We start from the raw sequence: 268,266 nt of genomic DNA, 5'->3' as shown, positions 1-268,266 counted from the left end.
ACACACAATATGAAGGCTTTGAGGGCTTAAGGGGGCATCTGTGGCCAACCGCTGCTCAACCAGAACCTGAGAACCATGGAGAGCTGTGGAAAACAGCCATGGGAATGAGTCTGGCAAGAGAGGACAAAACTCTAAACTGGAACAGCAGCCACAGAGAAGAAAAGGGATGAAAGGGAGGGGAGAGGCTTGGGAAACAAGGCAGGTAGACATACCACACACCAGGATGACGGAAGGATATAACCCAACCTTTATTTTGTTCACACAGTATTTCTTGAGGGGCGCCTGGGTGGCTCAGTCGGTTAAGCATCCAACTCTTGGTTTCAGCTCAGGTCATGATCTCACAGTTTGTGGGTTTGAGCCCTATGTCAGGCCCTGCACTGGCCGTCCAGAGCCTGCTTGGGATTCTCTCTCTCTCTCTCTCTCTCTCTCTCTCTCTCTCTCTGCACCTCCCTTGCTTGCGCGCGCTCTCTCTCTCAAAAATAAATAAACTTAAAAGAAAATAAAAATAAATATTTCTTGAGCACCTAACATGTGACAGCTACTATGTAAAACACCAAGGGTACAATAGGGAGCAGGACAGATCAAGGAGGAAACACACACACAGAAGCAGGATGGGTGTTGGGATTTTGTTGTTGTTATTTCAAAAGGGAGAAGTAAAGATGAGAAGAACAACTTCATCTGGGGAGATGCCAGGTTTGATGTGAAATCTTAATGGGCAGAAGAAACTTGGGATAATTCAAGAAAATGATCTGATATAGACATTCCTCTACATGAATATGCTTACCACCCCCCATCTTCTAATATAGAGGCCCCTCCTATAGTCCTACAACCACTCTAGTTACTGCCCAGCCCATGGAGACCACGGTCATGGAAGCAACACCTCCCTCTGGTTGCGTTTGCTCTTCTCACAAGTGCGTAATCCCAGCCAAAGTCACCAGACACTATCCCAATGGTCACTCTGAAAGATCTTCACCTTCCTTGGTATCTGCATAGCACCTGAAATCAACAGTCATGGCCTTCCTTTGGGAGAGCCTCCTCTTTTGAATTCTGTAGCAATTACTGAAAATTCCAGTGAGCTTCAGGCCTGATAGGATCGGTACTCGGCAACATGAAGAGAATCAATGCTGAGTGTAGAATCCCTTCCTCCCAAAGGGTGCTGATATACTGGGCGCTGATAAGAAGATGGGAAACGAATGTTGGGTAGGCAATGAAAATTACATTCACAACCAGTGTCTAAGGTTTCTGTCCAACAGTTGTGACGATTTCTTCTCAAACTCCTCTTAGCTCCCTTTCTTTGCACCACGTTGTACACCCGTGTGCACAGAATATTCCCTCTGTGTGCATACAACTGCCCCCTGGAGCCCTCTCCTTTTCCTACACTGATACCATATGGGGAACTTTTGTAACCTTGCACGCACATCTTATCCCTCACCCCAGAACCAAGGAATCTGACATGTCCCCTAGATTGACTTGAAATCAGGGTGGAGAAAGGGACAGATAAAAATGAAGAGATGGGGGCGAAGTGATGTATCTTGAGATTCTCTAGGACATTCTAATACAGGTTCAGCGTTTCCCACCCATTACTCTGCCTATGTTCAGAGAAGCCCATTCTGTCAAAACACCATTGGGCAGGAAGGAAAACATCAAGTTCTCGGCAGGGAGAAACTTTTTCCCAAAGTAACATGGGACAAGACTTAACTCCCAGAATTTATTTATTCAACTTCTGGGACCAAAGCTACAACCAGCCAACTAATAATTTTGGAATGTATTTATAAAAGAAAAACAAATATTCATTATTTCTCTGACCATTAAATTATCTTAAATATATTTTATGCTCCTATCCATCCCTCCTGAAAAACATACTCAGACTCTATTTCCAACCATTAAAAATGAAGTTTGGCCTAGGTTTAAGTGGTAACAGGGAGCAGGGACCAACTTAGCAAGAAATGAGAAAGAAAGGGCAAAATTTCTGGCCTTTGGGACACTATGGTCTATACTTTATAACCAGTGCAATAGATACTTCAGTGTTTCACCCTGAACCAGAATTCTATCTTTTCTACACAAGCAGAGAAATGTTCCCACTTTTGAACTCTTAATGTTGGTTCTTCATTCTTTACATTCTTTAATACTAAATAATATTCTGAGAAGCATACAGTTTGGGGGTGAATTTAACATTTCAGAAAAACAAACTATCAGAAAGTCAATGTTTAATAGAAAAAGTGACTTCAGTCACCCCCAACAGACTGAAAGATACTAACATAGCATGATCATCTATATACAGGAAATTGAAGTATTTTTGTGTGCAAAAATGTACACCATTTATGCATGTATATGCACATACCTCCATATATTATACAACTGTATGTCCAAGCAATAAGAAGAAAGAATGGACAAAATACCAAAGTGTGAGCATGACTTTTAACAGTAGGTAAATAGGCAATTACTTCCTCTTCTTCCTATTTTTCTGGTTTTTCTTTTGAAGTTTATTTATTTATTTTGAGAGAGAGTGAGAACACTAGCAGGGGAGGGGCAGACAGAGAAGAGCAAGCAAGAATCCCAAGCAACGCGGGGCTCAAACTCTGAACCCTGAGACCATGACCTGAGCCTCCTAAGTCAGACACTTAACTGACCGAGCCACCCAGGCACCCCATATTTTTCTGGTTTTTCATACATGCCACCACACTGGCTGACTTGCTGAACGTCCAGTGGTATCAGGACACAATGCTTCCCTTAGCCCTTTAATGGGTTCACATATTTCTAGTAACACACATCATGCCTTCTGACCCATGTTGCTACAAGTCCTGCCTTCCCAGTTCTCCATCATGCGTACAACACTCTCTTCTTTCTCGTTCTCTCCAAACTCATGCAGGACATTACATTCTGCTTTTTAATACTGTGTGACAGGTTTCTGCCTGCCATCCTGGGCTGCTGAGGTTATTCAGAGTTTGTACCGATAGCCTCACAGGTCTCCCATCCAGATGTGATACTCAAGTTCAGAAACTTTGGGCAGCCACATTTTGGGCCATGTCAATTCAAGAACAAGCAAAAAAATAATTAAAGGCTACAGGAGAGAGAAGAGTGACAAAGATAAGCAAAGACCAGAGGAACCAAGCGGGTCAGGGCGTCCAGAATCCTGATGGCCTTCCCAACAGGCACATTTTCTAGACAGATCCATAACTCTCAATGATGTCTAGGAGGCATTCTGTATCTTCATAAAAATTAATACCAACCTCTTTGAAACCAAAAACAAACACAAGAAAAACTTATATGATCTTGAGTTGGTTTCTGTTGCTTACAAACATGAGACCTGAATAAGAAAGAAACTGTATTCTCTTAGAAAAAAGTAAGTGTCCCATGAAGTTACCATTGGCAGTTATTCCTTAGGTATTGAGCAATTTGTGGGATAATCTACAGACATCTTCACAGTCCGGCACTGATTCATTAATTAACATTCTTCTGTTCGAATCCAACCGACACATATCTTATGCTCTCCCCAGGACATTTTAACTTTTTAACCCTCAAGACTTTTAACTGTTTTATTCTCCTCTTTAGTTGGCTTCCCCTGAGCCCCAAAGCCTGTCCTTCTCCCACGCGTGTTTTCAGCCATGCAGTCTGGCCAACACATTACCTAATACATCAATGAAGTAATGAATAATTTCTCCATCCAAAACACGGTGCCGTCACTGCAGCCAAAGACTCACAGAGGTTGAACCTTATGCCAGGTATATCCAACCCTAGACTCCAGATTGGTAAGAACAAAGGAGATGAGAGAAATGTCCAAACCCACACAGATTGTGCCTTACTTCAGAAAGAGAACATAGACAAGATCTGTACTTAAAAAGTCAGTTACATATGAAAAGATGTACGTCCAACAGCACTAGCGGTTTGGGGAACAAAAATCAGGCCCACAACTACATACCACTTCATGCCCACTAGAAAGCCTGGAATCAAAAAGACGGGTAACAAGTGTGTTAGCAAGGATGTAAAGAAGCAGGAGCCTTCACGTCACTGGTGGGAATGTAAAGAGGTGCCACCGCCTTGGAAGACAGTCTGGTAGTTGATAGAAACGGTCAACCTAGAGTTACCATATGACTCAGCAATGTCCTTACTCAGTAAATGAGAGCATAAGTCCACTTGAAAGCTTGCACATGGATCCTAGCAGCATTACTTGTAATAGCTAAGGGGTGGAAACAACCCAAATCTCTATCAGCTGATGAATGGATAAAGAAAACACAGTACAGTATATCCATACAGTGCGATACTATTTGGCAATAAAAAGAAAGGAAGTGGTGATACATGCTGCAACATAGATGAAACTTGAAAATATCATACTAAGTGAAAGAAGTTAGTTGCAAAAGGTCATATATTGTATGATTCCACTTATATGAAAAGTCCAGATCAGACAAATCTGGAGGCAAATATTTTCTGAAGTTTATTTCATTTAATTTGAGAGAGAGAAGGAGAGAGAGCAGGAGGGGCAGAGGGAGACAGGAGAATCCCAAGCAGTAAGTGCAGAGCCGAACGCTGCAGGCGCCAACTTGTGACCCGAACCCAAATCAAGAGTTGGTCACTTAACCAACTGAGCCACCCAGGTGCCCCTGGAGGCAAATTAGATTAATGGTTGGCAGGGGCTGGCGACAGGGTAGGGACGGCTTGGGGAGAGACAAGAAGAGACTGGTAATGGGTACAGAGTTTCTTTCATTCTAAAAATGTGAGGATAGTTGTAACATTCTGTAAATAAACTAAACACTACTCAAGTGTATACTTCAAATGGATGAAGCATATGATATGTGAATTGTAGCTCACGAAAGTCATTTAGAAGAAAAGGTCTATTAGAATACGGTCAATACCATTGGCAGTCATGGTATAAAGAAAAGGAATGTACTTGGTACTCTAGTTTTTCCAGTTCATTAAAATGTTGGTTAAAATCCTAAATCTGACATATACACAACTTTCATAAAGCTGTCTATATGTTTAATTCAGTATAACCTGCATTATACCAGATTGGTTAGGTACAGGGGCTTAGGGATCAGGACTAGGTCTGAATCCCAACCCCACCACCCACAAGCTAAATGACCTTGAATGCCCCATTACACTTCTCAAAGCTTCAGTTTCTTTATATGTAAAAAAGGAAAATAATAGTGCCCTCTCTCAGTGGGTTGTTGTGAAAAATGAATAACTTTCATGAACTGCTAAGTACCTGGCACAGACCAGCACTCTAATACTAACTGTATAAATATATAAACACATACGTACATAAAACTAACAACAAAACAAAAAGCAGTTACGTGCAATGAACCAAGCCTTTTGAGAGGACATAGATAATGCAGTCCCCTTCTTCAATTATCATTCCAAGCAGATCTCAATAAAACACTATGAGAAATTTGTGCATCCTGAATTAGAGATTGAAAAGGGGGTAAGAATGAAACAAAACGATAAGCACCCCTCACATGCAATGCTTTTGCTAGCTCAAATACAAACACCAGAGACCCATGAGGCTGGAGGTCTCAGCACTTGCCAGCACATTGTATATCTGCATGAAGAACCACGAGGGATTATGAAAACCACTGTTTAAATTCACAGGTGATACAAATCATGACCGTGGAGGCTCACACCCTCTTTAGTACCAACATAAGGGCACAAGTAAATGAACAACAGAGAGATTAATTGTATATTTTGACAAAATTACAATAGCAAATCAAATACATAAAATCTCCAATTTCAACATTTCTGAACACTAGCTATCAGACTCCTCTGTATCTCATTAAAGACATAAAAGAGGGGTGCCTGGATGGCTCAGTTGGTTAAGCATTCGACTTCAGCTCAGGTCATAATCTTGTGGCTCCTGGGTTCAAGCTTTGCATCAGGCTCTGTGCTGACAGCTCAGAGCCTGGAGCCTGCTTTGGATTCTGTATCTCCCCCTCTTTCTGCCCCTTCCCTACTCACATTCTGTCTCTCTCTCTCTCAAAAATAAATAAAACATCAAAAAAAATTTTTAAGACATAAAAGAAAAAATTATCACAGAGCCTAGCAATCTCCTAATAACTCTTTGGTCTGTTTTTTCCCCAAAGATGGGATAACTCCAATGACACTGTTCTCTGAAGGGTAGCCAATAAGGAGAATGTAGCACACTAAATGAAATAGACTTGAAGTATCCATGCTCTTTCTTTTTATACTGTGTACACACACACACACACACACACACACACACACACACACAAAGATGGTCAGTCAATTGGTGATATATAAAATGAGATAATTAAAGTCAAAGTCTTTACACTTGGCTTCAGTGGTAAATTCTGGTGAACATATAAAGAATTAATGTCAATCTATCTCAAACTCTTCCAAAAACTGAAGAAAAGACAACATTTGCAAACTCATTTTATGAGTCCAGAATTACCCAGATACCAAAGTCAGAGAAACACACCACAAAAAAGAAAAGAAAACTGCAGGCCATTGTCCCCGATCAAACAGATGTAAAAATCCGCAACAACATGCTAGCAAAACAAATTCAAAAGCACATTAAAAGGATCACTAAACAGGAGCACCTGGGTGGCTCAGTCAGTTGAGTGTCCAACTCTTGATTTCAGCTCAGGTCATGATCTCACAATTCATGAGATTGAGCCCCATATCGGACTCTGTGCTGAAAGCATGGAGCCTGCACGGGATTCTCTCTCTACCTCCTCTCAAAATAAATAAACATTAAAAAAAAAAAAAAAAAAGCATCACTAAACATAATCCAATAGGATTTATCCCTGGGATGTTAAGGATGGTTCAACATACGCAAATTAATAAATGTGATATACCACATTAAGAGAATGAAGGGGGGGGGAATACAATCATCTCAATAGATGCACAAAAAGCATTTGACAAAATCCAACCTCTTTTCATGATAAAAACTCTCAAACATTTAAGTATAGAAGGATAGATAACAAGCCCACAGCTAACATCATTCTCAGTGGTGAAAACTGGAAAACTTTTTCTCTAAGATCAAAAACAAGAGAGGGATAACCAGTCTAACCACTTCTATTTAACTAATTACTGAAGTCCTAGCCACAGCAATTAGGTAAGAAAAAGAAATAAATGGTATCCAAATCAGGAAGGAAGAATTAAACTGTCTCTGTTTGCAGAGAATATGTTCTTATATGTAGGAAACACTAGAGAGTCCATCAAGAAATTGTTCAAACTACAAAGCAAATTCAGTAAAGTTATGGGATGCAAAATCAACATACAAAAATCTGTTGCATTTCCATACCCTAACAACTATCCAAAAAAGAAATTAAGAAAATAATCCCATTTAAAATAGCATAAAAAAAAAAAAAATACTTAGGAATAAACTCAACCAGTGATGAGAAAGACCTGTACACTGAAAACTATAAAATACTGATGAAAGTAACTGAAGACATAAATAAATGTAAAGATATCCCATGTTCATGGATTGGGAGAATTAATATTGTTAGATATTAGGTGATCTACAGAGTTAATGAAATCCCTTTCAAAATTCAAATGGCATTTTTCACTGAACTACAAAAAAGAAACCTAAAATTCATACGGAACCACAAAGGACCCTAAATAGCCACAACAATCTTGAGCAAGAAAAACAAAATTGGAGGCATCACACTTCCTGATTTCAAAATATTATGGTATGGTATGGACATAAAAATAGACATATTAACCAATGGAACAGATTAGAGAGTCCAGAAATAAACCCACACATATATGGTCAACTAACTTATGACAAAGGGGTCAAGAATATACAATAGGGAAAGGACAGTCTCTTGGGAAAACTGAACAGCTACAGGCAAAAGAATAAAACTGGATCCTTACTTCACACTATGTATTAAAATCAACTCAAAATAATTTAAAAACTTAAATGTAAACACTGAAACTATAAAACTAATAGAAGAAAACACAGAAGAAAAAGAAACTTTAAGAGAATGTGAGCAGGGGAGGGGCAGAGAGAGGGAGAGAATTTTAAGCAGCACAGAGCCCAACACAAGGCTCAATCGCATGACCCTGAGATCATGATCTGAGCCAAAATCAAGAGTCGGACACTTAACCAACTGAGCCACCAGTCATCCCAGGAGAAAAATTTCTTGACATCGGTCTGCACAATGATTTTTTGGGGGGATCTGACATGGGCAACAAAAGATAAATAGGTGAACTATTTCAAACTACGAAGCTTCTACACAGCTACACAGGAAACAATCAAAAGACTAAAATAACAACCAATGGAATAGGAGAGAATATTTACAAACCACACATCTAATAAAAGGTTAATATCCACATTGCATAAGAAACTCAAACAACTCAACAGCAAAAAAATCAGATAACCCAATTTAAAAATGGGCAAAGGACCTAAACAGATATTTCTCCAAGAAGACACGCATAAGGCCAACAGGTATATGAGATAGTGTTCAACATCACCAATCATCAGAGAAATGCAAATCAAAACCACAGACAGATATCACCTCACACCTGTTAGGATGGCTATCATCAAAAAGACAAGAAGTAAGGGCGCCTGGGTGGCTCAGTCAATTAACCATCGGACTCTTGGTTTTTAGCTCAGGTCATTATCTCACAGTTCATGAATTCGAGCCCTGCGTCGGGCTCTGCACTGATAGCATGGAGTCTGCTTGAGATTCTTTCTCCCTCTGTCTCTACTCCTCCCCCACTTGCATGCTCGCTCGCTCTCTCTCACTCTCTTTCTCTCAAAATAAATAAATAAACATAAAAAAATTAAGAGACAAGAGGTAAGAAGTGTTGGTAAAGATGTGGAGAAAAGAGAACCCTGTATACTGTTGATAGGACTCTGCACAGTCATTGTGGAAAACATTGTGGAGGTTTTTCAAAAATTAAAAATACAACTATCGTATGAACCAGAATTCTACATCTGAGGATGTATCCAAAGGAAATGAAATCTGGATATTGAAGAGATATCTTACTCCCATGTTCAGTGTAGCATTATTTAAAATAGGCAAGATACAGAACAACTTAAGTATCTGTTAACAGATGAACAGATAAATAAAATGGGATGTATATCTATACCTACATACAGATACAAACATACACATAGACATAGACTTAGATAGACAGATATAATAGAATATGGTTCAGCCATGAAAAAAAGAAGGAAAGCTTGCCATTTACAGCAAGGACCGGGAGGGCATTATATGCTACATGAATTAAGCCAGACACAGAAAGAGAAATACTCCATGATCTCACTTATGTGGAATCTAAAAAAGTCAAACTCATAAAAGCAGAGAGTAGAATGATAGTTACCAGGTGGGGGGGGGGGGGGGCAGGGCGGGTGGAGAAAATAGGGAGAAGTTGGTCTGTGGAGAAAGTTCCAGCTATGCAGTATGAACAAGACCTAGAGATCTAATGGTATCATAGCATGATGACTATAGTTAATAGTACTGTATTATATACCTGAATTTTGTTAAGAGAGCAGTTCTTAAGTATTCTTACCACCAAAAAACAATATTAACTATATGAGATACTTTATATGTTAATTAGCTTGATGTGTTAATCATTTCACAGTGTATACATATATTGAAACATCACACTGTGTAATTTTTGTCAACTATATTTCAATAAAGCTGGGGAAAATAATACACAAAGTCAAAATATTTGCTATAAAAATACAGCAAATAAATTGAAAAATAAAAGTATATGATTCAAAATAATGTGAAATAGCTACCCGTGCAACATTTTTGGTTTAAGAATTATGCCTCTGTGTCTTTAACATGAAAAATTAATCATTTTCACCTTGGTGAACTATTACAGTGCACTGCTTTAAAGCATATTTCTCAGATTCCATGCTCATTGATAGGAAGAACAAATATTGTTAAAATATCTACAGTACCCTGGGGGCGCCTGAGTGGCTCAGTCAGTTGAGCGCCTGACTTCCACTCAGGTCATGATCTCATGGCTCGTCTCATGGGTTCAGACCCCACGTCGGGCTCTGTGCTGACAGCCCAGAACCTGGAGCCTGCTTCGGATTCTGTGTCTCAGTCTCTCCCTGTCCTTCCCCTGCTCCTATCCTGTCTGTGTCTCTCTGTGTCTCTCTCTCAAAAATAAATAATTTTAAAAAAACATTAAAAAAAAAAATCTACAGTACCCAAAGCAATCTACACATGTAGTGCAATCCTTATCAAAATATGAACAGCATTTTTCACAGAACTAGAACAATCCTAGTATTGTATGGAATTACAAAAGATCCTGAATAGCCAAAGCAATTTTGAAAAAGTAAAACAAAGCTGGAGGTATCATAGTTCCAGACTTCAAGTTATATTACAAAGCTACAGTAATCAAAACAGTACAGTACTGGCACAAAAACAGACACATAGATCAATAGAAGAGACTAAAACATCCAGAAATAAACCCAAAATTACAAGGTCAACTAATCTTCAGCAAAGCAGGAAAGAATGTCCAATGGAAAAAGACGGTCTCTTCAACAAAAGGTGCTGGGAAAACTGGACTGCAACATGCAAAAGAATGAACCTGGACCACTTTTTTACACTATACACAAAAATAAATTCAAAACTGACTAAAAGTCTAACTGTGGGACCTGAAACCATAAAAATCCTAGAAGATAGCACAGGTGTAATTTCTCTGACACTGGCTGTAGCAACATTTTTCTAGATACGTTCCATGAGGCAAGGGAAATAAAAACAAAACTAACCTGTTAGGCCTACATCAAAATAAAAAGCTCCTGCACAGTGAAGGAAACAATCAACAAAACTAAAAGGGAGAAGATTTCGCAAATGTCATAGCCAATAAAGGATCAGTATACCAAATATACAAAGAACTTCTAAAACTCAACACCCAAAAAACAAATAATCCAATTTAAAAATGGGCAGAAGACATGAACAGACATTTCTCCAAAGAAGATATACAGATGACCAACAGACCCATGAAAAGATTCTCATCATCACTTAACATCAGCGGACTGCAAATCAAAACTATAATGAAATATCATCTTACCCCTGTCATAATGGCTAAAATCAAAAACAAAAGAAACAACAGGCGTTGGTAAGGATGTGGAGACACAGGAACCCTTGTGCAGTGCTGGCAGAAATGCAAACTGGTGCAGCCACTGTGGAAAACAGTACAGAGGTTCCCCAAAAAGTTAAAAATAGAACTACCCTATGACCCAGCAATAGAATTATTGGGCACAAAACACTAATTCAAAGGTATACATGCACCCCTATGTTTATAGCAGTATTATTTACAATATCCATGATATGGAAGCAGCCCAAGTGTCCACGAATTGATGAATGGATAATTGACGAAGATGTGGTATGTATATACAATGGAACATATTCATCCATAAAAAAAGGAATGAAATCTTGCCATTTGCACCAACGTGGATAGAGCTAGAGTATAATGCTAAGTGACATAAGTCAGTCAGAGAAAGATAAATACCATATAACTTCATTCATATGTGGTATTTAAGAAACAAAACGAATGAGCAAAGGGGGAAAAAGAGAGAGAGAAGCCAAGAAACAGATGCTTAACTACAGAGAACAAACTGATGGTTACCAGAGAGGAGGTGGATGGGGGGATTGGTGAAATAGGGAAGGGGGATTAAGGAGTGCCCTTGTCGTGATGAGCACTGGGTGATCAAAATAAAAGCTTAAAAAAAGCAAAGAACACACACACACACACAAAATAATAAATGAAAACATATTTCTCAGTATCATAAACATTTTTAAAAAGCGTAAAATATAGGGGCACCTGGGTGGCTCAGTCGGCTGAGCGTCCAACTTCGGCTCAGGTCATGATCTCCGGGTCTGTGAGTTCGAGCCCCACATCGGGCTCTGTGCTGACAGCTCAGAGCCTGGAGCCTGATTTGGATTCTCTGTCTCCCTTTCTCTGCCCCTTCCCCGCTCATGCTGTCTCTCTCTGTCTCTCAAAAATGAATAAACGTTAAAAAAAAATTTTTTTAAGTGTAAAATATAATCACCATTTTCATAAACTTAGAATACTTAACAGAAAATATTTTAATCCTAGCCCTCTCAGTCTAAAATATGGTGATTCCCTCAGTGCCAGGGGCCGCTGAGCAGTATACTGTGCAGAATGACCTTTACTGAACACTTGTTCTGTGCTGACCAGAGGCTATACGGAATCACCAGGAAATCAGAAAGTCATAGGGGGCACCTGAGTGGCTCAGTCGGTTAAGCGTCTGACTTCAGGTCACGATCTCATGGTCTGTGGGTTCGAGCTCCACATCAGGTTCTGTGCTGACAGCTCAGAGCCTGGAGCCTGCTTTGGATTCCGTGTCGCCCTGTCTCTCTGCCCCTTCTCCGCTCAAACTGTCCTTCTCTCTCTCAAAAATAAACATTGAAAAAAAAAAAAAAGTCGTAAGATGAATCCTTCCCAACATCTCTTCAGACATCCAGTTTTATCACTCTGCCTTATAAACAAGCTCCAAAAGTGCTTTTGTAGACTTCACAAACTGACTCTGCCCTTGTCCACAATGCATGCCTACCTAGTTCAAGCTAAATATCCTCTCCAACGGCAGTTGCAAGTACGCCCAGGGAAACAAACCGTTCTCGTATCTACATCAGATTGTACGACTCCGTGTATGTATCTACTTACAAACAGTATCTATACCACAAAGTTTTGTGTCCATGTAAACAAGGAAAGCATGAGAAATATAAAGCAGAGCCCATTACATCATTTGGGGCACTTGACTTTGTTAAGACCAGCTTAATTTGCTGGTATTTTCCACTTTCCTGAATGCAGGTCTGGAATGGAAAAAGAGATGTTTCCAAGTATGCTGCAAATCATCAGAACAATCTGGCCCAATGGACAGGTTTCCTGATCTGACAGCTGCTCCTCTATCTGTTGGGACCTGCTGTTTCAAAATTATCATACCAATTGAACACCTAAGGAGCCATACAAATTGCTAAAATCTAAGTAGAGCATGTGAAGACATTTGCTGGCAGATGACCATATTCTTGTAACTCACTCTGGGCCGTGTACCCTGTTGTGTTCACAGATGTTAACGTGTTCACAGCACTGGGCACACAGTCGGTCTGAGTTGAATGAATGAATCAAAGAGTTAAGACAGTCAGGTTAATACATAACATATGAAGGGACTTTGGAAATAAAAGTAATCAAATAAACACATCATCACATAAAAAAGTGTCCAAGATCAAGAAAGAAGATGCCTAAATTTTTCTTTGTAATGTTCCAACTTCCTTAAATTATTCTAGATTTTATTTTGTGCTTCAGGACTATACAGTTTGAGTTTGTTTTAAATTTAAAAAGCAGAGTCAACAAAAAGTTAACAAAAGTCCACCTCAACTGATCGGTGTAGTCGCTTATGTTCCCTGTACCTTGACTTCTTTACCTGTAAAATGGGGATTCTAACTGTATCTGAATAACAGGATGTTAAATAAATTGGAAAATGGTTAAGCACTATATAAGTGTTATCTGTCATTATAATTCAACACTCATCCACTCATATATCAGAAGAATGATAAGGGGGGGGGGGGGGCAGTGCACAGGCTACCAGCAGCACCTTAGCTGTGATTCCACTAAGCCAGGGCTCAGCTAACATTTCTCGTGAAGGGACAGATAGCAAATATTTTAGGCTTTCCGTGCCAGGCAGTCTCTGGCCCACCCACTCCACTCTGCCGCTGTCATGCGAAAGCAACCTTGGGCAGGACATATATGCATGGACGTGGCTGCATTCCAATAAAACTTTATTCATGGACACTGAAACTTGGATTTCAGATAGTTTTCTCCTATCACAAAGTATTCTTCTGTTTTTTAACCATTTTTAAAAAAAAATTTTTTTTAATTTATTTATTTTTGAGAGACAGAGTGAGACAAAGTGAGAGTGGGGGAGGGGCAGAGAGAGGGGGAGACACAGGATCGGAAGCAGGCTCCAGGCTCTGAGATGTCAGCACACAGCCCGACGGGGGGCTCAAACACACAGACCGTGAGATCATGACCTGAGCTAAAGTTGGACGCTCAACCGACTGAGCCACCCAGGCACCCCTGTTTTTTAACCATTTAAAAATGAAAAGCCCACTCTTAGCCTAAGGGACACAAAAAAAGAGGTAGCTGACCAAATTTGGTCCTTGGGCCCTCAGCTGCTTAACAACCTGTGCTAAGCACCCAACTACATTTTATATTCCTCTGACACGACCAGTCGGCTGGACTCTCAAAGTCCCCTGCCTTGGACACTGACATTTAATCTCTTATTTTCTACCTTCAGAGAGAGAGAGATTTTTAACCAATATTTGATGAACTATCTCGCCTCTTTAGTGAGAACATGCTTCAATTTATCTACTTTAGCGCTGGTATTTTTCTTTATAAATCAATTCCTGAGGTACTCATTTGTAACTATAAATGTCAGGCCTCCACTGTGAGTTTTAGGCTCTTCGTTCTGTGCTCTAGACGCAAGATGTCCAACATGACAAATTTATTTCATTATATTCCGTAATCAGGAATACTCTTTGGCAGTGGGGAAAAAACCCTGGAACATTACCCTTTCCCGTGTGAGCTTCCTCATATTAAATAGACTTTTTAAAAATCTTATCAAAAAAATTTTTAGAAAGCACAAAGACTTTGCTTTTATAAAGTTTATTTATTTATTTTTTTTTTTTGAGAGGGAGAGAGAGAGCAGGCGCAGAAGCACGCAAGCAGGGGAGGGGCAGAGAGAGAGAGAGAGGGACAGAGACTCCAAAGTGAGCTCCACACTAACAACAGAGAGCCCGATGTGGGCCTTGAACTCATGAGCCATGAGGTCATGACCTGAGCTGAAGGTGGACACTTAACTGACTGAGCCACCCAGGTGCCTGGAAAGCACGAAGACTTTCTTTAGCAAGAGTGAAAGAACATATGAGTGAGCACTCTGGATCGGTGGGGCGGGTTGGGGAGGATGGGGGAGGGGATGTCATATTTACTCATCTTCAAGATTCACCTCACTGAATAAAGTACTAATGGACATCATGTTTTCAGTCATGAGTAGGTAATTAATGATGTAAAAAACAAAGCATTACTTTAATACCCTTGAATCATCAGTAGAACAGAACCTTGGGCCCCTAACATTGTTTTCCATGCTTTCCCTAAAGTACTTGAGATCCTCTCTAATAAACAATTTGTAAAACCTTTGTATTATTATTACCAAAAATGACAAGTGATTTATCAGTATATATATATATACACACACACACAATTTAAACTTGATCTTGATTTTGAGTTTTCCAATGGATTAAAATTAGCTCTTCTCATAAGAATCCCCTTCAAAGCAACAATTAAGAACATGAGAACATCCACACAATCACAGATGCTGTGAGCTTTAAGAATGCTGTCAAGGAAGATTCACCAAGAAAAAGGTGAATCATTCCATCAGCTTGGAAGGAAACCCTGATCCCAGGGATCAAAGACAGAGTCCGTTCTTTGGCAAACCTTCATTAAGGTTCTTGAAAAGTGAAAAGCGAAAATCTTCATCATGGTATAAACATACCATATATTTCACTATTAGATCAAGCCTAGAGCTTTCTAAATGAACATATGCCAGAACATGACATATTAAAAACAACAGCTTTTGAATTGCATCCTGTTGAATTCCAGTGTATTTGGAATGGATGCTTCTCACTCTACTTTTGTTATGTCAAAAGTACTGGCTAAATTTTTTAAGATCAAAACCAAAGCTAAAAGATTCCTAGTAGCAAAGAACCTGGGTCCCTTTTTCCAGAATCATCCCTAAACCCAAAGAAGAAGGGCCCTTGACCCAGGCACTCATATCAGAGGGCCTTCTCTGACCCTCCACCAGCCATGCCCTCATGGAAAACAAGCAGACATATGCAAAGAGTCCAGCTTGACCCCTTTCCAGACCATCCCTATGTACCCTGGCCCTAGTGCCCACACCCAAGCCCCTCCATAAGACCTCCTTAGTTCTATCTCCCAAGGGCAGGGAGGAGACATGTGCACTCTAATACCCAAGGGCAGCCATCAGTGGGGGTCCTAGAGGGAGCTTGTCTGTGTAGGTTTTAGGGTCCACGAAGCCTCATATGGTCCAAGATGGAGCCAGGAGTGGGCGCATAAAAATGGCCATGGGCTGGGGGCTGGCTATCCTTTACCTCTATTACAATTCCTTGCTTTATTTCAAGGACCCTAATCGTTCTACATCTGAATCCAGTTTTCTAGGTCATTATGAAAGCCTGTCAAGGTAGGAGAATAAAACATGGTTTATTTTACACTTTGTTAGCTTCATTTACAACATTTTATATATTCAGACATAGGTTATACAAGCCTTCGTTTGTACTTTTGCCCCAGACCTGCTTTCTTCCCCCAAAAAGACACAATGGATAATTACAACTTAAAAAGAAAAAGAAAAAGAAAAAAAACTGCTAGACACACACTCTCATTCATGGAAACCATAAAAAGATATTACTGAGTTAAGTCAGGCTTTGTTTACCTCTTAAAAATGAAAAGTGAAAAGCGAAAAGATGCCCAGGTCAACGTATGTCCACTTCTGGGGTTGCTTTTCAGGCATTACTAGTCCCTCGGTCCCCACCTCCCCAGCAACACCCTCCGTCTCTCCACCATGAAGAGGGCCAGGACTAATAAATGTTCCCATAACCCAAAGCAGTCACATCAAGCATTATAAAATACATGTGCGACTGAACCACCAGATTCCACAGGAACGACCAGATTCTCCGCCACTGGCAAGACTAAGGGTCATTGCTAAAGCAGTTCTGGATTGTTTTGTAAGGGAGGAATTTCAGTACCTCCTTGGAGGTCAGTTGTTCAAGAGACTTATAAAGCTGACACCGTTTGTCTGAATGTCAATTATCATAAAGAGTCACTTAAGAAGCACTTTTAATGGAAACAGAACCAGCATTTGGAATGCCCTAAATCTTTCCTGTCTTTACCAGGAAGTGTTATAATATATAATAACCGTATGTTCTGCATTTTCCAGGACAGCTTCAATTTCATGTGTTTTATCACATTAAATTCATACACAGACTCAGACTGAATTTTTAAATTTTTCTTCTTTTTTATATTTTCCAAATGTTACACAGCTGAACGTGTGCTTTTTCATAGTCAGAAAAAAATGAGACTTCGTTAATAGATATAATATACATAAAAATACATATATTATCCACACAAAAATCTGCCCATGAATGTTTACAGCAGCTTTATTTATAATCGCCAAAACTTGGAAGCAATCAAGACGTCCTTCAGTACATAAATGAATAAGTCAGCTAGGGTACATCATACAATGGGACATTATTCAGCACAAAACAAAATGATACGGGGGGTGCCTGGATGGCTCAGTTGCTTAAGTGTCCAACTTGATTTCCGCTCAGGTCATGATCTCACAGTTTGTGAGACTGAGCCCCGTGTCGGGTTCTGTGCTGACAGCATGGAGCCTACTTGGGATTCTCTCTCCCTCTCTCTCTCTGCCCCTTCCTTGCTCACCTGCTCTCACTCTTTCTCTCAAAACAAAATAAACTTAAAAAAAAAAAAAAGATATGATACGGAAGAACCTTAAATGCATATTAAGTGAAAAACACCAACCTGAAAAGGCTATATACTTATATGATTCCAACTGCATGATGTTCTGGAAAAGGCAAAACTAGAGACACAGCAGTTGCCAGAGGTTAAGGGGATAAGGAGGGACGAACAGGTGGCACATAGAGTGAAACTACTCTGTGTGATACTGTAATGATGGATACATGTCACTGTACATATGTCAAAACTCACAGGATGTACAGCACCAGGAATGAACACTAATGTAGGTTCACAGATTCTAACAAATGAACCACTCCAGAAGGGGGTAGGGGGTAGGGGGTAGGCAGTAGGGGGTACAAGAGGCTAGAGATTGGGGGACAGGGGAGCTAAGCGGTATATGAGATCTCCCCATGCTTTCTTCTGTTCCGTTTTGTTGTGAACCTGAAACTACTCTAAAAACTACAGTCTACTCAGGGGCATCTGCGTGGCTCAGTCAGTTACGCAGCCAACTTCGGCTCCGGTCATGATTCTCGCAGTCCGTGGGTTCGAGCCCCACGTCAGGCTCTGTGCTGAAGGCTCAGAGCCTGGAGCCTGCTTCGGATTCTGTGTCTCCCTCTCTCTCTGCCTTTCACCCACTCCCACTCTGTCTCTCTTGCTCTCAAAAATCAATAAAACATTTAAAATTTTTTTTTAAAATACAACCTACTCATTTGTAAACACACACACACACACACACACACACACACACACACACGCCTGCTAGAACACACAAGCAGACTCAGGGCTCATGTTTATGATGACCCTGGCTGCCAGCACTGGGCAACCATTCCTTGCCTGCGACTCCCAGTTTCTTCCTTTCCGGTATGGAGTGACTCTAGCTCCTACCCACAAGCTACAGACTGGATTTCAAAACGACTGAGCCTGGGCTGTCTGGAGACAGCCCTGCTTCCCAAGGGGCTACTTCTAGTGAAGTCACAAACAGCCCAGAGACTGCTGCTCGCCTCCAGCGAGATGCTGTCTGCAGGGGACAGGGAGCGCACGCTTCGGCCGTGACGTGTCAAGGCAAGGACAGCTTCTGCCACGAGAGCGGCAGAGAAAATCAGACGAGAGAGGAGCCCTCGGAGGCCAAGGTTATCTAAACGCAGTTAGTCACCCGATCCGCCAGAGAGGCCGAAAGGACCATCATCCCTGTGTTTCCTATGACAGGAGAACTTGTTTCCGCCGACTGAGAAAACAGATGTGATTACGTTACTCTGCAGAAGTGAACTTAATGCAGAGGACATGAGGCTGGTAAAAGGTGCCAGACGTGAGAATAAATATTGACTAAAACATCCATCTAGAGGAGGGGACACGTGTTCCCTTGGCTGGCAGCTGAGGATTTTTGTTACACAAATCGGAGAGGTTACCGAAAGGACGTGAGATGCATGGAATTCATTAACAACTATCTGTGAAAGTAGAGCCTAATTAGGAGAACAACACACTACATGCCTGAATCAGCACGCCAGAGGAGAGGGCCTGAACGGGGGGAGGGGGGAAATAAAGCAGCCTAGCACAGTGACGATAAGCAGGCGGATCACGCTCCCGCTAGATTTAAAATTTCAACAGGAAACATGGCATTTTCCCTCTTACTAGCTGTGAAATTGATTGGGATATAGGCTAATAGAGGTCCCAAGGGTGCTAAACTAAATTAGAGCAAGTCCTATAATTACAGCTAGCAGTTAATTATTATATGATGGGAATTGTAATCAAAGGAACAGATACACTATTATTTTCCATCTTCTCTGCAAAAACACATTGAACAAAGTCTCTGAAGACTGGCACGGAGGCCGGTTTTGTGGTTCGACTGTGTCTCTTCCCATCTCCCGCAAATAAAATCCAAGCAAGAACCTCCTGCAGGTGAGTTGGCCTCGTTTCTACTCTTCCCTGCCTTTCCCACACAAGCCACTTGCAGTCCCTCAACACATTGCTAGCTAGGTCCCTCCGCCTGGAATGTTCTTTCCCCAGATTTCCATAAGGCTTGCTCTGTCCCTCCGTGCAGATGTCGTGAAGATACCTGGCTAGAGAAGGATTCTCAGTCTTCGCCATCTAAAATAGATACGCACACCACCATTCCTTGATGTCGAGCCTCTGAATCCCACATTAGCCCTCTTCATCCATTCCTGCCACCTGACATTTGTTTTATATGGTCTCTTCCCCACCAGACTGTCAGCTCCACACAAGTAGGGATTCGGTCCATCTTGTTCCCACTGTTTCCTTTAGCTCCCTCCCAGAACACAGCCTAGTCCTGACCTGGACCTCAATAAACATGGTTAAATTAAAAGGGGGTGGGGCGGTCACCTTTTCTACCCTACCACCTTTCTATGGTAGGAAAAAAACAAAGGAAGAGCTCCTTTGATCATTGTGATCTCGCTATATATAAATGAAGAGCAACGTAGCAAAACTGATATTAAGACCAGGCAGAAGAGGGGCGCCTGGGGGGGCTCAGGCAGTTAAGCGTCCAACTTCGGCTCAGGTCATGATCTCACGGTTCGTGAGTTCGAGCCCCGCGTCGGGTTCTGTGCTGATGTCTCAGAGCCTGGAGCCTGCTTTGGATTCTGTGTGTCCCTCTCTCTCTGCTCCTCCCCCACTCACACTCTCTGTCTGTCTCTCTCTCAAAACTAAATAAAATAGAAAAAAAAAAAAAACAAAAACAGGCCAGGCAGAAAAAGGTCTGCCAATTCAGCCAAAGATCTGAGATGCAACATCAAAAAGGTAAAGCAGGGAACTAAGACGGGGAGGGGTACCTTTTATGTACTAGGCACTGTGTTTGGCTCTTAATGAGATATTAACTCTTCAAGGACTATCTCACCCATTTACAAATGTCATTTTATAAATGACAAAAACAGAGGCAGAGAAGCTGGCTTAAAGCCACACATACGGTCCCAAATTCCAACACAGGTCACTCTACCACTGTTAACTGTTCACGCTTCAATTGCTCACTTCCCTCTTTTCTCTCCTCCATATCCCTCCTGTTTCTTCCTTTGTTTTGAAAAAAATTCGGGCAAGTAGAGACCCAGAGACAAACATCTTTATACCCGCCCCCCCCAAAGTAAACACGTTACATTTTGTTAGATTTGCTCCAGATCACCTTTTTTTTTTCAACTAGAAATTTCAAAATTGCCAAGAAAGCTCATTCTCAGTTTCTCTCCCAGAAATCCTATCACCTGTTCTCTTTCACAAAGATAGGACAAAGAAAGCATTGGCAAGACATCCTGCCACTCACAAAACTAGAACTTTGTATGAGCTAAAAGCATTCCTTAGCATCAATTTGGAATCATTATTCCTACGCTTTAGAATATTTTTGCTAAATGCCTGAATACCTGAATCTCACACTGTGGATCTCAATGCGGTGTCTCTAAGGCAAAAATATTTGCAATCACATCGACCAAAGCAGCTCTTGGTTTAACAGAGTGCCCAATTTTCCCTCTCCGAAATAAGATCGCAGGACAAAGACTTGACGAGACCTCGTTCAAATGACTATTTATGACCGTCCTCTCTGGCCTGCTGCCAATGCTACGTTCTAAATCAGTTGGGGGGGGGGGGACTCCCCGTCAAAGGCAGCTCTGTGTAAAACAAACCTCTCTACACAGAAAGAAACTCTTTCATTCCACTCCAGAAGTCAGAATGTGAAGATGCTGGGGCAGCTTTCTGGCAGGGAAAGTGAAAGGGCAGGAGGAGATCAGAAGGGCAGAAGCAACAGGTTGCAACACGGACCATTTTCTGAGGACAAAAGGACTTCAGACTTTTCACTGCTAACTTATAGAATGGATGCACCATAAAGTACCTGATAAAGATCTCAGCAAGCTTCGGCCTGCCTCTGTGCGGAGATGCACCAACTCTGAGCACCTCCCGCTGCAAGAGACGACCACGCACCAGCGGGCTGCCTTCCCTCTGACCTCCACAACTGCACCAGCAGAACGGGACCCAGGGTCACAGGAAGTGCCTAATCTCTGCAAGCAAATGTCAATCTTCAGGGCAGAGAAAATGTCTTTGTTCTTTAGAATGCCGGTTTAAATTGGGTTGAAATGACCACATAAATTCACTAACTTGAACTCACAAAGGAAGCACCTGTTTTCAGAATGGCGTGGAAAATTTTTAAACAATCTTACTTTTTATGCCGTCCTTTTGAATGAATAGCTGTGGATGAGAAGGGCCGGAGGGAGGACTGGCCAATTTCCCACACAAGGGTAATGGTTTACGTTACTGATGGAAATGTGCAGATTTTTTAAATAAACCGGCACAGAATTTTAATCCACTAAAAATGGAAACCAATATAACCCTCGGAAGTAGCCCACATCGTTCTATTCTCCCTCGCATTCAAATATCTAAGCATGCGCACGGCCAGACACATAGACAAGGGGTGCAAGAGTCATTGCTGAATTGCTAAATTCCTGCTCCCGGCAGAACCTTACCAGCCTCACAGGAACGTGCATTGTTCCTGGGTCTGAAGATTACTCTGTGTTCGCTCAGTGAAGGAGAGAAATTATGACCAATTATAACAAGGGCACCGGCCACGTTGGAGAACTATTTAGTGTGATGTGAAAATATGGAAGTGATCACTTGTCCTGTGAAGCTGATGAAGGAAAAAGGGAAACTTAAATATCAACATCCCTTGTCACCAAGCTCTGTCCTTTCTCGATTCAAGATACCTTTTTCCAGAAATAAGAAAGAAATTACAAAGCCCAAGTTACTTCCACAAGATGGAACTGATTGGTTCACTCATTAATACTAACAATGTGTGATCAAGAGTAGTAACCTTCTGTTATTACGGATCTTGCTTTAACATTTTAAATGTGACATCGATGACCCCACAGATATACATACAATTTGTTTGTAAAGCAATGAAATTATTTTTTATACCAGCTTGGATAAGTTCTCCCTCAGAAATTTCAACCAGCATATCCTTAAATTCTTTATACCATTTTATACTGTAATCATTTGGATTTAGGGTATATAACAATCTACAAATGCTAAACAAAGAATGAAGTTTAGGTCAATGAAGTTAAATAATTGTATACAATATATTATTGCTTCAAATCCCAAGGCAAAGAAAGGAAATTGCTTCCTTTGGCTGGTAGAATGATTTGTTTGGATCCACTGGGGGAAAAATATATTTCCTCCCATCTAAAAGAGCCCGTCTCCCACCTAAGTTTCTCTTTCATAATAACAAAGGTTGCAAAACATAAATTTTTAAAAATGAAGGATTTTATATCTTGAGTTATATGTTATACCCCAAGAGATGAGTAAACCATAGCACTAGATAGATGCGTTATCTGAAACTGTCCAACTTTAAATTCAGTATGACATTTAGGGTTATTAAAAGCCATTAAGATTTTTAACTTTGATTTCATAAAAGTAAAATGAGTTACCCCCTGCACTGCTAGGAATGTCTTTGCCTGGGTCATCAAAGCCAAGATAATCAGCTCATAAAATATCTCTCACAAGTTTTACTTACTCTCTTAACTCAAATAAAGCCCATTTAATGTTTGCCTTGAAAAACAGAACTGTTTTCAAAGAAGGTCGACGTTTTCACTGACTCCAAATGGCTCCTGATCATGTTCTTGCACACACATGCACTCACATACCCGGTTTTCACAAGACAAAGAAGCCCATGTGTCTGCTACAATGTCCAACTTTTTAAAAACCTGATTTTCTATACAGTTGGAAGAAAATATAAGGATACTACTCTTTTTTTTTATTTTTAAGCTAGAAGGGTAGCAGAACATGCTGAAATATAAGCTCCAGGAAGACATGATTATCATGTATTTTGTTTGCTCCTATATCCCGAGTACCTAAAATGTGCCTTAGAATATTATCCCATTGAACCCTCTCAACAATATTAGGAGATGGATACTTCTCTTACTGATTTTACTGGTAAGGAAACCTAGCTTCAAAAACCTAAGTTACCAAGATGACCCAGCTTGGTAGTGGGGAAATGGAGCCTCCAGATCTTATCCACCCCTCTTCTGGATGCTTTGTCACTGTCCCCCTGCCATCCAATAACTGTGATACACAACAGAAGTTCTTGGCTGTAAAACTGGAATCTCTGCATGATGAGTGTGAATGTCTCAAGTCAAAGTTAAGGACTCAAAAAGTAAGTAAGTTTACATAGAAAGAAAAATTCAAAGGCATTAATTTAATTCAAAGGCATGAGTTAAAATATCTTTTGAATTAAGTATTGATTGGCAATGCCATGTATCCAATCACCCGTTTTTAATTAGTGTTAGTAAGCAGCTCTTCATTACCAACAAACAGACTACAGCACTTCTACTGCCTAGACCTGAAATTCCAACTGGGAAAGGTTGGGAGGCCAGGACCAGGCCAAAGAGGAATGGGTCCTGCTTTCCCAATGCGATCTAGAGCCAAACACAAACAATGGTGAATTGTTCCTTGATTGGGATATGGTAACCATGCCAATCATAGCCTCCCACCAACTCTACCTTCTCGAGAGTCTGCCTAGACAAGTCTGGGACTACCCAACATACAAATGACCCCTTCATCCCAGCAGTAGCTGGGGAGACCAGGAGAGGATATATGACTCAATATGGGCCAGACTCCCACTCAAAATTTTGGAATTGAGATACTAAGAGACCAAGATTGTTATCTAAAGGAAAGATCGTGTTGTATTGGACTAGAGGACTTTGTACCAAGTCAAAACCATTTGGCGAGCAGTGAATATGAAACCTGAGAAGTCAGAGCTCAAACAAGGAAGCCAGTCTGCAGGTAGAGGCAAGAAGATGGCAGAGCCTTGTAAGAGAAGCCAAAATTACAGGCTGCGTGGGCCTCTGAAAAGTGGGAGGATGGCATCCCTTCCTGATTTTCCTGCTCTCATCTGTTCATGGGCACATCCTTGGCTACCCACAACTTTTCCCCACATTGCTTGACCAGTGCCGTTTTTCCATAGGTGTATTGGAGAACTTCTTTCCGTTGCATTGTAACCAAATGATCCCAACGACACAGCATTTCTCCTCCTTGTGACTGCCTCATTAGAAAAAGTGACCAAAAAACATAACTTCCTAAAGTTCTCACACAAGGCAAGGCCCCACAGCACCACTGACAATTTGGAGAGGTCATAATCATAGACGATGTCCAACATCCTTAATACCCAACCTCAAAAGGCGGCCATGAGTTAGAACAATTTTAAATAATTATCCCAGGTGTTAACCATTAAGTGTAAAAGATGATTAACTTTTTTTGAAAAATTCTATACCACAGGGAAACATACAAACAAAAGAAAACTTTCCACTGCTTTATTAAAGAAGAAAACCAACCAAGCTCTGGGGTCGTTTTAATGCTGTCTCAATAAAACTCTAGAACAAGGCCAGCCTGTCTCATGATAGCTCCAAATTACACAATACGCTATCATGAATTAAGCTGTATTGATTTCAAATACACATAACATGCAAACAAATGCCCGGTGAAACACATAAAGAAGCGAAGCAAGAATAAGGAATAGTCTGGAAATTGCCAGAGGCAGAGAACTAGAGATCCTTAATGCTTTCAGCATCCTTGCTTGAAACTATGAGAAAGGGAGGAAGAGAAAAGTCAAAAAATGAATTAGTCCCTGCCCTCAAAGAATTCCTAGTCTAGCGAGAAGACAGGCGCCCCCACAAACAGCTCAAATCCAGGGCAGATAGTGACGGAGGCTAATTGGAAGTCTCAGCAAAGCGTGATGGGACCACAGAGGCAGGGGCAATCAATCACAGTGAGCCCAGCAGCCAACATTTAGCTCACCTCCTACAGGGCTGTCATTTTCAAAGTAAATCCACTCTTAACAGTTATCATGAAATGGCATCCAGGATCTTTGAGTCCCTCCAGTCCATACCTTTTATCTGATTAATCAAAATCTCTCCCTTTTTCAGGGATAACAACATCTGTTTATCGTTCTCTGCGAGAGCTCTTAATATGACACAATGACCTTGAATTATCCTTTATCTTTGGAAAGTCTCCTCCCTCTGAAAAGGCAACAAAAATGAAGATAATCTCGCCCAAGTGTTCAAGGCCATAAATGAAAATAACCAGACGGTTTGGTCTCTATTCCATTAACTCAGCTGCTGGACTTCACATTCCACTCAACTGCTTCCCGTGTTAAAAACATTTAGACGTTAAACTAAAAATCATGTGTCTGTAAAATATTTATTACAGCTTTTGTCAGAGGTTCGCCTTCCCGTCAAGGAACACCAGTAAAATTATATAGTCTAAGTACGATCAAAAATAAAATAAAACAGGTACGTGCAAAAACTAGTGAAGGCCCAGTGTGGCCTGTAGTTTTGTTAATTGCATCGTGCCAATATCAATTTCCTAGTTTTGACATACGCTAATTATAGTCAAGCAAGATGTCACTACTAGGCGATAGGTACACAGGACCTCTCTATTTTTTGTTGTTGTTGTTTGTAACTGCTTGTGAGTCGGTAATTATTTAGGTCAAAGAGAAAAGCCACCTATCAAATGCGCAGCTAGCTTCCCAGGGCTTGTCTGCATCCAGCAGTTCCTTTGTCCTCCCAGATTCCACTTGGCTATTGAGCCTCAAAACTTGCAGAGGCAATTCTGCAAACACGGTTACCCCAGTCCTGGGAAGGGCAGCCAGCAAGGGGCATTTCCGCCAAAGTCCACGCTCTCATCACGGAGTCCAAGAATGTTAATTTCCTCAGCCTAATCCCACCATGGACCGATTTCCCTACAGAACTCCCTGCTTTGCTCGGCCACAGATATCCCCTCCCTACCCTGCTCCCCCAACATACACACAACACACATAAGGGGCATTTAAAGATGTTCAGAAAACTCAAACCCAGCAGAAACCGGCAGAATCTCTCACCCACAAAACCAACTCCCAGGACTTAACTTGCTTGAATGAACCTCAACCAGTTTGGCAATAAAAGTCTAAAGAACTGAGTTCCTACGGGATTCAAAACACAAGAAATGCTCAAAGAGACTGTCCTCCTCAACTCTTCTCAAAGCTACACAAACATGCAAAGCCCCCTTGGGGATCGTTCCTTAGCAGTTATTAATATAGCTTATTCTTCAACTCCCAGCCCCACTCAGTGTCAGGTAACGCGAACTGAGTTCCAGGTCTTCAGACTTAAAATCTTTAAGGAAAATGTTACCACCCCGATGTGGACATTCTTGAGCTGTTTCCAAGACAAAAATCCAAGCATCGCTATAACAGATTAAACTCAGGAGAACTTTGGTACTGGGTCTATGATGCAATGATTAAAAACAAAGAATCTGATGATCTACCAAGATGCACAGCCCACGATTTACCACCCGAATAACTTTTGGCAAGTTACTTAAACTCTCAGTGGCTCTGTTTCCACCTGCAGAATGAAGACAATAATGGGATCAGGATCCTGCTGCACAAGATTCTCATGAGGATAAAACAAGTGCATTTCAAGGGTTCAGAACAGCACCTGCCACGTAGCAAGCACCCTTAAAGTGCTATTATTACTATTATTAATGCAATAAATTTGTCTACTATTGCTATTAATGTAATAAACTGTTTGTTATCATTATGTTTGTTGTCATTGTTGTTATTTCAAGAACCTTTTATTTTTAACTTTTCTTTTTAACATTTATTTATTTTTTGAGAGAGAGACAGAGTGTGAGGGAGGGAGGGGCAGAGAGAGAGGGAGACGCAGAATCCAAAGCAGGCTCCAGGCTCCGAGCCGTCAGCACAGAGCCCAACGCGGGGCTCGAACTCACGGACCGTTGAGATCGTGACCTGAGCCGAAGCAGACGCCTACCGCCTGAGCCACCCAGGAGCCCCTATTTCAAGAAACTTTTATGGAGCGCCCAACTCTACAAATCCGAGGTAAAAGACGGAACAGCCATTATTCCAGAAGAATCCACATATTAGCAAATGAGGGGAACAGGAAAGTAGCACACCATGCTGGCGTCCCCACCCCAAAGAACCACTTCTTCAGCTTCTGGACGGAGTGTTTAACAGAGAACCTGTGAGTCACAGACGATGAAGCTCTAAGATTGAGAAATCTCAAAACCTGGACAAAACCCCAACAGGGCAAACCTGTAAAAATCACAATGGTATGTATTGCCCTACCCCTCCCATGTTCACCTTTCACCTTAAAAGTCAACAAATTCCCTACAAGAGGCACGGCCCCTCACAAAGCTGGAGCCGTCAGACACGTTTTTCAAGTTCTGCAGATAATTCTATTAAAACACCAGCCACCCCAATAACACCGAAACTACTAGGCACACCATTCTCGACACATTCGTGTTCACTCACCACCACCACCACCACGGACATCCCTGGGATCAAGACAGCAATTCCCGTAAAGAAACGCCTGTATTACGGGGAGGCAGAGTTTCGACCCGTACAGAAGGGGCTTGCACAAAACAACTCTGAGAAGCAGGGATCCTTGTGGTTTCTGAAATGTTGCCAATCGCATAAAGGAAGGCTGATGCATGATTGTCAGGCCGGTTTTATAAAAATGATTCCAAATCCCTAAGTGTGTGAAAACCAAAATTGTAAATATTGTTAAGATCCCTGGGGTTGTTTAATATTATTTATTATGATTCCTCTTGGCACCCCAAAAGTGCTCACAGAGCACTTTATTAATTTATACACCGTCAATAGGGTTCACAGATGGCAGGACGGATACATGGTGATGTCAGAGAGTCTTGGCCAAAATCCCAACAACTTGTAAATAAATGAAGCTCTCAAGGACCCTGCGTGTTACTCAGTCCCACTATTGCTACCACCGGTGCTGAGGGAGGACCAAAATGGATACTCTGGGTAAAACGGAAAGTCAACGGCTCAAGCCACAGGCAGCAGGCACCAATTCCAAGGTCAAGGTTTTCAATCCTTTCCTTTTCAAATAAGTCACTTGCACTCAAGTTAATCCTTTCAGGGATTTTTGAGGACTCCGTGAATGACTGACCAGCCTAATGTGAACAGACAAATAATTAAAAGCTCTTCTGAAATGTACACATTTGCATTTTAAAAGGCTCCTGGCCTTTTTGATGTATTTGCCCCTTACAGAAAAAAAATCCTAACTTAGGGCACAGCCATCAGTTCTGTTAAACACCTGGCATTTATTCCAGATCATTCCAGAGCATTCAAGATATTTCTGAAGCATATAGTTACACTGTTTGTTATGCATCTGTCTCTCATTCTTTTGTTTCTATTTCAGTTATGTTTATACTTGTGGCCAAAATCTCCTATCAACCTTTATTACACTCAGAAATAAAAAGAGAAAATATCAGAGTCTGTCAGCTGAAAATTTAGGCCCACTGACATCAAATGATCATTGTAAGAGGACAAACCCTGACAGTAAAAGAGGGGAGCTACTCAGACCCCTGAATTATCTTTTTTTATAAATAAAAGCTCAAATGAGGGACTCTCTTTCCTGAGTCAGCTAAAAGGATTCAAAATTACAAAGAGCCAAAAACTCAGTTTTGAAACACTCTTCCTGTTTATAGGGAATAAATTCCCCACATGCACAGGAATTAGATTTTAATGAAAGTCTCTACTATCGTGTTATTGCTCAATAGCATTTTGCTAAAACTAGCTTAAGCCTTTCTAGAACTTAGAAATGATGACACAGTAATTGACCCAATGGGGACCAAATTCTTGTTCTGAATATACAGCTAGCTTTATATTCCATCTTCTCACCATTTCTTAGCTCAGTTTCATTTTGCGGACACAGAGGGGCTTGCTTCACTGTTTCGCTCTTTTATGGGCCAGTGGTTCTCCAAGTGTGGTCCCCAGATGTGCGGAGGCAGCACCTGGGAACTTGTTAAAAGTGCAAATTCTCGAGCCCTACTTGGAGACCTACTGAGTCAGAAACCCTAGGGGCCGGCATTCTTCCACTTAACAAGGCTTCCAGGGTGACTGGGGTGCACCCAAGAGTGAGCACGAGGCCCTAGGCCATGGAAACCCCAGCCGCTGTGTCATTCAAATGTCCCTCTGTGCTTCACCGGGTGGTAGTCCTGAGCATGTCGCAAACACACTGCTCCCCCCACGTCACCTATGTCCCTCACTGCCCCTGCCCCAAGTGGCAGAAACTCAAGCCTTCTTCCTTTCTTGGGTCTCTCCGGAAGTCTCAGAAGTGGGCTGTTTCTCACAGGATGCCCACCTCTGTCCCAGTGACTGACTGTCCACAGTCCGTGGTCACAATACAGACTTCATGCTCCTCGCATGTGGAACACGTTGTCCCTCCTCTCTTACCTCCACGCGTGGGCCAGGGCCACACCCCTCCCCTTGGGACCACCGCTATCGGGCTCCCTCCCTCCAGCAACTGCAGCCCTGCCCCCATCTCCACCTTTTTTTTGGGGGGGGGCACTGGCTGCAGTCTCTGGGCTGTAGGAAACCTCCCTCTCCCACTGAGCCTCACTCTTTGGTGGGGAAGCCCAGCGAACTTCCTCTGGCTAAAGGCCCTCAGCCTGGTCCCAGAGCCAGGTGAGAGGGGAGGTCAAACAGCCGTTTATTTATTTATTTTATTTTTTTAAGCGGGGGTTTACAAAGGCTGGTGATTCCTGTGAGAGAGCAGGAGATCCAAGTTTTCTCCAGCAGCCTGAGAAATGAGAGAAGCATCCTGTCCTGGGATTTGAGGGCAGCAGAGTCATTACGGTGGACAGAAGGCAGCACCGAGGGTGTATGAGTGAGCGCATGTGTGTAACAGAGAAGTCGGAGTGAGTTCTCCACGTCACTGGCAGGCACATAAATTACCTACGTTTCCTGCGTCAGATAGGAACTAAAATAAGGCACACAGATGCCTGAAAGCATCTGGACTGCAAAGCAGTAAGTAAGGACCGTCTCATCACGGGGAAATGTTACAAAGATCCCCTGAAAAACTTCAGAGACAAAAACTGAAACGGGTAAGTGGCGCTCAGAGTGGGTGAGCTCCTGACGTGTGGGGTGAGGCTGTTCTGGAGTCTGGGGGGTATCTGGAACTTCTCCCGCCCCCACAATACCTGGGGTGGCTCCTAATCATAAAACTCCCCCACGAGTCCAAACGTCTTCCAGAGGGAACCAACACACCACCAAAAACACAACTCCTGATACGATCCCAGAGCTAAGAGGGGAGGAACAACAGGAAGCAATGGGTTGGATTCGAAGCAGCCAACATTAAAAACTAGAGATGGGGTTTTTTTTATTATTTTTTTAAATGTTTTATTTATTTTTAAGACAGAGAGAGACAGAGCATGAGCAGGGGAGGGTAGAGAGAGAGGAAGACACAGAATCGGAAGCAGGCTCCAGGCTCCGAGCTGTCAGCACAGAGCCCGACGCGGGGCTGGAACCCACAAACTGTGACATCGTGACCTGAGCCGAAGTTGGACGCCCAACCAACTGAGCCAGCCAGGCGTCCCCCAAAAACTAGAGATTTTTAATAAAGGGGATGTCCTAGATTTCACCGTCCAGATAAAGAGCAAAGGTTGGCAAACTTTCCATAAGAAGCCAGAGAGGAAGTATTTCAGGCTCTGGCACCCATTCTTTCTGTCAACGCTGCCATTTCAAGTGTGAAAGTAGCCACTAAAATAAAGCAATGGGGCATGGACATCTTCCAATAAACTTTATTTACAAAAACAGGAGACAGGACAGATTTGGCCCGTGGCCTGTGTTTGGCAACCGTGGGACATCAAGCATGTGTGTTATGCGGAACTGGGCAGTGCTAGAAAGTGTACTTCATCTGCTCTTTTCAAGAAACCAGACGATGTATCCATAAAATAACGTTCCCTTCGCAGACACTTCTGTGTCTTCATGGGAAGGTGCGCCTCACACGCTAATTTGCCTCTTCCTTGCACGTCTTAGTACGTCCGATAAGACTACACCATCCTCGCCCAAAACCAAGCCCCGCCGCCCCCCTTTGTCCCTGAGAAAGGGATATTATGAAATCGATTATCATCCTGTTCCTTGGGGAGAAAAAAAGCAAATGAAATGGACTATCCAGAGCTGACCGATCGCCTCCAGTGTAACACGGGTGCTTACGCTTGATACAGCGTCTGGACCTCAGAGTTGGGGGGGAAGGCTCAGGAAAAGAACATGCAAACAAACCAGTCGAGCTCCACCTCCCTCCACAGGGTTCCTGGAGCTTCAATCTGGAAGTTAGGAGCCTGACTCAGCCAGCACCAACCCTTCCACCCCCGCCCGCGGCAACACCAGCTGGGGTTACGTCACCTGTACGAGTCCAACATCTGGAAATCCACAGAACGACCCTGGTGGATGGGAGCAGTGCTCAGGGAGCATTTTTCCAAGTTCACGGGGACCGCGTACACGTGACCCTGGGCAGATGGCGAAGGCCTACGAGAGTTATGATCTGGCTCAGCTCTGCACTTCATCCCCACCTCAGTGGATCTCTCCAGAGCAATGCTCCCAGGAGCCCATGGATTTGGCCACTCTGAAAGTGCAAGAGAGAAAATTCCAGAGCTGCGGAGAAAAAACCCTGACAAGCCTCAAAAATGGTCAGAATTCATTTTCTTTTGTGATATCAGGACGCACGATCTAAGAGTCCCACAGTAAAGGTTCCCTTCCTCCTACGGATTTCCTCAACAGCCAGGGGAGTCCTCAAGTACCCATAAGAAAAGCATTAATCTACGGCACACATACACATGTCCGGCTCAGATGGTTTTCATCAGACTTAAAAGAGAAGCTGTCCTTTTTCTTCTCAAACCTAACAGTGAACAATCCCAAAGGGCATGGAAAGCTCTCAGGATGAATCCACCACAAACGGGAAATGCTTACGAACGGGGCCAGGTTGCGGCTGGAGGTGGGGGGACCCGGCTCTTTCTATGTGTCCGGCGTGCAATCAGTAAAAGCGCCCCAGGTCGGCCGAGGACCCTCCGACGCCTCCTCCTTGGCCCACATCCAACTTGATGACTTCCAGAACTCGGAAGTAAAAAAGTCTCTGTGTCAGGAAGCGATCCCAACCAGAATAGGAGCCTCTGAAGGACAGGTGTCTGCGCGGTTGGACCTGGACCACAGAAAAGACAAATTCTCTCTTCTGTTGCCACCAGTGCAGATGGATGGGATCCGGGGATCATTTCCTCAGCGGGCAAAAACCCAGGGAAGAGGAACTGACAAAGGTCACGTCCAAACAAATCTATCAACCAAACTAAGATGGTCCCAGAATGTGCAGGCGGACACATACCGCCTACGAGAGGAGAAAGCAATCACCAGTTCAAAAGAGCCAATACACTGAGGAGCCTTCTGCAAATGGCCCCTGAGAAAGCCCTGCGTGGGCAAGTGGTCAGGAAGCCACTCAAAAAGGGGTACCCCTGAGAGATGGGGAATGTTCTCTGATGCGTCCAAAAATGAGTGTCTCCTTCCACCTGTAAAACTAAAACAAACACACAAGAAGCACTCAATATAAAATAAATGGGGGGAGGGATGCCTGGACGGCTCAGTCCGTTGAGCAACAAACTCTTGGATTCGGCTCAGGTCATGATCTCACAGTTTGTGTGTTCGAGCCCTGCCTCAGGCTCTGCGCTGACAGCACGGAGCCTGCTGGGGATTCTCTCTCTCTCCCTCTCTCTCTCTGCCCCTTCCCTGCTTGCGCTCTCTCTCTCTCTCTCTCAGAATAAATAAATAAACATCTACAAAATAAAATGAGATGGGAGGAGACGGAATTTTAGATGGCCTTCTTACCTTCGGGCTCCAAAGAAAGAGAGAATCCTCATGGAATTCTATATAAGACACATTTATAAAATGGTTAACACAAGGCTGGGAATTTGTAGTAAAGTTAGGTCGAATTTATGATAACATTGTCTTACTAACAATGCCAATAATAATATTCATGACGGTCACTGAAGCATGTGTTCCTTCCAGAGATGAAAACTAAGTTATAATCTAAGCAAATCCACTGAGTTAGTTAACTAAGCACATTCTAGAACCCACGGCTATCCAAAATATTCTCTCAAAGTCAGCACACCCACATGGAAAAACGTCAAGTATGCGTCCCTCCTTTCCCTGCTATTTCTAACCCAGGGATCAGGGAGGCGGGTGATCACATACTAATGCCAGAAACCAACGTCCCCAGTGCGGCTAAAGTCAACACACTGCCTTCTCCCAGGTTCCTTCTCTCTCACCAGGATTTTTCTCTCCTTCCTTCCTCCTCTGTCACACAATGAAAGGACAGGTTTGCTCTTGCCTCTTCTGGTTTCCACATTCTCAACTGCTACTTCCTTTTCTTCATATTCTTTTCCTTTCAAGGGTCCTGTGACTCCACTTCACCGTCTAAGAAAGAATTTGGTCTTTTTTCTTTTCCTTAAGATTTCATTTTTTTTATTTTTTTTTTAATGGTTTATTTATTTTTGAGAGAAACAGCACAAGTGGGGCACAGAGCTGGGGACGGACAGAGGATCCAAAGCAGGCTCCACGCTGACAGCAAAGAGCCCGACGCGGGGCTCAAACTCATGGATCGTGAGATCACGACCTGAGCCAAGGCATGGGTGCTCAACCGAATGAGTGACCCGGGCGCCCCAAAGATTTTATTTTATTTTATTTTATTTTTTAACGTTTATTTATTTTTGAGACAGAGAGAGACAGAGCATGAACGGGGGAGGGGCAGAGAGAGAGGGGGAGACACAGAATCGGAAACAAGCTCCAGGCTCTGAGCCATCAGCCCAGAGCCTGACGCGGGGCTCAAACTCACGGACCGCGAGATCGTGACCTGAGCCGAAGTCAGACGCTTAACCAACTGCACCACCCAGGCGCCCCAAGATTTTATTTTTTAAGTAATGTCTGCATCCATCAGTGGGGCTTGAACACAAAACCCCGGGATCAAGAGGTGTATGCCCCACTGACTGAGCCAGCCAGGCACCCTAAGAATTGGTTCTTTTGAGCTCCCGAGTGATTTGGGAGAAAACTGGCCTCCCTGTGGCCATGACCCAGAAGAATGCCTTCCCCACACGGTCTCGTCCACCCTTCTCTTCCATGACGGTTTCCCGACCACCACGTACCTCCAGCTCATCTCTAACCTGGTCATGGAAACAAGCTCCTAACAAGCCTCCCTGTCACCTAGACCTCCACCAGCCAACCAGCCTTCTACATGCTACCCTAGGGCTTCTTTAAGAGACCGCTCGCGGACGTCATTCTCCCCTACTGGCAGACTTCCAGCGATTGGCCATCTTCTGCCAGTAAAATTCGGGCTCCTTGGCACTTCCTTTAAAAAAAGTCTCCACAACATGACCCCAGCTGCACTTTCCCTCTTCCCTCCGACACGACCCCTCACAAATCCTGCACTCCAGCCCCACAGTATGTCTCCTCCTCCGCCAGGCAGCCCTGTAAACGTTTTCACATATCCGACATTCCCCTGTGCCGCTCGCCCCGCCCTGCACACCTTCCCTACCCCGCTGGGGTCCTGCCCCCACCCAGTTGTTGCTAACATCCACTCTGCTGCAGGATGTGCTCAGGTGAACATCCTGCAAAGTGACCTTGATGCCTGGACACGAGGGATCTCCTTACCCAGGGTTTTGCTTAGAGTCTGACGCATATTAAAGTTTTGTCTAAGTACTGACGATCAGGTCTACCTTCTCCAGCAAATTAGAGGCTCCCTGAAGACAGGAATCATCCCCAATTCCACTGCTTCACACACAGTAAACAATCGACAGATACGTACTGAAACTGGAAATGAGGACAGTCAATTGAAACGTGGGGAGAGAGTGGGGAGTGCAAACCGTCCCTCCCCTGTACCTTGGAGGCGGATCAGACCCGACCGAAAACTATGCTTGGAGCATAGTAAGGACTTTCAGAACTATCAACCTGCCGCTGAGATTCAACAGCGCTGTTCTCGTTCTATCTGAAACCGAGGCCCCTAAAGTGAATCAAATTTCCATTTAATGTGAGCCAAGCAAAGATCCTGGTCTGATGGTGAATGAAACACATGGTGGCTACCAGGGATTCTGCAAGAGGAAAAAGCTCTTGCCATCAAGCTGAGAACAGATGCACACATTCCAGAACACCTGCAGGTCAGTTCACACCTACAGTCGCTGTGGATGTACCCAACACTGGCGGCCACATTGTACCCGTGGAGTCAGGGATGTGGGGGACACATTCGTGCTGGTTTTCAACAGGACAGCTGGGGACAGTCTCACTGAAAAAGAGACACGATAGAACCCACACCTAGAGGAGGGGAGGGCCACACCCTATGGCTCCCTGGAGAAGAGAGCTCCAGGTGGAGGACAGCCAGGACGAGGGCTCCCCAGAGTGTAGTGAGCAAGGGGAAGAGGGACAGAACAGAAAGGCAGCTCCCGTCCACTTGGAAACCACTGTACCTCGTTCTTTCTGCCAGGCGTTTGGAAGGCCAGGAAGGTTCTGAACAGATTGACACTGACCTAAAAGGTGCCCTCTGGCTACTGGCTTAAGACAGATGGTGAGGGGCACCTGGGTGGCTCAGCTGCTTGAGCGTCCAACTCTTGATGACGGCTCAGGTCATGATCTCGCGGTTCACAAGTTTGAGCCCTGCGTCGGGCTCTGCACTGACAGCATGGAGCCTGCTTGGGATGCTCTCTCTTTCTCTCTTTCTCTCTTTTTGCCCCACCCCCCACTTGCTATAAATAAATAGATAAATCTTAAAAAAAAAAAAAGACAGATGGTGGGAGGACAGACCAATTCAGAGGCCGGAGCAGTGGTCCAGGAGAGAGGGCCCTATGCATACACACACATACACACACACACACACACACACACACACACACACACACACACTAAACAGCTGCCATCTCGAGTTAGGTTTACGCACCAGCTGCCAGCTGCCTGCATGGATGTGAGGACACTCCCCGGGTGTCCACACCAGCAGCTCCCAACAGAAGCAAGGCAGCAGGGCCCAGCAAGGGAGAGCACAAGACTCCGGATGAAAGGGGAACGCTGTGCAGCTTTCAGGACAAGTGCACAGAAGCTCTGATCAGAGAGGTGAGCGGCAAGCTTCGTCCAGCTTTGAACACAGGGAGTCAGAGGGGTCACCTCACATGAAAAGGAAACTGAGAAACAAGCTTCTCCCAGGAGCCCTGTGGGATATGTCGGGGGGAACGCACCGCCAGAGAAGAAAGGCGGCCTGCGGACACAGACAGTGCAGGCCTCTGCACGGAACTCAGTCTCAGAGACAGCCCTTTGGAGCTGGCCAGGTGGTGAGGCCTCTTAGAACTGTCCTTTCTCCGACGGAAAGAAAGGAGGGTCAAGGTTACACACTCAGGTGGCTTTGAAGCCCAGCTATGTCCCAGGCCCCCCAGCTCTATTGTAGCAATCACAGGCTGAAGGTTCAAGCAAACCACTCTTCTGTGTTCCTCCTTCCCCAGACACGGCCAGGCAGAGCCGTGCTGGCCAGGACCCCACTGCCTCCTGGGCAAAAGCTTCCACTCTGGAACCACCTCAGCCCAATCACGTAAGAGCCCCCGGGCATGTAACTAACCGCCTCCAGCCTCCTCCTTCCTCCTCTGTACCGTGGCAATGAAGTTAGACCATGCAAGGGGCGCCTGGGTGGCTCAGTCAGTTGAGGGTCTGACTCTTGATTTAGGCTCAGGTCATGATCTCATGGTACATGGATTCAAGCCCCATATTGGGCTCTGCACTGACAGTGCAGAGCCTGCTTGGGATTCATTCCCTCCCCCGCCCCACCCCTCTCTCCCTCTCTTTCTCTCAAAATAAATAAATAAACTTAAAAAACAAAATTAGACCATGCAAGAAAACACCTAGTACAAGGATGCCACTCAACACTGGGGAGTTTCTCTTGGGGTTGTCATTGTTAATTCTCTTAACCTGTCTGTGAATGCGTGAGAAATGTGTTTATTTCAAGCAAAGTAAAATCACCCCAATATTCACTGATACCAATAAACAAAAGATGTGTCATCATTAAATAATAGTGATTAAAAGCAGGTGACACATCTTGCATTCGATACGCCATGTTAAACATGTACTCAAACAGAAGACCCACCTCCGGCTAGCGGCCACCCTCCCCGAGGTCTGGACCCCTCATGAATAAAGCTGCAGATAAAATAAAAGATACAAACATTTATACCTAAAGTTATAATAAAAGTTGCAAAGACTCACATGGAAGGAAGTTCACAGGCCCCACAACTAGTAAAAGAGACACTGGAAAACTGGCTGCTGAACCAGAAGCTAAATAAACTACAAGTTACATCCTTGTAAAACTTGCTGTGCAATTTGAGAGAGGGCAACTTCAGGAAAAATACCTGTTGGGAGAGCCTCAGCTACCTGCGAACCTGGCAAGTGGATCAGAACTGGATTAGCAACTGGATTAGAAGCACACCCGCGATTTTGTCACATAATCATACGTCACGGTACAGAAAACAAGGTTGGAAAGCCAAGAAATCTCTTCAGAGCCAACACGCATGGCCCAGGACAGCCACTCTGCCTGCGGAAGGAACCCATGGGCCAGAGCCTCCCACTTTCTTGACACCCCTTCTGGATGCCAGTGAACACAGGCATCCAAAAAATATCCAGAAATTGTGCATAAAGAATCAGTTGACTGCGGTGCCTGGGTGGTTCTGAAGCGAGCTGAAGCGTCTGACACTTGATTTCAGCTCAGGGTATCAACTCATGATCGTGAGATTCAGCCTGGCATCGGGCTCTGCTTAAGATTCTGTCCCTCTCTTCCTCTGCCTCCTCCCCCACTTGTCCTCCCTGTCTCTGGAAAAAAAAAAAAAAGAAGCCGCTATTTCAGGAAAGCTTACTTAAGGGATATCCGTGAAAGAATTTTCCAGCATCTCATATGCAATCAACCTGAAGACTCTGGAGGCAGATGAATTCAATATAGGTTCTCAGTGAGGCATGCAAAGATTGTCCAAAAGAACACACCAATTTAGACCTGAAATTTGGAATTGAAATGGCCACCTACTTGTGGCTCTGTTGTTGTTAACGGTGACAGGTAGAGGTCCCCTTGGCCAAGTGTATACTTCTTTTTTTGTTTTTTCTTTAAGTTTATTTATTTATCTTGAGAGAGCCAGAGAGAGAGGGAAGGAGGGCATCACACAAGGAGGGGAAGGGCAGAAAGAGAGGAAGAGAGAGAGAATCCCAAGCAGGCACCACACTGTCAGCGTGGAGCCCGACGCAGGGTTCAAACTCACAAACTGTGAGATCGTGACCTGAGCTGGAGCCAAAGAGTCAGACACTCGGCTGACTGGGCCACCTGGCACCCGCCCCCCCCCAAGTGTATCCTTCTTAAATCTTTATTCAACAAAGTAGAACTGCCTTCAGAACCAACCCTTGGAGTTAGTGGACCAAATACTGTCCACCCACCCGCCCCCCAACAAAATCCATGTCTACCCAGTTGTGTCCACATAACCTCAGAATGTGACCCCATCTGGAAAAAGAGTCTTTACAGATAAAATTAAGATGAGTTCACAGATTAGAATAAGCCCCAAATCCAGTGACTGGTGCCTTATAAGAAGAGAGGACACACGGAGAAGGGGGTCATGTGAAGACACAGGCAGAAACTGGGTGTTCCAACTATATATAAGACAACGGATGCCAGGAGTTCCTGGGAGCTAAAATCTTCCCTAGAGCCTTCAGTAGGAGTATGAACCTGCCAACACCTTGACTTTGGACTTCTGACCTCCAGCAATGTGAGAGAATACATTTCTATTGCTCTAAACCACCAAGTTGATGGTGGTTTGTTCCAGGAGCCCTAGAAAATGGATATAATCTACAAGTAAAAGTCACAGAGATGAGATGAGACCAGATAAACACACAAAGGATTGTTACAGACTGAATGTTTGTGTCCTCGCCTAAAATTCCTATGTCCTCAAACCCAGTGTGCTAGTAATTGGAGACGGGGCTTTGGGGAGGTGATTAGGTCATGAGGTGGAGCCCTCATGAATGGGATTAGTTCCCTTACAACAAAAGGCAAGAAAGAAATGATCTCTCTCTCTGCCAGATGAGGATACAACAGAAGACGTCCCTCTGCAAATGAGGAAGAAGGGCTCTCACCAGGAACTGAATCAGGTGCACCTTCATCTTCGACTTTGAGCCTCCAGAAATGGAAGGCATAGGGGCGCCTGAGTGGCTCCGTCAGTTGAGCATCTGACTTCAGCTCAGGTCATGATCTCACGGTTCATGGGTTTGAGCCCAGCATCTGGCTCTGTGCTGACAGCTCAGAGCCTGGAGCCTGCTTTGGATTCTGTGTCTCCCTCTCTCTACCCTTTACACACACTCTCTCTCTCTCTCTCAAAAGTAAATAAACATTAAAAATTTTTCAAATGGGGCACCTGGGTGGCTCAGTCGGTTGAGCGTCCGGCTTCGCCTCAGGTCATGATCTCACGGTTTGTGAGTTCGAGCCCCACACTGGGCTCTGCACTGACAGCTCAGAGCCTGGAGCCTGTTCAGGATTCTGTGTCTCCCTCTCTCTCTGCTCCTCCCCCACTCATGTTCTGTCTCTCTCTCTCTTTCTCAAAAATAAACATTAAAAAAATAATTTTAAAAAATGTTAATAAATAGACATTTAAAAAAATTTAAGGAGGGCGCCTGGGTGGCGCAGTCGGTTAAGCGTCCGACTTCAGCCAGGTCACGATCTCGCGGTCCGTGAGTTCGAGCCCCACGTCAGGCTCTGGGCTGATGGCTCAGAGTCTGGAGCCTGTTTCCTATTCTGTGTCTCCCTCTCTCTCTGCTCCTCCCCCGTTCATGCTCTGTCTCTCTCTGTCCCAAAAATAAATAAACGTTGAAAAAAAACAATTTAAGGAAAAAAAAAGATGTAAGACATTAATATCTACTGTTTCAGCCACCAGCCTGTGGTATTTTTGTTACAGCAGCCCAAGCTAACTCAAGAGGAGACTCTGTTAAGAAATGTATGTTCCTTTACAACTCCATTTCAGACTCGGAGTTGGGGATGGGGGGTGGGGGATTATGAAGGAAAACTGAAAGATAAAAATAATTTTAGGAGCATCTGCGTGGCTCAGTCAGTTAAGCATCCGGCTCTTGATTTCAGCCCAGGTCATGATCTTGCGTTTGGTGAATTCAAGCCCCGTGTCAGTCTCCTCACTGACGGTGCAGAGCCTGCTTGGGATTCTCTCTCTCCCTCTCTCTCTGCCCCTCACTTTCTCTCTCTCTCTCAAAATAAATGAAATCTAAAAAAAATAATAGTTTTAAGGTTTTACTAGAGGTGTCCTTATTTCTCGGGGCAGCGGTTCCTAAGCATCAGGGTGCATAAGCCTTACCTGGCAAGAGTGTTTGAATGCAGATCACCAAGCCCCCCACCCCAGAGCCTGATGCAATCAATGCTGCATTTTTAACAAGTACCCCCACATTCTGGCAAAGCTGGCTTCCCGATCACACTTAGAAGGACTCCACTGGGAATTCTACATATAACAGAAACATCTTTTTTGGAGAAGCCCATCAATCTAACTCCCCAGGCTGGTCTCTCTCAAGTCCCTCTCCAGCAACCCCAAAGCACACGATCCCTTTGTGACTGAGTTCACACTCTCCATGAATACTCCCGGAATGTCCCACACCTCCACCTGCACCCCCTCCCCGTGCACGCGTTAGCCCACGCCTCCTTGCCTCGAGCAGCTCTTCCTGGCCACTCACTGATCTCCTGCTCATTTGGGCATCGTCTCAAGAGCCCAGTATGAGCAAAAGTTGTTGGTACAATGACACCAGGTGCACAGAGCTGATTTTTTTTTTTAAGTTTATTTATTTATTTTGCAAGAAAGAGCGAGAGAGACCACACGAGCGCGCGGGGGAGGGGCAGAGAGAGGGAGAGAGAGAATCCCAAGTGGGCTCTGCACTGTCCGTGCACAGAGCCCAATGCGGGACTCAAACCCACGAACCGTGAGATCGTGACCTGAGCCCAAGTCGGACACTCAACCGACTGAGCCACACAGGCACCTCAGAGCTGATATTCTTAAAGACAGACAAAATGAACGTACATGGAGTGGCCACAGGAGCTGCACGCTGGGGCCAGACTGCCCATCCTCGAATCCCCAGACAAGGTGCTCAGTCCCTCACGGGGCTGTTGTTCAGGCTCAGCGAGTCAATACACGTAAGAGTGCAATTAAAGGTCATCATCGCTGAATAAACGAGATAATTTCAGATTCTAACACGTACTATGAGGAAAATCCACAGGGGACCAAGACGGAGTAGCGTGGGACTCTCTCTCGGGATGGAAATCATGGGACGGGGAGCACTATTTACAGTAGCCCTTGAAGGAGCTGTGTCACGAGGCTTGGCCAGTCTCACAATCCAACTCTGTTACTTCAGCTCCCAGAGGACAAAATCCCAGGTGGCAGACAGCCAGAACTTCTGCATGCATCTCGCCTCTTGGCGTAGACCTGGATATTCTCATCAGAGAAAGATTTTTTTTTTAATATTTATTTATTTTGGGGCAAGCACAAGCCGGGGAGGGTCAGAGAATGGGAGACAGAGCATCCGAAGCAGGCTCTGCGCTGACAGGCTGACAGCAGGGAGCCTGATGCGGGGCTCGAACCACTGAACCCGCAGATCATGACCCGAGCCACAGTCGGACGCTCAACTGACTGAGCCACCCAGGCGTTCCCTCATCCTAAAGATTTGAGCAAGACAGTCCTTCAAGCATCTCCTACAGCACGGGGCTGATGGCTGGACACATGCCCAGAAAGGAAGGACAAGCTCCTGGTGGCTTGGCTGTGACCAACCGTGACCAGCCTCGGCTACACTTGACATCATCCTTTGGGAATCTGCAGAAATCCGAAGGGAAACACTGCAGGGGGAATACAAGTTCCACACAGCCACACGGGCACAAGGACAGGACCTTAAATTATCAATGCCAAAGTGACTTCACCGAATCCGCACACCAGTGAGGCCTGCTGACCCTCGGATTCCCAGGCTGCAAACCTGTGCTCCTTCTCCGATTACGCAGTGAGCTCCCTGAGGGTGGGAAGGCGTCCATCTTTGAGTGCACACAGACTAGAGCGAGGGACATGTAACAAACGTCACACTGGACAAATAAAGGAATGTATCTGCAAATGGCCCTCGACAGCGATGCACCAAAACACAGCACGACAGTCAGACTGCCCTGAAACGGTAATGGCTGGGCCTCTCATGCCACGACATTCTTGATCATCCCATTGGATCCTAGACCTCAACTTGGGAGATGTGTGACGAAATGTACCCTAAAGCTATGAGGGACTTGTCCACAGTTTCCCATCTATTTACCAGGCAATAGAGCATGACAGTGACTCTCGTACAGGGTGGCTCATTGTAGACCCTGGAGCTGCTAGCACGATTCAACTCCCTTCTGCCTGCCCCAACATCCTGTCTCTACATCCCAGTGAATCCATAGGAACCGCCTGATCAGGGGCACCTGGGTGGCTCAGTCGGTTGAGCATCCGACTTCGGCTCCGGTCACGATCTCACCCTTCGTGAGTTTCACCCCACATCGGACTCTGAGCTGACCACGCAGAGCCTGCTTGGGGGTCTCTGTCTTCCTCTCTCTCTCCCACTCCCCTGCTTGGGCTCTCTACCTCTCTGAAAAATAAACATTAAAAAAAAAAAAACCTGCTTGATCATTTACTACTTAGAAAAGCTCTGCTGCCTTCCACACTGACACTCCAGAGTCTCCTTCCAGAAAAGTCTGGTGCCCTCTAGAAGGGACTCTACGGGATATGCCAACTCCACCCCCACTCACGGGCAGTCAGGGTCAGGAGGGGAATACGCAGATGCCTCATACGGGAGCCAAGGTCCTCAGAATTAAAGGTTGAAATTCTGAGGTCTACAGGACAAAGCTTCTAACCTTTGCTTTAAAATACTTTGCAAACTGGAGGCAACCTGCCATTCCAGACTCTTCAGATGGCCCTCCTCCACACCAAGGCCGTGAGAGCCTCCATGATACTCCTCCCCTGTGAACACTCTGAGCATCTTGTTACTTTTGCTCAAGGCCTCTTCTTACAAGTTGGCTTTCCCACCATGCACATGATGGCTTCCCCAAGAAATTTTACTCATTTTTCAAAACCTTAATCAAACATCAACACCACCCCCGTAAGGATTCCCTTGAATGCCCACGGCCCAGCATCTTGCCAACCAGCACCCTGCATAGATGGCTATCTTCCCTGTCACCCAGTGAGCTCCTCAAGGACACAGACTGACTCTCACTGTTTACTGTGTCACCACTATCTAACACAGTCACTTTGTAAACACCGACTGAAGGCATCTCCCAATGTGAGATGTGTGGACAGTCTTCAAGGTGCAAATCTGAAGTCACAGCAGCCTCCCTCACCTCCCCCCATTAGACACTTTCAGAATATCCAAGCTTTCTCCATTACAGACATCAGTCCTTGGTGGTTAACATCTGTGTACTAATTCAGTTAATGCCCATCTTTCCCACAAGACTGAGAGCATCTGTGCCACCAGGGGATGGGTCTGATATTCAATGCCAGCTCTAGGCCCCGGCCCTGCATTTGGCTCGAAGCACTACGAACGCCCAAATGGTGATGTATGAATCTCTCACAGGTGAGACCAGCAGACATCCTAGAAAGTCACACAGAAACATTGCAAACGTTATGCTGAGTGAAAGAAGCCAGTCACAAAAAAACCACACATTGTACGATCACATTAATACGAAATGTCCAGAAGAGGCAAATCCATAGAGACAGAAAGTAGATTAGTGATGAGGGGGGTGGAGGGAAATAGGGAATAAATGCTGACATACGGGGCTCTGGAGTAGGGGGGACAGAAATGTTCTGATATCGACTGTGGTAATAATTCTCACAGCCCTGAGAATATGCTAAAAATCCTTGGATCATACACTTTAAGCGGTGAATTGCACAGTAAGTGAATTATATCTCAAAACGGTTGTAGAAATTCTATTGGTACAAATACTCCAAAATGAAGTCTGCTCAAGACAGCTTAGGAGCTATCATTAGGAGAAACCATGAACATCTTAAGGAAAACATAGGATTTTCTTTTATTAATAGACTCAGACTTTCTTTAATTTAGTATCCAATAACTAGAGTTTAAAAGAATACTTGAGTGGCTCAGTCAGTTAAGCACCCGACTTCAGCTCAGGTCATGATCTCATGGTTCATGGGTTTGAGCTCAGCATCTGGCTCTGTGCTGACAGCTCGGAGCCTGGAGCCTGCTTCAGATGCTGTGTCTCCCTCTCTCTCTCTGCCCCTCCCCCACTCATGTTCTGTCTCTCAAAAATGGATAAACATTAAAAAAAAAATTGGGGGGTGGGGCGCCTAGGTGGCTCAGTCAGTTAAGCGTCCAACTTCAGCTCAGGTCATGATCTCATGGTTTGTGAGTTCAGGCCCTGTGTTTGGCTCTGTGCTGTCAGCTCAGAACCTGGAGCCTGCTTCGGATTCTGTGTCCCCCTGTCTCCCCCCGTCCCTCGCTCATGCTCTGTCTCTCTCTCTCTCTCTCTCTCTCAATAAATGAAGATTAATTTTTTTTTTAATAAAGAAATAAAAGAATACTTGAAAGCATCAGGTCTGCATTTCTTATTTTTTAAAGTATGGGACACTGGGGCGCCTGGGTGGCTCAGTCAGTTAAGCGTCCGACTTCAGCTCAGGTCACAATCTCACAGTCCGTGAGTTCGAGCCCCGCGTCGGGCTCTGGGCTGATGGCTCAGAGCCTGGAGCCTGCTTCCGATTCTGTGTCTCCCTCTCTCTCTGCCCCTCCCCTGTTCATGCTCTGTCTCTCTCTGTCTCAAAAATAAACGTTAAAAAAAAAAAAAAGTATGGGACACTGAGGTGCCCACGTTCGGAGATTTGTCTAAGATCTCGTACCCAGTTTGGGACAGCTTAACATCCAAACATCAGTCACAGCAGCATGATTCACAACAGCCAAAAGGTGGAGGCAACACAAGCGTCCACGGATGGATGAATGGGCAACAAAATGTGGTACATAAATACAAGGGAACATTATTCAGCCTTAAAAAGGATGTAGTTCTGACACATGCTATGACATGGATGAACCTGGAGGACATCCTGCTAAATGAAAAAAGCCAGATGCAAAAGGACAAATACTGTGTGATTCCACTTATGTGAGGGACGTCGTCAAGCCCTCAGAGGCAGACAGTAGAAGGGGGTGGCCAGGGGAGGGCGGGGGATGGGGATTGCTGTCTTATGTGTTCGGAGTTTCAGTTTTGCGAGTTATAGAACTCTGACCCTTGCTTGCACGATAAGGTGAATTGTCTCTACTGAACTGCACACTTAGAAATGCTTGATATGGTCAATTATACGTTTTGTGTATTTGACCACAACTGAAAAACAAGAGAGCCAGCCTCAAGCCCCCTAGAACTCCTGCCCTGGCCAGACTCTCCAGCATGACTCTCCCAGACCCTGCAGGATGCCCAGGTGAGGACAGCAGGCTCTGCTCGGTCAATCAGAGGGACTGAAGCCACCGCTTCCAAGACATTTCAAGAAGTTTAACAAATCTCAGTATACAGATCAATAAAACAGAGGCTACTCCGTAGGTCTGGGTCTGCCCTGAGCAAAGTCCAGCCAGGAGGTAATTGGATGGCCATGAAAGACAGCGGGTGATGGGTGCAGAGCGGGTTAGGTTGCCTTCGCCAGGACAGAGCCCTCCAGCCTTAACTGAGCATAGGAATCAACCTTGGGATCAACTTCCTGGGAAAATGCAGATTCTGATTCACCTGGGTGAGGCCTGGCCTTTCTAACAAGCGCCCAGATGCTGCAGGTGTGATGCTGGTCCAAGGCACCACTCATGGGCACTTCCGGTAGCCAGGGTAGAAATGAAAGTCCACACTGCACTCCTTTATCCACACAAGAAGCCACCCTCATGGGCTTGGGGCTCCATGGAATCATTCTATTTTCGGTAGAACTAAGCATACAGCCATAAGCCAAGAAATCTCGGCTCATTTTAGCCTGAGTGAGGAAACATACGCGTTCTAATTTTATGATTTATGAAAATGTTAAGTTTGATTTATGTTAAAACTGGGTCAGTAGGTTGGCTGCTGGATTGTGGGCAGGTGGGGAAGAAACCAACTGTGGTCCACTCTTTAAAGGGAATATTAAATCAGACTTAAGACTCAGAAGTCGGTGGAATCTGGCCTAATAATAGTTGCTTCACCAACTCGACTCTTGGTAAGCCATAGTGGGCAAAGCCACAACGCAGACAGAGCCCAAACATTCTGCTTTACATAGAATCACAGACAAGATGTTTCTTCAGCTTGATTTCCATGAAGGTTTCGTTTCATGCCAGTACCTAGTAAAAATTAACCAGGAAGAAAAGACATCTGAACGGTAATGACAAGAGGTTTGTAAGGGCCAGAGTCTGCAATCAGTAGGACAGAGGAAAAGACGAGCAACGAGGAAAGAAAATGACAGATTATGTTTTTAGGGTTTCAAGGTCACCGTAGAAACTTAAAACTACTCTTGCGTGGAGACAACAAAACGTCGTAAAAAGAGAAAGCAACAAATCGGCTCCTCGCAATCAAAGACTATCCCCAAATATTCTACAGAAACTAAGTGTGGCTACTTTGCAACTTTGCACCAAATGAGCTTGTAAGTCCACTGCAGTCGTTAATGCCCATTCCTCTATTTGTGTCAATTAGTTAGCCCTTTCGTTGTACTGCCATGACGATTAGCAAGGCCCCAAAATAGAAGCGGGTGGCTTACCTATTACTCACAATATCTATTAAGTGATTCTCTCAGGTTCAAAGCACACACCTTCCACCAGTCTTTGCTTGCTGCGATGTCAATTAAATTTTTTTAAAAAATGCCTTTACCTTAAGGGACAAGGAATAAACAATTCAAAGGTCAAAGCAGAGAGAACAGTGCTCAGTACCAGCCACACTGCAGTGAGACTTCCCATACTCTGCCTCGTGGTGTGTCTGATACAACCTTTTCTGTGCAGACTGGTAAAAGTTAAAAATGTGTAGACTCTTTGATCCAATAATTCCTCTTCTACAGATCTATCCTAAGGAAATGATCCAAAATTCAGGAAAGGTGCCACATGGAAAAAAGATAGCCACTGCAGTATTTTGTAACAACAGAGTAAGAATTACAGAGAAGCCCTGAGAGTTTGGTTCCATGTGACTGTAGCTAAATGGGAACTACATTTCCCAGAATCCCCCGCTCTTGGACGGTCCTGGGTTAGGGTCAGCCATGAGGGGAGTGTGCCCTGAAAGCACAAGTGGAGGAGCGGATAGGGTCAGGGTGGTGAGCTCCACAAGGGGCTGGAGTGGGGCCACAGCCCTTCCAGCTCCTGAGGTAGGCCCACGTGGAACCCCAGGGCAAGGGCATGGATGGGGTCTTCTGAAAATCACCCCAAGTCATCAAGGTGAACAGTGACGAGAGACAGACTGAGCTTCCATGTGTTGTGGCTCTTCCAGCTCCAACTGCATCTTTTCTTCCTGACTACATATCCAGCCAGAGGCAGACAACAGCCTTCCAGAGACTTCTTCTAGCCCCCACAAATGCATGGGGTCACAATCTCATGGTTAATCCTTCTTCCACGTCCCTCACTGCGATGGTTAATCTTACATGTCAACATGACTGGACCAAAGGATGCCTAGACAACTTGGTAAAACATTATTTCCGGGTCTGTCTGTGAGGATGTTCCTGGAAAAGATTAGCATTGGAATCACTAGACTGAGTGAAGCAGACAGCCCTCACTGATACAAGCGGGCATCATCCTATCCACTTGGCTGATGGCTTGAAGAGAACAGAAAGGTAGAGAAAGGGCAAAGTCTCTGTGTTTGAGCTGGGACATCCATCTCCTACCCTCAGACACAGGTACCCCTGGCTCTCAGGCCTTCAGACTCAGACTAACACCACTGGCTATCCTGATCCTTCAGCTTGTAGGCGGCAAACAGATAATGGGACTTCTTGGCTTCCATAATCGCATGATTATGGAGATATATATAGATATAGATATATCTATAGATATACATAGATATATATCTATAGACATCTAGATATCTATAGATATCTATACAGATATATATATAGATATCTATATAGATATCTATATAGATATCTATATAGATATAGATACATAGATATCTAGAGATATCTAGAGATATATATATATCCTATTGGCTCTGTCTCTCTGGCGAACCCTAATACAATCACCAAATCCTAAGTGAGGCACAAAATGCATGCAAATGACTTAAGTAAACTTAACTACAGCGCTCCATGTAATGTTAAACACTTGTTAAAACAGATGTTTACAAAGTATTTAAAGACCACTGTCCTCAATAAATGGGAAAAAATATCAAGCTAAAATTCAAATTTATTATTCACACTATATATAATAAACAAAAACCAAAGAGAAAGAAGATTCACTAAAGTACACCAGAAAGGTAAACAGTAGTTCAATCTAGGTGGAAATAGGAAATTGCTTTTCTTTTGTTTCTTTCTTCTAGTATTTTCTAATTTAAAATTTTTCTAGGCATTTTATGTATTTTCTTAGAACTAAAACTCTCTAGGATTATACAGACAAGCAAAAGACCCCCCAAAAAACCCAAAATAATATTGAAGGAGAAGAAAAAGGTGGAGAGCGGACACTACCCATCTTTAAGACTTTCTATCAAACTACAGTAATCAAGACCTTGTGGCAAAAGAACAATCTGGCCAAAAGTAAACAAACAAATCAAAGGAACAGAATAGAGAGCCCAGACACAGATGAATTGAGCATGAAAAAGTGGGCAAACTGATCTCCGACAAAGAAGCAAAGAAAATGCAATGGTGAAAATTCAGTCTTTTCAACAAATGGCGCTAGAAACACTGGACATCCACGTGCAACAAGAGGGTTCTACACACAGACTTGGCACAGAAATCAACTAAAAATGGATCACACACCTAAATGTAAATGTAAAACGCTAGTGGAAAAACTAGCTGTAAAGGATCAGACAGAAGAAAATCTCGACGACCCTGGGTATGGCAATGACATTTTAGATACACCAAGAAGCATGATCCATGAAGGAAATAACGGAGAGGGTGAACTTCTTTAAAATTAAAAACGTCCATTGAAAAAAACTCAAGAGAACAAGACAAGTCAGAAACTGGGAGAACATATCTGCAGAAGACACATCTGGTAAAAAGGCTGTTATCCGAAAAAAACTCTTAAAACTCAAAGTAAAAAAACAAACAACCCAATTTTAAAAATGGGCCCAAGACCTTAATAGACACCTCACCAAAGAAGATATACAAGCAGCAGATAAGCATGTGAGGACATGTTACACATCATATGTCACTGGGGAGACGTAGCTCAAGTGACAATGAGATACCACTCACTTCTGTTAGAATGGGCAAAATCTGGAACACTGACAACACCAAATGCTGGCAAGGATGTGTAGCAACAGGAACTCTCACTCAGTGGTAGAACGGATGCAAAATGGCATAGCCACTTTGGAAGAGAGTTGCCAGTTTCTTATAAAACCAAACATACTCTTACTATCCGCAATCCAACAATCACATGCATAGGTATTCACCTGAAGGAGCTGAACGCTTAGGTCCACGCAAAAATCTGCACACAGCTCCTTAGCACAGCTTTATTCATAACTGCCAACTCTTAGAAGCTACTGAGATGCCCTTCAGTAGGTGAATGGGTAAGCTGTGTTACATCCAAATAATGGAATACGATTTAGTGCTAGAGAAATGAGCTATCAAGCCACAAAATGACATGGAGGAAATGTAAATGTAAATGCATATTACTACTGGAAGAAGCCAGTGTGAAAAGGCTATGTACTGTGTGAGTCCAAGAATGTGACATGCTGGAGGCAAAACTATGGAAATGATAAAAAGATCTGTGGTTGCCAGGAGCTTCAGGAAGGGAGGCAAGGACGAATAGGTGAACACTGGACTTTTTGGGCAATGAAACCATTCTGTACGATAATTATAATGTTAGTAAATACATGTTATTACAAATGTGTCCAAACCCATATAATATGCAAGATCAAGAGTGAACCCTATGTAAACTACAGACTTTAGATATGATGTACTAATGCAAGTTCATCCGTGGTAGCCAAGGGACCACTCTGGTTGTGAATGCTGATAAAGGGGGAGGCTATGTATATGGGGGGGGGGGGGGGGGGCAAGGAATATATAGGGAATCTGTACTTTCTGCTCAATATTGCTGTGAACTTAAAAGTGCTGTAAAAAATGGTCTATAAAAAAATTAATTAATTCTTTAAGAATCATTATATATAGCAAGAATTAAATTCTAAACTCTATTTTTTTCCTCCCTCGGAGTTTGGTTTTGTTGTTTTTTTGTTTTTTTGGTTTTTTTAGATTTTATTTATTTATTTATTTGTTCATTTTTAACTTAAACTCTAGGGGCACCTGGGTGGCTCAGTTGGTTGGGTGTACGACTTCGGGTCGGGTCATGATCTCGCGGTTTGTGGGTTCGAGCCCCGTGTCGGGCTCTGTGCTGACAGCTCGGAGCCTGGAGCCTGCTTCGGATTCTGTGTCTCCCTCTCTCTCTGCCTCTCCCATGCTCATGCTCTGTCTCTCTCTCTCTCTCTCTCTCTCTCTTTCTCTCTCTCTCTCTCTCTCTCAATAATAAATAAATGTTACAAAAAATAATAAAGTAAACTCTACCCCCAACGTGGGGCTTGAACTCACAACCCCGAGATCAGGAATGTCACACTCCACCTAAAGAGCCAGCCAGGCTCCCCTAAGTTTTGAATATACCACAAAAACTTTTTCTAATTTAAAAAAAAGGCCCTGGTTTTTGTGTATATCCAATAGAATTGCAAATCTGACATTATTCCATTTCACTGCCAAAAACCATTCAGCTATTTTCCAGGAGAAAAGTCAAACTTCTTGGCATGATCTGGCCACTAACTTCTTGGCATAAACTGCCAGCTTACTCATCTTATGACCCTGACAGAAGAATAATACCAATAATGACATAATGACAACGATAATAACTGTGATCCATTTGATTGCTCTACACTTTTGCATGTGATTCTCTCTCGGCCTAAAAACGCTGTTCTTCTCACCATGAGTCATCTGAAGAAGAACCGCTCGTCAATTAAGCCTTAACCTGAACTTCCTTCATCTGAAGAGCCACCTGACTCTCCAGTGGCATCAGCTTCCTCTTCCCAGTTACCCCCAGATATACTTGACTCGCCTACAGCTACTCTGGCCAGTCCGTATCGGATGAGTCCATCTCTAGCTGGAGGGCTGGTTAAAATTCACATTGCGAGGCTCCACCCCCAGGGGGTCTGATTCAGTAGGTCCGGGGTGGGGCCCAAGAATGTGCATTTCTAACAAGTTCCCAGATGATAATGCTAATGCTGTTGGATGGGAACCACACTGTGAGAACAGCTGAGACCAGACCCTTGAAGGTGGGGACTGTACTTTACTCATCAGAGCATCCCAAAGGCTCAAGAACAGTGCTTGGCACTTAGCAGGTGCTCAGAATTGGTTAAAGGTATTTTGGTTTACTTTACTTTTTAAAATAATATGGCCGTCATCACTAGGGTGCAGTATATAACATGATGTGCAGAGCTATACGGAATCTTACAACTATTTCCTTGTTCATACCTTTGTGACATCTGGAAACCTTAGTAAGTGTGAGGTGAAAACGTCAAAAATCCAAGATTCCTTGTATTCGTACACACTTTTTTTTATTTTTTTTATTTTTTTTATTTATTTTTGAGAGAGAGAGAGAGAGAGAGAGAGAGAGGGAGGGAGAGAGAATGAGTGGGGGGAGGGGCAGAGAGAGAGGGAGACAGAATCTGAAGCAGGCTCCAGGCTCTGAGCCATCAGCACAGAACCCGATGCAGAGCTAGAACTCATGAACCACGAGATCATGACCTGAGCTGAAGTCTGACACTTTACCGACTGAGCCACCCAGGCGCCCCTCATACACACTTTTTGTGAAAAGCTCTCCCTGTTTTAGGTAGCTGCCGTTGCTTTCTCTGTGGCTCCAGGCACCAGGAAATGAAGCCAGAAATAAGGAGATGGACAGAGAACACCTGGTTCTTCTTTTGCTCCCAACTTGTACATGGTAAAAGCCCAGACCATTTTCCAAAATGCCCTGCTGTCTCTTTTATTCTACTCCTCCTCCTCTACCTGTACAATTATATGGTTGACTGGCAGTGCTAAGTCCGGGAGCAGCACTCAGGTAATCTCACCTTCAGGCTTATAAATTACCTTCCTGATAACAGTGACCATCACCTTCCCAGACATACCTTCAAGCCAAGTGGGGGAGAAAGTTAAAGAAATCCAGAAAAGAGAGGAAGCAATTCCTTTTGTGAAGGCTGAGACGATGTCCCAGCACACATGATTTGAGAGAAGAGGGCACAGGGAGAAAGATTTTTCCAAGGAAACAACGGAATCAAACACACAGAGGCGTTAAAAAACATATGGCATGTCCCCGCAACACCAGGACGTTTGCCCTGTAGCTCAAATGTACCATGTAATGGAGCCAGGACTGGAAAACAATGTGGGGTCAGACGGTGGAAGGTCTAAAATACCACGTCACAAACAGACTCTAATCTGTATGTAGTAACTCCTGTCATAGAGGAGAGTGACAATGATCAGACCCACATGTTGGAAAAACAACTCTGGGGGCCGAATAAATGAGAAAGAGGCCTTGGGAGAGACATGCTCTGCCTCACTGATAACCAAAGATACACTGAGCGAACTGGCAAAGGGAACGTGAAACACCAAGACTGCTAGAGGTAGGTCTTTATCAACTACTGAAGTAAAGGCCTTTATTTTCTCTTTTCCTTCTATCTCAGCTTGTTTTAAAAACAACTTAAGGTAAGTAAAGAACTAATTGAAAACCAGACCTCTTGAGAGCCAGGGAGACAAGCAAGTGTTCCAAGAATATGATCCCGGCCTTTAACAGATAAGAAAGACTTCACCAGGATGAACGGTGCATTTATAGTTATTGCTATTATCCTCAGAGACTTTGCAGACGGGCAAAATTCAACTGGCTCTTTAGAAAAGCCAGAATCTTCCAAAATGCACCTTACTCCCAAGTTAACAACATATTTGGGTGATTAGAAAGAGCACACTGGTTATAGAGAGGATGAAAATACACACATCAGTTATGCCATTTGTGAGTATGACCTCTGAAAACAGATCAAGTAATTTCATTTATACTTCCAAATGCAGTTGTGTGTTGCAGTCCATACTTCCAGTCCAAAGAGAGGACAAGGCCTACCGAACTTTTGGAAACTCAAGCTTTTCTTTTAGAACAATTTGCTCAAAACATATGAAGAAGAGGCAGCCAATTAAAAAGAGGAACTGATCCCCTGATGGCTGAGAAGAAAGGTTTTAATTATGCTTTAAGGTAAGGGTGATAATTGACTTCACTCTGACACATCTGAAAACCAAGCTCATACGCACAAAACAACTTCATTATCAAAGACGGTCAGGGAACGCGCTTTTATTCTGCACAAGTCAATTTGCCGTGCAACTAAAGCTCAGTATTTCCAAACGTCCAAACTTTTATTTTTAATTTCTTAAAAGCTATTTTGAAAGGGAAAGAAAGCACTGTCAAATATACTACAGATCTTCCACATCCAGCCAAGATGAGACAGCAGGAGCCAAATTTATACACCCTCCTGAAATGGTTTTTATATAAAGGGGCAGAATATATGAAACAATGGTTCTCAGACACCGGACAACAGGAGACCAAGACAGTGACCCCCAACGGACTGGACACAATGAGGGGAGCCCTACCGTTGCCCAGGAGAGGAAACCCAGGTGGGGCCGCCCAGAGTGTAGGAAACCAAGCTCAGACAGATTACGTGCCACCTTGCCATCTGAAACGAGCAGGCCAACGAGATTACTGAACGCAGAACCGTGTGTTTCTTGATGACAAGTGGTTACCACCATGAAGACCATGGCGAAGAGCTGGAAAGCCTTCTTCCCCACACTCCTAAACCCAAAGTCCAGGCATGACCTCATAATGACTTCTGATTTCCTCTTTTCCTAACAGATCATTGTCCCCTCCCGACATCAGCCCCCAGATGATGTACTTCCCAGCACAGTTACAGTTCACCGCATCTCCCATTTTTCCAATTCCCAACCTCCATGGCACAGGGGGAAGGGGGCGGACTCAGGGCAAGACCCACAGGCTCCAGAAGGAAGCCAAGAGCACTGCTGGGACATCTGTGTTAACAGCTCGGCCTTTCCCACTCTCTGTGTTGTTCTGGGTTTGCCAGACTGGTGACCTCTGGGCCTGGCAGGCAGTAGGCACGCAATGAATAATTCCTGAATTCATTCATTCGTTCATTAGTGAATGAATAAAATGCTATGGTTAAAAATCTCAGGCAACATGTATCTTCTTTTCTCAATTCATAATCTATTCATGTTCAGGTCAACCTAAACAAACCAGTTAGACACCCTTCCGTCCTGAGAGGATTAATTCTTCACTTCCTCACTGACAGTGATCCCCAGGGGTCATATCAAGAACTTGAGGGCCACCGGCCGTGCACCCCTCTGCCTGTACTGAACCTGTTTATAGAGGAACAATGGAATCACATTCCACAAAGAGCAGCTTGAGACTTCAAGTCTTTAAAACCAACATCCAACTTCATTCAAGTTAGCCTTTGAAAGGCTCCTAGCACTAGAGTTTAAAGCAACAAGGTAATGTAACAAGTTTTAAAAAAAAAGGTGGGGGGTTTCTTCTATGGACCCAGGAACATATAAAACTCTACAGATATGTAGCTATAAGGCCACTCAATGCCTTGTCAATTAATACAAACAAAACTGTGGGGCGCCTGGGTGGCTCAGTCAGTTAAGCATCCGACTCCTGATATTGGCTCAGGTCATGACCTCTGGGCTAAGAGCAGAGCCTGCTTTGGATTCTCTGTCTCCCTCTCTCTATCTGCCCCTCCCCCACTCATTCATTCATTCTCTCTCTCTCTCTCTCCCCCCTCCACTCTCAATCAATCAATCAATCAATTCACATTAAAAAATACAAACAGCGGCACCTGGGTGGCTCAGTCGGCTAAGCGTCTGACTTCAGCTTAAATCATGATCTCATGGCCCGTGAATTCGAGCCCCACGTTGGGCTCTATGCTGACAGCTCAGAGCCCGGAGCCTGCTTTGGATTCTGTGTCTCCCTCTCTCTCTCTGCCCCTCCCCTGCTCGCTCTCTCTCTCTCTCTCTCTCTCTCTCTGTCTCAAATAAATAAACATTAAAAAAATAAATAAAAGATACAAACAAAACTGTAATTAACTCAGGGAAAATAACTGATCCAATCATCACACAGAAAGGACCAGTGGGAAGTAAGTCCCGGGTGGCTCACACATTTCTGCTACACACAGCGTTAATAATAAAATGACTTCCACTCACATAGCAACTAACAGATCAGTGACAGAACTGAACAGACACGGTCCAGGAAGTGATGAGAAAAATGGCCTGGGCTTTCTCAGCCCTTCTTTGCCTTTGTGAACTCAGGGTCTGCCATCAAGACCCTTCTCACATGTCACCTGCTCCATGAAGCCTCCCTTCACATCTGTAAGGAAACTCGGCTATTCTGTCCTCTGCCATCCCACAGAATGTTAGCCCATCCCATCCACCGTAGGAAGTGTTTCCATCCACGTTTCCATCCACGCATCTGCCTCTGGTTGTGTCGTGCCCCACAGCTGCCACACGGCAGCCACCTGATGAACAGCTGACCCTCAGCCCCTGTGATAAGTTCCTTTAGACAAAGAAACGTCATCACTGCAGTGAACATTAAAACATTTACATTTTTCTCATCTCAAAAGTAACCTGTCTCCATTAAAATCTGGAAAATACATCACACAATAGAGAAAAACAGTCCTTTACTGTTCAAACTGCCAGGCTTCCAAGTCTATTTTTGGTATAAATATAACCAAGTGAAGAACATATTATATATCCGGTTATTTGTCTTACTTATTTTATTAACATACCCTAAAAATGCTCCCATGTCATTAAAAAATTATTTAAATTATGTTATATGGATATTCTATCATTTCCTTAATTCCAGATAGAGAAATTTAAAGGGGCTCCATTTTATTTTTTTTTATTTTTTTCTTTTCTTTTTTTTTTAAGGGACTCCATTTTAGAAAGACTCCATTTCTGCTATTTCTCTGCTACACCCCATTTACTCACATTCTATATCTCACCTGGCATCTGAGTAAACCAAAGAAGCTATGTTCCTACTCAAAGGGGGAAGCAAGAAAGTTAATCATTCTCTGAGCTTCACTGTAGGCCCCCATACACCTGACAACATCTGAGAAGAACCAGGTCCCGAGCGTGTTCCAGGACATTAGCTTCAGACAAACCTTGGTTGACAATGACGTCAATACCTGCTACCTTTGGTGATTCACGGAATGACACTCCCCTTTGATTGGCTCCTACCCTGGATGCCTGAAGGAACACATACCTTGGACCCCTTTGCAAATAACCCTCTACCTCCAAGCGATAAGGAAACTCTCCTTTCTTTCCCAAGTCTCCCAGATACCCTGTCTGCCATATACAGAGTAGAATATGTCACATCCACTATTCAATAAACTCTGCTCTCACTTCCTCCTGGCTTTGAGTTTGATTTCTCTCTCGCAAGACGCCAAGGACCCTCTTGGCTGATCCTAAAGGGATCCCCCTCTGGGTCCTTGGACCCAGCCTGCCTACATCAATTTCTTCATTTTTGGACTTCCAGTAGCTTGGAATGGACATTATACGGGTAGATCTTTGTGCAAATCTCAGATTGCTTTATTAAGAAAAGATCCACCATTTTGGAAGTGAAGACACAGGAACTTGTGAATAAGCAGCGACCTTCATCATCTAGTCCTTACAAACCCCCAGACAACAAAAAGGCCCGAGAGGTGACCGTGTTACTAAGTCACACATGTGGGTTTGTGGGGTTGACACTCTTGTGCTGTGTTTCTCAAACAGGGCACTGGAGAGAGTTAACAGATCTGTGCACAGACCTACCTTAAACTGATGCGTCAAGACGTAAATTCTTTTTCTTCTTTTCTTCCAGAAATCTCTCTCCCATAGCCTCCTCCTTACTCCCTACTAATTGTTCAGAAGCCCTTCCAAGGTCAAATCAGAGTTTCATAACCTTGGCAGTATGGGCATTTTGAGTTGGATAATCCCCGGTCATGGAGAAAGTAGAGGGGGCTCAGGGCACGGTAGGATGTTTAGCAACATCCCCGGCCCCCACCCAGTAGGTGTCAGTAGCAAACCCCAAGCTGCAATAGTCAAACTAACTCCAGACACCGCCAAGTTCCAAAGGGCAACTTCATCTGCAGCTGAGAGCCACTGATTAGCCACTTAGTTGTTTGATGATAAAGGCAGGGATATGGCCAGCCAGAACTGAGAATCTGGTCTCAACTACTTTGCTAACGATAACTGACCGATGGTGTTCACCTGGTATCATGTCCAGGGAAAAGGGCTACAGTTGATTGGTGATGTCTGCCATGGGCTGGGAATGGGTATTTGCCGCCTCCATTTCTTCACCAAACCAGCTGGACGGAAGGTGGGGATTGGCACAACATTTAAAACTTGCCTGCAAAGAGACCCAGTGCCATCTGCCCTTGACTCCATGAGAAAAATAACATAAACCTTAAACGCATTCTACTCTAAAATGCATTTAAGGGGCGCCTGGGTGGTTCAGTCAGTTAAGCATCCAACTTCGGCTCAGATCATGGTCTCACAGTTCATGAGTTTGAGCCCCGCATCAGGCTCTGTGCTGACAGCGTGGAGCCTGCTTCAGATCCTCTGTCCCTCTCTCTCTACACCTCCCCAGCTGGTGCGTGCGCTCTCTCTCTCTCTCTGTCTCTCTCTTTCTCTCGATCTCTCTCTCAAAAAATGAACATTTAATAAAAAATAAAATAAAATAAAATAAAATAAAATAAAATAAAATAAAATAAAATAAAATAAAATAAAAATCCATTTGACTGGTAACATGCTATGAAATGATGCCTAAGAGAAACATAATTGTTTGTCATTAATTACAAACTTCCTTGGGATGCCTGGGTGGCTCAGTCAGATCCAACTTCGGCTCAGGTCATCATCTCATGGTCCGTGAGTTCAAGGCCTGCATCGGGCTCTGTGCTGACAGCTCAGAGCCTGGAGCCTGCTTCTAATTCTGTCTCCCTCTCTCTCTGCCCCTCCACTACTCATGCTGTCTCTCTCTCTCTCTCTCTCTCTCTCTCTCTCTCTCTCTCTCTCTCTGTCTCAAAAATACATAAATGTTAAAGAACAAATTTTAAACTTCCTATACTATCTGAGCAAGCTGCACATTACTAGAGGCTGGTAAGAAACAGAGCTGACTCTACCCACACGGCCTCAAAAAGCTGGCAGTATCGAAGGCTAACCCAAAAAACCACAATTTTCATGAAAGGAAACGGAACCACTCTCTTCTGCACCAAGTAATCCATGTGTAAAGAAACAGAGGGAAGACACTTTCCAGAAACCACTGGTTGTACAATAATATAAGGACTAATGCAGAACACATCAAACTGAGAAAGAAGAAAAGTATGGATTACTTCTCCTTCCAATGGTGAACGGGCTCTTGATTCTCCACAGTGTAACCCTGCACCGTTACTGACCTCCCTGTGCCTCAGCCTCGGTTTCCCTCACCTGGTAAAACAGGAATACACAGCACTAACAACTTCTAGTGTTGTTAGGATGAGGAAGTAATAACCAAGGCTGTAGACAGTAGGGGGTCCATTAGTGTCAGTTAATAGTGTTTGGTGTCAGTACTATATTCAGGCTAGAGAGCACCCACTAGCCTGCGTCAGTGCCACTTTCCACCTGCCCGTAACTTAGCGATGGACGGTGCTGAGAGATTAGAAACCACAAAGAGTCTCATTCAAAGCCTCTATATTCACAATCTAGTTTCCCCTTACAATTGCGATTTCCCCAAACCATTATCTCATTGAAGATCCAAATATTCCTTCTCACTCCACCAACTCTCCTTGCCGGAGTTTGGGAAAACTGTCTACACGTGTCCCTCCCCACCCTCAGGTATGTCCCTGGCCTGATTTCTGACAAAATAAAGTAAACTCAGCCCATTTAAAAATCATAACACAAGGGCATCTGGGTGGCTCAGTCGCTTAAGAGACTGACTCAGTTTCAGCTCAGGTCAGGATCCCAAGGTTGTGGGATCGAGCCCCACGTCAGGCTCTGCACGGAGCATGGAGCCTAGTTAGGATTCTCTCTCTCCTTCTCTCTCTGCCCCTCTCCCACTCATTCATCTCTCTCTCTCTCTCTCTCTCTCTCTCTCTCTCTCTCAAAATAAATAAATTTTAAAAATAAAAGATAAAAATCACAATACAAATGGCCAAGTCCATAGCAGATGCTGTCAGAGTTTTCATGGTCCCTGATCAGTGATCAGAAGAGGGTAAGAAAATCCTTATGTCTTCAATGGGTTTGAAGAGACAAATGAGAGAGGGAAACCATCCATTGTAGTTAGTTGCTGAGGAAAAGGAGCACACCTCCTGTGCTCCTCATTCTGGTCTCCAGCACCCCATTATGTAATGAGGTGCCATAAGGTAACATCCTGGTGTGTTCCCAAAGCAGAAGAGTATCAACAAGATGATGATGGGCCACGGGGAAGAAGAGACAACCCTGACCATTTGATGAGCTGATCTGAACAGGTCTACACATGTTACCAAACCTAGAACACGGACAGAAAAATCAACTGCGATTTTGTTTGCTCAACTTCTCTTTTCACTTTGGAAAGACTCACTGTTTTCTGTGTGAATAATCCCAGCACGACAGAATCATGGAACCTTGGGTCTAGAAGGTACTTGGCAATCATTCTACACATGGTTTCTCAAGGTGTGGCCAAAGTAACCCCTACATCAGAATTACATGGACACTTGTTTGCAACGAAGACTGACAAGTTGGTGTCGAACAAAACTCATACCCTCTTCCTCTCACCTACATTTCTCAGCCTCTTTTAAAGAGAAATGTGACTATGTGACATGATTCTAGCTGATAAAATATGAGTGAAAAAAATGTGTCCTCCCTCGTACAAGCCTTTGCCCTCTCTCCCCTCCCATGATTTGAGTCACAGGAATACGGCAACCAAGGAAGGCACATGTTAGAATGACAGAGCAACCATATAAAAGGATCTTGGAATCACATTTGGGAGAGAACTTTATGTGGACAAGAAATAAACTTTGTTGGGTTAAGCCACTGTCATTATGGATTTTCTTTCAGGAGTGTGCCTTCTCCGTGAATAATGCATAGACAACGTCCCATCTTGAACACATCAAGTAAGATTCTAGCGGATGTTAAGGAAAAATCATTCTGATGGCTGTTAAAACGGTAAGGAAGACTTTACTGAATATTATCAATAGGAATATTGCAATAGGGGACAGAAGTCAAACTCAAATACAACAAGGACAAGTGGGGATCTATAGCAAAGGAGCACTCGGGTGAGGGGGTCCGTCAATAGGAAAATCAGCATGAGGAGACATCAACCATCAGGGATTCCTGCTAAACTAGCATAACGGGATTCTTGGTAAAGGCAGGCCAAGGATGTAAAAGGTGGGGGATGAGGAATTTTATCAGATATCAAGGGTGGGGATAACTTAGCAGGATTCTTTGCAAAGACTGGGCTGGGCAGGTCAAAGAGAGAAGCAGGGGCCAGGGTCAAGGCCTAGGAAAAAAGAGAGCTCAATTAAAGAGAGCTGATTAAATTCGGTCCAGAAAAGAGACTTCATCAAGATAGGGCCATGGAATCCTGCATGTTATTAAGATTTAGGAAGGAAAATCATCTGAGCAGCAAGAAGTACCCTACTATACCAGGTCACACAGACAAATATATCGAAAGAGCCAAGACTAGAAGTCTCCAGTGATCAGTCAGATTCGATTCAGTGTTTTAGTGAACCGCTATACTAAATACCAAGTTCAACTGCGACTCTATCCACATAGGTTATCCAGGATCGAAAGCAACTTTTAACTGCTTTAATTTAAGCAGAAAGCATCCCAACCTAAAAGGTGGAAATCCTGGACTCTTCCCCTTCACGTTGCAGTTTTAACTCTGAAGAACAAAGCCAAGAAGGTCTGGGAAGGAACGGGTTACAGGAGAGCCCACTGTGAGGCATGGCCAGGCCTGTCAGATTCCCCAACTGTCTGTAGTCACTGGGAATAATTGGACCCTCCGGTAATATGCAAAGAATATGAAGAGGCATTTCAGAGTCAGATCCCCAGACATTATAAAACAATAGGAAGTGGGGGGAGACAACATTTTCCCACAAGACTCTTAACCTTAGAGAGCCACGTACCCCCACAGTCTAAACACTTTTCAGAACTGGGTTCAGAGTCTATCGATCATTCTTCTATATATCCTCACTAACTTAATGCTTTGCCCTTTGAATAAGGGGTTGAATTTTTTTGGAAAAAAAAAATTTTAAGTTGATTTATTTATCTTCAGAGAGAGAGGGATGGGGGAGAGAGACAGAATCCCAAGCAGGCTCCGCACTGTCAGTTCAGAGCCTGAGACGGGGCTGGACCTCACAAACTGTGACATCATGACCTGAGCTGAAATCAAGAGTCGGATGCTTCAAGGACTGAGCCACCCAGGCACCGCTGAAAATGGTTTCTAACAAATAATCATGCAGAGTGAAGCATTAATATTCCTTTGGCGCTCTATTCTGCTTCTAGCCTCTTTCTCTGCCTTGCAAATCTGCCCGTTGAAGACTTGTTGACCAGCAAGCCCTGCGTGCCCATTTTAAATGTCCCCTTGTAAGAAACTCATCTACCCACCACCACCACCTCTGGAATAAAATCCCCAGACCTTAGACTCTTGTGGCTCAAGTTGTGAATCTCTTGCAGCTTTCAAAGTATAATTTCTGACATGCTAATTTGGGACCAAAAAGGGGGTGGGGGTGGAGGTCCCTATTGCATAGCCATGGTTTCTACACCGAGCCCTTAATTATTATGGTTTTGCAAGTTTTCATTCTCAACCAGGCTAACAGTATCCCTACCCCTCTTGCAAATCCCTAAAAACCAGGATTTGGAATTCAGTGAAGGCAGCATAAATCTGACTCGTCATGTAATATGAAACATCAGACACAGTTGGCTCCCATGCAAGTCATTTACAACATATTCCATGAAAGCTGGACCTCAGGCAGTGTAACCTCTCCAAAAAGTCAAAGAGAAGCCACGGTCTATAAACCGTTCATCCCTGGACCCTCCTCAGTCTCAAATTAAAAGAGCCAGGAGGATAGAAACTGATGAGATTTCATTAAAAGATTCAGGAAAATCAATCCTAACCAGGTTAGCTCCCAGCAACAGGACCCATGTTTATATGGATGGTGTTAAAGCTACAACAGCAGAAATTACAACGGCGTTTGCCAAGCAACTTTTAATACACTCTCCTGAGCAGATGCGCTTCGATTTAGAATTTGCATTGGCTCTTCCTGCCGTGAAAAAGCACGGCGCCGACAGCCTGCACCAACAGAGGAATACAGCAACTGAGGATACAGCTTCCTGAGTTAAAACTGATAGATCAATAAGGCAGGCTTCTACTAAATTCCCTACTGCGTTAAATTGCAGAGGAGGGGTGCAATAGCCACCATGCCACGATGGTTTTAAAGGATCGGGGGTCCGGACTAATGAATTTCATGCTCATGCTCTGGGAATTTACAAGGAAAAACTTCAGGATAGACGGCTAATTGCTACAGTAGTAATTTCATATTTACATTCCCCAAAGCAAGGAGGTGAAATTTGTCAGCTTGAGGAAAATGAGATTGGACCTCAGATAATGACCTAATATCCAAATTAACTGAAGGCTACCGTTAACTATTTAACAATAAAAAAAATATATGTCAGCAACCCCTTCTAAGAACAAGAGAAAACTTATTCAACTACTGCTTTTGCTGCAGACAGTTTTACATTCAGTAACAACTAGGTAACGTTTCCGTGGGAAACGTTACCTACCATACAGAATGCATCAAGTGTCACAGGCTAACGTGAGAAACAGTCTATGGGTCATGAAACCTTTCAGCTCTGGGGCTTCAGTTTCTTAATCTGTAAAATAAAGGATCTAAATTCATTTTATCATTATGCCCCTGCTAGCACATCCTGTAATGCCATCACAAGCCTTACTGTGGTGAGGACAAGTGTCTTCCAGAATGTTCTTTCACCACAGATCTTTCATATTACATTTTGGTTTTGCTGAAGGGAGGGCAACACATGCTCAGGAAGACTCCTTCATGTAAGGTGCAAATTTTATGGAAAATGACCTGGTAAATCAAGGAAATGGTAAGCTTCCCCTTGCCATTCTGGATGTTACCTACAATTCCAATTAAAAGAGACTCAGGCCTTTAGCAGCCACATAGAATCCTGACTATTGTCCCACATGCCGCCCCAACACTACGTACCTGGCAGAGATTTCAAACACTCAAACTCCTGGCAACACCCAGAAGTTTGTTTTCTTTTTTCTTTTTTTAGTGTTTATTTATTTTTAAGAGAGAGAAAGAGACACAGAGTGCAAGTGGAGAAGGGGCAGAGAGAGAGGGAGCCACAGAATCCAAAGCAGGCTCCAGGCTCTGAGCTGTGAGCACAGAGCATGAAGTAGGGCTCGAACCCATGATCTGAGCCGAAGTCGGACGCTCAACTGATTCAGCCACCCAGGTGCCCCAAGCCTGTTCTATTCTGAAGAGACCCACAGTATCCCAAATCCTAATAAAAATCCAAGCATCCATGCTACCATCCATTACGTCCTGAGTTGGAATGTGTCCACTGAATTTATCAGGTAGCCTTCCCTGACGCAGGGAAACAAAGGCAGTTTCCCTGGAGGAGGGCAATGGAGGGGAGACGGGTTTTGTTGCCCATTTGGGCTTGGGCTTTGGGGAGTTGCAGGAGGGGTTTTTTTGTCATTATTTTCTTTTCTAAACTAATTCTGCCTTTAGCTACAATTCCTGCAGCTAAAAATTATCAGCAACCTCTTGCAGTTACGTAGCAAAGATGGGTATGTGAGTTCCGGCTATCCCACGCGCCCTGACCTGGATGCCCACTCGAGGGGCAAGGGGCCGCGCACCATGCCATCTGTCCCCACAATTCTGTGCGCTCACTCCCGCGGAGCTCACTGGACCTGCACCGGAAGCCTGCACGCCGGCTTTCTTGCTGGGGCAGCACCACAGGACCAAGTACAAGGTGATGGGTACTACTGAACAAGGAACAGGGAGCCCCGAGTAAAACGCAAAGAATGCAAAGGACACAGAGAAATGGCACGGAGCGTCCACAACATACCGACAAGAGGTATTCATTCACCACAGTCGGGAAGTGGGACAGGGAAGGCCTTCCGCTCCGGTGACAGGCCCCCTGCAGCACCCAGGCCACTCTCAGCCAGCCCACCAAAGCTCTTTCCATCCAGGATGTGCTGCATGTCTTCAATGAGAAGTGCTAAAAACAGAAAAGCTGTAAAGTGTGCAAATTAAAGCAAAACAGCAAAGTGCAAAAGGAAAAACTTTATCCATAGTAAAAGCTGGTGTTTAAAGAAAAGCAGATTTAATGAGAATAGGGTGGCCAGAGACATTCTCAGAAATTCTGGAGCGGGCCAAGACCTGCAGCCTTGTTTACTATTAAGAATTTCAGGTTAGGGGCGCCTGGGTGGCTCAGTCGGTTGGGCATCCGACTTCAGCTCAGGTCCTGATCTCACGGTTTGTGGGTTCGAGCCCCGCGTCGGGCTCTGTGCTGACAGATCAGAGCCTGGAGCCTGCTGTGATTCTATGTCTCCCTGTCTGTTTCTGCCCCTCCCCCACTTGTGTTCTCTCTCTTTCAAAAAATAAACTCTTTAAAAGAAAGAAAAGATCAGAGAAGAGAATCTAAGTTAGAAGTACACCACCACAGAGAAACCCAATGACAGAGGCCAACCATGGAGGTGCTGTGCAAACGTTCCCAACTCTGCCTGTGACTTCGGGGTACAACTTCCCTATCACTCAGGACTCCACATTCAGAACCACGGCAGCTCTTGGGAGGCATGAACTAGGACTAGACAGGCTAGAAAATCCCCAAATTCTGGGCATGAGTTTTTTGGGTCAGAGAGTCCAACTCTACCCGGTTGAGTCCCCTGGCCTCCACTCCTCAAGATCCCTATGGTCAAAGAACTTGACCTCTCCCTGTCTCGGTTTCCCCATCTGCAACACCAAATGTGCTAGCAGCATCCACCTGCATGGACTGTTCTGGGGAGCCAACAACGCAGTGGACGTTAAGGACTTAATCCAACGCCAGACACAGAGTAGAGACTCGAAAAAAAAAAAAAAAAGTAGCTGTTGTTTTTAATTAACCCCTAGTTCCCTCCACAACATTTCCACTCAGAAAATCTACGAGGTACTTCCCCAGAGAAACCTGCCTGGCAATTGCCACAACTCCCTCTTCTGTCTTGGGCAGGGCTGGGGTTGGCATCAGGACTGTTACTACACAAAGTACCAGGAGAGCACCCTACGGATTGACCAAGGGCAAGCAAACACTGCTCTCATACAGGCATAACGGGACGAGGCAGAAAAGCAAATGTCTGGCAGGCGATGAAAAAAAAGTAAGTTGCATGGGGCCAGGGGGTGGTGGGGGGGGGGGGGTGGACAGCAACCACATACCCAACCGCCTCGCCTCCCTGCTCAGTGTGGAATCTCTGGGATGTCAGAGATGCTCGTGAAGGCCGCAGCTGTAGAAAACAGGACTCTCTGAGCCCTGCGGAGCACTACTGCCCTTCTGCCCTCCCCCCCACTGGCTGTCCTTTCACAGAGGCAGGGCTCCACTCCCTCCCCCTCCCAGATAACTTCGGAGCCTACCAAAAGAATTGGGATCCCGCCCCCCCCCAAACCATCTCCTTTCTTTTTTTTTTTAATTTTTTTTTAACATTTATTCATTTTTGAGAGACACGGCGTGATTGGGAGAGGGGCACAGAGAGAGACAGAATCCAAAGCAGACTCGAGGCTCCGAGATGTCAGCACAGAGCCCGAGGCGGGGCTTGAACTCACGAATCGTGAAATCATGACCTGAGCTGAAGTCAGACACTTAACCGACTGAGCCACCCAGGCACCCCAAACCATCTCCTTTCAAAGGGGTCGCACCCAAGTTGCTTATCATAAACAAGACATTGTCTCCTATTCCAGAGAAGTAAGTCTAAGACACACTTCTCCAAAGAGTCTCCCTGACATTCCAGAGGAGGCAGGTCCTACGTAACCACAGCAATTCCAATGCTGTTAGGGAGTGCTGCGCTTTCTCCCAGGCGCCCTGCTTCCACCCACCCAGATCTAAGTTCCTTCACGGCAGAACTCTCTGCATCTTGCTTCCGGGTGCTTTGCAAAGTGCAGAAAACACAACAGGCATCCAAAAGACCCCAACGCAAAGAGCCGCCCTGACTCTCAGAGAGGCCAGGGACACTGGCGGCCTCTCCCCCTTTGAAAGTCCATGAAAACAGTCCTTGGGGGCTTCAGACATCGTTAAACAGCAACTAATCAATCCAGAAGTCAATTAAGCTAAGAAGGTAAACAGAATTGAAGAGGAAAACGGGCCATCCAAGATGGATAAGGCTGAGGCCCCACGTGCTGGGACAGACCTCACCACCTGTATTACACCACAGAGTGATCTGTAGCTCTGAGGTGAGCACCAATCAGGTAGCAGGGGTGGCCGGCAAGGGGGCCACAGGCGTTCCGGTGCTGGCCATCAGTCATGCCCGCTGTCTGGGATGCCCAACCACAGACAGAGCCAGCCGAAGGGACAGGCGTAATGAGCGACTCAGATTGCCAAAGAGCATGCTTGATTTAGTGCATCACATTTTTCTCATGCATTTTTTAATTCAGTTAATCCACCCAACATTATTTTAATAAAAAAAAAATAGTTCCGTCTATAGGGAAGTTAGCCAAGTCTACACACGGTTGAATAATCCAACTCAAGTGACCTTGATGATTTCAACAGGAAGGTGGAGAGGGGTAGGGGTGGGGAGAGGGGGAAAGGGTGAAAAGCACCAGGTGTAAGTGGTGTTCAGAGAAAAGCGCAATCAAGGAGGCTAGGGAGGGGTAAGGGATGGCTTCAGAGGATTAACAAGGGGGGAGGGGGCGCTCCCGAGGACACTCCTGGAGGGACAGACAAGCTCCGAACCATCAGGGCAGGAATTCAAGAATGAGGCAAATGGCTCATCGCGAAAAGGTTGGCCAATCAGGCTAACATCAGACTCTAGGAAAACCCAACGTGTGTGTGTGTGTGTGTGTGTGTGCGTGCGCGCGCGCGCGCACACGTGTGAGAGAGAGACAGAGAGAGGGATACAAAAATCAGGGTTTAGGAAGTACGATTTCAAAGGGCATTTCAAGGAACATAAAAGGACTCAGTAAGTGAAGGGGTAATAAAATGACAAAGAAAAACAGATGTCAACACTAACACTCAGGACAAACACCTGGTGTCTGGAAGATTGGCGGTTATGCTAATAGATACAAGGGAGTCAAAAGCGGAAAAACAGTCTGGTTTCAAGATGAAATTCCCAGATCAGTGAGCCACTCTATGGAGGGCACATGCTAAGGGGACCCCTGATGACCCCCGCCCTTGTACGACCCCCACCTCAATTGCGTGCAGGACCCAAGAGTTGAATTTAAACAATGGAACAGCAAAGGTGATGGGACATCACCCTACTGGTTATATTTCATTTTAGAAGATCTGTCTTGGGGCACCAGGGTGGCTCAGTCGGTTGAGCGTCCGACTTCGGCTCAGGTCATGATCTCATGGTCCATGAGTTCGAGCCCCGCATCGGGCTCTGTTCTGGAGGCTCAGAGCCCGGAGCCTGCTTCGGATTCTGTGTCTCCCTCTCTCTCTGCCCCTAACCCCCTCGCATTCTGTCTCTGTCTCTCTCAAAAATAAACATTAGAAGAGCTGTCTTAGTAAGCTGAGCCTTTTTTTTTTTTGAAAGAGAGAGAGAGCACTTGTGTGTGCACACAGGACAGGGGTAGAGAGGGAGGGAGAGAATCTTACGCAAGCTCTATGCCCAGCATATATGCGGGGTTCGATATCACCATTATGAGATCATGACCTGAGCTGAAATCAAGAGTCAGACGCTCAACTGACTGAGCCACCCAGGTGCTCCAGCAGACAGGGCCTTTAAAAAGCATACTGCCAGGGGCACCTAGGTGACTCCGTCCATTAGGCATCTAACTCTTTTTTTTTTTTTAACGTTTATTCATTTTTGAGACAGAGAGAGAGCACGAATGGGGGAAGGTCAGAGATAGAGGGAGACACAGAATCCGAAACAGGCTCCAGGCTCTGAGCTGTCAGCACAGAGCCCGACGCGGGGCTCGAACTCACGGACCGCGAGATCATGACCTGAGCCGAAGTCAGACGCCCAACCGACTGAGCCACCCAGGCACCCCTAGGCATCGAACTCTTGATTTCAGCTCAGGTCATGATCACGCGGTTCAGGAGTTCGAGCCCAGTGTGGGGCTCTGCGCTGGCAATGTGGAGCCTGCTTGGGATTCTCTCTCTGCTTCTCTCTCTGCCCCTCCCCTGCTCCAAGATAAATAAATAAACTTTAAAAAAAAAAAAAAAAAAGCAAACTGCCTGGCTGTGAACTGCCTATAGAGGGGGTCATGTGGCAGGAAATGTAGACGGCTGCTAGGAGGTGAGGGTGGCCTCCAGCTAAGAGTCAGTAACAATCCAGGGCCCCCAGTCCCACAACCCCAAGGAAACGAAATCTGCCCACAACGAAATCTGCCCACAACGTGAATGAGCTTGGAGGCCAGTTCTCCCCCAGGCCAGCCTCCAGATGAGAATGCAGCGGCAAACACTTAGGTTACAGCCTTAAGACCCACTGAACCGTGCCCAGATTCCTGACTCACGGAACCGTGAGACCCTAAGTGTGTGTTGTTTGAAGACCCTAAGTTTGTGGTTACTTGTTATGAATTTCTCAGAAACTGGAGTAATTGGAGTTCAGGAGAGAAGTCAGGTATGGACCTGCGTCTGTAACACAGTAGACAAGGGCCCACATGCTGGAGGTAAATGCCTGGGATTGAGCCCCAGCACCTCCCAGCTGGGTGGTCGTGAGCGAGTTATGTATTCTCTCCATACCTCAATTTCTTCATTCATAAAATGGGGGGAAAAAATAATAGTACCTATTGCCCAAGGTTGCTACTGATGATTGCTATCAGCAAGTAACTGTTTCATGCTCAGAACAACTCCTGCTCCAGAGGAAGCACTGTTGGGGGAGGGGCTGGGTTAAGTTCTCAAAGGCAGAAAGTACTAAGAGAGGCAAAGCCACGAGCAAGGGAGGAAAAAAGATCAGTCAAGGGCAAAGTTAGTGTCAAACAGAAAGTGGCCAAGAGGGTGAGCGCTGTCACAGTCCAAAGTCACACCCATCAAGGCAAGAGGGAGCATCGGTGGAAGGAGGCCAAGAAGTATCAGGGAAAGGAGCGACCGGAGGACGAAGGCATTTCCATGGGTTATGAAGGAGAGGAAGCCGACTGGCCTCCAAAGACTGAATGACCTGGCCTCTCTTTCCTGGCTGTATCCTTCTCCACTCGCCCCTCCCTCACACTGGCCTCCTTGCTCAGACACAGAGGGATGCTCCCCTCAAAGCCTCAGCACTGGCTCTTAACCGTCTCCTCCCAGAACGTTCTTCCCTGACACCCACCCTTCTTCCCAGTGCTTGTCCAGAAGCCTCTTCTCATCAGGGCAGTCCTGACCAGCATTTTTAAAACTGCCCTCCAGCTGCCTTGTGCCCTGCTGTATTTTTGTCTACAGCATCGAGCCCCTGTTACCATTCTACAAGATTCAGTATTTGCTACGTTTACCGTTTCTCTCTGTCTCCCCTGCCTCACAGAGTTCTGCCTATATTTTCTGCTGATAAATTCCAAGTGCTTAGAACAAGGCATAGCTCAAAACGGGTACTCAGAGAAATGACAACCAAATGCGACATATAGTTCGGAACCAGATCCTTTTGCTTATAAAGGACATGATGTGAACAACAGGTGAAATCTGCTTCTGGTCTGAGGATTAGGAGGGAGTCGTAGGTCAGTGTTAATATCCTGATGTTGAGGCCTATAATTACAATTACTCACAGAATGTCGTGGTTGTAGGAAACATGACCACGAATTCCAGGATGGGGGGGCATCAGTCAGCAACTTCCTCTCAAAAGGCTGCAGGGAAGGGAGGAGAGGCCTCTCTTGGGACTATCTTCCCAACTTTCTGTGACTGCTTTTTTTTTTTTTTTTTTGGAATTATTAAAAATTAAAAAAAATCAAAAAATAAAAAACACTTGGGGCACCCGACTGGCTCAGTTGAGGAGGGTGTGACTCTTGATCTCACAGTCCTGAGTTCGGGCCCCATGGTGGGTACAGAGGTTACTTGAATAAATAAAACTTTAAAAAACAAAAATATAAAAATAAATAAAAACACTGTCTAGGGGGTAACAACACAACAACAACAACAACAACAACAACAACAAAAAGGCCTAAAGAGATACTCATCGTTTTATTATAAATGGTTATTTCTGGAAAGGGCAATGAAATTCATGGGGAAACAGAGAAGGAGAGGAACTTTCATTTTTACTCTGCATTGTTTTCACACACACACACACACACACACATACACACACACACACAAAACATATATTATTTATATGGTAGTTAAATAATAAAATATTTGGTGGGGGGAGAAAAGTTGGTCCACAGAAATGAGACATACACCAGAGCATAATCCTCAATAAAAAACCCAGGGGAGCCTGGGTGGCTCAGTTGGTTAAGCATCTGACTTCAGCTCGGGTCATGATCTCGAGGTTCGTGAGTTCGAGTCCCGCATCAGGCTCACTTGTTGTCAGCGCAGGGGCCACTTCAGATCCTCTGTCCCCCTCTCTGCCCCTCCCGCACATGCTCTCTCTCTCAAAAATAAACACTAAAAAAAAATACAAAATACAAAATAAAAACCCCAGGCCCCAGGCAAAGACGACACTCACTCCAACACTCACTCTCCTCCCCTTTCTGAGTCTTCCAGATGTTCAGTATCTATGACTTCAATAAACCCTGCTCTCACTTCTCAGCTCCCATTTGATTTCTATCCGACGCAAAGCCAAAGACCCTACTGGCCCTGCGGGACCCCCTCCCGGTCCTTGGACCCAGCCCACCTACAGCCCCACCTCGCGCCAGGGTCACCGCAGGCACAGAGAGGGCGAGACCTGGTGGAAAGCAGTGGCCGAGGGGTGTGGAGCCCCCTGCCACCTGGTGAGGACAGGCTTCCCCCGGCTCCTGTTCCCACACCCGCCTGTGGCTCCAGACAGAGGGACTTTGCCAGCGAAACTGGCAGCATCTGTTGGGCTTGGGAATTCTCTTCGAGAGAAGATTACAAAATTGACAAATGTCTCATAGTGTATTTACATTTTTTTTAACTGCAAACAACGTTGCAATTTACCAAAGTTGATCAGCTTCCGATTCATAAACAACTATGGTTACATAATCCCCATGTATCCATAACCCAAGTTCAGCTATTCAATCCTGTTTCAATGACCCTCCCACACCAGACTCTTTATGTTGAAGAAAATCTCAAACATCGAACTATGCCATCCATAAATACACAATGTATTGCTAAAAGAGAAGGACCTTTTTGTAAACATCAACACAATTTTTACGCCAAAATTCCTCTCTGCTACCAATGATCCATTTAGTTTCTCAATGTCTCTGATATTCCCTCTCTCTCTCTCTCTCTCTCTCTCTCACACACACACACACACACACAGTGGGTCTGTTCAAATCACATTGTAAACAAGACCCATACGTGTTTGGCTCATTTGTCAACTCCTTTATTTAGAACTTTCTCCTTCTTCCTCTTTTTATTTCCTTGGCATTTCAGTTTCCCCTTTTCAGTTAAATGTCTATGCCATTTAAGGTATTCTTCTGTCCCTCCCTTCCTCTGACTCCACTAATCCCCTCCCCAATCATCTTTTTAAAACATATTTTGTCCGTAAATCCTCGACATGCCTGGAACAGTGGTACTTGCTGCCCAGGCTCCAGCAGGGACCCCGAAGACAAGGAGTAAGAGCCCCCAGAAAACGCCACTAATCACACCACCAAGCTACACAGAAAACAGAAGTGCAGGAAAATCCCCCAGAAACACCCATATGGGCATTGCTCTGCAATTAGCCATGACTTGGGTGAATCACTGTCCTTCACTGGGCCTTAGTTTCCTCATCTTTAAAATATGAAGCTGCTGGGGGGGCGCCTGGGTGGCTCAGTCGGTTGAGCATCCGACTTTGTCTCAGGTCATGATCTTACAGCTCGTGGGTTTGAGCCCCGTGTCGGGCTCTGTGCTGACAGCTCAGAGCCCAGAGCCCGGAGCCTGCTTTGGATCCTGTGTCTCTCTCTTTCTGCCCCTTCCTCCCCACCCTCCCAAAAAAAGAAAGAAACATTAAATAAATAAATAAATAAATAAATAAATAAATAAATAAATAAATAAAATACAAAGACGAACAACATAACAATGAGGACACCGACATTAACTGGGTATTTAGTGCCCAAAGAACCTTCAAGATTCCTTCCAGTCAAGAGTGTGGTTTTAAGTATCCTACTCACACAATGCACTAGCAAAGAACACCCCCCCTCCTTTGTTGGGGGAGGGGGGGAGACAGTCCATAAATGGGACAATAACAACAAAGGAACTAAGATCACAAATGCTGATTATAAACAGCACATCAGTCATCGACATAATCTAAATTTGAATACCATGCTACTGTCTCAAATTTGAGCCACACTAGTGGATAAATGATAAAGGATGCTACAAGGGCACCTGTGTGGCTCAGTCGGTTAAGCGTCCGACTTTGGCTCAGGTCATGATCTCAGGGCTTGTGCCTGGGATTCCCTCTCTCCCTCTCTGCCTGTCACCTCCCCCGCCCCCCACACAAAAATAAACAAATAAGCTTTACAAAAATGATAATGGATGACACAAAAGATAAATAGTAACAGTGTTTTCTGCTCACGGGTCCTGTCCCCATGCTTTAATAAAAAAAATAATAAACCACATTTTTGCACAAAAAAAAAAAAAAAAAAAGGTTAATGGTAGACCTTGGGTAGGTAGATGTTTCTAGACCAGTGGTTCTTAACAGGGGAGATTTTACTTCCCTTTCCCCAGGGATGTCTGACAACATCTGGTGACACTCTGGTGTCACAGCTGTGGCGATGTGCTAGTATCTCATGGGCAGAGGCCCAGGGCGCTGCTAAATATCCCACAATACACAAGACAGCGTGCACCACAAAGAATCATCCAGCCCAAAGTGTCAGCAGTTCTGAGGTTGAGAAACCCTGAGAGAATCCCCTTGTTACCCAAGTGAAACTGTGCTGTGCTCGGGTTTCAGGCGGCGGCTACTGAGGTCTAAAACCACAGGATACACACCCTGTGTTATAAGCTTCTGCACCGAAGACCAGTCTCACACGTGAGGTTTGATAAAGAGACTGCCTTGCTTTGGTTTGCTTTCGTTACCAAGATAAATCAGAGTACGTATTTCTGAATCTGAACCCTTCCCTCAATGGAGTCATCCCGGGAAATTATTGAGAAGACCCATCCAACTGAAGAATTTACGCTGCGTCAGGGACTGATCTCTGGGTGACAGCACCTGTGCTGTGGCAGGCCTCATAGTGGCAATGAACCACTAGCGACCTTGGGACTCTTTGGCTCTAAAAGCGACAAGCAATGAACGGGCCAGTGAGTAAAAGAGGGAGTCCCCATGGCCCCCAGGGCCATGATGAGACTAGAGTGGTGTCAGGGGCTTGGGGAGATCGTGTGCTGAGGGGTGGCTACGTCATACTTGATGCTCTGGGAGGCTTTTCTGGGGAGGGGATGTTTGAGTAGAGCCCTACAGGAAGTAAAGGACTGGCCAGGCCTGCTGGAAGATGACGTTCCTTGACATCCAGGAGGAAGACCTGAGTCTGGCTGTATTCTAGTCCCAGAAAGGAGGTATGGGAAGGACCCACAGTTAAGAGGAAATGAGGTGGTGAGGGCAGGGGGAATCGGACAAATCACTGGAGGCCTGGCAGTCATGGCGGAGTCTGGTGTTTAGGAGGAAGCCACCGGAAGTTCCAAGCAGAGGAGTAATGAGATCTGACTGCTGTTGAGATCTCTCAGACTACACCATGGACAGTGGACATCAGGCAGACAAGAACAGGAGAAACCAATTGAGAGGAAACTGCATTAAGAATTTTACCGGGGAAAAAAAAAAGAATTTTACCGAAATTGAGGTGCCTGGGTGCTCTGTCGGTTAAGCGTGGGACTCTTGATATCAGCTCAAGTCACGATCTCGCAGTCGAGAGATCCAGCGCCCCCCCCCCCCCCATCAGGCTTGGCATTGAGCGTGGAGCCTGCTTGGGAGTCTCTCTCTCTGCCCCTCCCCTGCTCAAGTGTGCTCTCTCTCTCTCTCTCAAAATAAATAAAATAAATACACACACACAAAAAAAAAAAAAAAAGAAAAAGAAAAGAAATTTTACCAAAAATGAAAACCACTCCAAAAAGAGAAAGAGTTGCCACTGAGGAAGATATTCCAAAGGACACGCCCCAGACTCTACAATCTATTTCCAAAGAAGAGGCGTCAAATCTCTCAGCAGTGGTAGTCTCTTTCAAATAAGTGCTGGGCAGTGCTGCACACCCCCCCCCCCCCCCCCCCGGCCCCCGGCCACCGCATTCCCATCACATGATTTCTTTCAAAAGCTAAGCTCTGGAGTGGCCGTTTCCCCCTCTACAGTCGCACAGAGCCAACTTCTCCCACCAGGGGGCGATGAAGAGCACCCACCACCACGCCTCCCGCAGAAGCCTATACGTGGTGCCTCGTGGGCACGGAACTCTAGAACCAAAGAAGTAGTGAACAGAAGTTCAGATCTGCCTGGAATAGTCTCTGCCAGTGCTTTTATTTGCGTTCTTGAGTGTTCTGGTGTCCCAGTCTTCAAGGAGTCAGATGGAGCCAAGGTGGGCAGTAGAGAAAGTGAGACTCAGGCTCCGAGCCTGTGAATCCATTACCTTCCCCCTCTGTTTCCTGGTGGTACTTTTCCTTGGACTCATCTTTCCTGGCGGTATCTGCAGTAAGATCCATGGGGCCAGAATGGGGGTGGGTCTAGAAAATGAGGTCAAGGAGGCTTCTCAGCTCGTTTAAAGCACACGCCCCAGGCCAACCTGATACCAGGGCAAGAAGGGTCCCCCATCTGGTCTACGCCAGGGAACTGCCCTGAGGTGTGAGCTAAAACCACAGCGGGTATCCAGGAGTTTGTCTTCTCCTGTCCCTAATCAATCCTGGGGGCAGCGGTGGCTGGGTGGCTGGTCAAGCTCTGGGGAACCATCTCTCCTAGCCCTTAGTTTATGATCTCTCTCTACCAACAAAAAGCAACTAACAAGGCAGGAAGCAAGATGCTACAATCTGTACACAGATTCAGAAGCACTACGGTAAGAACTAATTCAGACATCACCGCTCCTAAGAGGTCCCCTGCCTGCCCAAATGCACGCCTCATACTTCAAAGAAAGATTGTTAATTACACATTATGATACCAATTATATCCGACTGCATTATGAAACAGGATCTTTGCTAAGCAATTTTATTGTTTTAATTCTTTTCTTCTATCATTTTTAATAATTACTCTCTGGCTTTTATTACATTAAGATGCAATTAAGAAAGAAAAGTCCTTTATATTTTAAATCTATTTCATTCTTTTATTTTTTTTCTTACATGAAGAATTCCATAGCCTTCCAGAATAACATAGCACACAATATAGCTAAAAGACAAAAGGAACAACTTAGATAAAACTATCTAAGTCCCATTTAGGGGGGAGAAAATGCAAGTCTACTTATTTTGAAAACCCTTGCATTTACTAAAAGGATGGAGAATTCTTTTTTTTTTTTAATGTTTATTTTTGAGAGAGAGATTGACAGAGTGTGAGTGGGGTAGGAGCAGAGAGAGGGAGACACAGAATCCGAAACAGGCTCCACGCTCTGAGCCATCAGCACAGAGTCCGACACAGGCCTCGAACTCACGAATCGCGAGATCATAACCTGAGCCGAAGTTGGATGCTTAACCGACTGAGCCACCCAGGTGCCTCGGGGATGGAGAATTCTTGATCACACAAAGACAAAACAAACCACACAATATTAATACACTCATATGGGAGAGAAACTTTCTACTATCCAAGGAGGACCAAATGGCAAATCAAGACTTAAATGCTAAACTTTGGGATTACAGAAGGTTCAACACTAATATTCCATACTAATACTAACTGAATACTAATATATACAACCATCTGCCCAGTAAAATGACACCAATATTAAATGTGAACCTACCCGTGCTGAATTGTATTTCCTATTAAGTATAAAAATAACGTCCTCTAACCTGTAGAAGAACGAACAAAAAAAAAAAAAAGTAAAATCTTAACAACGTTAAGCCACAATTTGTGAGGTATGGAATTTCACATTCACACACACTAAGGCTGAGCGGCGTTCAAGTGACTGACAAGGAACATTTCTGTATGCTCCATCCCCCAATAGCCTTTTTCATCCTCTTATTTTCTAGCCCGTGGGTCAGCAAACTTTCTTTCTGTAAAGAATCAAAGAGTAACTATTTCAGGTTTTGTCCAGGCAGTTACTCGACTCTGCCTGAATGGATAAAGAAGACAAGGTGTATGTGATGGAATATTATGCACCCATCAAAAAGAATGAAATCTTGCCATTTACAACAACATGGAGGGAGCTCGAAAGTACAATGCTAAGCAGAATAAGTCACAGGAGGACAAATACCATATGATTTCACTCGTGTGTAATTTAAGAACCAAAACAAACGAGCAAAGGAAAACAAAAACAAAAAGAGAGACAGACAGACACAGCAAGAAACAGACTCTTAACTGCAGGGAACAAACAGATGATCACCAGAGGGGAGGTGGGGGTGTGGGGGGTGAAATACTCCCCGTCACGGGGAGTGAGGAGTGCCCTTGTCGTGATGAGCACTGGGTAGCTTATGGAAGTGTTGAATCATTATACTGTACACTTGAAACTAATATAACAATGTATGTTAAGGATACTGGAATTAAAATTTAAAACTTAATTTAAACAAACAAACAAGAAACCAGGCCTGGGGGTGAGGATTTGCCTCCCCTTGGCCCAGTGCTCAGCGTCCTGGCAATGACGGGTGGGATAGTACGCTTCAGACACCCCTGTAGAAAAGCGGGAGGAGGGGCGCCTGGGTGGCTCAGTTGGTTGGGTGTCCGACTTCAGCTCAGGTCATGATATCACCGTCCATGAGTTCGAGCCCCACGTCAGGCTCTGTGCTGACGGCTCAGAGCCTGGAGCCTGCTTCCGATTCTGTGTCTCCCTCTCTCTCTGACCCTCCCCCGTTCATGCTCTGTCTCTCTCTGTCTCAAAAATAAATAACGTTAAAAAAAATTAAAAAAAAAAAAAGAAAAGCGGGAGGAACGAGCAAAGATGTGTGGGTGATCCGAAACTACCCACCAACACGCTGAGCCCAAGAGGGTTCTTCCCATCACACCCAGAAGTATTTTTCCGAGACCAAAACCAAGTCTAGACGCACGCGGTAGGAATCGGTCCTCAACAATCTTTGTTCTCCGGATCCAAGGGGTTCTCCCTCACAGAAGCAGATTCTCCTCTATCACGGGGCTTGTCCTCTGAACTGGGCATCTGTTAGAGGTTCAGTTGTGACCTCCTCAAACCCTGGCCGCTTTTGTGGCTGGCACGAGGCCAGGGCCAAGGGTACAGGTGGTGGCCACTGAATTAAAAGAGGTGACTTGGCCACCATGGAATGACCCATCCAGCCACTCATAAACTCTTCAAGAATGGGGAACTCCATAGGCAAGCCTTCCTTCCCGCTGCTGGCCTGGAACTCCTGCCGCACGGCCAAGAAGGGCCCAGGTTGCCTGGAGCAGCCAAGGTCCACCGACACCACCGCTCGTCCCCCAAGTACATGTGCCTCTTGTCCCTCCTGGACACCTCCCTCCTCCCTCACACCTCACACCCCATCCATCAGCAAATCCCGTCAGCTCTGCCTTCAAAATGTATCCAGAATTTGGCTGTATTTCACCAGCTCCATCACCCGTATGCTGGTCACGGCCACCTGCTAATTCATCTTGCTGATTCTGCCCTGATCCTGGCCCCCCAAACAGTCTATTCTCATGGTATAAAGTGAGTGAAATCAAGTCCATCCATGGTCCCCGAAGACCTTCCAATGGCCTGCGAGGCCCTGTGCAATCCGGAGCCTAACCCACACAGCCCCCCGTTGTCGAGTATCTCCCAATCGCCCCCTCAGTCCTCTCCTGCTCATTCACGCTGTCACAGCTGCAACGGCCTCCTCCTGTTCCTCTCACACGCCAGTGTTCCTCTCACAACGGGACACAGCTGCAACTCGGGGCTTCCGCACTTCTCTTGCCTCGGCCTGGAACCTTCTCTCCCAGAAAGGCACCTGGCGTCCTCCCTCACCTCTTTCCTGTCTTTGCTCAATCATCCTGTCTTTCATGGGAAGATCCTCCCTGATCATCCTATGAAAATTACAGCCCTATCCCCCAACCCCACCTCCAGGATGCTCTAGCACACTTCCTTGCTCTTGTCCATCACCATCGGACATGCTCGTCTGTGACTTCAGACTTCACGCACGCTAGAAGGTAAGCTCGGTGAGGGCAGGAGGTATGGCCTCAGCACCTAGAACTGAGAAAGGTATGTAGTAAAAAAGTAAAGTAGTAAAAAAAAAAGTAAAAGAGAAAGGCATGTAGTAAAAAAGTAAAGTAGTAAAAAAAAAAAGTTAAAAAGTAGTAAAAAAGCACTTGGTGAATAAATTACTTCCCTTCTGTTTATCTTCCCTGGAGTAGCTTAGACGATTCCTTTTTTGTCCCCTCCATTCCTCATTTTTAGCATCTCTCTCTCTCTCTCTCTCTTAATGTTTTATTGATTGGGGGCCTGGGTGGCTCGGTTGGTTAAGTGTCCAAATTTGGCTCAGGTCATGATCTCACATTTCATGAGTTCGAGCCCCGCGTTGAGCCCGGTGTCGAGCTGGCTGTTGTCAGCAGAGAGCCTTCTTCGGATGCTCTGTCTCCCCTCTCTCTCCCCCTCCCCTGCTTGCACTTCTCTCTCTCTCTCAAAAACAAATAAACATTTTAAAAATAAATACATAAATAAAACATGTTTTATTTGTTTATTTTGAGAGAGAGACAGAGAGAGCCTGCTCACACACTCGTGTGCAAGTGGGGCGGGGGGAAACGGGGGGGGGGGGGGGCTGCGAGAGAGGGAGAGAGAATCCCAAAGAGTTTCCTCACTGTCAGCACAGAGCCCGACTTGGGGCTCCATCTCATGAACCGTGAGATCGCGACCTGAGCCGAAACCAAGAGCTGGACGCTTGACCAACTGAGCCACCCAGGTGCCCCATGCCTTTATTTTTTATCCTTCTTTCATCCTTATTTAATCATGCTTATAAATTCTTGTCTCTTCCTTTTTCACTCCACATCTTCCCTTCCCTCCTTTCTCTTATTATCTAGAAGTGTTTATTAAGTAGATTTATACATCTAAAAACAGAGGCCTTTTTAAGCTACTGTTTCTAACCACATCCTGGCTCCAATGTCAAATACATAAAGAATCTAAGAGTTTACAATAAGATCTTTCCTTAAAAACTCACTGACCATCTTTGAAGGACAACATGGAATCGATTCATTATTCTGGTGAAGGAAAGAAAAAAATCAAGCCAGCATTCTGCCTTTTATATACCAACTATATACCCTGAGGCAACTTTTTTAAAAGATTGAAACAAAGTTCTTTATAAAACTTTCCAGCTAATAAAGGCAGAGGAAATGACAGAATGAGATTATCACCCTTCTGTAAACACCCTAAATGAAAACTGAGTCTAGGCATCCGCTATGGACCGCCAACAGCTGCCGAAACCACAAGGGAAAAAGCTGATGGGGACCCTAATGAAGGGTGATCAGATTAACAGCACCTGCCTATATTAACATTTCAGAAAGGATACAAAATATGTCACCTGATAAAGTTACATTATCACGTATGCAATACTGTTGCCCAAAAATACAAATCTGAATCTAATAAAGCCTTTAGTTTATAGGACATTTTGAAGACAATAAAATGTTTAATGACAACACTGGGATCCTGGCAGCAAAGTCTATATATACTTATATACCGTGAAGAACTCCACGGGACAAAAGATCCAGCTTCTTGACCAAATATATTGCAAGAGAAAACAAACAAGGACAGGAAACCTACATATAAAAAGAGACTTAAGAGGCATTATCAACCACATGCCATTTGTGGACTTTGTTTAAATCCTTTGATTACCCTGAGGGATTTATAACTAACTGTGAAAAGAACATTTATCAATCAGGGAAATCTGAATGTGAATATTAAGTGATACTGAGTGATTTTTTTTTTTTTTTTTTGCATGTGATACAGTACGCTGATATTTAACAAAAAGAATGTTATCTTCTCGGACACATAGTGACATATTCATAAATAAATCTGATTTCGTTTTTAAATCTGCACCTTAAAATTCTCCTTCAAGCAAAGGACTTTGGTTGTTTTAATCCTATGGAAGTCACTGCTTCTCAAAGATACCCATAAATGCGGTGATGCAGAAAAAATAGACAGTGGAAATCAACAAAACACCAGGCACAGATTTAGGGGCTATATGATAAACAAATAAATGAGAAAGCAAATGGATTTATACACCCTTGATGCACCTCGAAAGTCCTTCAAAGCATGTAGGCGAGTTAAACTGCTCACCATGTGCAGGTCAGGCTTCTGATAATGTTAATATCTGGAACACAGCCATCTGGAAATTAAAAAAAAAAGAAAGAAAGAAATACTTCTGGGTGACAAACAGCTTTCAAAAAGCCCCATGCACTTTACTACATAAAAGAAAAAGAAGCATGTCATTTATAAAACGGTATCTAAACAAGGCATCATCAAGAACCAATCGCAGAGGAAAACAGCAGAGCACTCAGAAGTAGAAGCACAGTTGCTGAGCCACCCAGGAGTTTATAACAAAGACAGAGTCCCCAGGGACTCAACCCCCAGGGCCATCACCCTGGAGCAGCTTCCTATAGTAACAATATCCCAGAGTTGGCAACAATGTTCCAGCCAGGCTCAGAGTCCTGTTATAAAGAAAGCAAGAAGGTGGGGCACCTGGGTGGCTCAGTCCGCTGAGTGACCAACTTCGGCTCAGGTCATGATCTCACAGTTTGTGAGTTCGAGCCCTGCTGACAGTTCAGAGACTGGAGCCTGCTTCAGATTCTGTGTCTCCCTCTCTCTCTACCCCTCCCCCACTTGTGCTGTCTCTCTCCATTTTAGAAATAAACATTAAAAAAAGAGAGAGAAAGCAAGAAGGTCACTATAGACACTACTTGAGAATTATTTTCATTGGAGTGCCTGGGTGGCTCAGTCGATTAGGCGATCAACTGTTGATTTCAGCTCAGATCACAATCCCAGGATCGTGAGATCGAGCCCCACATTAGGCTCCACGCTGAGTGTGGAGCCTGCTTAAGATTCTCTCTCCCTCTCTCTCTGCCTCCCCCCTGCTTGTGCACTCTCTCTCTCGCTCTGAAATAAAAAAATAAATAAAACAAATTTATTTTCATTACGATGGTTAAAATTTTACGAAGCTCATTTATTCCCTTAATGAGGGAGCTAACAGATTCCCAGGAAAGGCGACACTGAGATCAATGAGGAAAACTGAAGGAAAGTTTCAAGCTTGAAACTGAGGCGAGGCATCTCAACACTGAGAACCAGCCCACGAGAGGGTAGTAGGCTCCTCACCATGGGACCCGCTGGGCTCTCAACACTGGGCAGGTTGGACTGGAAGTCCCTGAGGATCACAAACAATTCCAAGGTTTTATGGGGTGGTAATGTTAAAAAAAAAAAAAGTATTCTGATGTTTGTTAAAAAACGTTAAGAAAGACTTTATTCAGGGCTATTGCAATAGAGGAGAGAGATGAGGTGCAAATCCCAGTGCAGCAAAGATACCTGGGGACTTATAACAAACAAGCAGACTGAGGTCACTACTCAGCAGACACAGCAAGGGTGGGGGTCCTTACTAAACCAAGAGAAAACAGGATTCCTGCTGAAGGCAGCCCAGGGTGACCAGGTATTGCATACCAAGGTACTCATACACCAAGGGTGGGGGTTCTCTCTAAACTGACTTAACAGGATTCTTGCTGACACCTAGAGATGCTGTCCAAGGTCACAATGCAGGAGCAGAAGCCGGAAGCAGATCCCAGACCCCAGATCCAAGCTTGGGGGTGTGACTTACACCTGCTAGTGACCTGACCCTGCCAAACGCTTTTTAACTTCTCAGTTGCTTCCCCGCATATAATCTCTCTGTTCTGCAAAATCCAGAAATGCCCATTTCATTACATCCAGCTATCACGTAAGAGAAAACTACCTTTGAACATAATGCCATGCAAGTGATTTATATATAATTCCCTGTGATAATGAGGCAGATTGATTCTTCATCGTGAGTCGCAATGCAGCCTTTCAAAGTAGCCTTGTAATAACAGGTATATGAATAAAATAGGGAAAAAAACAAAAACAAAACCTAAAAGCCTGGATTTAAAAGCATCTGGATGAAAACCAGGACGCTTCCAATCATGAACAGGATCACGAAACCTTCACAGCACAAGCCATGCAACTTCCCATGACGTCCAGTCCCCGAGGAGAGCACTTCAGGATGACAAAGCTGTTCCTTTGCAGCCTCAAAAGTGCCATCTATCGGACAGAAACATCTGAAGAGTAATGCGCTAAACATCCTGTTCATGTCCCATGGTTGTCCACTGGGATCCGTGCCCTGGGAAGCTGACCTCCGTGATCTGCATCAACTAGGCTCCCCTGCCCTCGGGTCCCTTGGGAGCTAACCACAGAAGCCAGGAGTGGAAGAGAAGGGTAAAGAAGGAAGCAACACTGGGCACCTGGGCGGCTCAGTCGGTTGAGAGTCCAACTTCGGCTCAGGTCATGATCTCACAGTTTGTGAGCGTGAGCCCCACAACAGGCTCTCTGCTGTCACTACAGAGCCTCCTTCAGATCCTCTTTCCCCCAGCCGCTCCCACACTTGCACTCTCTCAAAAATAAGTTAAAAACATTAAAAAAAAAAAAAAAAGGAAGGAACAGTTACCCACACTCACCCCTTCCCTGCCTCCTCTCTACAGGGTTGCCTGGAAGTCTCTCCACCACAGGGCACAGCCTCTCTGAGGAACCCTCCCTGCCTGTCCTTAGTTCTAGGGGTTGGATGGTGTCATAGACTATGCCCCCCCAAATTCGTATGTTGAAATCCAATCCCCCAGTGTGATGATATTAGGAGGTGGGGCCTTTGGGAGGTGATCAGGACATGAGGGGGGAGGGGAGAGCCCCCATGAACGGGATGAGTGCCCTTATAAAAGGGACCCCAAAGACCTCCCTCACCCCTCCGACCATGCGAGACCACAGGAAAAGTCTGCCATCTATGAACCTGGAAGTGGACCATCACCAGACCCAATCTGCAGCACCTTAATAACCTTGGACTTCCCAGGCTCCAGCTGTGCGAGAAAGAAACTTCTGCCACGTGAAAGTTTCCCAGTCTGTGGTATCATTACAGCAGTCTGAACAGGTTAAAACAGAGGGGCTTCCTCAGGTAGCCCCCGCACCTCACGCACCCTTTCTGCTTCCCGACCTCATGACACGGCTTCACTCAACCCTCTTCTGTCACCTGAGTGTGCCGTATATTTTCCCGCCAGGCCTCTGACTAACTACAATGGAAAGGGAAAAGGGGCAGGAAATCAAAAATTTAATTTTCCATACTTGCCCTCAACTGGGGCGGGGGAGGAGGGAAGAAAACCCAACTCTTGAACTAGATTTCACGGTATGAATATGGAGGGTAGGATACGGCCAAGGAGCCTCTGGTTTTAAGAGTGCCAGTGAAAATCCAGAATTTACACACAGAATTGCCTATAAATGTACACGCGCATTTTTCTGAAAAGCAAAATCCGGGGAGGAAAAAGGTCGAAATTTCAACTGTATTCTCAAAAGGTGACCCAAAACCGCAGAGCCAACGCTGTAAGAACAACACGGCACAGAAACGGCCTCCATCTGCCCAAGAGAAGAAAATGACCAGGCAGGCGATGGGTACCTGTGCCAGCTGCATGAGCAGAAACACAGCCACCTCCTCCTACCAAGGCCTGGGAACCATCGCACTCCCACCCGCCACCACCCACCCCTTGGAGGCAGCTGGGATGGTGTGTTCCCGCCAATCACTCACAGCTCCCTCCCAACAGCCAAGTGACATTTCAAAAGCTCATCAGCCCAGCAGGCGCTCAGATGCACAAGCAGTAGCAAAAACAGTTCCGGGCGGTGGAAAATCTCATTCTTTTTGTTCTGAAAAGCTCGGGACATGGAGGCACGGGAGAGCAGGAGAGCGTGGGTGCAGCACAACAGGAGGGGAGAAGCAGCTGACTAGTGGAGATGATGCCCCATCCCAGGCCCCCCCTCCCCGGGAGAGCCCCCACATGGGGTCAGTCCTCACCTTATTTTGCACCCCCCCCCTGCTGTGTGACCTGAGGATACAAGAATAGTGGCTGGCCCTCCCCAGGCCACTACTCCCCCCTTTGCGACATGGCGATCACCATTGAGTGGGAACCTCACTGGGTCGTTGTGGGGGTCATCAGGGAGATGATGTGCATCCGAGACTCAGGACATGCCTTCCCAGGTATGTTTTACAAGTCATATCAAAGCTCTCCTTCATTTCCTTCCCCACTGGGATGGTCTTGGCAACCAAACAAACAGAAGCCTACAGAAGACTGGTAAAATCAACCTCCATTCCACTCCACAGCGGATGCCCCAAAAATGTGACAAGCCACGTGGGCAAGGGCACCTGACCGGGACCACACAGCCTCTAACCCACACGGAGCCCTGTGACTGTGTCCATCCCCTCTGCCACCACCCCTTTCCCAACTGTACCTGGGGTCTTAGCTCAGAGGCAGGAGCCGCTGCGATTCAGAGCCCGGCTCGGAAGCCCGATGACCTCAGCTGACTCTTGGCCTTGCCGTGTCCTGACTGGGTGGCCTCGGGCAAGATAAACTACCCGTCTGACTTAGTTCCTCCATTTACGACCCAGGTATAATCATGATCATACTAGCTACCTTTCTGTGAGGATTAACAACAATTCATGCCAAGTTCTTAAAATAGAGGCTGGCATACAGTAATAACTCGATAAATGCCGGCTGTGGTATTGCCCCGCACATTTAAGCTAGTTTCCAAGGCCCATCTAATAAGGAGGCATCTGTGCTCCAAAGAGTAGCCAAACACTGGCTCCACCAGTCCACGAGCCAAGCACCATATGTCCTTGATTCTCAGATGTGTTTTGTATGTTAATGTTCCTAAAATTACGCTACACGTGCACATTTAACCCTGTCGATTTTCCCATCTGTAAAATGAAGATTAGAGCATCTACCTAATGGGATTGGTGGAAAATTACTGGTTAATACGTGCAAAACACTTGGAACAGGTCTTGGCATCAGAAACTGTTCTCTGCAGGTTATGATCACCATCATTATATTAACCGACCTGACCTGCTGCAGGGCTTTCCACTCCCAGTGTGAACATTCTTCCACATTCCACCTCGAAACAGGGACCGCTTGACCCTTGGTACCCAAGGATGCTGTGGCTCAGGGCTGCCGAGTGAGTAGCTACAGCCCCAGTAAAAATAGCACAGGGCTTTCAGCCAGAGGCTGGGTTTTTACTATCGCACCGGGTTCCTAGAACTAATTCCTTACAGAAATTGTTAAATTGCATCACATTGGTTCCTGGGGTTTATTTCAGGCTTTTGCCCATAGAATAACTTGAGGGGTCATGATGTGGGTTTCTTGGTGGCCTCTAGAGACCAGCTGGCCTCCCATCAGTCGAAGAGAGACCCGGGGAGGATGGGACTTTAGCAGAGGCACTAAAAGGCAACTCAGAATGGAGAAAAGGCAGCAGAAAGGGCAACCCAGAGCAGCCGAAGGTCAATGAATGAGCCCAGAATGAAGGCAACTGGTACATCAATGGTCTCTACTGTCCGAAGCAAGTTCTATCAAACTACATTGTTTTCCCTTCCTCTTTCATCTTACTGCTTTCTCCCTACATGGGAGGCTTGGACAATGCTGAACAGACAAGGTACAAGGTGACTCCTGTGAGCATGGGTGCTGGGTCAGATTACATGGATTCAAATCCTGGTATCCCCAGCTATTAGCCAAGTGACCTTGAGCCAATGCCCCAACCACTCTTTGCTTCTGTTTCCTCCTCTGTAAAAGGAGGGTAGCAGTAATTAGTAGGCGAGTAGGGATTAAGGGAATCTCTTGGAAAAGAGTCAACAACCCTGGCCACCATCACACTCTGGTACCTGCACCCCAGCAGCCCCGCAGGGGAAAACCCGGGTTAGTGACACTGTTGGGAGGAGGTGTCTTGTCCAGCTTCCAGCAGCCAGTGAAATGGGAAGATGTCTGGAAACAGAGATTCCAACCACAGGCGCTCCACATACAAGCCGTTGCTAACGCCCTCTGAGCCTCGGCTTCCTCACCAGAAAAATGGGGTTCCGCTACCACACGGGGTTGTTGTGAGAAATGAGAAGGCATCACGCAGGCATTAAATAAACGTTACTTCTTGTCATCTGTCCTCCTTCCCCAGAGTGAAGAGAAGGCAGCAAAAGCAAAACCTGACCTCTTGCCACTCTCAGGGAAGTTTGTCACCGGCCCACATCAAAGCTCCTGTGCCCCGAGACCCCGCAGCCCGCCATGGCCACTGAGGTCTTCCTGCCGACAAAGCAAGCCAGCGGCCCCCTTCCCAGGGGAAGGTGAATGGGGTCTGTCTTCCAGCCCCGACACATCAGCCACTTCCCACCAAAGGCCCAGAGACAAGAGTCACAGGCAGTAAAACCCGGGAGGAAGTCCTCTCACAAAAACCAACAGCAAGCAAAGGTTATGAAGAACCCTTGACAAGTGCTTCAGGAGCTGGAGCCTGAATCATTAGCGAGAAGGACGCGGAGAGGTCGTTTTTCTGGAAACGTCTGAGGGATAAAGAGAGTAGATAAATGTCAAAAACAATGCCTAAAACGGCTGCATTCTGCTTGCTTACACAGCTTTTTCCTTCTTCAGACAAATGATAAAACATCCACGCTTCTGAATATAAATCATCTTCAATTAAGACGTTTCTATTGGGAAGCACTTTGGGCAGGACAAACGAAGTCTCTGCCACTGTTCTCCGACTTGGCACTTTCAAGGTTGGCAGGGCGATTTATTTTTGTTGATTAAACAAAATACAAATGGAGAGGGCCTAAAAATTGATTAGCCAATTAAAGTCAATGATTCTCAACAAAGAAATGTGCATTATTAGCTTTGCCAGAGTTATAAAAATGCCTCCTGGCTTTACTGCTGCTTTCGGGATTTACACCATCGATATTTGTGCTGACAGAAAGATTAAGTAAGGACTGAATTAGGCAAAATTTGTCTTCTCTTCTGCTGGAACGGAAGGAAGAGAAACGATTAAGGGCTGGGGCCGTTTCAGGGAGAACGTTTGCACAGCATTCGTAATTCTTGAAAGAATGATCCGGGCTGAGTGGGCCGCAGTCACTGATTTTGTGTGTACTTGTTCTTTGGCAAATTACAGATTCACTAATAGGGGCCAAATCTGTTGAGATGACAACAATCATAAATATCCAAATTCTTCGCCTTCTCTTTTCACTTTCCAAGGGGATGAGCGTCCAGATAGGCAGCCAAACGCACGATGGGTGTCAGATGCCTTCCGCAAAACGGACCGATGTTCAGGGGGACACCAGCCGCCCATTTCAGTCCAGAGCAAAGTGTTTCTGGATTGCAACCATAAGGTCCAGACCGCAACTGCAATAAATTCACGTACGATAGCCACACACCCGGGCCCGCGGAATGCTGGGATTTTTCTGGTGGTCAGAGCATGAATGTTGCCGGCTGCTATGCATTTTTAAACTTGATTGTACATAATTGTTAATCACTGACCCATTCTCCAACCCTCCTGGGCTGGAGCATGTTGCTAGGCAACCAATTTTGTTCTGGATACTTTCTGAAAGCTAGTGAGGCAACAAGCAAGTGTCAACTAAGTGAACACTAACCAGGAGAGACAGATTCAAATAAAAAAAAAATTAAAAAAAAAAGGATGCCCAGTTTCCTTAAAGCACGGTCATCCCGTGCCTCTCCTAATGTAGACACGTATTTTCCGTGTCTTACAACTCAGCAAAGAGGCTCTCTTAGGTGGAACTGGATGAAACTGCCCTTTTAGTAGCTCGGTTTGACAATTCATATAATTCAACCTAACAACTTAAAAGAGGTCCCACAGACTGCGAAACTGGCATAAGCAGTGCTTCCTATCAATAAGATATCGTTCATGTGGTCCATGGGTTTCTGAAAATTCTTCTTATAAGACACAGCTGGGAGAGACAACCTGTGTGGTCACACAAACGCCTGAGTAAGAAGTCACATTTTTTCCCCCAGTTCAGACTACTACAAAGTGATCGATTTCATGTAAATAACCACACCTTCCTGCCTTTTCAAATGTTCGGCGCCAGGGGCGATGAGACTAGATTTATTTCTCCCAGTTTGAGAATGGAGATGCTAAAGGACATTCTAAAGATGAGGAAGGAACTGCCGGGTACACGAGAGAAGTTCATCTAAGGGGAAAAAGGAGGGGAGGCAGGGGCGTTGGTATCACGGAACACGATGCTATTCCGGGGAAGCCAGTGAAATCTAATGACTCTCCCCTTCCAAGGCAGCTGAGAGCACCACAGTCAAGGAACGGTGGAAGAAAATAATGGCCCTATGTCAGCTCACAGAATGAATCCAGGAGGTTTTTAGAATCTCTGTTGGAAGCCCTGAATAATGACCAGCTCAGGCAATGCATTCGAGTAGATGATTAACCTCATTAGGAAAGAATTGGTAAAAATTATTAGGTGAAGGGAGCATACACAGGGAATCCTAGGTTTAAATTCTGGCCTTATTGAACAGGTCTGAATACCTGTGCAATTGCAACTCTCTAGCAATCCAAATTAATTGTGTCTAAAATTATTAGGCTACAACTTATAAACTAAGGCACCTGTAAAGTTTATATTGGGCAAATGGCAAAGCGTGGTAAGAAAGCAACAGGAAGTTTATCGCCGTTGCCCAGATGAGCCTGATTAAAATATAAGCAGGCCGTTTTGTCCGGATTTGCTTTAGATGACATGCTTATAACTAAAAAGAAAAATGAAGTAAACAATATGGAAACATATAAACTTAAAAGGTGAGAGATTTCTCTCCAGCTCATTTCCACCTTCCACCACCCTCCAGAGGTAACCACCAACTTGTTTCTCTTTTACAAAAGTGGCATCGTAATGCATACCTCAGCAACTTGCCCTTTTCACTCAACATTATAACACAGAAGCTAGTTTTCAACACAGTCCTCTGGAGCACTCAATTCATCAGCCACTCTGTCCCTGATGTCAAAATAAAGCTTCTCAGAGAGGAAGAGTGACCCTTCCTCTCTCAGAGTTAACAATTTAAAATGTTTTATTTATTTATTTATTGGGGGGAGGGGGGCGGTGCCATGTGTGAGCTGGGTAGGACAGAGGGAAAGGGAGAGAATCTTGGGCAGACTCCACACTCAGCATGGAGCCCGACACAGGGCTCAATCTCATGACCCTGATCATGACCTGAGCTGAAATCAAGAGTCGAACACTCAACCAACTGAGCCACCCAAGTGTCTCAGAGTTAACAACAATTTAAATTTTTTTTAACGTTTATTCATTTTTTCATAGAGAGAGACAGAGCGTGAGGGGGTGGGGGCAGAGAGAGAGGGAGACAGATTCCGAAGCAGGCTCCAGGCTCTGAGCTGTCAGCACAGAGCCCGACGCGGAGCTCGTACTCACGGAGCGTGAGATCGTGACCTGAGCTGAAGTCGGGCAATTAACCGACTGAGCCACCCAGGCACCCCAGTTTAAAGACCACCAAAAGTAGGGTCAGTTATTCACCTCCCTGGAAGTTCCCGCCAGAAGCCCAACAAGGAGGAAAGCCATTTTCAACCCCATAGATACAGTTACAGAAATTCAGCGTGACACAAATGGAGCCCCTGAGCAGCAACTGGTTAAAACCATAAATGGGTGAGTGAGTTGGGAGTCCCAAAGGAGAGAGATCCAGATCACAAAAGAGAGAGAGAGAGAGAGAGAGACACGCCAATGAAATCCAGAAACATCAAAGACTGAAAACCAACTGCTAAATTAAATTCCGAAGCCCGGTGCTACAAACCAGAAGAAGAATGTAATTTCAACAGGGACATTTTGAACCCCCTGTGAAGGAGACGGTGAGCCTGCTGGGAAGCCGCAGTTATAGACACAAGAACAACAGGAACACTTGGATGAGCATTAGGACTGTCGCAGAAAAGCAGGGATGACAGAACAGCAGTGCGTACAACAAGGGTTCCACACTGCTCCAACTCAGAAACTACAAAGCTATATTCAAGATTGCGCTTTCTTCACTTAAGAGAAGCAGCTGCAGACTTCAATTCTGAAGACCATCGTCCTAATCTAAGTTCTACAAATAGATTTTAATAAAGTCACTTCCTTGGGGCTCAGTTGGTTAAGCATCTGACACTTAATTTCAGCTCAGGTTATGATCTTATGATTGGTGAAATTGAGTCCCACGTTGGACTCTGCGATGACAGCACAGAGCTTCTCTCTCTCAAAATAAACCCTTCTAAAAAAAAAAAAAAGTCACTTCCTCTCTCTAGGTATCAGTTTTCTTGTCTATAATATGAGAAGACTTAACTAAAAAAAAACTCTAAAGTCCATAAAGTAGTATATTTCTAAGATTCTGTTCAGTTAAAACGATGTTTATAGATGGATGGATAGATGATGGATGGATAGATGGACAGACAGATGGGTAGATGATGAATGATGAGTGAATGGCTAGATGAATGGATGGAAGGATGAAGGCTGGATGGATGGATGATAAATGGATGATGGATGGATGAATGGACAGACAGATGGGGGATAATGAAGGATGGATAGATGGATGATGGGTGGGTATGTGGATGGGTGGATGGATGAAGAACGGATAGTTGGATGGACGGATGGATGGATGGATGATAAATAGATGATGGATGGATGGGAGGCATTGGTCGATTGAATGGGATTGTACCATTTGTTGTGAATGGTTGTGATCAATTGTTGTAGCTTTAGAAATTTGGGGGCACATTCAACATCATGTCGGTAGCTTGGAATCAGCCATGGAAGGAGTATTTACACCACGGAAATTGGCAAACACTACAAATCAGGCCTTTGTATTCACCCTGCAGTGTCAGCTTACCAAAACATCACTGAAGAAAGAGGAGGAAGGAAAAGAAGGGGAGAAATGAAAGGAAGGGACAGTATCTGTATGCACACAGTCTCCAAGTGGGCTGGCTTCCCACATCTCCATCTTGATATGCTTACTATTTTCTCTGCCTGTAACACCATTATTCAGATTTGACTGAATAACCCAGACTTCTTGCCTCAAACTCGGCTCAAGCCTCACCTCTTTTAGGAAAGCCATCTCTGGTGTCTACCCTCAGTCTGTGTGACATATAGCACCCCCCCCGCAATGTGCTCCTGAATGCTGTAATTACCTCCCTCTGCCCTCTCAGGTAGTACCTACAATATAGTGTCGTCCATTTAACCAGCCCCACTAAATTGTCACCCAATTCAGGACAGCAACCATACATTTTAGCTCTAGGTGTTTAATGCCTCGCACGAAGCCAGGCACATAATCACCATCCAATAAACATGTTTTAAATTAAAGCAATGGTTTTAACTACAAGGCAGCACAAAAGAATTTGCTGATAAAAGGTTTAGGCTCAAAGAGCTGCACTACTCTCTCCTAGACATAAGTGGGTAGTTGGGAGATTTTTCGAGGGCTTCAGCTTTTCAAGACCACTTTCCCTTAGATTGTGGCTTTCCATTAAGTCAGTTAACCTACATTTATCACAAAACAGTGCGGTGTGTCACTGACCCACTTTTTTTCATCTCTTTGCTGCTCAATGACATCCACCTGTCACTGTGAATTGCATTTTTAAATAAGGAATTAAATATATTTGTCCTGGATTTACCCAAGCAAGCTCTGACAGCGCTGGGATGCACCCTCAGGTTCATTGCCTAATCTACTAAAGTGGCTTTGAGAAAACTGCTTATGCTTTCTCATCCTTAGCTATCCAATCCATTAAATGAACCCAGGGCCTGGATGTAACACAGAGGAGACACCCCCTCCCCGTCTCTGCCCCGTGCCAGGGCAAATGCAGGCTTGCCAGGCCTGACCTCAACAATGCTAACGTTACTGCAAAGGGAGTCACACATGCCTATCACCTTCGGAAGAAAGGAAAGTGTCTTAGTCCGCTGGGCCTGCTGTACAAAGTACCACACACGGGGGGGGGGGGGGGGGGGGGGGGCGCACGGAGGGAGGCATGGGCCTCACACGACAGAAATGTATGGTCTCACAGCTCTGGAGGCTGGAAGTCCAAGGCCAAGGTGTCATTAGGGTTGGCTTCCGGAGAGACCCTTCTTCCTTGGCTTGCAGTCCACTGCCTCCTCACTGTAGCCCCACACGGCCTTGCCTCTGTGCACAGGCACGTGGAAAGAGGGGCAGCTCACCCGTCTCTTCCCCTTCCCATATGGACACTATCCCTATTGAATTAGGCCCCCACACTTTTGACCTCATTGAACCATAATTATCTCCTTAAAGGCCCTATCTCCAAACACGGTCACATGAGGAGTTAGGGCTTCCACATACGAATAGGAGGGTGGGGGAAACAACTTAGGCCGTAACAGAAGACAACCACTCAACACCTACTGGGTACAGATACCTCACAAGGGATAGATCTCTCTCCACTCCCCTGAAAGGAAAAAGCCAGATTGCCATTCTTTTTTCTTTTTTTTAATGTTTATTTATTATTTGTTTTTGAGAGGGGGACAGAGAACGAGCGAACGAGCAGGGTAGGGGCGGAGAGAGAGGGAGACAGAGAATCCCAAGCAGAAGCCACGCTATCAGCACAGAGCCCAACGTGGGGTTCAATTCCACAAACTGTGAGATCATGACCTGAGCCAAAACCAAGACTGAGACACTCAACATCCTCAGCCACCCAGCTGCCCCTAGACTTCAATTCTGAGTTGAGTTGCGTTTGCCTAAATTCAAATGTCAAAGTCCTAACCCCCAATATCTCATAATGTGATCTTATTTGGAAATAGGGTCATCGAAGATGTTATCAGTTAAGATAAGGCCAATAAAAATAGTGTCCTTATAAAAGAGGGGAAGTTTAGCAAGAGAGGGTGAAGTAAGAAAACACCGAGAGGTGAAGAAAAAGGCGGAGGTCAGGATGACAATTCCACAAGCCAGGAAACACCAACCAGCACCAAAGACTGAGCAAGCAGCCACAAGCTAGAAAAAGGGTGGGGACAGACTGTCCTTCACAGAAGCCTTCGAAGAAACCTGGATCTCGGACTTCCAGAACCAAAAGACGATACATTTCCATTGTTTAAGACCCCCAGCGTGTGGTTCTTTGTTATGGCAGCCCCAGGAAAGTAAGACAAGCTCTCTTTCAACATCTCCCAAGTCTTTCCTCCCAGGGGCTCAGAGGACTTTCCTGCTTGGCGGACTGGAAGAAAATACAGATTGCACGCCTTGAGCCTTCTGAGTTCTCTCCTTTGGAGCTGATCATCGTCAGGACTCACCTCTCCTTCTCTGCCCTGTTCCCAGGGGTGGTCAGCCCTGCAGGTCGGGCAGAGCAGTGAGCGAGCCCATTTAGCCCTCACCTGTAAGCCTGCTCTCCAACCAGCTTTATCTGTTGTGATGTCCCACCTGTCTGGATTCTCTGTTCCATTTGGCAATTGGCTCTAAACTCTGGGAAGAGAAGAGGCGATTACTTATCACCCTTCAAAACTCAACAGCACCCTCCACATCGCTCTGCCACTGCGATCTCATACCACCACCACCTACTCCAGGTACGAGGGAAGCAGCCAAGGCTCCTGAGGGTTTGGTCTCTTACCTGTAGTCCCAGGACTCCCGGACAGGACAGCCAAGGAGTCCAACCCAGGTCCTCTCCCAGCGAATCCCACCTTCTTTAATTAAAAAAAATCTCTGTACTGGGGCGCCTGGGTGGCTCAGTCGGTTAAGCACACGACTTCAGCTCAGGTCATGATCTCACGGTTCGTGAGTTCGAGCCCCACATCGGGCTCTGCGCTGACAGCTCGTTGCCTGGAGCCTCCTTTGGATTCCGTGTCTCCCTCTCTCTCTCTGCCCCTCCCCGGCTCACACTCCGTGTGTCTCTCTCTCTCTCAAAAATGAATAAACGTTAAAAAAATTTTTTTTTAACTTTTTTTTTTAATCTCTGTTCTGACTCATAGCGGGTCAAATACACAAGAAGAAGAAGAGAGAAAAGAGGCACATCTTCGGTAAAGAGCTTAAGTGGAGTGGAAGGGAAACTCCACTTACTTACCAATGAAAGCTAATAAAAGTGACGAGTTTCTTCCAAGCCAAAGAGTACTCAGCCACCCACTCAGCCACCCACTCAGCCACCCACTGAACTACCAGGGGGCACACACAGCTTCTCCAGGCTGGGGGAAATTCGATTCCAGGCTTATTAGTGAGACTGGTTCCGGTACAGTCCTACTGAAACACCGGTCCAGAGCCACATGGACACAGACACTGTGCTGGCCTGGTGACTCCCAATGAGCTGCTACTATTTTAAAAAAAAAAAAAAAAGAAAGAAAGAAAGATAAAACACAAAACACATCTGGTGGGAACTCTCCACTTCCCACCACACTTCTGTATCTCCTCTTCCTCTCTTCTTGCTTCTACCTACTGATAGTCTAGACTCGCTGGTGGTGGCCCACGAGGCTGAACTTCGGGGCTAAAGAGGTGGGAGCACTCTGAAATGAATGACTCCTTAAGAAACCACCCTATGTCCAGACTCCAGAACAAAAGCACCGCATGGCTGTTGACTCACTACCTTACCCGCCGGAGGCAAGGAAAAGATCTAGACACGCTGAGAACTTCATCCAGAGCTCTACAAACGGCTACCTGTAACTTTAAGTGCAAACAACAACACAGGAACACATGGGGAAGACGGGTTCAGATGGGATTCCCACCGTCTGGGTGACTGGAAGCTACAGGAGACAATAGGGTCATGTGGCTGCTAAAGAAAAAAAAGAAGGGGTGCCTGGGTGGCTCAGTCGAGTAAGCGTCCGTCTTCGGCTTAGGTCATGATCTCGCGGTTCGTGGGTTCGAGCCCCATGTCGGGCTCTGTGCTGACAGCTAGCTCAGAGCCTGGAGCCTGTCTTTGGATTCTGTGTCTCCCTCCCTCCCTCTCCCTCTCCCTCTCTCTCTCTCTCTCTCAAAAATAAATAAAACACTTAAAAAAATTTTTTAAGAAAAAAATAAAAGTTAAAAAAAAAAGAGAAAAAGAAAAGAAATGCATGCTATAAAAGCTAAGGATGCATCTAGAGAGGGGCACCTGACTGGCTCAGTCAGTGGATCTCAGGGCTATAAGTTCGAGGCCCATGTTGGGTGGAGAGATTACTTAAAAATAAAATCTTTAAAAAAAAAAAAAAAAAAGAATGCATCTAGAGAAAGGAAGGTTAATCCTGGAATAATGGGATTAGTTATAAGGGATGAAACCCACTGCCAGTGGGTCTTTGACAATCTGGACAACAACTCCAAAAAAGTAAGCAGCAAGAATTCTGTGTGAACTAAAAACAAAGACCAAGGAATGAGAGTTTGAGGTAATGGTAAAAAAAAAAAAAAAAAATTAATTTTTTTAATGTTTATTTATTTTGAGACAAAGACAGAGCACAAAGGGGGAGGGGCAGAGAGAGTAAGACCCAGAATCTGAAGCAGGCTCCAGGCTCCAAGCTGTCAGCACAGAGCCTGACGCGGGGCTCAAACTCAACAAACTGCCAAGATCATGACCTGAGCCAAAGTCGGACGTCCAACCGACTGAGTCACCCAGGCGCCCCTGCAAATAGTAACATTTAACCTTGAATGAGAGGTACAGGGAGAGACGCAGTAATGATTTTCAGATACTTGATGACCATGAGGCCAACATGTAAAGTCCCTGGAAGACGAATTTCAGCTCAGTATTAAGTTAAAAGTAGAGATGCCCCCCCAAGAATGGAAAGGGGCTGCTTTTTGATAGAATTTTGATGTCAGGCAGTATTCGCGGGTACAGATAGGGGCCCACAGGTCAGAGATATTTGACAAGGGATGCCTACCCAATAAAGGGCGGCCGGGGTGGGGGAGAAGAGAGTTTGTACGACCATCAGTGTCCTCTTCAGCTCAATAAAATCCAACCCAGACGCCAAGGGCACAGTCAATGCCTCCCGTGACCCTTAAGCTCTTCTGGTGGGACCTGTTCCCAATCCTGTATCTTGACCAGAAATTCTGCTTTGCACACAAACTCAAGACCCAACCTTTTAGTCACCTGGGACTGGCCAAAGGAAACCAAGAAAGGGCTTATTTTTTTATTCCCTAGACTGAACCACTTTGTTTTGTTTTGTTTGTGTCTGTGATGGCTTTCGCTGAGAGCAGGGTGGAGAGCGCACACGGTGGGAGACGTGAGGGACAGAAGGCTGACGACGTAACACCCAGGCTGACATTCGGGGACACACCCACTCGCCAGCCCATGTACATCTGGAGTAGGTTAATTTTAGGCTTGCCAGTCCTTAACTAAATGAGAAGCATCCATAGTCAAGGCCACCCTACTGCTGAAAACACCATGGGAGACCATGGCAGTGACCCAGACAGAGCAAGGTAAGAAGTGCGCTCACCATTAAGTTGTAATAATAATGGGTACCATTCATCACCCTGCTACGTAGCCCTAGGCACCATACATAATCTATAATCTATAATCATCGCTGTTAGACTGGTAAAGAAGGAGTTATACCAATTTTACAATAAGGGTACAAAGGCTCAGAGACCAAGTGACCTGCCCAAGGCCACAGAGTTGGTTAATGAACGGGAATACGAACCCAGATGTATCTGCAGAAGCCACGGCCCTGGCATTACCCTATGCCGTGCTGCCTCTCATGGCTCCTACATTTATAAAGAAGGGGACGCTTTACACACATAAGTGAACACATGTTGGCCAACACCAACAGGTCCCAGAGCAAATGGCGCCTGGGGGCACCCACCGTGGGGGCAAACACCGTCCCTCTCCTTTGTTTCACGAAGTCTGAGCTCTTGGGAAGACACACACACACACAACTACACCACATGCTCCAACCCAAGAGTCAGTGTGTAAATGGCAGAGTGGGTCTCGTGCCAAGAAGCTGGAGCCGGTTTATTTTAGTCTCAGTGTTAAGACAGCCAGCACCAGGTTGAGGCTGAGAAATGCTCCCGCTAATTAAAACTTTTTATTTTCAAACACATGTCACAGTTTCACCATGGTGAGACTCACTCCCTACTCGGTGGATGTCTGCGCGTAGGAGCGGCTCCTCTGTGACAGCCTCTTCCATTCACGCTGGGATCCCCAAGGGCAAAGACTCAGAGGTTGCTCCCCCTGGGGCAGCGGCGCTGTGTGGCCCGCGAGCACTCCGGAGAACCACACAATCGGGAACAAGAGGAGACTTCTGCAGATCTGGCTGCTGCTGCGAGAGTCCGATAAATGTGCACAGAGGACAACGGACAACGTTCCTTGTCCCCGCGGGTGAGAAAGCAAAATCCAGCACGGGAAGTGCAGAACCGAGGCAGCCCGGAGAAAGGGGGTAAACCAAGGCCTTCCAGATTCCCGAACGAGGAGTCAGAAAACCCACAAAGCCTGCACCGCTCCTCCCCAATCTTGGCCTCCACCAGGCGGCTGCAAGGATGCGGACTGTGTCTGCTTTGATCCCCACTCCATCTGAGGGCACATACCCAACAGGTATGAGGTCCACACATCCAGACTTCAATGCCTGCCTGTCAAATTAACTGGGGCTGGCACCGTGGGTGGCCTCCAAACCCAGCTCTGCCTCCTGCACAAGAACCTTACTTGAACATCAGGTCTTCCTCCAGCGTGACAGGGAGAGGAACAGAAAGAAAGGATTTGTGGAAGTCTGCAGGAGCGGATTCACGCGGGGCTCAAATCCTTCATCCACCACTTTCTACCGGGATAGACCTGCTCAAGGCCCAGGTACTAAATCAACACCTGAAGCCCACAGCACTATGGGTCCTGAAATTTCAGATTCCCAGAAAGGGGAGTCTATAAACCGTTGAGGACCCTGCCCCGAGCCAGGTCATCTTCATGTTCCAAGCCCCCACCCCCAACCCAGGTAGGGCCAGGTGATGAGCTAGACAGAGATGCTCCACTCGTTTGCCATTCATGGCCCAGGAACAGAGCCTACAGGTACAACTGCTTCTACAAGACAGAGAAAAGACCGCACATGGTGGTGTGGGCAGTGTAGGCCACAAAGGCCACTCTTGGGGTAATAATCCCACAGAGTGTCAACGGCAAGTCAGGCTCCAAGCTGCCTTCCCACTCCTCACTCCGCAGCTTACCTATTCCAACTGGTCCCAGGAGAGCAGCCCCTGGTGTCTCCCAGATGAGGGCCACCCTTATCTCTTATGGTAGAGACCATGCAATGATTCAGATTCCAAGGGGCTGTGCTGTAGGGTGAATGTTTTATAATTTATGGAGATTTTCTAGAAGCCTATATAAATCCAGTGGTAGCCCAGGAGCAAAGAGGTTTAATGTTTAAGAAATGTTTAATATGGAGGCACGTGGGTGGCTCAGTCAGTTGAGCATCCGACTCTTAATATGGGCTCAGGTCGTGATCTCGTGGTGGTGGGATCAAGTGTCATGTCAGGCTCCCCACTCACGGTGGAGCCTGCTCGGGATGCTCTGTCTCCCTCTCTGTCTGCCTCCCCCCAAAATAAATAAATAAACATTTAAAAAAAAGAGAGAGAGAGAGCAATGTTTAATACCAATGTTGCCTGAGCATGTGGGGATGGGAGGCAGGGAGAAGCCAAAGGCTAACTCTAGAATCACAACTCAAAATTTAAACATGGAAGCTCAAACCTCAAATGACCATATTCTCTCTGGGGGACTCTAATAGCCGCCCCTGCAGCAGGAACATCCGTACAGCTCCCACACCCCCAATTCTGCAAAACTGTACACGCCCGAACGGACGGGGCTTGCACGTTTGGTGTCCCAAGGACGCAGCCCAGAGCCAACAACTCAAACAGCAGCTACTGAATGCCAACCACAGGCCAGATATTAGCCCAGGAGCATTCAATCCCCAGAACACTCCTGAGAGGCAAGTCCCGCAATCATCCCCATTTTGCAAATGAGAAAACTGATGCACAAAGAGGGTAAGGGCCCCATGCAAGGCCACACAGCTGGTGGGTGCAAGTCTCAGCCCATTTCACAGCCTGTCCTCTTAGCTCTGAGCTGCCACCTAACCACACAGTTTCGAGAAGCTCTCACTGGCTAATTCCCAGAACCGTGTTCATCAACACCATCTAATGCTACGTGGGTTCAGGCATAAGCCGCTCATCAACAAGTAGAAATCAACTGCACACCCCAGCCCTCTACCACTTGATTCACAATTGGAACTGATTCTCGTCCACCATAAAACCCAAAACTTGAAGAGTATGCTACCCTGTGGAGCTGGCATGCCTTCAGGAGGGCTGGGAGCCATCCAGACTGGACCACCAACCATCTTCCAGTCTGCATCATTCTGGGAAAGAATGTAAACTCTCGCCCTCTGACGGCTGGAGGGTGGCCTTGGAAAACCCCCTGCTGCCCCCTGGAGGCCAGCTCTGACCCCCCCCCCCCCCCCCCATCCTGCCACTGAGTCCCCCGAGGGGAGCCATCGCCAGGAGAATCTGCCATCCAGCTGGGCTGGGCCATCCTTCCAGGTCAGGACAAGAGGGGCCAAGGTAGCTCCAGCAGCTCAGCCTGCAGAAGCGAGATTTCCTAAGCGCTTCATTTACATCTGACAAATATCCTGTGTCCTCAGGTGCTGCCCTGGGCTCAGCTGCGCACTTGCACTGAGCAGTGTTCCACTCAACTGCTCCTGGCACTGAGCACAGCAGTCTGGCTGGGGGGTGGGGAGGGGGGGTGGCTGCTGCCCTGCCGTCCTCCCAGAAGGGAGTGGGCCAAGCCATCCTCCCTCATGGACCCTTAGAGCCCAGTGGTCTTTGATCTGGGGGAGTCCTGGGGCAGAAGCACTTTGTGTGAAGCTGCCTTGCCCACAGCTTAAGTTCTGCCACTGCTCAGAGACATTCCCGCTGTGTGGCCCGTTCCCCTGATAACTCACTGGGACCACAGGTGTCTCCACCTGGAGTCATGAAAAGACAGGCAGTGGCCCTGGCTGACATGTGGTGCCACAGCCACGGGGAGATCTTCCCCCGGATTCATTCTATCTAGGACAGCTGGACCCTGCAGCTTCCACCCTTCAAACAAAACGCATGATATTCCGAGTCTGGGAGTGTGGGCGGTCAGAGTCTGTGCTTGACCTTCATGGGTCTTCATCCTGGCGGCCTGGCAGCTTTGTGCAGGGTGGCCCTGGGCAGCGCCGGGTGATAAATCCTGAGTCGTCCAGTCCAGTGGTTCTCAATCAAAGGTGATTTTGCAATGTCTGGAGTTGGGGCGGGGGGGGGCACCACCTGCATCTAGTGGGTGGAGCCCTACAATTCACGGGACAGCCTCTCAAGACAAAGCACTGGGCCCAAAAGGTCAGCAGTACCAAGGCTGAGAAGCCCTGGTCTGGACTACCCAGGACATGCAGCTTTCCTTTGCCAGAAAGTAGGGTTTTCAGCCCTACTTGACAGCTGGGCAGTAGGTCGGCAGGGAGTGGCTGGTGTGATAAAGCTTGGTCACCTGCCAAGAGACATCAGTGCTGGACACCGGACTGAGCAACCCACAGAGATATTTACAATTAGTCCTCCAACACCCATTACCCCCTTTCACAGATTAGGAAAACTGAGGCACAGAAGGATCCCATACTGCTTAGAAGATGAGCTGCGGTTTGAATTGATCAGTCCGGCCTCACACCGTGTGTTAACTGGGAGAAAAAAACACAACATTGTACCTATATTCTGTGTGGTCCTCATTATGTGCAGAGAGAAAAAAGAAAAAACGGATGGGAAGAGAGAAAGGGAGGGAGGGCAGAGATACGCATGAGACGAAAGACTGTACAAAGACGGATGGAAGTGTGAACAGCCACAATGTGTAAGTGGTGGATTCTGGGCATCTTTTGTTTTCTTCTCCGTGCCTTTCTGTATTTCTACATTCCGTCCAACGAAAACGCCTTTTACGGGCAGAAAGAAAGTCATAAGCAAAACAAAAACACCTGCCAAGCATACATCTCAAGACTGTCATCAGCACCAGGCACCTATAAGGCATCAATAACTGTGCTAGGAAAGAAATGCAGAACACCGCCCCCCCCCCCCCCCGCAACAGACATGAGGGAACACCCGTGGTCACTCGGGTCCATCGCCGCCTTGATGGCAGCCGTGTGGGGCAGTCATCCCCAGGAGGCCATGTGCACAGCACACCTGCAAGAGAAAGATGCTGCTGGAATCCGAGACAGCTTGTCAGCTCCTCATCTATCTCACAGCAGAGGACGGGGAGAGGGAGAGCCGTGAAGGCGCGAGGTCAAGACCCCCGCCATGCCTGACTGTTTCCACGCTCGAAAGGCTCAAACACCACTTCCAGAAAAGTAAGGTTTCCGGATCATTAAAATTGCCTTTCAACAGTTTTATTAACCGGTAGGAGACACAGGAAAAAAGAAAAAATTATGGTCCAGACTAATGTGAATATTTGTTTTAGGAAAAAAAGGAGAACACTAGGATACACTGAAAAGTCTGCTTTTCCTATTTTTTCCCACAGAATTTGTATTTGCACTATTTTAAGGTCAGTTTCCACCATAAAAACCTATTCTATGCAGAGATGCCCATATCTACTCCACCTTTTTCGCTATTATTCTTAACCTCCCCCTCACCATTTGGGGTCATTGTGAGGCCGTCTCTAACTCCACCTTGCATAAAATGCTTAAGTGTGTCAGAGTTATAAAAAATCCTTGCAGTTATCTTCACCTTTCACGAAGGATCTCTAAAGTTTAAGATATCACACCCCAGAATGCAGAAATTCAAAACGTCCAAATGTCACCATTGGGTAAGGCAAGGAATCAACTCATGTTAGGCCATCAGCAAGCCTACACCTATTTTTAAAAATAATAAATCGCTAGCTGCCTTCCCTAGAGCCCCTGCTTGGGGCCTCCTTCCATGCCAACAGAACGCGGACCATCTCAAAGGTCATGTTCAGGGGTGCAATGGACTGCAGAACCACCTCCCTGAATCAGGTCTGACACGAACCAATCAGGGGCATCCACTCCTCCTTGCCTGTGATTGGGTTAAAGCCAGGCACGTGACCCAGCTCTAGCCAATAAAAGAAGAGGATACCCTATAACCGCGGTTCTGGGAAGAGTTTTCACTGCACATGCAAAGAAAGCAAGGTGGAGGAAATGGCCTCGTTTTTTGGCCAGGTATCGCTGCGCCTCCTTCCACTGCTGCAAGTCCGGCTACCATGCTTGCCACTGTGTGGAAATAAGCCCGAGGATCAAGTGAATAAATACCCTGAGGATAGTGGAACAGGAAAATGTCAAGAACTCCATTCTGATGCCGTCATTGAATTGCGGGATTAACCTTGGAACCATCATGTGAGATACTAACTGCCCCATCCCCCCCGTACTGTTTAAGATACTGTTAGTTGGGTCTTTTGTTTCTGGCATTGGAAATATCCTAAGGCGCCTGAGTAGCTCATTCAGTTAAGCATCTGACTTCGGCTCACGATCTCACGGTTCATGAGTTGGAGCCCTGCTTCATGAGCTCAGAGAGGCAAGCCCCACTTCTCTCTTTCCCCCTCTGTCTCTGCCCTCGTGGGAATCTCTCTCTCTCTCTCCCTCTCTCTCTCTCCCCATGCCCCTCACTCACTTGTGCCCTCTCCCTCTCCAAAAAAAATATATATACACACACACACACATTCTAACTGATAGAACCCTATGCTAAGACTCATTACTAAGCGTCTGGGATCTTACTAACACCTTAAGGCCAAAAGAGAATGAGTCAGATCATTGGCACCATATCCCCAGTAAGTCAGTGAGAGGATAGGTGACAAGAACTTTCATAATGACTTCCTGTCAATCACCAATCTGTTTCCCAACTCTGCATCTTCCACACTCTGTCTATCGCTCACTCCAGCAGAGGTTAAGCAGCTGACCTCCTTTAAGACGTATTCAGGACAGAGAAATAGGTGTTCTATGGCCACCCGAGAAGAGCAGTGCAAGCCAGAATCCCAAAGACCTTACACATTTTCTCTTCTGCTTTAGCAATTCATAGACTACCAGCTGCTAAAAGTCCTCCCCAAATTTAGACTTTAAATAAACTGACTCATGAATCTGTAAGGCTTGGGGAAGGAAAATTTCCAAAGTAATTTGTTCGGGAATGGAGGCTGGTGAGAGCCATAAGTGGTAGATAATAGTCAGTACATAAATCATCTTGCTAAAGATATGAATTTCATGTAAGGCTCTCTATCCTCAGAAAACAGACACAGAAGAAGTGATAACACCATTTGACTAGAAAGAAAATCTCTCTTCTATGTGCCCGTAACTTTATTCTTCACAAACAAGTTTCCTGAAACTACCTAAGCATTAAAAAGAATGACTTTAATATGTATATATGAAAAGCTAAGTGAGAAAAAAATCCAGGCATCCACAATACACACACACACACACACACACACACACACACACACACACACATGCTGGTTCCAAACAGAAGTGCACACGTGCCCGATGAAAAGACAGGAGAGAGGTGCCCGGGTGGCTCAGTTAGTTAAGCACCCGACTCTTCATTTCAGCTCAGGTCACGATCTCATGGTTGGTGAGTTTGAGCCCCGTGCTGGGCTCCACACTCTCAGTGCAGAACCTGCTTCGGATTCTCTCCCTCTCCTTCTCTCTCTGCCCCTCTCCTGCTCTCTCTCTCTCTCTCTCTCTCTCTCTCTCTCTCTAAATACACAAATAAGCTTAAAAAAAAAGACAAGAGAATTTGGTCAATAAAGATCCTTAAGGTGTGTTTTAATGAAGTTGCCTTTTTAATGAAGTTGATAGTTAACGTATGTACGTCTTTTAACGAAGTTGTTTGAGCTGCTAATGCATATACGACCATTCCCAGACATCTCCAGTACTTGAAACTGCAAATACCTGAGGGTCAACTCCATACCACGTGCAGGGCTGGTCTGTAGAGAATTCAACTATGTTTCAGACACAGCCCAAGTGGCACTGGATTCTTTCTGGAACACAAGAAATAAGGGAGAGTGGGAAGGAGAATGGATTTACCCTCCTAAGAAAGGGTAATCTAATGAGAAAGCAAGAGGTATAAGAGGGGTAAATGCACAAATATTTAACATAAGGCACACAAAGATATTAACATATGAGATGGCAGAGGACTTTAAAAGAAAAAGGTCTTAAGTTGAGAATTTCAGCAAAGACTAATGAGAGAGGTGTCATTGGAGATGGAGGGGCACCTGGGCGGCTCAGTTGGTTAAGCGTCCAACTTCAGCTCAGGTCATGATCTCGTGGTTCATGGGTTCGAGCCCCATGTCGGGCTCTGCGCAGACAGCTCAACGCCTGGAGCCTGCTTCAGATTCTGTGTCTCCCTCTCTCTCTCTGCCCCTCTCCCGCTTATACTTTGTCTCTCAAAAGTAAATTAAAAAAAAAATTTTAATTAAAAAAAAAGAAGTCCTAAAAATTAACAAAAAAACATATACCCACCTAACCATAAAATGAGACTTGGACAAAAGTGCAATTAAAGTACAATGGGATTAAAGGATGAGTATGTGTGAGGATGTCCTTGTTCTTAGGAATGACACTGAAGAACTCACACAGCAAGGGACATGATGCTCCCAACACACTCTCAAATGGATCCGAAAATAAAAATGTGTATGTATGTGTGTAAATCTGTGTAAGGATAAATGTGCGCAAGGGTAAATGTGGGTGCTAGGTACTCACATACATGGAGTACAAATTATAATGCAAACAGTGCAAAATGCAGACAATTGGTGAATTCGAGTAAAGGGTATATGAAAGTTTCTTACAGTATTATTGCAACTCTTCTGTAAGTTTAAAATAACAGTAAAACAAATAGTTACAAGAATGAGAGAGCTATTTATATAGTGATTAAGATCTTTAAAACCTGATGTTAAGTGAATAAAAAAATCCATGCAGAATGGAATGTATGGAATGTTACCATCTGTGTAAGAGGTGGAGAGGAAAAAGACATATAGATACAGATACAGATTTACAGATACACATCCACCATATGCAATCATTTGTGGGTAATACACCTGTAATGACTCCTAAGAAACTGGAAACATCACAGAGCTTCTCTGTCGGGAAGAATGGGGTAGCTGGGAGTCGGGGGGAAGGGAAACTTCTCATTTTAAACTCTTACATATTTTGAATTTTGAATCATGTCAATGTGTTACCTAGTCAAATATGCAAATAAAATAAAATGACCTTTAAAAACATTAGAGGAAAATAATAGTGCAGGCATATGGTTTGGGGTAACTTAGGCCAGGGAAATATAGCAAACAGGATTAAAGCCACTTGGCAGGGTGCTACCCAGATGTGACCCCACGGGCCGCCATGCTTGGACAGCTGCCTGCTTGCTTATAAAGGGCTCATTCCAGACAAGTAGAGCTGAGGGCTTAGGAAAGCACATTCTATCAAGTTTCAGCCTAAATTGGATAGAAATGTCCCCTAAAATAAACTATGTAATCTACTTACAACAGACGATTCCCCATAGCCCTGTTCTCCAAGCTCAGATTCCCCGATCTAAGATTTAATCATCTGACACATGGCATGCCTGTCCTGCCTCTGATGCCACAACCTGCTATGCCCTGGTGAACAGCACTGGGAGCTGGTGCAAACCCACTCCTCAGCGGGACAGACCCAAACATAAACAGCATCCGTCTGCCTTCACTGGCAGCCACCATCCCTGCAGATAACGGCCAGCAAGCCATCCAGTGGTTGCGTCACTGAAGACACTCTTGGATCCGTGCAACTATTTTTTAAGAATTTCCAAGATGGGGGGGGGGGGGGCGCCTGGGTGGCTCAGTCGGTTAAGCGTCCGACTTCAGCTCAGGTCACGATCTTGTGGTCCATGAGTTCGAGCCCCGCGTCGGGCTCTGGGCTGATGGCTCAGAGCCTAGAGCCTGCTTCCGATTCTGTGTCTCCCTCTCTCTCTCTGCCCCTCCCCCGTTCATGCTGTCTCTCTCTGTCTCAAAAATAAATAAACTTAAAAAAAAAAAAAGCTGCTGAGGACCCAACTCAGTTTAAAAAAAATTATTAAAAAAAAAAAAAAAAAAGAATTTCCAATATGGGGCACCTGGGTGGCTCAGCTGGCTAAGCGTCCGACTTCAGCTCAGGTCCTGATCTCACAGTTAGTGGGTTCAAGCCCCACATCAGGCTCTGTGCTGACAGCTCGGATTCTGTGTCTTCCTCTCTCTGCCCCTCCCCCACTCATGCTCTGTCTCGCTCTTTCTCTCTCTCTCTCTCAAAAATAAATAAACATTAAAAAAAAAAAAGAGTTTCCAAGATGATCGTGCATGGCAAAGCCAGGTAATTCAGAATGGGGAAATGGACCTTCTAACCAGGTCCATGGTTACTGGTCCAGGTCAATGGAACTTTGAGACTCTTCTGTTAAACTTCATGGGGACTGAACAAGTTCCCAGACAACAGTAGAAAGACAAGAGGATATACTGTCCAGAGAAGCCAGGCTGAGAAGGTGGTTGAGCTCATCTGGCTTTCTGGTTGTCAGAACACCAGGCAAGGGACCCCACAGTACCTCTCTCTCCCTTGAGGGAGCCCGTGGTTGCTCTGAGCCAGGATCTCGGCTCCAGTCTCGTACTGTGGGGGGCTGTTTGGGTGCACATGCCTGTGTCTGTGCCTGAAACTGCCACATGAACTGCAATCAGAAAATTAATTGATATTTGCATCTGAATAGGGGTAAGGGATGTAAGAAAGCAGGGTATATATGGGTTCCGTAAAAGAGGGCCCTCCTCTCCCCACAAATGTAAAACAATGGCTCCCCGTCTAGTAGTGGGAGAAAAACATCAATCACAAAAAACGGGAAGGATGGGGCGCCTGGGTGGCTCAGCCGGCTAAGCATCTGACTCTTGATCTTGGCTCAGGTCATGATCTCGTGGTTGGTGAGTTCGAGCCCCACATCGGGCTCTCTGCTGTCAGCACGGAGCCTGCTTCAGATCCTCTGTGTCCCCTTCTCTCTGCCCCTCCCTTCTTCTCTCAAAGAAATAAGCATTAAAAAAAAAAATTAAAAGGAGAAGAGATACAAAGGAAGAAGCCATGGACTACAGAGCCCAGATTGGAGACAAACCTACGAGCCAAGGAACTCCAAGGACTCCCAGCCACCACTAGAAGCTAGGAGGCAAAGAGCAGACCGTCCCACAGAGCCTCCAGGAGGAGCCAAGGCTACTGACACCTTGAGACTCTGCATTTCTAGCCTCCAGGATCGTGAGGGAAAAATAAAATAAAACAGTGAGCAACTTTTGTATCATTAAAAAACTATATTAAAAAATAAATAAAAGTATCCTATGTTTTGCCTCACAAAAAAAAAAAAAAAAAAAGAAAGAAAGAAAGAAAGAATTGTGAGGGAACACATCGTCGTTTTAAGCCACACAGTTTGTGGTGCTTTGTCAGGGCAGCTCAGGAAATGACTACATCCTTTTCTCCTCTTGCTCTTTTAGGGAAAAATGAAATTCCTGAGTCCCCTGAGGAAACAGGACACTTTCACAAATACAAATAACACGCCAGGAAAGGCAATCTTTGGTAAGAAGCCTTTGCGAAGAAAGAGCGGTATGTGAAATAGGAGTGTTCTCCTGGTTCTTTTTTTTGTTTTCTTTTTCCGTTTGTCTCCTTTTCCTCCCTGCCCCTCTCCTACCAGGAGCAGCCGCCACCATCTGGGGCTCTTCCTACTTTCCCAGAGGGATCAAGGCACAGCTAAAGAAGAATGGCCTTCTGGGGGGGGGGGGTGGAGGAGAGGGGAAAACGGGTGACGGGCATGGAGGAGGGCACCCGTTGGGATGAGCACTGGGTGTTGTATGGAAACCAATTTGACAATAAATTACATATTAAAAAAAAAGAAGGAGGAGGAGGAGGAGGAGGAGAATGACCTTCTAATGCCGCGCAGAAGGTCAGGACCGCAAACCCCATCGCCGCATAAGCTGGTTCACATCCCACATGCGGCCCACCTCCCAGGAGACCCCGAAACACGCCCCCCTCAGTAAGACTCATGGCCACCTTGGGGTGAGGAAGGCCCTGGATTTTTTCAATACAATCTGCTGACAGCAAACCACAGGTCAATCGGGATGGAGAGAAGAGGGGGCCCAGAGACAATCTGAAGCAGAAAATCACTTTCTGGATGTCTGTGCGGCTAAAAGGAAGCACAGTGAGGCTCGGGTCTGACTCGCCCCAGCCCACCCCCTTCCTGGGGCCTTTCACATCCACCTGTGCTACGGTCTGAATGTTTGCATCCCCCGAAATTCCTATGTTGAAATCCGAAGGCGCAACGTGACAGAATAAGGAGGTGACCTTTGGGAGGTGCTTAGGTCATGAGATGTAGCCCCCACAAATGGGCTTAGCGCTCTTATAAAAGAGACCCCACAGAGCTCCCTGGCCCTTCCTCTATGCGAGGACACAGCCAGCAGTCAGCAGTCTACAACCCAGAAGAGGGCCTTCATCAGAAGCTGAGCGGCCCGGCCCCCTGATCTCAAGACTTGCAGCCTCCAGAACTGTGAGACATACATGTCTGTTGTGTTTTTTGTTTGTTGGTTTGTTTACATCTTTATTTATTTTTGAGAGAGAGAGAGAGAGAGAGAGACAGCGTGTGAGCAGGGGAGGAGCAGACAGAGAGGGAGACACAGAATCCAAAGCAGCCTCCAGGCTCTGTCAGCACAGAACCCGACGCGAACTCACGTGAACTGTGAGATCGTGACCTGAGCCAGAGTCGGGACACTCAACCAACTGAGCCACCCAGCGCCCCCCATGTCTGTTGTTGTTTAAGCCAACCAGTCCGTGGTACTTCATTATAGCAGCCCGAACAGGCTCAGACAGAGTGCTATTCCGTCACCACAAAACTGGCATTCTCGCTGGAGTCCGCAAAATCCACAAAGTGGTCTTTACCTGCAACCAAGAAGCCATTTGTTTGCATATGTGGGTCCAACCGGCTGTCTGTCCAGTTACCAGCCCTGTTAAAATTCAAGTGGAGGAAGACTCACTAAGTGTGAGCACTAAGAGTGGTGTTTGGACATCATTTTATTCTCCCCAGATTTTCCAGCTTTCACCTAGGCGTCTGGAGGCCTCAGGGGAACCTTTCATGGTCGAGGAATACAACTGCAGACTTAATGACTCAGGAGTGCTGGTTCTAATAAGGTAACCAAACCAGTCCACCGGGTGACCCACCTTAGAGAACAGTGAAGGCAGAAATACCAGATAGGACACTCTGGGACCCACAATCCCTGCCAGGAAGCAAGCGATTTAAGAAGGCACCAGTTTCTACCTCCAGCACCACCACGATCCTCCAAAACCAGGGCCACACCAAGCCCTAGGGCAGAGAGAGAGAAGGAAGGGGAGGATTTCAGCTGTAGAAAAGAGGAAACATGACGCTGAAATAATGGGTCGGGTGGGTTCTAGAAGTTTCTGCTCCATTCAAGAAGCTGCCGTATGATATTTTTTGCCCAGATCATCTGTCTTGGGTTTCCTGGTTCACCCTGGAGGGTACCCTTGAATGCATTTCATGGCTTCCCTGTACACTCAGATCCTGACTATTCAGGACGGCTAACGCAGGTGCTAGAACTCTCTGACATGGGCTGCCTGCCGTCCCTCGGCTTCGCAGCATCTCCATCAGAGCGAGGGCAAAGGAAATTTCAGGAGCAGCAATCAGTCAAGCAAGGAATCCTCATGTTCATACCTCTTAGAGGAGTTAAGACGGCGAACCTGCCTTAGCAGCAGTCGATTCAAAAAAGAGGGGGGGAGCCAAAACTCACAAAAATGGTTCCCGTTCATGGACTGACCAGGTTTTCCGTCCCCAGCAGGGCACGCCTCCTACTCCACCACCGGCGACCATAAACATACAGGTGTGGCAGGAGGCCTGCTCAGAACTCAGCACCAAACTCGTGCCAGGTGAGTCTTCAACAAACAAAATGAACACCGCAAGGGGCTTTGATCCAAGCGTCAGGTCCTGATTACATGCACTCAAGGAGGAAAGCGGTTAAATCAATTACGTGGGAAAGTGTAACACTTCTCTACCCCTGTTCCCACCAGGGGGTGGCCTGCCCTCGCCCTGTCGGGCCACACAAGTCTGGCCTGCTGAGTCTGGTTGGCGTGAACACACCCTCTGGACGAGCGACTCCACACGTCACACCTGGAAGGACTCATCCCAGGCTCTGTCCAATACATCAAGAGTCGCTGCGCATGAAGCAAATGTGAAAAGTGACCCAAGGGTCCCTGTGTGTGAGGACTTCCAGCTTAGTACTTTCGGTGTTATCTGACTCATGATTATACTTCCTGCCTGGCCCGCACCCCAAGCTTCCAGGAGGCTATCTTTCCATCTCGGTGGCCCTGGGGCTGCGACATTGCCAGTACAGAACAGGAGGAAAGAACCTAGGACAGACGGCATACAACTTTGGGAAGAACATATAGGAGGAGCTTAACACAGCCCACTTCATGAAAGAACACACAAGGTGCCCAAGAGCTGATGTCTTCCTAACTGTTAAATGTGAAGGCCAAACTCTGGCCCCTTCCAACACCAAATCCCAAAGGATGATTCGAGATGCGGAACACTACAGGTATTCCAGTGCAGGAGCTGGGACCAGCTCATCCACTTTACAGAGCAGATCCTGAATGCTTATCGGGGATCGCTTACAAACGGACAAAAGATCCACTGTCTGTCCTTTCACGCCATGCCCAACCTGACCGTGAACAAGGGCCTAGATCTTCCAAAGGAAGCATGCCCTCTTTTCAAGGGAGATATGAGCGAGCCGACGGCCGGCCTGTTGTCTGTCTTGACTTGCTAGCAGAATTACAGGCTCCTGCTTGCCTGCGAATGCATCCCAGAGCAACCTACACTACCCTACCACAGAGCCCCGTTCAGGAAACTGATGAGCCCAACATCAGCTGCGTTTGCAGGTACACGAGAGGCCTGACCTAACCCTCCCGGAGATGCATATCCACAAGGTGGGCATGTGAGCCTAGGGCGAAGAATCCAATCCCTCAGGGTCACTCATTCACCTGATACTCTTCAAGGATGGGTTGCCACTTTGTCAGAAAGATGGTGGCTCTGATGGGTGACTTCTCTACCCGGCCTTTCCGAAGCCACTCGGAGAACAATGCCCCCGGCCCCCCAAGTTCGAAAGTGCCAGTTTGTGAAATGAAAGCACTATGGGTGGCCGGGACTCAAGGGCCCTCTTCTGGTAGTTTTTCAAAGACTGTAACGCAAAAACTTCAAAAACTTCCAAAGCTGGGAAACCTCTTACTTCCTGGTTAACTCAAACCAGTGGATCTAAAGCTGCTTCTCCACGTGAGCGTCTCTGGCAATCAAAAGTTGCTGATGAGGTCTACGCGGGAGGGAATAAGCAGCACCCCATTTTGGCTTCTCTGGGCCCAGACCCTGAGTGATCCTTGCTTCTTCAGATGTTAAAGGAGTATTCCTGCATTTTCCACTGGATCCCATACTTGGTTGATAACTGCTCTCCCGCCCACAAAGGAAACTTTTAGAGGACCCTAACTCTTCTCCCCAGTAGCTAAGAACTTGACTGCTGTGGTCGGCTCAGCACAACAGATACTCCTTCCCTGACAGAGTGAGACAGGAATGATCCCTCTTAAAAGAAATGAGCAAGTTACCTTTGAAAAAAAGTTTATTAGTCTCTAACAGGCCTGTACTAGAGACCTTAGAAGTACCAAAAATAAAAATAGTCGATGCCATAAAAGGACCCAGGATACCCAAGGAACAAGGACTGAAGCGCCTGGGGCAGTATCCCATGAGAACAACCCAAGTACAATCACAGCTCAACCACTGATTAGCTGGGTGACCTCAAGGCCAAGCGAGGTACTTAACCACTCAGCTTCCTTGTCTATAAAACAGAGACCATGAACTGACCTCACAGTGTTGCCATAAGGATGCAATATCACGCATGCAAAAGCTTAGCGATATACAAGAGATACTACTGTCAGCATGAAATAATTAGAATACAAGCCCAACATGCATAAATGTTAAAAGAAAGAAAAAGGACCAAGGTAATCTTGAAATCAGAAGACCCGGCAAATGGATAGGAACAAAGAGAGATTAAGGGGGGAAAATAAATGAACGTATTCTTCTTAAGCCAAACTAACGGGTGCCATTAAAATCACAGGAATTCCTAACCAAAGGATGATTGCTTTAAACAGACACACTCTGGAGCCAGCAGAATTAGGGAGCACACACCGAGTGTAGCAGTTGCAAAGAACTGTGAAAAACCTCAGTGAATCAGCATTACCTTGTTAGATGCTTAAAACCTCTGAAGCTTTTGAGCTGGAAAGATCTTCAGAGGTTACTATACCAGCTCCTTTTAAAAGCGGATGCCCACGATAGGAAACCATTGATTTGCTCAAGATCCCACAGCTAGCTGGAGACAGAGCTCTGATTATAACCCCAGGTACTGATAACTACCCTTGGTGCTTTTCCCTCCGGCCCGGCCCGCTACTTCTCTTCCCTGCAGGCAACGTCAGCAACTCCGGCTGCCTCTCCCTTCCGATCTCCCTTCCTTTCCTCCAGAGCACCCTCTTGAAACCCACCCTCCGTCTTTCACACACACATACACATATCTGTGTGTGTGTGTGCGCGCACATCCTTCCATATTCATTTTTTTAATTGCGGTAAACTACACAGAATGTAAAATTCACCATCGTAACCATCGTTAAGCGTACATTTCAGGGGCATCAAGTACATTCGCACAGTTGTGCAACCAGATCTCCCATCCATCTCCAGAACTCTCTCCGTCTTGCAACCCTGCAACTCCATTCCCATTAAACACTAACTCCCCCTTCCCCCGCCCGCCCCCCATTCTACTTTACGTCTCCCTGCATCTGATTAGATCATACAAATCTCATATAAATAGAATCCTACAGCATTCCTCTTTTTTGTGGTTACCTTATTTCACATGACTAACGTCCTCAAAGTTCATCTACGTGTCAGAATTTCCTTCCTTTTTGAAGCTGGATAATATCGATTCCATATATATACGTCTTACCTACGCATCTGTCAATGGACACAAGTCGCTTCCGCCTTTTGGCCCTTGTGAACGATGCTGCTACAAACATGGGTGCACAAATACCTCTCTGAGTCTGCTTCCAACTTTTTTGTATGTAAGCCCACAAGTGGAGTTGCTGGATCTTACAGTAGTTCTATTTTTAACTTGTTCTGGCGGCACATGTATCTTTTAAAAATCACATCACACTTCTCCCTAACTATAATTGATAGAAAAGCATGTCTCCCTTTTTATCCAACTATTCTTTTCTTTTCTTTAAGTTTATTTATTTATTTTAAGAGAGACAGAGGGCAAGCTGGGGAGGGGCAGAGAGTCGGATGCGGGGCTTGAACTAACGAACCGTGAGATCACGACCTGAGCTGAAGTCCCAACGCTTAACCCACTGAGCCACCCAGGCACCCCTGTCCAAATAACATTTTAAATTTTTTTTAATATTTATTTATTTTTGAGAGAGAGAGAGAGACACAGTGTGAGCAGGAGAGGGGCAGAGAGAGAGGGAGACACAGAATCCCAAGCAGGCTCCAGGCTCTGAGCAGTCAGCACAGAGCCCGACGCGGGGCTCGAACTCACGAACCTCGAGATCATGACCTGAGCTGAAGCTGGACACTTAACCGACTGAGCCACCCGGGTGCCCCTAACCATGAGATCACGACCTGAGCCGAAGTCGGATGCTCAACCGACTGAGGCACCCAGGCCATGTTCCAAATAACATTGTAAAACACAACCCACCTGCTAGGCCTGCGCCTAGGTACCAGGAGTATAATCAATCACGAGCTAAAGTCACGGTCCCTCATCTTGTGAGGGTTTACAGTCTACGAGGCCAGACAGGAATCAGAAGATGAACGAGTGTCTGTTTGGGCTCTATGGGGACTGTCATGCAGGACCCTGGGAGAGTGTGCACTCCCCCTGGAACGGGACAAAACAGGAATGTCCAGATACAAGTATGCTAGCATCAAGACCTAACAAAGCAGAGAATAATAACAAAAAAAAGATTCAGCAGCAAAGGAGTCGGGGCAGGGGTGGGGGGTGGACACTTAATCAAAAGGATACCTCCGAGCTCAAACGAAGAGGGTAACAGATACACAATAATAAAATTGATGCAGGCAGCCGCTCTTCTACCATCAGTCATATTCGGAGCAACCATGGTAGAGTGGGAACACAGGGGCCATGGTGCGGGGGGGTGTTATGAGTTCAACCCTGACCCCCAGAAATAGATCTCTCAGTCTTAACCCCGGGGTACTCGTGACTATGACCTTATTGGGAAACAGGGTCTTTGCAGCTGTAACCAAGTTCAGACGAGGTCACGCTGGATTAGGATGGGCCCTAATCCAACAGCGGGTGTCTTTATAAAAAGAGAATGTTTAGAGGCAAGAGACAGACCCAGGGGGAAGGGCGTATCAAGATGGAGGCAGAGACTGATGTGACACAGCTACAGGCAGGAGAAGGTGGGCAAAGCTGGGGCCACCGGAGGCCAGAAAGGAGCGATGAAGCGTTCTTTCCTAGAGCCTTCGAGGGGGCATGATTCTGCCACTACCTTTGTTTCGGACTTTAGCCTCCTGGACTGTGAGACGAGAAGTCTACTTTTAAGGCACCCAGTTTGTGGTACTTTGTGACCACAGCCAGGAAAGTAGCCAGGGTGCAACATGGGGAAAGACCTGGACTGGGATTCTTGTGGTAGGAGCACAGAGGTAGAAAGACAGAGAAATAGACTTTCATCTCGAAATTTCTAAGCAAATAAGCACTTACGATCCAGGCCCGTTGATTTGAATCTCAGTTGCCAAATCTGCTGAATGAGTAGGGTGCCTTAGACACCAGGGAGACTAATACTGACAGGATCTGGATTTCAGCATTCCCGGGGTCTTTTCCAACTCACCCAGGAGGGCGACACGGAACCAGCACTTGCACTCGGGTGTGACAACACCGCAGGATGATTAGTAAACTGGGCTAAACGCTAGTAACCTACTCTGCCCCCCACCCCAATATAATGAACACATATTTCTTTTTTATTTTTGTTAACATTTATTCATTTTTGAGACAGAGAAAGCACAGTGAAGGATGCGCAGAGAGAGAGGGAGACACAGGATCCGAAGCAGGCTCCAGGCTCTGAGCTGTCAGCACAGATCCCGATGCGGGGCTTGAACTCACGAACCGGGAGATCATGACCTGAGCTGAAGTCAGCTGCTTAACCCACTGAGCCACCCACAGGCACCCCAATGAATACATATTTCTACGCAGGCAGTGCTGAGTTGAGAGCCACCCCCATCCGGGGTGCGGTCAGAGTAAGCACACTGATATTCCCCAGGATTTATGTCTGAATGTACTAGAAGCATATTTGATGGAGATAATGGTTGGAGAGCACTGGGCAAGAGTCAGGACAGACACCAAACCCTCCCTGCTGAGATGCCACCCCAGTCAGAATCACCCACTTAGCCACGTCTGCACCCCATGAGTCTGTTGGGGGTGGGTGACATCAGGCAGCCCCCTGCCCCCCGCATGTGACATGGAGGAGGGAATGGGACCCCCAGCAGAGAGGAGCAAATCCAGCTCCCCCTAAAGTTTCGCAAGGCCCCAGGAGCCACGTGAGGGCCAAGTCACCTGCCTGGCACAGGCGTTGCCTCCCACGGGCTCCATGGGCACCCAACTGTTCCAGCGCCTGTCACCGCCTCCCCCGCCACTGTCAACACAAACGCCCACACCCAGGCAGGAAGCAAAAATAACCAGGCTTCTCATAGCGATGGCTCATCCCCTTCCCCAGGGGAGACGTGCCTCTCCCATTCTCCAGTGGGACCTGAGAGGAGAGGAGGGGAGGGGAGGGGAGGGGAGCAGGAGGAGGGGAAGGAAGGGGAGAGGAGGGAAGGGGAGGAGAGGAGGAGGGGAGGGGAGAGGCAAGGTAAGGAGATGGGGTGAGAAGGCATGGGGCAGGGAGAAGAGGTAGGGCAAGGGGAGGGTGGGGAGAGAAGAGGGAGGGACGGTCAGGGCAGGGGCAAGAGGCCGGGCAATGAGGGGTAGGGTGAGGAAGGGGACTGGCCAAGAGTGAGCGCCAGACCCATCCCCAGAGCTTTGTCTGAGCCATCAGAAGATGATCTTTAAATTTTTTTTTACATTTAATTAATTAATTAATTACTTAATTATTTTTGAGAGACAGAGACAGAGCCCAAGTGGGGGAGCAGCAGAGACAGAGAGAGGGAGACACAGAATCCGAAGCAGACTCCAGGCTCCAAGATGTCAGCACAGAGCCCGACGCGGGGCTCAAACCCACCAACCGGGAGACCATGACCCAAGCTGAAGTTGGACGCTTAACCGACAGAGCCACCCAGGCGCCCCCAAAAGATCATCCTGAAAGGGCAGAGGAGTGGAGGTTCTTCCCCTGCAGGACCACTACATACATACCCGCTCCTTTCCCTCGAGAGGCCGAATGGCCTAGAATGACAGTTCTTGCGGTCAGCAAGCTCCCCTGGGCCCCTCAAGCCTGCAAACTTGGTGGATGAGGTGGCTGCAACCTCTGCGTACCCAGCCACTCCCAGGCTCCTCCTCCTTTATCTGGCGCAGGTATGTTAGTGCCCAGGCAAGGGAAGAGGTGAAGAGCTGCCTTCCATGGAAGCCCAGAGCAGAACCAGCATCCCGTGAGGCAGGGTCATCGGAGGACCTCCTAATCTGGGAGGCAGAATCAAGCCCCGGCACTATGGGTTCGGTTGTGTCCCCCACATGTTAACGTCCTCACCCCTACGCCCCATGAATGTGACAGGTGTGCGGGGAGGCTGGCATAACCAAGTACCGCAGACTGGGTGTTTAACAACCGAAATCTGCTTTCTCACAGTTCTGGAGGCTGGACATCTAGGATCACCATGTTGATGGGACCGGTTTCTCCTGAGGCCTGTGTGTGTGAGAGCATCGTGATATCGGTGTGTGTGTCCAAACTTCCGACTCATAAGAACACCAACTGGACTGGATTAGGACTGACTCTAGGGCCACCCTTTTATTTATTTATTTTTTCAATATATGAAGTTTATTGTCAAATTGGTTTCCATACAACACCCAGTGCTCATCCCAAAAGATGCCCTCTTCAATGCCCATCACCTACCCTCCCCTCCCTCCCACCCTCCCATCAACCCTCAGTTTGTTCTCAGTTTTTAAGAGTCTCTTATGCTTTGGCTCTCTCCCACTCTAACCTCTTTTTTTTTTCCTTCCCCTCCCCCATGGGTTTCTGTTAAGTTTCTCAGGATCCATATAAGAGTGAAAACATATGGTATCTGTCTTTCTCTGTATGGCTTATTTCACTTAGCATCACACTCTCCAGTTCCATCCACGTTGCTACAAAGGGCCATATTTCGTTCTTTCTCATTGCCACATAGTATTCCATTGTGTATATAAACCACAATTTCTTTATCCATTCATCAGTTGATGGACATTTAGGCTCTTTCCATCATTTGGCTATTGTTGAGAGTGCTACTATAAACATTGGGGTACAAGTGCTAGGGCCACCCTTTTAACTTACCTCTTTAAAGGCTCCATCTCTAGGGGTGCCTGGGTGGCTCAGGTGGTTAAGTGTCCGACTTCAGCTCAGGTCATGATCTCACAGTTCGTGAGTTCCGAACCCGCATCGGGCTGTCTGCTGTCAGCGTAGAGCCCACTCCGGATCCTGTGTCTCCCTATCTCTCTGTGCCCCTCCCCTGCTTGTGTGTGCGCTCTCTCAAAATAAATAAACACCAATAATAATAATAATAATAAAGGCCTCATCTCTAAACATGGTCACAGTCTGAAGTACTGGGGATTAAGGCTTCAACACATGAATGGCAAGGGGGGGGAGGGGTCACAATTAGCCCCTAACAGTGACCATGTTTGGAAATTGTTGACATTTCGATTGGGTCATTGCAGATGTGATTAGCTAAGGAGGTACTGGAGTGAAGTGGGCCCCCTAAGCTAATATGACTAGTCTCCTTGTAAGAAGGGACAAAGACAGGAGGAGAGAAGGCCATGTGGCTATGGAGGCAGAGACTGGAGTGACAGACCTATAAACCAAGTGGCTCCATGGATTGCCAGCTCCAAGGATTTAATCTAGGAGAGAGGCACGAACAGATTAACCCCTACAATCTTCAGAGGGAACAAGGCCCTACCACACCTTGATCTTGGAGCCCTCGTCTCCAGAACTGTGTATTGTTACTAAGTCACCCAGTTTGTGATACCTTAGTGACGCAAGCCCAGGAACTAAGGCCTAGGAACCCTGAGTTGAGCAGTTTGCTGACAATGAAGGTGAGGTCTCCTGAAGCCACTTAGCAATACACAGAAAGGCCCAATCAAAACAATTAGCTTTTAATAAAATTCAGAAAATGATTTACGACACAGCATAGCAGAGTGATTATCAGCACTGTCTCGATAGCCACAATGCCTGAGCTCAGATTCCCCACTCTGTCACTTAGCAGCCACCCAGCCCTGGCATAGGCCTGCCCTTGGAGTCTGGGTTTGCTTCATCTGTAAAAAAGAGGGTAATAATAATCATCATCATAATATCCAGCTACTCCTGTTATAAAAATCAAATGAGGTACTGTTGTAAAACACCGTATGCCTGGCCCACGGAGTCCAGGCCGTAAGGGATTTCATCAATCCTCACAAAGAGTTATGTCACCAAGGCATGCTTCTCTCAGTTGTATGTAACATCCCTAAAAATCCTTCGTCGGGCCCCTCCCATCCTGGACTGATCACGTGCAACCCCAAAATTTACCAAATTTTCCAGGCAGAGGAGAGCAAAAAGAAAAATTTAATAGTACTAATGAAGCATTCCAAAATTATTAAAAATCCCAAGTTTACACCTGGCTGCCGGAGCAAGGGGAAAATATTTTTAAGAGAATCTAATCTGTGGGGTGCCTGGGTGGCTCAGTCGGTTAGGCGTCCGACTTCAGCTCAGGTCAGTATCTCACAGTCCGTGGGTTCGAGCCCCGCGTCGGACTCTGTGCTGACCGCTCGGGACCTGGAGCCTTCTTCGGATTCTGTGTCTCCCTCTTTCTCTGCCCCTCCCCTGCTCACACTGTGCCACTCTCTCTGTCTCAAAAATAAATAAACATAATAAAAAAATAAATCTAATCTGAGAATCCATATGAAACTGACAGGTAGTGGGCAGTGGCTGGCAGAAACAGACAAGAGGCACTCTCGCAGCCCCGTGGATGCAAAAGAGGGTTGTAAGTCAGGGCCCAATGGTAAACTGCAGTCCATGGTAAGAAAGTTCACATGGCAACCTGTTACGGGCACCCAGGTATGTAACACAAGAAAATCTTTTACAAGATACCTGCCTTCCTTATGTGGGATGCACTGGAATTCTCTATTCTACTGCAGTTTTTTAAATGCAACAGCCCCACATAAACCAACACGTGCCTTACAACCCAGTCTGAAAACCAGGGACAGGACCCTCTCTGCAAGACTCTTCATGCTCTTTTTTTCCCTCAAAATATTTAACTTAAACTAAATTCTGAGGACAACTCTTAAGGCTTTCTTTTCTTTTCCAAAGTCTAAGACAATCTTCTCTCAACACAGAGAAACTTGAATGCTCTAAAACAAACCACATAAGCTTGGACACTTAAAGACAATGTAGGGTTGGTTTCCAGAGGGCTAACAGCTCTGTTCAAGAAAGTTAGTAAAATCTAGGGGCGCCTGCGTGGCTCAGTCGGTTGAGCGTCCGACTTCGGCTCAGGTCATGATCTCACGGTGAGTTCGAGCCCCATGTTGGGCTCTGTGCCGAAAGCTCAGAGCCTGGAGCCTATTTCGGATTCTGTGTCTCCCTCTCTCTCTGACCCTCCCCCGTTCATGCTCTGTCTCTCTCTGTCTCAAAAAAATAAACGTTAAAAAAGAAAATTTTTTTTAAAAGTTAGTAAAATCTAACTTCTTTTCATCATTCTTATCCTCTAGAAATTGATTTGGTTAATAAACATTTATACACAAGCACCATAGACATATAAGTGCCATGCACCAGACCCTATTTTAAGCTCTTCATAAATATTAACTCAATTAATCTTCACAACAACCCTATGAGACAGATGAACTATTTTACACCCATCTTATGGATGAGAAAACTAAGACCCTAAGAAGCCACTAGCCCAACGTGACCAGCCACCATTCACACCCACGCAACTGAGCTCCATGCTCCTTCCCAGTAGACCATGCTGCTTTAATTGATCTCTCAATTTTCTATCTCAGATGCCCATGTTCATTATTAAGCAGAGTTCCTTCTGAAGTTTCCTTGCTAAAGTGCAAAGTTTTTTAAATTAATTTTTTAATTGAGATATAATTGACATGTAACACCGAAGTTTCACGTATACAACATACCGATTCAATATACGCCTGTATTGCAAAATGATCCCATGGTTAAGTTGAGTTAACATCCATTACAATGCAAACTCTCAATCACGACAGCACGGCCCCCCCAAGAGGGTAACTTACAGGGTCTCACCCTCCCTGTCCTAGTCATTCCTTCCCAGTTATTCAGCAGTAGGATCAAACTGTCAGTATAAGCTCCTTAGAAACCAGATGGTACTGGAAGAGTATGGAAGAGTAAAATTCTGATTTAAAGGAGTCTCTAGTATAGGAATCATGCCGTGGGCTATTTTCTTTACATCAAACCAGATCTGCCTGCAAAAAACAAGGTTCCAGCACATTCCCCCCAAAGGATTGCAACAGAGGGACATTTCTGAGGTGGAGGGGGGGAATATCCCATTGTATCTCAAAACATGCTCTGATCCCACCCTTCCCCATCCCCCCTCCCCCCCACACACACACTTCCCCAATTCCTTCTACCTCACAATCTGAGAGTTGAAATTAAGAACAGACTGTAGAACCAAAGTTGTTGGCCCCAAATGGTAATGCAAACCCAGGACTAAAGAAAGTAAAAACTGTTTTCAACTGAAAAGGCAATTATCCAACCAAACTGGTTGAACGAGAGAATTTGCAAATTCCAGGTTCTTGCTTCCGGGGTTCTAAAGGTGAGCCACCAACTGCTCAGGGCCGGCTGAAAATGGTTAAGTTACAAGGCAGAAAGGAAATAAAAACCCATCTTGATTTCAATTTTGAAACAACTATGATCCTTAAGTCCTTCAGGATTTGAACGGCTGGGGTCTACAGGTAAGGGTGTGTCCCTGCCGGGGTGGCTGAGCTGCCCCTCTCCTTGCAAGAAACAGACCTCCTGGAGCCCGAAGCTGGGTGGGACCACAAGACAGAGCCAACTTTGTTCCAAGAAGAGAGCCTGTGTTGGACGATGGGAGAGATGGAAAGGGAGATAGAATCCCATTACTTCTTGCTTCCAGCTCTCCTTATTTCTATCACACACATACAGCTAGTTTCCAAACTCACTTCGGCATCCCGACACAAGATACAGTCGGAAGGACCTCGCCTGATTTGGCAACTCTTTGCCAGAGGACACTCTTTCTTAGCTTTCCAGAGACGTGACTACACGTTTACAGAAACTCTAGATGCACATGCCCTCGACCAACCAAAAAAAAAAAAAGTCTTACGCTTAGTTCTCTATTTTTCCCCATTTCTTCACAATCCAGCCACAGGGAACCCCTCCAAAATCACATCCCACCATTCCATTCCCTACCTTGCCACACACACACACCCCTTACACGCGAAATGCCCCGTCCTCTTTCGTCCATTTTAGGAAAATCAGACCCACCCTAAGCCCAGCTGGAAAACCCCACCTCTGGGAAGCCCTCCTGACCTCCGCGTTGAGTTAGGTGCTCTGTCCTCCATGAGCCCACTACACGGTGATTTTCCAAGTGTGGTCCCCGAACCAGCAGCACCAAAATTCTGGCACTCCACCCCAGGAACTAGGAGCCAGAAGTTGGTGCTTTAACAAGCTCCAGGTGGTTCTGACGCCTGCTCAAGCCTGGCACCCACTGCCACAGTCATAATCGACACTTTACCTACATAGCTTCGGGGCTCAATCCTTGGAAGGCCCTCAGAGCCTGGCACAAGGGAGGCACCACAGAGACGCAAGCTTGTTGAATTCACCTAATGAATCTCTTCTAGAACTGGAAAGGGCTCTGTGTGAACTACAGGCCACCGAACCTCCACCTCTGTGTTCAGGCACACGATGGCGGCAACACCCAGGAATCCCGTAGAATAAAACCAGGGTTGGTCAGAACTGTCGTGGGACATGGGAAAAATGAATCCAAGGCTCCAGGTCATGGCCATCGTACAAGGTTAGCTGCCGTGGGCAGGTAAAAAAGACACCCAGGAAATGTTGGGAACAACACCGGCTTATGTCCTCGAAGGGGTCTTTGCTGGCTCTATGGGAACAGTAGGGCTGAGTCATCCCCACAGGCTCACCAAGGAAGGGAATTGCCTAAATATGATTAATATATCTCCTAGGACGTCCTCTTGCCTCATCAGAGCCACTGATCCCAAGTCCCAACTCTGCAAAACCCATCACACTATTGGCATCCACAAAGGATTTGAAAAAAAGGAGGAGGAGGAGGAGGAGGAGGAGGAAGGCAAAAGGAAATCAGAATGGAAAGGAGTGAGAGTCAGGACAGCACAGCAGAACATTCTCAGAAAGCTAAGTTAGTGTATATGGGGCATCTTTCTGTACCAGGCACTGAGCCAACGGCTTAAACACTCATGAGTGTTAAAGCCAAAACAGTTCCCTGCTCCATCGCTGGATCTCAAGTATCTCCAGGCAATCCCATCACATAAAAACACTGATGGAGAACACTATTACCTTTTTTCCCTCATCCCAGAAGGAATGTACCCCCCAGATAGACCCAGACCCTAAACCCCAGAACCTCATACGATAAAAAATACAACTGAATTAAGGATCTTTTTTTTGAAGTTTATTTATTTATTTTGAGAGAGAGAGAGAGAGAGAGAGAGCATGAGCAGAGGAGGGGTGGGGGGGGGGGGGGTACGGGGCACAGAAGGAGAATCCCAAGCAGGCTCCACACTGTCAGGAGCCCAATGTTGGGCTCGAACCCACGAACCATGAGATCATAACCTGAGCCGAAACCAACAGTTGGCCGCTTAACTGACCGAGCCACCCAGGGGCCCCTGATGGAGTTAAGGATCTTAACCAAAAGGCAATCACCCGCACCCGAATGAAATGGAGGCCGAGGGAGACTTCACAGATAGAAGGACACAGAGAAAGGAAGACAGGAATGTGAGCACAGAGGCAGAGACTGAGCGACGCAGCCACCAGCCAAGGAACACTGGCGGCCACCAGAGCTGGAAGGGACAAGGAACACGTTCTCCTGAGAGCCTCGGAGGGGGTGTGGCCCTGCCAACAATTCTGATTTTGAGCCAGTGATAACTGATTTTAGACTTGTGGCCTACAGAACTAGGAGAGAATCAACTGGTGTTGTTTTAAGCCACTAAGTCTCTGGCTTAGGAAACTAACACACTCATTCATCACTTCTTTTTCTCACATTAGCCGGTATTACCCCCACCCTATGGACAAGGAAGCTCGGGCTCAGCAGGACGGGCAGCAAGCTCACAACTGCAGGCACAGGGCAAGCCAGGTGAAAATTCTGTCCATCTGATCTTCTCAACATGCTGTGCTGGCTCCAGCGAATCGACATGTGGGTTCCCTTGGCCTTTAGAAGTAACCTGGGAAACAGTCACCCCGGTAACATTGTTTCTATGAAAAACATTCTCCAGATTCCAAATAAAAGAGGAAGTTGAGAACACCACCATGGGGGAGAAGAGTGTGCTCATCCCAGAGCCCAGTTTTCCTCTTAGAAACTGAAGCAATGCAATTAACCCGCTCACTGAAGGGTCCAAGTTCCCTGGTCATGACATCACAGACAAGCTGCCCCCTGTTCTCTGGGCATCAGCATCTCAAGAAAAGTTGTAACTGGCCATAAGGCTCCCTTCCCTCCGTAATAAACCCCAGAACCCTCCACTTTGAAATCCAGGAGAGTATTCACATCGCACAAGGCCCTGTGGTATTACCAGCAGTGGGCTGCTGAAACCAATGATCACAGGTTTCCTAAGGAAATTAATTTGGGGTGGCAGGAATTACCATTGAATTCTCAATCAGTTGAATTTAAAGTATACGTTCACGAGGAACCTGGGTGGCTCAGTCAGTTAAGTGTCTGACTCTTGTTCTGAGCTCAGGTCATGATCTCACGGTTTGTGAGTTCAAGTCCTGCATCGATTGGGCTCCGTGTTGACAGCTCACAGCTTGTTTGGGATTCTGTCTGTCTCTCTCTCTGCCCCTCTCCTGCCCACAATCTCTCTCAAATAAATAAATCAACCAGCCAGCTAACCAACCACCTTCACACTTTACTGCAACACTAAACCTGTTGATGATGATGGTTGGTGGAAAATATGCAACATACTGAACATAGTTTTTTGTGTGGACCACGATCACACGCATGCAATAAAAACAGATGCCAAGGTAAACCCTGGAAGGATGTACTAGTTGGTTAAATACTAACAATAAGCACATGAAAAGACGCTCAACAACACTCATCCTTAGGGAAATGCAAACCAAAACTACAATGAGATACCACCCCATTCCCATTAGAATGGCCATTAATAAAACACAGAAAATAACAAGAAATGGCAAAGAGGTGGAGAGACTGGAACCCTTGTGCACAGCTGGTGGGAATGCAAAATGGCGTAGCCACTGTGGAAAACAGCATGGCCGTTCCTCAAAAAAATTCAACATAGAATTAGCATATGACCCAGCAATTCCACTTCTAGGTGTATACACAAAGGAAATGAAAGCAGGGACTCAAGATACTAGTACACCCATGTTCGTAGCAGCATTATTCACGATAGCTAAGATATGGAAACAACCCAAGCATCCATCATGTGATGACTGGATGAGCAAAATGTAGTATATCCACACAATGGAATATTATTAGCCTTAATAAGGAAGGAAATTCAGACAGGCTACAACATGGACGAACCTTGACGACACTACGCTAAGAGAAATGAGCCGATCACAGAAGGACAAATACTGTATGATTCCACATCCATGAGATATCTAGAGCAGTCAACTCATAGAGACAGAAAGCATATGGAGGCAGTCAGGAACTTGGGGAGTGGGGGGTTGGGGAGTTAGTGTTTGATGGGTGTGGAGGTTTAGTCTGGGAAGGGGAAAAAGCTGTGGAGACGGATGGTGGAGACAGCTGCACAACAATGTGAGTGTATTAATGCTACTCACCTGGACACTTACAAGTGCTTAAAATGGTAAATCTTGTTACATGTATTTTACCACAATAAAAAAACAGAAATACTAACAACAGTTATTTAAGATCAGTGAGTTTACGGGTGAGGTTCCATTTCTTCTTTCGAGTTCTAAATTTTCATTCATGAAATTTCTCTTTTTATAAAGAGGCATACGTGGCATTAAATATCAAAAGAGGGGGGAAAATGGGACAGTCCAGGGCAAACCAACTCATTCAAGACCCACAGCTTCAGGGATTAACGGAATTCCCGGGGTAATGGCCCTTCCCACTTCTGTAATATGAATTATCACAAAGTGAAAATCCAATTCCCGCTCCGTGTTTATGAAAGCCATTCCTTTCAGACAGCTGAGGCAACAAAGCTGGCCAAAAGCACTTCCCAGACGTCCGATTAGAGATTTATATTGCATATAAACATAAAGAAACATTATGTAACATAAGCTGCGAGGCAGGGGAAGAACGCTGGTCTTGGAATCAGATGCTGAATTCAAGACTGGCTTCACCCACTGACTCCCCACACCAGACCAATTACAAACCCTTCAGGCGTCTGCCACCTTTTCCACAGGCGAAACAACACCTGCTTCATATGGTGACAATAAATCCTGAAAAGGACCCGTGGCTTACAAACGTTACAAACGTCAGGGGTATATACACAGCACGAGTGAAAGAGCACAGCCTGCCATGGAGCAGGTGCTTAATAAATGATCCACGCCTGCTTCCTTTCCTTCCACGAGTATATGAACTCACACATCAAGTGGCTTTATGCTTGTTTATTCCCGAACTTCTTAACGTGGAACAGATTGCCACATTTACTCTCAATGACCTCAACGCCACCACCTTCTCTAAAAAGTACACTTATCCTAAAATTCGTAATGATCCTGGCTTTCTACTTTCAGGTCAGATAACTGGAAATCACAAAACCCTGGCTAAAAAAAAAAAAAAGGAAAGAAAAAAATCAAGCTGGAAGTCTTCATTTAAATTAGAAAATAGTTTTTAGAGTTTTTCTTAAAGATCATACTCTAAAATTCCAGAAAACCTAAGGCTCCAGCACTTGCTACGGGTGTGACCTTGGGCAAATTACTTCACCTCTGTGAGCTTTGGTTTTGACATCACAAATGAGGACCTAAAACACGTGTACACAGTTGGGCCTCTTGAAGAAGTAAAGGCGAGCAGGGACTTTAATCGTTAAGAAGTTACTTGTCATGGGGAGCCTGGGTGGTGCAGTCGGTTAAGCATCCGACTCTTGATCTCAGCTGCTCACGATCTCACGGTTCGTGAGTTTGAGCCCCACATGGGGCTTCCACTGAGGGCTCAAAGTCTGCTTGAGGTTCTGACTCGCCTTCTCTCTGCCCCTCCCCCACTTGTCCTCCACCTCTCTGTCTCAAAATAAATAAATATACAAAGAAAGAAATTATCTGTCATGTCCCCAGGATGAAATTATTAAACATACTTGTGTATGTTCTAGGAGAGTCTTTGTTTCTGGGCCTTAGGCTTCCATTGTTTCAACTGAAGCTGCCCTTTGCAAATAGTTTTATCCAAATGGGATCCCTGGCAATAAATATCAAGAGTTGAAAACAGGTGGTAGGGTGGACAGAAAACAAAAAGAATGGAAAACGGTGATGACTGGGAAGTTTCTTCTGATTTGAGCAATTTCAGTAACATTTTAACATTTTGTTTCTCCATCCTGATAACTAGTATCACCCAGTATCTCAACATGACCAGCGTTTAAGCCACAACCACCAAATCTGTAATTCACTGACTATCTGTAAAAGGAAGTTCTGCACAGTCTCAATCATTCTCGATGGACTGTCATCCTTCAGGGCTACAGACGGCTTTGTCATGGCACCCAAGACTGCTCTTTTCAACTTCTCACGTCCTACCAAAGCACCTGCAAAGAGAAGGGATCAAACGAAACATCTTGTTGCATGGATTTCCTCTTTACAAATGTCATCAAAGAACACAGGCAGACCAAGACATGGAATAGGGCCCCCTGAAACTTTATTAGGTGCAGTGTTCACTAACTACAGCTTAATGAGCTGAATAGTTAAATAGGTCCATGCTTTTACAGGAGAAATCGCAAATAGTGCCATGAAAAGAGATTGAAAAGAAGCCAATGCATTGATCCAAGCAGCAGAACTTCTCAACTGAGGTCAAGTCATATGAAGCACCCAGTTACGACTCCTTGAAGGAAGGTGTCTGGCCTTGGAAATTAAGAGAAAAAGAACACCATTTCAGAGCAGCAGCATGACGAAATAAAGGAGGACTCCTGGACAATCCCGGACACAGTCTGAAGGGCTTGTGGGCCTCAGTGAGCTCTTCCCGAACTGTGTGACTGTGGGCAAATCTCTGAAGCCCGGTCTGGTCCTCAATAAAGCGGAGATAATAATGCATACCCAGCTTACCCTCCAGGCCTCATGATTCCCATCGCTCAGATGACAAAAAAGCCAAGACAGGATCACATTCCATGGCTAGTGTATGCCAGAACCAGAACCCAAAAGTCAATTCTAACTCCAAGGCCAATGCTCTGTCCTCCTCGCTAGACACAGGAGCACCAAGCCTTCCCTTCATTTGCTGGTGATGCTATGGACCCTGAGAGCTTGGAAACAGGAAAATGGAAAATCTAATTAGAAAGTGTTTTGAGCCCATACTATGCCCAAGTGTTTTATGTTCATTTTATTATGTAATGTCCCTATAGGTAGTTCATTAAACCAAAAAGTTACACAGACTTGGTGTCTGCCTTTCCCCTATTCTAAACGTCTATCATATGAGCCATTTACTCCTCCCAACATTCTGGTGAGATACTATTTGCATCCTATTTTGCAGATTCACCAACTGAGGCAGAGTCAAGTGACTTGCTCAAAGTTATGAAGCCGCAGCAGTGGGGCCAGAATTCAAACGCAAGCAGTCTGATGCCAGTCTGTGCTATTAACCCTACATGAGGGACTCATTATCCCCCCCTCATCTTGCACAAGAAGAAAGAACGGGGGTGGGGGCAGATGTTAAATACCCTACCCAAGTGAACATACTTGCTTTGAACCTGGTTCACCTGGCCTCATCACCTGGTGACTTTGAACCTGGTTCACCTGGCCTCATCACCTGGTAACTTTGAACCTGGTTCACCTGGCCTCATCACCCAGGCACTTATAGCCATGCTTTCCTGTTAGGGCCTGGCTAGCAGATATGTGCTCCCACACAGCACCACTGGCTTTGAGCAGACAAATAACCAAACACGATCAGGAACCCACAACAGCGGACTAAGAAGGGAAGGACAAGAGGTAAGAAGAGGCAGTAAAGAGCAGAGAGCACAAGCCCAATCATCTGTTTCTACTGACTCTGATGAACACATACTGCGTGGTGGACACTTCTGGTCCAGCTTATACGTAACTATTTGTCTGTGGCCAGGGGCTCCACCAGCTGAGTTGATTTGACAAATTAATGACCTTCTAAATCTTTTACATCATTGTGAACAGAAAAAGAATCGCAGGGCACCCGGGGGACACAGTCGATTAAATGTCCAACTTCAGCTCAGGTCATGATCTCATGGTTTGTTGAGTTTGAGGCCCGCATCCGGTGAGCACAAGCCCCACCCCACCCCCTTCAGGTGAGCCCTGCTTCTCTCTCTCCTTCTCTCTCTCTCTGCACCTTGCTCACTTCCGCCCATTCTCTCTCCAAATAAATAAAGATTCCCCACAAGTATTTAAAAAATAAATAAAATGAAATGAAAAATAAAACAATATAGGGGCACTGGACTGGCTCAGTCAGTAAAGTATATGACTCTTGATCTCAGGATTGTGAGTTCAAGCCCCACAATGGGTGTAGAGATTAATTTAAAAACTAAAACTAGGGGCGCCTGGGTGGCGCAGTCGGTTAAGTGTCCGACTTCAGCCAGGTCACGATCTCGCGGTCCGTGAGATCAAGCCCCGCGTCAGGCTCTGGGCTGATGGCTCAGGGCCTGGAGCCTGTTTCCGATTCTGTGTCTCCCTCTCTCTCTGCCCCTCCCCCGTTCATGCTCTGTCTCTCTCTGTCCCAAAAAAAATAAATAAACGTTGAAAAATAAAAAATAAAACTAAATAAATAAATGCATACACACATACACACATAAATAGTAAAAATAAAATAAGATATTAATGCTTCCCAGTCTTACACACGACTCCAATACCCACATGAAGGAATCCTTCAGTAAGTCTGGGGGGGGTCACATAGATCATCACATACTTTACCCTCACAGCATATCTGTGGGATTCTCAAAAGCTTGTGGTCTCTGTTTCCTGGTCTTCTGTCAGGCTTCCAAGAACTCCCAAAGACGCCAGGGCCACCCACTTAGGAGCTGACACCTGAGAGGTGGACTGCAGCTCAGAGAATCAATTTAACACACTCTTGCCCAGAGGCGGTCACCCCTGCAGACCCAGCAGCTGGGGCTTCCTTGCCTCACCATGAGCTACAGCTCATCATCATACTCACTGGAATTCGTTCATGCTGACACCCAGGCATGTTCTAGAAAGCAAGTTTTGGCAGGGGGGCTGGGGGAGACCCAGGTTATTAGACCCTCAGGGAAGGCCCAACATCACAGGACACTCACCCACCTCAACTTTGCAAGAAGCGGTGCCATAGTTGCAAAGCCTAGTGGAGAGCGCTCAAAATAAAGAGTCCTACAGACTCCCGACAGAGGCAATTTAAACTACAAACAATCTAGGGGCGCCTGGGTGGCTCAGTCGGTTAAGCGTCCAACTTCAGCTCAGGTCATGATCTCACAGTCTGTGACTTCGAGCCGCGCACCGGGCTCTATGCTGACAGCTCAGAGACTGGAGCCTGCTTCGGATTCCGTGTCTCCCTCTCTCTCTGCCACTCCTCTGCTCACACTCGGTCTCTCTCTCTCTCTCTCTCTCTCAAAAATAAACATTAAAAAAAAAATTTTTTTTTAACTACAAACAATTCATTATTTAAGTAACAAACATGTGGGGCGCCTGGGTGGCTCAGTCCATTAAGCGTCCGACTTGATTTTGGCTCAAGTCATGATCTCACGGTTCCTGATATCGAGCCCCAAGTCAGGCTCTGCATTGACAGTGCTGAGCCTACTTGAGATTCTCTCTTCCTCTCTCCCTCTCTCTCTCTCAATAAGTAAAATAAACATTAAAAAAAAAATCTTAAGGGCACCTGGGTGGCTCAGTTGGTTGAGTATCCAACTCTTGATTTCAACTCAGGTCATGATCTCCTGTTTTGTGGGTTTGAGCCCTCCATCAGGCTCTGTGCTGACAGCATGGAGCCTGCTTGGGATGCTCTCTCTCCCTCTCTATCTCTGCCCCTTTCCCCTCACACACACACACTCTCTCCCTCTATCTCTCAAAATAAACAAACAGGCTTTTAAAAATAAATAAGTAAAAAAATTATAGAAATGAAACGCCTCTTAAATCCTTCAGCCAGGTTTTTAGGGAGTCCTGTGTGGTGGAAAATAAAGAGAGGTCTTGAGGCCTGTCCTCAAAGGCTCCTCGGTCCCACTGGAAAGGGAAGAGAAAATGAAGGCAGATAAAACAATTAGGAGACAGTCACCAGGGTAATTATGGTCGGGGTTTGAGTTCCAAGGATGAGATTTCAGGAACCCAGAAAGAATGGTCCAGTCACCAGCTCTGGAGGCAGGCAGAGGAGGAAGCTGTAACAAAACATTCTCTTCTTTATCTCTAAGTGTATCTTCCCTATCAGCAAATGGATTTCCTTTCGGGCAGTTTAAGACCTTGTGGGTCAGGGCTACCTGCCCAGTCTAGGCCAGAAGGGAACAGAGGGAACAAATCAGGTCACCCAGCAGCCCCGCCCTTCTCCCCAGAAGTCCTTCCTCAAACACAGAGAGTCACAGTCACTGCAAAGCGGCACACGCAGACACGTGTTTATGCACAGTAAGCCTGACACCTCCAACCTGGCCATCTTCCTCCTCCAGCTCCAGAGAAAGGCTGGGTCGTGCCCCTTCCTTCTCAGAGGAACATCCACAAGAGACAATGCAAAATGCTCTCGCAGGCAAGATCCAAACCTTCTGTGACCGCCACCACCCCCCCAATCAGTCTCCATCATGACCATCACATGGTTTACTGGCCGCGATCATTGCTTTTGTAAATTCCCTGCAAACGTTTATTTACTCTAGCACGTTGGAAGGCAAGAGGATAACTTGGCGTTCAAACAACCACATCAGGAAACTGACAAGTGAACTTAGGTCCTGTCCAAGCACGAGCACGGCAGGACCGGATACATCCTTGCTCTCGTGGCTCTTGTCCACTGTTCAGTGCCACCTCCCAGGACAACCTCACCTGGGAGGGTCTCCTCTGAACTCATACTGAAAAGGTTTTGAACATGACCTGCACTTACTTCAAGGATGGCTAATGGTTATCCAGCTGAAGTTCCCTACTGAGCAAAGTTCTCCATCTAGAATACCTCCTCAACCCTATGGTTGCCATTTAACAGATAAGGAAATGGCAGCTAAGAAATGAAGCAAGGTGGTCAAGATTGCCCAGAGACTTGAACAGACAGATCTAACACCAAAAACCAGCTCTTCACCCTCAAGGCAATCGTGTCTCCCATCACTAGGTTTAGTTTTTCAAACTGGCCAATGGAAGTCAGTGCAGAGCACTACAAGCATATTTGTATGATTATGGTGACCCTAGGAAGAAGCAAGGCCACAAAGGCTGAGGCAGATCTACAAACCTATAAACTGAGGGGTGCCCCTGAGACCAACTGCACGTGCCCTCCCGGTGGACTTACACCCACCCAGAAGCAAGGTGCCTTCCGATCCACACCAAGCAGGCGCCTGCCCCCACCAGCTGGCCAGCCATGCTTTCAGTGCTCAGTACCAATCTCCAAGATCCTGGCCCCCTGGCCACACTAGGGGTACACAGCCAAAGGAAACGTAAGCAGAGGGCAAGTGATATGAGGAACACACTTCTTTCTTATCTGCTCACCCTTCAGGCCACGCCTTACAAACACAGAGTATAGTGGGACTGGCTTGATTCCTATGCAATACATTTAGGGGTTAAAAAAAATAAATGATTACTACTAACTATCAAGAACAAGAAACAGGACTTAACGGTTCTGGCTCCAAGTCAATCACAGCGCCACTGACTTACGCCCCACGGAGCACACTACCATGGCTAATTGCTCTCCAGATGGCGGCTTGTACTTTTCCAGGCGGAATCTCATCTCCCCAAGCCTTGCCTCACCTTTCTACGGCTCTTTGTGTTTTCCCAACGTCCTCGATGTGTGCACAGGGCTTTGCAACACCTCTGAATTTACGGCCACCTACAGATTTAATTAGCAGACTGTTTACTTCCCCCTTCACTCTTTGGAATATCTTAAGTAAAACCAGGCCTCCATTGAGCCCATGGGTACTCCACCCTGGGCCTCCATCCAATCAGCTCCCGGTGGAACAGTGTTTGCCCAGCTCCAGCCCCGGGCCTGGCCCTTGTCCAAGGCAAGTCTGTGCTGAGCCAGCCACTGGGTACCACGTGAGGGCCCTCCACCCCCACGGCCACCTGTGTGAGGAGACTGTGCCCAAGGAAGGGCAGAGGTGGTCAAAGAAAACACTAAAGTGACACCCAGTTAAGGCCAGGCTTTATTAGAAAAAGAAAGGGCACGGACCGGCCAGTTAAACACACATTCTTCAGGACTTCTCTATGTAACCCATACCTTAGAGGGAAAAAGAAATTAATAAAAAGCAGTAACGAAATGGAGGGAAGGAGAGAGCACAGATGAAATGGAGAAAGTAGGGCCAGAAGGGGAAGGAGGGCAGGAGGGGAGGAAAGAGGATGGTCTGGTTTTGGGGTTTTTTTATTAGCCACTAACTGTATCAACTAACAAACACCAAGTGACGGTGCGTATTATGTGGAACAACACAGGAGTTTTGTTTGTTGGTTTGTTTAAGTCATCTCTACACCCAACGTGGGGCTCAAACTCACAACCCCAAGATCAAGAGTCGCAGGCTCCACCGACTGAGCCGGCCAGGCGCCCCAACAATACAGGAGTTTAGAAAAAGGAAACAAGATCTCTCATGGCAAGGATTTTGGCATCCATGGGGAGAAACAAATCAGCAACCAGCAGCAAGGGAAACAAACGCGAAACCGACAGCAAGCCTGGCGAACAGGCCTATCATTCATTCTCCTGCAGAGCCCTTTAATGATGCTAGGGCTAACGCATTACTCTGGCCAAGGAGCAAGAGTAGAGGTTTCACGGAAACCTCCCTCTGGACCAACTAAACCAGGCTCGGTCTCGGATGCCCCCACCCAAACAGCCCAGCACTGACGCATTATTATGGAGACGACAAACCAGCATATGAAATCTCACCTTGATACGGGATGTCTCCTCTCCTTCGCTATGCTATAGCTTACACACTCCTGATTCATTTTTCCTAAACTCTCGTGGGGGACTACTCTCATTTCTTTATTCCTAAGCTTTTAAAGGGGAGTCAAACAATGAAATTTGGGGCCCTATGATTACTCATAGTAGGTGCTGATACCATGTCTACCCGATCGTCCAACTTTGCCAAAATTAATTTTGCTGCAGAGAAAATCCTTCTGTCTTTCCAATGAGCTAGTTAGGAAAACTCGTTGTTTCGGAAGTGGCTCCCCCCTGTTTGTCATTTTCCCCAAACCCTGGCTTCCAACATGCTTTGCAAGGCCCGTCAGAGCTAAGAGATTCCTAAAATAAGAGATAACTCACCCACTCTTGCAAGTTACCCCAGGAAAATAAGTAGGCGGTCACTGTCCAGAGCAAGGCTATCCAATAAAAACATCACTTCAAATTTTGTAGTAGCTACATTTAAAAAAAAAGTAAAAAAAAAAAAAAAAAAGTAAAATTAAATACAATAACCAATATTATTCAACCCAATATATCATAAATATTATTTCAACATATAATCAATATAAAAGTTATTGAGGGGCACCTGGCTGGCTCAGTCAGTGGAGCACATAGCTCTTGATCTCAGGGTGGTGAGTTCGAGTCCCACACTGGGCATAGAGATTGCTTACATAAAAAAATTAAAAGCAAAGAAGAATTTCTACTTTTTAAAAAAAAATATTAATGTTTATTTATTTTTGAGAGAGAAAGAGAGAGAGAGAAAAAATGTGAGCGGGGGAGGGTCAGACAGAGAGGAGACACAGAATCCGAGGCAGGCTCCAGGCTCTGAGCTGTCAGCACACAGCCCGACGCAGGACTTGAACTCACCAACGGTGAGATCATGACCTGAGCTGAAAGCCGACATTCAGCGGACTGAGCCACCCAGGAGCCCCAAGAATTTCTACCTTAAAAAAATTTTTTTTTGAGAAGCAGTTGAGATTTTTCTTACTAAGTCTTTCTTACTAAGTCTTCGAAATCTGATCTGTAGTTCACATGTCCAACACATCCTAATTCAGACATTTCAAGGGCTCGGCAGCCACATGTGGCTGGCGGTCACCAGAAGGGGCAGTAGAGCTAGAGCCCCTCTGACTATACACGTAGCCAGGAGGAAACGAGGCTCGATACAGAACTTCTGAAGTGTGAGGGATTCCTGAGGTTCTAAATGCCCAGTTCCAGGACATGCTAAGCTTTCCTTTTCATGGCCCTTTTAGGGGACAAAGATGCCCTCCAGTCTTTTGGAAAGAACTGTCTGGAATCGGGAGAGCCTCTCCAGGGTCCTGAGTTTCAGATCCAAAACCAACACCCTCAATATGATAGAAAACACAAAATATTACCTCCCAAGTAAAAAAAAACAAAAACAAACAAACAAACAAAAAAAACATGCTAGGGGCGTCCACAAAATGTGTCCAAACTCACCAGTAACATCTAAGCCCCCTACACTCTGGCCAGGGGACGTTGTCTTTTGTGGAGCCCCACGCGTTATTAGAAAGTCATTAAAAAATAAATAGGTAAATAAATAAATGGCCGTTAAATCTCAGTGCCTGCACTGAGAGAGCAGACATCTTTAACTACAGGAAACTGCGTCCCTGCGTTCATGACCTGCCCTGTTCCAAGTTCCAGGATAAACCAAAGAACCCAAAATCAGCACTTCAGAATCTTCACTTCTGCCTGCCCATCACTGAGTCTCCAGCACCCCACGAACCCTAAAGGAATCATCACTGTTAGCATATCTGCCGTGTTTGACAGTTTTTACTCAGGGTCTTTGTTGCTCTAAGTTGATCCGGGAAGTTCTCGCTAACCCAATTTTTTCTCATATCACCTTAGAAGAAAGTTATTTCAATACTCTGATTAAAATTCATGAAAGGTATTGAAATTGAGCTTTGTGAAGCTGAGTGGGAAAATGACCCCATTTGAGGCACTGTGGATTGGGTAATAAGGGTGCCCACTCCCCACCCCTCCCCCCTCTCCCCAGAGACCCCTGGCTATCAGATCCCATGGGAGCTCTGGGATCATGGCAGGTCCCTTTTTTTGCTTAATGTTTATTTATTTTTGAGAGAGAAAGAGAGCACACAAGCCGGGGAGGGACAGAGAGAGGGAGGGGGGACACAGGATCTGATGCAGGTTCTGTCCTGACAGCAGAGAGCCTTATGCGGGGCTAGAACTCGTGAACCATGAGATCATGACCTGAGCTGAAATCGGATGCTTAACTGACTGAGCCACTCATGTGCCCACAGCAGGTCCCTTTAACTGTCAAGTCAGCCTGACGGCTGCTTCTCCACCCAAGTCTTTTTTCCCTTCCTATTGCCCTGATCTCTTTTGGGGTTCAGACTCTCCACACGTCCCCATGGGACCACAACAGCCACCAGACAAGCATTTGCAGCTGACAGGAGAGTCTGAGGTCCAGCCCGGGCACATCCCCGTACTTGGGAAGACACTCAGATCATTACTTACTCTCTTCCGAGCAAGCAAAGGCTTCCAGAACAGAATCTAGAATGGACCTGCCCTCAAGACCTCCTGGGGCCCCAATGAAAAGAGACACACGAACGGATTAAAAGAAGACAACAGGTGATTATGGCAGCAGAGAGGATCTTGGAAAGCTTTCAAGAGATAACGGTGCCTGCACTGAACCTTAAAAAGTAAGCAAGAATAGACCCGAAGGGGAGAAAATGCTACTCAGAAGTTTGGGGCCAACACTTTTTGAGCTTCTTACTGGGTGCCAAGCCCATTGGAAACATCTACAGGAATTAACTCATTTACTCCTCACAACAGCCCTAGCAGGTGGGTACTATTGTTATCCCCATTTGACAGATAAGAAAACTGAGGCATGGAGCAAGGTCATTCTGTGAATAAGTGGACAAGCAGACCGTGCAAACCCAGCACTGCAACCACGACAGCCCTGCAGCTGCACATGTGGGAGCATGTTATGTTTGTGGACTTGTGAGTGGAGGTTGTAACGTGGACCACGTTGGCGGCCAGGAAGGTAGTTTAAATGCAAGAACTTCCAAGCAGAGTAACGAGGACAGTCGAGGACCACTGGAGCCCAGAAGAGCCAGCTACGTACATCAAATTCAACGTCACATCTGGCACTCTTCAATCCAGACTCAGCCACCCCGTTGGTAGCTGCCAATCTGTGTCCACTTCGGGGTTGAGTCAGCAAGGCTGGGGCGAGCGAGAGGTGAGGCGGAAGGGGCAGAGCAGTGGGCACCTGAATGGCTCCGTCAGTTAAGAGTCCAACTCTTGATTTCAGCTCAGGTCATAATCCCAGGGTTGTGGGATCAAGCCCCCCATCGGGCTCCAAGCAGAGCATGGAGCTTACTTAAGATTCTCTCTCCCTCTCTCTCTCTCTGTCCCTCTCTCGCTTGCACGCACGCGTGCTCTCTCTCAAAATATAAACTTAAAGAAAAAAAAAGAAGGGGCAGAGCAGGGCACATACGCCAGATCAAGAAGCTTGGGCTTCACCCAATGAATACTGGGGAAAACTCAAGACAGGTTGTAAACCAGGACTGACGTGATCAGACATGTGTTAAGATGGATGGCTGACCTCCATGGAGAAGATGCAGCGACAGGGAGGAGGCGGTGATATGCAGCCAGGAGAGAGGGTAAGTAGAGTGTATCAGTCAGCTGGATCTGCTGTAACAAAGCAACACACACCAAATGATGTCAAACACTGGAAATGTGGGTACCGTTCTGGAGACAAGTCTAAAACAAAGATGTGGGCAGGGCTGTGCTCCAACTGGAGGCTCCAGGGAGGGCCCCTTCCCCATCTCATCCACCTTCTGGTGGCTCCTGCAATCACAGCTTGTAGGCACATCATCTCAATTTCTGCCTGCATCACTCCAGCCCCCTCCCATCGTGTCATGTCTCTGAATCTGAATCATCAGGTTTCGGGCCCAGCTGACTCCCACATGACCTCTTCTTAATAAACTGCATCTGCCAAGACCCTGCTTCCAAGCCAGGTCACATCCTGAGGTCCTAGCAGACATGAGTTTGGGGGACACCACCCAACTCACTACATAAGACCAGTGGCAGGGATAGTAGGACTGAATGGGGAGACGAAGGGACATTGTAGAGGAAGGTGTAGAGAAGCAAGGATGGGATGCTGTCTTCCTGGAAAGTGCAAAAATCAGAATACACACCTTTACTTACATAAAGCGATACAGCGAGGATTCACAAGAGACCAAGAAAAGTAGTTACCTTCGTGTATACTTTATCAGAGCATCTATCGGAAACCACGGAAAGGCAGAAACGCAAAGCGTATCCAAAACACGGGACAAAAAATCATTATCCTTATTGATTACCATGATTATCAAGGGTGAAGCTCAAGCCGTGGTGTTACAAGTCAGGCCTGGGGCTGCCTTTCGGAGCGTTCTCACAGGAAGGGACCACAGGAAGGTTCTGAGTTCTTAGCAGGTTCTGGATCTGAGCGCCGCTTACACGGGTATGTCGTTTGTAAGAATCCATCCAATCAGATGCTTCCAATAATGCACGCTTTTCTGTATGTGTGTTGTGTTGCCATTTCACTAAATAAGCACGTATATACACAAATGTTGATAACCAGCTTCCTCTCTGCAAAACGCGGGTGAGATCCCCCCGCGTCTACAGCAAAGCTCTCCTCGCCAACAATATCGATAATTCTAAGGGTGATGACACAGGATGCAGGTGCCATGCAAATGTAACATCATGGGATTTCACGGAACAAAGTCCATGTGACACGCTCTAAGAGATCATCTTTTTTTCCCAAAAGAAACGTGCATATCACAACGTTTTGATTAGTGCTGCCTTTGTTTCGAGAGAGATTTGGCCTCCACTGTCACAGCCTGAAATTTTAGCTGCAAGCAGGAAGGGGGGAGGGGGTCCCGGAAAGATTTCTATGCTTTTCTTAACTGAAACGAAACACCAAAAATGGATTTTCCACAAGAAGTGACAGGGGGAGGAGGCTCGCAGCCCGCATACGTCGAACCCGGCACGGCCGCTCGAGGCAGCCACCTAGCAGGCCTCCCGGAATGGAAACACCAGATTTAAACAGGTGTCATAACAATAAAAGGGCCCATAAATGGGAAACCCAGAAGGCCTCGCAGAGCGGGACAGCTGGTGCGAGAGTGAGGGTTACAGACCTAAGTGGTCCCCAGACTTCCGGAGCCTGCTGAACGTCGCCTCACACACACTTAAACATCCATTTGCCTTCAGGAGCACACACACACCACATATATAAAACCTCTCAACAGGAAATGTCTGCCATTCTTAAACGGCCTTGCCTAAATAAAATACCTTTGACAGACTACTCCGAGCCATTGGATGTGTGAAACGAGAGGAGAAAAGAGAATGGGTTGGTTATTCCACAATAAACAGTCTGCTCGGGCGCATAGGGTCACGTGGGCAGACTGGACTGCCCAGTAGAGGGGTATAAATGCGAAGGGGGTGGGTAATGTAGTGGCCTTGAAGGGGGGGTGGGGGAATCGACAATCTCAGCCCCCCCAGAGCCACCCCGGTGCTGTCATCAGCTGATGAGCGTAGTTTTCGGGGATCCACAAAACCCACACCACATGGCTTTGCTCATGCCATCTGCTGGCTCGCTTCCCCACTTTCTCATCTGTAAAATGGGATAACAATACCCATCTGCAGAGATTTTTTTTTTAATGATAAAGTGTAAAGATCCCAGCACAAAGAAAAGGATCTATAAAAGGTAGTCAGCATAGGGGCACCTGGGTGGCTCAGTCGGTTAAGCGTCCGACTCTTGATTTCGGCTCAGGTCACCATCTCACGGTTCGTGAGTTCAAGCCCCTCATCGGGCTCCGCGCTGACAGCGGGAAGCCTGCTTGGGATTCTGTCTCTCTGTCCCTCACCCGCTTGCTCTCTATTTCTCTCTCAAAATAAATAAAAATAAAAAACTTCTGGGGTGCCTGAGTGGCTCAGTCAGTTATGTGTTCAACTCGATATTGGCTCAGGTCATGATCTCACGGTTTGTAAGATCAAGCCCCATGTCGGGTTCCACACCGAGTATGGAGTCTGCTTAGGATTCTCTTTCTCCCTCTCTCTCTACCCCTCCCCAACTAGAGCTGTCTCTCTCAAAATAAATAAACATTTTAAAAAGGAGAAAAAAAAGAAAGAAAGAAAAAACTTAAAGAGAAAAGGTAGCCAAGCATAATGATCATAGTCATAAAAGTCATTTATATAATTAATTACTTACTTTAAAAAAAAAAATGGCCACTCATTCTTTACCCAGAAGAGAGTATAAACTGAAGGACGGCCTTTGACCTGCAAGTCCCATTAATTCCCCCAGAAAAGCTCAATAAGGAAAGCACAGAAGGGGCCGCAGGAAGACACTGATGAAAAGGGGCAGGAAAGTGGGGACAAAACTACATTACCTTCCTGGACTAGTTTTCAAGGGCTGTCATAACAAAACACCACAAACTGAGTGGCTTCAACAACAGAAATTTCTGTTCCCACAGTTCTGGAGGCCAGAAGTCCAAGATGGAGGCACTGGCAGGTGGGTCTCTTCCGAGGCCTCGCTCCTTGGCTGGCCGACGGCCGCCTTCCCACTCCACCCTCGCGTGGTCTTCCCTCTGCGCTCAAGCATCATGGCGCCTCCTTGCGTGCCCACATTCCCTCTTCTTCATAAGGACACGACTCATACTGGATTAGGTCCACCGTAATAGCCTCATTCTAACTTAGTCACCTCCTTAAAAACCTGGTCTCCAAATTCAGTCAAATTCTAAGGCACAGGGCTTAGGACTTCAACATGAATTGGGGGGGGGGGGGGGGTGGATACGATTCAGCCCATTTGACTTGTCTACACTGAAATTTGCCCGTGTTGAATCGGGTGTTCACAGAACAAAAGAATCCACGTGCTACAAAGGACAGATGAAGGCGCACTGGAGTGAGATGGGGGAGGCATGAGAGCCGACAGTAAGTGGTTACAGGTTGGGGGGTTGACTTACTCCCCCGACCCGGGACAGCGGGGGGCACGTGGGGGGCAGAAGAATGGCCATCACTGGAAGTTTCAGGGAGGCAACCTCCATTCCCTGCAGTAAACAACTTTGTAACAATTCACTTGCTCAGCCAAGCTCAAGGCTGTCCAGGCTCTTTTGATGGACTTTTGTGCCTTCCTTTGGGGCTTAACAAAGGCCAGCCCACCTTGTATCCATGTCACCCCTACAACCTGGGAGCATGCACTGCTCCAACATCACTCCACAGAGGGATCAGATAGGGTCAGCCTCAGAGAGGGAAGTGGCTTGACCAAGGTCAACTAGCTAATCGGGAGTCGGCACAGGAGATGGAACCCGGACTCTCTGATGCAGGGTGTCTGTTCTTCCCTTGGCTCCATAACAGAAACCACAACAAAGGCTCAGGTAACATTCTTCAGCCACGGTGTCACAGACAAGATTGGTGGGTTGGAGAGCCTTATCAATCCTTCCGACTCTAAAATCCCAAACCAGAGGCAACCATAGCAGAAGGCCAGGAAATAGCAGGGAGAGACTCTCAAAGGTGATGTCAGCTTCCTCAAAGCCAACCGCAATCCAACTGTATGACATTCTAGATAAGGCTAAACTATGGAGACAGTAAAAGATCAGTGGTTACCAGGGGCAAAGGAGGAGGGAGAAACGTATAGACAGAGCACAGAGGATTTTTAGGGCAGTGGAACTATTCTGTACGATATTTTAATGGGAGATACACATCATTGGACATGTTTGGACACATTTGTCCAAACCCAGAATCTACAACACCAAGAGTGAACTTGAATATGAACTATGGACTCTGGGTAACAATCATGCATCAATGTAGGGTCATCAAATGTAACAAATGTACACTCCAGGGGGGATGTTGATAACAAGGGAGACTGTGTATGTGTGGGGACAGGAGGGATACAGAAACTCTCTCTGAACTTTCTGCTCAATTTTAATGTGAACCTAAAACTGCTCTAAAACATAATAAACTCTAGGGGTGCCTGAGTGGCTCAGTTGGTGGAGCGTCTGATTTCAGCTCACATCATGGTCTCCCCGGTTCGTGAGTTAGAGCCCTCCACTGGGCTCTGTGCTGACAGCTCGGGGCCCGGAGCCTGCTTCAGATTCTGTGTCTCCCCCTCTCTCTGCCCCTCCCCCACTCATTCCTTCTCTCTCAAAATAAATAAACTTTAAAAAAAATAGAAATAAACAAAGTCTATAAACGAACAACAAAAACCAGGCAACAACAGGTCACCTACAGCCATTTCGCCAGCTGGTGCATCGGAACTCTTAGGGATGCCTCCCATTCCCCTTTTACACTGTTGGTTCATCAAATCAGATGCAGGATGCTGGAAGCTAGAAAGACCTTCAGGAATGACTGGCTTCAACCTCAACGTCTCACAGATGAGGAATCCAAAGGAAGTTGTTCCTTGTTTTATTCCATTGATTTGTTTTGTTACGGGGTACGTTAAGGAATTAAAAGACAAGCCAATGGCAGTGTTTTCTAAAACTTTAAAACAATGTTCAAACAATAAACCCAAAAACTTCAGTCTACCTGAAAGCAAAGAAAGAGAGAGAGATTCAATTAAGAGTAACAAAATAGGAGCGCCTGGGGGGCTCAGTTTGGCATCTGACTTCAGCTCAGGCCATGATCTCACAGTTGGTGAGTTTGAGCCCCGCGTCGGGCTCTGTGCTGACAGCTCAGAGCCTGGAGCCTGCTTCCGATTCTGTGTCTCCTTCTCTCTCTGCCCCCCTCCCCCCCCCCCGCTCAAACTCTGTCTCTGTCTCTCAAAAAATAAATAAATGTTAAAAAAAATTAAAAACAAAAAAACAAAAAAACAGCAACAGAATAAATGATTAAGACCCAGCGCTGTGGTGAGACTCATCTAGATGAACAGCTCAAGACTTCTGGAAGGCAGTTTGGCAATGCAAATTAACAGCCTTTTTTTTTTAATGCCATATTTAATACAGATACCACATCCTGGGAATTTATCCTGAAAAAAATAAGTTTTAAAAAAGAAAGAAAAAAAAGGCAATACAGACATAAAGAACGTCAAAAAAAAAAATTTTAATAGCGGCAAAAAAAAAAAAAGCCCACAAGATAAATATTCAAGTATACGAGAATGGTTAAGTAAATGATCGCTGGAATGTGCGATCGTCGTAAATGACAAGTTGGAGGCCAATGCAGCCAGAATGCACATGTTGACACTGCGATGTTACGTGAAAAGAAACAAAACACAAAGCTGTATCTATGCAGGAGTTACAAATATGTTGAAAGGACATGACAATTAATTACGGATAAGAAGGAACAGAGAAACCAAAAGCAATCAACATGTTCCTACAGTAGGAATGTGGGAGAATGCCCCCTTTTAAATGCACTTGATTGTTCTTAATAATCCTGCAGTAAAGAAAACTCCATTTTAAAGACTAAGCTGATATGTTTGCAACTCAAAGTCCCATTTAGAAGCTGCATGTTTGCTCAGGTCTGCCTGCAGCCCCTGCCCAGTAAAGCAGTTTGAGAATACCAAAGCAGAGGCCTGGACCCTTATCAGAACTCGATCCGCAGCGTGTTCCCTTTCCCTGGAACCAGCCGCCTGCCTCTGTCCCTCAGTGGATATTTGCAATGAGCGCTATGCCCTCAACCCTACACCCACCACGTGCTGCGAACCACACTCCAAGGCACCCCCTCCATGAACATCCCCTTTCCACTCTGTCTCCCTCTCTGCTTGGCCTGTTGGGTAGTCCTACCTCCAGGCAAAAGTGGATTCTCCTAAGACCACACACCTCAGCCCCTCACTGTTTTCCCTGCCCCTATCCCTCACCACCCCTCAGAACTTCCATGATTTTCTACGCATACTTTCAGCATCCAGACACAAATTCTTCCCCATCCATCCGCAGGCTCGGTCCTTGGCGACCCGTCCCCAAGCCTCGGCAACCCTTAACTAAGCCCAGGTCCCCAAGAGCTCACCTTGGAATCAAAGGCATATTGGCACGATGGACTTAGATTCTTTTGTTTGCGTGTCTCCTAGTTTCTCTTTCTCTTCTGGTTCCAAACTACGTACCTGGCTGCTTGCTCACTGCTGTGGACTGAATGTCTGTGTCCTCCAAAATTTCAGGTGGTGAAGCCCTCATCACTAGTGGGATGGTGTTTGGAGGCTGGGTCTTTGAGAGATGGGTTTTGGTAAGATCACGAGGGTAGAGCCCCTTGATGGAACTGATTAAAAAGAAGAAGAAAAGAAAAGAAACGTGGGATCTCTGAATGTGCATGCACCGAGAAAGGCCACAGTATAAGATGAAGGCGACAGAACCAGGAGAAGAGCCCACGCTGAGAATCCAACCAGGAGGTCACCCTGATCTCAGGACTTCCAGTCTCTACACCGCCAGAAATAAAAGTCTGCTGTCTGACCCACCCAGCCTATGACATTTCCTTAGGTAGCAGCCTCGATGTGGACACAAACCCATCCACCCTTCCCCTCAGAGTGCATGCTGCCTCATTCATTTTGACTCCTGTGACAGCATCAGACTCATCCTGGCCAAAGACTGCTCACCGGCAACTAAGACACCTCCCTCTTGCCAGCGGGTCCTGGCAGAATTTGCCTGTGTGTCTCTAGTCTCTCCTGAGTACAGCCCTTTCTTGCTTTGGGCTTATCTTTTAGCTGTCCTCCAAAGACTGCCCTCTTGGCAATGACCCATGCACCATGCGTACAGACTGACTGCTGATGTCGTAAATCAGGGCAAACACAGATCAAGCTTCTGTGTGGTGAAGCTGTGGGAAAGCAAGATCAATTCAAAGAGTTTGGACTCCAAGAAGAGTTCACTGAGACACAAGAAGAGGTAGATGGGAAAAGCAAAAATGGGAATAATCCTGGGGCGCCTGGGTGGCTCAGTCAGTTAAGCGTCTGACTTCAGCTCAGGTCAGGATCTCACAGCTTGTGAGTTCAAGCCCCACATAGGGCTCGGTGCTGACAGCTCAAGGCCTGAAGCCTGCTTCAGATTCCTTGTCTCCCTTTCTCTGCCCTTCTCTCTCTCTCTCTTACTCTCTCTTTCTTTCTTTCTCTCAAAAATAAATAGTCCAGATCTAGAGACCATGTGAGCAAAAAACAAAAAGGAAGGGAAGGAAGGAACGTAGAAAACAGGATACAACCCAAAGCAAAAGGGATTTCTGTTTCACTGGCTCAAAGTATTTGAGAAAAGAGTCCTGAGAGATGAAATGCAGAATGCAGGGCTGGGACCAAAGGGCCTTTGAAAGTTTAAACTCATGGTGACATACGGGTATCAGCCTGGCTCTATCTGTACAGCAAGTGACTCTTGATTTTCGGGTCATGAGTTCAAGCCCCACGTTGGGCATAGAACCTACTTAAAAAGAAACAAAACAGGGGCGCCTACACGGCTCAGTTGGTTAAGCCTCCGACTTTGGCTCAGGTCATGATCTCGTAGTTTGTGGGTTCGAGCCTCGCGTGGGGCTCCGTGCTGACTGCTCACAGCCTGGAGCCTGCTTTAGATTCTATGTCTCCCTCTATCTCTGCTCCTCCCCTGCTTGCACTCTGTCTCACTCTCTCAAAAATAAACATTAAAAAAATAATTTAAAAAATAAAAATTAAAAAATTAAAAAGACAAAAGCAAAAAGCCACAATAAAAAAAATAGTAATAAATTCATGATGACATTATCAGCTTTAGGAAAATCTGATCTCCTAGCAGTAAGTACACATCCACATTGCAAGTCCCTACCTGCTTTAAACAGGCCATGTAATGGAGTGGTGCTTAGACGCTCTTGTGGGTTAAAATGTGTCCCCCCCAAAAAAGGACATGTCTAGCACCTATGAATAAGACCTTATTTGGAAATCGAGTCTTTGCAGATGTAACCAAGTTTAGGTCATAAAGGATGAGGATGGGCCCTACACCCGATAGCTGGTGTCTTTATAAGAGAGAGAAGGAGATTTTTTTTTTAATTTAAATCCAAGGTAGTTAACATACAGCTACATACAGTTATACATATACAACTAACATATACATATACAGTTACATATACATATACAGTTAACATACAGTAATAATGATTTCAGGTGTAGAATTTAGTGATTCATCACGTACATATAACCAGTGCTCATCCCAACAAGTGCCCTCCTTAATGCCCATCACCCATTTGGCCCATCCCTTCACCCAAACCCTCCAGCAAACCCTTAGTTTGTTCTCTGTATTTAAGAGTCTCTTATGGTTGGCCTCCTTCAAGAGAGGAGATTCAGAGACAGACACACAGCCACAAGAGACAACTGCCATGTGAAGAAGGAGGCTGAGGCTGGGAGTGATACTGTCACAAGCCCAGGAAGACCTGGGGGCCAGCAGACGCTGGAAGAAGCAAGACCCCCCCTCCCTAAGAACCTTCGGAGGGAGCATAGCCCTGCCAACACCTTGACTTTGGACTTCTAGCAACCCGACTATGAGAATAAATTTCTATTGTCTTAAGACATCCAGTTTGAAGTATCTTTTGCAACAGCCTTAAAAAACTAACACAGACATGAATTAAACTTGACCTGAAAATCATCCATTCTTTGGGACCTCCAGAGAAGATGGGCGAGATCACGAGCAAGGAAGCAATCCTAGGGAAAAACCGAGGTCAAGAGGCACAACCATGTTTGGAACTATGGGTGTAAGACCACTGTCTCTGGGGAAAGGATTCTAAAGAAAGGGACACAGTCAACACTGGAAGGTCAGCAACTTTCTAATGACTGGGGGTCTGGGTTCAATCTTTGCCTGAAAGGATCCATCAACAATGGGGCTAATCCTTCCATTGATATTTAATCACTGGGCTACTTGGCTGCCCCACAGGCTTTCTCATCTTTGCTCACTCAGGCCAGAATACACATATTCTTTATTCTTCCCATTGTCCTCATCGAGGAGAGGAGCACTTTGCTATTAATCCCCATGTGTAAGTGGATTATGGAACAAGAAAATATGACTTGGAAGATTAAGTTTCTACTAGCCACCGCCAACCCAAAGATGAATGTGTATTTAATTAATGCAATTTGCTGATCAGAAAAGGAACCCCTCCTCACTGCAAAATCTTTCTAAGTTAGAGAAAACTATGCATAAGAAAGTAAGAATCACCCTTAATCTCAATACTGAAAGATATTTATTGTTGGGATTTTGGCTACACAGCATTTACTATTGGCGCCTGATGTAACTAAGAGAAATACTTTACAATTAAAGGGAAAAAAAGGCATTGATGAGATATTTGGGAAGAATCTCTGAGACAGACCAAAAAAATAAAAGGCGGGGGGGGGAGGCAGGGGAAGCCCACAGACTGTCTGAGGAAAATGCAAAAGGCTGAAGCCAGGTAATCAAAAGCCATTAGCCACTTCAACACTTGCTAGATGTCAGAGATTTCATTCAAATTAAAGGGGGAAATTCAAAGATCTGACTCAGACAGGCTGCTGCAATACTCATGGTATTAAACCATCCAACCTGACTCATGTCCTAATTAAGCTCTCCAGTTCTAAATTCCAGAAAGTAACTTTTCCAAATGGAAAAACTGTACTTTTAATATTTCCTTGAGAGCTTTTCATTTTCCCCCAAATCATGTATGGTTTTCTAGCAACCATAACATAGCAACCAGGACCATATTAAGACACACTCCTGGAATAAGTCTCCCCAAGCCCCTGTAACTCAGCTGTCGTGGCTGCGGGCTGGGCCCCAGAATGTTAGGGGAGCTGGCTCTCTCTGCACCCCTAATAAAGTCCAAGCACTGTAAACTGCTAGATGCTAGTTGCTAGGAGGCCCATAAATTCACTTTTCCTGACTTGGATGGGATTCAGAACTGCTGCATCACAGGCTGCGAAGACAGGGATGACCACAATTAAAATTCAGAGGCTGTCCGTGAGGGATAATGTTAGCCCTTCTCTCTCTAATAAGCTGTGAACTGGTTCTGGTGTAAAGAATGGGCCATTAACTTAGATCTCTAATGTCTTTGGCAAGAAGAACTCCAAGATCCTAATACCAACCTGCAACAGTCATAAATATGCTCATCTTATTTTAACCCCATTTTCTCGAAGAGAGAGAAGGCCATTTGGGTATTCTTACTCGAAGCAAGTTGAAACCCCACAACAGGCTCCCACAAACCTTTCTCTTTAAGGCAACTTGGTGGTAAGCAGTCACAGGCCGATTGAATCCCCAAATAAAAGCATTAACTGTCAGGAGGGGGACGGGGAAGGGGGAAGGAAAAACAAAACAAAACAGAGATTGAATATTTTAAGTCAATATTAGGAGGTTTTAGTTGTTTTAGGTTGCGGTGAAATGTTAAAGTTCAATTGATATTTATAGATTGAAATGATAATTTCTAATCAGAGATATCAAGATGAGATAATTATTCTTACATTCAAAAAAATTTTCTAAAATGTCACAGTGCATCTCGCACTGTCTTTTTTTTCTAAAAATGTTTGACGCTCCATGGACTGCTTAAGAGGTATGACATTCTAATGATCAGACTACAAATACTTGTCCTCACATAACACTGACCACAGCAGAGTTGAGGGCTAAGGATGAGCCTTTCACGGTATGTTAACAGCAATATTCTGAAGTCATTAAATGGATGATCTTGCCCAAGCACTGAGGGGCCCAAAACCCCTGAAATGATCCATTTTTTAAAAAAAACTTTCTATCCTAAAAAAGATACTTCATTTATTCCAGCTAAAATAATAACCAAAATAATCTGATGCCTCAGATGATTCATTATTAATCTGACAGCTCACTTCCAAATACCTAAAAAACATCAGCTCCTGTTGTAAGTGAAGAAATTTACATATGCGTTCTCTAATGGTATTTGTGTCTTTTGAATGCAGGGTTTCTGGGGGGCGCCTGGGTGGCTCAGTCGGTTGAGCCTCCGACTTCGGCTCAGGTCATGATCTCACAGCTTATGAGTTCAAGGCCCCCGTCGGGCTCTGTGCTGACAGCTCGGAGCCTGGAGCCTGCTTCGGATTCTGTGTCTCACTTCTCTCTCTGTCCCTCCCCCACTTTTGTCCTGTCTCTATAAAAAATAAATAAATGTAAAGAAAAAAAAAGTTTGAATGCAGGGTTTCTCAACCTCAGCACTACTGACCATGGACCAGATAATTCTTTGTTCTAGGGGACTGTCCTATGCATCACAGAATGTCAACATCGCTGGCCTCTAGATGCCTGATATCTCCTTATATCTAGATAGATACCAGTATAACCTCCCCAATGTGACAACCAAAAATATTTCCAGATGATACCAAATGTCCCCTGGCAAGCAAAACTGCCCTCTGTTAAGAACTTCTGTCCTCACCTAACACAACAAAAATATCACCCAGCAGAAATGTAATGCCCAAAAGCTGATACCCAAAGACACCTCACTTTCAAATTACTTTGCAAATATTTCCTGCATGTGCCTTTGGTAAATAAGTAAAATAACTGAATCATATGCACTGAGTTTTTGAAGTAAACAGGCTATTTTTCTTTTTTTTTTAACGTCAAATCACAAGGAGCCAAGAATACTCAATGAAGAAAAGACAGTCTCTTCAATAAATGGTGCTGGGAAAACTGGATATTCACATATAAAAGAACAAAACTTGACCCCTACCTTACACCTCTCAAAACTTAAACTGAAATGTATTAAGGACCTAAATGTAAGACCCAAAGCCATGAAACTCCTAGAAGAAAACACAGGAAGAAAGCTCCTTGACATGAGCCTTGGTAATGATTTTTTGGAAATCATGTCTAAAAACACAAGCAAAAGGGGTGGCTGGCTGGCTCAGTCAGGAGAGCATCTTACTTTTGATCCTGGGATCATGAGTTCAAGCCCCTTGTTGGGCATGGAGCCTACTTAAGTAATAATAATGATAATAATAAATAAAAATAAAAACACAAGCAATAAAATCAAAAACAAGTGGGCTTACATCAAACTTGAAACCTACCTACCAAAAGAAACCAACAAAGTGAAAAGACAACCTACAAAAGAGGAAAAAGTATTTGCAAGCCATTTATCCGATAAGAGGTGAGTATCAAAAACATAAAGAACTCCTATAACTCAATAGCAAAAAGCTAAATAACCCAATTTAAAAATGGGCAAAGGACCTGAATAGACATTTCTCCAAAGAAGATACATGAATGGCCAACAGGCACATGAAATGATGTTCAACACAGTCATCATTAGAGAAACGAAAATCAAAACCAGAGTGAGGGATCACTTCACATGGGTCAGAATGGCCATCATCAAAAAGACAACAGCAGGGCACCTGGGTGGCTCCATCCATTGGGAATCTGACTCTTATTTCAGCTCAGGTCATGAGTCATTTTGGCTCGGTGCGTTAGTTCTAGCCCTGCATCAGGTTCCACACTAACAATGCTCAGTACAGAGCCTGCCTGGGATTCTCTCTTTCTCTCTCTCTCTCTCTCTGCCCCTCCAGCACCTCGCCCCTTAAAAAAAAAAAAAAAAAAAAGACAAGAGAGAACAAATGCTGGCCAAGATGTGGGGAAACTGGAATCTTCACACGTTGCTGATAGAAATGTAAAATGGTGCAACCACTTTGAAAACAATCTGTCAGCTCCTCAGAAAATTAAACATAGAATTACCATATGACCTTAGTGATTCCACTCCTAGGTGTTTACCAAAAAAAAATTCTTAAATGAGTATCCAAACACATATTTGTTACACTGGTGCTCAGAGCAGTAACTATCCACAATAGCCAAAAGGTGGGCTCGATCCCAATGTCCATCAGTTGATGAATGAATAAATGAAATGCAGCATTATCCATACAGTAAAATATTACCAAGCAATAAAAAGGGATTCTGACACATGCTGCAACACAGATGACCCTTGAAAGCATGATGCTAAGCAAAAGAACGTGGACACACAAGGTCACATTTTATATAATTCCATTTACAGGTAATGCCCAGAACAGGCAAATCTACAGACACAGATCCGTAGTCACCAGAGGTGAGAGGGAGGCATGGGGAGAGGAAGTGCATAATAATGAGCACAGGGTTCCTTTTAGGGGTGATGAAAATGTTCTAGAATTGATTATGGGGATAGCTGCACAACTCTATAAATATACCAAAAACCACAGAATTGTACACTTTAAGGAACTAAATTGTATGGCATGTACATTACATGTTAATAAAGCTGTTATAAAACAAAAGCAACCTAGGGGCACCTGGAGGGCTCAGTTGGTACAGCATGTGACTCTCAATCGCAGTGTCGTAAGTTCGAGCCCCGTGTCAGGTGTAGAGATTACTTAAAAATAAAATCTTAACAATATCCAAATTATGGAAAGAGCCTAAATGTCCATCAACTGATAAATGGATAAATAAGATGTGGTATATATACAAAATGGAATATTACTTGGCCATGAGAAAGATTGAAATCTGGCCATTTGCAGCAACGTGGATGGAACTGGAGGGTATTATGCTAAGTGAAAGAAGTCAGTCAGAGAAGGACAAACACCATATGTTTTCACTTATATGTGGATGTTGAGAAACTTAACAGAAGAGCATGAGGGGAGGGAAGGGAAGGGGAAAAAAGTAGTTACAAACAGAGAGGGAGGAAGGAGAACCATAAGAGACTCTTAAATACAGAAAACAAACTGAGGGTTAATGGGGGTGTGGGAGAGAGGAGAAAATGGGTGATGGGCAATGAGGAGGGCACTTGTTGGGATGAGCACTGGGTGCTGTATGTAAGCAATGAACCATGGGAATCTACCCCCAAAAGCAAGAGCACCCTGTCTACACTGTGTGTTAGCCAACTTGACAATAAATTATATTTAAATAATAATAAAATCTTACCAAAAAAAAGGCAATCTATAGACAAGGCATAGAAGACGTAATCATGCTTACAGAACACAGTCTTAAAACCCTGGTGGTGACAGAAGCTGGGGGTATAAGGTGGAGAGGGGAGAGCTGAGAGGAAAGACAGATCCAGACACCGATATTCTTATTTGACAAAGGGGAGGTCAAATGTCACAGTCTTCGGTTGACGAAACTAAATGAGAGGTCTATGTAAGTAACAAAGAATGAAGACTAATCAATATAAGAACTATAAATATCAGCAGCAAAAATCTGGAGAAGGAAGGAGGTGAGAAATAAGCAGCCTAATTGTCCTTCATCATAACAGGAAGCCGATAAATAAAAATGGTATAAGCATATTATTTAGAGATACAAAGACAACCACCAGAAGAACAAAAAACAAAAATGAACAAAAGTGATCATTTCAGGAGAGTACAGAGTGGGCGGGAATAGAAAAGGCATGGGAACAAAAACACATTTCACGTAAGCTTGTCTGCTACGAGTTTGTTAATGCTATATGGAATTATTATTACTTCACACCCTGTTTTTAGAAAGAAATCAAACTTGGCATTACTTGAGATTAGGAATATGGATGAAATAAGAATATACCTTGATGGCAGGAAAAATATTAAACCGGATCATCACCACTGAGTAAAATGTGACTGAAATCTAACCAAGCAGCAGTCTCTGTTTCGCTGTCCTGCCTTCCCCTCCTTGCGGTGTATCCAGTAAACTTCTATCCCCTTTAAAAATAAATAAGTAAATATATTTGAGCAAAATAAGCAAATATATTTGAGCAAAATTGACTCAAGTTTTACAGCCAGAGACTGCATCCATATTAAGGCAAACCTGGAAATGTATGTTAGATCTTTAAGGGACCAAGAAACATGCACAAAGCCTCTACTCTCTGCATGGCAGACAGACGGTTAAGAATCCTCACGCGGGTCAGGGCACGGGTGGCAAGAATATTCAAAAGACCTAAGATCACTGTGGGATCCAAAGGGCATTTCAGATGAAAGAAAGTGCATATGGCATTCTCTCCCTCACAACGGACCCCTGTTTAAACACACATTAAAAATGAAAGGGCGAGGGGCACCTGGGTGGCTCAGACAGTTAAGCATCCCATCTTGACGTGGGTTCGAGCCTCACACTGGGCTCTGTGCTGACAGCTCAGAGCCTGGATCCTGCATCGGATTCTGTGTCTCCCTCTCTCTCTCTCTCTGCCCCTCCCCACTCACACTCTCTCTCAAAAATAAATAAACATTTAAAAAAAAACCACGAAAGGGGGAAGGTGAACACTGCTCAGCACCAAAACCCAGCAGAATTTGCCACCGGGGAAGTACCACACTCAGTTATTTAAAACCTCATCACAGTTACAACTCTGACACCTGGGACATGATTCTGGACAGCTAAACTAGGACGCTTCTGAGGGTGTCCAATGGTTACGCTAGGCAGTGGGCACAAAGGAGTGTCCCAGAGCGCTTAGGGCCTCACAGGCATGGAAAGGGGCTCCGCGGGGACCAGAACCTAGGGGCCCCTCCAAGTCCTCGCCATCCCTGTGCCATGGAAAGACATAGAGATGCACATTTTGCAAAAAAAAAAAAAAAAAAAAAAAAAAAAGGCAAACACTAACACATTGCCTCGGTTTGGGTCAGGCTCCTTTTAAGTCCAAAAAACCCAAAATCCACATACAGAGCTCACGGCAGAGTGATCCCACAGCTCTGGGCCTCTCAAACACTGCCCAAAAGGCAAGTTGCCCCGGCTAAATGAGTTCCAGAGGCTCCCAGAGCTTCCTGCTGGAAATCTTCATTTGGCCGCAATTCAGCCAATGCTCTCCACCCAGCCCAGGTGATGAGGCTGTGTCAGATGAGATCGTGTTCCGGGGACAGGGGATAAGGGACATGAAGAAGCCCTGAGATGGTGAGGCTTTGGGCTGGAATCCTAAAGACGTGGGAGGCCTCCACGGTGGCAAGGGGAGGCAAGGCAGACCCCCCTCCCTCAGGGCCCCTCAGACTCAACCTGAGGCAGACATCAGGCCCGCCCCACCCCCTCTTCTGAAGGGCAAAGGATAGAAAATCCCATGGACCCCATTTCCGTGGTGGACAATTCCACAGGGAGAATTCCCAGACCCATTCGCAGACCCTAACCTCCCCCTCCCCCAGGGTTGACCTGGGGGCTTATCCAGGGCCATTATCACCTCTGCAGAGGGCAGAGGAAACTAGAAACAGGCACCAGAATTGATCTATATTTACAAGGTTAGCAGCTCCCAGTGGAGCAGGAGGAAGAGGAAGAGGAGGAGGAGGAGGAGGAGGAGGAGGGGGAGGGGGAGGGGGAGGGGGGAGGGGGAGGGGGAGGGGGGAGGGGGAGGGGGAGGGCGGGTGGGCAGACAGAGGCGCTCGGGGCTGGAGGCAGCCATTGCAAAGACAGGTTCCTTCTGCAGGATTTCCTGCCTCCTCCGTGGGCACAGAGAACAGTGTTTGGGGTTTTTAAGGAAAAGCAACTGAACTTCCAGAACCTAATCACTCATCCCCTCCCCCCACCCATCCCAAGCCAAGCTGGGGCACCCAGATCCACAGTCTTCCAACCACTTAATTCCTCACACATCTGTATACTGATCTGTAGGTCTTTATATAAAATCATGTTCTTTGGGGGGCAGATGATGTAGTTAAATAATACAAGAGGCTTTTTTAAAAACCCTTCTCCTTCATAAAGTCAAAGCGGCCCCGGCCAGAAAAACATGCAATATCTTTCATATCATACTTTGGTTTTCCCAGGGGGCTGCAAAACGCTAGGACCCCCATTGCCCCAACTACACCCAAGTGTCCCTTTATGGAAAGAAACTTTGTGACAGCACTAAAACTCAAAGGGCCTTGGCCCATTCTGAAACTGAGGATGCACTCAGCTGAAAGAACCTTCCTCTGTTAAACGTCCTTTGAAGACACACAATTGACCAGCTCTCAGATCATGGCAGTATTGTGCACCCCCACCCCCCAACACTTTTGCTACCATTTCAAGGAACTGAGACCCTTGCAGATGAATGCAAGCCTCTGAGCTCAGGCTCAGTCCACGAGGAAGGAACCTCTTCACCTAGCAAAAGAGCTCCAAGGTCTTCTAGAAGAATCTCACAAGAACACAGGAGGAATCTTCGCATAACCACAGTCTAGACCTTTATGAATTTCTTAACGAGGTCCCTGGAGACCCAGAACAGTGAAAGTCTTATGCTGGAGGGATGTGGAAGAAGGTACAGGAGATTGGGAAGGGGATAGAAGGGGAAAACCCACCTAACTAGTAATATCTGGTACCTTTCACACTAGACCATTGTTTTCAAAACATTCTGTTCCTGGCTGAGTACTGCTTAATTTTTGAGTGCCTCTTTTATTCAAGTTTTTTTCATTTTTCTAAATAAGTGATTTGGCCTACAACGATGAGAGATAACTTTTTTTTAATGCATTTATTTATGGGGGGGGGGGGGCAGAGAAAGAGGGAGAGAAGGAATACCAAGCAGACTCTTTCTCCTGGCGCTCGAACTCCTGGAGCAAACCGTGACACCATGACCTGAGCCAAAATCAAGAGTCTGATGTTTAACCGACTGGGCCACCCAGGCGCCCCAAGAGAGAACTTTTCTTTAAATACAGGGGTCATTACCTAAATAAAACTGATTATTTAGGCATGAACTGACCTCTAATTTGGAACTGTTAAACAAACAAACAAACAAAAAAGACACAGAAAAGTGTTGCTGGGGCCTGTTTTTTCTGGTCCTGTATTGAGAAAAATCAAACAAAAAGACAGACATACACAGAAACATATACTCTACCCATCTGCTTAATTTGGAAAGGAAAATTAAATGCACACATGTACAGTGTACACACACATGCACACACACAACTCCCATGGAACAGTGTTTAGGATACAGGAGTCCAGTCTACGGCCATACCACCCTGAACGCGCCCGATCTTGTCTGATCTCGGAAGCTAAGCAGGGTCGGACCTGGTTAGTACTTGGATGGGAGGATACAGGAGTCCAATGACCAGAGACAGTGAAAATGAGGATCTTTCTCCACTGTAAGCCTGCACCTGTGGGGTTCAGGAATCTGTCCATCCCCCACAGGAACCAAATTCTCTTTCAGCCTTCCCACCTTTGCCCCTCCTGCACTCGCAAACAGCAGAAGCCCCTGCCTTCGCGGACTTCTATTTGAGGTTTCAATGTGATCCCTGTGTTCTCACCTGCCTTCCTCGCTTGGGAAAGCACAGGCTTGAACTTTCCATTTATTAAAGTGCAGTCTCACAAACCCTTCTCCTGCAGACAGTAAGCTCCTTGTGGAGAGGAAAGAACCAAGTGTTCACAACCAGCACACCCAGTAGGCCCTCAGCAAGGCTCTGGGGAAGAGATTTCCGGCCAGGCGCTGCGGAAAGCCTGGGGTTCAGTGAGCCGCCCCAACTGCAGGAATTTTGACCAGGAGGAGACTGGGCCAGGCGGGGAGGGGAGGAGAGGGAAGCTGGGAGGGAGGACTGCAGGGGAAAAGGAGAGGAAGTCTTCGTCCCCGCTCCTTGCAGGAGCATTAGAGAGGAGTTAAATTGTCAGCTAATGAGATTTCCTAACCACGTGCTCCCTTTTAAGTCTAGGCCCCCAATTGATTTGATCCCCAGATGGCTGCAGGGGGCACAGCTGCCTTTCAGCATCCCTAAGGGCCAGAGAATTCCCAGAACAAGTGCAGGAAGGCTGGGAATCATGGCTGGGAGAACTTTAAATAGGTTATCTCGTACATTAATGGAGACCTAGCAATAACACCACTGGCCCCTCTGTTTGCAGGAGTCAGCCACCTCTTGGGGTGACTGAGGCAGGTCTGGGGAGCAGAACAGGGTTGGGAGCATTCTCTGTGGGCTTCTGCACCCGCTGGACAGACTTGGGTTCCAGTCACTCACCTAGTTTCTGTCTGTCCGTTGGCTTTTGGGGGCCAGTTAAGACCCCTGAGGTCAGGGCACATGGGTGGCTCAGTCGGTCAAGCGTTGGACTCTTGGTTTCGGCCCAGCTCATGACGATCTCACAGTTTGAGGGTTCGAGCCCAGCACTGGGTTCCACACTGACAGTGCAGAGCCTACTTGGCATTCTCTCTCCCTCTCTCTACCCCTCCCCCACTCACTTTGTCTCTCTCTCTCTCTCTCTCTCTCTCTCTCTCTCAAAATAAATAAATAAGCTTTAAAAAAAAAAAAAAAAGACCTCTGAGGTTGACATTCAAAGAATATGTTATTGGACCTAACCCAGTAATTTGCCCCAACCAGCAAAAGGGGGTTGAAACTGGAAACACTTTTTCGATAATATCCTATGTTGTAGCCAAGTCTGAGATTGTGTCTCTTAAACTATCTGATTATGAGCTGTACAGGAGTTTTTCTTGGTTTTGTTTTTGTTTTTCCTGTATGAAACTGGCTTCTCGCTTAACCTTAAAAAAAAAAAAAATAGCCGTGTCGGGCTGGTGGAGCCGAGGAAAAACAAGTCAAAACACACTGACGGCATTTTGAAGATGTTCAATGAAATCATTTCTCCCTTTCTACCTTCCTTAGTCAACAGCCTGCACCTTTAGTTTATTTCTCCTTTATTCAAAGATAATTACTTAGCAACTTTGGTGTTTACCAGTCAAAAACAAACTCCCTGGCGGGGCTCTTCATTATGGGGTACAACAGAGCATATTCTAGAAACCAGAGATTTACTAAACTTCTGCCACAAGACACAGCTCAAATTTCGCTTCTACCAGGAAGTGTTCCCTCCCCGCCTCCAGGTATCTCTTTGTTCAAACCTCCCTCCATCCGGGTCCTAATCACTTTGCACAGTGGCCATTGGTTCATGCGGCAACCGCTTCCCACCTGGACAAGTCTCCCTCCTCCAAACCCAGGCCTGGGCCTCTGCATAGCCTTAAAGGAAGAAGGAAGAAAGAAGAAACAACTAAAACCTAATGGAAATTCAAACACATAAAATGGAGCTGGAAGCGATTAGATAACTATAATTAAACCTAAGGCCAAGTAAAACAAGCCCTGTTTGAAGCTGAAAGCAGTCTTCAAGCTTTCTAAAATAAAATAGGAGCCAGGGAAGTGGAGAATAGGAGAAGGGGGAAAGACACAGGCTAGCTATAAGAATAGATTCCCTCTAACTGGGAGACACCATTCCAGTGTTTCATCTGTGACAGTTGCTGCGCTAAAACTAGGGGTTTTTAACTGTCGTTTAAAACCCGCCACAAATGGGAATACACGTTATTCCCACTTTACAGACTCGGAAACTGAGTAGCTCAGCCTAGATCACTCAGCTTGTGAGTGACACTGAGCAGATACGGGAACCCGAGTTTGTCCGACCTCTGCGCCCAGGCTCTCAACCTCTGCTCCAGTTCAAACTGTGCACCAAGTCAGCACACTCGGGTAACCCGATCGCTACCGCTCGGACTCAAGGATGCCCCACAGCTGCTCTGCGGGACCGCGTGGGTACCATTAAAAGCGGGCATGGATTGGCCAGCGTCCCCAAGGGCTCGCGCGCGTCCTTCAAGACTTGGCAGCACGCAGGGAAAGGCAGGCTCGGAATTAACCTGGGCTGATCCGGAGGCAAGGCCAGAGGATGCTACTGGAAGGGAGGTGAGCTTGGCTCGGTCAGCGCCCTGACGGCCGTCAATCTGAGGACCCCTGGCAGGGACAAGGCTCCTCTGGGTGCACAGGGCCTGGGGGCCGCCGTGCGCGGCAGGGACTGGGCGCGAAGGCGCCGTCTAGTCGTCTTTTCCCTGCAGCATCTCTCCAGGAGGCCGGGGGAGGGGGCGTCACCTGACAGCACGCACCAACTTCTCCCAGCTCGGAGGGGGCGCGTGGCGGCAGCCTCGGGCCGGGGAAGCGCAGCGCGCGGCTCTCGCCCAATGGCGAGGTGTGTAAACAAAAGCGGGCCCCACGCGGGTCCCCCAAAGGGCGGTGAGCTGCGCAGCGCAGCACGACCCTAGCGGCAGAGCCCGCGAGAGGGCGAGGCGGGGTCGGGATCGGGAGCCGGGAGTCCTCGCACAGCCCCCGGGATCCCGCACCCGGACCAGTCATTGTCTGCGCGCGCGCAGAAGGCCGTTTTAAATGCCTCCTCCCAGGTTAGCCACGGGTCCCCGGCCCGGTGTGCCGGCCCCCAGGCTCTCCGTCCCGCGTGTCCCGCCCTGAGCGCTGCACGGATCGCCAAGGTGAGAGCCGACAACGTCGCCGAAAACCCAGGCCTGGAGGTGCCCAAGTCAGGGACGGAGACACACACACATACACACACGCACACGCACGCCCTCCCCGAAGTTGATAAAAATCAGCCGACAAATACAAAGTGCCGCCGCCGCCGCAGGTCAGCGCCGACCTCCTGCTGCCGAGAAGACCGAATGCCAACGCCTGGACACTGTCACTTTCATTCGGCACCGGGCACCTGGGCGCCGCTGGCTCGTCCCCCTCCCGACTGCTCCCTCGCACGAGGGATGTTTCCTCTAGCTTACCCTCGCCAGCTCCTCACCTTCCAAGTGTGTGAACGCGAAAACAATACGAGTAAAACCCAATCGGGGGGAGCTAGGACCCGCCGGGAGCCCCAGTGTGCGGGAGACTGGGGTCAGGACGTGCCCGACACGGGTAGAGCGGCTCCGGGCATCCTCACCCCGATCCCTCGGGACGGCTTCGGACAGCCGGCACAGGCCCGCGGTACTCACCCGCGACGCTCGTCCCGGATCTCCGCGACGCCGCCGGGGACAATGCGGGGACGCCGGGCTCCTGGGGCTGCGGGCGCCGAGGCGTTCGCGGCGCTGCAGAGCTGCGCGCCCGACGGCGGCGGCGCTGCTCGGCCCGGCCGCACTCCGGCCCGCTCGCCGTCTGCCAATGGGAGCTGTCAGGGCGCCTCTGCCGGCGGCCTTGTGGGCGGGGCCACGGGAACCCGTGGGAAACGGAGCTCCGATTGGGCCGCCTGACAATCGCTCCGCCTCCAGGCGGCCAATCGGAGGCGGCGGATACAGGAGCGGGGCGTTCGGAGTTGGGCTGAAGAGTGACAACAGGAGCACGCTGGGTACCCGGGCTGCATCCCGGCCGGTGGCACCAAGCTGGAAGGATGAGGGTGCCGCGCGCTCCGGCGCTGCCACCCCACGAGGGTCTGGCAGCGCGGCCTTGGGAGAGCGGGGGAAGGTAGCAGAGGCGCGGCGGGCTGGGGAACCGCGAGGGAGCCCCTAACAAAGCAGCTTTGGGAGGGCCGAGCGGCCTCCGCCTCCTCCGGCTATAGGTCGACGAAGCTGCCTGTCACTCTGCATAGGTGGAGGTGGCCAATGACGTACAGAGAAGGAGCTCGAGTTGGCGCGCGCGCGCGCGGCTCGGCATCCGTGGGATTGGTCGGAGGTAAAGGATTTTCCTGCCATCTAAGGCTGAGAGGAAAGGGGAAAGGAACGGGGAAGGGGAAGAGCCAGAAAACGTACCTGCGACACGTGGTCTGGCTTGGGAGGCGTGTGTCTGGCTCTAGGGGGAGACAGGAACTTTTTTACGAGGCAGGAAAACCCTAACGTAATGCCTCCCTCTGGATGCTGGGGAATGTTTGCGCTAACCGAGCTCCAGGTGGGGCACCGTGGCCTGAACAGAATCCTGGGGAGTCCTCGACTCCCCGGGATGACCCACCTTGCCCAGCGAGTGAACTTAAAATCACAGCGTGGGGCTTGGGCCTTAACATCCACCCACTGGGCAGAGTACGTGACTCGGGCTAGGTTCACACGGACCTCTTGCTGCCTTCTGTAAAATCCGGAAACGACCCTGGCAGTTTACCTTTCGCGAGGTTCCGAGCGACACCGAAGCCGGGACGCGGACGGTGGAGACACTAACGAAGCTTTCCCCACGCTAGGCCAGTGCTTCCTCCTCACCTTAAGAGCCTTGGACTTCACCATTAAGAACAAAGGCTGGGGAGAATATTCTTTACAGCCTGAGGGGTGGGAAGACCTGGGCTCCCGGGGTTATCTGGTTGAAAACAAAAGGAACCGCAAAAGGAATTGCCAGTGGCCTACAGGGTAAACCTGAACTGGAAAACGAAAAATCATCCTTGACTTCCCCCTCCTCCTTCTCTTCTTGCCTGCCTCCCAAATCCATGCCCTCCTCCAGGTTTTTTCTCACCCGACCACAGGTCTTTCTGCCCCCACCCTCTTGAAATCTATTCTCCCCTCTGCGGAATCATCCTTCTAAACTGAAAAATCGTATTTTGGGCCCTCACCATTGGGTTCTTCCCTTTCCCCAGAATACCCTCCCCTCCCTCACTTAACAGCTCCTACCCATTCTTCAGAACCCAGTTTTGCAGGCAATACATTCATGCAGTAGACATTTGCTGAATTCCAGCAGTACAGCAGTCTTGTAGACACTGGAAACCTCCTGTATGGTCAAACTTAGAGACCCCCCCCCCAAGCTCCTACTCCCTCCTTGTATTACCTGGGCTGAAATTGAAAGTTAAGTATGTCCTCTGCCACCAGCACAGAACTCCATTCCATCCAGAATCTTCTCTGTCTTGTCCTCTGCTGTTTCCCAGTGCCTAGCACAGTACTTGATATATTTGGGGCACTCAAAAATATTCAGTCAATAAATATAGACGAGCTATAATTAGAGGTAAGAGCTTTGAAGATTTGAAGTGCTTCTAAAGCATCAGTTTTGAGAAGTAGAGTTAGGATAGTAGATGGAAGAGGGGTATGTCCGCCAGATGCCATGATGGGTGTTGCAGGGAGGTTTCTGAGTGAAGTTTGTGAGATTTTCCAAGACACCCTTTCAAAAAACTACCTTCATCTCAGCGAATACCTTGCCCAAGCTTCTCAATGGAGAGAATTCTTGGGTGAAGCTTTTCATCCCAGGAGAAAAAGCAATTTCTTTCCTTTTCTTTTCTTTTTTTTTAATGTTTATTTTTGAGAGAGAGAGAGCCCAAGCAGGGGAGGAGCAGAGAGAGGAAGAGATAACACAGAATCTGAAGCAGGCTCTGGGCTCTGGGCTGTCAGCACAGAGCCCAACACAGGGCTCAAACTCAGGAGCCCTGAGATTATGACCTGAGCTGAAGTCTATGCTTAACCAACTGAGCCACCCAGGTGCCCCAAGAGTATTTAAGTGGTTACAAGCCATCATACTGGACGGGGGGGGGGGGGGGGGGGGGGGGGGGGGAATATATACACACACACACATATACTTCTGAGCTCAGCGTTTTCCCCAAAGTATGTTCAAAAGTGCGTTTGGCTATTCTCTGGAGCCAGACTGCCTACTCTCAAATCATAGCCCATCATTTTCTAGCTGTGACCTTGGGCAAGTTACCTCAGATCCCTGTGCCTCGGTTTGCCCATCTTTATAAAGGAGATGACAACAGTCCCCACTATATAAGGTTGGTATCGGGATGAATGAGTTAGGATCAGTCATGAGCTTAGAAGAGTGCTTGGCATATGGTAACATTAAAGAATGTTCATTAAATAAACATCTTCCACTGGAGACACATGTGGCGGGACCTGCTGAAGCCATCCGTGTCAGTGACAGGCTACTACATTTAGGCTTTCCTGGGAGTAAGCAGTTGGATTTCTCTTCTCTGCCTCACTCCCGGCTGCTACCTGTTGTTAAGGACGTATCACTGTTGCCAGGTGAACTTCAGATTAATCCTGAGTGGCCATCTCATAGCCTTGGGCATAGCTCTTGCTGCTCCTAAGAAATCTGAAAAGCAGTTAAGAGAACTCAGGAGTTAGACTGGCTGATTTGAACCCAAGCTCCACCAGCTCTGAAGCCTTGAGCAGGTTACTTAATCTTTTGTAAGCCTCACTTTCTCATTCTATAAAATAGAAGTAACCCCCTCACCCATAAGGATGTTGAGGGACTTAAAAAAAAGGTCACACACAGGGGCGCCTGGATGTTTCAGCTGGTTAAACGACTGACTCTTGATTTCAGCTCAGATCATGACCTCACGGTTCGTGGAATCGAGCCCCAGGTCAGGCTCTGTGCAGACAGTGCAGAACCCATTTGGGATTCCTTCTCTGCCCCTCCCCTACTTGCTCGCTCGCTCTCTTTCTCAAGATAAATAAATAAGCGTGAAAAAAATTGTAATAAAAAGTCATACACAGCACATGGTATACACTCATAAAAGTTAGCTCTTGGGTTTAGCTAAGTTAACTAAACACTCTGCGTCACAGTGTCCTCATCTTTAAAATGGAATAATGAGGGGCGCCTGGCTGTCTCAGTGGGTAGAGCATGCAACTCTTGATCTCAAGGTCATGAGTTCAAGCCCCAAACCGGGCGTCGAAATTACTTTTTAAAGGGAAGGAAGGGAAAAAAGAAAACTGAATAATGACATTTCATTAAGTGTTTGAAAACCCTGAATGAGATGGTATGAGAAAAGCTTAGCTCTTTGCATAAAAGGGAGATGGTTACAGAGGAAACCACCGTTTGGGCTCTTTCCATCATCCACTCTCTCTCTCTGAGCCCCACCTACATCAACACACTCAGAATCTGCTCAGGGCTGAGCACGGGAGCCTTTCCCACAATCACAATTCTACCACTGAGGTTAACAGAATCAAACTTCTCCGGCCTTCAGGTACATTTCTTGACCTCAAAAACCGGAAAAGCAACTGTAGATCTCTGCTGTTTCTTTGCTAAACACACTTAGCTTGCCACTCCACACTGTGGCAGAGAATGGGGCGTTTTGATTAAAACACAGACAAATGCCATCTGGCAGAGTAGTCTGGCATCCCATCTCCTGAGGGCATGGTTGACATCTCAAGAAAACACAGCGTTGGCATTAAGGAAAAACATGGAGTGGTCAAAGGCGGAATTAAGGGTTTAGGACAAGAGAACCAGAAGAAATTACATTTCTAGTACCTGACCTCAACTCCAACCACAAGTCAACATTTTCTTCCCCGCTATTTATTGAAAGCCTCGCAAAATATAAATGTAGGTAAGTCACAAGTGGCCCTCCCTAGTAAGGCTACACCGGGGAGATGGGCCCATGTCCTTACTCCCAGCAGCCTCTGTTCCTGACCTGGTCTTCCTTTTGGACAAGTGCTCCCTAGGGGCACAGCTGGTGTTTGTTTGGGTCGCTGCTGTAATCCTCGTCTCTCAGACGTCTCTCAGAATAGAGTCTGGCACAGAGAAGACACTCAATAAATGTTCATGGAATGAATGAAGTTGACCCTCTTGAACTCCCTGTGACAGGGACTTTTAGCGTTTACTTTCTTTTTTGTCACTTAGTTGCAAATGTCCTCTTTAAGAAAGAATGAGAAGCAGGGACACCAGAGTGGCTCAGCGGGTTAAGTGTCTGACTGTGACTCAGGTCATAATCTTGTGGTTCACAAGTTCGAGCCCGGTGTCAGGAGGGATTCTGTGTCTTCTCTCTGCCCCTCCCCTGCTTGTGCTGAGTTTCTCTTCTTTCTCTCTCTCAAAAATAAACATTAAACATTTTTTTGAAAAAAGAATGAGAGGCAGCCCATGAGACCATCCATCTCCAGCAGGACTTCCTTCATGGTAGAGAGGGCAGCTTCAGTGTAGTTTTGTCTCCAACTAAATTTAGGCTCCCTGAGGCTATGCTTGGCTCTCCTGGAGCTTGTACACTGTATGCGTTCAACAAATGTTTCCTACAAAAGCACTCACTGGTTGAGTTCTCATGTACTCAGAACCAGGAGAGAGATGAGAATTGGGTTGGCCAAGGCAACTGTTGATAAGTTTGTTCTGATTCACCCTCAGTCTCTTGCCAAGACCCCCTTTGCCCCATTAACCCCCTTTAGACAGGGCTAAAATCTAAAATGGGGAAGTTCTGGGGCACCCCAGTGGCTCAGTCGGTTAGGTGCCCAACTCTTGATTTCCGCTCAGGTGATGGATGATCTTGCAGTTTGTGGGATCAAGTCCGGCACTCGGCTGTGCACTGACAGCACAGAGCCTGCTTGGGATTCTCTGTCTCCCTCCCTCTCTGCCTCTGCTGCTCGCATGTAAGCACACTTTCTCTCCCTCTCTCTCTCAAAATACATCAAGTTTTTGTTTTGTTTTGTTTTGTTTTTTTATCCTTTCTTACGTTCCTGAGATTTTCTTTAACAAACCAGCCAGTTTACTACTGAATTCTAAGTTCCTGACAATAGGTTCAGAGAAGCTAAAATCTCTGCCTTCGGGACCTGGTAAGCCATTGCTTGGGTGGTTTTCTTCTGCAGTACGATGCTCTAGAGCTTTGCTGTGTATTATTCTGTCACACAGCTGGAGACCTCTTTAAAACCTGACCTGGGTGTTTCCAAAAGCCCCACCTTTTGGACTGCCAACACCCCACCCCATCCAGAGAGCACAAACTTAGTAGATAGGACTGTGACTCTACCCACTGCTACCACAGGGTTTCCAAGTGACATAAAAGTGACATCAACTGGCTTACTTTATAAGCATCTGGAATGACAAGTAAAGGATGATGAACACGCTATCTCACTGAAAGTGATAATGAATTTGGGGGCGCCTGGCTGGCTCAGTCTGTAGAGCATGCAACTCTTGATCTCGGGGTTGTGAGTCTGAGCCCAACGTTGGATCTAGAGATTACTTAACAATTTGCTTTAAATTAAGTAATTGCTACACCCAACGTGGGGCTCAAACTCCCAACCCTGAGATCAAGAGTTGCATGCTCTACAGACTGAGCCAGCCAGGTGCCCCTGAAAAGTGATAAGGTTTTTGAAATTACCTTGTAGGAAGGAGGGAAGAAGGAAACAAAAAGAAAAGAAGGAAGGAAGAAGTAAAGGAAGGAAGAAACAAAAAGAGACACAAAACACTACTCTGGAATTTCCATCAGGATATTTAAACTCGTCTGCCTCCTAAGCTGACTCTATCCAGGGCAAGCTTAATGGGCATGTGACCTGTGTGGTTTGAAGGGCTCCACACCTGGTTTAATGCTCTGCTATTGCTGTCTTGAAATTCCTAATTTATTTCTTCAATCCTAATTTTTGAACAGGGAGCCCTGCATTTTCATTTTACTTTGGGCCCCGCCAATTGTGTAGACTGTCCTTCCCACATTCTTCCACTGTGGGGGTGGGGGTGGTCTCATCCTCCGTCCTCCTGGACCCCCAGCTTGGAGCTTTCACACAGCAGGCACTCAGCACAACTGTATTAAGGGGTTCAACATAAATGTAGAGTGTCATCTGTCACTGATCTGTCAGAATTGATGGGTCAAGCCCAGGAGTTACATAGAGAGTTGCCTTTGAGAGCATGGAGATCTGGGGCAGCAATGACATTAAGCTGACAAGGGGACACATCTGGATCTTCTGACTAAAGATTTCCAAGTAGATAACCAAGGACAATCCAAGAGCCATGACGACCCCCGGGGAGGATACCCCTTCCCATCTCATCATGCTTCACCTTATGAGTCAACTCGATTAGGCTACAGAGTGCCCAGACCTTTGGTCAAACAGTATTCTGAATGTGTCTATGAGAGTGTTTTACGTGAGATTAATATTTCAATCAGTAGATTGAGTAAAGCAGATTGCCCTTCTTCATGTGGATGGGCCTCATCCAATTGCTTGAAGGCCTGAATAAAACCATATGGCTGAACATCCCGGAAGGAGGACTTCCTCTTGCCTGACTGTATGATCTGTGACACTGATCTTTTCCTGCCTTCAGACTCAAACTGAAACTTACACCATCAGCTCTCCTGAGTCTCCAGCTTGTAGATGACAGAGCTTGGGATTTGTTAGTCTCCATAATCACATGAACTAATTCCTAATAAACCTTCTCCCCTTACATCTCTCTCTCTCTCTCTCTCTCTCTCTCTCTCTCTTTCTCTCTCTTTGTATAAACAAACATCTCCTATTGATTTGCTTTCTTAGAGAACTTTGGCTAATACACATCCCAACAGTGTTCCCTACAACCATTCAACCATTCAGTGTTTCTCAACAGCTGGTCGTTTGAAATCGTGGTCTGTCAACCAGCAGCAGCATTGTTGGCTCATTTCAGAAATGCACACTCCTGGTCCCCATCGCGGACACACTGAATCTGAACCCCCCCCATCTTATCAAAATCCTCAAGTAATTCATCCACACATAAATTGGGAAACACATCAGCCTTCTTTGAAAATGAAAGCCACCTAAGAGTAACAACAATATTAAAAACAACTTCCTAGGGGCACCTGGGTGGCTCGGTATTTAGTGTTTGACTCTTGATTTAGGCTCAGGTCACGATTTTGTGGGTTCATGAGTTCAAGCCCCACACTGGGCGTGGAGCCTGCTTGGGATTCTCTCTCTCCCTCTCTCTGCCCCCTCCCCACTTGCACTGTCTCTGTCTCTTATTCATACATTAATAAACCTTAAAACAAATTAAAAAAAAAAACTCTAATAAAAGAATTAGTTTAATCAGTGTTTTCTTACCTGAGGTGACATGTGGAGAGCAGGGTGAAAGAGGGTCCAGAAAAGGACTGAGGAAGCCAGGACATTTTCCCAGCTGTGACAAGCCTTCAGTCATGGAGACAAGACGGAGGAAGCCTCAATATGCAGACCAGCATGCCCAACCAATGCATAGAAATTCAAGGTCAAAGAGGCCGGGCCAGACAAGTCAGGCCACATCACAGCCAGGGAACTTAGCACTCCCTCCTCTGTGTAATGTGCTTGGTTGCGTTTTATTTTCTGTGTTTTCACTGAAATGGCAGTTTGTGGAGAAACTCTCCCACTTGGCTGTGAACAGGCTCTGAGCAACAGCAACACTTTCTGCAGAATTGGCAAGGACAGCACTGTGGAATATTTCAGAAACTTCAAGGCAAAGGGACAAACAAACAACCACAAAAAAGAAAAAAATCCCTCGAAACGTGTTTTAGGGCGAAAGAGCTGGGAATCAGAAACAGTTACCGGGAATGCATCCATGGGGGTCTTCAAAAGAAAACCAGTCAGATACTATGTTTTCCGCCTCAGCCCCCCTCCCAGCCTGATCATCCACACGGGAAAGAACGAAATCTCCTCTGCAGACCAGAACTACTGCATGGCCATGGGTCTCTGGGCTGCCCTACCAGGTCTCGGCCTAATGAACCCCCGCTGTCTCTTTTTATTGTAATTGCCACACACGTTATGTTGGTTTCAGGTGTGCAACATAGTGACTCGACAAGTCTCTACACTCGCCGCGCGTGTGGCCGCCCCCTGTCCCCATACAACACCACTGCCAACATCCCTCTGCTGTGCCTTTGCGACTCTCCCTTCATTTATACGCCTGGCGGCCCGGGGAGGGCGAGAGCAGGTCAGAGCTGCCTCGTTCCCACTCTTTCCCACCACCCCCCCCCACCAGCACCTGGCTGGAACATGCCAGAACACACGCTTGCTGTCCACCTGCCCCACACCATCCATTTAGTTTCACTTCCACACAAGTGTTATCCAACCCCCAGTCTCACAGAATGGTATGGAAACGGTTGGAAGGTAGCCACACTGCCTCAGCAAAACAACCAGTGGACCCAGAAGAAGCTTTACCAGGAAGCAAAGTGGTGCAGTGGAGCCACAGCCATAAACCTCTCTTCTTGGAATAAAGTGACAGCCCATTTTCTCACTATGCACCCACACAGACACACATGCACACACATGTTCTCTAGAGAAGCCGTAGCTAGAGGCTAGCGGGCGGTGGTGGGGGGGGGGGAGAAAAACAAAGACTGTGCCCTAAGTCAAATCTTGTCTCTGTTCCTTACCAGCTGTGTGACCTTGAGGAAGTTTAGTTAACATCTCTGTGCTTAATTGCCCTTGTATTATCTCAGGCCTACTGTAACAGGGTACTATACACTGGGTCGCTTAAACATATATATATATTTTTTAAATTTTATGTTGGGGCGCCTGGGTGGCTCAGTCGGTTGAGTGTCCGACTTCGGCTCAGGTCATGATCTCACGGTCTGTGAGTTCGAGCCCCGCATCGGGCTCTGTGCTGATGGCTCAGAGCCTGGAGCCTGCTTCCGATTCTGTCTCCCTATCTCTCTGCCCTTTCTCTGCTCATGCTCTGTCTCTCTCTGTCTCAAAAATAAATAAAAAACATTAAGAAAAAAAATTTTTTTTTAATTTTTATGTTTATTTTTGAGAGAGAAAGAGAGAAAGAGAGAGAATGCAAACGAGGGAGGGGCAGTGAGCGAGAGGGAGACACAGAATCCAAAGCAGGTTCCAGGCTCCGAGCTGTCAGCACAGAGCCCGACACGGGGCTCAGACCTACGATCCGACCCGCGAGATCATGACCTGAGCTAAAGTCGTGCACTTAACTGACTGAACCACCCAAGTGCCCCTAAACATTTATTGTAATTTAGAATAAATTAAAGCAATTAATTTTCTTACAGTTCCGGAGACTAGAAGTTCAAGATCAAGGTGCCATCAGGTTGGTTTCTGGCAATAGCTCTCTTCCTGGCTTGCAAACGGTTGCCTTCTTGCAGTGACCTCACCTGGCGTTATCCTCTGTGCACACAGAGAGAACCCTGGTATGTCTTCCTCTTCTCATAAAGACACTAACCCTACTGGATTGGGCCCCTGCCCTGTGACCTCATTCAACCCTAAGTACCCCCTAAATGCCCTGTCTCCAAATGCAGTCACACTGGGGGCTTAGGGCTTCAACCTATGAATTGGAGGAGGGCGGCTCAATTCAGTCCATCACAGCCCTCATCAGTAAAGCAAGGCCCAGAGTCCCGCACATCTCATGGGACCTTGTGAAGATGCAATGATTTGAAATAGTAAAGAACTTAGAACAGCACTTTGTGCACATTTAGAGACACGACAGACGACAGATTCCTGACTCATCTACAGAAAGCCAGATTCATTTCATTTTCCTTTTTTTTTTAAGATTTTATTTTTAAGTAATCTCTACACCCCATGTGGGGTTTGAACTTACAACCCTGAAATTAAGAGTCACATGCTCTTCTGACTGAGCCAGCCAGGAGCCCCTGGACTCATTTTGGACAAGCTCACTGCACATCTCTCCCAAGACACCCCAAAACCTTCATGAACTTAACATGTCCATAATCTCTATCTGCTCCAACACCTTCCCCAAACAACAACAAACAAATCCCAATAACCCCCCTTTTTTAAAGGTTTATTTATTTGGGGCACCTGGGTGGTTCAGGCAGTTAAGTGACAGGCTCTTGATTTTGGCTCAGGTCATGATCTCATGGTTCCTGAGTTCAAGTCCCATATTGGGTTCTGCACTGATGGTGCAGAGCCTGCTTAGGATTCTCGCTCTCTCCCTCTCTCTCTCTCTCTCTCAAAAATAAATTAATAAACGTTCTTTAAAAAAAATAAATAAATGTTTACTTATTTATTTTGAGAGAAAGAATGTGCCAGCACTGTTAGTGCAGAGCCCACACAGGGCTCCATCCTGGGAGCCCTGAGATCACGACCTGAGTCTAAATCAAAAGTTGGACACTTAACTGACAGAGCCACCCAGCTACCCCCAAAACCTCTTTTTTGTAATTAAGATTTTATTTTGGGGGGCTTCTGGGTGGCTCAGTCAGTTAAAGGACTGACTCTTGGTCTTGGCTCAGGTCATGATCTCTTGGTTGGTGGGATACACCTGTGTTGGGCTCTGTGATGACATCATGGAGCCTGCTTGGGATTCTCTCTCTCCCTCTCTCCTCTCTCTCTCTCTCTCTCTCTCTCTCTCTCTGTTCCTCCCCTGCTCCTGCACGACCATTCTCTCCCTCTCCCCCACCCCATTCTTTCATTCAAGATAGATAAATAAACTTTAAAAAAGATTTTAGGGGCACCTGGGTGGCCCAGTCGGTTAAGCATCTGACTCTTCATTTCAGCTCAGGTTGTGATCTTGAGGTTTGTGAGCTCACAGCACAGAGCCTGCTTGGGATTCTCTCTTTCTCTCTTTCTCTCTCTCTCTCTCTCTCTCTCTCTCTCAGAATAAATAAACAAACTTTTTAAAAAACCTTTATTTTAGGTCATCTCTAACACCCAACATGGAGGTTGAACTCACAACTCTGATATCAAGAGTGGCCTGCTCCACTGACTGAGATGGCCAAGTGTGGCCTCCCACCCCACTCCCATAACCTTGCCACCTAGAGGGACAGTGTCCAGGCTAGAAAAATGGGAGATAGCATGGGCTTGCTTCTCATCAACGAATGCCCAAGCCGTATCCATGGGTAAATCCAACCTTTGAAAGGACTCTAGAACTCTCCTCTCTGCAGGCCACTGCTACTGCCCCTGACCAGCTCACACCCCCATCTCTAATAATGGCAATAACCTTTTCACTGGTCCCTCCCGATCCACTTTCTATCCTGGTCACTCTTTGGGAAAGTCTCTCTGCCGAATGGAAGACAAAGAACATTTATTTGACCTGGCACGGAAGACCCATCCTGTGTTTTTGTTTTTGTTTTGTTTTTTTCATTAAAAATGTTTTTAAATATTAATTTCTGGGAGAGAGAGAAAGACAGAGCATGAGCAGGGAAGGGGCAGAGAGAGACACACACACAGAATCCAAAGCAGGCTCCAGGCTCTGAGCTGTCAGCACAGAGCCTGACGCGGGGCTCGAGCCCATGAACTGTGAGATCATGACCTGAGCCGAAGTCGGATGCTTCACCGACTGAGCCACCCAGGTGTCCCCATCCTGCCTTTCTGACTTCCCCCAACTGCTTCCAAACTTGTCCTGCTCCCCATCTACCTGAAATGACCCAGGGCTCCCCAGACAACCTCTTCTCTCCTCGGCCATCTGCCTGGAATACCTCCTTGTGTCCCAGTTCTCTCTGTCCGGTATGATCTTGCTCTCTGCTCAAGGTCAGGCTGGACCATTATCTCCTCTGAGGGACCCTCTTCTTCCTTATGGCTACTGACCACCTGCCGTGTGTGAGGCTTTACATTACGCAGTTTCTGATTTGACTTTTCATTTCATATTCACATCAACTTTTCAAAATGTGTCCTATAACCTCCATTTGAAAGATAAAGAGATTGAGTAACTTGCCCCAGGTCAGAGCACTAATGAGAGATCCTCCCAGAGGGAGGCCTCTGATTGTTTTCCTAGCCCTTGCTTCCCCGCCTCCCGACAGAATCTGCCACTCCATTTTCAGAGCTGACACACACAGCCCGTGTGCATGACACTTGCCACATTGTATTTGAGGCAGGAGACCAATCAATCTTGGAGGAACAAAACGTGGACGAGGGCGTTCGCAGGAATCTCCGCTGGAAGGCCCGGCTTCTTGTCGGGACCCAGTGTCCTACCTTCCCAGAGGGTCTGTGGGCCCCTTTAGTGGGTCCAGGACAGGTGTCTTTACCACTTTGGTGGGGGGAAGGTAAGCACTGATTAGGGACACGCCCCAGTTTCGCAAGCATTTAAAACTGCCCTCTGTGCATTGTGAAGTGCCAGGGTTCCAGGCAAGAGGAAATGCAAAGACAGCAGAGCCCTGGCTTCTCAGGGCTTCCAGAGTTCCAGAGTGCGCAGCGGGGGAGAGGCGAGCAGGGAAAGCAGGAACAGAAACGCTGTCATCCGGGCCTGGAAGGGAGGTGCAGGGTGTCTGGCAGGAAGCAGCTTCAGGCTTCCGCACGGGAACCCCAGAGTTTTGGTGCCGGCTGCTGTGAAGTCAGATCAGTGGGGTCTTCGAGGGGGTATAACCGTTTGACTTGTTTGAGGGTTATTTATTTATTTTCAGAGAGAGAGGGAGTGGGGGAGGGGCAGAGAGAGAAAGGGAAAGAGAATCCCAAGCAGGCTCTGTGCTATCAGCACGGAGCCGGAGACGGGGCTCAAACCACGAACCGGGAGATCACGACCTGAGCTAAAATGAGGAATCGGATGCTCAACCGACTGAGCCACCCAGTTGCCTAAACAGTTTGACTTCTTTTTTTTTTTTTAATTTTATTATTATTATTATTATTTTTAATGTTTATTGGTTTTTGAGATGGGGGAGCGGGAGCAGCAGAGAGAGAGGTAGACAGAGAATCTGAAGCAGGCTCTGTGCTGTTGGTACAAAGCCCAGCGTGGGGCTCGAACTCAGCAACCATGAGATCACTACCTGAGCCAAAGTTGGATGCTGAACACCTGAGCCACCCAGGCGCCCCTAAAGATTTTTTTTTTAATTTTTGTAATGTTTTTATTTTTGAGACCGAGAGAGACAGAGCATGAGCAGGGGAGGGGCAGAGCAAGAGGGAGACACAGAATCTGAAGCAGGCTCCAGGCTCTGAGCTGTCAGCACAGAGCCCAACGCAGGGCTCGAACTCACAGACTGTGACATCATGACCTGAGCTGAAGTCGGATGCTCAACCGACTGAGCCACCCAGGTGCCCCAAGATTTTTTTTTTTATGTTTATTTATTTGTGAGAGAGAGTGAGAGAGAAACAGAGCATGAGTGGGGAAAGGACAGAGAGAGAGGGAGACACAGGATCCAAAGCAGGTTCCAGGCTCCGAGCTGTCAGCACAGAGCCCAGTGCAGGGCTCGAACTCATGAACCGCAAAATCATGACCTGAGTGGAAGTCGGACGCTTAACCAACTGAACCACCCAGGCACCCCCCAAACAATGTGACTTTTTAAGGACTGTATTAGTCCACTGGTGCTGCCATGACCAAGTATCACAGACTGGGGAAACTTATTCTCTCGTTGTTCTGGAGGCTGAATTCCACCATCAAGGTGTGAGTAGGGCTGGGTTCTTCTGAGGCCTGTCTGCTTGGCTTGTAAACGGCCACCTTCTCCCTGTGTCCTCACGCAGTCTTTCCTCTGTGTGCAAGCGTCCGGGTACCTTCCTCTCTGTCCCAACCTCCTCTTCTCACAAGAACAACAGTCATATCGATCAGAGCCCCTGCTAAGGATCCCATTTTAACACCATTAATTCGTTAAGGCCCCATCTCCAAATACTGCCCCATTCTGAGGTGCTGGGGGCTAGGAGTCCAACAAAGCAATTCGGAGGGGAGGCCCGATTCAGCCCCTAACAAGTACCACCACCCCACACACAACTGGGAGCGTCTGGAGTCAGCGTAGAAACCCTATTCCCAGCGTGTTCGGCTCTGTTTTCTTAGTCGAGTAGTTGTTTGTTGAATTGGATTGAATTCTTTGGTTAGGTAGCAAAGGGCCACTGAAAACGTGTCCTCTCCCCTCGGAAGCATTTCTTCCCTCCTTTTTGAAAAGGAGAGAAGAAACACATTATTGAGATTTCTAAATGTTTCTTTGAGAGCCTGAAAGGGAAAGAGAATTGCGGTCACTGGGCTCTAGTGTCAGAGAGAGAGGAGCCGGGCAGAGGGTGCAGGAGTTCTGTGCCCAGGGCCCCAGGGGGAGCCGGCCTCTGCTGGGGAGGGGGGCCCTTTCTCAGGGTGCTCCACATAGTTAGTCCGCATTATTTCAGGTCAGGACTCAGCCCTCTATAGGTGCCTCTCAATAGCTTCATTAATCCTATTCTTAGGATTTAAGTTAATTTAAGTTTTTTCCTCTAAAACAATTGTTGCTTTTATGTTTCAAAACGTGTGGTATGTAAGAAGCAACATTCCAGGGCCTTCGAGTCCCTATTACTGCGATTATTTCCTTTGATTGGCCGAACGCAAAACGCCGGCTCCCAAACGTGAAAACCAGTAACTGAAAACAAATGCCCGGTGCAGCCGCCCCGGCACTTGTCCCCATGTATTTAGTTATGATTCTTATATTATTTCTCTGGCCAATCGTCAGGAATACAAAATGTTCACAACTATTTTTCCCCCATTCACCACTCTAACATAATTCCCGGTTGGAAATCAAGACCTTGGATATTATTGCAAGGCATTGTATTTATTTTTTTAAGTTTATTTAGTTTTTGAGAGGGAGAGAGAGCAAGTTGGGGAGGGGCAGAGAGAGGGGGAGAGAGAATGTCAAGCAGGCTCCACGCGCTCAGCATCGTTGAGCACAGAGCCGGATGCGGGGGCTCGACCGGAAACCGAGAGTCAGGTATGTTTAACCCACTGAGCCACCCAGGTGCCCCTGATAAATACCACTTTAACGAGAGGTTGTCTCTCAAGTGAATTTTGTTTCTACTTGACTGACCTGTTACCTTAGTGCCCTACTGCGGCTGTAACAAATGATCTCAAATTTGGTGAAATGACACAAATTTACTCCTGGAGGTCAGAAGTCCGAACTGGGTCTCACTAGGCTAAAATCCAGGCACTGGCAGGGCTGTCTTCCTTTCCGGAGGCTCTTGGGGAGGATCCATTTTCTTCCCTTCGCTCCCTTGCAGGGGCGCCCGCACTCCTCGGGCCCCGCAGAGCCCTCCCCTCTTCAAATCCAGCAACCACCAGTGGAGACTTTCATGCTGCAGGGCTCTGACTCTGCTTCTGCTCTGCCCCTCCCCCCCCATTCCACTTTCCAGGATTTGGGGGATTATGCTCTGCCCACCTGGATAATCCAGGATAATCTCATGTCAGAGTCTGTTAATTAGCACCCTTAATTCCATCTGCAATCTTAATTCCTCCTTGTGGCATAATCTATGGTAGTCCCACATTCTAGGGATCAGAACAAGAGCATCTTGGGAGGTCGCTACTCTTCGACTATCCCCAAGTGATGAAAGTTATGGCAAGTGATGAAAATATAAGGTATTTCAGGAATCATGTGGACATTGTTTATTTTATCTAGATCTGTATATTTAGAGTTATTACACTCCCACCCTCCCTGCCCCAACCATTACCCTTTTTATTTTATTGAAGTATAGTTGACATATTAGTTTCAGGTATAGAACACAGTGAAGTGATAATTACATATGTGACGAAATGCTCCTTCCCTATTACTCTTAAAACTCAGCTTCAGTGAGTAACAGACAAGACATCTGGATTAACAACTTTCTGGGGCTGTAAACGTTTCTGGAAGGAGAATTTATCAAATACCATGGTTCCAGGATGTTTCCACTCAGAATTCTAAGCCAGTTACAGAACTCTATCTTCTTAGGTCTTAACTGGAGTCAAGCAATCTACATGGATGTAACATAATCGAAATGGTATATGCCATTTCCTTCCTGCCTTTGCTAAATAAATGCACTTCCCTCTTTTTCCCCAAAGGGCTTGTTACAAAGAGATGCTTGAGTATCCTCCTTTCCATGAAACCTACCAGTCCTAATTGTTGGCTCAGAAAAACGGATCCCTTATTCAAGACACAATTTAATAAATTTGTCGATGGCTAGTTGTTTTCGGCCACGGACAAGTTAAATTTATTTACTCTCCACCATACTTAACTTCACATTCACCAATACCTCTTATTTGAAAAACCCATCTTTAAAACTCCTTACAATTTCTGGGGAGCCCATGGGGCTCAGTTAAGCATCTGACTCTCAATTTTGGTTCTCGGTTCGTGAGTTCGAGCCCCGTATTGGGCTCTGTGCAGAGCCTGCTTAGGATTCTCTCTTTCTCCCTGTCTCTTCCCCTTCTCCACTCATGCTCTCTCTCTTTCTCTCTCTCTCTCTCTCTCTCTCTCTCTCTCTCTCAAAATAAATAAATAAACTTTTTTTTTTCAAAGGTATTTTCAAGTTAGCTAACATACAGTGTATACAGTGTGCTCTTGGTTTCGGGGGTAGATTCCTGTGATTCATTGCTTACATACAACACCCAGTGCTCATCCCAACAAGTGCCCTCCTCAGTGCCCATCACCCATTTCTCCCCTCCCCCTCCCATCAACCCTCAGTTTGTTTTCCGCTAAATAAATAAAGGTTTTTTAAAAAAAGAGAAACTCCTTACAATTTCCATTATGACTTTGGAGATGACGGAGACCTGGGGAAGACAGTTGGCTGTGTACTGGATTTGTTGGGTTTGTAGTAGGAGATTCTGAAAAGGGCAGATACTTTTGAAGTCATTAAGTAGAAAAATGACAAATGTTCCCTCTTCTTGTTCTGATCATGAAAATACTTGTAGGCCAAGACCAGAAAATTCTGGTCCCGAAATGATAATCCATTACAACATTAAGTACATTCAGAATTTGCACTACTCTTTAATTTTTCCCCCTGAGTTTTGAGTGGACCATTTGGTAGTGATATTTCAAAGAAGGAGTGAGTGGGACTGAAGAGGAAACAATATTTATGTCTAGCCGCACCTGGGAGTATGTGTGCCATCTGTCATTTTGATCTCAGTTGACATCTTTCTCGCTGGAATCTGCAAATGTAACAGAGGGAGATAATCATTTTCCTTCTTATTCTTATCTGTTTGGATCTTCTCCCCTATTATATCTACTTCAGTATTATTACCACTATTCATAAAAATGAATGGCCCTTCCAAATATGTGCTATAAAATAAACCCCTCAGTGTGGGGTTGCATAGATTTAGAAGAGAAAGGCTCAACTGAGTAACTTTTATTTTGACAATCATGAGGGAAAACAAAATTTCCAGCATCTCCAACTACTGCTTTTTCTTCCTGAACCTGGTTTATTTAAATAGCTCATATCAGGGTGCCTGGGTGGCTCATTCAGTTAGGCCTCTGGCTCTTGACTTCAGCTCAGGTCATGATCTCACGGCTCATGAATTCAAGCCCCACATTTGGCTCAGTGTTGATGGTGTGGAGCTTGCTTGGGAATCTGTCTCTCCTTCTCTCTGCCCCTCACCTGCTTGTGCTCTCTTTCTCTCAATATAAATAAATAAACTTAACAAAAAAAAAAGTTTTCATATCAACTTGAGTTGATTCTAGGAACCGGGCTCACGGGGATCCCAACATCCAACCCAAGTAGACACATGTTGGTTTGCGTCTTGGCCTCCAGTCTTACGATGGGCTGGTGGAATATTGTTTCATCAGATACTTGTCCCAGAGGCTGCAAGCTCGCTCAGGTTTGATAGTTGATGGAAGAAGCAGTTCATGTGTTGAACAGGCATTGCAGAAAGTCCCTCTGCAGTTCTAACACACATTTTTTGTCCTGTGTGTATCTGTTTTAAGCAAGCTCTATGCCCAATGTGGGGCTTGAATTCACAACCCTGAGATCGAGAATTGCATGTTCTACCAACTGAGCCACCCAGACGCCCCCAAGGTGTGTATTTTTAATAAGTGTATGTGAAGGGGGGATCTTTTCACATTACATCTCTTGAAAAACTTTAATTTGGCAAGGACAATGTCTCCATCAAAGACTGCTACTATCTTAGGTTGGCCTGGCTCATTAAAATATACTGACTTGGGACATGGAAAGGAGACAGAGGAGTCAAGTGTCACAGATCATGTTCCAGGGGAGACAGGAGCTGAGTTGAAAATGAGCCTGCAGGAAGTGCCCTTGGGATCAGGAGCAGCTGGGGAGGGAAGGGCCGGATGGGGAAGAGGGAAAATCTCTCTGCAATACCGTCTTTGGGAAGACCTCAGGTAACCCTGTGGTGAGCTCAGAGCTGAGCTGGTCTATCAGGACACGAGGGCTCATTGGACACTGGCTGCCCCGAGAAAGGGCTGGGCCTTTGGGTGGGACAGTTTTCTTCTGAGTGGGACCAGTGTCCAAAGAAAACTGATGACTGAGAGCTGTCAGTCGACAACCTTCCCAGCAGCTGGGAGGAAAAATTCTCTAGTCCTGAAGGGGAAGTCAGAATCCATATGACCTTCTGCTCAACTTGGGCAAGCAAGCCACTTACCTCTCAGTGAAGGGGACCACCTACCTGGCCTGGAGTGGGTCCCAGGAAATATCTGTGCTTCTGGACTTGCTGCCTTTCTACCCTGGGCTTCTCTCTCTAATGAGGGGCTTACATCAAAGTTGAAGGGGACAGCCCTCCCACCCAATCAGGCCTGTATATCTGATTTCTAGTGGCCTTCAGTGTTTTAAAGTTTTGTGGCTTCATTGCCAATATTCACAAAAGTGGGATTTCCCCCAGATTCCAGATTTCTGTTTTTTCTTAAACAAACAAACAAACAAACAAACCAGAAGATCTGACTGCACTCCCTTCAAGGCCAGTCACTGGACATGTCACAAGCCCAGCAATGTACAGAGACCCCCACCAGGCCGCCGGTCCCTGGGAGCAGGCCTCTCAAACCTGGAAGGTTTGGGCAATTGCTAGATTTTGAATAATGTTCAATTATTTGAACAAGGCTTCTAAGTTAACTCTCTCTCTCTCTCTCTCTTTTAATGTTTGTTTATTTTTGAGAGAGAACAGGGGAGGAGCAGAGAGAAAAAGGGACAGAGGATCTGAAGTGGGCTCTGTGAGGTGCCCTTGACAACAGTGAGACTAACACAGGGCTCGAACCCACGAACCGTGAGATCATGACCCGAGCTGAAGTCAGAAGCTCAACTGACTGAGCCACCCAGGTGCCCCAACTCTCTTTTGCTTTTAATGTCAACAAATCAGATAACCTTTTATTAAAACCAAAATAAGTGAATCTCTCAATTACACATACTTTGATAAGTCCTGAATACACATTTATTTTATTTTTATTCCAGTAGTGAATATGAATTTTAAAATGAGAAGAAAGCCAGCCCAATGTGATGTCCCCCATCCATGAGAATCACCAAGTAATTGGTGTTGGTGGATATGGGTAACACTCATTCTTAAAGGAACCAATGGCATTGACATCACGACACATTAACACGAGTAAGGACACATTTGTAATGGATGGAGGTCCTTAATATAAACCAGGCATAAGAAGTGTCATTTAAGGGGCGCCTGGGTGGTTCAGTGGGTTAAACATTCGACTCTTGATTTTGGCTCTGGTCATGACCTCACAGTTCGTGAGATAGAGCTCTGCGACGGGCTCCGTGCTGACAGCACAGGGCCTGCTTGAGATTCTCTCTCTGATTCTCCTCCCATTGCTCTCTCTTTCTCTCTCAAAACAAACAAACAAAAATAAATAAAAAATAAAAGAACTGTCACGTTAAAAAAAATTACTCCTGGGGCGCCTGGGTGGCTCAGCTGGTTAAGCGTCCCACTTCATCTCAGGTCATGATCTCACGGTTCATGGGTTCGAGCCCCGTGTTGGGCTCTGTGCTGACAGTTCAGAACCTGGAGCCTACTTCCGATTCTGTGTCTCCCTCTCTCTCTGCCCCTCCCCTACTTATACTCTGTCTCCCTCTTAAAAATAAATAATCATTAAAAAAAATTTTTTTTAATTACTCCTTCACTAAAGAGCACTGTATCTGCAAACCTTACTTAAGTGGTAAGTAGGAGTTTTGAGGGGCGCCTGGGTGGCTCAGTCAGTTAAGGATCCGACTTTGGCTCAGGTCATGATCTCACGGTTAGTGAGTTCAAGCCCCATGTCGTGCTCTATGCTGACGGCTCAGAGCTTGGAGCCTGCTTTGGATTCTGTGTGTGTCTGTCTGCCCCTCCCCTGCTCACTCTCTGTCTCTCTCTCTCAAAAATAAACATAAAAAACAATTTTTTTAAGTAGGAGTTTTGATGTATTCGCTGGTAATTTGTGCTGAAATGTGTCTTATTCCAAAATATCATTTTGATTCAGGCACACAGCCTAACACTGACGCAACGCCTTCAGCTGTACTTGTCTTCACTATGAGGAGGCAAAAGATACTCTTGGTGTCCTTTGTTAATGGAACACAGATTTTGCTCAGGGGGAATATGTCCAACTCTGGCATATCCCCAGGGGATAGATCATGATTGAAGTCAGCGTATCAAGAATATCGATCTCATTCCATTTTGCTGGACAGTGACACTTCCAGCTTCCCTAGCAGCTACATTGGCCAAGTGTCCTGGTCTCTTCACTTACACTTTGGGAAATCTGCCGGGGTTCTTCTGAAAAAGAGAACGTGTTTCCTGATCAAAAGGGACAACTGCAAGAGGGGGACTTTCTGGTTCTCTTTCTCTTTCTTCCAGAGCCATCTTGAAACCATAAGGGAACCGTGACTGGAATGAAAAATCAGGTGAAATGAAAAATACAGTCTGGGTGCGGGGGGATATGGTTGATCACCTGAACCATCCCTGGAAATGCCTACTCCCAGCCTTTTCACCGAGACAGAATGTATTATCTAAACTGGTTTTAGTTAGATTTTCTATTACGAGCATCTAAGAACATTCCTAATTGATGAAGAGCTCTGGAGGGCAAAATGCATTTAATATGACCAGAAATAAGTGATTTCCTTACAATTTAGAAAATGCCTTGCCCGTATTAATAATCCCTCAATAGAGCTGTCTGCTTGAATTTTATTCTATTAAGTGCATCTTTTCAACCCAGATCCTAGTTAGTACATACTTCCTAGTTTCTCTGAAATATACTAGCATCTGAGTGCTTAATGTTTATCTAAGTAGCAAGTTAAGGACTTTTTCTTCCACTCATTTTAATGTAACCGTTGGACAGTGCACTATTCCAGAATTCATTATTTTTTATTTTTAAAAGTTTATTTATTTTGAGAGAGACAGAAACAGCATGAGCTGGGGAGAGACAGAGAGAGAGGGAGAGAGAATTCCAAGAAGGCTCCACACGGCTTGTGTGGAGTCTCCCACACAGGACTTGAACTCACAAAACTGTGAAGTCATGAATCCATGCTTAGGGTTCTGGGCATCCCTCTTCCTTAGAAGGGGTGAAAAAGCAGCTCCTGGGTCAGACAGCTGGGTCTCAGGCCACCCTTTACCTCTCCCTGCCTGGGACGCCTTGCATGAGTCATTTAACTTCTCTTTCCTTTAGTTGATTTAACCTGTGGAACAGCTGTTGTTCATGTTTCCACGAGAGGCATGTTTGGGGGTGCTTGCCCAGCCCACAGCTCCTCCTTGGAGCCTTGCTGCCACCAATGGCTGAGGCAACCATATATATGCTATATAACCCTAATGAACAGATTATTGGACAGATGGGGCATGCCCAAGGAGAGCCAATACATTTGATGGTCAGTGACCAAATGTATTCTCTGTCTCTTCAAAACCTGAACAAAGAGACCAGAGAATGTATTCTAAAAGATGGTGATACCGGGCTGGGGCGGTCATCTTCCCCACAGAGCAGAGTGAGGAGTCATCAGACAATGGCAGCCTGCTGAGGAAGCAGGAGAGCCATGCAGATGGACAGATACAAGGGCTAGAGACCATGTCTCTCTCCAAAGCACTAGAAAGACTGAGTCTCATCCTATCGCCTGATGGCTTCCAGATTCCCCTGAGGCTCAGTTGTTCTTTGCTTCTATGAGATGTCCTCAGCTCCTTCTAGTCTTCCCCCTTTCATTTATACTAACTCGTTTGTCTGTCTGATCCTTTTTTTTTAGAGAAGGGGGGAAGGTGGGGGAGGGGCAGAGGGAGAGGGAGGGAGAGAATCCCAAGCAGGCTCCACATCCAGCATGGAGCCCATGCAGGGCTCGATCTCAGATCACAGCCTGAGCCGAAATCAAGAGTTGGACACTTGACTGATGGAGCCACCGCGGCACCACAATCTGATCCTTTTAACTAAAAAGCCTTGACCAGAAGAGAGTCTCACATAAGAGTGATGAAAGTAAGTAGCTTGAGTAGAACCAACTCATTTCGATTCAACAAAAGATCTGCCTCCTTCATGAAACCACTTTGGTGTTCCATCAGCACCCCCCCCCCCCAAAATACTTTCTGAGCATTCACTGTGGGTTCAGCCTTGAAGGTCTGATGGGATTTGGGAGGGTGGAGGAAAGGAGGTGATATAGCCAAAGACCCTGAAGCAGAGGTGAGCAAAGCAAGGGAGGAAGGGAGGAGTCCAGGGACAAAACCGAGAGGGGGTAGTTACATAGAGTTGTCAATTTTTGTCTGCTTGACACGAATTCCTCTCCTTCTCCTAGCACTAGGAACCCTCTTTCTTAAAGAGAACCCATTCTGTGTGATCTGACAAGAGCTTGGTCTTCCTTCCAGAACGACCAGAACTACCAGCACCACCATATGGCTGGGCACATGACCCTCACCAGCATGTTCCAATCTCTAGGTCACTGTAATTGACTGAGGGGTGGGCTCATCAGATACGATCATAGCCTGCTAGGCCAATCCAAATCTCCCCTTCAGTTGTGCTATGGAACCCCTGGGGGAATGACACTTGCTATAGACCACAAGCCATGAAGAAAGCGTGAGCTGAGCTCTTGGGGATGATCCTGGCCTCCACATGGAGAGATCTAGACAGTGAATGTGCCCTCAAGGAAAGCAGGGATCACAGATAAAGAGGGGGCAAGAAAGGAGTCTAGATGGTATCATTTGGTATCCCGAATCCAGCTATACCTGAAGCCATTCACACCCTTTGATTGCTCTCTTGTTCAGTGTAAGCAATATTGCTCAGTTAGAAGAAAACAATGTCTTCTTCCTTACAGTGGTTTGAGCTGAATTTACACTGTGTAAGTTTGTTTGTTTGTTTATCTATTTATCTATTTTTTAGAGAGGGTGCAAGTGAACGAGGGGCAGTGAGAGAGAGAGAGAGGGCAAGGGAGAGAAAGAGAAAAGCGGGACAGGAACTCACCTGATGTGAGATCATGACCTGAGCCCAAGTCATGCTTATGGACTGAGCCACCCAGGGGCCCACCATTGACTGTGTAAGTTTAGACAAAAGAGGTGATTAGTGTTGCTTTAATGATCACTGCACTGTGTTTCCTTCTTGCTTTCTACTCCGCTCTGTGCTTGCCTCCCTGAATGCCAGGTGCAAACTAGAGAATGCAGCCGTGGCCAGAGCAGGGCTGGCACGCCAGCCTTGTGTTGACAGAGCACAAAATCAGTGTAACGGACTTCCCTTCGGACCACAAACATGTGCTAACGTATAGAGCACTTCCCATCATTAAAAGGGCAAGGGGAGCTAAGGAAACCAAACATTATTCCAGTGATTGATAAAACTAGGCTGAAGAAAGGATCCTCGGTCCCAGGTAGAAGAGAAAGGGTAAAAGGGAGGGAGGAGAAGACTGGGGGTGCAAAGAGAAGGGAAGCAGCAGAAGTAAGGGAGAAGAGAGCCAGCACGGGAGGAAAGAGGAAGAAAGAAAATTTCGGAAAGGAAAAAAAAAAATGGGGAAAGCATCCACAACATTTAGGCCAAGACCCAGCTCCTCCTGGGCCTCCAGGGTCTCCTCCAAGGAAGGTATCCACAGGCAGGACCAGCTACACATTTGTGGGGCTGAATGCAAAACTAAAATACAGAGCCCTTGTTCCACACTGATTAAGCATCTCAGGACAGCGACAGCAGAGCATTAAACCCAATGTGAGGCCCCCATGAGACTCTGCAGGTTGCCCCCATGGCCTGTCCTGCAGAGGAAGATGAACAGAACCAGGATTTTCAAGGAGTGTTTTGTAAGCCTCAGATGTTGCAGAAACTAAAGCTTCCTTTAACCTCCTAACTGGGGAGCAGGGCGCACGCCCCATTCCCAGAAGCCCTGATGAAAAAGCCCTGCATGTAACTCCATTTAAATAAGTGTTGCCTGGGGTGCCTGAATGGCTCAGTTGGTTAAACATCTGACTTCAGCTCAGGTCATGATCTCATATGGTTCATGAGTTGGAGCCTAGCATTGGGCTCTGTGCTGACAGCTCAGAGCCTGGAGCCTGCTTCAGATTCTGCGTCTCCCTCTCTCTCTGCCCTTCCCCCACTCGCACTCTGTCTCTCTGTCTCTCTCTCTCTCAAAAATAAATAAAACATTAAAAGAAAGAAAGAAAGAAAGAAAGAAAGAAAGAAAGAAAGAAAGAAAGAAAGAAAGAAAGTGTTGCTCAAATTTGCTTGACCATGGAAACATTTTTTCCCTAATTCTCCATATTAACGTCCCACAGAAACCATTTTTGCAAAATGCTCAATTATGATCTTGAGGTTCCTGGAGCTGGGGGTGGAGGGCTTTAGCAATCACCCATAGGGGTGCTTCCTATCCTGAGATTTGGTGCTCTAGAATCTGCTCCACTTAGCCAGACCAGTGACAGCAAGGACTCTGTGCCACATGGTGGGGGGGTGATGGGGAAGGGTCAGGAGTAGCCCTCACAGTTTACTGTGGCTGCAACCCCCAGGATGAGAGACATCAACTCCTCTCCTCTCCTCTCAGGCGTAATTTGAATTTACTCAAAATGTTACCTCTTTGCTAATGTCCAACCTCCCCTCAAATTTTTCAAAAGGAGCTCTGTGACAATATGTGGGCCAGGACTCCTTGGTTATAGCAAATAAATACAATGTTTATAGAACCCTTGCAATCTCAGATAATGGTATTCAAAGTGCATCATTGTATTTGGGGAGAATTTATGTCCAGAACTATGGGTTCTGATTCCTGATAAACATTAGCTAACTTTCAATCTTGTTGAAAAAAACAAACAAACAAACAAACAAACAAACAAGGTTTAATACAGAAGAGAACCCTGGTAGTCTTTTTGCTTGTCCATCCACAGTCGGGTAAAGAGGGAGGAGGGAGGGATTAAGGGGGCGCCTGGGTGGCTCAGTCAGTTAAGCTTCCAACTTCAGCTCAGGTCATGGTCTCATGGTTTGTGAGTTCGAGCCCCACTTCGGGCTCTGTGCTGACAGCTCAGAGCCTGGAGCCTGCTTCGGGTTCTGTGTCTCCCTCTCTCTCTGCCCCTCCCCCACTCACCCTCTGTCTCTTCCTCTCTCTCAAAAATAAAAATAAACATTAAAAAAAAAAAGATGGAGGGATTCAGAACTTCAAGTTTGAATCTCATTTCTGTCCCTCACTATCTTTGCTGCGCTGGACGGGTCACTACATTCTCCCCTCTGTGCCTTTATTTTTCCAATCTGTGAATTATGAAGGTTCTTCTAGCAATAAGATAATGCATGAGAGAGCCCTCTAAAAATCAAGCTGCTGCGAGCCTTGCTAAAGCACCTCTGACTTCCCCCTTACAAGCGTCAAGAACCAGATTTCCACAGTGAGGCTCGAACAGATGATTTGAACATCAGAAATAAAAATGGTTACAGAAACCCTTACCGAGAATCCCCCTCATTGGTCGTTTTGCTTGCGGGTTCAAACTATAACTAGATGCTATGGAACAGGCTTACTTTGGAGATTGTGAAAGTTACTTGGCTCGCGTCCTTTCAGAACCTATCAACGGGTCCCCAAGGGAATCAGTCCAGCGGGGACTCTTAGGGTGCGTTGGTGACACCTGCTGGCTAGGGGTGGTATGGCAAGTGCTATCTGCACACACAAAGGGAGGTGGTCTGCAACCCCTAAGTGGGGAATCTGGGAAACCTGGGCTGGAAAGGAATCTTGTAACCTGGATCCTTGATGCTCCAAGTGTGGTCCTTGGGCCAGCAGTCCTGGCATCGCTGGGAGCTTGCTGGAAATGGAGAATCAGACTGCATCCTTATGAGGTCCTCCAGGTGATCGTATGTGCCTCAGAGTGCAACAAACATGTCCTGGAAGATTTAATCTAGTGACTAAGAGCTGAGAAACATACTTTACTGGGGCGCCTGGGTGGCTCAGTCGGTTAAACATTCGACTTTTGATTTCGACTCAGGTTACGACCTTGTGGTCATGGGTTCAAGCCCCCCATCTGGCTCTGTGCTGACAGTGCGGAGCCTGCGTATGACTTTCTCTCCCTCTCTCTCTGCCCCTACCCTGCTCGCTCTCTCTCTCTCTCCTTCTCTCAAAATATACGAAAAAACTTAAAAAGAAAAGGAAGGCTACTTTATTATTTTTTTAAGTTTATTTATTTATTTTGAGACAGAGCGAGCACATTAACATGCAGACAAGTGGGGGAGGGGCAGAGAGCAAGGGAAAGAGAATCCCAAGCAGGCCCAAAGCGTGATGCAAGGCTTGAACCCACGAACCACGAGATCGTGACCTGAGCAGAAATCAAGAGTCGGCTGCTTACCGACTGAGCCACCTAGGTGCCCTTACTATTATTATTTTTTAAAGATTTAAAAAATTAATTTAATTTTTAAAAGTAATCTCTACATCCAACGTGGGGCTCAAACTCAAAACCCTGAAATCGAGAGTTGCACGCTCCACTGACCGAGCCAGTCAGGTGCCCCTAGAAGTAGAAAGCCACTTTAAAGAAATTACAAACAAAAAAAACAAAAAACAAACCAAACAAACAAAACAAGTAGAAATAGCAACTCATGGAAAGTTTAGTGCTACTGCTGCACCTGGTCAAGCCCTGTGCCACACCAGGGAGTAAACTAAGGCCTCTCATGCTCCCCCTGCTCGCACCCCCGCGACGATCCTGCTTTTCTTAATTATATTTTTATCGTACTTCCTACTTATTCTCTTGAAGGCTTTTTTCCTTCCACAGGATCGTTGTTACAATTTTATAACAAAATGACCCAGGGAAACAGGATTCCCACTGCAGAAAATTTGCTTTAATATCTTACTTTCTGAATAACTGTCTTAGAGTGCCTTGGTGGTAAGCAACAGAAATGAATTCTGGGTGCAATATAAGCAATAAATAAGAAGTACATAAGTAAGTCAATAAATAAAATTTATTGAATGGATATAGTTTATAGAACAAAGGAAGAGCTGAACAATGAGGTCTTGGAAAGGACAGGAAGCAGGGTACATGAGAAGCTGGCATTTCCAGGCAACACGTTTGGGACCCACCTGTGCCACATGTTTTCGGCCCTTGTGTGTGTTGCCTGTCAGCATGCAAATTCTCAGGGCAGAGGGTCTGTTTGGCTTAGCTCAGTCCATGCTTGGCCCTTGGAGAAGGAAGGTCAGGGCATCTTGATGTCAGGACTCATCAAAACAGTAACTGATGAGCGAATCTGGGTTCAGCAGGTGTCACAGTCAGCATCCATTCCGATTGTGTGGGTGTGGTAATACCCATGTCATTCCAGTTGTTATACACTTTGACTGTCACCCCCGGAGAGGGGTGGATCCCCAAAAGAAAACTGAAGTGTTTTAGCTGAAAAAGACGGGATGAATAAAAGGCAGGCAAACCCAACAGCTGTTCCCTACACACATCTGTATTGTGAAATAGACGGGCACCAGGGTCCTGACTGAGGAGGAGAAAGGGAACGTATTTACTCTAAAACCCATGGGATTATTCCAGGATGTATCTGTTTGGAACCGCTGATGCACACGATCGGGGTGTTCAGCAATTTCTGGATGATCTTCGGTTCTTCATGTCAAATCTACTTTCTAGCACATCACCAGATGAAAACAGAAGTGAAACGGTCAGGAGGGGCCTCTACCCTGCCAGGATCTTCCGGCATCGGTCTCCCTTCTGACATTCTAAAGTATTCATGGGAAATGTTACACATATGGTGAGGGTCTTTTGTTTCTCTTTGTTAAATAAGAGAGAGAGAGGAAAAAAGAAAAGGATTGCATAGCTATGAAACATACACTCTGTCACCAGAGCCACGTCACAGTTCTCTGGAAAAACACTGTGCGGGAATAAATAGCTGTAGTCCCATGGCAACATTCAATTGAACAATGATCGGAGCTGAAAGATGTTCTTTGGTTAGAAATTCATGCTTACAAAGGGATACCATCTACCGAGTTACTCACCATTAATTATGGATAATAAAGTCAGTCCACAGCCAGGGGAAATGAGTCTCAGTCAAGCAGCCTTTCTGCCTCCTTGGAATTTTGCAAGAACTGACTGATGACGTCCTCATAAAGTAAAATGAATGAAGCTGTGTATCACAGACAGGACTCAGTGGCATACTGGTCACCTTACAAAGCTTCTTACCTGGAAGAAAGCTTTTTTTTTTTTTTATGTTCTGTGCACTGATCACACTCTCTATAGAGCTAATAATCATAATCATAATAAATATAGTATGAGGGAAACAATGCTATGCCCCCCACGTACTTCCCTTTGACACGTCTCTATAAACCGTGCTGTTACATTCATTATGTCTATTTGAAGTCTTACTTCTCTGCTTCAAGACTGTTTCATGAGGTAAAAGAATCTATTTTTGTGTTGTTGGGGAGATTTGGCATCTCAGGCCCAAGCAACTAGCAAATGCACGTTTCTTGGAATCCTCCTGTTGCATCTTGAAAATCCAAGTGATTTTTGCATTCTATGTCATAATCTATCCTTGCGTTATTTTTAAAAATATGTTTTAAGTTTATGTATTTATTTTTGAGAGCGAGAGAGAGCACAAGCAGGGGAGGGGCAGAGAGAGAGAGGGAGACACAGAATCCGAAGCAGGCTCCAGGCTCTGAGCTGTCAGCACAGAGCCACAGGTTTGTGGCCTGAACCCACAAACCATGAGATCATGACCTGAGCCGAAGTTGGAGGCTTACTCGACTGAGTCACCCAGGTGCCCTATTCTTGCATATTTTCATAAGAGACTAATGTTTCCTCCCAGATTCTGGATGCACACGAATTCTCTAGGAAGTGGCAGCAGCAACATGATCATGGTCAACTGACTGAGATGGCTCAGTGTGGAGCAAAGGGATGGGGGTTCCTGTCCTGGCTCCATCGCCCTGTCCCAGGGCAAACCTGGCCAGGAACTCGATTTCACTGCCCCCTCAGTTTCTCTACTTGGACAATTAAGGTGGCTGATTTCTGGTACACTGCCTAATGCAGCTCAAAAAGCCTACCATCCCGGGGCACCTGGGCGGCCCAGTCCATTGAGCGTCCGACTTCGGCTCAGGTCATGTTCTCACAGTCTGTGGGTTCGAGCCCCTCGTCAGGCTGTGTGTTGACAGCTCAGAGCCTGAAGCCTGCTTTGGATTCTGTGTGTCCCTCTCTCTCTGTCCCTCCCCCACTCACACCGTCTCTCACTCTCTCAAAGAATAAACATTAAAAAACAATTAAAAACAAAAAAAGAAAAGAAAAGTCTACCATCCTGGTCATGTTTCTTGTGACTCTAGGGGTAGAAAAGGAAGTCAAAAAGAGTGACCAGAAAGCCACTACCTCTCTCTTCTTTAATATTTATTTTTGAGAGATAAAGAGAGAGCACGTGAGGGAATGTGTGCGCACAAGCTGGGAAGGAGCAGAGGGAGAGGGAGAGAGAGAATCCCAAGCAGGCTCTGGGCTGTCAGCACAGAGCCCAATGCGGGGCTCGAACCCATGAACTGGGAGGTCATGACCTGAGCAGAAATCAAGAGGCAGATGCCTAACCAACTGAGCCATCCAGGTGTCCTGAAAGCCACTACTTCTATGTTTAATATATCTGGGCCCTCTCAGAAACTTGCATTGGAAACTTTCCTTTAGAACTCCCATCTCTGGCGGGGGGGGGGGGGCGGGGGTGGTGGTGCCTGAGTGGCTCAGTCGGTTAAGCGTCTGACTTCGGCTCAGGTCATGATCTCCCGGTTCGGGAGTTCGAGCCCCGCATCGGGCTCTGTGCTGACATCTCAGAGCCTGGAGCCTGCTCACACTCTGTCTGTCTCTCTCTCTCTCAAGAATAAATAAACATTAAAAAAAAAAAAAAATAGAACTCCCATCTCTGGTCCACACACTTTGGGGAAAAGGTCCAGAAACGGAGTCCTTGAACTGAAAGCCAGAAGTGCAAGAAAAAAGGATCAGAGACTTTATCCTTTAAATACCAAATCCTTGATTAGGCCCCCTTCCACCATCCGTTCTGTCTTTATCTGAACAGAGCAGTGGTTGCGGGCACCAGCCTGCCGGCCACAGAGCATGTCCGTTTCGGTCTGGTACCGTTAGTGCTTGCGGGCTGTGATGGCGGCTTATCAGGAGCTCAGATGGATCAACGCCATCCCAGGCGATTGAACTAAGATTGGAAAATATCTTGACAGGCTGGAATAATGGATGAAATCTAACATTTGAAATTTCATCAGGATAAAGTAAAGTCTGGCCCACAGGTTCGGAATACCAAGTGTACAAAAATAGCTGATCTCACGAAAAAGGCCTAGAATGTTCAGTTTACTACAACATCCATCTGTACCAAACCCATCAACAGGGTGATTCCCCGCATCCACCCAACTGAAGCCAGCGTAGGGTGGGCTTTGCTGAATGAAGTTCACCAAAGCCAGAGGAGAAGACTCTGCATCATCCTCTGGTCGTGTCGTTAGAGACATTCGTGTCGTTAGCATGACGTGAGTGATAGGAAACAAAGCGGACGAGGCCACGAGGGAAAGACAGACTCCAGGGGGGCGAGCTGTGACTGTACACAGTCTTACTATTATTGCTAAACTAGTTTTGGGCCACCTGGGTGGCTCAGTCCGTCGAGCATCCGACTTCAGTTCAGGTCTTGAACTTGCCACTCATGGGTTTGAGCCCCACGTTGAGCTCCGCACGGAGCCTGCTTGGGATTCTCTCTGACCCTCTCTGTCTCTGCCTTCCCCACCTGTGCTTTCTCTCCCTCAAAATGAATAAATAAACTTAACAAATTTTTATTAAAAAAAATAGTTGTGATGACCCCCCTGAAAGTTCTTGAGGATCCCCAGGGGTCCCCACAGTTTTGAGAACTACCGTCTTATGGCTTCTCTGGCTTCAGGCATCTCATCTAAACTCAAAGCAAGAAGATGAGAAGAAGTGGACAGGTCACACTGCCCTCTTACCCAGAGAGGAAAAGCTTCCCTAGCAGTTCTTAGCTGCTTTCCTTTGTGGCTCACTGGCCAGCACTGTCACATGACCACAATTAGTTGCTGTCCAATATGAAAGCAAAGACCAAAACCAAACAGATGTGTTTTGAAGTTTGGAAGGCAACAGAGACAAACCAGAGAACAGAATAACAAAAAATTTTAAATCCATAATTACTTTTTTTTTTCAGAGAAGTAAGAAGACAATATTGGGTCCCTAAAATAAAAACAATATACTAGTGGGGAGCCTGGATGGCTCAGTTGGTGAAGCATCCAACTCTTGATTTTGGCTCAGGTCATGATCTCATGGTTTGTGGGACTGAGCCCTGTGTTGGGCTCTGGGTTGATTGTGCAGACCCTGCTTGGGAGTCTCTCTCCCTCTCTCTCTGCCTCTCTCTCTTTCTTTCAAAATAAATAAACTTAAAAAAACCCACAATATTCTATTAAAAATATTTTATAGCTGAAATAGAAACCCAACCAATGCATCGAGAGATAAAACAGAAATCAGATTTTTCCTTGCTGTAACAGAGCATTTACTAACAAGGAAACTGTCCAGAATTAAATGGGCTGGCTTAGAGGATGAACTGTTTAAGAAAGGCAGGGTGGGAAGGCGGCTGGCTGGCTCAGTTGGGAGACCGTGCAACTCTTGATCTTAGGGTTGTAAGTCTGAGCCCCACACTGGGAGTTAGAGATTACTTAAGAATACAAAAATCTTTTTTTTGTAGTTAGTTAGTTAGTTAATTAACTAATTTGTTTGTTTGTTTGTTTGTTTGTTTGTTTTGAGAGAGACAAAGAGAGGGAAAGACTCGAATGCACGACCCCGGAGATCAAGAGTTGCATGCTCTCCCAACAGAGCCAGCCAGGTGCCCCAAGAACTCGGTTTTTGAGAGACTGACCCAGGTGGGTGACGCAGGCTGTGGCTGTGGAAACACTGCTTCTCCATTTGCAGCCAAGCGACTCATGTGGATTCAACCCCCAGATCCTGGCCTCAGTGTAACTCTGCTCTCAGGACTTCACCCCACTAACAAAGGCTCTGAGGAGGACTCACGTGCCCCTTTGGAGGGTGTGTGGCCACCAGTGCCACCGAGTTTGCCAAAGCAACGTCTCCCTGCGGCCCTGCGGCCCCTCTTCCTTGCTGCTGCCGACTGCTTTTTTTCAGACTCTTAATTCAGTGCTGTAGGAACCGAACACAGCAGTCGGCTTCAGGAACCTTACTGTTGCCATGGGTTACATGAATTCAAAACGAAGGATGGAACCAAAACAGGCCCTTAAATATCAGCCCTCAAGTGGGAAGCTAAAAGAAATGCTCCAACACCTTAAAAGAAATCAGGCGACGTCATGACAGGGGACAAATACCGGATACGAAAACAGCGGCAGCAGCCAGCCGGATGGTTGCTGCTTAGAGCTGCAATTTGTTAACAGCTGCTAAAAATATTCTCTCTATGTGGTGCTTGCAAATCCATGGCAAATACTCAGCGAAATGTGAATGAATGTCTTGATCTTTAGCCTTGTACTATCCAATATGGCAGCCACTGGCCACATGTGGCCATGGAGCACTTGCAATGTGGCTGGCCTGAATGAAGATGTGCCATAAGGGTAAGGCCATCGTGGGTGGGTAGCGGAATAGGTGTCAGTCTTGGATCTCACTTATCAAAATAAACTCCTGAAGGATTAAGAGTTAAAAGCAGAAGCATCTACAGGAAACCAGGTGACTTTTGAGCATGAGCAACAGAAGAAATCGCAAAGAGAAGGACAGATTTGACTACAAAAAATTAAAAGATTTAGCTTTTTTTTTTTGACAAGTATTAATTTTAAAAAGGAAAAGAAACCCAGTACCTTCATGCTGGGTAGGTACCTTTAGAAATATCCTCTCTTAAACAAAAAAAGAAAGAAAGACAAAAAACCCCACATTTTTACTGAGATATTTTTTGACAAATACTAATTTAAAAATCAAAAAGAAATGACCTTCAGGCTAGGTAGGTACTTTTATTTTGTTTAATTTTAATGTTTATTCATTAAAAATTTTTTTTTAATGTTTATTCACTTTTGAGAGAAAGAGAGAGAGAGAGGACGAGCAGGGGAGGGCAGAGAGAGAGGGAGACACAGAATCTGAAGCAGGCTCCAGGCTCTGAGCTGTCAGCACAGAGCCCGACGTGGGGCTCGCACCCATGAACCACGAGACCATGACCTGAGCCGAAGTCGGAGGCTTAACTGACTGAGTCACCCAGGTGCCCCAAGGTAGGTACTTTTAGAAACATTCTCTTTTAAAACAAACAAACAAAAAACATTTTTATTGAAATGTAGTTAACACCCTACTGGTTTGACACATTCATTATACATATTGCAATATGGTTACCACCGTAGGATCAGCTAACACATCTATCATATCACATAATTATAATTTCCTTTCTGTGGTGGGAACAATTAAGATCTAGTCTCTTAGCCACTTTGAAGTTTATAATATAATACTGTTTATAATCCCTATGTTGTGCATTAGATCTCTAGGACTTAAATGTCCACCAGTTGCTAGTTTGTAAAAAGCTTCAGCTTTTATAAAATTATAGGTATAAATACAATTTAAAACCACATAAAAATGGGAAATAAAGATCAATAAAGATCACATATAAAGTACACAAAAAATTGATGGTGTTCTAATGCCCCAGTAGTAGAATGAACAAGTCCCAGAGGAAATACAGATGGCTAATAAACATTAAAGTGTTCTCTCCTACAAGTAATCAAAGGAAAGCAAATTAAAACTGCCATTAAAAGTTTAAAAAGTTAAATGAAGGGAAGTTTATTTGTTTATTTTTTTTAATTTTTTTTTCAACGTTTATTTATTTTTGGGACAGAGAGAGACAGAGCATGAATGGGGGAGAGGCAGAGAGAGAGGGAGACACAGAATCGGAAACAGGCTCCAGGCTCTGGGCCATCAGCCCAGAGCCTGACGCGGGGCTCGAACTCACGGACCGCGAGATCGTGACCTGGCTGAAGTCGGACGCTTAACCGACTGCGCCACCCAGGCGCCCCAAACGAAGGGAAGTTTAAAACACTGTTTATTATGATTCAAGCTAACAAACTTTTGTTTTTGATGGAAGTCATACACAGCTGATGGGAATGTAAACAGGGAAAAATCCCTAGAAAGCAACTTGCAAAATAGATCAAGAGTCTAAAAGAGTCTAAAAATGTTCTACTCTTTGACATGGAAATTTCACTTCTGAGGAAATTAACAGACCGATTTATGTGCAAGGATGTCCATATGTTCACTATTCATAATGGCAAAATAACTGAAGCAGCTTAAAATATGCAAATAAACTATCATACCACCATAGAGAAAAAAAAAAGTGCTATAAGCACAAAATGCAAACTGGGTTTCAAAGACTCAGTATGAAAAAAGAATATGAAAAGATCACATTCATATTTTTAGATTGATTCTGTGCATTGGTCGGTATATTTCGTGAAATACTGAGTTATATAAAACATCTCATTATAGGGGCGCCTGGGCGGGTCAGTCGGTTAAACATCCGACTCTTGATTTCAGCTCAGGTCATGATCTAGCAGTTCACGGGATCAAGCTCTGTGTCCAGTTCTGCTCTGACAGCCGGCGAAACCTGCTTGGGATCCTGTCTCCTCTCTCTGCCCCTCCTCTGCTCACGCTCTCTCTCTCTCTCTCTCTCTCTCTCTCTCAAAAATAAATAAACATTTAAAATATGTATCTCAGGGTGCCTAGGTGACTCAGTCAGTTAAGCAACCAACTCTTGGTTTCAGCTCGGTTCATGATCTCATGGTTGGTGAGATCGTGCCCCGTGTTGGGCTCTGTGCTGACAGCATGGAGCCTGCTTCAGATTCTGTCTCCCTCTCTCTCTCTCTGCTCCTCTCCTGCTCACGCTTTCTCTAGACAAACAAACAAACAAACAAACAAACAAACATTTTTTAAAAAAATAAGTAATGTGTCTCGTTATAAATTTGGTTATAATACCGGGTTAAATAAATTGCATGTAGCATGCATTACTAAAATTGATGACCCCTATCTCTTTTTTAGTGTGGCTACTTGAAAAGTTAAAATTCCATATGCAGCTAGCATTTGTGGCTCACATTTGTGGATTGCACTGAATGTCTCTGGGATAGCGCTGCTTGAGATCTATGGGCAAATCCTCCAGACGGTCATCCCAGCCCCATGACCTCCCCAGTTGTCCCCTTACTCCAGCCCCTCCCTTCCTCTTTGCTTCTCTACCTCTTTTCTCTTCCAACAGGAAACTAGCTCACTTCTACCATTAAATGGGAAAAATAATAGCTAACATTTTTTAAAGGCTCTACGTGCTAAGTTCTTTACTTGTCTTATGTCCTGCAAACCCCCTCCCCCACAACTATCCTCCAAGGTAGGTAACATTATGGCACAGAGGGGTTAAACTCTGTGCCCAAGGTCATACAGCCAGTAAGTAGAGAAGCTAGGCTCCTAACCCCAGGTAGCGTGTCTCCCAACCCGTCCGCTCTCTAATGCACAAGAGAAATGGGATATTGGGAAATCTTAATAGAAACCCCTTTGGAACAATTGACTGTATTTTCCCATTTGCACTGCCAGGTTGCCCTGGGGAAGATGTTGAAGCTTAAAAGCTAATGGCAGGTTCCTGAAATGCACCCATCAGTGCTGTGGGCGGCATTGTGTCTCCTGAGTTGGTTCACTGCAGCTGAGACAGCACATTTCTGATCATTTCTTACACATTAGGAGCCTACTGAGGAGGCTTTTAGCTTCGGAAGATGTGAATAAGCAGGTTCAAATCAATAAAAGAGGATGTAGAGATTTCAAGTGATATAGGACAAAGGGATGACTCAGTCAGGAGGGGACAGGGATGCTAGGCTGAAATTTGGTGAAAGCAAGGAAGTTAGAGGCATATTGTACATGATAAAAGATCCTCAGGTCTTCAAGAGAGAAATATGTAAGATGTGTGAACGATAAAACCACCAATATGGGGATGGTTGCAAATTGCATTTATACAAGAAAATGTAACTACTGACCTGGTGGGTCCACCACAGCCAAGTGTCTTAAGCTGTGAACTCAAACCACAGTGCCTCATCCAGTGGCAAAGCTGGCTGCTCGTTGATTATAAGGAAAAATATTTAAGTACCCGACGTGGCAAAGGATTCACTTCTTATGTGTTTTAAAGCGGACAGCAGTGTTATCCCAATAGTGAGCTCCCTGTCTGCAACTGTCTCCTGTGAGAAAATGAAGGGGAGGGGTGTCAGTGTCAGCTCTGTGTCTTGTCCCCAGAGCTCCCTCATCTATGCCTGTGGCCTGGGACCCCAAAGGGAATGCATTGTGCACAGGGACATGTCTGTCCCTTGTTTCCAGGCAGAAATGAAATCTGAGAACAAATGGCTTCATGGATGATAAAAGAGAATCAAAGGGATCGTGATACGGTCAGATGACGGTCAGATGGCAAGAGAAGGTGATACGCAAAGGGAACCCAAAGCTTTGGAGATTTTGGTATCGAGATGCAATGTTGTGGACAGAGGAGAGCCTTGAATCAAGGTAGATTGGGTTTAGAACTCAGAGTTGGCACGTAGAAGCTTATGGGAGACCATGTGGAGTTTTTTTTCTTCTACACCGACAACCAATTCTCTGCCACCTGGGTGTCCAGCAATTCAATCCCTTGCTGATACTATGCATGCAGCTAAAGGGCTGACGTCATCTGCCCACAGTGAAAGGGCTCAGTCCCACTTCGGATGCCAGATGTGAACGGGAAGTCCAGACTACTCATACTTCTGCCCGGCTGACTATAGATGTGAGGTTCCCATACTGCCCTCACCCCCACCTCCGGTTTGGCAATTTTCTAGATCAACTCACAGAAGCTGGGGGGAAAAAAACTTTACTTGTTTTGCTGATTTATTATAAAAGGACATGATTGGTGGCAGTTGGAGTGGGAGAACTGGTGCCGGAACACGGCAGCTAAGGCCCCAGTCATTACGGAACAGAGGTAAGCAGTCACCCGGATGCTCTTCCCAAATCCCACCCCAGAGAGTCTCTGAGCTAATAAATGACTAGTTTCGTGTTGCTGTTTTGGGATTGGTTTCTTATGCGGTCGTGGATAAATGGACCCAGGCGGTCCACCTTCAGAGTTATAAGGATCAGAGATAACATGGAAATCACCTAATCTGGGGCCTGACATACAGCAAATCTCACAAACGGTAACTCTCACCTTCATTATTGAAAATGAAAGGATGGTACTCTAGTAGTTGTATTTGCCCCATCCATCTCCTCTGCCCCACCCACCCCGGCCCCACACTCCGAGGAAATCTCAGAGTCAAATCAGAGGAGCAAAGACCCTCCTCCGCAAGCTCCAACCACTGTCTTCCACCCAGAGGTGGCAGGTGAGGGTCTTTTTAGGTCTGTTTCGCGGGTCTCAAGCCAGCTTTATGTGAAATCAAGCCCCTCTGCCCCTGGCTTCATTCTCTTGTCTTTTGGGACCCCAAATCCACTTTGACCCAGGGCTGACCCTAAAATTATTCTGCAGGCTCTCTGTCAACCCAGGTCCATCAGATCCTGCAAAGTGGGGGTGTCCAGGTTGAGAATGGAAAGAACTTTCCCTGCTCCCTCCCTAGCCCCTCAGTTTGCCTCAGCAGGTGGAATCCTGCCTCAGCATCACATCATTTCTCTGTGCACTGATCTGCCAAGGACGCTAGGAGCAAACATTCTCCACCCTCTCTTGGGGCTGTTAGGCAGACAAGACCCCACCTACTCCCTTGATGGTGTGTCTCAAACAAGGTGTATCTCCGGCCAAGTAGCTCTTCCTCTGATATTTTTTCTCTCCAAGTCGAGTTGTGAAACACACGCACTAACCCAGACCTGGAGTCCAAGATCAAACAAACCAAAGCGAAGTTTGTAACCATGGAAATGAACTGTGGCATCAGATGATTGCTGCATTCAGATGAGCGAGGCCCAGGCATTTCCTCTGCCTTTCCTGCTGCCGGCCACGCCACGGGGAGGGGGCTGGGCAGTAGTGGAGGGTTATCTAGTGCACGCTAAGGCTGGGCAAGTATGTGAGCGCTGGACTCGCCAAAGGAAAATGCAGGCACTGCCCCTAAGTTCTATGGTCCACACTGAAATGTTGAAAGGTAAACGCATTTCGGGAGTGGGGACATTGTGATTCCACACAGTTCAAGTGAATACATTTGCATGTGTGCACTTGTTAAACATGTGTCACGATGTGTCACGAGCCAGGCACTGCCCTGAACATTACATCTGCATTACATCCTTTTATCCTTATAACAACCACCTGGGGTGCTCTTATGGAGCCCACTCTACGGTGAGCTTAGAGGGTTAATCCAGGGCCATAGAGCCAAAATAAGACAAAGCTGGGATTTGAACTCCATCTGTCCCACTGAAAGTCTAGCCTCCCAATTCCCAGCATGTACCACATCCTCTACTATAAATGCCAGGCACCAGGCCGGCGGCCGGGACTACACAGAAAAACCCCAGTAAGCTCCATGGACCTCTACTGAAACCCTATTCCGAATGATGTCAGGAGCTGTGCAGAATAAAAAAAATGAAATGACTAAGACACAAGAAGATAGCTCACCGTATAGCAGAGAAAGAAACAACCAATCTTTAAGACTATTGTTTAAAATGTCACTGGGGCGCCTGGGTGGCTCAGTTGGTTAAGTTGCTGATTTCAGCTCAGGTCATGATCTCAAGGTTCATGAGTTGGAGCCCTGAGTCGGACTCTGTGCTGACAGCTCAGAGCCTGGAGCCTGCATCAGATTCTGTGTCTCCCTCCCTCTCTGCCCCTCCCCTTCTCACACTCTGTGTCTGTCTCTCAAAAAGAAAATAAATAAACATTAAAAAAAAAGTGTCATGAAAAATCCCCCCCCTCCAGCCCCCCCCACCCACCCTGCCTCCAATCAGAGAGCCCTCAGGCAGTCAACAGCAACCATTCGGGACATTCCCTTAGCAGGAAGGAACACTCCAAAGAACTGTCCAGCATTCAATCGTGTCCCACAAAAGGGCATGCTGAATCCTAGCACGCATGGAGGGAAGACGTGTGAAATGACACGGAGGAGACAGCCACCTACAAGCCAGGGAGAGGGACCTGGACCCGATCCTTCTCTCGTGGCTCTCAGGAGGAACCCGCACAGGTTACGGCACTGGTACCAGTGAGTGTGACCTTATTTGTGTATGAAATCAAGATATATTTGGGGCACCTGGGTGGCTCAGTTAGTTAAGCGTCTGACTCTTGATCTCAGCTCAACTTGTGATCTCATGGTTCGTGAGTTCAAGCCGCACACTGGGCTCGATGCTGTCAGCACAGAGCCTGCTTTGGATCCTCTGTTCCCATCTCTCTCTGCCCCTCCCCAGCATCTCACACTCTCTTTCCCTCTCTCAAAAATAATAAATAAACATTAAAAAAAAAGATGTATGGGGTGCCTGGCTGGCTCAGTGGGTAGAACATGTGTCTCTTGACCTCAGAGTTGTGAGTTTGAACCCCACATGGGGGTGGAGATTACTTAAAAAGAAAAGAGAGAGAGAGAGAAAGAGAGAGACATGTAAAGTAACATGAAGTCATACTAGAGTGGGGTTGATCCTTAATGTGACTGATGTACTTATGAGAAGAAGAGACACAGAGACAGAGACACGTGGTGGGAAGAGAGCATATGAGAGTGGAGGCACAGACTGGAATTACATGACCACAAGCCAGGAAATGTCAGGGATTTCTGGCAACCACCGGAAGCTAAAACAGAGGCATGGACTAGAATCTTTCTTGAGCCTCCAGGAATGAAGCAACTCTGTCAACTGGCACATTGATTTTGGACTTCTGGCCTCCAGAACTGCAAGAGAAGGCATTTTTGGTGTTTTGAGCCAGTCAGCTGGTGGTAGTTTGTTATGGTAGCCCCAGGAAGGGAATACATACGCCTTCCAATTCGCCGTGGTTCCTGTTTTGTGGGAGGAAGAGTAATCTCTCCTTAACCTTGTGATCTGTCATTCTTCCTGTGTCTCTTCAAAGACCTCCTACTCTTTCACCGAAGCTTGTGTCCATCCAATGACCTTGTCTGCTAGCAGAGTTTCCTCCTACTCTACGGCTGTGGCTCCTCTGTGCCTTTCACACATACCTCTGCCTCTCCGAGCCCTTGAAATGCACATTCAGCCTTTTGCTCTCTCTGCAGCTCTCTTGATTAATTGCCCTCAGCAAAAGGATTGACTCTGCCCAAGGGATGCATGGAGGAGGTGAAGCTGGAGACAGAAGATGAGACGAGACACTGAGCAGAAAGAAAGTCCTAAAGGATCTGCTAAGGAGTTTCAGTTCCATAACCAAGGGGATAGGGAGCTACTGAAGCAGGAGAGTTCGTTGCATAATGGACCTAAACCATAGGTACACTCGTTGTTCACTTAACAAGTAGTCTGGAGGGAGATGGGCACTGATGTCTTCAAGGACCCAGCTTTTCCAAACTCCTACTCCACTCCAAACTGTCCACAACATGGTTAACTTTGAGTCTTGTGTTTGTTGCCTCATGGTCTTGAATGGTGACAACACCTACCGAGACAGATGTTAGAAGCTGATGTGTGTCCTCCCCTCCAACATTCATATGTTGGAGTACTAACCCCCAGTACCTCAGAATGTGACAGTAGTTGGGCTGGGGCATTTAAAGAGGTGATTAAGGTAAAATGAAGCTATATGGATGGGCTCTAATCCAACATGACTGGTGTCCTTATTAATAAGAGGAGATCAGGGCCTAGAAAGGCACAGAGACACCTGGGGGAAAGACCATGGGAGGACGCAGAGAGGATACGGCCATCTGTAAGCCAAGGAGAGAGGCCTCCGAAGAAACCAGTCCTGCCGACATCTTGATCTTGGACTTTGTCCTCCAGACTATGAGATGATAAATGTTGTTTAAGCTCCCTGTCTGTGGCATTTTGTTACAGCTGCCCTAGAAAAGGAACACAATGGAGAATACAGTAAAACCTTGGCTTGAGAGCATAATTCCCTGAGGATACAGGCTTGTCATCCAAAGCACTTGTGTATCAAAGTGAATTTCAAGAACCATTGGCTCAGTTGTGATCATGTGACATTCGGCATCCTGTATGGCTTATTTGCAAGATATCGTTTATCAAGTCAAAATTTATTAGAAATGTTTGCTCCTCTTGTGGAACACTAATAGATCAAGTTACTCGCAATCCAAGGTTTTACTGTACAGGGACAACCGGGCTGGGGGTGGGTGGGAGGCATGGGGAGGAAGCCAGCTTCTGCACACTGATTTAAGCTCTCCCCTCCACCATCAATCAGGCTCAGCCAGGCCCCCCGCAGGCCCCCAGGTCACAGGCACACATCTTAGAGACCTTCCTCACCCTGGGACCTGTGTTTCAGTGCAGAAGGATCCCCTGTCCCTACCAGGCTGTGAACTGTGGAGCATTTCACAAGCTTGTTTGGAAGGGAGAGAAATTCGTTTTTCCTTCTTTTACCGCTTGGTGAACCATCTCCGTGTGTTGTAGTCACATTCATTCTTCACGTACCTGCACGTGTCAAGGTCTGTGCAGTTTAACAGAATTCAAAAGTGATTATGACTGTAGGTTCTCCAAATCCTTTGGGACAAAGTAGAGACTCAGTCTCGGGGGTACTTCTGAGAGTGCTGGGGTAGCTGACATCCCTCAAGTGCCGTGCAGATGGGTATGGGGGGGCGGGGGGCGTGCGTGTGTGCGTGTGCCCATGCGTGCCTAATGAGGCTGTGAGCAGGGACACAGTGGACAGATGGCTGCCTGGGGTGGGAGGCTGGTTCCTCTCCCTCTCCTTCTGGGCCCTCGCAGGTTTCCAGGTATGAGACTGGCTAAAATGAGCTGAGAAACATTAGAATAAACAAAACAAAACAAAAGAAAACAAAAGACCAAACTTAAACAGTGGGGCTTGAGGCATCTGAAGAACAAAAATTGGGATTTCAGTGCTTGGCGTATGGAAAGAAAAGAACCAGAGATTAGCAAACACCAGGTATGATAACCGGATTTAAGAACCTGTCAAGAACGGGGCGCCTGGGGTGGCTCAGTCGGTTAAACCTCCGACTTTGGCTCAGGTGATGATCTCACAGTTTGTGGGTTCGAGCCCCGTGTCGGGCTCTGTGCTGACAGCTCAGAGCCTGGAGCCTGCTTCGGATTCTGTGTCTCGCTGTCTCTGCCCTTCCCCTGCTCACACACACACACACACACACACACACACTCCCTCTCTCTCTCTCTCTCTCTCTCTCTCTCTCAAAAAAAAAAAAAAGCTGTCAAGAAAAACTTATTCTGATTCTGGTTAAAATGGCATGAAGACTTTATTCAGGATGATTGCTGTCGGTGTCAAGACTATTGCAATAGGGAAGACACAGCCGGCTCAATCCTGACAGGTGGGGAGTTTTAGTCGAGGAGCAGCGTGAGGGGGCCAGTGGGTGGGAACTTAGGAAGAGGAGACATCAAGGGTAGGGGGATTCTTGTTAAATCGGCCCCGACAGGATTCCTACTAAAGGCCATCCAAGGACCTGTACCTCAAAGGTTGTGGGTGGGAAACGTAATCAGAGAGCAAGAGTGATCAGATAGCAAGGATGGGGGAGTCTCTTTAAAGTAACATAGCAGGACTCTTACTAAAACTGGGAGGGGGTGGGGGTCAAGATCAATGTCCAGAAGAAGCCCCAGATGAACCTGAAGTTCAGTCTAGGAGAGTCTTGTCAAAGCAGCCCCAACTGAGAAGCACATAAACACAGGGTGGGAACTGGAGGGCTACACAGGTGCTAGAATACAGATCTAAATTACCTTGTACAATATCTGTAACTATGCATAACATCTTATCCATTGCTTATTTATAATACTTTATACATATTCTAATATTTGTTAACTATTAGTTTTTTTCTTCCTCAAAATAGACTTGATAGATGATTAAGAAACTTTAGACCCGGCTCAGCAAAAACCATATTTAAATTTCAATCTCCTATTTCCCGAGAGGCTAACATCTTGACGAATACTGATGAAATCTCACGACAGCACATCAAAGATGTAGGAGGTTTTGGCCTCAAATTGTCTGAGAGATTTTTCAACTACAATTGTGAAATCGGTCTCGTTAATCTTGGAGAAACTACAGAGAAAGCAAGAAGCACTAGAAGGTCAGCATTGGGCAAAAGTGTGTCCCAATTACACAGACGGTCTGGGTCCATTCATTGAATGTTCAGTGGATCAACTATGTGACTTAAAAATGTGCAGAAACTTGCCAGAAATGTGTACAGAAGTGGCAGAGTGAAAGCCAGAAAAGTCAGGAAAGTGGTTCCCCGCAAGGAAGGAGGGAATTCCTCTTTGGGCAGGACATATCATGGGCTTCTGGGATTCTTCCAACACTCAGCTTACTTACGGTGAATCGTTCCAGGGATGTCTGACGCATAGTTATTTATCAATTAGTACATATTTATACTTTACGCGCCTTTATGTAGTGTGTGGCATTACACAATTAAAAGCTTTAAAAAAATAGTTTGTTCTAATTTTCAACAAACACATGGAAGCTTCCAGAAATTGCAAACCAAAAGAACCCTTGGAAAAAAAAATTCTAGGATAAGTTACAAAACTGACGGTTTGAGGGCTTTGAAAAGAAAGTGGTGATGCTGGGCGCCAGCATGGGTTTATTTAGATCAAGTTGAGCCAAAAGCATCTGAATTTGGTTTTGCATAGAGTTACTAGGCTAGTGGGTCATGGATTGTAGAAAACATCTGGAAAGATCTCTCAGGTTATCTCTGTGGGCCAAAGAGAAATGTTAGCTGGCCCAAAGGAAGTTTATGTGGAGGATACTGAGGTTGGTTTGCTGTGGATGATGTAAAGTGTGGCTGCAAACGTTTTGATGCCCTTTGTATAGAGCGGTGAGGTCTATGAAGCATCATGTTTAACAGCCTCCTCTCTGAGGAAAGAAGCCCTGATTCCTAGTATTTGCCAGTTTCTGTGGTGTAAAATTTTTTGTGAAAGATTTGATTTCTGGGGCACCTGGGTGGCTCAGTCTGTTGGGCGTCCCACTTCGGCTAGAGTCACGATCTCACGGTTTGTGAGCTCAAGCCCACATCAGGCTCACCGCTGTCAGCACAGAGCCTGCTTCAGATCCTCTGTGCTCCTCTCTCTCTCTGCCCCTCCCTTGATCACACTCTCTCAAAAAGAAATAAACATTAAAAAAAAAAAAGAATTTATTTCTAAGTAATCTTTACACCCAACATGGGGTTCAAACTTACAACCCAGAGATCAAGAGTCACATGCTCTACTGATTAAGCCAGTCGGGGGCCCCTATGGTGTAAATATTCCCACCATGATCGATGTCTAACATGGCTGTGTTTAACAACTGACTCACAATTTTTTGAGAATTATGCTGGCTCTACTACCCTACTGGGTCTATGGCTCCTCTTTTGGATCTAGGCAGGTTTGTGACAGCTTTAATCAACAGTCCAGGGGCATCTGGGTGGCTCAGTCAGTTAAACGTTGGACTCTTGGTTTTGGCTCAGGTCATGATCTCACAGTTCGTGAGTTTGAGCCCCACATCGGGCTCTGTGCTGACAAGGATGGAGCCTGCTTGGGATCCTCTCTCTGCCATTCCCTGCCCTCTCTCTCTCACAGTAAACTTTAAAAACAAAACAAAACCCCAGAGGCTAGAAAGTGGGACACTCAAATTCCAAGCCTCTCTTGCAGCTAGGTGTGGCCATGTGACAGTTTTGGCCAATGGGATATGGGCAGAAATCTCTGGGAAGGTTTTCTCTTGTGAATTAAAAAGGCAAATACTTGAGAGAGGGTTTTTGCTCTTTGTGCTTTGTCATGTCTCATTTATCCTGCCTGGAATGTGGATATGATGATCTGAGGTTCGGCAGCTATCCTGTGCCAAGAGGAGAAATTGGGTTCTAAAGAAAGTGGAAGAGGGCAGAAGTCCTGGGTTATCTGCCTCAACATCTCTTGTGACATGGAAAAAGTAAAATCTTTCTTGCTTGTTGGGATAACTGTTGTTGGGATATCCCTTGTTGGGATAGCTGTTACTCACAGCTGGAGGTGATCCCACTGGACTTACTTCAGAGAAGCCAATTTGTAGCAAGTTGGATGACTGAAATCAGAGAAGTTAAATCTGGGCTGGTTTCATGGGTGTGTGACCTGTGTGATCACACAAGGGTGCACACCGAGAAGGGCCCACACTTATTTAATGCTCCCTTATCTTTATCTTGAAATTCTAAATAATTTTTGAAAATGAGGCCCTGCAATTTCATTTTGTTTATTTATTTTGAAAGTCATCTCTATATCCAACGTTGGGCTCAAACTCACAACCTTGAAATCTAGAGTTGCATGCTCTACTGACTGAGCCAGCCAAGTGCCCCTGAATTTTCATTTTGTGCTGGAGCCCACAAATTAGTCAGTTCTGGTTTAATGAACCAGTGTGACCCTAAATGGAATCTGTATGTAAATGGATTTTGTATGTAAGTTGTATTCTCAAACTTGGTCACTCGACATTTTTCTTAAAGTCACAGAAGAGGACATAGAAAACATAATGAAATTTATAAACAGCACAAAATTTGATATATTGTTAGTTAGATGGCAGATATGATATTTAAAAAGAAATCTAAATAGTCACAAAACCCAAAGCAAGAAGATGACATTTAAGAAGAATTCAATGAGAAGCCCTTTATTCGGAATTTTTTTAAACACACAAGGTCAGAGGGGCACCTGGCTGGCTCATTTAGTAGAGCATGCGATTCTTGATTTCATGGTCATGAGTGAAAGGCCCACGTTGGGCATGGAGCCTACTTAAAAAAAAAAAAAAAGTAAAAAATGTAAACACACAAGGTCAGAGCTATCCATGTGGAACGAACTCTGTTGTAAAGTCAGGGAATTGGGGTTTTGCCACTGGCACTACTGTGTGTCTAAAGGAAATCACCATTTCCTTGGATCATGATACCTTCATGTGCAGGGTGAAGGAATTAGCTAGGTAATACCTGGTCAATCTGATGATTCTAAGTGAGGTACTGAACTTGGGGTTGGAAATCTTTTTGTCATATAGTGAAATTTAGTAAGGGTATTTCATCTGAGAAGGAGCCATGTACATATTTCCTTAAAGCCTGGAGCTGGTGTGGTACCAGGTGAGTGGGTGAGAATTGGTACCCACTCACCTTGCCCAGTCTTCTTTACACACACATGCACACACACACACACACACACACGTATGTTTCTATAATAAATATAAATATATGCACACATACTGGTTATAAAGCAAATATATATAATATTTATGAACCATTAGGTTTTCATCATTTTATTATAGTTACCCAGAATAGACCACTCTATCCAATAAAAGTTTATAAATATGTCTGCCATGAGAATAGCTGAAGTAATATTTTATTAACGTTTCCAAAAACATGTTGGTTAGTTATTGAAGAGTAAAACAATAAAACAATCTAGGTGCCCCAGGCCCGAAAGACTGTTAACAAAACAGAATTTGCCACCTTGTCTTTTGTAAGGATTACATGAGGCGATCCGAGCAAAGTGCTCGGGACACAGTAAGCACTCAGTATGTGAGTTGTTATAATGATATATATATTCTTAACCTAATTAATCATGGCCAAACTGCCAGCGTACACCTTTGGCATCAAAGAAGTGAAATTCAAGGAAATCCAATCAATGAGAGCTAGAGATGAAGGCTACCCATCTTTGAGAGGAGAATGTAACAGTGGGAAAGGAGCCCAAGGCTGCAAACTCTGTTCCCCAAATCAAGGAGTCGGCCATCAGTGCGGTCATGAGGACAACTGTGAGGTGGTGGTGCCACCTGGTGGTCACCAGGCGACAATTCTGTGGGGACTGAAGCTGGATTTGATAACCAGGGACAGGACAGTGTGGCTGAAAGACAGTGGATTTTGGAGTTAGGCATCTGAGTCCCCGATCACAGCTCGGCCATCTGCTGGGGCTCTTGGGTGGATTACTTAACCTTTCTTAGCTTCCTTTCCTCTGCTGTAAAAATAGAGCTACTAACAGGGTCGTTGAATGGAATCTGGCTATGTCCGCCTGCAGGTGATGGGGAGTATCTTGATAACTTTGCAAGGGGGGCAAGTTTCCAGATCCTCAACTTGCACTTGCCCTCTGTCCCTTATGGATCTGCCTGACAACTAGTGTGGATGAACTGTCGAGCTGGGTTTCAGTCTCCCTCCCCCTTCCTAGGGCTCTTCCCTGAATCCACCCTTAGTCTAACTAAAGTGCGCTGTTGCGGGGGCAGGGGAGGGGGGGAGCATCAAACAAAGGGACAAATGGAAATCTCTGTGCCTGCAGTGAGAATATGAATGACTAATGACAGGACAGGCAGTCCTGATAAATCAGGTCATTTCCCATGCATTGTCTTAAGCAAAATTAGAGGAGGACATAATTGAACGGCTCGTTACTAGATCATTGAAATTAATTTAATGAAAGATCACTTAATGATTTCTGACATATTATGCTGAAGGAATTAAAAGAATTAGAGGGATATCGGTGTGATAAAACTTCCAGACCACTTACTGATCTATGTGAAGCTGGTCTCTCAGAGGATGCATCCTTTTTATACTTATTATTTAAAAAAATTTTTTTTTCAATGTTTATTTTGTTTTTGACAGAGAGTGAGACAGAGAGGGTCAGGGGCAGAGAGAGAGGGAGACACAGAATCCAAAGCAGGCTCCAGGCTCCGAGCTGTCAGCACACAGCCCGACGCGGGGCTCGAACTCATGGACTGTGAGATCATGACTTGAGCTGAAGTCGGATGCCCAAACAACTGAGCCATCCAGGTGCCCCCTTTTTATACTTGTTATTAAATTATTTTGGATTCACAGGCAGTTGCAAAGGCAATACAGAGAGAATGATGTACCCTCCGCCCAGTTTCACCCAGTGATTAATCTTCTGTAGCTATAGGACAGGAAACAGACGTGGGGGCAACGTGTGTGTGTGTGTGTAGTTCTATGCCTTTTTAACACATGTGCAGATTCACATCACCACCACCACAATCAAGGTCTGGAAGCTCACCTTGAAGATCTTCCTTATGCTGTCCCTTGACTGTCACATCCACCCTTCTGGTACCATCGTTAACCCCTGGCAACCACTAGTTTGTTCTCTATCTCTAGAATTCTGTCATTTCGATGGACTTGACAGATATATTTAGAACGCTGCATCCCAAAGCAACAGAATATACTTTCTTCTCGAGTGCACATGGAACATTCTCCAAGATAGATCACATACTGGGTCACAAAACAGCCCTTCATAAGTATACAAGAATTGAAATCATATCATGCATACTTTCAGACCACAATGCTATGAAGCTTGAAATCAACCACACGAAAAAGTCTGGAAAACCTCCAAAAGCATGGAGGTTAAAGAACACCCTACTAAAGAATGAATGGGTCAACCAGGCAGTTAGAGAAGAAATTAAAAAATATATGGAAACAAATGAAAATGAAAATACAACAATCCAAACGCTTTGGGATGCAGTGAAGGCAGTCCTGAGAGGAAAATACATTGCAATCCAGGCCTATCTCAAGAAACAAGAAAAATCCCAAATAGAATTCTGTCATTTCAAGAATGTTACATAAATGGAGTTATACGGTATCTGACTTTTCCAGATTGACTTTTTCTTAGTCTTCATATTGCCCTTGAGATCCATCAAAGTTGGTACATGAATCAATCTTTTTGTATGCTGATGTGTACGTCTTTCTACACGAAGAATGGGGACAGAGCTGATGCCAAAGCCCTATTCATTCTAGCAGTAATTTTTATCACCAACAAGATAGACTGACTCAGTGTCACCAAAAATCATCCATCTCATGAAGATATGTATTTCTTTTCTTTTAAGTTTTATTTTTATTTAAGTAATCTCTACACCCAATGTAGGCCTCAAACTCCCGACCCTGCAATCAAGAATTACATGCTGTTCTGACTGAGCCACCCAGGCGCCCCGAAGATACATATTTCTAATAACACAACTTTCTATGTTTAATAACTGTCAGCGTTTTTGTTTTAATCAATTATATACTGCTGATCACTATAATTGTAAATTAATCCAAATAAAGAAAACTCAAACCTTATAACCTATAATCATAGGAAATTGAAAATATTTCAATTTATATAATTTAGTTGGGCAGAAATGATGGATGATCAATAAAAGGTCTTCAAACATGTATTGTATTAGGAAGAATTCTGTAGGCGATATGACATAAAAATATCAGTTGAAGGGGGAAATGATGCAAATTTCTGGCTGTTAAAATGAGTTTGTTCAGTGTTTTGTAAATGGATAATGATGGGTGTTAAATCTCTGGGGTACTCAGGTTCCATCAAACACATTTGCAGGTGATCCCAGAAGTTTGTTTTGCAGTAAAAAACACTTAATATGAGATCTACTCTCCTAATAAATTCTTATGTGCACAGTACAGAATTGTTAACTGTAAGCACAATGTTGTCCTGCAAATTTCTACAACTTGAGACTTTACACTTGAAAAAATGATCTAAGAGTTTTACCTGAAAATGTCAGTATCTCCAATACAGGAGAAATTACATCCTTTGCACTTAACATGAAAAGTGGTTTTTAAAATGTTAAAGCAAACAAAAATTAAGTGAAGTGTTAAAACTTAAAAAAGCATATGGGACGGGAACCTGGGTGGCTTAATCCATGGAGAGCTACTCTTGACTTGGGCTTAGGTCATGATCTCCAGGTTCCTGGGTTTGAGCCCAGAGCCCAGCACTGAGCTGACAGCTAGGAGCCTGAAGCCTGCTTCAGATTCCATGTCTTCGTCTCTCTCTCTCTCTCTCGGTACCTCCCCCACTTGTGCTCTCTCTCTCTCAAAAATAAACAAACATTAAAAAAGAATTTAAAGGCATATGGCAGGGAAAAAGGAAAAAAAAAACAACACGGGGAACAGTTTTTCAAAGTTCTTCTAGGATGTGAATAAAAATGTTGAATCACCAGTGTTACCAATTGGTTTTAGCAAAGTGGTTTTGAAAATCCATGACGTAACGCATGTAACATGAACAAGGTGGCCCTGTTAGTAATAGTATTCCCATAAATGTTCACTGGCAACCTGGTAAGAAACCAATTTGTACTGGGATAATTTCAGTGTGAGTAACCAAAATCTGACTCATACCGGATTAAACAGAAAAGAGAATTTATTGGCCAAAGACTTAGAAGGCTGGGGTGGCTGGATTCATATCTTTAGCTGGAGACTTTGGAAATCCCATCTCTCCAGCTGTTCTGGTTTTAGTTTCCTCTCTGCCGGTTTCACTTAGGGAGAATTTTTCCCTTGAGGTGGCAATATGGCTGTGGGTGGTCCCGGGCTCCCACCCTCCCAATTTAGCAATCCCAGTGCAAAGAAAACTTCCGACCCAACAAGTTCAGTGAAAGTGCAGGAATTGGGTTTTATTGGCCTGGCTTAGATCATGTGACCATCCCTGAGCCAATGGCTGTGGGAATGGAAGCCCCTGATTGGGTAGGTCTGGGTCATGTGCCCACCCTGAACCCGAGGAAAGGGTCAGCTCGACTCAAGCCCCTGGAAGTGAGAGTGAAGGAGTAGAGAAAGAGCAAGAATCCTACCGGAAGGCAGAATGGAGAATGGTTGTGCCAGCGTGATGGAAGGCTTCACATTATCTATCAGACAGCAGGAATGCACTGAGTTCTAGGGGTTAGAAAGATACATCAGTCATAGGTCTTGTTCATTATTAACATATGTGTTTTGAGTGAATTAATATAGGTAAAGTGCTCAGAACAGTGTCCAGTGCAAAGCAAGTACGTGATCGCTACTGTGTTAGGTCAGGTTTCCTACAACGGGGCCTCGGGGAGTCTTGTTCTAGGGATTTCCTGAGGGGTGGCTCTCAGGAGAAGGGGAGTGAGGGAAGCAGGGTGGGGTAGGGACATGGTTAACTAAGCAAAGGTGTGCTTGCAGCAGGAGACTGGTCCCACAGGGAGCTCTGGGCCATGAATCGCACCACAGACCTGGTTCCAATTAGAGCAGGGAGCCGGGCAGTCACCAGCTGTGGGCTGCTGGGGATGGGCTGGAGAAGCGTGATAACCCCCTGGGCCCTGTGCTCCTGCCCCGCAGAGTGCGATTCTCTGGAGAAGGGGTAGCTGTGAGCAGGAGCTGACATTAGGAAGCACCACTGCTCTAATCAAGGGAATCAGGCTGGGCATCAACAGCACCTACCACGGCTCCTACCAGTTTTCATGGAGGGCACGGAAGCAAAGGTAAATAAGGAAGCGTTCCTGTATTCCATGTAGGAATTTCATTTTCACTCGGGGGAAATACAAGGAGCATGGGTCTCCCATGGAGTGCTCCTGACCCTCAAGGCAGAAGGGCCTGCGGGAGGTGAGAGCTCAGCAGGCCAGTTAGAGGGCCTGGAGAACCCATTCTGGGTTCCTCATGTAAGTGGAATCATACAGTATTTGTCTTTTTGTGACTGGCTTATTTCATTTAGCATAATGTATTCAAGGCTCATTCATAATGTAGCATGTAGTGTAAATATCTGACACTAAGCTTTTGATGCTGAGGCATTCTGTTTTTGTTTTTTTAACTAAGTGAATTTGTTTTTTATTTTGAGAGAGCATGCACGCTCGAGTGGGTGGAGGGGCAGAGAGAGAGAATGAATCTCAAGCAGGCTCCACGCTGTCAGCGTGGGGAGGCTTTCATTTAAAAAGACATTCCTTTTGAGGCGCCTGGGTGGCTCAGGCGGTTGAGCATCTGACTTCAGCTCAGGTCATGATCTCGTGGTTTGTGAGTTTGAGCCCTGCATCAGGCTCTGCACTGATAATGCAGATCTGCGTGGGATTCTCTCTCTCTATCCCTCCCCCATGTGCATTCTCTCTTTCTCTCTCTCAAAATAAAGAAACTTTTAAAAGTAATTAAAAAAAAAAAAAGACATTCCTGGGGCTCCTGGGTGGCTCAGCTGGTTAAGTGTCTGACTTCAGCTCAGGGCATGATCTCATGGTTTGTGAGTTCAAGCCTCACGTCGGGCTCTGTGCTGACAGCTCAGAGCCTGGAGCCTGCTTCCGATTCTGTGTCTCCCTCTCTCTCTGAGCCTCCCCGCTTGCACTCTGTCTCTCTCTCTCTTTCTCTCTCTCAAAAATAAATAAACATTAAAAATAAAAGACATTCCTTGTGAATAAACATATTGCCAGCGATATGACACAGCTACCAATAAAATGACCAGATAAAGAGGTAGGACTCCCCTACCCACGAAGCTCCTTTTATGGAAACTCTAGACAGCCTAGATACCTGACCACTCAAGTGACCCTGCTCCCGCTCTCCAATGCCCTAATTTCAGTTCTGATGCTTCAAATTAGCCAGGAGACACCCCACCCTCTGACCCTAATAAAGGCAGAGCCCTAGGTCTGTGCTAATCTCTCTCTCCCCACAGCTGTAACATGTTATCAGAATTTCACTTTTTTGAGTTTAAATGTTTATTTGCTTTTGAGAGAGAGAGAGAGAGAGAGAGCATGAGCTGGGGAGGGACAGAGAGAGACACACACACAGAACCGAAAGCAGTCTCCAGGCTCTGAGCCGTTGGCACAGAGCCCGACACGAGGCTCGAACTCATGAACCGTGAGACCATGACCTGAGCCGAAGTCGGATGCTTCACCGACTGAGCCACCCAGGGCCCCTCAGAATTTCATTTGTTTTAAGGCTGCATAATATTCTATTGTGTAGATATATCATCCTCTGCACCTCCCATGGTCTGTCGATGGACATTGGGTTGTTTCCTCCTTTAGCTACTGTGAATAATGCTGCTATAAATGGTCCCTGCCTTCAGTTCTTTTGGCTACAGTCCCAGCAGTGGGACTGCTGGATCATATGGTAATTCTACAAGTGAAACTGCTCGACAATGGCCATACCATTTCACATGCCCAGCAGCAATGCACAAGCGTTCTAGTTTTTCCACATCCTTGCCAACGCTCATTATTTTCCATGGGGAGGTTATTTTAATGTTCATTTATTTATTTTTAAATGTTTTTATTTATTTTTGTGACAGAGAGAGACACAGAGCATGAGCAGAGAAGGGGCAGAGAGAGAGGGAGACACAGAATCTGAAGCAGGCTCCAGGCTCTGAGCTGTCAGCACAGAGCCCAACACGGGGCTCGAACCCACGGACCATGAGATCATGACCTGAGCCGAAGTCGGACGCTCAACCGACTGAGCCACCCAGGCGCCCCAATGTTCATTTATTTTTAAAACTTATTTATTTATTTTGTGAGAGAGAGAGAGAGACTGGGAGGGGCAGAGAGAGGGAGAGCAGGCTCTGGGCTGTCAGCATAGAGCTTGATGCGGGGCTCAAACTCATGAACCATGAGAGTATGACCTGAGCCAAAATCAGGAGTTGGACACTTAACTGAGCCACCCAGGTGCCCCAGGGTTTTGTTTTTTTTTTTTTAAAGATTTTATTTTTAAGTAATCTCTACATCCAGCGTGGGGCTTGAACTCATAACCCTGAGATCAAGAATTCCGCGTTCTCCCTACTGAGGCAGCCAGCCGCCCCTCCATGGGGAGTTTTGGAGCTGTCCGCACCAGCACACATTTCAAGAGGCTGGAATCAGTACTAGCAGTGCTGAGGTCCTTGCTTGGTTAACCATCTCCCTGTCCCCACTGGCTTGCCTCCCTTCCCCGCCTCCGAGAGTCTCCCCTGTTCAAGCCTGTGTGGCGATTGTGGTATGGGGCCAGGCGGAAGAAGCACCACCACACTTCCCAGGGACGCAGGGCTCAGGGCACAACCCTTCTCCCACCCTCGCCCCTTTAAGGACACTGCCATTGAGAAATGAACACCTTCTTAGGTTCTGGCGTTTCTAGCTTAACAAGTGCAGGTGGCAACCCACTCCTTCGGAATTTGTCATGGGGGCTGCTTCCTTGCACACTAGTTGTAAGAGTTTCCACCGAGAGTGAGGCACAATAGGATGCCATGTGGGTTATTCTTCGTTTGTCGTCCACACCCACGGTCCACCCTTCTCAGCCCTGTTACGTGCCCTCCGGGGCTGGCCCCTGTGGATGACCCTCTGGGTTGCCTCCACTTTGACTTCCTGTGGGTGTGGCCAGTGAGAGGTACAAAGGAGAGATCAGAGAGCTCGGGTCTTTCTTCCCCCACATCTGTGCTCCATGCACTGGCGCCTGGCTCCTTCTCTTGGGCTCCACGAAGCTCAGCAAGCCTGTTTACTCCCCTTGCCTCTGCTTACCCTCTCTTTGCCTCCATCACGGTTATTGGTCTCAAGGGTCTTTACTCTCCTTCTTTGTATCCATTATCCTTGTGTGCCGCTCTGTAAACGGATGCTTTGTTAAATTCTTTCCAGAGTTCCGTTTGAGTGCACCTTCAGTTTAAGAAAGCTCTGCCCATGGGCAAGGGCAGGAAGGGGTCACAGGATTGTGGTATGATTTCTCTTTTATTCGTCACTGACATGGTGTAATGTTGTTGATGTCAGTGAGATCAAGGAGAAAATGGAGCCCTGTGGATTTGAGAGGGGCCCGGCTCTACACGTGCTACACCGCACATTCATTCTTCTCTCCACCTGCTGTCACATCAGGAAGGTGGACTTACTGGAGGCTGCTCAGTGTGGAGAAATACATCCACATGAGATCAATTCCTCCAACCTTGGGGAAAGGTGGAATCAACCTTTTTTTCATGCAAATTACTTTTTTTGAAGCTTATGCATCTTTAAAAATTGTTTTTAAGTTTGTTTGTTTATGTATAATCTCTCCACTCAAGTTGGGGCTCAAACTCACAATCCCAATATCAAGAGTTGCATGTTCTCGGCTCTTTTTCTTCTTCTCTGGATAGTGGCGCAGCCTGCGGTCCATGAAGATGCAGCTCAAACTGCTGGAGATTAACCTCGAGATGCTGAACAAAGTGCTGGCCTGGCTGGGGGTCGCCGGCCAGGGGCGCTTCGAGGACGTGCTGGGGCTGGAGGCGGCTCTGGGCTTGGGACCAGCACCTGCCCGAGCACTGCTGCTTCTGCTGCTGCTGTTTCCCCTCACGGCCCAGCAGGAGACCTTGAGGAAGAAAACAGACTGGAGACCAGAAGGGAAGAGAAGTCAGTCCTAAGGGGCACTTCATGAAGCGGACCATCGGGAACTTGCGAGGTACCACTGGACTTACACAGGCGGTGGCCAGTAACCAAGACAAACTGGAGTGTGAGGACAGATTCTTTCTGAAACAGAGAAGCTGTCCCCTGAAGGCAGAGCAAAATGCTTTGAAAAGAATGAGGCCATTCAGGCAGCCCACGGTGCTGTGACACAGGAAGGCCAATGTCGGGGAGATGGCAGAGTGAATTTCCATTTGATGCTGTTTACCAATGTGGATGGCCAGTTCTCGATGGACAAATGCCTTTTCCGGTAAACCGTGGCACCGGTTCAGAGGATGCATCGCTGCAGGAGGCCGCCAAGCTCTGAGTGTGAGCAACGGAGGTCCGTTGTCCTGTGGCACTCTGCAAGGTGGCCTCATGCCCTAGGGGAGGGACACAGCCTTTTTCCACCCTCTTCCCTTCACTGGGAAACCTGTCCCCACAATGTGGTCTAAAATGCGTCAGTACTTGTGGAACAGAGTGGTTCTCCTTTGGTTCTGCGGATAATGTTCTTACCCTCAACTAGCAGAGCTCAGCTGTTGATGGAGCAAAGTTTGATATATGGTCAGATGGTGAAGCATTTTTCTCCAACGTATGTATTGTACCTCAGTAGCTAATGCTTTAAATGGCTACTTTGTTTTTTCTTAATATGAAATTTATTGTCAAATTGGTTTCCATACAATGCCCAGTGCTCATCTCAACAGGTGCCCTCCTCAATGCCCATCACCCACTTTCCCCTCCCTCCCACCCCCCATCAACCCTCAGTTTATTCTCAGTTTTTAAGAGTCTCTTATGGTTTGCCTCCCTCCCTCTCTTTTTTTTTTCCTTCCCCGCCCCCATGGCCTTATGTTAAGTTTTCTCAGGATCCACATAAAAGTGAAAACATATGGTATCTGTCTTTCTCTGTATGACTTATTTCACTTAGCATAACACTCTCCAGTTCCATCCATGTTGCTACAAAAGGCCATATTTCATTCTCATTGCTAAGTAGTATTCCATGGTGTATATAAACCACAATTTCTTTATCCATTCATCACTTGATGGACATTTAGGCTCTTTCCATAATTTGGCTATTGTTGAAAGGGCTGCTGTAAACATTGGGGTAAAAGTGCCCCTATGCATCAGCACTCCTGTATCCCTCGGGTAAATTCCTAGCAGTGTTATTGCTGGGTCATAGGGTAGATCTAGTTTTAATTTTTTGAGGAACCTCCACACTGTTTTCCAGAGCGGCTGCACCAGTTTGCATTCCCACCAACAGTGCAAGAGGGTTCCCGTTTCTCCACATCCTCTCCAGCATCTATAGTCTCCTGAGCTGTTCAGTTTAGCTACTCTGACCGGCGTGAGTTGGTGTCTCAGTGTGGTTTTGATTTGTATTTCCCTGATGAGGAGTGACGTTGAGCATCTTTTCATGTGCCTGTTGGCCATCTGGATGTCTTCTTTAGAGAAGTGTCTATTCATGTTTTCTGCCCATTTCTTCACTGGATTATTTGATTTTCGGGTGTGGAGTTTGGTGAGTTCTTTATAGATTTTGGGTACTAGCCCTTTGTCCGATATGTCATTTGCAAATATCTTTTCCCATTCCATTGGTTGCCTTTTAGTTTTGTTGAGTGTTTCCCTTGCAGTGCAGACTTTTTATCTTCATGAGGTCCCAAAAGTTCATTTTTGCTTTTAGTTCCCTTGCCTTTGGAGATGTGTCAAGTAAGAAATTGCTGCGGCTGAGGTCAGAGAGGTTTTTTCCTGCTTTCTCCTCTAGGGTTTTGATGGTTTCCTGTCTCACATTCAGGTCCTTCATCCATTTTGAGTTTGTTTTTGTGTATAGTGGTAAGAAAGTGGTCTAGTTTCATTCTTCTGCATGTTGTTGTCCAGTTCTCCCAGCACCATTTGTTGAAGAGACTGTCTTTTTTCCATGGGATATTCTTTCCTGCTTTGTCAGAGATGAGTTGGCCATACTTTTGTGGGTCCAATTCTGTAGTCTCTATTCTATTCCATTGGTCTATGTGTCTGTTTTTGTGCCAATACCATGCTGTCTTGATGATTACAGCTTTGTGGTAGAGGCTAAAGTCTGGGATTGTGATGCCTCCTGCTTTGGTCTTCTTCAATACTACTTTGGCTATTCGGGGTCTTTTGTGGTCGAGTGCACATGGAACATTCTCTGAGATAGATCACATACTGGGTCACAAAACAGCCCTTCATAAGTATAAAAGAATTGAGATCATACCATGCACACCTTCAGATCACAATGCTATGAAGCTTGAAATCAACCACAGGAAAAAGTCTGGAAAACCTCCAAAAGCATGGAGGTTAAAGAACACCCTACTAACGAATGAATGGGTCAACCAGGCAATTAGAGAAGAAATTAAAAAATACATGGAAACAAATGAAAATGAAAATACAACAATCCAAACGTTTTGGGATGCAGCGAAGGCAGTCCTGAGAGGAAAATACATTGCAATCCAGGCCTAGCTCAAGAAACAAGAAAAATCTCAAATCCAAAACCTAACAGCACACCTAAAGGAAATAGAAGCAGAACAGCAAAGACACCCCAAACCCAGCAGAAGAAGAGAAATAATAAAGATCAGAGCAGAAATAAATATAGAATCTAAAAAAACTGTAGAGCATATCAATGAAACCAAGAGTTGGTTTTTTGAAAAAAATAAACAAAATTGATAAAACTCTAGCCAGGCTTCTCAAAAAGAAAAGGGAGAGGACCCAAATAGATAAAATCGTGAGAGAAAATGGAATTATTACAACCAATCCCTCAGAAATACAACCAATTATCAGGGAATATTATGAAAAATTATATGCCAACAAACTGGACAACCTGGAAGAAATGGACAAATTCCTAAACACCCACACACTTCCAAAACTCAAACAGGAAGAAATAGAAAACTTGAACAGACCCATTACCAGTGAAGAAATTGAATCAGTTATCAAAAATCTCCCAACAAATAAGAGTCCAGGGCCAGATGGCTTCCCTGGGGAATTCTACCAGACATTTAAAGCAGAGATAATACCTATCCTTCTCAAGCTGTTCCAAAAAATAGAAAGGGAAGGAAAACTTCCAGACTCATTCTATGAAGCCAGCATTACTTTGCTTCCCAAACCAGACAGAGACCCAGAAAAAAAGAGAACTACAGGCCAATATCCCTGATGAATATGGATGCAAAAATTCTCAATAAAATACTAGCAAATCAAATTCAACAGCATATAAAAAGAATTATTCACTGTGATCGAGTGGGATTCATTCCTGGGCTGCAGGGCTGGTTCAACATTCACAAATCAACCAATGTGGTACATCACATTAATAAAAGAAAAGAAACGAACCATATGATCCTGTCAATTGATGCAGAAAAAGCATTTGACAAAATAAAGCATCCCTTCTTAATAAAAACCCTCGAGAAAGTCGGGATAGAAGGAACATTCTTAAACATCATAAAAGCCATTTATGAAAAGCCCACAGCTAATATCATCCTCAGTGGGGAAAAACTGAGAGCTTTCTCCCTGAGATCAGGAACATGACAGGGATGTCCACTCTCACTGCTGTTGTTTAACATAGTGTTGGAAGTTCTAGCATCAGCAATCAGACAACACAAGGAAATCAAAGGCATCAAAATTAGCAAAGATGAAGTTAAGCTTTCACTTTTTGCAGATGACATGATATTATACATGGAAAATCCAACAGACTCCACCAAAAGTCTGCTAAAACTGATACAGGAATTCAGCAAAGTCGCAGGATACAAAATCAATGTACAGAAATCAGTTCCATTCTTATACACTAATAATGAAGCAACAGAAAGGCAAATAAAGAAACTGATACCATTCACAATTGCACCAAGAAGCATAAAATACCTCGGAATAAACCTAACCAAAGATGTAAAAGATCTGTATGCTGAAAACTATAGAAAGCTTATGAAGGAAATTGAAGAAGATATAAAGAAATGGCAAAACATTCCATGCTCATGGATTGGAAGAATAAATATTGTTAAAATGTCAATACTACCCAAAGCTATCTACACATTCAATGCAATCCCAATCAAAATTGCACCAGCATTCTTCTTGAAGCTAGAACAAGCAATCCTAAATGGCTACTTTGGTTTGTGTCTGTATATTTAGGCCTCGGGTGTGGTTTAATTGTTTGTCCCTAAAAGAAACAAACCTTTTCTGATTAAAAAAAAAAAAGAGTTGCATGTTCTTCCTACTGAGTTAGCCAAGCACCCCAAAATTAAAAAAAATTTTTTTACTCAAGTTTAATGAACACACAGTGCATTAGTTTAAGATGTGCAATACAGTGATTCAACAATTCTATACATTACTCAGTAGTTCTCATCTGAATAAGTATATTCTTTTTTAAATTAAAAAAACTTTAAAATTTTTTGTAAATGTTTAGTTGTGGGAGAGAAAGAGAGACAGAGTGTGAGTGGGGAGGGGGAGAGAGGGAGTAAAAGAACTCGAGGCAGGCTCCAGGCTCTGAGCTGCCAGCACGGAGCCTGATGCAGGGCTCAAACTCGTGAATTACGACATCATGACCTGAGCCCAAGTCAGACACTCAACCGACTGAGCCACCCAGGCACCCCTCAATAAGTATGTTCTGAATCCACTTCACTTATTTCATCCATTCCCCCACCTACCTCCCCCTGGCAACCTCCAGTTTGTTCTCTACAGTTAAGTGTCTGTATTTTGGTTTCTTTTTTCTTCATTTGTTTCTTAAATTCCACATGAGTGAAATCATATTTGTCTTTCTCCCACTGACTTATTTCACTTAGCATTATAGCCTTTATATCTATTCATATTGTTGCAAATGGCAAGACTTCATTTTTTATGCCACACCTTCTTTATCGATTCATCTACTGATGGTCTCCTGGGTTGCTTCCATATCTTGGCTGTCAGTGTTTTCATCTTCTTTAGGTAAATACCTGGTAGTGGAATTACTGAATCATATGGCAATTATATTTTTAATTTTCTGACGAGCTGCTATACTGTTCTCCACAATGGCTGCACCAGCCTGTATTCCTACCAACAGTGCACAAGTGTTCCTTCTTCTCCACATCTTTGCCAATACTTGTCTCTTGTGTTTTTGAGACTAGCCATTCTGACAGGAGTGAGGTGATATCTCATTGTGGTTTTGGTTTGTATTTCCCTGATGATGAGTGATGTTGAGCATTTTTTTTCATGTGTCTTTTGGCCGTCTGTATGTCTCCTTTGGCAAAATGTCTATTTGTGTCCCGTGCTCATTTTTTTTTTTCAACGTTTATTTATTTTTTTGGGACAGAGAGAGACAGAGCATGAACAGGGGAGAGGCAGAGAAAGAGGGAGACACAGAATCGGAAACAGGCTCCAGGCTCTGAGCCATCAGCCCAGAGCCTGACGCGGGGCTCGAACTCACGGACCGCGAGATCGTGACCTGGCTGTAGTTGGACACTTAACCGACTGCGCCACCCAGGCGCCCCGCCGTGCTCATTTTTTAATTGGATCATTTGTGGGTTTTTGGTGTTGAGTTGTATAAGTTCTTTATATGTTTTGGATATTAACCTTTATTCAGCATGTCCTCTGCAAATATCTTCTCTCATTTAGTAAGCTGTCTTTTTGTTTTGTTGATGGTATCGGTTGTAAAAACATTTTTCTAGATATGTCTCCTTTGGCAAGGGAAACACAAGCAAAATAAAACTATTGGAACCACACCCAAATAAAAAGCTTCTGCAGAGCAAAAGAAACCATCAATAAAACAAAAAGACAACGTAGTGAATGGAATCAACCTTTTATTTGTTGGTGAGATTTCCTTGCTTGGTGTGCAATCTTCTAGATTAGAAAATGTGGCCAGGCTGATTCCACCATGAGATCAACAAATTTAATAAAATATATTTACATAAATCATTAATATATTAAATACATTAATTAAACACATCACATTTATTTAATGCCCATTCTGCTCCACATTCTGCTGAGCTCTACTTAATAATTCACAAATAGACCACAGGTTTACCCCTATATTTTTGGTTCTTAAAAACATAAAATCTGTTTAATAAAATTGATTATGAGGTTTCTTAGCAGCCCTTCCAGCTGGATGGCTCCATGCAAGACGGCACCCAGGACCCCTCCTCAGGAAGTTCCCCTGGCCTGGCAGAAGCTCTTTCCCTGGGGTTTTCTGCCTTTGTATCCTTGACTACAGTTTCCAAAAGGAAGTGTCAGCAGACAGCATGTCCTTTGGTTCTGTTGAGATTCTCCTTGGGAACCTAGTCTTCAAACTCCTCTTCTAATCTCACTTCTAAAGGTATCATTACTGTCTGTGGAGAGTTCTAAGGACTATGTCTTGAAGACTCTAAGGGAAAGTAGTTGGTATTTTTCCTCCATCATTTTGATTTCGGTTTGGTATGTCAAAGAGAAATTGTCGCTTTTGGTGACAAAGAAAGGGGAATAAGTCAATGAAGGGATTAACTGGGCGTTAATTGATTCAGTGGATTCCCACTGTAGGCATGGTGATGGTCAATTTTATGGGCCAACTTGGCTAGGCTGTGGTACCAGTTGTTTGATCAAGCACCGGTCTTGATGTTGCTGTGAAGGTATTTTTAGACTTTGAGTAAAGTCAGTTACCCTGCACAAGGTGGGTGGGCTTTATCCAATCAGTTGAAGACCTTAACAGAAAAGACTGAGGTCCACAGAAGAGAGAGGAATTCTGTTTCCAGGCTGACTGTGGACTCAAGACTGCAACTCTTCCTTGGGTCTCCAGCCTGCCCTACATATTTCAGACTTGCCAGCCCACATAATCATATGAGCCAGTTCTTTAAAATCAATCTCTTAAAACCAATTTATTTTTAGTTATTTATTTGTATTTTAGAGGGAGAGTGCAAATGGGGAAGAGGGACAGAGGGAAAGACAGAGAATCCCAAGCAGTCTCCATGCTCAGTGTGGAGCCCAATGTGGGCCTTGATCCAACGACCCTGAGATCATACCTGAGCTGAAACCAACAGCCAGACACTCAACTGACTGAACCACCCCGGTGGCCCTGCCAATCAATCAGTGTATATACATACATACAAACTATTGGTTCTGCTTCTCTGGAGAACACTGACTGACACAGTAGGATAAAAAGAGCCGACTCCACTTTCTCAGCAACTTTAAGGGCTACATAAAAGGCTGGAATTTAGTATTGCCAAAATTACCTCATGAATCTTAAGTTTTCAATAGGGACCATCTTTACACAATATTTGATGACTGACACATGAGCTGTCCAAAACAGTCCTCTGTGGCTACACTGACACATAGGTGATCCTTCCATCACAGCAAGTTTACAGCAGTGGTGACCATGAGACCTATAACATTTTCTGCTAGGCTCATGGAGCAGAGGGAAAGTAACAAGACTTCCCAATATTAGAAACAATTAAATAATAAGAATTTCAGATCACTTGCCAAAATAGCAATTGGTATACTTCCTACAGTTTGACTTCTAGGGCCCTAAAGTAAAAAAACTGAATTCCAAAGATTACAGGTGGGGAATTTTGGAAGAATGTCTATATTCAAGTGGAGATCAAAGAGGCCCAACAGAGGGGTGCCTGGGTGGCTCAGATGGTTAAGTGTCAGACTCTTGATGTCGGCTCAGGTCACAAATTCATGGTTCATGGAATCAAGCCCCGCATTGGGCTCTGTGCTGACAGCACAGAGCCTGCTTGGAATTCTCTCTCTCCCTCTCTCTTTGCCTTTTGCTGCTCGTGCACTCTCTCTCTCTCTCTCAAAATAAATAAATAGACTTAAAAAAAAAAGCCCAACTGAAAGAACTCTGGACTGATAATGGCAACTGTGGATTAAACAAAAGTTCTTTTTAAAGGGACTATTTTAAAGATTATGATTATGACTTTGCAGGAACTAGGGTGATTGGCAGGGGAAGAAATCACATGTAAAATTCCTTAAATAAAAATTTATTCACTTAAAAATAATAGTCCTCTTCCCCGACACCAGAGATGAACAGATTGTTGTTTTTATGTTTATTTTCAATTGAGCATCAGTTGAAATAACCACTTGGGTATACAGGGCCTGTATACAGTACCTAAACTACATCAAACTAAAAAGCTTCTGCACAGCAAAGGAAATAATCAACAAAGTGAAAAGGCAACCTATTGAATGGGAAAAAATATTTTCAAATCATCTGTCTGACAAGGGCTTAATAACTAAAATATATAAAGAACTCACACAACTCAATAGTAATATATCAAACCATCTGATTTAAAAACGGGTGGAGGATCTGAATAGACATTTTCCCCAAGAAGACATCCAGATGGCCAACAGACACATGAAAAGATGTTCAACATCATTCATCATGGGGAAATGCAAATCAAAATCACAATGAGATATCACCTCGCACCTGTCAGGATGGCTAATATCAAAAAGACAAGAAATAACAATTGTTGGTGAGGATGTAGAGAAAAGGGTACCCTTGTATACTGTTGTTAGGAATGCAAGCTGGTGCAGCTATGGTGGAAAACAGTATGGCAGTTCCTCAAAAAATCAAAAATAGAGGGGTGCTGGGCTCAGTCAGTAGAACATGCAGCTCTTGATCTTGGGGTTGTGAGTTCAAGCCCCACATTGGATGTAGAGCTTACTTTAAAAAAATTAAAAAATAGGGGCACTTAGGTGGTTCAGTTGGTTGAGCGTCCAACTTTGGCTCAGGTCATGATCTCGTGGTTTGTGGGCTTGATCCCCATATGGGGCTCACTGCTGTCAGCTTGTCAGCACAGAGCCTGCTTCGGATCCTCTGTCCCCCTTTCTCTGCCCCTCTTCCACTTGCACTCTCCCAAAAATAAATAAATATTTTTTAAAAATTTAAAAATAAAACTAATATATCATGTGATTCCACTTCTGGGTATTTATTCTAAGAAAATAAAAACATTAATTTGAAAAAATATATGCATTCCCACGTTCATTCGCTGCAGCATTATTTACAATAGTCAAGACGTGGAAACAACCTAAGTGTCCATTGATGGATGACTGGATAAACAGGATGTGGTATACAATGAAATCCTGCTATCTGTGACAACATGGATGGACCTTGAGGGCATTAAGCTAAGAGAAATAAATCAGACAGAGAACAAATAACCATATAATCTCATCATATAACCCATTTATGTGTAGGGGCACTTGGCTGGCTCAGTCAGAAAAGCATGCAGCTCTTGATCTCGGGGTCATGAGTTCGAGCTCTATGTGTAGAGATTACTTAAATAAATAAAACTTAAAAAAATCCATATATATGTGGAATCTAAAAAACAAAACAAACAAAAAACCAAGCTTATAGATACAGAGAACAGATTGTGGATGCTGGGGGGGACAGGTGGGTCAGGGGAGGAATGGGTGAAGAAGGACAAAAGGTACAATCTTCCAGCTATAAAATAAATATGTCCTGGGGATGTAAGGTGCCACATGGTGACTGTAGTTAATAATACTGTGTTTCGTATTTGAAAGTTGCTAAGAGAGTAGAGCTTTAAAGTCTTCATCATAAGAAAGAAAAGAAAAAAAATTATAACCACATTTGGTGAGAGATGTTAAGTAGAAATGTAGTGATCATTTCACAATATATACAAGTATGGAATCATTATGTCGTATACCTGAAACAAATATAATGTTATATGCCAATTATACCTTAGTAACTTTTTAAAAAAAATATGTACTTAAAATAGTAGAATCACACACACAGTGTGAAATGCTCACACAATGAGAGTTACCCAGAAACTGAGAGCATGTGAAGAAATATTTGATTCAAATCTCCAATCTCCCTTCTACTCCAGGGCATAGACTTATTGATGGGAATAGTAGGCAAAAATCTCCTTCATGATGTAAATTTATATTCTTTCATTCTTTCTATCTTTGCCCCTGCCCCCCAATATGCATATATAATTAAGTTCATGTAAGTTATACATAAATGTATGTTGGAAGTGATCCTACATTAAGAGTGATAGCTGAGGCTACTGTCAGATTTGACTAAACAAATTGCCCGAGACTAGGGGGCACTTTATTTACTTATAATTTTTTTAAATGTTTATTTATTTGGGGGAGGGGGAGACAGAGCATGAGTGGGGGAGGGGCAGAGAGAACAGGAGACACAGAATCTGAAGCAAGCTCCAGGTTCCAAGCTGTCAGCACAGAGCCTGAAGCAGGGCTCAAACTGATGAACTGTGAGATCATGACCTAAGCCAAAGTTGGATGCTTAACTGACTGAGCCACCCAGGCGCCCTTAGGGCGGTGCTTTAAAGTGGCCTGATCTTGCAGTACGAGGCCTCTTCATAACTGTCCCCAAGGGGGGGTCATCAATTATTTGAGTTTGGGTAGAAATGTGTAAGAGACTACTCTGATCTTGGCATAAAAAAATGCGAGCAAATGTAGATCCATGGAATCTGTCCTACAAACTGCAGACTGGACTCTGCAACCATTGGTCTAAGTGCTTCCAAAGACTCAAGATCTTCTAGGGAATAGAAGCTCTATAATTTCATTTAACTACCCAAACAATTACAAATGTGGTCTACTTTTATTATTTATTTTAATGTTTGTTTATTTTTGAGAGAGACAGAGTGTGAGCCGGGGAGAGTCAGAAAGAGAGGGAGACACAGAATCCAAAGTAGGCTCTAGGCTCTGAGCTGTCAGCACAGAGCCTGACATGGGGCTCGAACACCAAACTGCTAGATCATGACCTGAGTCGAAGTCTGATGCTTAGCCGACTGAGCCACCCAGGTGCCCCAAATATAATCTACTTTTAGCATATAAAAGTGTTTATAGAGGTGAAAAAATAATTATGCTTATAGTAAAAAATAATATCCTTAACATTTCTTTTCATAACACTGGCAGAAAGACTTTTCAAATTGAGTTTAGCTGTGATTCTTTTTTTTTTTTTTTTTTTTTTTTTTGAGATAGCTGTGATTCTTAACAGCCAGTCAGTCTTTATGGGATGTATATCTCAAATGAGACATAAAATACACATATGATATGATACATATGTTCATTGGGAAGAGGCAGCTTCACTTCTGTTAGCTTTCCTGAATCCTGAGTCTAATGAAAATTTCAAATGTAGTTTTGTGCACAACAAAAGAGAATGGAAAACAAATTTTTAATGTCTATTTTTTAAAGAGAGTGTGCATACATGTGCGTGAGCCGGGGAGGGGCAGAGAGAGAGGGGGACAGAGGATCTGAAGTGGGTGCTGCGCTGACAACAGAGAGCCCGATGCAGGGCTCAAGCTCTCAAACTGTGAGATCATGACCTGAGTCTAAGCTGAAGTCAGACACTTAACTGACTGAGCCATCCAGGCGCCCTGAGAATGGAAATTTCTGATAAAATCTCCTGTTATGTTTCTTCTCAAACATCTTTGAATTAAGCTAAATTTTATTTTATTTTTTAATCAGTTCTGAAGTTATCATCAGAAATGTAATTTAAGTCTGGTAAGGTTTATATAATATGAACATGAAACTGGTAGCCAGCCTCTAAGATGTTCACTATTGACCCCTGCCTCCTGGTGTCCACACCCTTGCACAGGTGTCCACCCTCCTAGCTTGAACCTGGGTTGGCCTGTGGGACCAGTAGGATGCTGTGAAAAGTGGTGGTGTGTGGCTTCCAAGGCTGGGTCATAACAGACATGGTGGCTCTCCCGGATCACTCACGCTGAGGGGAGTGGTTGACATCCTATGAGGATGCTCAAGCAGCCCCATGGAAAGGCTCATGCAGGGAGTAACTGAAGCCTCCCACAACCTGCAGGCAAGTGAGGGAGCCATGACCCGGGCACATCCTTCAGCCCCAGTTGAGCCTTCAGATAATAGCAGCCCAGCCAATGTCTAACTACAACCTCAGGAGTAGCCTTAAGCTAGAACTACTGAACCATACCACTTCTGAAATCTACAGCCATAGAAATGATCAGAGATAATAAATGATTATTGCTGTGTAAAGACACTATATGTGGGGTGATTTGTTCACAACAATGAACAATACAGGAACATGATTTTATTTCAAACATCAGTTATATGGCGGCAAAATGACAAAACTAATCATGCATGATATCCATTCCTGTGGTTTATAATTGATATGATTCTTTCACTTTTATTCTTTAGTCATATTAGTGCCTAGATACATCTGCAGACATTAAAAACTGAGTATCATTATAAAAATATTTTTTTCAGTCCACGATTTCAATTTGGCAATTGTTTTTTAAGATTTTAATTTTTTTATTTTTTATTTTTATTTTTTTTAACATTTATTTATTTTTGAGACAGAGAGAGACAGAGCACGAACGGGGGAGGGTCAGAGAGAGAGGGAGACACAGAATCCGAAGCAGGCTCCAGGCTCTGAGCTGTCAGCACAGAGACCGACGAGGGGCTCAAACCCACAGACCACGAGATCATGACCTGAGCCGAAGTCGGCCGCTCAACCGACTAAGCCACCCAGGTTCCCCAAATTTTTTTATTTTTAAAAAGAGAGCAAGTGGGGAAGGGGCAGAGAGCGAGAGAGAATCTCAAGCGGGCTCTGTGCTGAGCTCAAATTCATGACCATGAGATTACAACCTGAGCTGAAATCAAGAGTCGGATGCCCAACTGACTGCACCACCCAGGCTCCCCTAAAGACTTTATTATTTTTTTTATTATTAAAAAAATGTTTTTTTAATGTTTATTTATTTTTGAGAGAAGCAGAGACAGAATGCGAGTGGGTTAGGAACAGAGAGAGGGAGACACAGAATCACAGGCTCCAGGCTCTGAGCTGTCAGCAGAGAGCCCGACGTGGGGCTCGAACTCATGAGCTGTGAGATCATGACCTGAGCCAAAGTCGGATGCTCAACCGACTGAGCCACCCACACGCCCCAAGACTTTAGTTTTTAAAGTAGTCTCTACACCTAACATGGGGCTATTAAAATAAATAAAAGTAGACCACATTTGTAATTGTTTGGGTAGTTAAATTCATGTGCCAGACCCTGAATTTGGCAATTGTAAACATTTATAGTCCTGAGGTATTCAATCTATGATCAAATGTGAAGGTATTTTTTGAATCTAAAGGAGTAAAAATTGATTTCGTACCTGTTACGGGCAAGGTACTGTCATAAAACAAAGGTGAGTGAGATGTGGCCGCTCTCTTCAAGGAATAGATACTAGTAGGAAAATTAAGACACATGTAGTACACAGACCCACATTTTGATGGCTAAATGCCATTCCCAATGAAGAGGAACCCAGGATTCTTTGAGAAAGACCAAACAGGGAATGTAGGAGAGGAGGGACATTTCTACCACAGAAAGCAAGATCAAAGAGCAGTGGTGTCCTGTCATGAAAACTCAGAACCAACTTGAAGGAATTGCCATGGGTCTAAGGGAGCATCAAAACCAATAATGCACTGATGGTGAATGGATAAACAAAGTGTGGTATATACGTACACACAGGAATATTATTCAGTCTTTTTTTTTTAATTTTTTTAATGTTTATTTATTTTTGAGACAGAGAGAGACAGAGCATGAATGGGGGAGAGTCAGAGAGAGGGAGACACAGAATCTGAAACAGGCTCCAGGCTCTGAGCTGTCAGCACAGAGCCCGACGCAGGGCTCGAACTCACGGATGGCGATATCATGACCTGAGCCAAAGTCGGCTGCTCAACCGACTGAGCCACCCAGGCGCCCCTATTATTCAGTCTTTAAGAGGAAGGAAGTTCTGACACTTGCTACAACATGGATGGACCTTACGCTAAGTGAAATCAGCCAGTCATAAAAAGACAAATACCGTATGATTCCAGTTACAGGAGATGCCCAGAGAAGCCAGATTCACAGAGGCAGAAAGTAGAAGGGTGGGTACCCCAGGGACTAGGGGAGGGGAATGGGGACTTCTTGTGTAATGGGTATACAGTTTTGGTTTAGAATGATGAGAAAGTTCTGGAGACGGATGGCGGTGACGGTTACATAACAATGTGAATGGATTTAATGCCACTGAAGTGTACACTTCAAAATGGTAAATTTATGTTATGTATATTTTACTGCAATTAAAAGGAAGAGAATACTTAGAAATGATTATAGCCAGGAAAGATGTTCTCTTAATCTAATACATACACTGTAAGGGCAAAAAATAAATTAAATAAATAAATAAATAAATAAATAAATAAATAAATAAATAAGAATAATGACTACAACTGATTGAAGCAGTGGGTTATATAAAAAACCCAGAGCAGGAGGTAAATATGAGTGAACAGAAGTCAGGTAAACTTACGCTCACTTCCAGAGGCAAAGATAAGGGAATGAAATTCCACTATGTGTTTTCTCCAACACCACAGGCAGTTAGCTCACTCCTAACACCATCTACCTGCAGACTGTGTCACGTCCCACAGGTTAAGGACTCAGTCCCACTATACTCTCCCCCACCCCCGCCCCTTCAGATGCTGATTACAAGTCCAAGTTGTTACCTGTGCTTCTGGTGACCTGCCATAAATTGGAGCATCCCACGATCCCCCCTTGGGTTGAATTAACTTGCTACAGAGGCTCACAGAACTAGCTCAGAGGAACATTTTACTCGCCAATTATTGGTTTCTTGTAAGAGGGTACAACTCAGGAACCGTCAGATGGAAGAGATGTGTCCGGCAAGGTACGTGGGAAAGGGTGTGGAGCTTCCATGACCTGAGAACTCCGCTCTCCTAGCACCTCCCCTTATTCGCCACCCTGGAAGTTGTCTGAACCCCGTCCTTTTGGCTTTTTACGGAGGTTTTGTTACATAGGCAGGATCGATGAAATCACTGGCCAATGGCAACCGATTCAACCTGTATTCTCTCTCCCTTCCTCAAAGGTCAGGGGTCAGGGCTGACATTTTCAACCTCTATTCAACCTCTATTTTCCTGGTAACTGGCCCTGATCCTTAGACGCTTTCCAAAAGTTACCTGGTTGATATAAACGCATGTGCGGCTGAGAGGGGTTTGCTGTGAGTATCAAAACACTTTATCGCTATCGTCACTTCGGAAATTCCAAGGGTTTTTGGAGCTCTGGGCTACAGATGGGGACAAAGACCAAATATGTATTTATTGGACATCACAGTATCACAGACATCTTCGAGGAGAAGTGATAGGGCATGCAGGCAGAGCAAGCAGCCAAGGGAAGGGTTTGAGGTGGGACGGCGATGGCGCAGCAGAAGAGCAGCACGAGGCCCACTTGGCTAGAAGCCGGAGAGCGTGGTTCTTGAGTAAGAGATGGGGCAAAGAGCTGGCCGGCGGGAAGGCAGGACATGGGACACGGGAGGGCCCTGTGATATGTGTGGACTTACTGCTGAAGGAAGCCAGTGGGGCTGCTGGGCAGAAAGAACATGTTATAAACTTGAAAACATAAAAATCAAGTGTCAATGAAAATGGGAGGAATCACACACTCTCACACAGCTGCAGTTGTATGACCGAGTTCATTCAGTCTGGAGGGAAGTGTCTCAGAACACAGAGACATTAAGTGTGTGCCTGCCCAGTGGGCAGCAAGTCCATGTTTACTCAGGGACACAAAGAAACACGCATGAGAAGGTACATCTGGTAGCAAAGCGCATAGTCAGGGTTCTTTGGAGAAACAGAACCAACAAGATGCACATACGCCTGTGTGCGTGCGTATGTGTATACCTGTATAAAATACAGAATCAGCTCACCTGATTATGGAGGTTGAGAAGTCCCAAGATCTGCAGCTGGCAAGCTGGAGAACCAGGAGAACTCATCGAAGTTCCAGTCAGAGGATAGGAAGAGACAGATGTTCTGATTCAAAGAGTCAGGCAGGAGATGTTCCCTCTTATTCAATCTTTTTATTCTAGTCACGTCTTCAGTTGATTGCATGAGTCCCACCTATACCGGGAGGACAATCTGCTTTACTCAGTTTACACATTCAAATGTTATTCTCACAAGAAAAGAACAGCCTTACAGATGGTCAGAATGAAGTTTGACAACATGTCTGTACCTCCCCCCCCCCCCCCCCACCGGCATGGCCTACTCAAGCTGACACATAAAGTTAACTATCATAAGAAGTATTGGTAGCAACACAGGTGCTCAGCCCAAGGGTATTTATAATTAAAGTGTAGTAAATGGAAAGCATAAAATGTACTGCTGACCAGTTGCAAGCAATGAAATTGTCTCATATCACCATATGGATAAAACAGAAAAAAACGATCAGTATCAGGTAACAAGGTAAAAAACAAAACAAAAGAAACAAACTTATTTTTATTGAGACTCTAGAATGAGACCTAAAAAATCTCCCCCCATCAAAAAACCCCCAAATCATAAACTCATTGTGATATTCAACAAAAAGAGAAAGTTCCTTCCCCTAAAACAATGCATTTGCCACCACTAATGGTAGCCAGTGCTATAACTCCTTATTTGGAAAATGGATCATTAAAGAGAAATATGTGAACATTTATTTTACCTTTCCTACAGAAACTGTATTTCAGGATGACCAAATGGGCCTGAGGGATGAGAAAAGTCTCTGCTTTTTACAGAAGGAAACCGGTTAATTAAAAAAAATTTTTTTAATGTTTATTTTTGACAGAGAGAGAGAGAGAGAGAGAGAGAGAGAGAGAGAGACCGAGCACGAGTGGGGGAGGGGCAGAGAGAGAGGGAGACAGAATGGGAAGCAGGCTCCAGGCTCTGAGCTGTCAGCACAAAGTCCGATGCGGGGCTCAAACTCACAGACCGCGAGATCATGACCTGAGCCAAAGTTGGATGCTCAACTGACTGAGCCACCCAGGCGCCCTGGAAACTGGTTAATAAATGTACAAAACTCATGATATAAAATCCCCATTGTGCAAACTCTAATGAAAAAACTGACTCAAGCAATATCCATCAGCAGATGACACACCCTTTAGGTGAAAGACTGACGGCAAACAGGGTACCAAGTGTCATGCCAGAGATTACTTGCTGGTTGACAGGGGGAAATGCAATTTTTTTTTTAATGTTATTTATTTTTGAGAGCGAGTGAGAGAGAGTGGGTGAAGGGCAGAGCGAGAGGGGGTAGGACAGAGGATCTGAAGCAGGCTCTGTGCTGAGAGCAGAGCCCGATGCAGGGCTTGAACTCACGAACTAAGAGGCACCCAGGCGCTCCGAGAAACACAATTCTACACAAGCAATCATGCTGCCAGAACTCACCAGATCCTAGCATCATTAGTAATAGGGCAGCCAGATATTCTAAGCAACCTGGTGAAGCCCACAACATCACTTTTAAATATTCTTACTAAAAATATTTAATATTTTTGTTAAGTCTAAGCAGGATTCTAGATTTAAATGCCACGTGACAGGAAGTATAGAGGACAAGTTAAATGACCACATGAGGAAGAAACCAGCCAGATTCAGAATGGCAGAGTAACTGATTTGGTTTTCTCAATAAGACAAGGATATGAAACAAAGAAAAAACTGGGAGTTGTTCTATGCTAATTCTAACAAACCAACTGTACTAAAGTTTTTTTTTTTTTTAATTTTCTTTTTTTGAGCGTTTATTTATTTTTGGGACAGAGAGAGACAGAGCATGAATGGGGGAGGGGCAGAGAGAGAGGGAGACACAGAATTGGAAACAGGCTCCAGGCTCGGAGCCATCAGCCCAGAGCCTGACGCGGGGCTCGAACTCACGGACCGTGAGATCGTGACCTGGCTGAAGTCAGACGCTTAACCGACTGCGCCACCCAGGCGCCCCTGTGCTAAAGTTTTTTTAAGGACAACTGGAGAAATTTGAATGTGGGCTAAGTGGAAGAAGATGCTAAGGAATTAATTTTCTTATGGCAACGAAGGAATTATTCTGGAAGACACTGTCCCTTAAGGTTGAGCTGCTGTGATGTTTGTAACTGACTTTAACATGCTTCAGGAGGGGCGCCTGGGTGGCTCAGTTGGTTAAGCATCTGGCTCTTGATTTCAGCTCAGGTCAGGATCTCATGGTTTGTGGGATTGAGCCCTGCGTCCAGCTCTGTGCTCACAGCACAAAGCCTGCTTGGGATTCTCTCTCTCTCTCTCTCTCTCTGCCTCTCCCCTGCTCACCCTTTGTCTCTCTCTCAAAATAAATAACCAAACATTTTTAAAAAATAAATAAAATGCTTCAATAAATTATATTAGACAAAGCATGAAGCAAAAAGTGGCAAAATGGTAATTGTTCAATGTAGGTGATGGGGTCACTAAATCATTCTCTGTACTTTTCTGAATATTTAGAATTTTTCATATGTGAAAATTCGAAAGAGCCAGTGGGGCTCTTGGGAAGAAGAAATTCAGGAGCTTTAGGAATCATTTCACATATAAATGTTACATCCAAACAGAAAACGGTGGGTCTAATTCTTGCTGACATATTTATCTTTCCATTAAACCTGTCTCAGAAAGATTATTTCCTCGACACAGTAAGACAACACAAGTTCCGGTTGTTAAGAGAAATTCTAGGTCATAACGTGGTGAAACTGGCCAGACACCCAGCGCTCTCCAGTAGATTGGGAACTCCAGCTCAGGGCCCAGGAATCTTGGGCTCTCCAGAAGCCTGGGGCTTCTCACCTGGGCCTGCCTATTCTTACTGCAAAGTGGGGATCTGTATCTGCTCAACCGCACAAACCTAACTTCCAACCATGTGTAGTGCTCCAGCATAGGGTTAGCAGCTGCCAGGATGAAGGATGTCCCTAAGGGGCTTACCATCCTGTAGGAAAGACAGCAGAGAGACAGGTAAAGTCCAAAAACCTGTGGGTGCTGATCAGGGTTATGAAGGCAAATAAATGAAGCACTGAACGAACAGAAAGGGAAGGACTGATTTGGGCTGGGGTACAGGGATCATCTCAAGAAAGACCAAGTCTGGAAGGGCAGCAGGTTTTCTTTTTGAAGCAGAAGAGAAGACACACAGCAGGCCATGTCATGAGCAACAGAACAAAGGGGTGTCTGGGTGAGGCCAGATTAGTGGGAGCAGCAGATGAAAAACCCGAGACCAGATCGTGGCAAACCTCCAAGCAGTTTCTTTGATTCTGGTGCCCAAAGCAGCAAATGCTCGAGGGCCACAGAGGAAAACCAGGAAAGCTGTGTTTTCAAAAGGTGATTCTGGAGAGGTAAGGAGGACCAGCTAGAGAGGAGAGAGGACAGAGGCAGGGGTCATTAACCTTTTTTGTGCCATGGGCTCCTGCTCAGGATAATGTCCCTAGGTGCTGCTGTGGTCTGAGTGTTTGGTCCCTCACAAATTCACATGTTGAATTCCTAACGCCCAGTGTGGTGATAATTAGGACGTGAGGTCTCTGGGGCGGTGCTCAGTCAGGAAAGTGGAGCCCCACGAGTGGGATTAGTGCTCTTCTAAAACAGACCCCACAGAGCTCCCTGCCCCTTCCGCATATGGGGACGCAGCCGGAAGCAGCAGTCTGCAACTCACTAGAACACTACCAGGCCGGCCCCCTGATCTGTCTGGCAGCCTCCAGGACTGTGAGAAATTAATGTCTGTTGTTTATAAATACCCAGCCTCTAGTACTTTGTTATGACAGCCTGAATGCATTAATGCATTAAGACAAGTGCAGAAAGTCAAGTGCACAGGCTGACAAAGGAAACACTGTTGAAATTCTAGCATCAAAATGTATTTAAAATTTGATATGTAATATATGTGCTTCTTTATTAATACACAGAATGACAAGATCTAGTGATGAGTCCAATAACTTAGGATTTCAAAGGAATGATGAGTGTAAATAATAGTCCGTATCAGTTGTAATGTGATACAAAAACATCTGGAATTTCCATGGGTGACATAGACACTGGTACTGCTATGGTTTGCTGTCTCTTCATAATTTACAAGACTAATGAATTTTTCTTCGAGGTTGGTGGAAATATCAACCTAACTGCTTTCCCAGCCAAGTGTAAGGCCTCCTGAGTTCTATCCAAGGACCCCTTGGGACACCAGTTAAAGACTCCTGGGACACCAGTTAAAGGCTCCTGAGCTTGAGGGTGCCCTGTTTCCCCTGAAAATAGATACAGCACTGATGGGTAAATTTTTAGGATCTTGTCAAGTTCAGGGAGAATCCATTTTCTTTACAAGGTCTGAGTTCACTGATTCTTTTGGGTGAGATGGACTGGAGCACGATATTAACTAAGGCTCTAAGTGGCTCCCCACAGGTGAGGTATTAACTATAGAGAGGAAAAAACACCTTTATAGTGGAGAACTATCCCAGATATTATAATGTTGACCACAGAGCAAGTGTCCAACATTCAAACAATAATAATAGGACACACTGAGATCACAATACTCCAGACCCCAAATGTGGAACCAGAATAATCTCAAGGAAGCAATCAGATAAGCCCCAATTAAGGGGCCCTCTATAAAACTAGGCACTTGTCCTCTAAAAAATGTACATGTCATGATAAAGTAAGGCAGAGGAATGCTTCCAGATTATGAGAGATTCAAGAGATTTGACAATTAAATGTCTTGATTAATCCAGGACTGGAGCCAAGCTTGAAAACAAAGGTTTATAAAAGATATTATTGGGACAACTGGCAAAATATGAACATGGAAAAAAAAAATATATATATATATATATTTATTTATCTAAAAATTTTTTTAAAGTTTATTTATTTCTTTTGAGAGAGAGAGTGTGTGAACATAGGAGGGGCAGAGAGACAGTGAGAGAGATAGAATCTGAAGCAGGCTCCATGCTGTCAGCATGGAGGCTGATTCAGGGCTCGAACCCACAAACTGTGAAATCATGACCTGAGCCGCAATGAGTCAGATGCTTAACCGACTGAGCCACCTAGATGTCCCTACAATATTATTGTTTAATATATTTTCCATGTTCAGATGGAAAATGTTTGGGTGGCTCAGTCAGTTAAGCATCCAACTCTTGATTTCAACTCAGGTTATGATCCCAGGGTCATGGGATTGAGCTCACAACGGGCTCCATGCTGTCTTGTGATTCTCTCTCTCTCTCTCTCCCTCTGCCCCCTCCCCACCTTGAGTTCTCTCTCTCTTTCTCTCTAAAATAAAGCAAACAAAACCAAACAAAAAAACCAGTATTGTATTAATACTAATTTCTTGAATTAGATGATTTTTCTGAGATTATATAAGAGAATGTTTTTGTTGTTAGTATATTCTGAATTATTTAGGTGTAAAGGGTATATATTAGTAGTCTTAGTGATTCAGCAAAAATGTCTCTTTTATTAGACAGACACATAAATATACATATATATACATGTATATCCAGACACATATACATACATATAGGGAGAGAGTGTTCATGAACAATTGTGACATAAAAATAAAAATGTTGGGGCACCTGGGTGGCTCAGTTGGTTGAGCGTCTGACTTCAGCTCAGGTCATGATCTCACGGTCCGTGAGTTCGAGCCCCGTGTCAGGCTCTGCGCTGACAGCTCGGAGCCTGAAGCCTGCTTCAGATTCTCTCTCTCTCTCTCTCTCTCTCTCTCTCTCTCTCTCTCTGCCCCTCCCCTGCTCATACTCTATCAATCTCTCTCTCAAAAATAAATAAACATTAAAAAAAACCTTAAAATAAATAAAAATGTTAACAATCGGTTGAATCTAGATAAAAGGTATAAAGAATATTGATCTATCTACCCACCTACCAACCTATTTCTTGTAAAAAAAAAATGAAGTCTCCCTAGGGAGACTAGGATCAGGCAAGATCCTATTTACCCGTCAGTGCTGTATAGATAGAGCTTATCTATAGTGATATCGAGAGAGAGAGAGAGAGAGAGAGAGAGAGAGAGAGAGAGAGAGAGAAGGAAGGAGGGACAGAGAGGGGGAGAGGGACAGAGAGAGAAGTGTAATTCAGGATAATACCAGAAGTGCTATTTCTAGGTCAAAGGTAAATACTGTGTACTTTTGTTAGATACCGCTCAATTCCCTTCATCAGGGGATGTACCATTTTGTATTCCCACCACCGTGTGTGAAAGCCTACTTCCTCACAGCCTCGCCACAGAGTGGTTTGTCAAGATTTTGAGGTTTTGTCCTGATGACAGGTGCACTGTAGCTTAAATTCGTGTCTTGTGACACGCACAGGGCTTTCATTCTTCTACCAGGTAAGTGGCTCCTAAGACCTTATTTCAGAGAAATGGCTTCCACTTAGGCTCCAGGTACTTGCTCTTCAACCCCAACCCCCCTTTCTTCCCTGTCTAGACAGATAAGCTCAGTCAGATTGTAGGAGTGGGATCCTCACTGTCATCAGCATCATTATCAAATCTGCCTAGACAAGAGAGGGCACTCAATACATTTGTGCCAGTGGTACATTGGCACGGAACTGGACAGCTTCCCCTCCATCTCTTACATCTTCCATCTCAATATCCACAGCAGCCTCCTCTGGGGGGCACACAGACAACACCCTCCGCATTGAGTGGTGACAAAAAGGAGGTTCAAGGAGATGAAGTGACTTGTCCAGCCTGTAAGTGGAGAATTTAGGACTAGGGATCACACGTTTGGGTCCCTACTGAGTGCCTGTAAAGTTAGGGTACAGTCCCCAAGACTACCCTCACTTCTGACACCACTGGCAAGTCCAAGGATTCCCACAACCACCCTAAGTTCAAGAATTCACTAGAAGGACTCTCAGAACTTGCCGAAACCTAGTATACTCGCTGCTATGATTTATTAAGCGAAAGGATACAGATTAAAATCAGCCAAGGGAAGAGACACAGAGGGTCCAGGAGAGTTCCACACACAAAGCCTCCAGCTGTCCTCTCCCAGTGAAATCATGGACAGTGTCAACTCTTGGAAACAATGTGTGGCAATATGCATGGACTACTGCCAACCAGGAAAGTTTACTCAAGCCATGGTGTAGAGTTAATTTTAATTGGGCTCTGATAGTGAGGACATGGTCAGTTGCCCACATGGCTGACCTCAGTCTCCAGTGTATCCAAGGATTGAGCTGATACTGCCTGACCAACACCCCCACACAAATCACATTGTTAGACCATCTGGCACGGCCCAAGGATCCAAGTAAACAAAATCACTCTTATCAGGGAGGACATTCTCAGGGTTTAGAGATCACCTCCTGGCTGAGGGCAAAGACGAGATCTCTCTTTGGGCAAGGTTAATTCTTTACTGCACAGCGCCCTTTCCTTGTAATCCATTATAAGTGGGGGTACCTGCTCACCGTCACAGAGGGCTCGGCCTCTGCACCCATGCCTCTGTGATGGAGTGATCCCCCTGGCTGAGCACCAGGACTGGGGAATGGAATCCAAGCATAACAGAAGGGAGGATGGCACAGGGGAACTCGGGGGTGAACTAAATGATGGCCTTTGTCAAGAAAAAGTACAATCGGTACTGGTGACTGAGAATTTGCATCTGATACTTTTCTCTGCTCACCAAGGGTGGAAGAAAAGTGGTAGTTTGAGCACCCTGTCTATTGGGTCGGGCCGGCTGGCCTCAGTATCATTCTCTGAGTGCATCCGGGACCCCTAGGTGGTGCCCATTTTCAGTTTAGGAAGCAAATTTAAAAAAAACAAAGAAACAAAAACAAGAGATCCAAAAGATTAACAAACCTCAGCCTTCTATCAAATCACATTTCCTGCTGAGGTACTGTTACGGTGAAAACTGGCTTGCAATTTGTGCAAAAGGTATTGAGTTCGCCTCTTTATTCGCTTTTTAAATCTTAGCCGTGGGAATGTTGTGGACATTTGGAAAAATATTCCACCCCCAAATAGGATGAAGTTCAACAGAGATGAGGCCAGGGGTCACAACAGAGAGGAGCAGGAGAGGATGGGGTGACAGGGAGTTGGGAGCGAGCCGAGAAGTCTCGTTCACTTTCCCTCAGAGCTTCCTCTACTATGTGTTCTGAAGGAGGACGGGAGACCTTTGCTCCGGCTCCCTGAGCCCATCCCAGCTGCTCTTTTCAGGATTTCCATTGTCTTCCAGCCTTCCCTGGAAAGGACCCCACAGCCACAGGCAGCTGTTTTATTTCTTCATAACACAGAAGCCTGGAAAGACCCAAACCCAACACCTGGGTTACCAAAGCGTTGGTGGGTGCTTATTTGGGCATAAGATTGAAATAAGACTTCTTACTCAAGACTTGCTCCTCCCTGCCCCCTTCCTCTTCCCTGTCTCATTCCCGCAAAGGAACCAGAACCTTCCTCCCAGGGATACTTTACTTATTGATTAACAAGTATTAACTGAGCATCTATTAATGCCAAGCATCGATGGGAGTGATGATGGGGAGACACAAATGATAAAAACAAACCAGGAAAATACCAGCGGGTGACCATTACTTACAGGTGAGTAAAATAGTGTTTGGTAGAGAATGGGTGGGTGGTTTTCCCATGATCAGGAATGGTCTAAGAAAGTGACACTGAGGGGCACCTGGCTGGCTCAGTCAGAAGAACACACAACTCTCGATCTCAGGGTCATAAGTTCGAGGCCCACATTGGTTATAGAGATTACTTAAAATAAATAAAAATTTTTAAAAAAAGGTGACATTGAAATAAAGACTTGAAAGACAAGAATGGGCCAGCAATGTTAAGAGCTTCTGTGGGGAAAGAAAAGGGAAAAAACCTTGACTTGATGAACCAGCCCTGACTTGCCCCGGAAGGTGTGGAATCAACTAGGGTGAACTGAACTGACTGAAACATGGCTTCTACACCTTGTGGAATGAGTGAAAGAGAAGTTAATAGGGAAATTAAGAAAGCCACAGTTCTCTCCAAGAGGGGGAGAGGCAGGTTAAAGAACAGGGCTGTGGGCTGCTCTACTGAAACCCACCAAAAAGTCTCCAGGGTCTTCCTACCAGATTTGCCCCAGTGGGGACCTGCATTATTTTCAGCATAGTGAAGTGGTAATGAGCAGGGACGCTGGCATCAGACAGATAAATCTTTGAATTCTGAGTGTGTGACTTTAGGCAGAAACTTAATGAGTTGGAGCCTCAGTTTCCTCCTTTGTAAAAGGGGTATAATGAACTCTCCCACTCAGGGAGGTCAGGAGGGCTAGATGCGATGGCCCGGCACAAGGGACCACAAAGGGCAGTGCCCAGCCCTTGGGGTGGCCCAGGAGGACTGCTCAGAGGGATAAGTAGGGTTCCCTTTGGCAGCCCCAGGGATAGGGTTAGGGTCAGGGTCTAAGAAAGGAGTAAGGAATGTCTTTACAATCTGGTGGGCTCTCTTCCAGCAAACTCCTGGCAAAGGCCAAAGGGCACTATCTCACGCTGCTGTTACATAACTGGTTATATAACTGCTTATGGGGAAACATAATTCTACTGAAGGCTGCGATTTAACAGAACCATTTGTAATTGTTTTAAAACACATCATTTCCCCACACCAACATGGAAACAGCCAGCAAAACAGGCAATGCAGGTGGCTTGTGACCATGTGTAAGGTTCGGATTTCTAGGGATTGTCAACATAAACTGAAAGAAAAAGGCAAAAGTAAGCCCATCTTGTTTTGGGACACAGTAGATCAGAATTCCAGTCCTGCTTGGGTAGCCTTGGGCAAGTTGCTTAACCCTTGCCCAAAGTGTGGTCCGTGTGCCAGCAGTAGAAGGATACTTGGGAGCTTGGTGGAAATGCACAATTTCAGGCTCCACCCTAGACCTGCTGATTCAGAGCTTGCATTATTAACCAGATCTCTAGGTGATTTTAGGCGCGTGAGAACTGGGGAAGCATTCGCTATACTGCATACCTGAAATACAATATTGTATTTTAACTGAAAGTATTATTATTGTTATATCTTTTAAGTAAGCTCTATGCCCAATGTGGGACTTGAAATCATGACCCTGAGATCAAGAGTCATATGCTTTACTGTTGGACCCAGTCAGGTGCCCCTTAACTAACTGGAATTAAAACGGAAACTTAAAAAGCCAAAAAAAAAAAAAAAGAACTGGGGAAGCATTTAACATCCCTGAGAGTCACTCTCCTAAGACAGGGGCCAAAGTGGCTTTTAAACAAATTAAATATAAGTATAAACAGCTTTTTTTTTTTAATTTGCTAAATCATTCTCACCAATTTATTCTTCCCAACAAGTTTTCAAATCCTTTGTAAGCACTCTGCCAAAAAAGAAACCCATTGGAATTCTCATTAGAATTGCATTAAAAATATAAAATAATTTGAGAATTGATATCTTTATAATATTTTCCTATCCAGGAACATGGGCTGTCTCTATACTCAGTCTTTTTATTTTTTATTCAAGTATAGTTAATATGAAATGTTGTATTAATTTCATGTATACAATATAATGACTCAATGATTCTATACATTACTCATAATGATCAAATCTGCTTCACAAATTTTTATGTCATCCTTGTGTAGGGGTTATATTAATCTTCTTTGTATAGTCCCGATTTTAGTATATGTGCTGCCAAACAACCAATAAATATACCCAGCTTTTGAACAATTAAAAATTAACCAGGGGGTGTCTGGCTGGCTCAGTTGGTGGAACATGCAATTCCTGATCTCATGGGTTGTAAGTCCCAGCCCCATGCTGGGTGTAGAGATTACTTAATGAAATCTTTAAAAACAAAATTAAGCAGAACAGCAAGTAAAAGTGAAAAAGCAAAGTCCTCCTCCACTCCCCAACTCCTCTTCATCCCACAACTCCTGCCCCACCCCACCCCCAGCCACTCCCTGAACCTTCTCCAGCTTGGCCTGGTATTGGGTTTTTCTCCTCTGCAGGCAGGCAACCCCTGCACTCTAGGCATTACTTGCCTGGAGTTTGGGGGGTGGCAGTGGAAAATCACCCTCCCGCCCACAAGCCAACATGCTCTTCAAAGAAATGTTCACTCTGATCTGGCTGACAGATCACTCCCTTCTTCCAATAGAGCCCATAGGAGGCGATGGTTCCAGGTCAAAAACTGGTCTGGCCACCTCTTAGCAAGTTATGAGGGGAGGTCCCTACACCTCTCTTAAGAATGTCAGGTTCGGGGCGCCTGGGTGGCGCAGTTGGTTAAGCGTCCGACTTCAGCCAGGTCACGATCTCGCGGTCCGTGAGTTCGAGCCCCGCGTCAGGCTCTGGGCTGATGGCTCGGAGCCTGGAGCCTGTTTCCGATTCTATGTCTCCCTCTCTCTCTGCCTCTCCCCCATTCATGCTCTGTCTCTCTCTGTCCCAAAAATAAATAAACGTTGAAAAAAAAAATTAAAAAAAAAAAAAAAAGAATATCAGGTTCTTGGAGCACCTGGGTGGCTCAGTCATTTGAGCAGCCAACTCTTGATTTCAGCTCAGGTCGTGATCATGGTTTGTGAGTTCAAGCCCCACAGCGGGCTTTCTGCTGTCAGTGCAGAGCCTGCTTTGGATTCTCTGTCTCCCTCAATCTGCCCCTCCCCTGCTCATGCACACACACACTTTCTCTCTTTCAAAAATAAATAAACATCAAAAAAAAAAAAAAAAAAGAATGTCAGGGTCTTGTCACATATCACTTATATTCTTGGTTTGGAGCATCAGTTGTTATTCCCGGACAGGGGTCTGCTATAGTTCTCCAAATCTGCAGTTGGTGGATTGACTCCAGAGACGGAATCTGTCCCAATGATCATTTCATGGTCCGCTCCTTCAATATGAACGTGACATGATCGAAATATGACTTCCCTTCATGTGGGCCATTCTAGACGCTCTAAGGGAAATCAACCAGCATTTAGGGCTTCCCTGACTGCTCAGATACCTTCCATCTTTCTCCAGTTTTAAGAGTCTGGGCATCTTGGCCCAACTTAAAATCTAAGGTTCTCATCCGTCATCTCAACTAATGAACAAGAAATATTATACACTCTGCTGATTGCTGTGTAAAATGATTCTAGTACCAATCCTAATGTGCGTGTGTTGGGGGAGGGGCTCCCCACACTGTTCAACAAGTATCCAGACACCAGCTAGGTGTCCTACAGTTCAACTCAATTCTGCCACCATCTATCCAGAGAAAGCATCAGATTCCACAGGTTGAGGTCTCAGTCCTGCAAGAATGGTCTCACCACCCCTCAACCTCAGAAGCCGATCATAAGCCCAATTTATCACCTGTGCTTCTGACCAGCCAGCTGTAGATCTGAGGTTCTAATGGCCCCCTCCTTGATTAATTTGTTAGAGCGGCTCACAGAAATGAAGAGGAACATGTCGCTTGCTAGATTACTGGTTTATTATCAAAAAAGGATATGCCTCAGGAACAGCCAGCTAGAAGAGATGCATAGGGCAAAGCGTGGGGAAAGGGTGGAGAGCTCCCATGCCCTCTCCCGGGGTGCCACTCTCCCTGAATCTCCACCCACCCACAAGCTCTGTACACCAGTCCTTTTGGGATCTTGTGGAGATCTCGCTGGATAGGCCTGACTGATTAAACCACTGGCCACTGGTGAGATCCAACCTCCAGCCCTTCCCCCCCCTAGTGTAGGGCAGGGGAGGCGAATTTAAGTTCTGACCCTTGAGGCACATGGTTGGTTCTCAAGGCAACCGGTTTCCATCCTTAGGTGCTTTCAAAAGTCACCTCGATAATGCTCTTATCACTTATGGAATTGCAAGGGCTTTTTAAAGGAGCTCTGTGCCAGACATGGAAAAAAGATCACATATATATTTCAGCACAGTATCACACTGGACACAAATATCCTTTCCTTAGCGAAATGCGGACTTGAGGAACATAAGCAGCCTGCATCTTCTTTTGATACCAATTGATTGATCCATCAAATATTTATTAAGAGTTCGCTCTGTGCCAGTGCTATGCTGGCACTAGTGGTTTCATGATGAGTAAGACAGGCAAGGTCAAGGTTGAAGAAGGACACTCCTGTGAGCTGGCTTTCAGTTATTTCTAATTCTAAAGGAAAAGACTCTCTGAAAACTGAAAAACTTACCTCAGTCTTGTTGAAAGTAAACTGAAGCATATTAAACATTTTAAGACTTGGAACAAAAATCGACCACAATCAGACAGCACCCAATCTAACAGATAGGAGCCCCAAGGAGCTCCTAGCTGAAAATGAAAGACTTTTATAGGCAGAAGGGAACAGGAACAAGGGAATTATACTGGGCAAAAAAGTGGGTTGGTTACTGAAAGGTTACTTTTCTTTGGGGACGGGAGGGAGTCTCTCAGGCAGGACACCTAACTATTGCTGATTCCTGACTGACTGGTTTAAGATTCCATTTCTGGGAGAGCCAAAACTATAGTTCAATTAATTCTCGGTTTGGTGATGTGGGGCTTAACATAAGCAACTCAATTTTGGGCTGGCTGGCTTGTTTTTAAGTCCCAACCAAAGGTGAATTTTTTTTTAATGCCTATTTATTTATTTTGAGAGTGAGAATGAGAGACAGAGGGTGAGCAGGGGAGGGGCAGAGAGGGAGAGAGAGGATCCCAAGCAGGCTCCACACTGTCAGCATAGTGGGGCTCAAACTCATGAACCATGAGATCCTGACCTGAGTGGAAATCAAGAGTCTGATTAACTGACTGAGCCACCCTGGTGCTCCAACCAAAGGTGAATCTTATATCCTAAAAATTTGCTTTGTAGTATTTTTAATAGTTAAGCATTTAAAAAAAAACTATAATATTTTTGGAAAAATTAACACAGTACATGAACATGGCAAAGTCAAATGGCCCAAAAGGCTATACAGGTAAAAGTCCTTCCCTTCCCTCCCAACCCTGTTTCTGGCTCCCTCTCCCAGGGCTGCTAGGTGAAGTTTTGGACTTAATGCCTAAGTGGGGCCTCCTGGCCAGCTCTCCTTCTCCTCAGTCCTATCTGAGATCTTTGGACCTGAGGGCTTTGGCTTGCTGGACAAAGGGGGCAGGGGTGAGGACAAGTCCCCAGTCCCCACATGAGGCCTTGAGTTCTCATACCCCATCAGCTATCGGGAGTAGAGACAGAAGTCATTCATTCTCAAATGCTTATTGATTGATCCAGGCATTTGGAATACACTGGCCAGTAAAACAAACAAGTCTCTGCACCCATGACAGCTCACATTCTAACGTGGGAGGACACGGTGAAATGCAAACATGAAAAGTAAATTACAGGAATGAGTAAACCTTCCTTCTTGGAGGTGGAGAGCTGGTGGCAGCGGGGGGTGGGGGGGCAACGAGTGCCTGGCTTAACGTTTGCCTTCTTGCTACTCTCACTGCAAACTAAAGAGCTTTAAGTTGGGAAGTGGGCAGTGCAAGGGGTCAGTGGCTATCACCGATGGCGCTAAAACGAACACGTGTTTCTGCGCTTCCCTTCAACAACAAAAATAAAACAGACCTCACAACACAAGAACCCAGTGAATGACCAATTTTTCATCTTTAAGCAGTGCTCTTCTAGAAAAGGAGCCATTTCTGATTTCCAGGAAGACTTCTTATGGCCAGTGGGTTGGAGGTGGGGCCCAGGAAGAAAGGAGTGAGTGCACATCACTCACAGGGGCCACGATCCTGGACAGGCCCTCGTGTGTGAAATTCCCTGGTGTGAAACAAGGCAAAAATGACCCCTCTTCACTCTTCCCTGTTCCTTCGCTTACTTGTTTTTAATTGCGATAAAATACACATAACAAAAAATTTACTACCATAACCCTTTTATAACGTTTATTTATTTTTGAGACAGAGAGAGACAGAGCACGAACGGGGCAGGGTCAGAGAGAGAGGGAGACACAGAATCCGAAACTGGCTCCAGGCTCTGAGTGGTAAGCACAGAGCCCGATGCGGGGCTCAAACTCACGGACCACGAGATCATGACCTGAGCCGAAGTCAGACGCTTAACCGACTGAGCCACCCAGGCACCCCTCATAACCATTTTTAAGTACACAGTTCAGTGGTACCAAGTACCTTCATATTTGTGCAACCATCACCACCAGCTACCTCCAGATCTTTTTTTGTCTTGCAAAACTGAAACTCTATCCCCATTTAACAACAACCCCCCATTCTCCCCTCCCCCAGCCTCTGGCACCCACCATTCTACTTTCTGTTGTCTGTGGCCTCCTCTGGGTCCCTCATACAAATGGAATCACACAGTGTTTGTCCTTTTGTGTCTGGCTTCTATCATTCAGCATAATGGAAGGTAACCTCATGGTTCATTCCTGTTGTAGCAAGTGTAAGGATTTCCCTCCTTCCTGTTTAAGGCTGAGTAATATTCCACTGCATCTCTGTACCACATTTTGTTTACCCATTTGTCCAGGGACACTTGGGTTGCTTCCACCTTGTGGTTATTTCAAATAAGGCTGCTAAAGAAACATGGGTATACAAATAACTACCTGTTCATGAGCTGCTTTCAATTCTTTTGGGTTTATGCCCAGAAGTGGAGCTGACCTCCTTACTTTTCTTTTTTAAATTTTTTTGACGTTTATTTATTTTTGAGAAAGAGAGAGTGTGAGCAGGGGAGGGGCAGAGAGAGAGAGAGAGAGAGAGAGAGAGAGAGAGAGAGAGAATATGAAGCAGGTTCCAGACTCTGAGCTGTCAGCACAGAGTCTGATGTGGGGCTTGAACTCACAAATCATGAGATCATGACCTAAGTCGAAGTTGGATGCTTAACTGACTGAGCCACCCAGGCACCCCTAGAATTAATGTGATTTGAAGCCCTGTACTATAAGGCACTGAAAGGTTAACAGAAAGCACATGTTATAAGAAAACTGTAAGGGGGAAAAGAGCCCTGATCAAGTGGCATATGAAGGAAGGTAACTGTTATTTTGAAGGGGGGCACCTGGCTGGCTCAGTCGGTGGAGCATGTGACTCTTGGTCTGGGGGTTGTGGGTTTGAGCCCCATGTATAGAGGTTACTTAAAAATAAAATCTTAGGGGCGTCTGGGTGGCTCAGTCAGTTAAGCGTCTTTGGCTCAGGTCATGATCTCACAGTTTGTGGGTTTGAGCCCCGCGTCGGGCTCTGGGCTGACAGCTCAGAGCCTGGAGCCTGCTTCAGATTCTGGGTCTCCCTCTCTCTCTGGCTCTCCCCTGCTCATCCTCTATCAAGAATAAATAAACATTAAAAAAGTTTTCTTAAAAAATAATAAAATCTTTAAAAAAATTACTATCATTTTGGTAATAGTTTGGTAAAACCAAACATGTTCTACAGACCTTAGGTACTCAGTGTGTGTTTTGTCTGAATCAAGACTCATGGGAGTCTGACGATATTTAGTTCCTTTAATTGTATTTAACATGCAAAATTAGAATAACCAAATAAAGTGTGCATAGCAGACCAGCAGCAGCAGCAGGTCCTGGCAGCCCATTAGAAATGCACATTCTCAGGCCCCATCTTGGACCTGCTGAATCAGAAACGCTGAGGGGTGGGGCTGACTCATCTGTTCTTTAACAAGCTCTCCAGAGGGTTCTGACGCACAGAAAGTTTGAGGTCCTCTGAGGTGGAGAAAGTGAAACACTTTTTCCTCAATATTGTGAGAAGCGAGGGAAAAAGAGAGCTATAGAGGAAACAAGTACTTCCTCTCTCCCTAGTTCTGAGGGCTGAGGCAGAAACAGACAGAGACACGGAAGATCTTGAGAACTTTAAGAGGGTTAGTGGCATGCATACAATAGCGGGCGGAAGAAGATCAAAGGTCTTGGAGAAGGTCCATGTGAGGAGACATTTCAACTTGGCACCAGGCGGGTACAGCCGGGTATGGAGGGAAATGTCAGGAGAGGGAGGTCTGAAGAGCTTCACGTGGCCTATGCCTGGTCCCTACGGCACCTGAGGTTTCTGTGGGCCCCAGTGTCGGAATACAAAGAGGCCAAATCAACCGGTAGGCCAGCAGAAGACTGGGGGCAGGGCAAAGAAGTAGGGACCTGGTGATGAGGCAAATGGTTGGAACCACAGGTGGGACCAGTGACACCACAGCTGTCACCCAGTCCAGAACCATACTGGACCAGCTGCTCCGCAGCAGAAACCAACAAGGACCCTGATGACATCACATGGATAGAAGGTGCCCTCCTCCACTGGTGCCCAGAGTCTATCCTGGAGTGCACTCTCAGGAATGGGGGGAAACTCAGCATCTACCAGTGAGACAGGAGACTGTCCACAGTCTGAGGAAGGCAGGCTTCTCCAGATGGAGAAGTGTGGGGTTTGGGATAATTAATAACCTCCTCCGGAAAGTGACTAGCATTTATGAGAAAATAATTAAGCAATTTTCTCATAGACTCTGATGAGATTAAGAGCCTCTGTGGGCAGTTAGATTTACCTGCACTGTCTTGTTATGAATCACCTGAAGCGCTAACCATCAGGCTGATATTGAATAGACAATCGTTCACCTGACAGTCCTCTTTGAACCTAACGTTAACAATATTAGCTTACTTTTCTCATTTTTTTGAGAGGCAGCGCATGCACACGAACAGAGGGCAGAGGGGGGAAAGAGAGAACCTTAAGCGGGTTCATCGCCCAGTGCAAAGGTTGTGGGGGGCGGGGGGGTTCTGACATTAGGCTCAATCTCACAACTGTGAGATCATGACCTGAGCCAAAATCAAGAGTCTGACGCTGAACCAACTGAGCCACCCAGATGCCTCTCGTCTCCTTCTATCAAAAGTTTTTACCAAAAGAAATCTCTGAACTGGCTTTATTCCATGCCTTGCTCCCCTATAGCAAATTTAAATAAAGTTTTATGCATGCTCATAACAAGTTCATGAGAAAGTTGCTTTAGCATCTAAAAAGCACTGAGGTCATCTAAAACAGTGGTTTTCTGGGGGCGCCTGGGTGGCTCAGTCGGTTGAGCATCCGGCCCTTGATTTTGGCTCAGGTCATGATCTCACGGTTCACGAGATGGAGCCCTGTGCGGGGCAGCACTGACAATGCAGAGCCTGCCTGAGATTGTCTCCCTGTCTCTACGTCCCACCCCCTGCCTATGTGTGTGTGCGCGCGCGCGCTCTCTCTCTCTTTCTCTCTCTCTCAAAATAAATAAACACTAAAAAAATCAAATCAAATCAAATTGGTAAAAAAAAAAATAAAATAAAGCAGTGGTTTTCAAAAGTGTGCTCTCTGGGACAACCAGCATTACCTGAGAATACACTAAATGTAAATTCTCTAGCTACACCCAGGTCTAACGGATCATAAACACAGGGAGAGGAAGGTGACTTCTGGCTATGGCCAAGTGAAAACGTCAGCAAATCCTCTCCCCAGAATGCAATTATTAAGCGAGACAAAATTGACAAGAATGACAATTTCAGTACTCCGGAAATCGGCCAGAGGCATACGACCATCTGAGAAGTGTTTATGCTTGAAAACTGTTGACCTGTGGGTCAGAACAGAGGATGTCCAAGGCATTCTGGCCTGGGACTGCTTCTATGCCCACCAGCCCAGTGGGTGTGAAGGCTCTGCCGGGGCAGGAGAGGCCGTGACGGCTGGCAGCCATGCTGCTGTGGTTGAGGGGGGCCCAGGGGGCCCCAGTGTAGGGGACATGATGCCCATGCCCAGTGACACTGTCAGTGGAAGAGACAACAGCCTTGCCTTTCAGGAAGTATTACAGGAAGTCTTTCAGACTGAAAGGAAGTGACATCAGATGGCAATTAGATGCACAGGGAAAAATAAAAAGCACTGGAAATGGTAAATATGTAGGTTAATATAAAAGACTTTTTAAACATTATTTCCTCATTTCTCCTCTTCACTTCTTTACAAGATATAGGATTATGTAAAGCAACACTCATAGCACTGTATTGTTGGGTTCACACCACACATAAATGTAATACATACAACAATAGTAATACATGAGAAGGGGAAGAGAACTGAGATTTACTGCAGTAAAGTTTCTATATTTTGCCAGAAGTAAATTAATGTTAATCTCAACTAGATTTTGGTAAGTTTGGATGCTGTAATCTATAGAGCAACTACTAAGAAAATTCATTTTAAAATACTAAAAAAAGTTCAGAGGAATTTCAATGCTATACCAAAAAATATTTAGCACAAAAGAAAGCAATAAAAGAGGAACAGAGAAGCAAAGAAGAAAGAAGACATATAGAAGACAAATAGCAAAATAGCAAATGTAAATCCAAACATATTATTAATTATATTAAATGTGAATGGCCTAGGGGTGCCTGGATGGCTCAGTCGGTTGGATGTCCGACTTCAGCTCAGGTCATGATCTCGCCCTTCATGAGTTTGAGTCCCGTGTTGAGCTCTAGGTTGACAGCTCAGAGTCTGGAGACTGCTTCGGATTCTGTGTCTCCCTCTGTCTCTGCCCCTCCCCTGCTCATGCTTTATCTCTCTCTCTCTCTCAAAATAAACATTAAAAAATAATAAAAATTTAAAAAATGTGAATGGCCTAAACATCCCAATCGAAAAGTGGAGATATTCAGATTGGATAAAAAAAAGCAAGATCCAAATACATGCTCTCTGCAAGAGACACATTTAGATTCAGAGACACAAATAGTCTGAAAGTAAAAAAATGAAAAAAGATATATCATGAAAATAATAATGATAAGAAAATTGAAGTGGCTATTATATGGACATCAGCTAAATAAGATGTTAGAGGGATATTTCATAGTGATTAAAGAGTCACTAGATCAGCAATCTACAAAACCCTATTTCCAAATAAGATCACATTCCAATGTAAGGGAGGTTAGACTTCAATGGATGAATTTTGGAGGGGTCACAATTCAACCCACAACAAATCCAATGTCCATCAACTTGTGAGTGGAAAAACAATTTGTAGTATATACATATAATAAAATACCATTTAGACATAAAAAGGAATGAACTACTGATACATGCTACAACACAGATTAAGCTCTAAAACATTATACTAAATGAAAACAGTCGGGCGCCTGGGTGGTTTAGTTCGTTAAGCATCTGACTTTGGCTCAGGTCACAATCTCACAGTTAGCAGGTTCAAGCCCTGCGTTGGGCTCTGTGCTGAAAGCTCAGAGCCTGGATGGAGCCTGCTTCAGATCTGTGTCTCCCTCTCTCTCTGTCCCTCTCCTGCTTGTGCTCTCTCTCTTTCTCTCTCAAAAGTAAACAAACATTAAAAAAAATTAAAAAAAAAAAAGAAAGAAGTCAGATGCAGAAGACTACATGTTGTATGGTTCCATTTACAAAAAATGTCCAGAAAAGGCAAATTTATAGAGAAAAAGGCAGATCAGTGGTTGCCTAGGGCTTGGGATGGGAGAAGGGATTAAGCAAAAACCAGTAGGAGGAAACTTATTGGGCTGACAGAGAAGTTTTAAAACTGAATGTTGGTAATGATTGCCAACTATGCAAATTTACTTAAAAAAAAAAAGAAATCACTGAAGTGTACACTTATAATGGGTGATTTTTTTATAGTATATAAATTATATTTTAATCAAGGTATTTCTTTTTAAAAAGTTTCGGGGTTGGGGGGGGCGCTTGGGTGGCTCAGTTGGTAAGCATCCGACTTCAGCTCAGGTCAAGATCTTGCGGTTTGTGAGTTCGAACCCCGCATCGGGCTCTGTGCTGACCGCTCAGGGCCTGGAGCCTGCTTTGGATTCTGTGTCTCCCTCTCTCTCCGCTCCTCCCCCACTCACACTCTGTCTCTCTCTCAAAAAGAAACATTTAGAAAAATAATAAAAAAATAAAAATAAATAAAAACTTTCGGGGGTGGGGACCTACAACCTGGGTATTAAAAGCCTTCTAGCTAATTCTTATACTAAGGTGTGCAAATCACTGCTCTAAACTGATTAAACCAGATGAACTTGACATAACATCACTGGCACATCCAAGTCTCACCCAGTTCTTACCCACCTAAAGTGGTAGAGGATCATGAAGACAATTACATCCGCCTAGAGGGAACAAATTACTATATTTTCTTTATAAATCTGAATAGCATGTGTGTTAAATTTGATATAGAGCCCGGACTTAGAAGTGACCCTGAGGTTCAGACCCACATCCAGGTGGACAATGCCAGCTTGGCACTTCCAAGGTTCCTCAGGCACCCCAGATGCATCCTGTCCTGAATGAGGCTCTTTATCCTTCCACTTGCTTTCCTTGGTAAATAGCACCACCATCCACACCCTGTGCCCCAACCCTGAACCCGGAAACTACATTTGCCCCCCCCACCCCCCATCCTGACCGTTGATAGTCAATGAGGCTAGCAGTTGCATTTCCATTATCTCTCCCCTTTTTTTCCAGTAATGGCCTTAGGCCAGGACCTTATCATGGCTCCCAAATGGCCTCTCTGCCTTCAGTCCACCCAACCCTTGGTCAGTCCCTACACTCAGATATCCTAGGAATCACCCTCACATATGAACACAATCGTGCTGCTTCCTGCTAAAACTCCTTGGGTGGCTTCTCCTCTTTATCAGTTAGAAACTGCTTTCGACTGCACATAACAGAAACCTGGTTATGCTTGTTTCACCAAAAAAAGGTGTTATTTTTCTCATGTGATAAAACAATACCCATTCTCAAAGAAAACCATTGTTAGTTTCTTAAAAAAAAAAATTTTTTTTTTTTAATGTTTACTTATTTTTGACAGAGAGAGACAGAGAGTGAGCAGGGGAGGGGCAGTGAGAGAGGGAGACACAGAACCCGAAGCAAGCTCCAGGCTCTGAGCTGTCAGCACAGAGCACGACATGGGGCTCGAACCCATGAACTGTGAGATCATGACCTGAGCTGAAGCTGGACACTTAACCGACTAAGCCACCCAGGTGCCCCAGAAGGAATGTCTTTTTTTTTTCAAGTTTATTTATTTTTGAGAGTGAGCTAGCATAAGCGGGGGAGGGGCAGAGAGAGAGGGAGGGAGAATCTGAAGCAGGCTCTGCCAGTGCAGGGCTCAAACCCATGAACCATGATATCACGACCTGAGCTGAAACCGAGTTGGATGTTGAACCCACTGAGCCACCCAGCTACCCGGAGATCATGACCTGAGCTGAGGTCAGACGTTCAACCAGCTGAGCCACCCAGTTGCCCCCCACAAGCCCAGTGTCTAAAAAAAAACCCAAAAAACTCGCAGGTGGTTCTAATGTGGGGCCCAGGTAGCTTCGATTTACAGCCGAGATCTAGACAGAATTATCCAAGAAGACACTGTGGGCCAGACTGAGCCAGAGACCAGCTTGGAACTGCTGAAAATAAAGCATATGACATATGTTATTGATGAGATTATTAAATATCCAGCTAACTGGCAATCACAGTTTGCAAACTTCTAATTGCAGACTGTTCACTCCTGCTTACTAACGTAACGATCTACATTAATTCTTATGCTATTCACTTTCCAACTTTTTTTTTTTTAATTTTTTTTTTCAACGTTTATTTATTTTTGGGACAGAGAGAGACAGAGCATGAACGGGGGAGGGGCAGAGAGAGAGGGAGACACAGAATCGGAAACAGGCTCCAGGCTCTGAGCCATCAGCCCAGAGCCCGACACAGGGCTCGAACTCACAGACCGCGAGATCGTGACCCGGCTGAAGTCGGACGCTTAACCAACTGCGCCACCCAGGCGCCCCTACTTTCCAACTTTTAAAAATGCCTCCGATACTTCATGATTCTGTGATACAATCTTCTTACAGGGTTTATTGGGAATAGGTTTCAGGTTGGGGGATTTACTATCATCTGCATTTTAATAGCTGCAGAAAAACTAGCTAATACCACTTTTAACAATTTCTCGTGGGCTTCCTAGTTGTTGGTGCATTTGTTTCTTAGCATTAAAAAAATCCTCTCTCTTTCTACTTTGCTTCTTTTGGATTATCCCTAGCTCGGACATTTTCCTACAATTCATATAAAAATATGTTTTCATTAGCAAAGGCCTTGGTGATAATCCCTTTGTGATGTGTGATATGAAGGAGATTAATAGAAAACTAAATATTTACCGAGAATGATGAAGATATAAGGGGGAAATTACTTTCAGTCACAGAAATACAAATGATTCAGGGAAAGAGAAAGATGAGATAAAAGAGAAAAGTAGAAAAATGAGCCCTAGGAAAGGAAGAAGAGGAAGGGGAAAATGGAAACGCAAGACTGAATTTCTAGTCTACCTTCTCACTCACCTCTCAACGACAGAGGTCCCCAAAACACTGATTTTCGTTCTCAGGAATGCCAGAATGACACATCGCAAGCTGCTTAGTCATCTACACAGGCTGCAGTAATATCGGAGACATCTATCCCCCTTCATCATTCCCTATAAAATCAAAGTCTCTCTGGATTACCTGTGCTCTATTCTGACTGTCAAATTCCAGCCACATTCTGGGGCTCAAGACAACCCCAGCTACTTTAGGACTCTTTGGACTTCTTGGAGATAATGATTCTCAATCGGACTAGCCTGGTACAACAGTGAACTTTTCAAAATTACCCGTCTGAGTACTCTGGTCACACTCCAGTTTGAAACACACGAACTCTGGGGCTAAATTATGGAATTGAGTCCAAAGCGATCACGGAATCCCAAGGTTCAAACGAATAGGCCTGCCCTAACATTTACAGGACTGGGGCAAGGGCACCATACACTAAATATTTAAATGATATAAATCAAGATAACAGCTAAATAAAATATACCCTATCCTCTGCCTTAACAAATATACCTTCATAAAGACCCAGAAGGCAGATTCAAATATGGAATTCTTGGGCTTCTTGAGTTCTATGTAGGAAGGCGGCAAAAGAATGAGAGCCAGTCCTCTGTCCCTGGTCCTTCCTTCCTTCCCCAGCCCTAGGCTGCAAGGTGCACTGAGGGGGCCTATGGTCAAATTCAGATACATACCCACGGTGGCACAGTACGTCTTTAGTGTGTCCAAGCCCTGGAAACAGGTCTAGTGCGCCAAGAAATTCCGAGGTCTTACATATTTAATGACAGTTCTGAACAGTGGTTCTCAGCTGGGGGCAATTTTGCCCCTCAGGGAACAGTTGGCAATTTGTAGTGGTATTCGGCTTGTCACAGCTTGCGGAGGGGGGTGTTAGAGCATCTAGTGGGTAGAGGCTGGGGATGCTACTAAACATCCTACAAGGTACAGAACAACAACAACAAGTGTTATCTGACCCAATATTAATAGTGCCAAGACTCAGATACCCTGCTGTAGAAGGACACAATACTGCTCAAGATCACATACAGGCACGCCTTGGAGATACTGGGGGCTTGGTTCCAGACCCCTGCAATAACGTGAATATTGCAATAAAGGAAGTCAGATTAATTTATAGTTTTGTTTACACTATATGAAAGTCCAGTAAGTGTGCAACAGCATCAAGTCTAAAAAATTGTACACACCTTAATTTAAAAATACCTTATTGCTAAAAAATGCTAACCATCATCTGGGCTTTCAGCCAGTCGTAATCACTGATCACAGATCATAACGTAATGATAATAACAAAGCTTGATATACTGCAAGAATTAACCAAAAATGTGACACAGAGAGTGAGCAAAGTGAGCAAAGTGAGCAAAGGCTGTTGGAAAAATGGTGCCAACAGACGCGCTTGATCAGGGTTGCCACAAACCTTCAATCCGTCAAAAAATGCGACATCTGCCAAGCATGATAAAGTGAAGTGCAACAAAATGAGGTATGCCTGTATTTAAATTCCTTAACCCTGTTCTAGAAGGAGGGGTAAGGTTCACCCTCCTGGCTCCACAGACTCTTTCCCCCTCAGGAGAGCTAGCTTGAGGAGGGGCAGACAGGGTCTTCTAAAGTATGGGGCCCAGGGCCAGGAACTCCCTTGCCCAGGAGGGAGGGCAGTGCTGGGAATGAACCTCCCGGGTCCTCTAAACTGGCAGGACAACAAAGGTCTTCCACTGACCAAAACAGGGGGATGCCCAGGCTTCATCTGAATAGCTCAAGAAAGAACCAAGCCCCTGTCCCAGGCCGTTCTTTGCATCCATGGGCTGGCTGGTTCGGGGGCTGGATCCTTGCCAAGTACTCCTGATGAACTGAAACCTGAGTCTCTAACTTCCTGGAACCCAAAGAAACTTAGACCTTGAGCAAAGGCCCTTTGGCTGGCATGCACACATTTATCCAACCCTCTATTGGCATATGCCTGGAGAATACTAGTAAGTATAAGCAGCAAAATTACAAATATGTGCACTTTCGAGAGGACGATAAAAAATGTGGATTGTGCATCTCTGGTAGAGGAAGCCTTGGAGTCTGAGGATCTAAATAAATAAATAAAGTTTAACACAGATGTGGCTGAAGCACTCCCTGCCCTGGTGTCACTGTGGCCTTGGATTAGGTCTCAGTATTTTGTCATCCTCACCACTGAATCCTGCCAACTGAGGGAAATACGGATCTCACGGTGAAGAGTTCTCAGGAAATGGGGAGGATTTAAAAATCCCACAAAGCAAACAGAACACAAATCCCCAGCAAGCAGAGCTCTTTTTCCTGTATGTCTGTCCCTTCTTGGCCCCTATCGGGGTCTCCTTGTCTCCACTTTTCTTTTCAGGACACTTTCCCCATCTCCTCTTTGGAGTCAAGTAGGGTCCAGCCCTTTGCCTCAATTTTCCTGCTTTCGTGGGCAAGAACTCCCGCAAGCCACAGGTCCTCAAAGCGAGGTCCCAGGCCAGCAGCACCGGTGCTACCTGGGAACAAGTCAGGAATGAAAGTTCCAGAACCACAGCAACCTGCAGTTTGACGAGCCCTTTAGGTGACTCTAATGCACACTTCCACTTTAAGGTAACTTCATCCCACCTCCAAAAACAGTTTAGTCAACTTTGTAGGTGTTCAGTCAGGCATGCCCTGTCGGGGTGGAAGATGAAGATGCCTACTCTCCTCCATGCCCCCAGCGTGGTTTATTTTAAAATATCAACTTTTTTTTTTTAAGTTTATTATTCTTTTTTTTTTTGAGAGAGAGAGCAGGGGAAGGGGCAGAGGGAGAGGAGAGAGAGAATCCCAAGCAGGCTCTGCCCTCCCCAGGTGGAGCTTGAACCCAGGAACCATAAGATCATGACCTTAGCCAAAACCAAGAGTCCCATGCTCAACAGACTGAGCCACTCAGGCGCCGCCCCCTTCCCATGGCCTATCAAACTAGCCTCCCTGCAAAAGTGTGTGCGGAGGAAGGTGGATAGGATTCTCAAAGCCGTATCGTTGCAAACAAATTCACATTCACTGTAAAAAAAAAAAAAAAAAAATTCTACGAGAACCTAGCAGAAGTTAAACTTGCACCCCAAAGGTGTCAGAGTCTCCTGTCCATCTTTCTAGACATTTCGGAGCACACAGTGAATATGTTTATCCTTTAATAACATACACACACAAGTAGTTTGTGTTTTTGCTCATTTCATAACAAACTTGGAAATATCTTTCTGGAAGACTAAGCAATATTCCGGCGTTTGGAGGTATAAATTGTGTGCTCATTCTGCCCTCCTCCCCGACCGCTGGGGCAGGAGGGCCGCACGAAACACGAGAGACGTGCAGAAGTCAGTCAGCTGACGTTTTGGGATTCTCACCGGTTGTGGCCTTCTCGGTCTAACAGGAAAACTGTGAAGAGAACACAGAGTTCCTCTAGCCAGATTACCAACGCTGTGTGCTGAGGACTAAAACAACCGCAGGGAAGAAAAGGCAAGGGCAGAGATTCAGATGCGCCGACCTTACACACCCTCAGAAACCCAAGAAACAAGACACACATGAAAACCACAAAAAGCAACCAGCTTGACGCATCCCAATTTCCAAGCAACAGAGGAGACAAGGTCATTATAACCGATGACATTTCCAGACAAAGTGACTTAAGAAATTAAAGGCGTGCCACGTATACCTCATTTCCCCAGGTTCGCGTACTGCAATCCACAGGCTGGAAGGGAATGGCTGATTTTTTCCACAGTTCCATGTTTCTGGGCGTTTTCGAGCCGCGGGGCGGAGGGAGCCGGCGGCGCGGGACGCAAGGTTCCCCACGCCGCCCCTTAGTCCCGCCCCCGGTCGTTCCAGGCCACTCGCGTGCCAAAGCCCTGTGGGGCGCGGGCTGAGCGCGGGGGACGATTGGTTCCGGGCCAGGGTGGGCGGAGCCAGAGTTTCGGCCTTTAAGAGCGCGCGGCGCGGCCACCCCGGTTTGCGTCGGCGTCTTCTGCGGCGTCCTCCTGTGTCCTCGGAGCCCTCGAAGCTCGGACCGGACCCCGAGAGTCATGGAGATGAAGGCCGTGTGCGTGCTGAAGGGCCAGGGCCCGGTGGAGGGCACCATCCACTTCGTACAGAAGGCAAGGGCTGGGGCGGAGGCCGGCGGGAAGGCCGCGCCCGCTCACCTGTGCCCCGGAGCGCCGGCCCGCCGGGCCTCGAGCCGCCTTCGTCACGCCCCCGCCGCGCGGAGTCTGCGGGTTCGCGCCGCCCGAGGCCTCTGCCCCGCGGCGGTGCGGCGGCCGAGTGCTGAGTCACCGGGCGGGCCGGGCAGGGGCGGCGGTGCGTGGCTAGGCCTGGGCAGGGGTGCAGGGAAGGAGCCTCGGGCGGCCCCGGGGGTGCTTGGAGAGCGCGGACGGAGGCCGGCTGCCCCAAGGGCCTGGGCCGGCGCCGCCGCGTCGGTAGGCCGGGGCGGAGACGTGACGTTTTTGCAGAGGCTGTGGCCCTTCCTTGCGGGGTCGTTTTCTGGGTCCTGAAGCTCGTGCAGATTCGGAGTTGCGCAGTCCGGGGCCTGGCCGCCCTTGAGGTTCGGGAATGGGGCGGCGGGGGCGGGTGGGGAGGGGTTGGTGGTGGCGAGTGCGGCCGAGCCACCTGGGTATAGTTGCATCCGTTACCCCGCTTTGGGGTTTCCTTTCCGCTCAAGAGGTCTGCAGCTTGCAGCCTGTGGGCACAGCCCGTCCCCATGCGGGTGTTCGTACAGCCCCGGAGCTAAGAGTGGTTTGTATATGGTTAGTTCAGAGGGTCCTAAAAAACAAGAGTCATGCGACTGTACAAAGAAATAAAACCATTGAATCCCTGAAGTACTGATTAGTGAAAGTTTATTGTGCACACACCAAAAGATGGTCGTGAACCTGGAGCACTCAGACCAATTCATGGAACGCGGCTGAGGGGTATATATTGTCATAAAGCATCTTCTGTAGTGAGAAGGCAGTGACTTTATGTTTCGCAGTGATGGGTTATGATTTTAGTTTTCTTAGATGCTAAGAAATTGGTTAGTGGCTACCACATACTGACCTTGGGAAACAGCTTGACTTTTGCTTACCATTTCCACAAGGCATAAATAAGAAATGACCCATGTCAAGTTAGTCTTGCCAAGTAAGCCAATTAAGCTTTTGCCTGTATGACTAACTTGGTTTTGTCTGATCAGGGAATTATCAAGGCTGGTCTCCGTTTGTTTTTGATTTTAAGGGGACAGAAACCTTGGCCCCTTGCGGAAAAGTTTGCTGACCCTTGCTCTGGGTCATGGTCTGGCTGTAAAGTCAAAGAAGATGGCCCTGGGCAAAGCTCCTTTTCCTCCTCCAAAGCTCCAGAAGCCAGAGATCTAACCTACTCCCTTGGGTGTTTTCCAGACCTGCGATGTTTTACCCTGGGTGCACAGTAGACTCATTTAGGGAGCTTTTAAAAAATGTGATACTGATACTAATTCCAGATCAATTATATCAAAATCTGTCAGGGCGCAATATGAGCATTGCTGGTTGGCTTTTTTTTTTTTTCTTTTAATATTTATTTTCAAAGGGAGAGAACCAGTGGGGCGGGGGGGGGGGGGGGGCAGAGAGAGAGAGAGAGAGAGAAAGAGAATCCCAAGCAGGCCTGGCACTGACATCGCAGCGAGCTTGATGCAGGGCTCTATCTGACGAATTGTGAGATCATGGCCTGAGCTGAGATCGAGAGTCCGAAGCTTAACCCACTAAGACACCCCGGTGCCCCTGAGCATTGCTGGGTTTAGTTTCTACACTAGTACTAATTTGCATCAAGCTTTGAGAACTTTTAGAGGGTAGCGGATGGGATTTTGAGTTGGAAGTCAGGAGACCTGGAGTGTCACTCAAGTTGCTTGTCTGGACATTGATTTAACCAAATTTTCTGTAAAGTGGTTTTGAAATTGCTCTACCAACAAGCCCCCTACTGAGATGGTCAAAGAATAAAGTATACAGAAATACTCATTAATTGTATTATGAAACACATGTTTTACAAGGAAGGTGTTTGTCTCCCAAATCTTAGCAAGGTTACGAACTGATGGAAAATTGTACTTTGCTTGATAATCATGATATTCAATATATGAATGAGGTTTAATCTTTAAAGGGGCTTACAGAAATGTGAGAGGACAAGAAAAGTAATCTTTGTAAGTGTCCCTGTTTATGAAATTTATGCAAGGGAGTTTAATTTTATCCTTTGAGTGGTTTGCAAATTTTCTGGAAGAGGCTTTTTGGCAGTTGACTAAATTTTGCTGCTTTCATTTGCCAGACTTTGTTTTGCTCCTCTTCTCTCCTTGTGTAATTTTGCCAAAATACTAGAGAATCTAGGCAGTTTCTGAGGGATCCCTTCCCTCTGGCTATGGAGAAATGGCTTCTGCTTTACATTCAGAAGCCGAGCTGTGAATCCATACGTAACTCAGTCTACCCACCTTCCCTGAGCTGCATGTATGACTCTCCTTTTTCAAGTTCCAAACTTCATTTTGGTGGTGCTGTTTGTACCTGATAAAAGATCCTTGTGTAGTTCAGCATTACAGCTCTACGGATATGCAGGTGTGTTAAATTGGAAATAAACCATATTTGTTTGGTTTAGAGAGCGTTTAAAATTTTGGATTAGTGGGGCATCTGGGTGGCTCAGTCAGTTAAGCATGGTTTGTGAGTTCGAGCCCCTCATTTGGCTCTTTGCTGACAGCACAGATCCTGCTTGGGATTGTTTCCCTCTTTGTCTGCCCCTCCCTTGTTTGCTCTCTCTGTCAAATTAAATAAAAATAAACTTAAAATATTTTTGGATTAGTTTCCAGTTTTTAAAAATCTGAAATTTTCACCTAGAAGTCCAGATTCCTGGCTTCTTTTTGAAAAATTTGGAGATCTTTTGAAAAATTTGAGCCTTCATTAGCTCAGGACAGCACTCTGCGGGACCAGTTGGTTTATATTCCTTTCACTTCCCTGACCTGTTTTTACTCGGCCCCTGTAGGGCTGTAACTAGGCAGCTTACTGCTGAGCTACTCCCGTGTGCTCTGCCTTTACCCAGGACCCGTGTACAGATGCTGGGAAGACCCTGCCCTTTGTCTCTGTGCTCTTGGTAACGCCGTGTATTCTGGGGGGGGGTAACACTCTCGTTTTGGTTTTTACAGAATTAAAGCTTATGCTTAGAAAAATTCTAGTGTATCTGTCCTCAAAAAGCAGAGCAAAGAAGGGCAGCAGTTGCCACACTACTTTCTTTGAGCGGTGCTTTGTATCCAATGGGAAGTCAGATGTTCAAGGCCAACACCTCTTGTAACTGTTGGCCCTGACTATTAAAAAACAAACCAAGCTAAAAACAAAGACGCCATCATGTGTACTTCTGTGTGTGTTTTATTTTAGTTCCTAAGATCTCTTTGTAGCTATACTAGTTAACTTTCTTTCTGTATGTATGTAGCTGTATAGTACTGTTACCTATTGTTGCCTGCGTGGTGATCCCTATGTGTTTTTCTACCTTTGTGTTTTCATTGCCCTTTCTCTGTGCTGTCAGAGTGGAAAGGTTATCTGGGTTTGAATGCCTAAAATGACTTTAGAAGACAGTACCTTTGGTTAGAGCAGAATCAGTCCCCTGGGGACAGTGGGACAGGATATTTTCTGGCTATTAATAAAAAAATATCTCTGGTGGAAACTGATAAATACCCACCTAGGGGGAGAGTGGAGAACCAGGGATCCTAGGTTAGTTGTATATGATTAGTGTCGTTTCGTTTTTTTTTTCTTTCTTTCCTTTTTTTTTTTTATTTTTTGGAGGCAAATTTGTATGTTTGCTTTATGGAAGAGGGTCTGCATGAATAAAAAAAGGTGCTATGATGTGTTGACATTTGGGTTAAAAAGTTTGATATATGCACCTATTCAGCATGTGCAGATATAGCATATTCAAAAGTATTTACAAAATAAATAACTTATTCATGTTACATATTCACTGAAAGGGAGTCAATCCCTACAAAGTCTATAATCTACCATTTAAGTGCTCACTCTACTTGCCACTCTGATTAGGTGCTTTTTCTGGGCTATTTTATTTATTTTAATGTTTGTTTATTTTTGAGAGAGAACAAGCAGGGGAGGGACAGAGAGAGAAGAGAGGGGGACAGAGGATCCGAAGCAGGGTCCTAGCTGACAGCAGCAAGCATGATGTGGGGCTTGAACCCAAGAACCATAAGATCATGACCTGAGCGGAAGTCAGATACTCATCCTCAACCCACTGAGCCACCCAGGCGCCACTGGGGTCTTTTATTTAATTGTGATGCTGGCTTCAGGGTTCCTGGGCTGTCTTAGAACAAGGTCACATCTCCCTAGTGTTGGGTCCCTGGCCTGGAACAGTTAAATAGCTCGCTAGAAAGGGGTGGGCCTGGGATTTGGACACAGATCTTTCAACTCCCGTGTTCTTTTCCTGTGACTGGTAAAGATAATTCACCTGTTTTCTTTGTTTAGCAGCACTTGCTCTCTGAAACTTCTTGCACTTTTCTTTGACTAAAGGGCAATGGGCCTGTTGTGGTATCAGGAACCATTACAGGATTGACTGAAGGAGAGCATGGATTCCACGTCCATCAGTTTGGAGATAATACACAAGGTGGGTGTTGTGTTGGTCCAGTGACTCCTACCTGTTTCACATAGTAAGATAAATGTACTGAGTAGAGCTACCCCTTAACATGAAAAAAAAAAAGTCAAGATAATATGATTACTAAGGTCGACCTTAGGGAAATGAGCCATAGCACTGGCTTTTTGGACTCTTTAAGTGTGGAAAGGAAGAGGAAGAAGTTGATGTGGTTTTTGTTTGTTTTTTATGATCATATCTTGATTATAAAAGAGTCTCAAGTATTTTTTTAGAAAACAAAAAAGCTACTTTCTTACTGCCATAGTGATCGCAGGTGTTTGTGAGCTGGGGTTGAGGGTGGGTGCTTCAAGCACAGGGTCTGCATTTATTTGCATCATCCTGTAAGAATAGCTCCATGCTGCCGACGCAGGGGTCTTAGTGGGACAGAAGTAAAGTCAAATATGAAAAAAGAATGTAAACTCTTGATGCTTTGGATTGAGTTCCATTAATTAGAAGCAAGTTAACAAAAGTTTATGGGTTAAAATGCATTTAATCCTCTTCTACCGTTTTTGAGTAATCTGAACTGGGTGTTGAGACTTTTTATGGTGAAAACTTGATTCATCTTGCTGGAATTTGTTTTTACTGTTCTGTAATTTAGTTCCTGTAAAAATTGTGATTTAATGACACGCTTTGATCTATTTCAACAATTACTAAAACTCCTCAGGTTGCTCTTTACTTTTTTACTGGCTCTGCTTTGGGAGGTGTATGCCATGGACTTACTGTGCTGCTTCCTGTTAACCTGTGTGTCTTCTCCCTGGGGGAGCTGGGGAGTAGCTGTAAACAATGGAGACTTTCCGTCACCTGCTGAGGGAAGAAAGCCATGTCACAAAAGCACTTTCTGCATTGTCGTGTTCTGTGAGAAAGGCCTTCCCTGAAGCACAAGAGTGCCATTTTTACAGAATATATTCTGAATGCCAACTCCTCGAGTTCTGTGAGGCAACAGCCTTGGCCCTTAGACAGAAGGTGCCATTTTATATTCTGCGGGTACCAAGTAAAGGCCACAGTAGGGCTCCTTGGTAGTGTGTTGCTGGGGAGGTGAGTTTTTGTAGTTAAGGTATGCTACCTTATAAACTACAGTCATAATCCTGGGATTTTAATGATAGAAGAACCATGAAGATCAAGTCTTGGCCCTCTTGTTTTACGGGGCAGTGAAGAAATCAAAGCCCAGAGAAGGATATTAACCTTTACCGCTGTCACACACACTAGTTAGAACTTGTCCCTACTGCTTGCCTATTTTATTTTGTCCTAAGGTGTTGCTTCCTGTTTTTATGAACCTAGAAGTTATGATGTAGGTATTTTCTCTGTTTGAGGTTTTAGTAATGACCAGTTTGTTTTAAGAATTTATTTTGGAATTCTGATTCATAATTTAGCTACCTTTTTGTTTTTGCTTTTGGCAAATAGGCTGTACCAGTGCAGGCCCTCACTTTAATCCTCTATCCAAAAAACATGGTGGGCCAAAAGATCAAGAGAGGTGAGTGACAAAGTGCTTAACTCTTATCAAAAGTATGGCACTGGCTTGTTGGGTCAGAGCGGGTATAGTACTTGCAGATTGCACGCTGACATAACTGAGTAGTCTTCCCCACCTCTGCTCTTGAATTCATTGCCCTCTAGGTAGGCCCTCTATGTATGTATGCCTCCCACCCCGCCCCAAGTAACCCTGTATCCCCAAGTGCTGGAGCGGCTTATTCCCTGGGCTGGTAATTGACAAATGGGGACACTTAAGACGATTTGGTTTTGTAGCATTTATTGAATATAGAACTAATACAAGTGCCAAAGGGAACTAATACAGGAAATGTCATGAATAACAGTACTGTCAACCACTAGCAACATAAACCATCATTGTGAAACATAGGTAGCCTTGTAGATAAAATTGTTACTGAAAATTCAGTGAGTCCATTTGTATGTGTGTTTCCTGAGAGAGCCTTTCAGGAAAATACTAAATTTAAGGACTGGGAGTAATTTATTTTTATAACAGGCCTGGGGCATAGCTTTCTTAGCCATGCCAAGACTTAACAGGCATAACTCAGAATTTACCCTTTGGTACTTTACCTCTGAAATTCTAGATGTGCCCCCATCCCACGATTCTTCCCAGAGTATTACTTTGTAGATTTGAAGCTTTGAAGAGCAATGGGTCTAGAATGTCAAGTTGTTCCTAGTTTGTATGTTCCAAAATTTTGTCATTCTGAAAAAGTGGGTCCTGTTTGATACATATTATATCCACCTCTTTGTCCATCCTTATGTATCTGACTCAGTTTTTAATTCAGCTCACAAACTAGCCTGATGGTAAGGTAAATGGAAATCAGTCCTAATCCCTGACCCTTTTTCAATGTTAGGCATGTTGGAGACCTTGGCAACGTAACTGCTGGCAAGGACGGTGTGGCCAATGTGTCTATGGAAGATTCTTTGATTGCGCTCTCAGGAGACCATTCCATCATTGGTCGCACGATGGTGGTGAGTTTTCATATAATAGGGTATGCATACAGTTTTTTCTAACAGTCCTATATCTTCTCACGATTTCATGATTATTGATCCTGACCCACATACATTGTACTTTTAGTTCAGATTAGGAAAAGCAGTTAACCTATTGATGACAGTGACGATGAATTAATGATCTAGGTTGGTTATGAACACTGTTCTGCTTAAGATGCAGTAGTAAAGTAGGTTACGTTTGATCATATTAGATCCATATTGTGGAAGCAGAAGTCGTCTTTGTCTGGTTTTTAAATGGCTGTATTTTCTTGCCACGATTGAATGTACCCCCGCCTTGTAGTTAAACAGAACATTTTGTTAGGTCTAAAATCTGAGACAGGCCTCAGTATTCCTTATTCGCATCTGCAGGTTATGGTCACTTGTCTAACACGTGGAAGGGACTGCCTGGGAGCTGCATCTGGTTCCCACAAACACCAAGTAGTCTAGGCTCCCTGTTGCCTGTAGTCCTTTCTTTACAGCTGACCCTTGACTTTTCTTCAGCTGTAGTTGTGAGGCAGAAAAATCATCGATCAGTGTTAGATGAGCCAAATTGAAAATGCTGTTATTTAAATAGTCCTGAGATATTTTTAAGATCATTTAGACTTCTAGTTCATTAGGCACAATTTTGAGTTTTTAAAATTCACTTTCCTTTTCTTTTCTCTCCAAAACAATGTTTATTGTAAGAGAATAAGTGTAATTGAGGCCATGAACATGTCTCACGGAGGGTTAACATTGGCATGTGGTGGCCTAGAAGAGTCGTTGGGGTTTTAGCGATAGCAGCTCAAACCTAGCATGGACAGTTAACTTCCATCTGAATCATCAAGTGAAAGCTTTGAGTAGTAGTTGTTGCTATTTTTTACTACTAGATTAAATATTAGCGTATTTCCCTGCTAGGAATTATTTTAACACGGTGTTTTCTAACATTAAGTGGTTCTTAAAAGTCTTTTGGGTATTGTTGGGAAGAGGTGGTAATTACTTGCTAGCACTAAGTATGTTAATGTTCTTAAAACTTTTTAAAGGTCCACGAGAAACGAGATGACTTGGGCAAAGGTGGAAATGAAGAAAGTACGCAAACGGGAAACGCTGGGAGTCGTTTGGCTTGTGGTGTCATTGGGATCGCCAAGTAAATATTCCCTAGGATGCGATCTGAGTCCTAGTAACTCCTATGTTATCTTGCTAGTTGTAGAAATTTAACTTGATAAACATTAAACACTGTAACTTTAAAAGTGTAATTTGTGTGACTTTTTAATTGCTTTAAGTACCTGTAATGAGAACTGATTTATGATCACTTGGAAGATTTGTATAATTTTATAAAACTCCTATTCAGTTAAAATGTCTGTTTCAATGATCTCTGTATTTTGCCAGGCTTAATAATCATGGGTATTAAACTTCATTGTCTGAATTTCTTCAATTCTCATTCAAGCCCGCAATAAACAAATATACCATATGGCACTGAATTTTGAACCTAGTGAAGTATCCAGATTGAAACTCAAAATTAGCTCTTGATACCCTACATAGAGTTTGAACAGAACAGATTTAGTAGTAGGTTGACAGGTATTACATGTTTCATAGAGGTCACTTTTCAAAGTGTTTTAAATGATGTTTAAATTTTTAGCAGCTGGTCTTTTAGCTAAGACTAACCTCAATTTAAATCTTGGACAAATATCTTTTGTCAGCTTCAGGGAAATTAAGATGGTTTCTCTGATTAGCTCCTCAGCATTTTGACTCAATAAGATTAAACTACCTACCTGCCACAGTGGCACATATTTCTCTCCATACACACATGAACAGTTACTCCATCTGTGCCAGTCTGCTTTCACATTAGCCATTTAAAGAAATCTACCATAGCATTTTAAGATGGAACCAAGGAAATGTTTAAATGTGGGTTATGCCTAAGGATTTATACATCAAATTAGTAAATTTAAGGCTAGTTCTCTATCGTAAGTACTTGCTATGTACCTATGAGAAACTGCTTTTAAATGAATGTTAACCTATTTCAGATTTGACTCTGGAGCACAGTCATTTATTGAGAGTTGCAGAACATTATTTCTAATAGAGAAACCAGAAAGAAGCTACAGTTCTGATTGATCATAAATATATGATATACTTAATCAAATGTAGGATATCGCTTGGGAGGGGAAAAGCAAATTTGGAAAAGGACAATTTGTAGTGCTTTCAAAGTTTTAAAATTGGTGATAAAGAATATGCTCAGAATAAGTGGTTAAAATCAGTCAGGATTTAAAAATATGAACAGATTTCACTAATGTGCAATTTGGAGTACATATGTGGGATAGGACTCAAATATAGGGACCTGCTTGTGACCTTTCAAGTCTCCAGTGTAATCACTACCACTTGGTATTGGGGGGTGGGGCTTGTCATGTGCAAACTGGATGATCCCAATACTTACAATTGGAAACACGGGTTTTTTAAATCCCTGAAATCTGACCACTAAATGATCACATGTATGTTTCTTTCACAGAAGCAGTTTCAGTTAGGACTTTTTAAAACCTCTCCGTGGGCCAACATCAAACAAAGGACAAGTTTTATCATTTAAGTGCAGATACGAACCTGGATTTTTTTCTCATTTTCTAAAGTCGGGAACACAAGAACATTGTCCTAGATACATTCTCCCTGTCAAAACCAAGATCTTGCTGCAGAGTACTATTTAAGAACCAAAGTAATAAAGCAGCTTCGCCTGGGGATGAGGGCAAAGAAAAAGTTACTGCTCAACACACTGAATGAAACGAGGACAGTTTAAAAATGTAATTTAGGGGGAAAAAAAAGCTTCAACAAGGCCATAAATACTTGGATTGTGTGGTCTTTTCCTTGGCACTGAGTAAAGCAGTTTTATGGAACTGCTTTTCTGAACTATTTCAGACACAGGTTTGATTTGGCTTTGGATGACTTCATGTAATAGTTCTTGGATAACCTACATCTATTTTTCCTAGTAAACCCAACAATTTTAAGCAAAAGAGAAAATACTTTATATGTTCTCATATGTGACAAAAAGTTCAGTCTACCTCTGCCCAGCAGGGGAGTTTAAAAAATGGTAAAGAAAGGCAACAGGCAAAGCCTATATTATAGGAAACAATAGGTTGCTTTTAAGTCCTTAAAACATATAAGACAAAAAGCTTTTAGGTTGCAAATTTAACCTTGATTTCTTTCACCCTTTTGAAAAATTTAATGGGATGGTAAGAAAACATTCAACCTTCTAAATAAGTAATACCCAGGCAATCGGATAATTTTATAGTACAAACGGGTACTCTGGGATCCAGTTTCCTCCCCCCAGCAAAATTTCTCTTTACAAATTAATTAGGGCAACATTTACCACAAAGCCAATGGCAAAAAAGAAATCCTTGATTGAAGTGCGAAACTAACAAGCTTTTC

General features: G+C 45.4%; 2 protein-coding genes, 1 long non-coding RNA gene, 1 other non-coding gene and 2 pseudogenes across 11 annotated transcripts; 3 read left to right on the top strand and 3 right to left on the bottom strand.

Moving 5' to 3' along the window:
- Positions 1-74,971: 74,971 nt before the first annotated feature.
- On the bottom strand, positions 74,972-257,631 carry LOC106977845 (uncharacterized protein C10orf95-like). Of its 8 annotated transcripts, none has more exons than XR_008297570.1 (6): positions 257,477-257,631; positions 230,729-230,918; positions 187,176-188,268; positions 176,873-176,931; positions 81,052-81,100; positions 78,961-78,975 (listed from the first exon to the last, which is right to left on the bottom strand). XR_008297570.1 is itself a non-coding variant. In XM_053220645.1 (5 exons), the coding sequence occupies exons 1-5, from the start codon at positions 160,827-160,829 to the stop codon at positions 78,963-78,965; spliced, it is 543 nt and encodes a 180-aa protein (XP_053076620.1). In that variant the 5' UTR covers positions 160,830-161,329; the 3' UTR covers positions 74,972-78,962. The 8 variants fall into 8 exon arrangements, 3 of the variants coding, with proteins under 3 accessions (XP_053076620.1, XP_053076618.1, XP_053076619.1); XR_008297567.1 differs by lacking the exons at positions 78,961-78,975; positions 81,052-81,100; positions 176,873-176,931; ... (1 more) ...; positions 230,729-230,918; positions 257,477-257,631 and adding exons at positions 117,760-119,121; positions 134,520-134,612; positions 144,105-144,350; ... (1 more) ...; positions 160,371-160,410; positions 160,711-161,329; XR_008297568.1 differs by lacking the exons at positions 176,873-176,931; positions 187,176-188,268; positions 230,729-230,918; positions 257,477-257,631 and adding exons at positions 159,621-159,942; positions 160,371-160,410; positions 160,711-161,329 and having other exon boundaries at positions 74,972-78,975; positions 80,998-81,100.
- Positions 119,733-129,662, bottom strand: LOC128315125 (uncharacterized). The gene is made up of 2 exons (XR_008297572.1): positions 128,959-129,662; positions 119,733-128,921 (listed from the first exon to the last, which is right to left on the bottom strand). It is a non-coding gene; the product is annotated as an uncharacterized LOC128315125 (long non-coding RNA).
- LOC106966485 (ubiquitin carboxyl-terminal hydrolase isozyme L1-like) lies at positions 214,400-215,453 on the top strand (annotated as a pseudogene).
- Positions 222,336-222,443, top strand: LOC113594461 (uncharacterized; annotated as a pseudogene).
- On the bottom strand, positions 241,245-241,347 carry LOC113594450 (U6 spliceosomal RNA). Its single transcript, XR_003414838.1, has one exon. It is a non-coding gene; the product is annotated as a U6 spliceosomal RNA (small nuclear RNA).
- A 115-nt stretch (positions 257,632-257,746) lies between the features above and the next one.
- On the top strand, positions 257,747-266,272 carry SOD1 (superoxide dismutase 1). The gene is made up of 5 exons (XM_027041738.2): positions 257,747-257,912; positions 262,293-262,386; positions 263,812-263,881; positions 264,744-264,861; positions 265,899-266,272. Exons 1-5 carry the CDS (start codon positions 257,841-257,843, stop codon positions 266,004-266,006), a joined length of 462 nt encoding a protein of 153 aa, XP_026897539.1. The 5' UTR covers positions 257,747-257,840; the 3' UTR covers positions 266,007-266,272.
- Positions 266,273-268,266: the final 1,994 nt, after the last annotated feature.

The sequence above is a fragment of the Acinonyx jubatus genome, chromosome C2, assembly GCF_027475565.1.
Source record: "Acinonyx jubatus isolate Ajub_Pintada_27869175 chromosome C2, VMU_Ajub_asm_v1.0, whole genome shotgun sequence".
Taxonomy (NCBI): Eukaryota; Metazoa; Chordata; class Mammalia; order Carnivora; family Felidae; genus Acinonyx; species Acinonyx jubatus.
The sequence above is the reverse complement of the archived record's forward strand: the minus strand, read 5'-3'. Positions and strand labels throughout refer to the sequence as shown.

Bases quoted from the DNA above. Each gene is read 5' to 3' on its own strand.
- LOC106977845 (XM_053220643.1), bottom strand. From the start codon at position 160,829: ATGGTGAAGTCCAAGGCTCTTAAGGTGAGGAGGAAGCACTGGCCTAGC. The intron at 160,411-160,710 runs GTAAACTGCCAG...GTCTCCCCCTAG, and splicing joins CGCTCGGAACCTCGCGAAAG to AGCCAGACACACGCCTCCCA. The intron at 159,943-160,370 runs GTACGTTTTCTG...GTCACTCTTCAG, and splicing joins AGCCAGACCACGTGTCGCAG to CCCAACTCCGAACGCCCCGC.
- SOD1 (XM_027041738.2), top strand. From the start codon at position 257,841: ATGGAGATGAAGGCCGTGTGCGTGCTGAAGGGCCAGGGCCCGGTGGAG. The intron at 263,882-264,743 runs GTGAGTGACAAA...TTTCAATGTTAG, and splicing joins GGGCCAAAAGATCAAGAGAG to GCATGTTGGAGACCTTGGCA. The intron at 264,862-265,898 runs GTGAGTTTTCAT...AACTTTTTAAAG, and splicing joins TCATTGGTCGCACGATGGTG to GTCCACGAGAAACGAGATGA.